Source organism: Ictidomys tridecemlineatus, chromosome 5, assembly GCF_052094955.1.
Source record: "Ictidomys tridecemlineatus isolate mIctTri1 chromosome 5, mIctTri1.hap1, whole genome shotgun sequence".
NCBI lineage: Eukaryota > Metazoa > Chordata > Mammalia > Rodentia > Sciuridae > Ictidomys > Ictidomys tridecemlineatus.
Genome location: NC_135481.1, coordinates 118,166,909 through 118,431,575, shown reverse-complemented (window position 1 = coordinate 118,431,575; position 264,667 = coordinate 118,166,909). Strand labels below are relative to the sequence as shown.

Below are 264,667 nucleotides of genomic sequence, written 5' to 3'. Positions count from 1 at the left end.
CCTACGGGTGACCTCCTCCCTCGGGACGGGGGGTGCCCTTCACAGGACACATCCAGGACCCTGTCGCCCAGTGGCTGCGGGCCCTGCCGCTGAGGGGAGAGCTGAGTGGAACTGGCCGGGCACCCTGTCTGCCGCCTCTGTCCCTGGCTTCCCGTGCTCCTGGCTGTTCCCATGTGTGGCCACCAGCTGTCATTTCAGAGGCCAGCGGTGGGCTCTGGGTGATCATTTACAGGTCCCGAGGGGGAGATAAGGCCTGGCTGTGCCCTTTATGGGTCATAAAGAGATGGCACGGCGGGGGCCGCACTCCATGCCAGCCCCCCTCGTCTCTCTGCCTATCTTTTATTGTCCACTCTTATCTCCTTCCCTCCCACGCCCCACCCTGCGTAGATCCCCAGGACCATAACCTTCTCCAACCGCTGCTGGCTCCCTGACCTTCTGCCCCAGGTGCAGGAGGAAACTGGATGAGCGGGCGGGAGGCCTAGCAGCCCAGCCCTGGGTGGCCACATGGCAGTGACCGGGGTGGGTGGAGAAGAGCCGTCCAGGCTGGGGGCATCCTCGTCCACCTCCGGCGTCTTCCTCCTCCACCAGCCCGTGCCCAGGGCAGGGGACGGGGTGGGGTTCAGCCCATTTCTCCTAATCTTTTCCTTCTCTGAGCAGAGACTGAGGCAGCTGATGGGGACAGGCACTTCAGAGTCCCCAGGGACCCTTAGGGCACCTTAAGACAGATTCAGGGTCTAGCACCATGTTTAACCTGTCTCTTAATGGTGACAGGAGTAGTCCCCAATGACATGTGACATCCCTCCTCAGTTTGGGAGGAAGCAGGACAGGCGGGAATCTTCAGGGGTCGTGACCCCTGGTCCCCAGCGGAGAGGGCAAGCGTCCTCATCTGCCCCAGGGAGCCATGGTCCTACCATGACGGGGGCCGGCGCATCTTTGCCGAGAGGGCTCTATGCTGGGACTGGAGGGGGACAGCTTTGGCATCACCGAGCCCTGGGTCCAGGCCTCAGCGCCACCGGGGGACGAGTCCACCTCCGCACGCTCTCATTCCCGTTTGCCAAACAGGAGCTTGAAGCCCCCTCCAGGAGGTGATGAGAACCGAAGCACGGCTTGTCCTTGCTCTTGCTCGTGGCAAATGTGTGACAAGAGGCGGTGTCTGCAATGATGCTGAGAGAGATGCCCATGTGCCTGTTTCACAGGTGAGGACATTGGGACCCAGAGGGACAGAGGGATGGTGGGCGGGGCCGTCCTCCGCTGGGTCGTCCCTTCTGTCCTGGACTGACCCCACCGAAGTGCCTGTTCCCACCCCTGGCCAGGAGTGGCATCCCTGACCTGTGGTGACAGGCCAGCAGCTGTGGCCATGGTCCTGCATCCCAGGGACATGTGGCATCCTGGGGGGTGGGCTGGGTGCCCTCCTGGGTTCCGACCCCTGGTGGGCGTCCTGGTGCTGGGAGGCCGGGCGCCTGGGGGTGCCCGGGGGTGCCCGGGGCCCTCCAGCCGCCTCCTGACTCACTCTTCTCGGGGCCCAGCCCATGTTTGCTCTGTCTTTCTGGGTTTCAGCCTTTGGCCAGCGGAGGTTAAAGATTACTGAGGCAGCTGACAATAAAAGTGCCCGGCGCGCTGGCCTTTGACCACCCATCCGAGGCAGGGGATCGCGGGCTCGCAACCGCCACAACGGCCCGAGTGGCAGGGCGCGGGTGGGCGCGGCCACTGGTATTAATATTAAGAGGACAGTGGCTCCTGCTTGGGCAGCCGGGCCAAGTTTCTCTTTTATCTCAGCCAGGGCCACAATGTGGCATTGTTCTCCACCTCAAAGGCCACGGTGCAGCCCCAGAGTGGACCGGGGACAAACTCTACCTGGAGGAGCAAGCACACACCCCGAGGTGGCTGCGGGCAGGGCAGGGGCGGGGGCGGGGGCCTCCATTTCCTCCTGGAAGGGGCGCACTTCTCCTGAGAGGGTCTGGGAATGGGAGGCCCTGTGGCCTGGGGAGCCCCCGCTGGACCTCAGTTCCCCATCCCGCAGGGGGGCGGCCCACTTACGCCTGGGCCCCAGGGCGGGTGACCTCACCTTCTCTGAGCTCTGACCTGAGCCAGCCATAATGCTTTCCCAGTGCCTCAAAGAGAACCACTGGACACAAAGGAAACTAGTGACATTGAGATGCAGTTATCAAAGTGTTTAAAAACAAATTGGAGATAATACATGGGCTTCTTTATGAACCCAATAAATGACAAGTCCCAGCCACAAGGCTATCGACTCCCACGGTCTCCAAGCAGCAGCGAAGGAACCCAGCACTGCAGGTGTCTGCAGCCAGGCCAACGGGGACCGCTGCATGGCTCAGTTTTATTCTTTCCCCCTTCGCCTGTATTTCTTTTTTAAACACTTTTTATCTGAAATAACTATAGACTCACAAAAAATCGCGAAACTTGCAGAGAGGTCGGACTCTTTGGTCATCACTAGCTTTCCCCGTTGATCACACGGTACACGGGCAGGTGCAGTACGGACACCAGGGCCCTGACTGGCGGGACACACCAACCAGATGAAGGACCTCGACTCAGATTTTGCATTTCTGGCCTGCACTTCTTACCGTAGGTCTGTGTACAACTCGACACCACGTGGCCACAGATTCATAAGCTCCCACCACCATCAGACGCAAAGCTCAGGCTGGATGTGTAGCTCAGGGGTAGAGCCCTGGCCTAGGGACACCTGGGGTTCCATCCCCAGCTCTGCAACAAATAGAAAAGAGACAGACCTCTTCTCTCGGTGCCCAGGGGCTGCCTGGTGCTGCCCCTCTGTGTGTCGCCTGCTCACTCTCCGTAAGCTCCCCCGTCCCACGGATCCATTCTCCTCAAATAATAACAGTTAACGTGCTCCACACCTGAGCAAGCGCTTTCTCGTGTGGAGAAGGGGCAAACACAGATGGGAAGAGGTGGACCGATTCCCCGAGGTCACCCAGCAGGGTGCGTGCCACCTGTATCTGTTCAGCTTCAGCCATGAGATAATCATAATCCCAGGTTTGAACCAGGAGACCTCGGCTCAGTTTCAGTCCTATCACGCAGTAGCTGTGTGGTTTGGGGTACGTCCTGAACCTCTCTGAGCTTGGTGTTGTCACCTGTCAGATGAAGGTTTCCATGAGGTGACGGAGTGCTGAGCCCACTTGATGACGATGGTGAACTGGGAGGGACTGCCTCACACCTGTGGGGGGCTCCCGGTGTCCTGGGGGAGGTCAGGGCCACAGCACCCTGGAGAAGCGCACGGCTCCTCGCACACACTCCGATGGATTCTCCTGACTTTCTCATTGTCACTTGTGTCACGGAGAGCACCTGGCCAGGAGCCCCAGCAGTCACAGGTGGCTGGAAGAAGGGCCAGGTAGAAAGGTACCTGGAGAGATTCTGTGCCCCCAGGAGACTACGATTGATTGAAGAGATACAAGGAGCAAACGCAGATCCGCACACACCGCGGCGCACCCGGCCGAGCTTTCTGAGTTCGCTGGAATCCTTTCGATTGCAAGTAACAGAATCTCGACTTAATCGGCTGAAGAGGGGGACAGAGTGTGGTTTGCTGGTTCCTCCAGGGCCCGTTCCATGGAGCCTTGGACAACTCTGCACCCCCGCCCCAGCCCCACCTCCCGGCTCTTTTTCTCTCTGTTCCTCTCTGCGCCTGCCTCCGTGTGTAGGGCAAGCTGGGGAAGAAACGTGGCCAGAGGCAGTTCTGGAATCAGACCTTCCATCCTGAGGACTCGCCCAGTTCCATCTAGAAGACTCGGGGAGGACGGAACCAGCTGGCATCCCCGGGCCACATCTGGACTAGCCACCATGATTAGAAGGCCCAGCCTCGATCACAAGCCCATCCCTTGGGCAGGGGGTGGGACTTGTTCCTCCAAGACAGTGGTGTTGGCGTAGCTGGGCTGGGCTGGGCGCAGCCAGGTAGACTGTTAGGGAGGGGGCCGGATGTCCAGGGAGGACATGGGAGACCTCGGGAGGCCCCTTAAGGATCTGATCGATTATGGGATGTGCACAATGGATCCCACTCTTCTGTCCAAGCTAAGGAAGCCTGAGGCTGGTGGAGTGATCTGGATCAAATGTGGACAGACCAGGACACGTCTAGACTCCACCTGGCCCTCTCTGGACCAGTCAACGGGCTGGGACAAGATCTCTGGGTTCCTCAGTTTAAGGAGGCCAGGTCACACGGATGCTGATTGTCCCCAGTGGGCTGGGTGCTGCACATGAAGCTACGAGTCACGTGGACATGGCTTCGCCTCGGCTGGCCTGATTGTGACACTGCCCTGCTCACAGACCCCAGGGTCCCCAGGGCTGGAGGAGGGTGGAAACTCTCAGCTTGGCATCTGGGCTCCACCGTCCACCATCTGCCTTCCTTCCTGGGCCATCACTGTCCTCCTTTGTTCCCTGAGCTCATCCTGCCTTTGCAGGCTTCTGTTTTTGTCTACTCTGTCCCCTCTGCCCGGCGTGCTCACTCCTTTCCTGTCTTGCCCCAGCCCCACTGGGCCCCCCAAGGCCCCATCCACACACAACCGAAGGGGTTCTCCTGCAGCTTGCTGCTCGCGGGGAGAGGGGTATCACAGCAGCAAGAGGCCAAGAGTCAAGGACGCCACTAAGGCCCCACCGTGGAGGTCTGGACTCCTGAAAGCATTTCAACCCTGCCTCTCAGGACAGAAACACTGGCTGACTGCTTGCAACCTGTTAGGCGAGGACCCTGGAGCTCTGGCCCAAGACGCCGAGGCCCAGGACACTGCTCTTGCCGATGCTCTGAGGGGAGCTGAGACCAAGAGCCCCACATCGTGTCCAAGCCAAGGAAGCCCGAGGCCAGTGGGGTGATCTGGACCAAGTGTGGACAGACCAGACCACGCCAGACTCCACTGGGCCCTCTTCTGGACCGGCCAAGCGTTTCTGCCAGAGTCCAGCAAGGAGACAAAGGCACCGAAGGAGCTTGGAGCCTGAATCACACAACTCCTGGGAGCCCAGGGAGTTTCAAGCCAAGACCAGCTTCAAGTGGCCGCATACTAGTGGCCACCCCAGGTATTGACAGAATTGAACCCAAATTCTCTCTGGAGGACGCACTTTCATCCCAGCCTTTAAAAACTTATGCAGTTATTTAAATTCAGTGGGAAGTGAGCAATTCCTATGCAAAAATCAGTGGATACACAAGGAAACGGGGGATGGGAGACAGCAGAAGGAGATACTATACAATCAGATACCAGGATTATTGTGCCACTAATGGGAAATTATGTTTAATATATTCAAGAAATAAGAGGAGATTTAAAATGGATAAGAAACAAACAGATTATAAAATGAAGCTCTAGAAATTAAAGAAATATGATAAGAGCAGTTAAAAATTTAGTGGACAGAATTCAGACAAAGCTGAAGAGAGAATTAATAAAATTGAAGACAAAATAAGGAAATTATTGAAATATAACCCCATCAATAGATAGATATGGACAATAAGAATAAGAGTCTAAGAAACCTAAAACATAGAGTGAGAAGTTCAAATGTTCTTTTTTATTTTTAAAATTCTAAATTATTTATTTTTTATCTATTTTTGATATTAGAGATTGAACCCAGGAGCACTTTACTACTAAGTACATTCCCAGCCCCTTTAATTTTTATTTTTTAGTATTGAGGCAGAGTCTCACTAAGTTTCTTACATCCTAATTTGCTGAGGTTGGCTCTGAACTTCTGATCCTCTTGTCTCAGCCTCCTGAGTTCCTGGAATTACAGGTGTAGGTCACCATGCCCAGCTGAAATGTTTTGAAATTAAAGCTCTAAAAAGAAAGGAGAATTAGGGGCTGGGGTTGTGGCGTAGCAGTCGAGCACTCGCCACGCACATGCAGGGCCTTGGTTTCCATCCTCAGCACCGCGTGAAAATAAATAGATAAAATAAAGGTATATTAAAAAAGAAGAATTAAAAAAGAAAAGAAGAGAGAGGGGGTAGAAGGAAGGGAGAAAGGGTGGGGGAGGTGATGGGGCAAAGCCAATGTCCCAAAGAGATAATGGTTAGAATACTCAAGAATTGGGGAAAGAACAATCCTAAGAGGCTAATAAATTCCAAGTATGTTAAATTAAGAGAAAAACATAAGACAATGAAATTATCATGACGACAGAAACAAAGAAAAGCTTTTATAAAAAAGCAGAAGGGAAAAGAGAGATGACCTAGGAAGTAGGAACAGGCAGAGAATTGGCTTTTCCACAGGAACAACAGAAGGCAGAAGCCGTGGAATAGTGTCTTAAACACCAAACGTGTAGGATTAATATCAAACAAAATTAGGCTTAATCACAAAACTTACAGTTATTAGCTGAATGAATTTGAGGAAATTGCTTCAACTCTGAGTGTAGATTTGTAATAGAGTAAGTGGTGATAAAGATGATGTTCATGGAGTTTTTGTGAAAAAAAATTAGATAATGCACATGAAACACTAAGCTTGGTGCATAGTTGGCACTTTGAATCTCCATGTGAATCTCAACTTGTCAGACAAGGTCTGGAAATAGAGGGACAAGTGTCCGTGTTTATCCACCTATCCATACTTACGGCTACATTCAACAAGTGATCACGTGCTATTAGTATACGGGAGCCACCATGCCAGGACATTTATATGCATTTTCTTATTTAATCTTTACAGCATCACGGTGAATTAGGCAGTTGTTTGCCTCATGTATTTAAAATTATAAATTTGAGATAGTATAATGTACATTTTAGATAGAAAAAAATGGATATTAAGTTGATAGTTTTAAATGAAGCACCAAGATATTTTAAAAATTGACGTTCAAACATGAGAACTCTGGTTTAGGAAAACAGTGTTCAACAAGGTGTCTAAGCCAGGAGCACCTCATGGTGCATCAGGGTGGGCTTGGGACACTGGACTACACCAATATGCAAACAATCATCTATGGGTAATTTTAAAACAATAACCAGACCCACAAAAAGGTGATTTTTTTAACACTTTTCTTCTTCAATATGATAAAATCATTTTCAGGAAGAATTATGTACTAATCAATAATAATTATTTTCTTCGTTGTCTCTAAAATCGTAAATTGCAAAAAGAAATTTTAATGTTAAATATATTTACATTCAGTAAAATATTTTACATATGAACTCAAATTTGCCCTTGTCAAACACAAACACCCTACCTCTCAGTTTGCAAGCTTGAACGGTTTCTAACCATGGTGAGCTTACTTTCCAAGTGAGCCCATGTAATAGAGTTCAGTGCGGTGGACAGAAAACCATTTAACAGGAAGTTCTCTGAATTAACTTTCACATCAGACACAATATTTAACAAGGAATAAGTAATAAAAATGTGCTGATGCTAAGCTAACAATCATATTACTAATAATGGCAGAAAGTATATAGAGCTGAGACCAATGAAAGGTTTCTCCAGGAGAAGCATTTTGTCACTGGTATTATTTAGGATTGTCAGTGCATGGTGTTAAAAGCAAATCACCTTTTTGTGGGTCTGGTTATTGTTTTAAAATTACCCATAGATGATTGCTTGCACGCAGGGTGTAGTCCAGTGTCCCAAGCCCACCCTGAAGCACCATGAGGTGCTCCTGGCTTAGACACCTTTTTGAACACTGTCTTCCTAAACCAGAGTTCTCATGTTTGAACGTCAATTTTTAAAATATCTTGGTGCTTCCTTTAAAACTATCAACTTAATATCCATTTTTCTATCTATCTAAAATGTACATTATACTATCTTAAATTTATAATAGATACAATTTTAAACTTAGCATTAAGTTTATGTCATTTATTTTTCCCTTAAAGTGACATTGAGAGATTTTCAAATGAGTATACGTTAAAGCAACAATAACGTGGCATTTTATAGAGGAGAGGCAACTAATTTTGGAGGTCCAGTCAAGTCTTGCTCAACAATTAGGACACATTCTACAAGACCCCTGGTTAGGCGATTTCATTCTGCTAACAGAACTTGCACAAAGTAAGACTGCTGCAATGTCACCAGGTGATATAATCTTTTCCAACTGTGTTTCTATATGTGACCCATTGATGAACAAAGTGTTGGTAGGCAGCATGGGACTGTAATTTAAAAAATTGCAGCATAACGTACATATAAAAATGCACACACTCTACATCACATAACTTAGTGAACTTCTCAAAAGCCAGCCACTTGTGTGGCCGCTATCTATATTAACAAAAAGAAACTTCCCAGCGCCTGCTGGCAAAGAGTCAGCTCAGACCTTTCCTACCTTTGCTGCAAAGACCTGCTCTGCCGGCATGAAACGGCCTGTTCTCCTTTCAATGTCTGCAGCACCAACGTCTGGTTGGGACCCTTGTTTATTCTCGAAATTGATTATTTTTTCCTTGATTAGTAAGAGGTTTATCATTTTTTTTTATTTTTTCCAAAGGATCATTTAGTTTTACTCGTTCTCTTTATTATGTATTATTTCACTGATATCTGTTTATTGTTTCTTTTTTTCTGCTTTCTTTTGTTTTGCTAAAAATATATATTTTCGTTTCAAGATATAGTAGCACATAACAGATTTTAGGCCTTTCTTCTTTTCTCTTATGTCTTTTAAAACTGTCACTTTCCCTTTTCCACGACGATCTGTATCTCACTGTCATATTTTTGCTGTCATTCAATTAAGAATATTTGCATTTTTGATTGCGATTGTTTCAGAGCCCTGGGTTATTTAGAAGTGTCTTGTTTAATCTTCCAGGACTTGGAGCTTTTCGAGCCACCCCTCTGTTATTGATGACTAACTTAATTCCACTTAAGTCACAGAATAGGCTCTGTATGAGTCAGTCTTTTGAAGTATATTGAAACTTGTTTTAAGGGCCAGCACTGATCCGTCTTGAAGAACGTTCTACATGTACTTGAAAAGTGTTTGCATCCTGCAGACGTTGGGTGGATCACACTACGGACATCAGTAGTGTGCTCGATGGTGTTCTTATACATCAGCGATTTAAAACACAACTTCAGTTCTCCAACTGTGTTGGTTTTCTCCTCTTCCCCTGAGTTCTACCAGCTTCTGTTTTGAGGATTTTGAGACTCTTTTGGGGGGGTGAACATTTTGTTATTACTGAATATATTTCTGCTCTGTTGATTCTTTTATCATTATGAAATGAAACGTCCCGTTCTTTCTGGTAATACTTCTTACTGTGAAATCTACTTTGTCTAGTATCAATATAGTCATTTGAATCAGTCAGTTTGCCAAGAAACAGAACCAATAGAATATATTTATAGTTACTGTTTGTTGATACATTTCTATTATATATCAGTGAAATTCATCATTACTATTTTTTATTTGTAACATATTTAACCACTGAGCCACATCCTAGCCCTTTTTATTTTTTATTTGGACACAGGGCTTTGCCAGGTTGCTGAAGCTGGCCTGGAACTTGTGATCCTCCTGCCCCAGCCCTCTGAGTTGCTGGGCTTACAGGTGCGGCACTACTTTTCAGATTGGCTCACATGATCACAGGAGTTGAGAAGCACCAGGATGGCACTCTGCAAGCTGGAGAGCCAGAGGAGATGGATGCTCAGCACTAAGGACACCTGAGGCATGGCCTTCAGCTGGAGGGTGCAGTCCCAAGAACCTCTGAGGGCTGCTGGTACCAGTCCCAGAGTCCCAAGGCCAGAGAACCTGGATGCTGTGTTCAAGTAAAACAACAAGAGGTAACTTACCCGACTCAAGGAAGAAGATGGGGGAGGGTCATTCTGTTCCATCAAGGTCCCCAGACACATGGAGGGCAGGTCCCTCTCACTCCACATGGCAGTTTCTGGGAACACCCTCCCTGGCACCTGAATGCATCATTTACCAGTTTTGTAGGCCTCCCTGGATGCACTCAAGTTGCCCCCCAACATCGACACTGCCCCCGCATGGCTCACGTTTACATGGTCCACCTTTCTTCCTTGTTTTGCTTTGAAACTATCCATGACTTTGTATTCAAAGAGTATTTCTTGCAGATAACACTTAGCTGGGTTTTGCATTTTTATCATGTCTGATAATCTGGTTTTTTATTTTAGTGTGTAGTCTATATTTAACCTGATTATTGATTTGTTATCATTTAGGTCTATCCTTTTGCTGTTCTCTATACATTTTCTCTTTTTAAAATTATTTTTCTGGGGGCTGGGGTTGTGGCTCAGTGGTAGAGTGCTCACCTAGCACGTGTGAGGCTCTGGGTTCGATCCTCAGCACCACGCAAAATATAAAGTTATTATGTCCATTTACAACTAAAAATATTTTTTAAAATTATTTTTCTATTTCCCTTGTGTTTTCCTCTTAATCACATTTTGTTGTTTTATGTAAATTCCTCCATTGGCTTGACCGCTTTATCAGCCCTGTTTTTAATGGTTGTTCTAGAAATTACAATATGTATCTTCATCACAGTCTACTTAGAGTTTATACTGAAACACTTCAGATAAAAAGTAGGAACTTTGCAACAATGTTTTTATTTATATGTAACCTCCATATTGATTATAAGCCCATAGTACAGTGTGGTTAGTTTTGCTTTAAATAATCATACGCCTTTGCAAAACACTAAGAAAAACATATCCACAATACCCATACATTTGCCGATTCTTGGGCACTTTATTTTTTCCCTATAGGTGCAAATTACTAGCTGGTGTCATTCCCTTCAGCCAACTCTTTAGAATTTCCTGTGCTGTAGGACTGAGTATCTCTCTCTCTCTTTTCTCACTATTTTGCTTTCATTGTTGAGGACTGTTCTTGCTGGGTATGGGATTCTTGGTTGGCAGTTTGTTCTTTTGAATGTGCTCAATACATTCTGGTCCTCACTGTTATGCCCAGAAGTTGCTGGTTCCTTTCACTCCATGTCCTGCTCTGTTCTTCTCCACTTTCAAGTATCTCTCCCCAACTCGCTTTCAGCCTTTCGACAACCAGGTGCCGGTGTCTCATTTTCTTTGTGTTTATCCCACTTGGATATTTTCAGCTTCTTGCTCTGGAACTTCAATTTTTTCATCAAGGTGGAAACTTTTCTCCTGATGTTCTTCAGCCCTTTTCCGTCTGCTCTTGTTCTTGAACTCCGGTTCATCTGTGTGGCTCCTTGATACTTTCCCACACGTCTCTGATGTTCAATTCCCTGCAGCCTTTTTTTCTTTCTGCTTTGGATTGGAGAGTTTCTATTCATTTATTTTCAAAGCCACGGAAGATTTATTTATCTTCAACTTCCTTCAGCCATCTCCAAATTGTTTTTAAACACATCTAGTAATTTTTCCATTTTAAATGAAAAATGAGAAGTTATATACTTTTCAGCAATCGGGTATTCCTTTGGCTTTTGAAAAAATTTCCTTTGCTCTGTTGGGGTTTCCTATTTGTTCACTCATTAGGACTACATTTTCATTTAATCTTTTAAAATACTGCATTTCTTTTTATTTCTTTTCAATATTTATGGCAGCTGCTTTGAGGTCTTTGCTAATCCAATATCTGTGCCACTTGGTGAGGAGCTCTGTTTTGCTCTTTACCTTGACTGTGTATTAAGTTTTCCTATTTATTTACATGTCTAGTATTTGTTTGAAAACTAGGCAGTGTGAACAATGTGTTGTAGTGATCCTAGATTCCGTTATGTTTTCCTAAGTTTTCTGGGAGGTTGGGAGGAGATCTAGGAGACAGTTAATTTTCCAGGTCTTAATTTTTAAATACCATCTTTCCCAAGCTGAATATCTCCAGCTTCCAGCTGCTATATTTTTAGCTTGATTCTCTGGGTCTCCCCTGCAGAGTTTGGGGGACAGGCAGGGATATGGACAGTTGGTACCCACCTTTTGGAATCCACATGTGCTATGACTTTTTTGTTCCTATAGTTTCTGTCTTAAATTTCTAGCTGCTCTGTCAATCTTACGCTCTGACCTCTGGCACCAGTAGGATCCAGTTCTCGGCTGCCTGAGGTGAGCAAGTTGGGGAATGCCCTTAATAAAAAAAAAATAGCGCAAACTTAGAGTTCCCTCCCATGACATTCTGTCTTTCAAGGGTGGAACCTCCTCTGGTTTCTGTCTGCTTTTCCACCAGGCTTCCTGGATTCTTTCCTATGTGTGTGCAAATCAGCAACTGGTCAGGAATTGATGAAGAGTTTACACTCAGGTTTTTTTCTTCCATGTGGGACTTCTTCCGTTCTACCCAGAGTTGCCCCCTCGCTCCCTTGTGTCCAGCTACTCTGCCAACCTAGAGCTACCTCTTCAAGTCTGTGGGAATGAGGTTTTCCTTCATGGAACTTATGAGGCTGAGAGGTCATCTTCTGTCAAGAAAAAAAACCATAAAATCGCCATTGTTTTTAATCGCAGCGGTCACCTTATGAAAAAAGACTCCTTTGGTTTCTGTCTCCTTTTGATGGCTGGACAATGCCTTTGAATAATTTTTCCTCTCAAAAATTTTGACCAGATTTTATAATTGCCATCTTTGAGAGCATTTGCGTGACCAACTCTGCCACGACGACAAGCCACAGGCATCGAAATGGCATCATTTCTAAAACTCCATTTTCAGTATTCTGTTGTAAAAAAATAAAAAGACATTTTTATATGGATTCACTCTCTGGTAATCTTGTTAACGTCACTTACTAATTCTAACACTTTGAGGATTGTTTTGTAGTTTTTTTTACACCTGCCATTCTGTTGTCTGAGAACATGACAGCTAGATGAAATCACTAGATTCAGTCTTTTCCAATCCTGATACCCTTTATTTATTTATTTTTCTTTATGGCCCTGTTTAGGAATTCCAGAACAATGTGTGTATATAAATGGTGGCAGTGGGAACGCTTCTCTTCTTTTCCATATCCCAGGCAGAGCAAAAGGGAGATCATCACGGCAGGGTTTTTAATAGATACTCTTTACAAGAGTATGGAAAGTCATTTCTAGGCTGTTTGCTTCAAAAAAAATTTTTTTTTAATTAGGAAGAATGTTGAATTTTATCAAACGTTTTTCTGTATCTGTTGAGATAGTAATTTGCTTTTTCTGCATTTTCTGAGAACGTTGGGAATTAAATTGGTTGTTTTCAAATATTAAAAGAGACTTGTATTCATGAAATTAACCAAATGTGTTCAGAGATCTTGCTTTCTTTTAATAATCACTAGATTCAGTTTGATGATATTTTGCTTAGGATTTTAGCACCTGTATGTGTGAGGCAGATTGACCTGCAATTTTATATTTTTGTAATGTCTTTATCATAATTTTGACATCCATCAAGGTTGTGCTGGCTTTCTAAAATTAATAAAAAAGTACATCCTCTTTTTTATTCTCTCAAAGTTTGTTTAATATTGGCATTGCTTTTTTTAAAAGTGTTTGAAAAAATTCACCAGGGATACTGTCTGTGCCTGGATATTTCTTTATAATAAGATTTAAAATTACAAAATAATTAAAAATTTGTTTTAATTATATGCTGGTTGGATTTTCTATATCATCTTATGTCCATTTTAGAAAGCAGATTTCTAGGACCTTGAATGTAGCTTCTAAATGGTTGAGTATTTTGGAAAATAATTGTTCATTATGTGCTTGTAGGGTCTGTAGTGATGTCCACATTTTACGTCTGACATTAGCCATTTCTTTCTCTCTCTGTCTTTTGGTCTCGATTGGTTTTTCTGAAGTTTATCAGTTGGATCATTTTTTTTCCAAGGAATAGTTTTTACCTGTGCCAATTTTCTGTACTCTGTGTTTTCTGCTCACTTCACTTATTTTTGTCCTCTACTGTATTTCCTATTTTTGTCTTTGTGTCCACTTTGTCCCTGCCCCCCACCAACTTGACATCAAGTTTCAGTCTTTCTTCTTTTGTAATATCTGCTTTTAAGGCTTATGAATTTCCCTCTAATCATAACTTTAGCTCTGTATCATATCTTTATGTGTAGTATGTTAGGTGTCAAGTCATCCAACGTATTTTCTAATTTCTACTTTTGCTTACTCTCTGACCAGTTGGTTATGTAGAAGTGTTTTGGCTCATTTCCAAACATTTGGGGGACTTTGTTTGGTTTTCTTTTTGGTTGTTGATTTCTGACTTAATTCCACCATAGTCCCGGACCAGACTCTGAATTATTTTAGTCTTTCAAAATTTGTTAGGAATCAATTTATGGTCCAGCCTTGATTCTTTAAAAAAATATTTTTTAACTTATCTGGATTTTCTAGTTGTTCTTAACAGGCATGTTGGTCTATAAGGTAGTTCATCATAGCTAAAAGCAAGTTTCATAGCATCCTGATTTAATTATTCTTCTACTGGTAAATATTAAGTTCATCTTCAGTCTTGTCTTATTGAAAAGTGCTGCAGTGGACATCCTTGTAACCAGCAGTTGAGTATTATGTATGATTCTGCTAGAGAATCAGAAAAGCATGGTTGAGAGCATGTTGCCCATGCTGGACACAGGCTGCTGGACTCCAGGGAGCCTCCAGCCTCATTCCCAAGTAGCTGGGGCTACAGGTGGACTCCTGGCTTTAGATTCTGATCCTTTATCTTGCTAAGAATTCGGACACCCGCACTTCCTTCCACGTCTATTGAACTTGTAAGTTCTGTGATCCTACCTGTTGGAGGACTACCACCTCCATACAGGGATAGAGAGAGCATGATGGAGTGGTAAGAGCTGCCAAAGCTTTGCAGCTGCACACAGATTTTCTGGGGGGAGTGGAGAAGGAAAGAGGAAGAAACAGACATTTCCTGTTTCCTTGGTTTATTAATTTGTTCACTTAGACCACCCCACCGGTAGTAATTGTACAGATGGATGGGTCTGGCTGTGACTCTTCCATCCAGGGACATCCTGTGCTTTGACTGTGGCCTCCTTCCCTGCCTCTCTCCCTTCCCCTCCTGTTTCCCTTCCACCCTGTTCCCTTCCCCTTGCCCAGTAGTCCATCTCAATTCTTAAAAAACATTTTTAGTTTTCACACATGAGAGAAAAATGTGATACTCATCTTTCTGTGTTTGGCTAATTTTATGTAACATGAAAACCTACAGTTCCATCCATTTTCCTGAAAGTGACATGATTTCATTCTTCTTCAAGGCTGAATAAAATCATGGATATATTATTTTATCTGTTCATCTGTCAGTAGGCACTAAGGCTGACTCCACGTCATGACTATGAAGAAACATGGCTATGTAGGTGTCTCTTGGAAGCTGACCTCATTTCCTTCAGTTATATACTTAGGAATGGCAGAGTTGGATTATTCAGTAGATTTTTTTTTTTTTTGTTTTTGAGGAATCTCCTGACTGTTTTCCATCAGGGATACACTATTTTACACTGTATTCCTTTTTCTCCATATCCTTACCAGCATTTGTAAATTTTTTTTTGTTTGTTTTCATAGTAACTCTTCTGACTCAGGTGAGATGGACTCTCAATGAAGTTTTGATTTGCATTTCTTCCCTGATGACTATAGATGTTGATCATTTTTAAATATATTTATTGGGCCATTTATACTTCTTTTGAGAAGTATCTGATCAGACCATTTACTTATTTATTGATTGAATTATGTGTTCTCTTGAGTTACTGGAACTTTTTTGAGTTCTTTATATATTTGGGATATTAATCTGTCAGATGAATTGCCGACAAAGATTTTCTCCCTTTTGCAGATTGTCTCTTCATGCTGTTGGTGGTTTCCTGTGCTGTGCAGAAGATTTTAAATATGATACAATCCCATATGTCAATTCTTGCTATTATTTCCTGAGCTCTTGGGGTTCCACTCAGGAAATGGTTGCCTGTGCCAATATCTTGAAGTGCTTCCCCTAGATTTTCCTCTAGTCGTTTTAAATCTTCAGGTCTTACATGAAGGTCTTAGATCCACTCAGAGTTGATTTCTGGGTGGGGTGGGGATAGCAGTCTAGTTTCAATCTTCTGCAAGTGGTTTTCCAGTTTTCCCAGCACCGTTTGTTCAAGAGGTCGTCTTGTCTCTGGTGCATGTTTTTGGCATCTTTTTGAGAATTCCATGACTGTGGATGCGTGGGTTTACTTCTGGATCTTCTATTCTGCTCCATCGGTTCAGGTGTCCACTTTTATTCCAATACCACGTCATCGTCTTCTTATTCTTTCTTTTTTAAAATATATTTTTTAGTTGTAGATGGGCCTTTGTTTTATGTATTTCTATGCGGTGCTGAGGATTGAACCCAGGGCCTCACACGTACCAGGCAAGCGCTCCACCACTGAGCCCCAGCCCCAGCCCCCACCTTGTGTTCTTAACTGTGGTTCTGTAGCATATTTTGAAGCCAGGTATTGTGACAGCTCCAGCATCACTGCTGTTGGTCAGTCACTTTGGCTATTTGGGGGAACAGACATTTTCTGTAGGCTTCAATTCACTTGGACCCCTTTGACTCTTCCCAAGTTCTTTCCATACTTGTGTTATAAATCAGATATTCTTATACTTTCCTTTGCCCCGCAGTCTTGTTTAGGAGGAGAAGCACTGAAGGTCTTGTGGGATAATAATGGGAGGCTTGATCACAGTTCTGGGGTTTTGACCAGACTAGGTTCTGGTGGTTGCTGGTGGCTCCTCCTGGAGGTGGGGACTGGGGAGAACCGTGTCTCTGGTATTCTCCCCGGGCCATTCTCACTTCAGTCTCTCCCCTCTTGCGGGGTGTGAATAGACTCATCAGAATCAGAATTGGGTTGGGGTAATAGCACAACCATGCAATTCCCAGTGACAGGCTGCAAGAAGCCCTACGGGACCTCCTCTCTGAGGTTTATCTTCACGCATTGACTGTGAGGCTCCAGGCACTGCCCTTCACCTTGGAGATGTCTTTGGAGAGAGCCTGAAAGATCAGGTCCTCAGCTCAACATCCACTTTTTCCTCCACTAATTCACTCATTTATTCAAAAAATAAATATTGAGCACAACTCTGGGCAGATCATTAATTTAACAAATATTGTTAAAATCCTGTGGCAATATCTGTTCCATTGATGGGGACAGGGCGGTGAACAATAGACATGACTTTCTGCTGTTTTGGAGCTTACATTCTGATGGGTGAAGACAGACAATTATCAAAATACTTACGATATGCTGTATTGATACGGCAGTGACTGCTACAGAGAAAGATAGAGCACAGTAGGGCAGCCGGGGAGGGCGTGGCCATTTTACTCTTTGAGGGGTACCTTTTTGGACATAATTTCAGAGTAGTCACAGAAAAGTTGCAAGAATGATCAAAATTGCTTTGGTTATTCTGAACTTTTTTTCTAGTTCTGTGAAAAATGTCATTGGTATCTTGATGGAGATTGCATTGAATCTGTAGATCGCTTTTGGCAAAACCGTCCTTTTGACGACATTAATCCTGCCTGTTCAGGAATGGGGGAGATCTTTCCATCTTCCAGTATCTTCTTCAGTTTCTTTCTTCAGTGTTGTATAATTTTCCTTATGTAATTACAACTTCAAAGAGATGAAAGCCCTCTTCGGTTCAGTTTATTTCTAGGTATTTAATTTTTTTTTTTTTTAGGCTGTTGTGAATGGAACTGTTTTCCTGATTTCTCTTTAGGTGATTCATTATTGGTGTATATAAAACCTGCTGATTTTTTTCCTGACACTTTGGTATAATTAATAATTCTCAGGAACACCTCAAATAGTAATAGGGCACTACATTTACTTTCTTCTTCTCTCTCTTTCCTGTGCAAACTATTTAAAAGAAAGATGCCTCTTCATCCTTAAATATTTCACTGTGTATAACTTCTTAATTTCTTTTATGTAACCACACTACAGTGGTGAAAAAATCAGGGAATTAACACTGGTGCAAAACTATTGTTTAAAATATAGTCCTTATTTAGATTTCACCAACTGGGCCTATAATGTCCTTTGTACTCCAAGACGGGCCAGGTCATCTGTTGTGCCCACTGGCCCTGCCTCTCCAGGTTCTGTCTCGTGACCTCACAACGCTTAGAGCACTGTCCCGTTATTGGGTAGAATGGGTTTGTTGCTAGCTCCTCATATTCAGGCTGGGCACTCTTAGCAAAGTACTTCAGAAGTGTGTCCACACCAGGGTACTGTATCAGAGGCACGGGCTGGTTAATGCTAGCTTCGATGGCTTGGTTAGGTTGCCACCTGCCACGTTTCTCCTTATTCCTTTGAGTGGACAATGGTATTTATAAACCAAGATCTGCTCTATACATGAGCCCCTTGCTACCAGGGTCTCAGTAGACAAATGAAATTTTACATGGACACGTGTATATATAAACGTGACCCAGGTTTTTTCTTCCATCTCCCAGATGGGCAATGTTTTATGGTTCCTCTTCATCTCTCAACCTCAAGTTCAGTGGCAGCGATGGACCCTAGGGAGTTACCACCCAGTGAGTGATGTGCTGGTCTGCCCTGGCCCCAGAGTGGGCTGCATTGGAGACCTGCCACTGGAGGCCTTCTTTCCCCATCCAGAACCTAAAGAAATGCCGATCCCCGGATCCTCCAACTCTGTGCGCCCCGTGGAGTCACATCCGTCCTCACCCACTTGACCATGAGCATCTTTAGAAGCAGATCCCGAGTCCCTGGCAGTGTGGAGTGTTCTGGGCTCCCCCCTCTCAGCATCAGGTGGAAGCGTGCGGCGCACAGGGCACAGCAGGGCAGCTGAGACTCATCGGCGTGGCACTGTGTTTGCCGTGGCAGGAGAGGCCTCCTGACTGGGATCCCCACGCCCATCCGTGGGTGCCCACGTGGAACTGCACATACTCTTCACTTCCTGGACCCCCACTTCCCCAGGTGAGTCTCTGTGTTCTTGAAGAATGTGTGGCCTCCCTTTAGGGGTGGGCGCTGGTTCTCAGGTGTGGAGCAGGCCCTTGGGAACGTAAGTGGCTATGAAGAGGGATGACTGGGGGTGGAGGGCATGGAGGACATGTGTGTCCCCTCCCCAGCACATTCTAGGCGGAAGCCCAAGCCCCAGTATGATGGTATTAGGGCGGGATTAGGCTAGGGGTGGAGCCCTCATGAACGGATTAGTGCCTTTATAAGAAGAGAGACGAGAGAGATGATCCGCCTCCACCATGGAGGTCACAGCCAGAAAGCAGGCGAGCACCTGCTGCTGGATCTGCCCGCACCTTGATCTTGGGACAGAAATGGCTGATGAATATCTGTTCTTTAAACCTCCTAGTTCTTGGTATTCTGTTAGCAGCTTGGACTGAGACCGAAGGAGGGAAGCCCCCGAACCCTCTGCTTCCCTTCTCTGATGATCAAACTGCCCCCTACCTGCATGTCCCCCTCACCCTGTGGCATTCGGGTGGCTGGGATTCATGAGCCTTTCCAAGCCTGCGTCAGGCTGACAGGAGACTTCCCAGAAACACTTCCCAGCCACGTGTTTCTCTTTTGCTGCTTGGAGGTTGAGAAGGGGTCAGCAAAGGGGTCAGGGAAGGGTGCGGGCAACTGTCATGGTCCTGGAGGTCAGGGGCATGAGGTCCCCCACAGCTCAGGCACTGGCCCTGGGCCTGCACCCCTCCAGCCTCCCCCTGGCCCAGGCTCCCTCCTGAGGTAGGTGGACTGCATTATTTCTTGGTTCTTTCCAGATTAAAAATTCTATGTTCTAAATCCGTCCATCAAACACTATTTTGAGGGCTTTGAAGAGAAACCTGGGTGTTTTTACTTTCTCTCACACACCTACCTCACACCTTCCCAAGTTCTCAAGCTCTATTGACAGGCACATCAGATGGACACGGCTCTGGACTTGGCAGGGTGTGTTACCTGTGAGCCTCTCTCTAAGGGGCTAGCTGGTCACTTCTGAATCCTGCAAGTTCATTTGCTCCCGATAGCAGATGGCTCGAGAGGGCCGTGTTCTCCTAGGTCAAGACTTCTCTGTGGCCCGGAAGGCTTCAGATCTCTTCCACAGGAAGGGGCAAGTGCAGTGCTGGTGGATAAAGAAGTTGCACCTTTGATAAACATCAGAGGATGGAAAGAAACAATCCCAGTCAGCTCAGAGTAAGGTGACACATCGGGTCCTGTTGTCTGGCACTGAGCCATGGTCCTCTCCCCAGCTGAAGGCTCCTTTGCCCATCCCATCGATGCCCGTTAACTGAGCACACCACGTCTACATGACAGTGGACAAGCAGGCCCTCCAACACTCAGAGAATGGCTACATTTCCCAGCTTCCCTTGCGGTTTGGTGGGGCCATGTGACTAGTGCTAGCCAATAGACTGTCAGTACCAGAGCTGGGCGTCACTCCTGGGATGAGACTGTGAAGAGCCAGTGTGACTCTCCTGTCTCCTTCCCCTGCTGTGGTGGCCCTGCAGGCCACCAGAAGTGGCTAGCAGAGCAGAAGGACTGTCAATCAGCCTAAGGAAGGAACCTGACCAGTTCAGGCACTGCCTCTGCTGGAGATGCAGGGGCGTGCCTTGGGTTCCCTCCTGTTTGATAGGTGCCAGTGTCTAAGTGACAGGGCTGCTGTGCTGGAAGAGCAGATGTCTGGTGTCCAGTCTGTGCCCGGCACATGCAGGGGCACAGTCCATGTCAGCTCTGTGAGCCCAGCACCATGGCCTGGCTCACAGTCTGTCGGCGGGGTCACACGGGCCTGCCGTGTGTGTGCTGGTCAGACTTGCAGAAGGCTGGGCCTGGGCGTGAACCCAGAGCTGCTCCAGAGTGTGAACCCTGCACCGGCCTCCCCCTCGCTGCACACAGGAGCAAGGTGCAGCCCGCCTCGGCCAGCCGCCTGCGCCCGGGCTTCCTGAAGAGTTTGCACGGGGCGGAGACGAGAGGCTTCTTTCTGGTGTCCCACAAGCAGGAGTGGGATTGGGGTCACGTGTTTGCCTGAATGACTTCTGGAGTGGAGGGGGAGAGGGAACAGGGCGTCTTCACCCTGATACATCCAAGTGTTTCTCAGTGAAAACGAAAGAGAGGCACCTTTTACCCCAGTCCACTTTCCTTTGCCCCTCCTGGCCCTTTCCCGCTGCTGTGAAGAGGAGCTCGTTGCTCCCTGCCTCTTGCTTTTTGTCTCTGTTTATGAAGCCCAACCACATGCCAACACCTCTCTGTAGGTTACAGTCTTATTTTAGGGTCCCCTTCTGCAGATGCTGAATCTGTGGTTACCAGAGGGTGTGATTTGAGGCCACTATGAATGTCCTTCAGCCCCCAAATATTTCCTCCACGTAAGTATTACTTGAAACCAAATCCTGCCATTACAGCTGGAGCTTGAACTAGGTGCAAAGGGCTGAGCAGTGCCAAGAGGCTGCTTGTCGTGGGATGCAGGAGTGGGACATCAGGATGAACCTGCCACAGCCCCCGCCCCGCCCCAGGAAGTCTTCAGTGCAGCCATTATTGCTCTTTTTCAGTTGACACAGAGCCCCAGCAGTTCCTGTCAAGGTTCTCTTTGCAAATACAAAAAGTGGGAGAGACTCTCCACAGCGTTTGGTGGCTTTCTAGGAAAGTCCTGTGTCCTCTAAGCCCCTGGGGCAGGGGCAGTGTCTGTCCTTCAGCTCAGCTTTGCTGTGTGTCACCCCATGTCCACCATGCAGTGGGAGCCTGCGATAGTCTTCCAGAGCTGCAGTGACAAACTACTGCCACCTGGGTGACAACAGATGTTTATTGTCTGACAGTCCTGGAGGCCAGAGGCCTGGATCAGAGAGAGAAGTAAAGAAGTCTCTGCCTCCAGGGAGCGCGGGCCTCAGAGGAGAAGGCTGCGGGTGGGATACTTTGAAACTCCAGAGCAGTGAGTGTAGACCTAGAACTCAAAAGAGCAGATTTAAAAAAACCTGCCTTGAATTTTTGGCTTTTATTTTATCCAAGTCTGGACTCCGTGTCTGACTTGGTCTCATGGCTCCCGGGAGAATCTGAGCAGGGCAGGACTCTGCACTTTCGGGCCATGTTCTAGGAGACGAGTGCTCCCGACAGCTCAGGGTGGAAGCAGAGGTGTCTCAGGGCTGGCTGTGAAGTTTCCAGGAGGTTCCAGGGGAACAGCCTCTGCAGGAAGAAGGCAAGCCATCCTGTAGCCTTCCTTGTTCCAGAAGGCTCCGTGGTGAATACATAATTAAGCCCTCTGTAATTACCAGTTTGAATCTGCCTAGGACACTCGGGCTCCCACCCCCTAATTTACCTTATAAATTTATTCTGCTAAAAAAGTCGAAAATGTCAGTCTTCTGCGAAAGCTGCATAAATGAATTATCTCCCCGGATGACAGAAGGTGGGAAGGAGGAGGCAGCTTCCAGAGGACATTCTTCATTGTGAGTGTCTGCAAGTACCCCACACTTAGCTCGTACCCAGCAGAGAGCCCGAGACGGCTTTCTCTGAGGGTGGAGAGCTGGGGGGCCATCAGGTTCTGTTTAGCGTCCCCAGCATGGCAAGGAGGGACGGCTTTTAAAACCAGCTGGTCTGAACTTTTTCAGAGAGTTGTGGAGACTTTTCAGCCTTGGATGATGGAAACCCCCAAAGAGAGAGAAGGAAGGAAACACTGAGGCAGTTGATTAAACAGGGTCCCCCGCAGCCACTGTCCACCCTACAGTCAGGACACAGCCCTCCTTGGACTCTCCCAAGGAAGAGAGTCCAGACACTCGGCTTCAGAGTGGGCTCGTGGCTCCCCAGATTCCTCTACAAAGAATAGTTTAACAAAACTATTTATAAAAATGTATGACAAATCTGTAATGTCACATTAGGAGGTTTGGGAAATAAAATGCTTTTTAAAAAAAACCCCTCTAATCTCGAAACCCTAACACAACAGCAGCCCTCATCTCTGAATGGCCTTCTAGTCCTTTGTCCCCTCATAGGTAGTCTGTTCCCCAACTCCCAGTAATTAGCCAAATGGCTCATCTGTCACAAATTTTAATTTTTAATTTTTCGGGCAGATTATAAAACCCCTATGTGTGGACTACAGGAAATTTGGGGACCAAGAGAAGAAAAGGAACAGTGAGGATTCCCCCTATTCCCCATCTCTGAGGTCACACCTGCTGATGTGTGCGAGGTCCTTCTTCCCAGTCCCCCCCTCATGGGCATGGCATTTCTAGTTTGCAGATATATCAGGTCTTTGCATTAGACCTAGCTGGCTCCATCAGTGCCTAGTAGGGCACACTCCTACTATGTACCCGTCCTGAGCAGAGGAGACAAGGCAGGACCCGAGCAGTCTGCTTTGAGAAGCTCAGAGCCTAGTGACAAATACCCCTCCTTCTGTCAAACTAAGATGTTGCCCTCTGGGTATCCCCAAAGGTCACCCTGGTCCCGTGCACCACATAGTTGTGCTCTGACTTGCATGGGTCTCCTTCAAAATTCATCTTGAAACTCAATTCCCACTATGGTGATCCTAAGAGGGCACCTTTGGGGAGGTGATTGATAATGGGGACTCCATCCTCATGAACGGATTAGTGCCTCATAAAAGAGCTGGAGATCTTTTGGCCCCTCTTTCTTCCACCATGGGAGGACAGTGTCCGTCGCCTCTGAAGGACTCACCCACAAGGCACCATCTTGCCAGCAGACGCTGAGCCTGCCAGCCTTGATCTTGGGCTTCCCAGTTACATTCTTTTCTTTATAAATTACTTAGTTTGGGGCAGTTTTAGTTGAGTATGTTCACAAAGAATGGGGGAGGTGGATTTCTCCTTCTGGAAAAAAGGGGCTGTCATGGGCTGAATGTGAATTTCCTTGTGAACCAAGTGTAGGCCTCCATAATAATATCTACAACTTATTAAATGCCCCCCCCCCCGTGACAGGCCCTATGCCAGGGGCTTTCTGGTGGACTATCTGAGGCCTGGGACCTGGGATAGGAGGACCCAGGATGCCTAGAAGGCAAAGAGTTTGCCTGAAGGCTCCCAGCCCAGCGCAGGCGTGGAGGGACTTGAACCCAGTGCCTCTAGGAGGTGCACATCAGGCTGTTGGTGCCCAGCCCCATATCTCTCACAAGGTCGCAGGAAGAGGGAGCTCAAAATAAGGAGACAAAGGCATTTGTATGCTTTGAAACTTTTTATTGATATTGTCTGTTTCAAAATTTGACCAGCAGAAGTTTCTGTCTGACCCTACTCTCTCCTGCTGCACCTTGAGCGCATTTCTTCTGCCTCACGTCTTTTTATCTTTCCTCCTCCACCCCTTTCCTCTCTGCCACAGTTATTTGCTTTCATAGCCATGGTTCATGTCTTCTCCCATTTTACTGCTTCCCCCCAAAACTCTTCTACTGAGCTGGCTTTCTCTGCTCAACCCAGACCTTGTTCTTCTTTGTCATTTTCTCTTCCTTCCTCCATGTCCTGATCCAGAATTGACCTTTGGCTTTGCCCTTCTAGTTCTACATCTTGTCAAGTCTCCAGCTGCTGGCTCCTGGCTGGCAGGACAGCTGGAATCGGACCTGGTGAACAGTGTGCCGGTTATTCACAAAGTCAGACCTGGTGGTGATTCTGCTCTGCCTCGAAGAGATGGGCCATGGGCTCCCTGAATAATGGGGAATGAAAGCCTTTCTCGTCCCAGGATTAGGTAAGATAAACCGCCTAACAATGTAATGATTATTTTTGGTGCTGGGGATTGAACCCAGGGCCTTGTGCATGCAAAGCAAGCACTCTAACAGCCCCTAACAATGGAATTGACCTAGCAGGCCTTGGAGGTCTTGGAAGAATTCTGAACTCTGTGATCAGGACCCCTGCCCACACTCCTTCCTCCCATGGCATCTGGGACACACGTCTATCCATGAGTGAGCACCGTTGGGGGGCTGAGTTACAACTGCTACAAACAACTATGTCACTGGCTTTTTGCTTTACCTTGCTGGAGTGATGTGTCAAGTTCAGGTTTGTCTGAACTAGAAACCTGGATACTAACCACTACACAAAATTGCCACTCTGGGCCCTGGCACCCTGTGGTGTGCTTGGCATGAAGCAGGCTTCCCATCAACATGTGTTCAAGGAACAAATCACAGCGATGCCTATAACGATGAGAGCACTGTGGGGCGGAGACCAGGTGGTTTACAAGGCCCCCTTATCCCTGCTTTCCAAAGTCAGCCCCGCAGGTGTGCTGAGCCCCAGGGAAGAGGGAGCCCACCCGGCCAGAGATGTGATGTCCTTTCTCCACGCTGCTTGGCACCTGAGAGCCCTTTCCCCAGAGCTGGAGCCTGCAGGTCTGTGCCCCTGAAGCACGCAGGGGGCCAGGTTTTACAGGGCAGGGAGCAACTCTAGCTCCAGGCAGCAGGCAGCCCTCAGGGGTGGTGGGGAGGGGGCTGACCCCTGGCCTGACCATCACTCCTGGCAGACAGGTTTGGGGGGTGGACGTCTCATCCAGGCCCGGCTCCCATTTTTCATTTAGTGGAAAGACTTGATGGACGCAGTGTCGGTGGCGAAGGCTAATTGCACAGAGCCGGGAGCTAATGCAGCCGCTGTAATTCCTGTCACCTTCTAACCACTCAGTAGGAGCTTCCGATGAATAACACGCGGCGTTCAGGGGCTGTGTACATCAGTCGCATGTGTCACTGGCAGAGGTCGGGCAGGGCCCTGGTGCGGCGGGGGAATGCAGTGCCGCCTTGCCAAGTCCTTAATTAAAGGAGGAAATATGTCAGAAGCTACATGACCAGTGTCCAGCCTACAGAGCATTTACAGCGGCAGTGAAAGTTACAGTTAAAGACTTTGATGGGAATCGACAGCACAGGAGAGTCCCCTCATCTCAGGAGGAGAAAGAATGTGCTTCCCCAGGCCTCTGGGGTGAGACCACCAGGTGGAGAGGAGCTCCAGCCTGCTCGGTGGTCTTCCGCAGCCCCCTGGCAGTCCAGGGGCTCGCCAGTGTTTGCCCCTGACTTGGGAACCGTAACCCTCAGAGATCAGGAGAAGCCCGAGAATCAGACAACTCAATAAAGCCACATAAAACATCCGACGGCTTTCATACTTTTTCACTTTCTTTAACTCAATTTATTTTTCATTTTGTGGACAGAGATTTAGTCCGGGTATTAGTTTATGATTTTTACTGAAGGAATTACTCAACACACACACATATAAAAAGGAAATATTATTTTTATCATTTATTTTGTGCCATGTATACCATAGGAGGAAAAAAACGGAGTGAAATCACTTCAGTACCGCTGTGTTTTTCATTACAAAGTTATTACATATAGAAATTACTCCAAATTATCTGAAATGAATGGAAATTATGAGGTTTAAATTCCCCAGGTTACTACAGGCACAGCTCTGGAAATTTATTTTGTCATCTTGCTGAACATAATTGCTACAACAAAATTTCTTCCATTTTACAACTGCGGCATAACTTATTTATACCGGTGTAGCTGTAATTTTACATCAATAAGTTGCATGGGAAGGAATACACAGGTGGTAATTGAAAACAATAATTTGTACTGAGGTCCAGGTGGAACGGTTGGCTCAGAAAAAGGCTCCAGTTCCTGTCGGAACAGCGTTGTGTGTCACTGTGGCCTTTTCTCATCCCCTTAGCCAGCACCGGTAGAACCATCCAAACACCTTCCATCACGGCCCGTGGCTGCCACGGGGACAGCCACGTTTGTCCTCCTTTGCACCGTGGCCCATGTATTCTGATGGGGAAACTGGGGACACAGGACTCTGGGGGCGCAGGGGAGGCCCGTGCTGCTTCTGCACCAGCTCCTGCCTTTTTCTTCTTCTCTTGCTTTCCAACTTGCCTCTGGGTTGGGTGCATTTAGGTACCCGGAGCTAATTAAGGTGTTTGATAGATTTCAATTGGAGTATGAGTTCTTGCCAGAAACATCAACGATTCGATTCCCCAAGCACAATGCAGAGTGTTCAATCCACTAATGCTTTATACATTACTGTGTTCCTTCCCAGCCGGAATGTGTGGTCTGGGTACAATACCGAACCGGTCCCCAAACAGGCGTCCTCACTCTTCAGTTCTCTAATTGTCCCTGTTAAGCAGATACAAATAATGAAACTGCAGATGCCTGTGCTAAATCCCAGCAGCTGAGGAATCCATCGTTTGCATCTGGAGGTCCAAATACAGATTTTTAACAATTGACCATAAATCTGCCCTACTTAGAATCCAGATCATCGGGGTGGTCTGGACACAGGTCAGAGATGGGCTCTTTGCTCCTGTTCAGGGCTCCGTTTCATTATGCTTGCGGGAAAGAGCGAGAGAGAGGGAGGCAGAGGGGCTTTGTGGCAAGTTCAAATGGTGAATGTTATTGCCACATCCATATTTTAGAAGCCATTGTTGTTTCAAAGATCCCAAAGGCTTAAAATCACAGTGAAATCATTTTTTTTAAAAAGACCCAGATTAAACTAATATCAGAATGCACAGCAATCCAGCCTCTCGGTTTTCCCTGGGTGGCATTAATTATCTTTTGTTGTAGCAAATTGTCTGCCTTGTAAATTGAGCCGAAAGAGCATCTTCAAGCCGATGCATGTTTTAATATGTACATAATGGAACAACTTTTAAACTTCCACGTTCTATAGAAATATTATTCCATCTTCAATAATGCGTCCTCAGTTAAAACTGTGGTGTGGAGCATCATCGGTTCGCAGCCTTGGCCCTTCTCTATTAAACAGAAGGGAAGCCACTTCCATGTTTTCTAGGAGACAAGCTACCTTTGTTGAATTCACTCGAAAGCATACGTGGCTGTTTCTAAAACTACAAAACAACAGCTGAGCACTCCCAGAGCCCTTTTGCTTTTCTAGCTCTAGAAGACATATCTGAAACAAGGTGTTGGCTGGTTTTTATTTTTATTTTTTGGTAAGCGCCCCCTTGCAGCACCCTCATTAGCTGCGCCTTTCCGAGAGATGCTAGCCTGACTCATGCTTCTCTCTCCTCTGTTCTTCCAGAAGCCAGTGCTTCCCCCTCACTTCCTAGTGCATCACAGCACAGATAGGAGTTTTCAGAGCTGGGCTTGGGGTGGGGGAAGAGCTCTCCACTGAGTCAGACTTGTCTACAACTCCAGCTTAGCATTTACTGAAACTTCCTCTTTCTCAAACTGCTTAAGGATACAAACTAATTAATCCTCGCAGCCTCATAAAACCCTTGTTAGGAAGGTGATCATTATTGCCCCTCCCCATTTCCTATCACCAGACACCTCATTGTCGTTCCAGTTCCTAGCGACAGCGGCTGACAGCCAGAGTTGGAACTGAAAATTCCCTTCTGAATCCCAGTGCTTTCCCCAGATGAACCTTTTAAACTCCCTTTCTCTTCCTCATCTATGCTCTAAATAAGGCAGGTTGACGGTCACCGGACCACTGAATTCAAACTCGTGTGTGTGTGTGTGTGTGTGTGTGTGTGTGTGTTCCAAAAAGAGCTTTCCCCATCCAGCAAAATGGTCCCCTTTGCACTTTCAGTGAGATAATTTGGAGACACAATGACATGAGGGAATGCAGCAAAGAGACCCTTTGTACACTACATGCCACGTCCACACATGCACACCACAGCCACTCAGATCTCTGTATATGTGAGGGGTAAGGGTGGGATTTGGTGGAGTCTGATCATATACATGAACAATATTTCTCCCAAGTCGACCAACTGGGTGATGCCAGTCCCTACCAAATTTGAATTGATGACTCAACTAGAGAATTAAAATTAGCAAGGCAAGAAAATTCCAAATGAGGTGAGAAAGCTGTAGAAATAGTTCCAGATCCCCTAGTACCGAGCCATTCAATATCATTTCTGATGACAGGGACAGAGCTAGGAACATTCAATGTGGGTGTGAATCTTTTTCATATACGAGGAGCTGGGTAAGTATTTTTTAAGGAAAATAATACATGAATCAGGAGCAGTGAATTTGATTTAACCTCTTGCAGTCTGCAGAGATGGAGACAGCAGGCAATGGTGCTCCTTGGTTTCCTAGAGCCTGTTCACCCTTCAGGGAGCTAAACAACAGTCAGAAATCTGCTAGTGTTTCAAGACCTGGTATTACTTGTAGAAAAAAAATAAGAGGCAAACCACTCATGTTTTAACTTAAATGATGCTCTTCAATTCAGCACATAGAAAGAATCAACCAAACAGTGGTTGAACGGTAAGTTTTGTGGTCCTGCCCCTGCTATCAGGTGACAATTTAAAAAACCCCTCTCCCAATCCAGCAAAACCTTAATTGAGTGCTTGTGGCACCCAGACATTTGCTGTAATTTTCAGAAATGACATAAAATAATTCTAGAAGAGATGCCAGAAAGCTCAAAAGGCCTCTCTTGTCTCTTTATGCTTTTGGATTTGATAGCTCCTAAATATTCTAGAATCATAAGAAGAGAGATAAGGACCATATTAGGGACCTTATTGATATTCAGATAAATTTGATTTGCTTAGAACCTCCACTGTCATTTGCTTGGAAGTTAGAATAAGTTGATCCACTGATCAGATCAGCACATCACATTTATCCTCATCTTCACAGTCAAGAGTTTAGAGATCCGGATGAAGAGAAACTAGGAGAGATGGTTTGCTTCTGAATTTGTCACATTCCTGTGAAAATGAAAAGGTTTGTCTTCTCTTTGCACAGATTTTTTTTTTTTAAAGCACCAAAATGAAGCCTAAATTAATTTGGTAAGGTGCCCTTCTTGGGTCTTAATGTTGCTACAAAGTTTTCTGACTACATTTAAGAGGGAGGATCTTTGTTAAAAAGAAAACAACAAAAACAAATGAAATGTCAGTTTTCTTTCTGCAGAGACAGGAGGAGTTTCCATTTCTACTGACACTTCTTATCTTGATTCTTTCCAAATTTTTGTAAAGACATAAGATAAAATATAACAGCTCCCAAGGCAAAGATAACATTGTAGAAACTCTAACAGGGCCCAACCTGCCGCTAAGTGTTGAGAATCATTCAAAGAATTTTAAACAAAAAGCTTGATTTGGAGATCATGGGTCTTCTCAATCTGCCCTCGCTGTATGACTTGTGACAGGCAGCACACCCAGGGCATGGCAACAGCCACACAAGTTAATAATATCGCGCTATAATTTGGTGAAATGATTTTCGATTTCTGAACTATTCCTCTATAAAGAAACTATTCCTTTATCCCTTTTGAAGGGGCTGAGACCACGGAGGATTATCTGCTGGAATGCACTGGAAAGCTAGGGTGGGGAAAAAGCAGGGAAATATTTGTGAGTTCAAAAAGCTTTCTGACATCTGGTGTGTGTGTGTGTGTGTGTGTGTGTGTGTGTGTGAAGATGGTGTAGAAAATGTGGCATTTATTTCCATCTGATTCCCGTCTATGAGAAGTCCCAGCTTTGGGCAGAGCACAGTAGGCCTACAGCAGGTGCTGTAGAATTAATCCGAAGTTTCTTATTAGTTCAGAGATGGGCTTGGGGTGAGGGAAGAGCTCTCCACTGAGTCAGTCTACAACTCCAGCTTAGTATTTACCCTGTTTCCTTAATTTTTTTTTAAGGTTAGTGACCTGCACCCTTTTGCGGGGTCTAGTTGGGGCTTATTTTAACAAAGTCTTTGCAAATTAGGGGTGGGGGCTGTAGTGACCTCAGAAGGGTACCGGGTGCCCCCTCGCCGGCCTGGGGTCTCGAGGAAGGGGTGGGGCCTGCACTGCGGGCCCAGCGCGGCCACCCCCTCCCTCCCCGCCCGCCGCCTGCTGTCTGGGCATCAAGAGCGGGAAACATTAGCGTGGGCCAGCTGCCGGAGCCGGGCGGGGTCGAGGGAGAGGTCAAGGTCGGCCGAGAGGCGGCTATTGATCCGGCTTGGAACGCGAGACAGGGAGCGCCGCAAGACTAAAGGGGGAGCTGTGAGACCAGACATTAACAGCTTTCAGCGCTAATGATGCCCGTGCCAGACGGGCAGAGGGAAAAAGAGGAGACTGGAGTGGCGGCGGGGATCGCTGGCTGCCTGCGCCGGGCCGCCTCCCGGGAGAGGAGGAGCAGGAGGAAGAGGAGCAGGAGGAGGAGGAGGAGGGGAAAGTGAAGGCGGAGGGCGAAGGGGCCAGCGCAGGGCTGGGCAGGGCAGGCTCTCCCCGGCTGCCGCGAGGTGGAGCGCGCCGGCGGGCGGCGGCGTGTCCGGCCCTGCGTCTGCCCGCCCGCGCGTCCCTCTTCCCGCCGTCGGGGCAGAGCGGGGCCAATGAGGAAGTGCTCTTTGGGTCAGTCCCGGCCCGCGCCGCCCCCTGCCCGCCACTTCCTGCCGGGGGTGGGGCAGGTGTGCCCCCTCCCCAGTCCCGGTGGCGCGACCGCGCGCGAGTTGGCAGCTGCAGTGGGGACCCCTGAGCTCCCTTGCGCAGCCGGGTGAGGGGCCCTCTTTCCTGAGAGGGCCTTCCCGCTTCCCGCAGCTACTGGCCGGGTCCCCTTTCCTTGTAATCCACCGCCGGAGGGTGAGGGTCATGTGTTGGGATTTCGCGCCTGGGGCCGCAGGCGGCGCAGGGCAGCTGGCACGCCGCGGCATTTGGAGTCCAGACCTGTCCCTGTTGCGGTGAGGGTCTTGGGCAAAGTGCTAAACCTCTCTGGGCTTCACATCTCCACTTCTCAGAAAAAGAGGGCTAATTGATCTCTTAAATCCAAGAGCCTGGGCGAATCGAGATGACCACTTTATGAATTTCTTAAGAAGTTTATTAAAGGTGGGTGTGGGCATTAAAAAAATGTGGCCACTTCATTGAAAAGATTTTCTTGGTGGGGCGGGATGGGAAGAGAGGGATGCACTTCTAGACTTTGGACCACGTGGAGGTGTGTGCGGTGGCGGGGGGTTGGTGGTGGTGGTGGTGGTGTAGTTGGGCAGCTGCGTGCATCCTGCTGGGCCCGGGGAGGAGAGGCAAACCCGCCCCTACCCTGCGTCACCACCCGCTCGGCCTCAGCCTCGTGTCCGCCGACCCTGCAGCCCACAGTGCGCAGAACTGCAAGCCACGACACATTTTATTGTTATTATTTTTGGGGAGGTGGGACGGGAAGAGAGCTTTTTCTGTCCAGACTCCCTCGGTGCTGTGCGCTAAGTTGTTGCGGTCGCCCCACCCAAAGCCTTAATGAAGAACAAAAAGCCCAGGTGCCCCCAGAGGAAAAGGCCCCCAGGGAGGCGGCGAGCCTGGAGGCATCACGGCCTTGCCGCAGCTGGGTTGAGGCACCGGGTGGGGTGGGTGCCGCGGTGCTCACCCGCGAAGCCCTGCTGGAGCCAGGCCCCAACCCGCCCAGGCCGCCTACTGGCGAGACCAGAGAAACCCTGAGAAGGTAGAGGGGTCCAGACCTTTGGCACACCCAGCCCCGCAGGCCAGGTCATCAAATAGGATAAGTTGGCAGCGACGTGGGGAAGGGCGACGGGAGGGGCCGGTGTCCGCGGGGACTGCGGCCTGGCCTTGTCTGAGGGCCACGGACAGGCCCCCACAACTCCTCTTGTCCTCGCCGGCTGGAGATCAAACGGCTGACAAGGCAGCTGTGTCCTTCCCATTCTGACAGGCAATTTCAAGTCCTATCCTGGGCTGAGGAGCAGGGGGGAGGTGACTTCCAGGTTGCAGTGATTGTCAGAGGGGGGAAGGAGGAAGCTGGGGGGCCTCGTGGAATCACCGGTCTGCAGATATGTGGCCACACCCATTCCAGGGTCAGCAAGTCCAGATACCTCTCCCACGTGGAGCACCCCCCCCTTACCCCCATGCTTCTTGCAGACCCTGGCATTAGGGGTGGGGTGGGTTTGACCTCTAGGAGTTAATGAGGTTAGGGAGGGCAAAGATTTGGGTGAAAACCCTTTCTGCAATGGGACTCAAAAAAAAGGTCTCAGATACCTGTACCCACACACCCCACGTGCTTTTGACCGTGGCCTCTTAGTATTCTTTATTTCAACCACTTCATTTTGCCAGTCTGTACACCAGGATTTATATGGAGAGACTTTTTGGAAGTTTATCCTGATCCCCCAATAAAACAAAAGTAAAAGCAACCAAGCTACTTTTCCAGGGAAGCGAAGCGATTGATTACATCTCCTAGTTCTCAGGTGGACCCCAGCCTTTTCCCACAGTCCCCCTCCCCCAAGTCCGAAAGAGGTTTTGGGTGGGTGGGAACTCTCATTGATTCAATTTACTAAACTCACACAGCACCCCGCCCCCCCTTCTCAGGGGGTCCTGCTCCCGGGAGGGGAAGTGGGTTGAGGAAGATTTTTCTTTTATATAAAAATATGCTGCCCACCACGCAACTCCCCTTCCCCCAGCTCTGGAGCAGCGGGTGCTCCGGGATAAGACCAGCGCACAAAAACGCGGTTTGCACGTGTGGCCGGCTTGGGCTGCGGGTGTGCGCACGGGCGAGTGTGTATGTGTATGTGTGTATGTGTGTGCGCGCGTGTGTCTCTGTGTGCTTTCTTGTTCTCTTACAGGGTACAATGTTAAAAAGCCACCGCTAGTCGCCCCCAGTGCTCCGACTCTCTGGGTCTTTTTGTCTCTAGTGCAGATTAAACGTCACGTCCGCACTTGAACTTGAATTTTATCCCATTGTACAGAGGCAGCCCCAGCCATAGAGAGACCGAGAGCTCCCAGAGAACCCGGACTCCGCCATCTTCACGTTGCAATCTATAGCTCCCAGTCCGCGCCCGCACCGACCCAGGCGCACTGGGCGAGCCGCCCCTCAGCCCCGCTCCCCCTGGGCCCGCGGCGCCGGGGGAGCGCTGGGGAGCGCTCGCGGGGACTCGGCAGCCCCTCCGGCCGGCGCCAGCCTGCCAGGTGAACTGGGAAGCAGCCGCTCTTGGAGTCCCCCCAGAGCCTCGGAAGGGTCAATCTCCGAGAAAAAAACAGGCAGCCCGCAGAAAACCCAGAAACAACCGAACCGCGGCAGTTTTACATTGCTTTGGGTTTTTTGAGGGGGCGGGGTAAGGGGGTACGAGACAAGTCCCCAAGTTTTCTTTGCTTTTCCTTTTTCTTCTTCTTTTTTTTTATTTGTTTGCATTTTTTTTTCTTTCTCCCCTTCTGGTGGAAGTGCGCGTTCCACCTACCAGACCCTGAAAGAAAGTGTCAGGAGCCGGTGCAAAATCCGGTTTAAGTTCAAGAAGACATTTAGAAGTCCAAGAGGCCAAGCAGTTTGAAGAAGTGTAACAGATCTTTTTTCCTTCGAAAGAATATATATTTTACAGAGACCAGCCGGTCCGCGGCAAGCTACAGTTCTTTTTTTTTTTTTTTGCCTCTTTTTCTCATTTTAGATCGAGAGGTCTTTCTTGTTTTATTATTTTCTTTTTCTTTTTGCAAACAAAACAAAAAACATCATAGAAGAAAGAGCAAAATAAAGAAGAAGAGGAGAAAGAGAGGGCAAGAGAGGAAGGGGAAAAAAAAAAAAAACCAACCCGGGCAGAGGAGGAGGCGCGGCGGCGCGGCGGCAGCGGCGGCGGCGGCGGCGGCGGCTCAGACCCCCTCCCCGGCCCCCATCAGTGCAGCTCTCCGGGCGATGCCAGAATAGATGCCGGGGCAATGTCCCGCCGCAAACAGGGCAACCCGCAGCACTTGTCCCAGAGGGAGCTCATCACCCGTAAGTGTCTGCGGCGTGCGCGAGAGGGGCCGAAGAATGGGGCTCTGGGCGCCCGGAGCGGGGGACACCGAGCCCGGCGCAGCCAGGCCCGGCCGGGCGCCGGGGCCGCTCGCTGGCTGGCAGAGCCAGTGGTATCCTCCCGCAGCCTGGTGGGGGGCGGGGGGCCAAAGGAAAGTTTCTTTGCAGCCGGGGAAGCCGGGGCGCTGCGCAGCCACACGCGCCTCGGGGTCGGGGGCCTGCGGAGCCGGCTCCGGGCCGGGGAGGGGGCGCGCAGGCTGGAGGAGGTGTGTGTGTGCTCGCCGAGCCCGGCTGGACGCTAGCCCCTCCGAGCGGCGTGTGTGGCGGCGGCGGCGCTGGTGGCGGGGTTTGGAGAGGAGGGGGAGGGGGCTGGGGGAGCGGAGGGGGAGGGGGGAGCCGGGAAGTGGGGAAAAGTTGGCGAGCGCGTGGGTCCGCGCTGACGGCGCGGGCGGAGGAGACTGGGGTGCGCTCCGGCCTGGAGGAACCGCTGAGCGAGGAGTGGCCGCCGGCTCCCGGTTCTCGGTCGCAGAGCCCAGGCCGGCAGGGCGCCGGCCACGCCGGTCCTAGGATTCTGTAGTCGCCTTTCCCTCCCCTCCGCTGGCTATTTGCAAAAGAATCCAGCTGCGCGGCTGTTTGCCTGGCACCAGCGCCCCCCTCCCCATTTCCCCACCTCCGTCTCCTGGGATGATCTTGCCCGATTTCCCCCACTCCAAAAGGGGAAAAAATGGTGGTGGGGGTGGGAATTGGGGTTGGTGAAAAATCCCCGCCACGGTGAAAAAAAAAAAAAGGTTGTCAGGAGTGGGAAGAGAGGGATGCGCCTGTAAAATAGTAAAATTAAAAAAAAAATTAAAAAGGAAGAAGAAAAAAAAGAGGCCTATCAATCTCTTATCCATCTATCTCAGTATCTTTCATCTTCCCTATCTAAATAAACAAGGCAGGTCGCAGCGGAAATCCACCGAATGAAATCGTGTGGATTTCAAGCAAGTGGCGGGGCGTGCAGAGTCAGGCAGCGGGTCAGACACGCAGCAGTTTCCAACGCTCCAGCTGGGTTTATTTAGAAAAGAAAAATCGCGAGCGCGAGCGGCCCAGGTACGACGTTTCAAGGGGAGCCCTCCCGGGTTCCCGCTCTGTTGCACGGGGAAGGTCCGCTCGCATCGCTCGCAGCCCGCCGCAGCCCGCCGGGGACTCTTCCTCCCGGCGCGCGAACGTTTCCCCGCCGTTCCTTTCTGTCGCGGTGCCTGGGTCGCCGTGGCTTTTTTATTTATTTTTTATTGCAATGGAAATAAAACATCCTCTGGGTGTCATCGAGACCGGAGGCGAGTTGTATTCCTGCAGTCCTCTGCTCACCTCGCCAGGCTGGGGCCGGGCTCCGGCTCAGAGCTGGAGAGGGCTGCGCGCTCAGCCGCCGCCGAGGACTGGCTGCCGGGCGGCCGAGAGCCGAATATTTATGTTATATTTTAAAAAATTTAAATAAATAAATAAATATATAAAGGGGTTCTCCCCTCCCCTGAAAACCCAGCATAGGAGCCATCTGCTCGGAGCAATTGCTGTTGCCATCTCTCCTTTGTTACAGCAGATACATTAGTAAGAATTTGTGGATTTATTATTATTATTTTGGGGGGGAGGAATAGATATTAATGTGAGCTTCTTGGGAGAGGAATGCCTTTTTGGAGGGAGGGAAGAGGACTTCTCTTTTATTTTTCGCTATTGTAACATCAAAGAAGAGTCGCTGGTTGCATTTAAAACAAAATGTTTTGCAACCAGATTTGAGCGTGGTTTGATCAAGGTCCTTTTCGCCCGTTGACATTTCGTTCCTTCACCAAGCCGCAGCAGCAATTGCTTATGCTTATTCTACACTCCCCCCCTTTAGATGGGGTGGTTGTTAAAACGTCTATACTTGCAGACGCCTAATTTCTCCAGGAGGCAATTTGCCCCACGGAGCCTCTGTATAATTGCAAGGGTTGTTTTTGAGGAGGGGGAGTAGGGGGGGTGGGGAAGGGGGAGATGTTGGGGGTGCATTGCCGAGCTGGCAGCCGAGACAGGAACCAGGAGCCTTTGCAGTTGTGTGTGAGGGGAAAGAGGCAGGTAGGTTTGCCTGCTTTTGCTCTCCACTCTCCTGGCATTCCTGGGACATCAGGAGAAAACTCTGGGCAGGAGGACTGGTGGCAGCTGGGCATGGGGGCGAGGGGTGCCTGGTGCAACATCCTTCCATCTGGGGAAAGCCACTGATGATACTGGAGCAGGGGCAGCGAGGGAAAGAGAAGCAAAGAAGGGTGGTGGGGAGAAAGAGGGGACGGAGATGAGGGCGGGAAGCAATCTGCCTGCTTTCCAGGGGCACAGGGAGTCCTGGTTTGAGCAGGGGTTTAAGCAGGGAGAGTGGTCCAACCAGTTCTCAGACAAGGCTACTTATTATCCAAAAGCAGCTGGCTTTTCTGCCTGTCCTGTGTCACCCTGGAGGTGGGAGCTAGCAGGGGAAGGCGACAATCAGAGGCAGTTGAGGCTGCCTGGCCTGGGGATTTGCCTTTCTCCAGACTGTAGAGGAGCCCTAGACTTTGGGTGCTCTGGAGCTCAGGCTAGAAAAGCAGGTGCCCTCGCAGATCCCACCTGGTGTTCACATTTGAGATTTTAAAATATGGAAGAAACCACCTAAAACGTAGCCTGATCAGTTGGGCGGCAGCCTGCGGGCCTGTGGGGCAGCAGCCTTAGGTTCTTTAGGGATGATGCAACTTGGGCTAACTGATGTCCTGGGAAACCAGAAGAGCACACAAATAGCATCCGTGTTCTTGGTCAGGGGTCAGGAGAGGGGCTCCATAATGAGTTAGTTCAATTTACAGACAGGGCTGGTGGGGAGAAGAGCAAGGTAGGAGAGAGTGAGGGAGACAGCTGGAAATGAAAACCTGGGCTTCTGGTTTGTTTCAAATGTTTGACCTAGATGAATATAGCTTTTAAAACTGGAGGACAGTCACAGCCATGAATAAAAACAAACACAAAACAATACAGTAACAATAGTGAAAGAGGACGCAAGGGGGGAGCGGCTGACCAGGCATCGAGAAGGACCCAGAGCCGGCCGTGCTAGACAGGACCAGGGTGAAGGAAAATGTACTCAAATCCTTGGAGGGGCTGGAGGCTGTCTGAAGAAACTGAATAAACCAAGATGTCCATGATAAATTATGTGACCTCAATTAAGGTGAATTTTCAGCAACCCACCAACAGGTTTCCTCGGAAGATCAATAATTTTCGGTATGAATTCATGATTTTGCAAAACAAACGGAGACCCAGGATTTGACAGGGAAGTTAGGCTAACTGTTTTAATTCCACGGTCGCCTTTAAATTAGCTTTTGCTCTAACTGTATGTTTTGAAGGTGGCTGTGCTTACAATTACCCTAACTCCCTAGAGGATGGTGTATCTACAATGGTCCACTTATCTTTCAAAACTGGGCCTCTGATAAATTTCATAAGACATGGGCCCTCCTTTTCTTCTGTTTTTATTATTTTTTTCTTTTTTGGTAGTTGGGTGGGGACAGTGAAGTTTGTCTCCGTTCTGCACAGAAGGGAACCCCATATCATTAGAAGTGTGATATGTCAGCTGCTTCGATTCCACGGGAGAATAAGAACGTGCTCATGCAAGGTGTTATGCCAGGCTGGTTTTATTCATTTGTAATTCACACCTGAGAGAAAACAGTCGTGAGCATATTTTAACAACTCCTAATATTTTTAAAGGGTATTTTTTTCCTACCTGAAGATTTTGTACTTAGGCATATTTCTTTTTTTTGGGAGGGGGGAGTGTTGTTATCTGCTTCAGCCTTGATGTTGGTGGTTTTGCTTGGCCTTCAGAATATTTTATACCCGAAAAGAAACCATTTCTCCAGTTCTAGGGCAAACACGGTTGTGTCTAGAAGCGGGCCTTAGAAGCATCCAAGGGGGCTGGGATCAGAGGGTTGGGTGAGATGCACTGGTGACCACTGTGTAGACCCAGGGGTTTTTCCTTGATCGAACAGGGGGCCAATTTTGGGTGCATTTGACAGTAATTAGAATGATGTCTCAGGGGAAATGAAGCATGTAAACAGTCCGATTGCGGATCCCGGTTTCCGACTGAGGAGTGAGCATACCAGTTTCCAGGGCCTTATCAGCAGGGAACTCCTGGCTCTGTCTTACAGGCCACACGGCTTGTACTGTGCCTTCCCTTCGCCCTGTGCATCTCCTATCCCGATTGCTTTGCATTCTCTGTTGTTTGTTGTGATAAAATACTTTCCAAAATAAACTTTCAGTGGAATTGGCTTTTGGTTCATGGCAAGCCTGAAATACTGAGCTTCGCCTGGCGCCGCTCGGCAGCTAGGGGGAGCTCGGTGCCCGTGTCATGGCTGGTGGCGCCCCTGCTACAATGGCTAGGAATGGGCTTCCATCAGCAGCCGGCAGTTTACGTTGCTGCAAAATGTCTTAAGTGTGAAGTTGTAATATTGATTTTCCTGTAGAGATTCGTGCAGGACAAAATGAGAATATAAGTTTGAGAAATCTATTTTCAAGCCATCGCCATTGATTTACAAGCCTTTCCTTGGCAGTTGGAGGTATTTTCTTTAATTTTCTTTTTCTTCTTTTCTTTCTTTCTTGCATTTCTTTTTAACAATTAAAATTATTAGTTTTGGATGAGTGTGTTTTCCTGATTTATCTGTGGTCTTGACATTCTGAAAATGACACTCTGTTGTTAAGGCATTTGTGATCCAGCTGGGGGGTCGGGAAGAGGGATCATCATTTTGGGTAAGGCGCACCGTCTCTTTCTGGGTTGCATGTTACAGATCTGGGGACACAGAGAATCGCTGCATTGGGGAGTTTTGTACCTAAAACAGTTTGATGAATGGAAATCCTTTTAGCTCAGAGTTTATAACACTTGGGTTCTCAATTCCGCTTATTAGGTAATGCTCCCCCTGTACTGGAGGAAATAGCACTATTCCCCAAAGATATCAGATGCCAACTCAAATAATGTGCTAAACTTTGTTTAGAAGGAGCATGTGCTTTCCAGGGCCCCTGATGGAGACCTTTCACCCCAGGCAATGCCCTTCATGGATGGCATGTAATGAGACCGTCCCCCCCTACAACATGTCATTTAGTGCTGGGGAAGATGCATGCTTTGGTCACGGGATTTTTAGGTCTATGCCGTCTTCTTTACCAAGCTGGACAAATCTGCAGACAGCTCAGTCAGCCTGAATCTGATGCTCGAATTCAGTACGTGAGCAGAAGAGGTTGCCCTGTGACAGGAAAGAGTGCTTTATTCTAACCTGAAAGAGAGATAAATTAGGTCAGACAAAAGCCGAGTGCTGTCATCGGCTGGAGAAAGAGGGCCAGCCATTTATCTGATGATTTCTCTACTTCAGTTAATGTTCGAATGGAGCCGGTTGTAAGCATATAGCGACAGCAAGCTCTCTGGACAACTTAGGGAGGAAGAGCCACCGTCACCTCCGGAAGGCTCCGGCCCAGCAGTGGCCTCTGGCCTGCAGAAGACTGTTAAGGAAATTCAGTTTAGAAATCCCCAGTCCTTTGCCTTGGAACCTGGGGAGCTTTGCAGGCTGTGGCTGAGCCCCGACCACAGGCGTGACAGTGCACATAAGACAATAAGGAGGACTGGAGGGATGGGTCAGGGTCTTGTCCTTTGAGGACTCTCTCCACTCATCTCCAGGGGCTGAAAGGAGGACCCTCTGGCTGCCTGATTGGGCCTCACCTTAAGCTGAAACTCTCTAAGGACTTTGGCTTCTGGTGTCACATCTGGGGAGGACAAGGGGAAAATAAATGCTCTCAGGGGACCATGCTCTGCACGGCACGGCACGGCCAAGTTACTGATACTGGCCGAGGGACCCTCTCTGAAGACGGAGCTAGTTGTAGGCACACTCTTGTACATTTTAATGGGACAGAGGTATGGAAGAATGTGTGGGGAGGTACTGACCCAGGGATGAACATCAGTGTCTTCCAGCTGCCGACTGGCTTTGTCACTTTGCAGTACGGTTTATTTACTCACATGATCCAACCTGGGGTCTTGTGTGTTCTGTCTTTTCCCTGCTCCCTGATCCCGCAAATCTGCCTTCCGGCCCCAGGGAGCCAAACGTTGGTGATATCGTTCACATTTTTTCTCCCTGCTCCTCGGGAACAACCATTTGTTCACCGCCTGCCTCCCTTGAGCAGTAGGTTTTCCCAGGATGTGTATGCAAAGCCCGAGAGCAGGCTATTTGGAGACGCGCGAAAGCACAGGGACACACTTCTTGTGTCTGTCTTCTTCATGAGCTGGTGGAGGGGGTGGGCAGAGTGGCCTCGCTCTTACTGGTAAAAGTGACACTAGATCGGGGTTTGATAAATAGTGCTAGATTCATGGGGACTTGGGTCCGGCATTTTGACATATGCAAGTGTTCTGTTTAGTTGCTGAAATTCAAGAAATTCATTGTTTTTTTTTTTTTTTTTTTTTTTCCCTCTGTGGCAGCTGATAATTTGCCTGGGTGTTGAATTAGCCAGCCCGAGCTATTTTACTGTAATGAAATCCCAGACCACACAAAATTAAGTAACTTCAAAGTAAAAAGAGGGGGAAAAAATCTTCTGTTTTTCCATAACTTTTTTATGACCCCCTTCCACTGAACTGCTGAAATACAAATCCATTTGTGAAACATTCTAATGAGTCTTGTAACATGCAAGGCTGACTCAAGAAAGTCCAATGCCAGTGTTATTGTGATTAACATGTGCCGCAAATGGATGCACTGTTTAGAATTTTTTTAGAAATGGGGTCATGTTGAAATTTCTACCTTGGAAACGAGATGTTGGAAGCAGCTCTTGCCCTCGTGATGTTGCTGTCGGCCTCTGAGAATCTGAATTCTTCCAGTCCAAGCCTCGTGGTCCAGGGGCCCTTATGGAAGTCCTTTTTACTGCTGGCACCTTTGAAAAAGCATGATGTTAAATAAAACAAATCTCTTCATTTGGCCACAAAGAATGCTTTTGTGTCACATCATTATGAGCCCCATTGTGGCTCTGAGATTTAAGGAATTTGCAGTTTTGTAGAAGAATGTGTTAAGAAGGTGTTCTATAGTGGGAAATTATTTTTTTTTCTACCCTCCTTTAAGGAAGTGTTTTACTCAAAACATGGGACACTTCATTCTTTGGTGTTGAGGATTTAATCTTTCATTTGTAGCCTTTTAGTAAGGATCTGTGCATATTCAGGATGTGGCTTCCTTATTGGTTCGTTCCTTTTTTTTTCTGATTTAGGGTTGATGAGACCCAGATTCCTGAGCTCAGTTTTTGGGGTTCTGGACAAGGAAGTGCAGTGGGGAGGGGAGGAGGCTGGACTAAGCCTGTGGAACACCCCTGGGTATTTTGTAAGGAACTGTTCTTCATCTGTCCAAAACCAGGCTGGTGTTTCCCAGGACTGTCTGTGTGCACGGGCTTCTCCCTTGCACCACTCAATGTTCCACTCAAGTTTATTGACAATGTGAGTGAGGCTCTTTTTCCCTGTAGCCAGAACCTCTTCACTGATCAGGAGTTCCTTTTTTCCTGGACTGGGGGCTTGGCCATGTGAGCAGGAGCCTGGTCATCCTTCCAGAGGGGGGAACCTGACCCAAGTTGGTGACCATGTTTTGCACTGGCTGCCTGCTGTGTATCTTCTTCCCAGATGTCATCATGGTGAAAATTTTACTTCAAGGCCTGTGCTGTGGTTGGCTTAGAGTGGACGGGGTGGTGGTCTTGCTGTGCAGCTGTCCCTCCATGGATATGGTCATTGGAGGGTCTGGGAAGGCGCAGGGCTTTGACACCCAGAACAGGTTGGACTCTGCGGTTCACTGAGCATGGTCAGGGCGCAGAGGGCTCCTCCACATAATGCTTCCTGCTTCAGACCCTGCCTGGCCGTGCCTCCTGGCTGCTCCCCTCCTCCCTTCCTCATGTCCTAACCCTGTGGGGCCCTGCGTGGACATCCTTCCCAGCACCTCTCACTCTGCCACCGTCTCGGCCTCTGCCAGGCTTCAGCATCCCCTCAGCTGGGAGAACTTCATGAAATCTCTTGTCCTACCTCTTGAGCATCGTCTGGTCATAGATTATATTCTACACCAAGAATTGATTCCTGCTCTCTCCCATCCACCCACTCCTTGCCCCTCCCCATGGTTGTTATTTTCCCTTGGATCCAATAAATTAAAAATTGATGGCAGCTCAGAAAGTGTTGTGCTCTGTCGCGTGCGCGCCTCGGTGGCGTTTCAGTGTCGCCTGGAGTCTGAGTCCCTCCCTGAACGTTCACAGCAAAGAGAAATAAAAAGATCCCTTTGCAGATTACTGGTAAGCAAGGGCTTGCGAGCAGAGGCTGCGACTTCGTAGGAAGCAGGTGCAAAGTCTCCTCCGTGCAGAGCTCGGGCGACGGATGCTCAACATCTCTTGTAAACACGAGTACACATCACGATGGCGGCTGTGACGTTGGCGGCACACGGGTTTAAGAGCCTGGTGCATCTCTCCTCACCCCTCCCTCCCACCCCTCATCACCAAAACAATAATTCTGCCTGGATTTCTTCTGTACTGTTAGCCATTAAAGATAGAGATTTGGATTTGAATTGACACAGAGTGAAGGGGAACAGGAGCCTATGTGCTGTATGTGTGGCAGGGCACCTGTGTGTGTGTGTGTGTGTGTGTGTGTGGTGTGCCCACATGTATGGAGCGGTGCACGTGCCCTGTACTCTGGGGACAGCAGGTGACCGACCTCTTGGCTGGAATTCCCCGTAGGGCAGGTACAGGGGTGGTGGTTAGAGATGGACCCGGTCGGGCGGGGCCCCAGGAGCCCAGCATGTGGGGAAAGAACTTGCCAGGTGAGGCCTTGCTGAGCCCTCGCAGGGCCCCTGTTAACCTTGTCTCTCTGTTTCTGCCTTCTGCCCCAAATTCCTTCCCAGCAGAGCTGCGACATGGGGAAGTTTGTCTTGGGATCAAGTGCCCCCCCTCCACTTAACAACGATGCCCATTATTATTTGTGAAGCTTGATTTCATTGCTTCTAAACGCGTTTACCAGCTGGGAGGAGGCCTAGCCTTGTAAATAAAATGTGGTTTTGTTGTAAAAGAAAACTATGTGTGTGTGTGTGTGTGTGTGTGTGTGTGAGTGTGCACACACACACACACACACACGCATGCATGTGCCTGAGGAAATATATATTTGTTCATACACTTTAGGGCTGAACATTTCAGAAGCCTCCTCAGCCCTCTGATTTCTGACATTTGAGCCAGTTGCCTGCTGTATCCATTCATTTTTCCTCTTAATGAGTCAAACACTGTTGCCATCGCTCGCTGATAGTATACCAAGAGCAGAGCTATTTTGCAGGGCCGCCTGACACTGGGGAAGTTTCATAAAAGCACCTCTCACCATATCTTTTGCCCTATTATTTAAGGCCCAGCTTTGCTGGATGTGGCTGTAGGAGGACTGGTTTGTGGGGCTTGGGGAACTGAAGGGCAGCTTTTATTCGTCTCTTCTCTTTCCTGGGGCTTTCTCCTCTCTGGTGGCAGTTTGGACCTCCGAGGCGGTGCAGAGTGGGGGTTACGTATAAATCAGGTGTCCACAGGGCAGAAGAGGGGGCTCCCGAGGACGGGGCACCTCCTCACCTGCCTCTTCTCAGGACTTGGCTGAGTGGTTCTTTCTCCTTTTCTTTCTTTCATTATCGGTACAGTTCTAAGAAGGAACACACGCACCCTGCACCACACACACACACACACACACACACACACACACGCACGCACACTGACACACACCCAACAGGCCCAGCCCGGTATCCGCCTGCCAGCGGAAATGAAACCACAGTCTTTGGGGTGTCGTTGCAGGCCCTGAGCTTCAGGCCTGAGCTGCCTTGGCCCACCTGCTTTGACCCAGAAGTAGAGTGGTTTGGGGTTCAGGGGACTCTGCTGCCTGGCGCTGAGGGCAACCTTCCCTCCAGGTGTCACATGGAGCAGGTCAGAGCTCAGTGCTCTGCAGCCTGGGGGTGGGGAGAGGAATCCCCAGTCTGTGGAGTTGACAGGGTGGACATGCTGAATTCTTGGGAGTTTTATTCTTCAAGGCTGGAAGTTGGAGGGGAAGGAGGGAGGGTTTTTTTTTTGTTGTTGTTGTTTGTTTGTTTTTTTGGCCTCATTTCTTTTCCTCCCAACTCCCTCAGAGGCAGTGAGTTGGGTCCAGGTCTGGGCATGGAGACCCAAGTTCAGAGCTGAGCCTGGAGCCCTGGCTAGTCTTGGGCTGCCTGAGGGAGGCTGGCAGGGCCTGGCTCCCCAGGCTGCCTGGCTGTGAAGGGACTTGACACTGAAACCGTCAACGGCACTGGGGACCTTCAAACTCAATGACTGGGGCTCACAGGGCTTGCTTCACGAGGGCGGTGAAAGACAGGGACCACCAGAACACGGAGGGAGCACCAGATGTTACCCCGAGAGAGAGAGAGAGAGAGAGAGAGAGAGAGAGAGAGAGAGAGAGAGAGAGAGAGAGAGAGCGCGCTGGTACAGAGTCATGGCCAAGGAGGCCTGGAGACCGAGGGATGCTGGTGGCCAGGCCTGTGTGACCTTTGCTAATTTCAAAATCTCTGAGTTTCTTTTGAATTAGGAAATGCATCTGTAGCTTAACACTTTCTAGCAGGGAGGAGGCCTCTCGGCTGGCTAGAACGTCTACCCAGGAGGGTGCACGTGGCTGTGAATGTTCAGGAAAAAAAACAATAAAAAAGTCAGCTGAAGAGTCAATTAGAAGACAGAAAGAGCTCCTGGCACTTAGCAAGGGCGACCAAGTCGGGAATGTGGAGGCCACGTTGTTTTTATCAGTGCTGTGCGGGAGGCAGCGGGCCAGGCTGCTCAGGGGTGGCGTTTAGAAGGGAACCAGGTACCTACCTTGCCCCTGTTCCGTTTGAATTCTCAATTTCATTTTGTCCTTTTTCTTTTCTTTTTTTTTTCTCTTTTCAGCTCATTTCCTTTGTGCTTCTCTCTCTCTCTCTCTTTTTTTTTAACAAAACAATATTTTGACATCCTCCTCCCATTTATTAGCGCTCCTTCTCTAGAAATGGCGCACAATACATCCTTATATTTCTAAAGAACTGTTTTCACAGCCCTCTCCTTTGGCTCTGAAATTATGTATATGTAATTGGTAATTAAAGGTGCGAGCTTTTCAATATAAACAGTATTGCTCAATGTTAGATCATTAAAGGGAAAAGAGGCACCGAATAATTACCTTTTACGTCCTGACAAACCGTTCACAGGCTTCTAGGCTCTCCCTCCAACCACTGTTCAGCGGGAAGCTTGTGATTACATTTGAACCATAGCAAAGCATCTTTTCATAAAATAAATTGGTAAATTAATTATGTAGCATTGTCTCCAAACTCCTTTTTAAGTAAACTCCGATTTCTTTTTAAAGTGTAATTAATGGTCTGTGGGACCGGCTTTGTGAGGACTGTTTCTTTACCTTGTCGGATCTTTTTGTTCGAGGTCTGCAGACGGCAGATGTAGGATTTCCTCATCTGCGGGGTGTTTTTGTGCTGCCACTTTTCTGACGCATTTCTACATTTAATTCATCAAGGGCCCTGTCTGCCCTGCTGTAACCACAGGCAGGATCTCCAGTCGCGATTTCCCTTCTCAGCGATACCTGTTCCTCTCCCTGTCCACGCACAGTTCGGACGTGACGGTCTACGTCACAGCCCCAGCTTCTGTGCTGAGTTTTCCCCACGGGCTCTCCGGGGCCCTGAGCAAAAGTCTGCCTTCAGAAAGCACAGAGCAGGGATTTCTATGTCGGATGGAAGATGCCACAGAATTTTTTCCTTAAATTATCTGTTCTTTGGCTCCGTCCTTTTGGTAACTTCACTGCCACGGAATGCATTTCCCTCCCTCCCAGTCCTTCTCCCCGTCCTTCTGTGGTTCTCATTATCCTTCCCTAAATGCCACACGGCTGGAGATCTACCTGCCTCCTTGGCCTTAGACCCCGGGCTCCTCTGAAGGTCCTGCCACTTGCCCTGCCTACAACCCCACTGACGTCTGCCCTCAGAACATTCCAGGCCGAGTCTGCTCAGGCCTCAGGGACTCTGAACCCTGCTGTCACCCACTTCCCCTTATTGAGGACACTTTTGGCTGTGGACTTCTGCAGTTTCCCCTTGAGAGGGTGCTGAGTTTTGAGGCATCCATTAGCTTCAGAATATCCAGGTCCCGTCCGTGCTCCTTCCCAGCATCGTCCCTGCGAAAACAACCACCAGAGGAAATATACTGGTGGCTAAAGAAATAGGAAAACGTACAGCCCACCGGACACGTGCTTAGATATTGGCCAAGAAATGCTTTTGGAGTCTGAAGAATTTTTTTTTTCTTTTTCTTTTCTATTTCTGAGCATGAAAGTAAAACCAACCAAGAAAAAGGGGCAGAGAGGAGCGGATGGGCGCTGAGGGGCGCTGAGGGGTGCTGGGGAGCAGGCCAGCCTGTTCCCCTGCGCCGACCGCCTGGCCCCTGCGCCCTTCTGCAGCAATCCTGTCTCCCTTCCGTGGTTTTTGGAACCTGACACTCACTTGTCGCTTTCTGAGCGTGTGGGCTTCTTTCTCTCACAAGGACCGGCCCTCCACGCCCGTCTGGGTTTCTGTTTCCTAGTTTGGTGTGAGGCCAGGGCTCAGGTAGAGGAATGCGAGGAGGATGGGTATGAATGGGAGGACAGGAGCATGAATGATGGAAGCGTTCCAGGGAAGGGAGGGCTGGCAGGTCTGCCCAAGCAGGGGGACTGGGCTCTGGCTCCCTGCTTCCCAGCCCTGGCTGCCTAGCCTGTCACCTGGGGAGCCTCGCACAATGTTCATGTTCAGTCCCACTGTGATGGAGCCGGGGTGCGGCTGCCTGGGCATCAGGATATTTCGAAGCTCCCCAGATGATGCTCAGATACCGTGAGGCTTGAGAGAGATGTCTCCAGCTGGTACTGTTCACCGCCAGGACGGGTGTGACGTGCGTGTGTACATGTGTGTTCGGATGCTGTGTTGGGGAGAAACTGGCAGAAAACACGCCAGGAAGCAGTAAAACCAGCACCACCCATGTGGTACCCTCTGGGAGTTTGGGTGTCTCTCCCAGGGCCTCAGAGTGCCCGGTGGGGGGCTGGCAACCCCTGGTCCTGGGGAGGGCACCGTGAGCCCCAGCAGCCAGCAGCAGAGGGTGTCTGCTTCTTGGAGGGGAAGGTGGGGAAGGAGCGCCGGGTGCCTGTGATCGCCTAAGCCCATCTCTGTCTTCTCTGCCCCTCCCCTGTCTCCAGCAGAGGCTGACCACGTGGAGGCCGCCATCCTCGAGGAAGATGAGGGTCTGGAGATAGAGGAGCCGAGCGGCCTGGGGCTGATGGTGGGTGGCCCCGACCCTGACCTGCTCACCTGTGGCCAGTGTCAGATGAACTTCCCCCTGGGGGACATCCTGGTTTTTATAGAGCACAAGAAGAAGCAGTGTGGCGGTAGCCTGGGTGCCTGCTACGACAAAGGCCTGGACAAGGGCAGCCCGCCACCCTCGCGCTCCGAGCTCAGGAAGGTGTCGGAGCCGGTAGAGATCGGGATCCAGGTCACGCCCGATGAAGATGACCACTTGCTCTCGCCCACGAAAGGCATCTGCCCCAAGCAGGAGAACATTGCAGGTATGGAACGTGGCGTTCACCTGGCCGCTGCTGAGGCCGCCTCCCGGGTCCCACGCCCTTGGTCTGAGAGTGCTGGTGCTGCGGGAGGTCTGGGGGCTTCCAGCATGGCCTCTGGGGCTCCCCCTTTCCGAGGGCCCACCATCGGGGTGACCCTCTGGAGGAGACAGGCCTGAGGCTCAGGGATGCCCTTGGGCCTGGTAGGGCGCTTTGCTTTTGGCGAGGGGACTCAATGGTGGGGCCTAATCCAGAGGTGGCCAGGAACACAGAGTGGAGATCTGGAAGTCTGTGTGGTGCACTCTCTGCTGGTGATCTTGGCTCAGTCCCTGGCTTTGGAGCCGGACAGTCTGGGGTTGGAGTCTGTTCTTTACAACTGGGATCCATCAGTCTGCCCTGCCGTGAAGTGGGCTAGGGGACCCTAGTCTCTGAGGACTCTTGTGAGGACTGAGGAGACGGTGAGCATGGCCATGACTGGTAGGCCTCCCCGAGTGGGGGCACATGCCTCCTCTATCTCTGAGGCTGCTTCTCACGTTGCCTGATCCCAAGGGTAGGTCTGGGGGAAGGGAGCACTGTGTCCCTTCAGGAGGTTGGACATGCCACCTGGCTAACCTGCACAGCGTGTCTAACCACCTTCAGAACAGGTGTGGGGCTTTGCCTGCATCCCCCAGCAAGGTTCCTTTGCAGTGAGTCCTACCTCCTGGCCACACCATGGCATGCTGGTCCCCCCGGGGAGCCACTGCTCTGCGTGCAAACCAGACTGTTCATACTTCTGAGCCCGGGAGGTCTGTGGGAGACAGGGGCCCCTGGCCTGGCCGTGTTCCCCGAAACTGCAGCCTGTCCTGGAGTGCGACAGGAATCAGAGCTCAGGCAGAGAGGAGTTGGAATCCTGCTGGTTGACTTGGGGCTGGTCACCTCATGAGCCTAAGTTTCCCCATTTGTCAACAAGGCACGATGTCCCCTGCAGGCCTGGGATGAGGATGTAATGCAGGGGGAGTCCCCAAGTCCTTTGCCAGTGCAGCTTTTCTCCCAGGGGTCCCCTGTGGCTCTGCAGCATGCTAGTAGGTGGCCTGCTGGGAAACTGTGTGGCTGGACCCCACCGTGTGGGTCCTGGAGGCTGAACAGGGCACTGGAGGGACTGGAGGTGATAGAGGTGGGTGTGGCAGGGACCGCCTGTGACCCAGGAGGGGTAATTCAGCAAGCCCATCTCCAGCACGTGGCAGCTTTGTGACTTGGGGCCTCGCTCTGCCCACCTGGGATGAGGTGTCCGATGGTGTCCGTGAGGTCGTTGGAGGTTCCTGCGGCCCGTGCTGGGCAGTGGGAGACCCGGTGCACCAGCCTGGCCCTCACACCTTGCTTTTTGGTGGGTGCCTAGCTTGAGATCATATCCTCCTTCCCAGAAGCAAGGGGTGATGCTGCATGGTTGGGATCCAGCCATCAGGAGAGAGGGGTACTGGGTCCTGTGACTGTGTGCCTACCACTCAAGGGACAGTGTCCAGCAGTGGATGAACACCCGCTGTCACTGTCCACAGATTTTTCCAGGGTGGCCTCTGGTGAGGTCCCCATTTATTTCTCAATGCACAGACCCACAGCTTTTTCCCCAAACACCTGAATTCTCATGTCACATTGAAGGTGTTTCCAAGGAGAGTCTTTGGGTCCCCATGGCGGGTTTAAGAAAGTGACCCAACATGATTTTATACCAGGAAAGGCTGATCTCCAAGGCTGCTTTGTCCTTACCCTCGGTCCCTCTTACACCCTGTTTTTTTTTTTTTTCCTTTTCCCCTTTTTTGGATAGTAATACTGTAGCAGGCTCCAGTGTTTTTATTTTATGTGTGTGACGAAAGCTATTCTTGGCCTTTCTGTTCGGCAACAGGACGAATGGATTTCTTCATTTTAGAAGAAATATGTAAAATAATCCCTCAGAAGTCTAAAGAGATATGTTTGTTCAAAGCATTTAAAATGTTATTTTAATCAAAGACACACCACAGTCTACACGCTGTGTCAGCGGCGGACGACCATTCCATTTTAACAGCCTATCACGGGCTCCTTTCTAGTCCCCGTTCTTCCCATTTCCCTCCCTACTTTGGTACCAACTTTTCTTTCCGTTCCTTTTTTTTTTTTATTTAATAAAAAAGGAAAGATTAAAGAATAAAACTTCAGTGGCTCAAATGTATAAAGTAATTTAATATGGTGGGAGCATTAATTATTTTAGCTTAATTGAATTCTGAGGACTGCAGTCGTTGCAGTTTTTGAAGACAAGCCCTGTTTATTATTTCTCTGTGTAGATTAACAGTAAAGGAAACACAGATAACTTTCAGTTATTTATTGTAAAATAAATGTGTCAATTCATGTGTAAAGCAAGCTGCTCAAAGATAATTGAGTCTTTATATTTTAAGAGGGGAACTAGGAATCATGGGTGCTTCTCTGCCCGGGCTTCCGGAAACCCGCACAGCTGCTGCCCAGGCCCTTGGCATGGCTGGCCTCGCTGGGCCCCTCGACTCCTGCCTTCAGGCCACGGCTCCAAGGGTCCTTCAGCTGCTTCATGGGCTGCAGTTGTCCCTATGGCCTCTTTGGCCCTGGTCAGTCGCTGGCAAACGTTGGGACCCTACCTCTGGCTTTGGCTGCTGGTGTGGCTGAGCCCAAGGCGAGGTGGCCATGAGAGTCCCCCTGTGCTGATCCCATGCCTCTGCTTTCCCTGCCAGGACCCAGGCTTTTCCCTTAGCAGGTGCTTCTAGATGCGGGGACCCCAGAGATGGATGGCAGGGCTGGCCTAAGTTCTTCAGTCCCCAGGGTGCGGACTACTGTGGGAACGGGGTCGGTCCTTGCATGGGGCTGTGGGCCCCGTGTCAACCTCTGTCCTTTCCTTCCTTCCTTCCTTCTCTCATGATAAATAGGAAGGTGAGGGGAGGCGTTTTCTGGAGCTTCATCTTCCGCAGGACATGCATCCATTCATTCTCTGAGCACCTGTGACCCCTTCCTGTCCTGGGCGCCTAGGCTGAGAGGAGAGCCCCCGGGGGCAGGGAGAGGATGTCTCTGTGGGGATGGTGGCCCAGTGTGAGCTGGTCACAGTCCTGTCCTTGACTCGTGTGATGTTGGTCCAAGGCCAGACCTCCAGCGTCTGCTGTGGGCAGAGGGGCGTCCTGGCTGTGTGTCTCCAGGCCCACCTGGGGGCGGGTGGCTCTGTCTTTGGCCTGGAGGTGTGCTAACAGCTGCCCACATGTGAGTCGTGGGTGTCCTGAGGTCCCTTCCTACGGCCTCCCCCTGCCCCTGTTGAGGTTCTGCTGGAGCACAGGTCCATGTGCGCAGGGCAGACCCCCTGGACCCTGGGAGGGGAGACGAGAGAGGTTCTAGGTGTGGCAAAGAGCAGAAATCACTGAGCAGTTATCTGGGAGGTGCTCTGAGGAGGACTGGGGAGGAGGGGACCTGGTATTTGGGGTTTGAAGGCCTTGTGCAGGTTGGGAAAGAACGCAGCCCAAGCAGGAGCGTCCCCTGCTCCCGCCAGTCTGCGGCATGTGACTCGACCTCTTAGCCTCAGTTTCCTTGTCTGTGAGGGTACTTAATGATGATTGGGTGGTTTTTTTTTTTTTTTTTTTTTTGGTGTGTGTGTTGGGGGGTACTGGGGGCTGAAGCCAGGGGTGCTCTACCCATGAGCCACACTCCCAGACCTATTTTTTTAATTATTATTTTTGAGGCAGGGTCTCCCTAAGTTGCCCAGGCAGGCTTTGCATTTGTGATTCTCCTGCCTCAGCCTCTCAAGTGGCTGGGGTCACAGTTGTGAGCCTCCACACCCGGAGACGGTTGGGTATGTCTGACGTGTCTGTGCCCGGTACACGTGGACGTAGCCATGTGCGCGCATGAGCTGCTTCTTGGTGCTTTGCTGTTCCCAGCTCTGACACACTTTGGGGTGTTGGAGTCACCTGCGGAGGTCTCTTTGGAATGGGGCTCCCCGTTGAGAGTTGGGGAAAAAGTCCTTTGGGTCTGAGGATTTCCCCATCACAAACGCTGTCAGAGCGAATCCACTGCGGTTCATGTCTGCCCTGTGTCTTTTGTCACGTGATGTCACACAGTGACAGCTCTAGGCTGGACTCACCCTGGGGAGGGGCTGGGGCCTGGGCGTCTCCTGGGTTGAGCTCTAGTGTCCTTACCTGCTGGCCGTCCAGGTGAGGTGCCTCACTTTTCTGGCCCTTCTCCTCATCCACACCTACTTTGCAGTGGCAAACCGAGGGTGAGATGAGATGGGGCTGGGAAACACCCCACCAGCCTGCAGGGGAGCCACAGGCAGCTACCAAGACGCTTCTAGAAAGCCGAGCTGCGGAAAGTGTGGACCCGGCTTGGCAGCATTCAGGGGGCTTGCTTTTCTCAGGCAAAACGTTTGCGCACCGACCTGGGATTTCTAAGCGGTTTCTTCCAGACACTTCCCTAGCATCACCATGAATAGCACTGGAGCGAGGGGCCTGGTCACTGGTCATTCAGGTTTCCGGGGTATCACCCCTTCCTTAGCCCAAAGAAGCTGCAGCGGGGAGGGTACTGGCCGTCACTCATCAGTTTGCTTTCCCTCTGTCCCCACAAACCCAGAACGTAAGTTTTCTGGAGAAGTGCTAAGTTAGGCAGCAAGTGACAGGAGGTAGCAGATCCCCCTGGGCTGGGAGGTGGCAGGCACTCCCTGCTGGGATGTCCTTGCCAGCTTTGTCTGTCTTCTTCTGGAACCCGGGAGTGGCCAGGGAGGAGCTTGGGGGGTTGTTACAGCAGGCAAGGTACAGAAGGGACTTCAGTTGGGGGCCCAGTGACCAAGACGTATTGGAGAGAAGGGCTTCTGATGAGTCTCAGGATTTACATTGCTGCTCTGGGAATATTTGCTTCAGACTTTAAAAAATAAATAAATAAAATAAATGCGAAAAATTATTAGCTTGGCCAGTGGAAGAAACGAAATAACTTGCTTGTGCTGGAAACTGGAGATAAACCCCACTCACAGGTTGTCTTGAGAAACTTGCATTTGATCTATTTGGAGTTGTTATTTTCCTTCCAAATTAAGATTAGTTAAATCCATGTGCGTTGTGGCATGGATTATCTCTTTTTATTATTGAATCATGACAGCTAATTATTAGTTCTGTCTGCACCGAGGAACAGTGCGCTGTCTGTTGAGGGACATGGCCCTGGGCGCAGGCTGGGGGCTGGGTGCAGGTGCTGGCAGGTTGACCTCGCCGCTCAGGCAGGCAGGGGTGATTGGAGGAGCCAGGGGTTCTCCTTGGTACTCCTCGCTGTGCTACGTGTGTTTCCTGAGTTATCTCACTGAATTTTCTAACCTTGAAATAGATATTTCTAGCTCTACGTGGAATTTGGGCTTTGAGAGGTTAAGGGACTTGCCCAAGGCCACAGAGCAAAGGGGAGTCAGACCTGGGCTGGCCTGGCTTCCTTGGGTGACTGGAGACAGGAGGCTTTTAGAGAGAGGAGTTTTGCCTGTCTTGTTGGCAGAGCCAGTGGTGACAGGCACTACTCCAGGACCCCATGTGGGGTGGCCCTTGCAGCCCATCATAGACATGGCCTTGGTGGACACAGCCGAGAGTCCGCAGGTCCCTGGAAACCTTGCCTGAGTCTGAGGCATCATCATCTCGTTTCCTGTTTGGTGAAGGTTTTGGAGAGGCAGGTGGCAGCACAAAAAGCAATAAAATATTAATTCACACGGGCCTGGGCTGGGTTTTTTTTAATACATGCAAATGTGTTTTAGGCTATATTCATTGTCACACAGCACTCCCCACCCCATAAATACAAACTGCTTTATTTTGTGGAATTTTGGGTTTGCAGGAGGCTTGCTTGTATGACTTCCAGTTACTCATTCACCTCCCCAAAGCGGAGCCCCTAGAAGGCTGGAGCTCTCTTTCTTATCTCCAGGCTTGCTAGAAGGTCTGATTTGGAGAACGTGGGCATAAAATAGGTCCCTGTGGGCTTTGAATTATTTTTAATAATAAAGAGCCATTGGTGGGATCCAAAGGAAGGTTCTGGCCTCCTGATCTGAGCCGGTAGCTGCTTGCTGCCACTCTCCCATCCTTCCCTGAGCGCAGGGCCTTGAGGCAGGCCATCCACGGGGGGTGGAGTCCCAGGGTCTTCACCTGTAGATGCAGCGAGCAATGCCTGTCCCGCTGGCCCTGCAAGGTGGGGGCAGGGGGCAGAGGCTACTCACAAACTACAAACCAGAGCAGAGGACATCAACAGCGCCACCTTGACTTTAGCCCTGGGTTGTAGTGGAATTTTTTTTTTTTTTTTTAATTTCAACAAACAAGGACAAAAATACGGGTCACTAGAAGAATGGTTTCTTTCCCCGCTTTGGGGGTTTATACAGGTGGTTCTGCACTCCGAGCAGCGGGTCAGGAAAGAGGGAAGAGAGCAGAGAAGGACAACTGGGCTCCCATGGGCAGAACTTAACCAACACTCAGCCTCAGTTATTATTATTGTTAGGGTTTTTATTTGACAATAAATAGTTAGCAGTTGACTTAAATTTTTTATTAGGCACTTGACAGTTCTGTTTTTGTCCTTGTTGCTAATGTTCACGCCTGGCTAATGCATGGCCACCAGCTCTCTAGAATCTGTTAGGAGTGGGCTGTATGTTGGTGATCTGTAAAAACAGGCAGCCTGGCTGTCACCTTTGTGCCCTTGGGGTCACCTTTTCACTGGGGAAACAAAGAGAGCTTGGATTTTTGGAGCTTAGTATGTGCTATTTGAAGGGCTTTGCAAAGAGTAACTGATTTCATCCTCCCTACAACCTCATGACATAGGTGCTAATGTGAACCCCACTTCACAGAAGAGGAAACTGAAGCACAGAGATGTTAAGTCATTTGCCCAAGGTCACACAGTGGTGAGTTAGGGCCCAAGGTGTCAACTCCAACAGTCAGCTCTTCACTATAGAAACCAGGGTTGCCCGTGGTCACATTGCGTCCTGCGTTCCCATCTACTCTACAAAGATGGTGAAGCAGAAATTGCTTTCATTTTGTAAAGGAGGCAGCTGAGTCCAAAGGTGGCTAAGTGCTGTCATAGCCACCCCAGGAGTGTCGCTGGTGCCCAGAACCAGGCTCCTGGCTCCCCAGGGTCACCCTGGGTCTTCACTGGGCCATCACTGTCTCCCAGCAGCCTAGGCCCCGGGGATCTTGTGGTCTTTCAATGCTCCTGGTGCAGAACCTCTGCTCCTCGCTGGGTGATGAGGAATGGCGGCCAGTCTTCTAAGGATGGATCTCCATCATGGTAGCCGGGCCCTAGAGGGTGTGAAAGAACCTGTCCTCTACATGCCTGTGGACTCTGTGGGACCGCCGACTGTGGACTGTGCCACTGTGGACTGTGCCTCTTGTGAACAGCTGCCCCTGACCAGCTGGGTAGCAATCGGCAGGTGGTCTGCTGCACTGCCTTTGGGGAGGGGCAGGCATGGTAGACTCTGGCCTGAGGCCTCATCCTGTGGCTGACAAGCTGTGTGGCCTTGAGTGGGCCCTCTCCCCTTCTGGGCCTGAGCTCTTGAGCTGAGAATGTGCTAAGGAACCACCAGTGGCTTCCAACAGCTGCAAGAGCCAGGCTGGGGGGCGGGGGTGGGAGACCACAGCTTCCCACCTAAATCCCCTCCCATCCAGCAACCCTGACGTGACTCCGCTGTCACATGTGGGGTGCAGGAAGTACGCTTTCTCTGAAGAAGCATGGCCGGCAGTGGAAACTGTCAGAAGAAAGGCTCCACAGCGTCCTCTGCCCATGCGGTCAGGTCACCTGGGAGGATTTCTGTACTCCCCGGAGGTTGGAGTTAGCTCAAGGCCCCTCTGGGCCGTGCTGCAGTTGTGTGGTTTGGTTTTGTTTTCATTTTGGTAAAAGGGTCCCCAGAATCATTTAAACCTCAGGCTCTGCAAAACCTGGGCCTACCCTGGCCCAGATGCTGCTAGGCCGAGGCTGGTGACCTGCGGGAGGGCAGGGAGCCGGAGCTCCGGAGGCAGAGCAGAGGCCAGATGCAGAAGGCCAGCTGCCAGGGGCTTCTTATATTTTCAAGTGGGTTTCCTGCTGGTCTGCTGGTTCTGGTCTGAGGTCCCTGGGTGCTCAGAAAGGAGTCCATGCTGAGGGTGGCAGGATGTGGAGAGGGGCTGAGGAACAGGGAGTAGGACCATGTGGGGAGCCACAGATCTGGGAAAGCTTTTGCCGACCACATGGGCAACATGGAAGCTGGGTCCTAGGCACCTTTGGGTGAAAAATAGCACTCCTGGTGTAGAGAGAAGGCAGCTCTTCAGAGGCACCATCTCAGGACAGCCCTCTCCTCCAAGCCAGGGGTGTTTGATCCTGGCTCTTGTCCTTGGGGAAAGGTAGTTTCCAGGACTTTTGGGCTGTCTCTATCAGCCACAACACAGCCTCAGAGGTGCAGGCATTCAGGTGCATGGGTCAGCACCCACCCAAGATGACCCCAAAGGCACAGAGACCTGCAAGCTGACAGCCCCAGGGCCTGGATTGTGCCCCAAGTGATGGAGCACAGATAGACATCTGTCTAATCCCACATGGCAGCCAAAGAACCCTAACCCCTTGATGACTTCAGAAGCCAAAGTCATCCTCCAAAGTCCTTGCTCAGGACAGACCATGCCTTCCCAAGGGTACAGCCTCCCAGGGATCCAGGGGTCCTCTCTTGGGGTAGGGGCCAGGGACTGCCTGTCTTGGACTCAGTGTGACCCCAGTGTGGATTCTTCTCCCTGAAGGAGGAAGTAGAACAAACCTTCCAAGACCCCTTCCCACCTACAGCAACCTAAAAACATTGGGGTTGTAGACCCTCACAACTTGGGTTCTCCCTGGGAGTCTGAGCGGGTTCTTTCCCCCTCCCACCACGAGTTCAAAGCCAGCCAATTAAGAAACCTAAACAGTGCGGTCTTCGCCCTGCATCATTGGCTTGTAAAACTTTCCCTGCAAACGAGGCGACTTTATTCGCTGGGAAACAGAAGTATGTAATTTTCCTGACCTGGCCTTTGCTTTGGGGAGACGAGGAAAGACAGAGAAGTCATTTCCATAAACAGACAAGCCCCGAGGCCGCAAACGAGGTCCACACTCCGGTGTCGGGGCATGCGGACCGCAGCGAGGCGGGCTGGAACGCGGAAAGCGGCGAGCGGCGGGGAGGCGGGTCAGCGCGGAGCGCTCTGCCGTAGGGTGCCTGTGGGGGAGTGGTGGCAGTGGGGCGGGGGCATCAAAGTCCTCCTGACCCTGAGACTGAACCTTTGCTCCGGCTCCCACGAAACCAGGCGCCACCAGTGCAATTTCCCAAGTTCCCCGACGATCGCAACTTGCAAGGCTCTGGTCGCCCCCGCCTGCGGCACCCACTTCTTACACTCGGACCCTAGCGCTCCCCATGCCCATGCCAACCCCCGCCACGTGCGAGAGCTGCCGGGCACCTCCCGGGGCTGCGAGGTTGGGGTCCGTTAGCGCCCCTTTTACACCCAGGCTGAGTACATAATGGCCTTCCAACAGGAGAATGGGTGAGCCCTGGCGGAGGCGCCGAACTGACCCGCACCTCCCGGACCGCACCACGCGGACAATCGGGCAACTTCAAGACTGTGCCAGGAGCTTTCCCTGGGGCGGTGTTTCTCCTGCGCCTGGCCCGCGTTTCACCGGGGGGCTCCCGTGCCTCGGGACGCGCCTGGTCCTCTCTCGGTCCCCTCCCTGCCCCTGGCCTCTCCAGCCTGCGCCCAGGGCGCGCTGCTCTATGCCCATAGGCCATCCCCTTCCCGCTCTCCCCGCCTGGGTCTCTCCGCGCACGTTGATTGTGCCTTCCTGGGCGGGAGGGCTGGGGGGCTTCAGGCCCATGCATAATTCGGGGGCTTAATGGGCCAGCTGCCCAAGCGGGGCGGCGAGGGGCGGGCGGAGGCGCAGCGAACCCTGCCCGCGTCTGGCCCTGCCGGGAAGGCGCGCTCCTTTCTTCCTCCCATGACAGCTCCCCTCCCCCTCTCGGCCCGGGTCCGAGGAAGGCGCGGGGTGGGCGAGTCGAAGGGCTAACCGTAGGGAGGGGGCGTCCTTAGTGCTTCCGCGTAACTTTTGTTTGGGGGGCTGGGGCGTGCAGCGATCGAAGCCTCCTCGGGATCGGCTCCCGTGGGAGCTGGAATACAGGTTTCCTCGCGGCACTCTGCAGCCCTGGAGTCTGTTTTCCGTGCCCCTTCCCCCTGGCGGCCCCCGTCCAGCCGCAGCCCTGCGAGCACGCCCCTGGCCCGGGGCCAGCCCCCTTCCCGGGCTGCCGGCGGAGATGGATGGAGGCGGAGACCCAAGGTCAAGGGCGGGGAGTCCGGGGGCCCAGGGCCCCTTTGTGCGCGCCGGCCGCCCCTCCTCCACCGGTCGCTCTCTGCTTGGCCCCCCGTGCGTGCGCCCCGGAGGGTGACCTTGTCGGGCAAGGCGAATTGCATTTCTGGACCCCTGGAAACTGCCAGTGGCTCCCTCCCCGAAACCACCAGGCACGAGGGGCGGGCTTCCTCTCCACAGTGACATTTGTCCAGGATCCTGGGGACGCCCGGGGACCCCCTCTCCGCCCGCCGCCATCGCCCGGAAGGGTCGCGCGGCCTTCAGCCCGCCAGGTCCTGATGCAGGTGAGGCCCAGAAGGAAGGAGCCTCAGAGTTCCCTAGCACGGTTGGTTTGTGATCACGCTGGGGAAACAGGCCTTTTCAAAGTGACTTTCTTTGGAAACTCCCCCCACCCCTACCCCGCGAAGAAAAAGAGGGAGCCAATTTTCATAGAGGGAAATCCTAGGGCTGGGACTTAAAAACACAGAGGGACGAAAGTGTTTTCCCAATTGTGTGGGAATGGAACCCTCTCTGGAAGGAGACACCTGGAATCAGCCTCCTGGAATTACAGGGAATTAATGTTAGTCCTTCTCTGCCCTGACTCTCTTATCACTCTCTTATCTCTATGCAAATGGTCACCTTGCTAGGAGCCGGTGGGCAGGTCTTTATTTTTGCTTCTTAAAAATTGGCCTCTGATTGTTGGAAGCACCTACAGACCCTTAAAGATCACCACCAGCAAGGGTTGGGCCTCCAGTGGATCTCTCTAGGAAAAGCTCTTAAGAAAATGCTCAAACATTTTCCCAAAGCTGTTATTCTGGAAATAAAAATGTATGCTGTTTGCCTGTGGAACATGGAAAGTTTGGCTTCCCTGTGACAGCTTTTCCAGCCCAGGGTTGGATCCATATCTCTATTCTCCATTATTCAGAAATAAGTCTGAACCAGACAGAACACATCTGCTATAACAGGCAAGAATGTTTTAAGCATAGGTATATACATAAATATTTGGGATTTGGGTCATGAACAGCGTTCATTGCACCCTCTGAGCTCTCCAGGTACTGGGTAAATAGTGTCTTCCTGGCATTTTGAGTACAAAAAAACCCCCTTCAAATCCCCGATTTAGCTAATCCAAAGTTTGAGCAGCAGGCTCCTCTGGTGGAGGAGTCAGAGGTATTTGTCAATTTATTTGTTGAAAGGCCTGAGGAGAAGGGAACCAATTCAACACTTGGCAACCCAAAGCTGCTGCCAGTCCTGGACAGGAAGATTTTCATATCTGCCTGAACTTGCTCGTTGATTTCTCAGACGTCCATTTATAACAGTTCCAACAAGATAGAATCTGCCTTTGAATATCTGTAAATACGGGTAAAGATCACAATCCAGGCTCATAATGGGCCAAGACGAAAAGGCAGATTCTCCTGTTTGATTAATATTTATGTTACCGGATTCCTTTACAGAAGAAAAGATGAAACACTAATTGTGTGTGTGTGTTTGAGGGGGCCTCATCCTAGGTCTCTGCAGTTCATTTAGAGAGATGTACATTTTTGGATTTTTGCAGACCAGGTGCGTGTGTGTGGGTAATTGTTCATGTTTTGCTTGAAAGACAGGTATCCTGTGGTTGGTCGACTTAATGGCTATTACCCGGGGAGGAGGCCAATTTATCATCTGTTTTCCTTATTTTGACGACTCAACACTCACAAAAAATTAGGTGTGATTTCTCTTTTTAGGTTTGGGTTAAGGCTTTGTGCACAGTGGCAGAAGGTTGTCATTCACAGTCCAGGGTGCTCGCCTTCCTTGGGGGCACACATCTTGCTGTGTGTCTCTCTGCGCTCTAGGCTGGGTCTGCAGGCACAGGTGGATTTGCCTTGTTTTGTTCAGGAACAGTGTGTGGCAAGGGGATTTGCTTGGCCATGGGGGATTTTGTCAGCTGGATCCAGTTGAAATTCCACTGGTGGAACTGGGAGCCACAGGGCTGGGAGGAGGCTGCCCTTGCAGCCGTTCTTTCTCGAGCACCTTCAATTTTATTGCTTGGAGAAACCTAGATTTTCTTAGAGGATTTCCTACGATTGTGGTTTCCCACGGTGGCACCTGAGTCCCAGTTAGACGTTTGATAAACATTTGCTGGAACGTCAGGGCCCATCTTAAGGTGAGAGCACCAGAGTGGAGACTCTGGCGTGGAGCCTTGCACAGCCTCTCAGGTATTTACTTCTCAAACAGCCCAAGGCAAACCAGTTCCTGTGTTAGTGTCCTTGTCCATAAAATGGGGATGTGCAGTTGTTTGCTTTCCTGTCACCGTCCAGATATGAACACAAACCAGTCTGTGGAGCAAAGCAGTTGCTGATTTCGAAGACATCATAAAAGTAGAGGCTGTTATTGTTCAGTCTGTGGGGGCGGGGTGACTAATTTGCAAAGGGGAAAAGAATCACATAGCTGCTTGTACAGGGTGTCATTTTTAATGCAAGGAAGAAGAATTAGGGGCTTGGGAGAAGGGTTTGGGAGGGAGGACTTAGATGTGCAATTTTGTAATCTAATACGCATAGGAAACACTCCTTCTCTGTCCCCATTCATTTTAAAGGACCTTCCCACTCTCTCTCTCCCCAGCTCCGTATTCCTCCAGAGGACTGTCATGTGATTCAGACTCTTAAAAACAGGGGTGTTGCTGTTGTCCTTGACCAGGATACCCCAGAAGAGGTGTTTTTGCTGATATTTGGGTTTTGGGCCCCAGAAGGAAGAGAGCAGGACAGGCGCAGTAGAGACTTGGGTGGGGGAGGAATGCATACAGCAGGCAGCCTTTAAGTGCACAGTCGCGCTCCATGCAGGTGAGGAAGGAACGCCATGCAGACTGGGGAGGAAATTCCTGTTTTCTTTTTGCTGCCGCCTCTCTGAGCTAACAGAAATTGGCATTTACATCCACGGAGTACACAGCTGGCTGTCGCGAAATGGTACCTTCACTGGGGAAATGGAAGCCTCCAGTGGCCTGTTGGGGTTCCATTTTACTTTTTGTTGTTTTCCTTTCCAAGAGGCTTGGTTTCTTTTTCCAGCAATCCTGGGTGACCTGAATTGGATTTTTAACAAGGGTAACCTCTGGCAAGGACCCAAACCTCTGGGTTAGTCTTGCTCTTTAGGAATACAGATGCTGTCTTTGCACACTTGCCTCCCCCGCCACAGGGCCCAGGCCCTGGGCTTGGATTTTGGGGTGGGTGTGGGTGAGCATGCCCTCTCCCTTCCCCGTGGGGTCCTTGATGGAGCCCTTGTTCCGGCATCTGAGCCCGAGTGGGGTGGATACCCGAGTCTGTTGTTGCAGGCTTGTGGCCAGGAGGGTGTCTGGTGCTTCTTAATTGAATACAGATTTGAGTAAATTCCACGTGGGCAGGCAAGGGTGGCCGAGGGAGGCGGTGATGCTCCTGTCTCCCTGTGGCTGGACGGGGAAGCAGCTCATAACCTCCCAATCCCAGGAGCCTTCCGGCCGTCCATCTGGCCCACACGTTGTGCAGAAAGGTAGGGAGGTTGCCGAGGAGTTACAGGACGCCCGCCCGTGTAGACGTTGTTTGTGTGAACGGGTTCTTCCATCTTTTGTTAGTGACAGCTCGTTAATTAACCAGCAGACTCGTGCCACCCGCCTTCCTTTGACACATGCATATATTTTGGGGTAGAAGATTCTTGGTCTCCCAAAACTCTGATCCGAACCTTTCAGGAAGTCTCCCTACAGTGCTGCCGCCTCTTCCCTCCCGCTTGTCCTCCCTGCTCCCCCTTCCTGTCCCCTCCTACCCACCCTTCCCTCAAACCCAAGTGGGCTTGTAGCTGACTGGGGGGCGGGCACGTTAAACACAGCTAAATAAATCATGTTTACGCTTGGCGTTCTCGGTAGTGAAAAATCTGTTGGCCGTTTCTACTTCCTTATTTCTCAGCATTTGCTTCCTACCTGTTTTTGAGCACATGCCCAGAAATAGTAGTTTTGTCAAATGAGGGGATAATGCCAGCCAGCCTTTCTTGCTGCCAAGGAAGCTGCTGGATTTTGCAAAACAGAGTGACGTTTTTTTAGTGACACTGATTTTTTTTTTCCCCAAAGAAATTAGGATGTAGAATAAGGGTATTAAAATGCACTTAGGGAAGAGGGGGGAAAGCTACCTAGTCACCCCTGCCGCTCAGGGGCTTGTAGAGAGCAGGGATAGAGAAGAAAGGTCTCCGTTCTGTGTGTACTTGGCTGCTGGAGGCGGAGAGGCTGCTCTGGGCCCGGAGAGCTGAGTCAGGGTTCCTTTATTTCAGCCCCAAGACTTCATTTTCTGTGCCATTTTGGTGATGTTATGCAAGGATCCTTTTTTTTTTTTTTTCCTGTTTGGTTTCGTGTCTGTTTAGTTTCTGAGGCTCCCTGAGCAGTACTTGCTGCATTCTTCCTCTGAGGTTACAGTTGGGAATTTCGCCCTGATCTGGGATGGGAGCCTGTGGGGGGGAGATCCTGGCTGCTCTGTCACTGTTAATGCCTGAGATCAGCGATGACGGTGACCCCCCTTCCTCTAAGCTCCTTCCACGACATTTTAGGGGGGGCATCTAGAAATCATTTTTGTGATGGGATGCTGTTGGCGGGGCAGAGGGCTTCCTGGGTAATTACAGCCAAATGTAGACTTGCAGATTTAAAAAAATGTATTTTTTTTTAAAAAAACAATTTCAAAAACAAGTAGGTGAAAAATAAACACTGGGAGTCCTGTCGCGAGATGAGCTGTGCAGGCTTCTGTCTCAGGTCCAGCCCTCAGCTCGGTTTCAAAGACAGCCAAGGGAAAAAAAAATACAACAAAATCAAAGTCGGCGGGCCATGATTTCCCCAATTTCTAATGGGAATACTCCGCAATAGAAATGATATTTCCATTGAGGACTGCGCTGCCGGTTTCTTTAATTACATTAAATAGCGGTATAAACCTCAGCAGAACGTAAACCCCTGTTACAGCCGCGTGGCGAGCGAGGCTGGATTGAATCGTAAGGAGCAATGTTACAGTGTTAATGTGCTAACAATCTTTATTAAATTAATCCCGCGAAGTGTTAATTTTTACAAATTTTGTTGTGCACACACTGCACGTCACCTCTGGTGTGTTAGGAGATGAAAATGGATTTCACGTCAAAAAATAAGTAAGAAGGGGCGGCTGTCAGGCTGCGCCCTTAGAAGGAAATTTGTGATTTTTTTTTTTTTTTTTTTGCCGTCAAATGCTACTGTACTGAAAAGAAGGCTCATAATATGTATATTAAATGCCATCTACATACAGAAAACTCAGTTAAAGGAACTACTTGGTTGAAAGTAATTACAGGCCTGTACAATTTTTTAGTCAGTGACATTTCAGACTTGGCTTAGAAACAGAAAGAGACCATAGAAAGATTTTGTGCTTACGTGATGCAGGGCGTCAGGGCCTCGGGATTCTACGTGTCCATTAGGAAAAGGTAAAAGGAAATGAAAGGGGGGAAAAAAAGACTCAATCGTCAACAAAATCCAGGGAGAGCTAGATTTTTTTTTTTTTTAAAGTGGTAGTGGAGATCAGTTGCTTCTGACTAATAAATACAAGTAAGAACAACATGTGCATTTAGCCTAGCAGCTCCCGATGTTTACATTTTGGCTTCTTTTCTTTTTCCCCCCCAACTTTCTATTAACCAAGTTCCTTTCTATGCTGTCTAAAAACAAGAACCCCCTGGCCTCTTCCTGCCCAGGTAGGATTTTATGACCCCTCTTTTTAAAAGGGCCAGTGGCGTTTGCATTCCTCAAGCCCAGGGCTGCTCTGCACCTGCGCCCTCAGCAGCCCTCTGCCCTGGCTGCCTGGGTCACTCGGCAGCCTCCTTGCCGGGCACTCTGTTTCCTTGATGTTCTTTTTATTGGCTGGACTGTGATATTTTCATTCTTAATTCCCCGGGATGCTCGCAGACCCGACTTCCTTCCCCCTTCTATTTATTCTCTTGCCTCCTTCGTGCGGTGCTTGAGCTAAAGCCAGTATTGGAGTCTGTGGGACCTTGGAACCACAATGACTTCCGGAGCACACCCGTTCTGAGGCCTGTTTCACGAAGGACCCGATTCTTAACAGAGTCGGGCTCGCGTTTCTACGTTATTCCCATCAGGCACAGTGGCTGCTGGTGGGAAAGCAAAAGGTGTCCTCAGATGAAAACTCACGGTGGGCATCGAATCTGAAGATTCATTTCCTGGTTTATCTCCCTCGTGTGACCTGTGACTTCTGTCTTCACTGTGGATTTTTCTTCTAGCTCTAAATAAGGGAGACATCTGAGAGATGCCTGGCAAGTTTGTCCCTGGAGTCTGGTCTCTAAGCTCCATTTGAGAAAGTGGTGTGGGGCCCTGACCTCAAGTCCCAAATGCTTCATCTTAGAATGCAAAGGATGCAGCCAGCGTGTAAGTTCAGTGTGTAGACTGCATCTTCATCCAGCCGTGCTTCTTGCAGATACTTGTAGTACACCGTTGGTTGCTCTGGACACATGTGGAGGTAAAATTCACAAAGGCTTTTGGATGAGTTTTATTTGAAGGATTCAGGGTAGGAGCTGCTAAAGATCGAATGAAGCAGCTACTCAGCTTCTGACCAGAAGGCCTAAATCAGGGGAAGAAGGGGAAATTCCTCTGCTAGATACTGGGTAGATTCAGAGAACCTATCCACCCGAGTTTTGTCCTTGGCCCCTACAGACTCCAGGTGATGCCTGCAGACACTTCCACATGTCCCTGTTGCTGATATAGATGTGTTTGTTGTGTGCACATATATGTGTGATCTCTCTGTATACTATAGATGCGCATGCACACATTTTTCTAACTTGGCAAACACATGGCCTCATCCTCTGTTGTCCTCGGGCCTACCAATTCCAGGATCTTGGGCCCAGGTTGGTGGACCCTGCCTGCCACGGTCACCCTAGAGGGGTCCTGTTCTTTTTTCCATGTGTATCCTAAAGCCGTGCTACACAGGCCTCAGCATGGTTGGAGTTTATTTGCATTCCAGCTGCTCAGAGAGCTCCAGGGGGAAACCCCTGGAGAGACGTGAAGGAAAGGAGTCCAAGCTGCAAATTTCCTCTCTGCAGATTCTGGTTTAGGGGTTGGAAGGTGAGCCCCAAATAGCTGGTCACCTCCTCTGCCTCACCCTGAGTGGTTGGTTCTGCGTAGATGGTCTGGGGGCACCCTTCCTACCCAGCAACCCCTGGCATTTCCTCTGCTCTCTCCCTTGGGGGGCTCTTTTGGAAGGGCCACGGCGATACAGCTTTACCAATCCTAGGCTCAGGGTGCAGAAAGGGTCTCTGCTGCCCCAGAGGATTTCAGCAGCTTGCATCTTGAGGAAATTGGGGTTGGCAGCCATTAAAGCAGGTGCTTCTGGACCCGGGAAAGGGGCGTGGCTGATTCTAATTGCAAGAAGCAGCTGCCCTGGCTGATGGTTCCTTTTCCAAACCCTGGTGGAAGGAAGAAAACAAGTTTTGGTAGTGTTTTGGGGGGCATGATAGGTCCTTTGCCTCTCCTGTCTCCTTCCTTGGATGCACAACATGGGCAGCATGTTGGGGAGAGGAAATAGTTGAAGTGGTGATTCACCACGACAGATTTCAGCAGTGCTGGAGGAGGGAGGAGCTACGAGGAGACAGCCTCGCTTCCTGTCCAAGAGACCTGCTTCTTGCCTCTTCTGGGTGGCCAGATCTTCTCATGGCAGGTGTCCACACAGGGCTGTGGATGGTTGGTGGTGTCTCAGAGTGGTCATTTGAGAAGTGGTGGGAGAGATAGCCTCAAGTCCAGAGTTGAACAGATGTGTGTTCCTGGAGGCCATGACCTGCTGCCCTGCACTGGCAGTGGCCCTCTCTGAGTCCAGCTGGCTGACTGTGGATGAAGTTCATACGGCTCTTTCACTTGCATCCAAATTCCCACCCTCCCCAGCCACCTGTAAGGGCTGCTGTCCTTCAGCCTGTAGAGGCCAATCGTGGGTTTGAACTGTGATTTTTATGTCTCCTGTGTGATGACCCTGGAGGGAGGAGCTCTGTAAGCACAGCTGTGCAAACCCTTGTGAAACCTCACTTTTTTGTTGTCCTTCCAAAGGACACGTCCACATTCACCCCTGAAACCATAATCTCTGACAGCCAGGGACTGGAGACCTGGGCTGGCCACTGGGCACTCAGGCAAAACAGTCATATTTGACTTAGAATGAGAATCCAGTGGGGAGAGGTGGGACTTGGGGAGCCCTGGCTTCGTGGGTAGAATTTCTAGGTCTCCCAATTGCTGTGGGGCAGTGAGTGGGCCATGCACATGTCCACTTGCCCTCTGCTCCTGTCTTGGAGACCTGCCCTGGAGTTGAGGTTTTCATGTTTGATGATGATGATGATGATGATGATGATATTATTTTTTACAATGAAATGAAATCAAGTTCCAGTGTTTGCTGGTTCCTGCACTTTGGGGTAATCCCACTTAAGGAGCAGAGAAATTTACTTGGTTGTATGCCCCCACCCCCAGACTCCTGTAGGTCTGAAATTGAGCAACAAAGAAAGTTCCTTAGAATTATTCTCTATTCCTGCTGTTTGGGCTCCTCTTCCACCCTCTATCCACCCCCCCTCCTCCTGCAAAGAAAGGGAGAAAGACATAATGATGGGAAGGTCGGGTCTTGTCGGGTGAGACCCTGTGCCTGTCTCATTTAAGGTGGCACTCCACTTCTTTCGAATAGGAAATTGCCAAAATGGATGTCATCGGCTGCTAATTAGATGTATTTTAACTGCAGGATCATTTTACCAGCTAATACTGTTATTATGTGCTTCAGTGTGAACCCATGGTGGAGCTGTTACAATATGAGCACGGGGCCTTAGCAGACAGCTAATGGAGGCTGCAGGGTCTGTGGAGGCACTTCCCCTTGGTGATGGCTAGTGACAGTCTATTTTTGGACCTAAAGATGCCTGGGTCAGGCCCTGTGCTGAAGGTCTGAGTCCTTTTAACCTCTCAAGATGAGCCAGGCTTTACTGATGTCCACTTTCTTTCTGTGCTTAGAGCAGGGCCTGAGTCTGAGGAGGCCATGAGATTCCAGATTGTGGACAACAGCGGTCACCCACAGCTCTGTAGACTTAGCTGCCCTCCCCCCTGCCCCCCAGTCTTTGGGCCTCTGGACCTGGCTAGGGGCAACAAATGACCACAGGTTATGTCATGGCTGTGCCAATCTAGGCTGAGTCCTCGGAACACAGTACCAAAGTAGGCAGACCTGCATCTCGACATGGGTTACAAACTGAGCTGGGTTCACCTCCATCTTTTCTCTCTAGCAAACCGGAAAAAGAATCCTAATTTCCCTTCGGGGTGGGAGGAGGCGGGCTAGGATTGGGATAATGATTCTTAAATATGAGCAGTGTATTTGACTTCATGTTATTTCTCCCTCCCCCCTTAATACACAGCATTTTTATCATCTTTAAGACAAAGTAGCTGGCAAAATATTTAAGTGATCAGGAAGAAATGTTTTTATTTGCCCGCGTGTGAATTGGGTTATCTGCCTATCTTGTTTATGAAATTTGGGGCTGCCTTTCCAGCACAGTATGTTCGCCTCTCAAATCTTTCGCGGCTCCCATTTCCATATTTCTGCGTGCTTGTTCTTTGTTAATCACTTGGCAAGCGCTTATTTGAATATTAAAAATTTCTTTAATCATCAAAGGCAGGAGCACAGTCTCATGAATATTCATATTTTCCCCCCTCCTCAGACTGGATTCTAGTTCATTACCCTGCAGTAAAAGCCAAACAGCCATCAATCGCCCTCATTACAGGCTCTGGCGTTTTGATTGGCTGCCTGCTGCCCAGAGCTTTTTTTTTTTTTTTTTTTTTTTTTTTTAAATTTTCTCCTTCTCCTATGAGCTGTCTTGTACCTGCCAACAACCACACCAAAAAAAAAAAAAAAAAAAAAAAATCAACAATGCAAGAATAAATTTTTCTGGTTGAAAAACAACTTTGCAAACTTGTCATACAGTCCTGTGGCTTGCTGCCGCCTTATCGGCCACCAGCGCCTCCACCCTTCCCTCTTACCCCCTCCCCCCCAAAAAAAAACCTAGGGAAAAAAGGGAGAGGGAAGAGAGAGAAAATTAAATAAATAAATAAAAAGGGAGAAACTTGAGCCTCAGAGATGAATATTTGTCAAGAGAGTTGACGTAAGTTTCATTTGCATAATGACTTTGTACTTCTGCATTAATAAAATTTGCATATGAAGCCATGTTAATTACTCCTGATCATGCTTTTTGCATTCATGCATAGTAATTTTCTCCGACTTGTGAGAATTAATGTCTTGGCATGGGGGGGAGGGGGCGCGGGGACTGTCAGGTTCCCTTGCCAGTGTCCCTCGCTCACATGCCTGGCTCCCTGTCTGTCTCCTTCGCTGATCTATGACTCATTTCTGCACTATCAGTAGGAGTTCTCGCCTTAAAAAAATGTATCCGTTGAAAGGCACCAGTAGGGAGAAAAATAGACCTCTCCCGCGCAGTGTATTCCGGGCCACCTCTCTGGCTGGGGACGCGGCATCTGCAGTCCTGCCATCCCGGAGCGGCTGCTGCCACGGGACGCGGCGCTGGGCCGGGCTGGCTCCCCTCTCGCCGGGGTGGGGCGTTTCCAGGCGTTTTGTGTCTGCACGCTCAAGGTGGGCGTGTCGCCGCTAGTGCGCATGTGTGAGGCTTGGAGCGGAGCATCTGCAGGGCCCCGGGAGGGAGGAGGGCTGCAGACCCCTCGGAATGCTTCGGGCCGGGAAGGCATTGAAATGAGCTCGCGCCCGATGATGCTGGAGCTTCGGAAGCATTTTAGGGAGACTTTTTGGGGTATCTTTTTGTACAGAGAGCCCGGTGGCAGTTTCTGGCCTTCCTAAGCCCAGTGCGTCTGGGCGCCTTCTTCAGTCTTTCCCAGCCTCAGTTTCCTCTTTTGTGAGAGTGGGATATGCTACCCTATAGGAAGGCTCTGGGCTTGCTTGAGATAACTCAGGTATTAAACGTTTATTTATTTTTCCTTAATTAAAGTGAACTTCCATGATTAAAAAAAAAATCAAGCCAGCCACGATTTTATTTATAAGCCCCCTGGATCCAACCTAAAACTGAGACGGTGGCTTGGCATCCCTAGGTGCATGGGGGTCTGTTCAGATTCCAAACGGAACCCATGGGCTGCAAAAGAAATCATTTTACATTTTTATTTACTCTCGTAATGCTGGGGTTGGACTCCAGGGCTTCTAGGTAGCTGGGCAGGCCCACTATCCCTGAGCCACACCTCTAGCCCCTGAAAGCTTTCTTTTTAAAACAGTGACTTGCAGGCTTTGTAGGCTCCCTCCACCAGGCAGCTCCAGTGCTGTGAGAAGCACCCTTGGGAGTAGGGAAAGTTCCAAAACAGAAAACTAGAAAGGGATCTGATCATCTGGTGGTCACTAAGACGGTGACTAAGTTTACCAGATGTCTAACTTTGGTTCATGTTGTCCTGACCCTTTCAAAATGAGGAAGCTGAGGCTCTGAGAAAGTGATCACCTTAGGTCACATGGCCAGGGGATGGCAGAGGAAGGATGTGAACCCAGGCTCTCTCCTGGCCCACCCCCAAGGCCGCTGCCTCTGGGCTTCCTGGCTCGCTGCTCTCAGGTGCTCTTTACCCACAACTCCAGATTTCCTGGCTGCACTTTTAAAGGCAAACACTCCTCCTCGTGGAAGGGCAGGGCTGGGAGATGGCCTGGGACAGGTATTGAGGCCTAGAGACAATGTCCTCACCTTTGATGTTTTTTTTAAGATTCTCTAAATGTAGAATTCACCATTTCGTCTGTCAGTGGTTTTGATTATATTTACAGTGTGTGCAGCCGTTACCACTGTCTGATTGCAGATAATCTAATTTATACTCCTTCACAGAAACCCTGCACCCATTAGCTCCCAGCCCCTGGCAACCTGGACCTTCCGTCTCCATTCATTTGCCTGTTCTGGATGTCTCCTATCCACGGAATCATATGATGGATGGTTTCTTGCATCACTTAACTTGTGCTGTAGCTGCAGAGGGGGCTTCTTGAATCCCACCTTTGGGGAGAGCTGCAGTCTAAGCCGCCCCCAGGGACATCCTCCTGCATGGCAGAGGGTAGCCTAAGAGTCCCACAGGCCCTCACTCTGCAGTCTGCTCTTTTGCTTCTTCTGAGCCACTCCTGAAGCAGGGGACTTCAGTGTGGTCAGCATTCCTAAGGAGGCCCTGGGGTGCAGCCCCAACCCCGTGCAGAGCATTGTGTTATGGTATGTGACCTGCGCTGACAGACTCTGGTCTAGCCCACTGCTGCCCTTTGCTTCCTGCTCCTTGCCTCTTCTGCTCATCAGGGGAATGGAGTCAGGTGGGTGTTATCTGGGACAGCTGACTCCAGGCTGTGAGGTGCTGCACAGCTGGGGTCAATGCTGCTGGCTGTGTTGCCATCTTGCCCAGAGCCCAGGAGCCAGAGTCTGGACTTGGCTCTATACAGCTATTGATGGCTGGATTGAGGTCAAGGACTCTTAGGCTTCCCTGCCCTTCCCTTGCTGTCAGGATACCAGGTGTCCTGGTCCCTCCACCCCAACTGCAGCCATAGAGGGAAACAGAAGATATAGCTGGACTCATGGTCCAGAGCTCCCCAAGCCTCAGGCCCCACTTATTCCCACTTGCTGAACAGGTGGTTAGGGTATACTCAGCACAAAGCCACTGTCAGGGCCACAGAGGGTCCAGAGCCCACCATGGTCTGAGGGAGGTTCCATGTAGGTCTTTGAGGCCTGTAGTGGACAGGGTCAGATGTACAATGTCCAGTTCCAGGCTGGGGGTTCAGGCAAGAGCTGTCCAGGGCAGACTTCCGGAAGGAGGCAGGTGACACTGGCCTCAGATGCAGACCTTTTTCGGTGCCTACACTAAATCTGGGGCTTGACCTTCCTGTCAGCCTCTGGGGTTGGAACTGCTCAGGGGTTCCTTGGCCAGGCCCTTCTGGGGCTGTGGCCAGTTCTGAGACAGCCGGGGGCTTGGGCTAGCCTAGTGCAAAGTCTTCATGGGCCTGGGCAGTGTTGGCACTAGCTTTGTTTGTGGCCTCTTGGCAGGACGTATTCAGAGTTCCCAAGCTTCAAGCTGGGGTTCTTCTCACATGCCACGAAGACCCTTATCCTGGATTCACATTTTAGAGAAACAGAGCATGTCAAAAAAGAGCTCTGGTTTTAGAGCCAGGCAGCAGGGTTTGATGGGGTCGGTTGCTGGGATCTGCAGTTTTCTGAGTCATGGCCTCAGTTTCCTGGTCTGTGCAATGGGTGTCCTAGGTCCATGCCCACCGTGGCATATTAGGAAGCTCAGTCACATGAAGACAGACAGGTTCCTGGTTTGCAGTGGGTTTGCTGAGCCCAGTGGCTCTTCCTGGGATGGGGGAGTCACACATGGTGGCTGTGGAGTGGGCCAGTTCCCCTCATGCAGACCTGGGCTGGGAGGTGAGGTGCTGTAGCCTCTCTGGCGAGCGGACTGGGCTCAGCTGCCCATCATCTCGTTGATGTTTTCTTTTTGTCTCTCTGATGCTTCCCTGCTCAATTATTTACCCAGGGAATTTGGGCTTCTTCACTTGTGGTTTTGGCAAGGGCTTCACACAAATGTTTTGCCCTGGTGGTCTCTTAGCCATGTAAGATAAACGGCCAAATCAAACGCAGGCCTTGCCGGCAGCCCAGGCGAGCTGTAGGGCTGGGCGGAGGCGAGGCGGGCCCTGGCCTGGCCCTCCGAGTTGCTGTCAGACGCTGGGGGTGGCGAGTGGGGGAAGCAGGGACTCCCAAGCCAGGGCTGAGACATGAAGAGGGGTCTGGGCCGTGCCAGGTTTTCCTGGGGGTGGAGGGAGGAGGGAAAGCAACCTGGGCTTGGGTGCTGCTTGCGGGGGACTGGAGAGGGGCCTCAGCTAGTAGTTAGCTAGGCAGCCCGCTCCCCAGTGCCCAGCCCCCTGGAGGTGGACTTGAGGAGCCCAGGCCTGTCCCAAGAGCCCATCGCGGTGTCAGACGGTGGCGGCTCCGAGCTTCCCAGTACTTCCCGGGGTAGCCCAGATCTGGGGGAAGAAATCCCCAATTGGAGCCTGCTCCAGTTTGCTACAGAAGACCCTTCCTGGAAGAGTCTTTCCTGGGAGTGGGGCCCTGACAGTCCCTATGTGCCTTAGCTCCCGACACAAGGCCCCCAGAAGTGGGGTGTCAGTCCCTAGACCTGGCAGCTGTGGATACAGGACTCTCTCCAGTGCCCCCTGCCCACTTCCCTGACCCCCTCTCCCCTGCCTGTGCCCTGGTCACCCTCCCTGCAGGGCCTGGCACCCCGGGGGCCTCCGGCCCTTGAAGGCTGGCTGCAGCCCTGCACCCTGGGCCCCCTCCCATGCCCTAAGCCCCTTGTGCAGTCCAGGGCCCGACTGACCAGTCTTTTCTATTGTTTTTTCTCCAGGGCCGTGCAGGCCTGCCCAGCTGCCAGCGATGGCCCCCATAGCTGCCTCCTCCCACCCTCACACATCCGTGATCACTCCACCTCTGCGCGCCCTGGGCGCTCTCCCGCCCTGCTTCCCGCTGCCCTGCTGCAGCGCACGCCCGGTCTCGGGCGACGGGACTCAGGGTGAGGGTCAGACGGAGGCTCCCTTTGGATGCCAGTGTCAGTTGTCAGGTAACGAGGCCGCCGCGATGGGGGGGTGGGCTCCCGGGGATGGCGGGATGTGCCCGGGCAGAGCAGGGGACCTAAGGTGGGACCCAGGGAGGAAGAGCAACCCTCACCCAAAAGGCATTTTTGGGGTGCTCTGGGAAGCGGTGAAGGATGTCCACAGAACTGTAAACCCGTGACTGGTCCCCATGGGTCAGGAGGTCCCTCCACCCCTGACCCCCCCACTCCCAGAATGCATTGCCCAGCCTCCAAATTTCATCTCTTTGGGCTGTTTAGCTAAAGCTTAATTGGATAACGCTTAACATCTGAGGTTTTCTTCTGCCCCTGCTCCCCTGCCCCCCTGCCGCCCTGACGAGGCCGGGAGATTCCTTGGTTGTCTGTGTGCATCGCCGGAGCCATCCGAAATGCTGAGTTTCTCTTTGGGACAATGTGTTGCCCATTAAGGAAAAAAAAAAAGTTGCTCAAAAGGAGCCTTTTAAAAAGCTGTGGCCACGGGAGGGAGTGAAACATTCTGGGGGTGGGGTGGGGTGGGCAGGGACAGGGGCCTGGCTCTGGGCGGACCTCAGACCTTCACATCTGTGCTTGCCCCCGCTCCCCCTGCTCCCCTGGGAGGCCATGTGGCTGCCCATAACGCAGACAGACGGGCAGGCAGGGCAGCAAGGCGACACTCAGCCTCTGCCTCCTCCCCACTCTGTCCCCAAAGAGAACCCAGAGTCCTGTGGCCTGGGTTCCCCAGGAGCTCGCGGGCGGAGGGCGCTCACTGCAGCTCAAGCAGGCCTGGTGTGCAGTGCGCGGTGGCTGCGTGAGCCAGGATGCTGACACAGACTCACGTGGCCATGGCTGTGGCCTGGTTTCTGTGGCAGGGGCTAGGAAAGGAGAGGGTGGCTGCAGAGCTGGGGCAGATTCAATTTGTTCCTGTCCCGTCACCAGGCACACTGCAGGCTTTCTCTTGACTCAAGATGTCAAAGGAAGACTTTGTATTGAGCAGGTTTTGCTTTTCATTGATGCTGTCCCAAGGGACAGTCCTTGGTGGAGCATGAGCTTTGCAAATGGCCCCTGCTAGCCTCTGCTCCAGGGCAGGAACTCCTGGCCTTCCTGCTGGTGGGGTGGCCCGCAGCCTTCAGTGCCACCCTGCTATGACGGGTGATGACATCATAGGATCTGGCTTCCAGGGGGAAGTTCTGTTTTTTTTTTTTTTTTTTTACTGGGCTTGTGCCTTAAATGCTCAAAGATCAGAATCACCCGGGAAGGAGTTGGAACTACTTGTAAAGAAGCTGGCTGCCTGTCTGGGGCTGCCTGCTCCCCAGGGTGGTTGGGGCTCCTGTACTGGCTTGGTTGTCGATTGCTCTGTGAGTCTGGGGAGGACCTTTTTGCCCAGCGAGGGTTGTCTGCTCTGTCTGGGTGGCTGCCCCACTCTCATGGCTTCCTGTAATTAGTGCAGCAGCCCTGCAGCCACTGGGGGGGCCACGCTATCAAAGATCAGCCTGAGTGTTTAAGACCGACCGGACTGGGTCAAGTCCTGCATGTAGAAACACGATCTCCTCGCCAGAGGCGCACCCGAGTTTGCTTAACCCTCTGTTGGCTCTGGCCCTCCTTAGAAGCTGCCAGAGTGGAGGAGAGTTAGCCACGGGACAGGGCACCTCCCTGACAGGGTGGGCTCTCCTGGCAGCTTTATGGAGTGCCAGGCAAGAGCCACTGCAGTCCAGTTGTGCAGATGGGGGTGGAGGTGGGGGCAAAGTCTGGGAGGGCATGTGGCTGGGCCAAGGCTGCAGGACTGGGATTTGTCTCTGGGAGGCCTCCTGAGCAGGCCACCTCTCTTCCCAGGGAGCCACACTGCCTCTGCCTCTGTGCAGTGAGGATGAGCAAGGTTTGCCCTGCCTGACTCCCTGTGAACTCTGCCATCATCGTCCCCATGTACTCTACTGGGCTCCTGATAAGGGCCATGCCTAGCGTGGGCACTGCCTGACACCAGACATTTGCATGCGTTCTTGAACGCAGTCCTCACAGCAGACTCACGCTTTACTCCCCCACTTTATGGATGAGCCTTGGAGACGTGGTGGTCTCACGGCTCACATGCACCCGCTCATTCTTCAGCCAAAAGCCATCTCTTGGGCATCTGCTTTTAGGCACCCTGCAAACAGAGTGTGGGCTTCTGCCCGCCTGCAGCTTGCATTCTGCTGCGGGGAAGAAGGTATGGGGTGAGAACCTGAAGTAAGAGTGGTGGGAAGGTGGGAGAGCAGGCAGCGAGAAAGTCGCCTTTGTCCAGCACCCACCTCGTCAGTGGCCTGGGCGCATCTCTGGATTTTAGGGCTTCAGAAGTTCCAGGGCTCTGGCCTGCGAGCAATGCCATGCTTGGGGAGAAGAGTGGGCAAGGATGAGGCACTGTTCCTGGGGTTGGGACCACAGTGGTCAGCTCACCCTCTGCTCCACATTCAATGCTTTTCTCATTCTTCCTTTGGTCCCTGCTTATTAGCCTGCACTAGAGTGGACTGTCATATTAGCCTGCACTAGAGTGGACTGTCATATTAGCCTGCACTAGAGTGGACTGTCATATTTGCTGATCAATTTCAATACCTGAAAATATCCCATTCCAGTGGTTCTTGTCCCTTTGTGGTTTCTGTCCCTGTGACTGGGCTGTTTGTTTAAGTGTTTTTAGTGCCTGTTTAATTAGTAGCTGGAATGGAGTCGCTCAATTCCCAGTAACGGTTAGGAGGAAGCAGTCCACTGTACCAATGGAGTAGGGCTGCCGTTCTCACTTTGTTTTGTCCCTTTTTGTCCCTTTTTGGATGAGGATGCATTGAACCCATCTCTTGAAGTTCATAGGGCAAGCCCCTGTGCAAATGTGTCGTACACAGGTTAACTGTGTGCCGTAAATGCACTCTCGGTTATTTATAGAAGGTGTGAGTCTGTGGGGGGGGAAGCGTACAGGTGTGGTTCACCTCCATCTCAGTGTCCCAGAAGCTCAGTCCCCCACCCCGGGCCTCCTACGGTGGTCACAGCGGGAAGCAGGGACTCTGGGTGGGTCTGTTTCCTGTGGACTCTGCTCTTGTAATGTGGGGCTCTGAGCTGAGGCCCTGCTGGGGCTCAAAAACCTTCCCTGAGAAATTCCAGGTGAAGGCTGCGGGGCGCCTGTGGTCCTGTCTGGTCAGTGGACTTGAAGATGTCATTGCTCCTCTTTGAGCCTTGGGTTTTTTTAAATACACTCCCCCCCAACACACACACACACACACACACACACACACACACACACACACACGCACATTCACAGAGACATTTTCATGTTGTTCTCTGAAGCAGATCACTGGGGGCTGCATGGGGCTTGGTGGGGGTTCCATGATGGATATGGGGACAGAGGGTGGGAAGTAAGAGCAAGCCCCTCAGAAGTGGCTCCTGGAGAGGTCCAGGGGGACTTCCCACTATAGTCCCCTCCCCAGGACTCAGGAGGCACCTGAAGGTTGCTGGGCTTCCCCATCCCCCAGCGCTTCTTGCTCTGAGGTTTCTGTGATTGGAAGGTGGTCATAGAGCAAATCAGATTTCTGGGGGTTGCAGTGTGAACTGGGTGGCCTCAGATGGGCCAGGGTCCTTCTCCTTCCCTCCATCTCTCCACCTGTGAATTGGGGGTAATATTAGCTCCTGGGGTTGATCCTGGGATTGCCTGGGGTCACATAGGCCAGGTGCTGAGTGTGAGAACAGTGCCTTGTGCTGAGCGGACCCACAGGAGCAGAAGAAGGGCTTCCTGCTTGGCCGTGCTGGGTGCCTGGCGCTGTGTGGAGGTCCTCTCAAGCTGCATGCCTGGCATCACACTTAAAGGTATTGAGCGCCGTGGCTGCCGCAGATCATGCACCAGGCTTAGGAGGCGAAAAAGGAATGTAGACACTTCATTGCATATTTAAAGGCTGCAAATGGTCATCAGCCACAGTGATTAATACATGCGCTTGGAGAAGTTCAAGGTCTCATGCAAGAACACACAGGATCCCCGCTCAGGGAAGTGGAAGTGTTTGGATTTAATAGAGGGAGTCAGTTGCAGTCATTAGTATATGCTGAAATCACAGGGCAATCTTGTAAAGTTAAATTCAATTTACTTTTCTACTGAAATTGTGCTTGCTGTGTTATTTAACTAGTCTGGGGTTTCTTGGCATGGGTTAAAGGGACAATAAAGATAAAAGAATACCTGTAAGTAAATAGTAGGGTTGAACAGTAGAATCTATCGTTTTCTCCTCCTTCAATTATATCCCAGCGTTCCTTCTGTGTCGGTTTTATAACCGGAGCCGTCCAATGGGAGGCCGTGGATTAGACCACCCTCGCTGCAGAGGCCTGATGCAATTAATACAGTCTGTCTGGAAAGTGGCCTTATTTCTGGAAGTTTTATGTTAATGATATGGTCTGCGCTTTGCACATTTCATACCAGAACAAGAAGCAAGCTGGAGTTGCTTTCTGAACTGGGTTTGATTAACAGCGGAGGATCCATGTGCAGCCCAGCAGCGTTGCGGACAGACGGCCTCCTCCCCGAGCCCCCGCTGATGCTCAGCAGGGCTGCAGTGGGCACTAGGCCCTCCTTTGGGACTCTGGAGGGAGGGGTGAGTACGGGGTGAAGAAGAGAAGGGAGGCTGTGGACGGACCTCCTTCCGGTTGGTGCCCTGGGACTGGCTCCCTTGCACAGTAGCCGTCTTTAGGGTCGTCCAGGTCCCGGGGTCAGTGGGGTTGGCTTCTGGTAGATAAAGCGCTCTCCGGGAGTTATTACAGATTCAGACTCATCTGCACGCTTACGTTGCCCAAGGGGCTGCTGCTCCCAGCACTCAGGACCCAGCATTCACCGCGTCCCCGGAGAGTCCTTCCTGCCAGTTCCTGGATTCCGCGCTGGCGTGTCCTCTTGGGATGCTCTGCTGCGAGGTCTTCTTCCACCACCTGCCTGGCAACCAGGCGCCACCCTCGGCCACTGGAGGAAGTGCCTGGGGCGCCACAGAGAGCTGCAGGAAGCCCATTCTCCGGGGCCTTGTAGGTGGCCGAAGGTGACAAGGGGCTTTAGTGGACTCCTGAAAAGTCCCCCGTCCAGTGTAGCTGGAAAATCACGTCTCCAGGGGCCAAAGGGGCCAGGAGTAGGGCCAGCCGAGGGACTCCTACGGGGGTGACCATCCTTAGATAAAAGGTCCTAGCCGCACCCGGAGGAGACCCACTGTCGCAGCCTGACACCGACGGTCTCAGTCCCCGCGCCGGCCCTTACGACGTTCTGCAGGCAGAGCTAAATCAAAGAATTCTGTTCAAATCCGTACAAGATGTTGCTGTTTTTCTGCTCTGACGGGAGAGGCATTTGGAAGTGCAGTTTCTTTCTATCTTTCTTCCTTTTTTTTTTTTTTATAGCTGTCTTAAAAAGGAGTTTGGCTGTTTAGCACAGCTGGTGCTCATTACATTATGCACTGGCAATAAAATAGCATGTGTAATTAATTTTTAATGCAGCGCTGGATGCAGTGCTTTCAAGCAGTTAGTGGATGTGAAGAAGCAGCACTGGCCTGACACGAGAGACCTCGGAACAAGGCGGCCGCTGCTCCCTTGCAGGGGATTTGAAAGTGGCGGAGGAGCCTGGGCGCTGCTCTCCAGGTGTAGCTGACTGGCCATAAGTGGCTTTGCCCTGGGTGACCCGAGGCTGCAGTCTTCAACCATCCCACATCAGGCGAGGTGGCCTCATGCAGGCCCGTCATTGGATACATAGGGGAAGCTGAGGCATACAGGGGGACACATGCCACAAGATGTGGGTGGTCAGGCTGACTCAGGCCTAGGTCCCTCAGGCGCCACCCAACAGGCCACACTGCCTCTTTGGAGTTCACATTGAAAACCACAAAGGACATCTGTCACTAGGGGAAGCTGTGGAAAAACTGCTTCCTACCTTCGCCGTGTGAAGCCTGCGACTGGATGTGGCAGGTGGACATGTGACAGTGAGGAGCCCCATGTGTGGCCCCTGGGGCTCAGCTTTGCTGTCTGGCGTGGGAAGGTCCTCTCTGCGTCCGGTGTGTGTGCCTTGGTTGCTGGCTGCCGTGTCCTCAGGGCTCTGTGGCATGAGTGTCATGCCAGGGTGGTCATGCACCTGTGTTAGGGGGAGCGCTCCAGGGAGTGGGAAGCTCTAGAGGTGGGCCCGTCCTTGGTCTCGGTTCTCAGAGTGAATGGGGGTGAGTGTGGGATGCGAGCCAGCCACTTGCTGTCTCTAAGGCCCAGTTTTCTCACCTGCAGAACGGCGACACCCGAAGTATCTGCTCGTCATTCCTGTGTTAGGAGGTCCCCTGAATAGAAACCGTGTGGTTGTGGCCTCAGCTGTTGCCAGGGTGAAGGAGTGGGAGAGGGCAAGCAGTGTTGAGAAGCAGGGCCGTACTGTGACCTCGGGGACCTGCCCCCTGATGACAGGTCTGCCAACTGAGTCCCTTGCCTGCACTTTCTTAGTGGGGAAGGAAGGGCCACTATTATCCGTCTTCCTAGGGCTTGCTGCTGTTTCCTAAGGAACCTACTATGTGTCCTTATTGCCCTGGACACCGTATCCCGTTCTCATCTTGCCCCTAAGAAGAGAGAGCCCCCTACTTTGCCCAGGAGGACACTGAGCTCAGAGAGGCCAAACAGTCTACTTGAGGTCACAGAGCACACGAAGGGTAGAACCGAGATTCCAACTCAGGTCGGCTTTGCCTCAGTGTGCTCCTGGCTGTCCCTTCCCACTTCCTGGGGGCTGCATGGGCCACTTGGACATGGACAATAGAGATGGCACTGGCCAGCGGGAAACCGGATCACACCAGAACATCCTGGGCGGACCCAAGGTTCCTTCATTTCGCTGGTCATGCCTGTGCCTGACCCCTGGCTAGAAGTGGGGGATGCAGAAGTGAGAGGGGGTCTTTGCCAGGCCCTTGCCCTGGAGGGGCCCACAGTGGGGAGAGCGCCTCTCTGGAGCCTTGTTGTGCCGTGATGTGAGACGCGTGCTCCCTGGTGCCTTTCTCTATCTAAAAAGAATAAACAAATGGACCAAGTTCATGGGAGGGAGTGGGGAGGTTCCAGGAGACAGCTGTGTCTGGAAGGTGAGCTGGGGCAGGGGGAGTGTCCTCTGGTCCAGTGTGGTCAGTGACAGATGTCCTGGTCCAGGATGTCTTACTGGAGGACTCCCTGTGGCCCGAGTCACCTCCATCTCTGCCTGGCGGGACTTATGGGGAAACAGAGTCACGGACCCTGAGACCACCAGGAGGAACTTTGGACTCAGAGGTGAAGCCTGGGACTCCATCAAAGTGCCCTCAAAGTGGGCTTCCGGGATTGGAGTGGGAGTCAGGGCCTCGGCCACGGGTCCTACCAGCCTGCATGGGCTGGCTCAGCCCCTTCCCCCAGGGTGCATTGGGGCCGGGGCCTGTGGGTGCCTGGGCTGTACTGATGGGTGTCCAGGGAGACCCTGCAAAGGGTGTGTCTGCATCTGTGAGAGAAAGAAGGGCCCTCAGCCCCGTTCTCTACAGAGGACCCACCTCCCTGTCGTAGTAGAATCGACCTCTCTGCACCTGAGAGGAGCCAGGTTCATGTCCTGAAGAAGCCTGAGGTGTGCTTTGTGTGTTTTTGGTGCGGGGAACAGTATGTCCTTGACTTTGCAAACCCCGAGGGCAGGGTAGGGGTGGAGGGGCCGTGTGCTGTCCACATTTCACAATCCAATCCAAATAGTTTTAACCATGAAATAGAGTTGATCCAAACACAATCCAGGTAGGCCAATGTCCTCCACAGAGCAGCAGGAAGAAACCATGGTGGGCAGGGGCCCCTCTGGGAGGGGGCTCCGAAGACCCCCTTAGGCCTCAGGAGGATCAAAGCCTGACCCTCGCCGCGGCCACCTCTGTGGACTTTATTTAATAATGGCTAAGAATGGGTGGCGGTGACCTCAGTGTGTGGTCAGAGGCAGGTGAAGCATCAGCCTTGATTTTCTTTCCCATCTGGGTCCTTCTTGCACTTGGCAATGGGGCTCCCAGGTTGTAGCCAGGCCTTTTCTACAAGCCCACTCTGTGTCAGGCCCTGGGCAGCAGCCTTCTGAGCTCTGAACCTAGGTGTCCTCTTTTCGGGGGCAGCCTCTTCTGTACTCCACAGGTGAGGAGGCTGATGTCCCCAGGGGTCCCTGCTTGCTCGGTGAAGTGCGGCTGGTAGGCAGCAGAGCTGGGGTTGCCGCCCGGGGCACTTTGGGCCCGGGGCCTGCTGCCCCTCCCGCTGGACTTCACCTGGCAGGTATGAGTCGGGGCGGCCGAGGGAGAGGTTTGAGCCAGTGAGTCATGGAGCTGCCAAGGGCCAGCCGGCCGCACCCTGGGTAGTACGAACGCCTGCGTTTTTATGGTTTCAACAGAGGGTCAGAGGACACGGGACTTCTCCACAGAGGTTAATGCAAAAACGGAGTCGCTCTCTGCAGGAACAGGGGCAGTTGGAATCTTTCCATGAAACTGGACGTTTTAAATTATTGCCTTTGTTAGTAAGAGGTGAGAGATGATGACTGGCAGGCGAGGTCTGCCCCTCCCCACCTCCCGGGGTACCTCTCTGCTCTGGGTGCTGTGTTTAGCCAGTTCTTTCTGACTCAGGTTGTTTTGCTCTGAATGTCTCCTGTGTCATTAACCAGCTCATTGACTCTCGATTTACCCATGAACGAAACCAGTGATGGAGGACCCACTGTGTGCCATAGGTGAGATGGGCGGTATCTCCCTTGAGTCGGATACTAGCATGGCATTGTGGGATTGGGGCTATTTAAAATATACAGAGGACTTACAGTTCTAACCATCTCCAGGGTGCAGTTGAGTGGCCTTAGGTACACTGCAGTTGTTACCCAACTGTCACTACCGTCCGGCCCAAACAGAACTCTGTCCCCCTTAAGCTCCAGCTCTGCCCTTGCATCTTCCATGTTACTTCCTGTTTCTATGGGAGTGACTGCTCCAGGGACCTCACAGAAGTGGAATCACATGGCCTTTGTCCTTATGTGGATGGCTCACTGCACCCACCATCATGTCCTCAAGGGTCAGCCGCGTGGCAGCAGGTGACAGGATTTCCTTCCTATGTAAGGCTGAATCCTGTCCCTGGGTGGATGGACCATGTTTTCTCCTCTATTCGCCCGTCAAGGAGCGCTCAGGCCATCGCTGCTTCTTGAGTAGAGTGGACAATGCCCCTCTGGGTGTCCGAATGTCTCTCTGAGGCCCCACTTTTCGGATCTTTTGGGCTAATCTCCGTCATTATGATTGCTGGATCATATGGGGATGGGTTTTCCTTTCTGAGGATGAGTCAAACTGTTCCCACATGGCTGTGCCATTTTACACCCCACCCCATGGTGCACAGGGTTCTGGTTGCTGGACTTTAGCCCTGAGGACACTGTCTCTCAAGGTTGTGGGCAACAGCTGGACCAAGCTTCGTGCTAATAAGCCTGAAAGTGTGGACTGGCACCCGGGCCCCTCTGGCCCGGACTTGGCGCCTGCAGCTGCTGCCCTGGGCCGCCTCCTTCACTGTTTTGAGTGTAGCACCCCAGTTTCACGTACTGTTCCCCAGGACAGCCTTGTCTCCCAGGACAAGGTTTGAGCAGTCAGCTAAACCTTTACCTAACTTGAGAGTTTGGGGAAGAAAATTCTGCGAATGGGCAAGTTCCCTTCTGCCTGGTCCTCAGGGCAGGGATCTGACAGAGTGCTTAGCAGAGAGAGAGAGCCCTGTATTTAGAAGCAGTGCCCCTGGGGGCTGGGACGGCTCTCCAGGTGGCCCAAGGCACGCTCTGCCCCTCTTTGAGCCTCCTGGGAGGGGGTCCCTGTCTCAGAGGAATCCTCCTGCTGGCCTCGCTTTCCTGGCTATACGCGAGGACTGGAGCGTGGGGTTCCCGGGTGTGGCCCTGGGTCCTTCATCGATGGGAGAAGGTAGTTGTGAGGCTGATGATTTGGGCTGTGATTTCTGTCGCCCTCCGTGAGGGGCCCAGGCAGTAGCCTGCCTGTAGCGAATGAACACAAACCAGGTGGCTTTTACCTACAAAATCTGTTCTCTCACAGTAGAGGAGCCACAGGTTCAAGATCAAAGCGTTGGCCCCCTTCAGAGCTCCTGGGAGGGTCCTTCTGGCTGCGTCCAGCATCTGGTGGCTGCAGGTGTCCTTGGCTGGTGTCCACCATGCCCCATCCCTGCCTCCGTGGTCACCTGGCACCCTCTGCAGGGTTGTCTTCTCTTCTGGATGATGAAGTGAACGGGGACCCCCCCAGATCATCCAGGGGGATTTAATCTTTAGCCTAATTAGAGCTGCAAAGGCCCCTTTTCACATCACAGGTCCCCGATCAGGTGTGCACATATCATTTCAGGGGCCACCAATCAGCCCTGTACGTGCCCTTGCTGGCTCGTAGGCCCCGCAGGCCAGGAACCCCAGTTTGGTCTCCTCTGGAACTCCTGCAGTCTGGGACAGGTTCAGGACTGGGACAGGTTCAGGCACCCCCCAGATGTCTCCCGCATGGAACCCAGAATCGGTCTCCGATGAGGCGGCCACATGTGCCTTTTTGCTCAGGAACGTGGTGATTCTCAGATACCTGGCACTTCTGGCCAGCCCTCAAGCACCATAGTCACAGAAGGCTGTGTGGTCACATCTGGCCCCCCAGCCCTGTCCCTGTGCCAAGTGGGAGTGCAGTTACAAACAAGAGGGGGATGGTTTAAAAAAAAATGGTTGTTATGAGAAAAATTAACAGAGTTGAATAGAAGCTAAAAATAGCTAGACCCATACTTGCCTATAATCTTTTTTTTTTTTTTTTAAGAAAACACAATTATTTTTGTAAACCAGTTCTGAGAAGCCGGGGGTATTTATAGCCTGCATCTTCTAAGACGTTCGTTGTGCCTCATCTCAGGAAGAGCAGCCTGGAGCCCACCGGTGTGTGGTGATGTCACTATGTTAGGTGACAGAGCTCGCCTGAGGCCTGCAGAGTAGGAGTGGCTAGTAGCAGGGCCCAAGGTTAGGGAGCCTAGTCTTTGGTCCCAGTTTGCCGAGTGTCTGTGCGATGAGACCATTCATGAGTGGCCTGACTGTGGCCTTCGTGCATGCTGCTGGCCTGGGATGTCCTGGCCATGCCTGGGCAGGTAGCTGGTAACGTCGGAGAGTGGCAGCAGGCTAATCTCTGGGCAGGGGGTGGAGGGTTCCCTGGGTTGAGTGTGACCTGAGCACCCCAGGATGATCTGGGGCTGAGCTAGCTGCGGGGAATAACCAGGATGGGGCGGGTCCCAGGCTCGTCCAGGGACATGTTGCCTCCTCTGATCTTCTCCCTGGCTTTTCCCATTGCCTCTGCCAGAGTCCTCAGGCCTGGCACAGACCCCAAAATAAAAGGCCCTGTGTGTTCTTCTGTGCATGTGTGTATTTGTGGGGGGAGAGGCGGGTGCTTGTGTGTGTGTGTGTGTGTGTGTGTGTGTGCTTGCGTGCATGTCTGTGTGTATTTATGCTGTTGTGTGTGTATGAATGTGAATGCATATGTGCATATTTATGCTGGTGTGTGTGCAAGTCTGTGCATGTACGTACATGGACATGTATTTATGATGTGTGTGTGTGTATTTATGCTGGTGTGTGTGCGTGTGTGGGTCTGTGCATGTATGTATGTGGACATGTATTTGTGTGTATGTATGTGTCTGTGTATATTTATGATGGGGTGTGTGTGTATTTATGCTGGTGTGTGTGTGTATTTATGTTGGGGTGTGTGTGTGTGTGCTGATGCTGGGGTATGTGTGTGTTTGCGTGTGTACCCTGCGAAGAGTGTTGAGGGGAACCCTCAGCACCTTGCGGGTCCCTCCCACCACTGCCTGCTGCTGGGTGTCCACTTTTGATCAGCCCGCCCCAGTCTGGTGACTTTTCTGGGATTGTGGCCTGCCCTTAGTTTTGCACTGAGGCCTGCGGAAGCCTTGGGGGGCAGGTCTGTCTCTGGAGAGGAATCCCCTTCTGGAGGAGACTGAGCCCCCACTGCACCCCAGTCTCAGGGAGCCCAGTCTTGCAGATTGTGGCCAGTCCAGCATGTGGCCAGCCCAGGAAGGTGTGTGAGGACCATGGATGTGGGTGGCTGGTCCCCTCCCTGCTGTGATGCTGATGTGCCCTCTGGCCTCAGGCAGGTAGCCTGGGCTAAGGAGCCTCAGTTTCCTCATCTGTAAAGTGAGGACAGTGCCAGCGAGTGGGATGGTTAGCAGTGACAAAGGGACACGTGGCTTCTGCTGTGGGCTTCATCTGGATGTCCTCACCTCCATTCTGTGGGGAAGGCGGTGCTGTCAGGGGACGAGGGTGGCGGGTTCCAGAGCCCTCCCTGTTAGCTCGGACCGTCCTGGGCAGCAGCTGGTCTCTGGACGGTGGCAGCCTTACTGTTATGCTTTTGTTGTTGTGGCCGTCTTCCTCCTCTGGCCCTCGCCGTCGGGTGGGGGGCACTGCAGCCTGCCCTCGGCCCCGCCCTCTGATGCCGCCTCTGACAGCCCCGGCTCCTGGGGGCCCTATCTGTCCTTCCCGGGCTGCTCTCACCTCCCTCGCCTCCTCTCCTGTTTAGGGCTTGTATCCTGAGGTCTCAGAGGGTCTTTCTCCTGTAATTGAGGTAATGAACACAGTTTTTCCAGGACGGCTGCACTAAAAGTCAAGTGCAAAGTGGTGGTTTTCATTTGTCGTTCCCCTCTGCCCCTCTGCCTCCTCTCTCTTACCATACATCTCTTTACGAAGGGATTGGCTGAGAGCAAACAGCTAATAACCTATGGATTTATGGAGCCGGGCGAGCCGGCTTAATAAGCTTTGATACCTGGAATCCGCGTCCTGTCTCTTTAAGTTGAAACTCCGACTTGCCTTGGTATTTTACAGTGCCTGGTTTCATTTACGCCGGAGCCAGACTTACTATGTGAGAGTCGTCCGCTTGCTGGAATTAGTCTTAAGCTTGCTTCTGTGGCGTTGCCAAATTCCATGTTTGTGTTTTATTTAGAATTCTTTTCACGGCCAGCCGATTCTGTGCCGACACACACAGGCTCTGTTGCGCCCCACGGAGAAAATAAGCAAGCTTGCGTTTCCTTTGGCAGAGGCCGCGGCCACAATAGACTGCGGTCTCTGAAACATTTTTTAAAAGCTATTTTAACCCATAACAGATGCATAAAGTCGGCTCAGGCATGCCAGTTTTCTTAGTTTTAATTAAAAAATAATTACAGTCTAATGGGATGTTAGTGACACATTTGGATGAATGGTGGGTGACATTATCTGCAACTTATAAATTAGTGCCTCTCCCTTGGCCGGGGCAGGGGTGGGGGAGAATGAGGGAGGGGGAATTGGGATATTTGTTCTTAATTGCAGGGTGGGGGCTGGGGGGTGGTTGGGGCTGTGCTGGGGACAGAGGGTCTGATCGGAGGCCTTGGTGAATGGTCCCCGGTGCTCAGAAGAGATTTCCCGCTGTGGCTCCAGGAAACAGGTACCTCGAGCATCCTCTATCCCTGGGTGACCCACGGAAACTCCCTCACAGAGCTCTTCAGGCACGTGATGGGGTTCCCTGGGTCCTGCAGGCTCCAGCCAGCACTGGATGCTTGGCACCCATGATCCCTCCCTGCTTTAGGGGGGCTGGAAGCTCAGCACCTGGGACCTGCTGGGGGCCTGTGTCAATGCGAGCAAGAGGCAGAAAAATAGCATCTTGCCAGGTCCTGGGCTTGCAGGAAGCCTGGTCCCAGGGTTTAGTTTTTATGTGAAACTCCCATTCGTTGGAGCCCTGAGTGGGAAGAGGGGGTGCTGAAGGCCCTGGGAGGCAGAGTCTCTGCAGGGTGAGCTAGGAACAGGCGGCGGGGTGGGGTGGGACATGGGGGAGCGTCTGTGACATTTTATCTCCTCGGCAGGTAACCCAGGCAGGTAAAGTTATCTCCGTCAATTAGGCAGCTGATAAGTGGCGACTCCTGAGCCCAGGTTCCACCTGCCTCTGCTGGGTCTGGGGAACAGGCCTTGGCAAGAGGGAGGACCTGACGTCCTGGGGCTCAGTCTCCTGGGCCCGGTTCCCTCTCCATCCAGCCCTGCTGGGGAGAGGAGCGCTGGAGGGTCTCTCTTCAGCTGGCACCAGGAGCTGCGTCATCTGGGGCCTTCCGGGATCGGGAGAAAGTGCCCCCCTATGCCTGGTGTGGGTGTGTGCCTGGTGGGGTGCAGCCCAAGTGTGCCCCAGAGAGGACATGAGGCTTGTGTCAGGCCAGCACGCTGAGCAAGGACCTGTCTAGCTGACTTGAGAGCCCATACTTCCCTTCTGGAATCCTGCAGTCTGTCCCAGCTGATGGCGGACACACCCTGTGGCTCATGGCCCAGCTTGGGAGACCAGGCACTGGTTGGGGGAGCCTTTATTTTTACTTTTGGGGTGGTGGCTCTTACTGCTGTCCGTGGAGTAAAATGAACATTTCTTAGACAATGTTTCCCTGAGCCCAGATTCCTCACAAGTGAAAATTAAGTTCTTCTATTAAAAACATGAGTCATACCAGCCCAGATGAGAGTTGTTTTGGCGTTCCTCGAATTTTTGGAAGGGAAACATCGCATTCATGTTAATCCTTTCAATTATACCTCCTTTCTGAATAATCCGCAGGGCGCTCGGTATCGCCGCCCTCTGCCATCGACTGCAGTCAGGGCTCTGTGCATGGCACCCGAGAGGGGCAAGTTTAGGGCTGCCTTTCCTCTGCTGATGCACACCCGGGCGGCCTTTCTGTTTAGTGCTTCAGGCACTGTGCTTGGGGTTCCTCCGATTCCCTCTGCATGGTCCCGGGTACCTCATTGCTGCAAATGATTAATATCTGGTTGAAAAGCTTTGGTGTCTGGCTGCTCATGTGAATTCTAAGCAGATAGATGAGGGTAGGTCCCCTGCTCTGAGCTTGGCCTTGCTACAGAATCTGGGGTCTCTTCTCTCCTAGTGCGTTTCCTGTGCAGGTGGGGGTGGAGACAGGCTCATGTCTGCTCCCCCAGTGAACTGGTCTGCAGATTTGGTGGCATTATAATGATCAAAGGGACCTCAGCAGGGAGGTGTCCCTGGGGTCTGGGGATGGACTCAGAGACTTCCTGCTTTGAGGAAAAGCAGGTGGAGGAGGTTGGGGAACCACATGGGCCTGGGATCTGCCTCCCTCAGCTTTGTCTCTGACCTTCGCCCCCACAGGGCTTGGTCCGTGGAAATCTGGTCCACATCCTGCCCCAGATTCAGGTCCCAGGGGTGGAGATGTCCTCTGGGAAGTCTTCACTGATCCTGGGCTGAGGTCAGTGCCGCCTCTGCCCTCCCACACGGGTCCCTGCACTTCTCCATTGTGACAGCAGGCAGTGGTTAGTCTGGGTCTTGATTTGTTCCCATATGTCCAGGATGAGGCCTGACCCTCAGGAGGCTGTGCCTGAGCCTGGGTGAAAGCAGAAGCCCAGGGTGGCAGAGACCTGGGCAGGTGCACTCTGGGGCCTGTTTCCTGCACTGCTGGCTGCCTGCTTGCTCAGGCCCAGGGGAAACTGCAGGTTCACACATTCTAGAAACAGGTCTTGAGCTGTGCAGGGGGCAGCTGTTGGACCAGCCCTGAATTGCATCTCTCTGGCCCTGGGTGCCCGATTTGACTTTGGAGATATGGGGCTCCTTGTGCTTTTGCTTCTCCTCATTCAGCAGGTCTCTGCAGCCCACCTGCTGCTCAGGTGAATGCTGGGTGGGATGGTGGGTCCTGGGGACGGAGGCATCTCTGGGGACACAGACGATCGTGGGAGGATGAGGGTGAGTGGAAGTCAGCTGCAGGGGTGGGGGAAGTCTTCCGCTTTGGAATGGGATCCCGAGTGTGGTTTCCGAGTTTGGAACTAACGTTTCTCTTTTGGGATGTGTGGGGGAGTGGGGATGGGCAGGAGTTCAAGTTCATTTACTTGTATTAAGTTGAAGTTTCCTCTTTTTATGAGTAAGAAGAAAAAGCCCGTGAAGATGATGAGAAACACAGGCTGGAAAAGCCATTTGTTTACTCATTACATTTCCCATAAAATAAATAAAGAATTAGAAAGGACCCCACGGTGGGGGCTGAGGAGAGCGGGATGTTTCCCTCGGGGTGGGAATCGGGCCAGTGGGTCAAGGCCGTGCACTTGTATCAGAGAGGACAGGCACAGCCCCAGGAAGTAGGGGTCGGTGGCCTAGGTGGCCAGAGGAGAGGTGTGTGTGTATACACGTGCACCCATGTAGGCATTCGTATGTAAGCATGTGGAGTGCACATGTGTGTGTAAGCATGTGCAGAAATGTGGTCACAGGCATATGCATGTAGGCACTTATCTGTGCCTGCCTGTGAGCATGCATGTGTACATAGGAGTGTGCCTGCTGCATGTACTAAGTGTGCAAACTGTGCTCACGTGTATGTCCATCCATGTGAGGTGTGTAGGTGCACATGTGTGTATCAAGGGCTTCCCCCACCCACCTAGGCAGGTACTCCAACCAGCTGCTGTGACACTCTGAGAAGAGGACAGAGCAGCAAAGGGCACGTGAGGGAGCGGGGCAGGAGCAATTCCCTGGTGGGACTGGCCTGGGCTCAGTGGGGCCGGCTGCAGCTGGCGCGGTTCCTGGGGTGGGAGCAGGTCTCTGCTGCCCTCAGAGCCTCCCGAGGCAGAGCTGGGGGCAGGGAGCCTGATGGGGTGTGGGAGAGGCCTGGGCTTGACCAGCCCTTCCCTGCTTGGCTGGGAGACTGACTTGACATCCATCTTCCAGCCTCAGTTGCTCCACGGAGATATAATGTTTCCTAGAGGTGAGTGCGGGCCTCGGCAAGGTGGGCTGTTATGGCCCTTGTTATTGTGATGATGACCATCGCAGGTGGGGAAGGGTCTTATCCACATGACCTAGGTCTGCAGCACAGGGCCTCTGTACTCTGATGCCCAGGTGCAGAGGCCCTGGATTCCCTAGGGGTGGAGTGTCGAAGCCCTCCCCCTGTTAGGACAGTGCCAGCTGCTCTGTGGGGCTGCAGTGTTTGCCTGGACCAGCCCTGGGGACATTCCTGTCCCCCAGTGGGGAACCCCAGCCCTAAGTGGGCTTCCCGGTTTTGCGAGGCTCTCTTTCCGCAGTGGCTGTCCGCACCCACAGGGAGACTCCTGGCTTGGCCAGGCCTGGGGTGCTGGTTCCTCAGTCCTCCGGCTGGAGTTGCTTGGGCTCTTTTGGGAGCCTCTTCAGGCCCAGAGCAAAGGGCTGGAGCCAGAGGTGGCCCGCGGAGGAGCCAGAGCGCACACAGGGCTTTCTCCCTGGGGAGGGCCTGCGGGTGAACAGCCTGCGTGCGGGGTGGCTGGGAAGCTGCGGCCTCCTGTCTGCTGGGGCTGGTGGGCCCAGGGATTCAGGGCACCGGGCACCTCCTCTTCCCTGGAGTTTGGCCATCTTTTGGGACAGCTCTCCAGCCTTGCTGTCTTCTGCAGCCCTGTTCCTACTCTGTTCGTTTCTCCTGGAGGATTAGACTCGGGCTGCGCGAGGGCATGATCAGGCAGGACAGCAGGCGCGCACACACACACACACTCTCCCTCTCTCACACACACACACACACACACACCCACACACACCTCCCCCGGCCTGCGGTGGCATCACTTGATGGTCACACATCTCCTCCTCCTGGGCCCTGCTGGTTGCTTCAGGGTGCTAGGCAGGCGCCCTACCAGTGCATCTTGCTCGCCCAGGAGTTGAAACTGCATTTCTGTCCTGGCAGGACTTTCCCGTGAGGGGCTGATGGGAGGGGACACGACCTGGTTTCATTTCTTGGCCCTTAAGGAGAGCCCTGGGCATTCCAGGGTCTTTGCTGGCCATGTAGCCGGAGGCCTCTGCTTAGGTGCTGCAGATGGAGAGATGGTGGCTTCCTCGTTGAGGGCATGGAGCACCAGGCTCGGCCTGCCTCCCAGGTGCCATGCAGTTTTGTGGCTCTGCACCCTGGGTGCAGAGGGGAGAGGACTTGGTCTGAGGTCTCAGAGACACAGGGAGGACAGTGGGCCTGGCCATCTGCCTCCAGGGCTCTCCCTGTCACCTGTCTGTGCCCTTTGGGGTACTTTCTGTCCTGTCTCCCACCAGGTTGTTCTTGGCCACTTGGAATTGTGGGCTTTGGCCACCCAGGCTGAGGGTCCCCCTGCCCAAGGCCAGGCTCCCTGGGGACCAAGACCTGGACCTTTTGGACGTGATGCTGAGACCGTGGCTCAGCTTTCCTTCCGGGGGCCTCAGGTGCCACCTGCTATGCTGTTGCATGCACAGCCCTCGGCGGGGTTGGCCCTGGCACTGACCTGGTCCCAGCCGTGGCTTGTTCTGTCACATGGCCTCCGTGGTCTCCATGGGTTTCCACCCCAGGGCCGTGGCCTGCTCTCCAATCGCCCAAGAATTCCCTGCTGATGTCAGCAGAGGCGGTGTGTTTTGATCAACAAGAAGCAGAGTTTGGGGACCCTGCAGGAGCCAGACATGGGCCAGGTGGGAGTCCCCTACGCTGCCACCGAGGGGTCCCCTTTTACCTCCTGAATCTGGGTCTGGGATCTCTGAGGTGGGAGGGCCCCCCGTGTCACCGATCAGGAAACTGAGCCTGAGAAGGGCCAGGCCCTCCCAGAGGACCATGGGCTGCGCAGTGGGACTGTGACTGGCTCCCAGACTGCAGCCCTCCCTCTCCTGGGCCTGCTTTGCAGCCAGGCGCTTCTCTGCGGGGGTTGGAACCTGCTCTGCCTTCGTGCTCTGCCTTCGTGCTCTGCCTCCCCACGCGTGTCGGGCTGAGCTGCTGCCCCCTTTCCTGGGGCTCTGGGTTCCCATGTCCATGTGGCCCTGGCCCCGTGTGGGGAGGCGATGTGGCTGTCTGCACGGTCCCCTCTAGACCCGACGCGCTGAGCAGGGTGTGTGGCTCTTGACCTCTGTGTCTCTGATACCACATGTTCTTGGGCCACTGAAGCCTGAGAGTGCCCGCTGGTGGGTGAGTGGCTGACCACAGTGTGAACTCTGTGGGGTCTTGGGCTAGCAATGCTTCAAACACAGGCCCTGCCCCCAGCCTCCTGGATGGGGTGGGGCAGCTGGGGATGTCACCGCCCAGGTGAGCCTTTTGAACCAGAATCATGAAGTCCTAAGCCGAATGAATCCCCAGAACCCCTCTCCTCTTACTAAACATGCCTCTGGCTAGGCACACCTGTAATCCCAGCAGCTCAGGAGGCCGGGGCAGGAGGATCGAAAGTCTGAGGCCAGCTATAGCAACTTGATGAGGCCCCAAGCAACTTTGATCCTGTCTTAAAATAAAATGGGCTGGGGACGGGGCTCAGTGTTAAAGCGCCCCTGGGTTTGATCCCCAGTACCAACAAAACAAAACAAAACTCGGCCCTGCTCTGGTCTGGCTTGGGTTGGTGTCCCTGTCTGTGGCAAGAAGAAATGGCTCTTTATGACCCTGGTGCTGCGGGGACTTCGAGAGAGCTGGGTGTCCATGTGAGGGCCTGCTGAGGGCCTGCTAAACTCCAACTCTGGGCTGCTTCCTGAGGACAGGCCTCAGGAACTGAGGGCCCAGTGAAGTCTGGGGCCCTGTGACTGTGGCCCTGGCTGACCACCAGGCTTTCCACAGGGGGACGGATGCCAGGCCCAAGGGAGACTCAGTCCCGACTGTACCACGGGGTGACAAGGAACTAGGTCAGTCTGCTCCTGCTCCCAAAGGGGGGCTCTCAGGGTCCTGGGAGAGTCAGCTCCTCCCTGGGCCTTCGTAGCCTCTGGACCTTCTAGAGGCCAGTGCTGCCCGGTGGTGTCCTGCTGGCCCAGCGGGCTGCGGGGATGCTGCCGTGCACTAACGCCTGCTCTGGGCGGGCCTGGAGCCCTGGCTGCTGCGTCCTGCAGGAGAGCCGCCAGGTCTGCTGTCCTTCCAGGTCACCCAGTGGGAGGGTCATCTCCGGGTCTGGGCACACTGTCCCCTGTTCATCTGTCTGTGGGTCCCTCCTGCCCACCAGAAGCAGGAAGGGGTTAGTAGTGACCTGAGTGGGCGGAGCTCTCCCAGCCCAGTGTGGGGGTCCCCGTCGGGGGACCCAGCGGGAGTGGTGTAGACAGGAAAGGAAGCCGTGAGGGCCCTTGGCCAGGGAGGCGCTGAGAATGGGTCTGCAAAGGCTTGTCCCCGTGCAGAGGGACCCCTGAGCTGTCCCCTTGTCACCCTCCTGCTCTTTGGCTCTTTATTATTTGTCCCACAGCTGCCTCCATAATGAAAGGAATCCCAAGCATTAAGTCAAACAGTAGGAGAAGCTTTCAAATAATAGTGGAGGAACAGAGGCCACCCGTCCAGGGGTGGGACAGGTTGTCCCAGTAATCCGTACTGCAGCAGGGCAGAGCATTTAGTTCTGAGCTTCCTGGCAGCCTTGGCAAAAAGAGAAGCAGTGTGAGTTCTGAGGAGCTTGTAAGAGGGACAGTTCAGGTTAGAAAGAGTTTTGGATCCACCTCAAGCCTGGGAGACTTCACACACACACACACACACACACACACACACACACACACACACACACACACCTTTTTTTAAAAGAAAAGGCAGTGCTATTATCTAAAGCAAAGGAGCAGAGAGTAAATACTTCGGCTGTGTGGACTAAATGTTCTCTCTTGCCACCTCTCCTGGGCAGTTAAAGAGTGGACATGGCCACTGTTTCAGTACGACTGTATTTGCCAAAACAACCCACTAGTCCATGGCCTGGTGTTTGTGCCCCCGCCCCAGTAATGAACAGTGAACAGTAGCCTGACACATGACCCTCCCCAACAGAGACTAGTGACCAGCACGTGACGGATGACCTCATTACCAGACAAGCACTTGAGAGGCCTTCTCATACTGACCCCGATGGAACTGAGTCAACCGAGGGCCTGGCTCTCTTGTTCTGCTTCCTTGGACCTCACTCTGCTCTGTCCCTGGAGAGAAGGATCTGGGGGTCAAGGGGGCTGCTGGCCCTGGCTGGACCGGGTGAACCGTGCCTGCTCAGGTGTTCCCTTCCTGGAGGATGGAGGGGCCCTGGCTCCTCTGCAGGACCTCTTGTGTAGGGCTGCCCTTCAGGGAGACCTAGGGGTGGCATTGGGACTGGCTGGGACGTGGCTCTGCCGTGGTTGAGAGCTGCAGTCTCGGGTTTCCTTTGTGTCAATGGAGGCCACGCGTGGGGACAGGGAATTCTGCTCCTGCCACTCGCAGTGTGCTTCCTTCTTCCTGACGTCATGCAGTGAAGGCTGTGGGGGGCGGGGGTGCCAGGCAGCTCCTTGGCAAAGTCCAGCTGCTTCTCAGCCCAGCCCAGGTCTGCTTGGGGTTCCTCTAGTGCCGGGGGGGGGGGGGGACTGCACCCCCTGGAGGGCTCGGGGTGCACTGCCCGAGGCCCTGGCTGTAGGACCAGCTCCTGTTCTCACCTGCTCTCACCTCTCCCTGGTCAGAGGTGGGAGGCAGCTGGGAGAGCCCTGGAGCCCCCAGGCCCCGGAACATGGAGGGCCCCTGAGGGAGCTCTCCACGGGCCCTGCTGGCCGGGCTGTCTCAGGGTCCCACATGCTCATTTTTAGGGTCTTAGACCCTCCACCCCATGAAGAAATGGCCAAGGACAGAAGTTCTGTCGCTGCCAGTTCTGAAATCCTCTCTCGCCCGCCTGGGAGGGGTCCTACAGCTCCTCGGAAGCCCTGTTTCATTTCAACACCTGACCCTGACCCTGACCCTGACCCTGACCCTGCTGTCAAAGACCCCATGCCACTAAGTACTGTCCTTTCACCCTGCGAACAAAAGGAGTCTAGTGGGGGTGCGCCCTGACTTTCTGGTAGGGGACCAGGGCCTCGCTGCCTGTCCTGTCCAAGAACCCTTCATGATGGGTGACACGGGGCCCAGGTGGCTGTTTTGCTTTCTCCACGAGGCTGCTTGTAGGCAAGTTCGCAGGTTTCTTTGGGTTTTTAACATTTCTGAATAAGGGGAGCCCATTCCAGCAGCCTTCAGAGCCCCAGGGACAGAATGGGAGTGTGGGGCTTGGCTCTGTCTAACCTGTGCCTCGGCTTCTCACCCCAGACCCCTGGAAGGTCACCGGGTCCCCGGGCAGCTGCCGTGCGGGCCCTGTCCTCAATGCTGCGCCAGGTGGCTGGGCCTTGGGATGGACACCCCAGTCCTGAAACCAGCCCAGGCCAGGCCCCGTCTGGACAGGGTCCCAGAAGCTGTGCCCCGGAGTTGGGCAGAGCCTGTGTGGTCAGGGCAGGCAGTGGCTGGAAGACCTCAGGGAGGGGACCCTTCCCCTGGCAGTGGCCGGGAGAGGGAGGGACAGGACCTTCCCCAGACACTGAGGCCTTGTGAGGCCCGCCAGCCCCAAGGCCGGGGGCCTGCCAGGGGTCAGTGGAGAGGAGAAGGGGCTGCTTCCTTCGGTGTCCCCACAGTGCCCTGCTCTCTGTTGGGCCGTAGTGACCCCACATGTCCCAGAGCCTCAGTGCCTGCACACAGGAGCGGGCCACCAAGACCCCCTCTCCTTATTTCGTCCTTACGGATGGAGCAGTGCCGTCTCCTCCCTTCACGCTCTCTGAACCCAACTCAAGAAATTGAAATGGTGGGTGCGGCGCCTGTGTTGTCTGTCATGGACACGCAGGTCAGCCCCTGCCCAGCAGGGCTCCGTGAGGAGTGAGGTGTCCCCTCAGAGCCCCCTTGGCCTCGCACTTTCCCCTTGTGCCCTCGATGGCACCTGAGCCCGGGGGACGCTGTGTTCAGCGCCACCTGCCCTGCCCACTGCAGCTGCGGGGAGGAGAGAGGGCCAGGTGGACTGGAGTGGCCGCTGCCTTCTTGCTCTGTGCTGGAAGCTCCTTCTGGGCCCCAGTCCCAGCCTCCTCCAGGAAGTGGGAGGTGAGAGAGATCATGAGTGGAGGGACACTGCCTTGTGCCCGGGCACCATGGGCGCTTGGAAAAGACGGCCGCCATCTATTCTGCCGAGCTGGGGGAGGAGTGGAACTGCTGAGGGACTGGGCAGCTCTGCTGGAGCTGGGTTTTCGGAGGCTGCCCCTTTCCCGGAGCACTTGCGCTGTGAGGCCCTGGCTCTTGGTGGAGGTTGGCACTAGGCGTCTGTCCAGCCGGCCCTGCTCCCTGCCCAGAGCCCAGGCCAACAACAGGGAAGGGCTCTCCCGGGCACTCAGCAGGGCACAGCAGGCTCGTCCTGCCCGCTCCTGAGCTGCCTGAGCAAGCCCAGGCCAAGGGTCTGGCCGTCCACACCACGGGTGCCGTTGGACTTGGGCTTTCATGGCCAAGAGGTGACCTCTGTCCCTCCCCGGGGCTTTGGAGTCGTGTGGGCCTGGAAGGGACTGTCCCTTTCTGCCCCAGTCTCGTCTCCCTGTGCCCATCCTGGGCTTCAGAAGGACAGTTGTCCTGTGAGCTCAGCCAGGCCTGCGCCGTGGCCGTCAGTGGGTTGCCACATCGCCACCTTCTCGAATGGGCGCCTGCGGCTCGGCCCACTGAGGGGACAGTGCCCACTGCTCCTGGGTGGACATGCCTGGGCGGAGGCCAGCTCCCACCTCATGCAGAAGTTCCACAAGCCACAGGGCCGTGAAGGGGCTAGTACGTGTGACTGGGCTGTCCCCCTTCCTGCCTGGAGGACCTTGTGTCTGAGGACCTGTGCCCACGCTGCTCTAGGCCCCAGGAGACACAGTCCGTAGGTGCAGCCTGGAGGATGCAGGGTAGGACAGGGAGCTGTGCGCTGACCCTGGGCGGTCACAGGAGGTGTGAGGGAACACCTGGAGGGAGGCAGGACACGCACCAGCAGGTCCCTGGACGGGAGGCCACAGACAGAGGGGACACCCCAGCAGAGGGTGTGAGGGGGGAGGCCGAGGTGGCTGCTAGCAGTCAATCAAGGTGAACCCAGGGCCAGGACTGGGGCTGGAGGAGGTCTGCTGTCCCCAGGGAGCAACTTGGTAGTGAGAGCTCTGGAGGAGGGGGGCCTCCAGCTGTGTGACCCTGGATCCGTCACTTTACCTCTCTGAGCCTTAGGTTCCTCATCCACAGGGATGAGGATGGCCTCGATGGCCTGCCCCAGGTGGCTGCCAGGCCTCAGTCTAGATGTGAGCCTGCCTATATGTGGGGGCTGCTGTCCCTCCCTGCCCCCACACAGCGTTTGTTCCCTGTGTGTGTGACAGCTTATCAGCTACAGACCACTAGTGAGCAGAGACGGGTGTTCCTCCGCGGTTCTTGACCTTGGCTTTGCCCCTGGGCAGAACTCCTGGCTGCCGCTGCTTTGCGCCTGGAGACTGCTTGCGGGGGCCGCTGCCCCTTCCTGGGAACTGGCTTCCCCGGGGCCGAGGCCGCTCTGGGTTCAGCTGGAGGCCTGGAAGGTTGGGATGGTGTGTGTCCACTGTGGCCTGCCCCAGTGCCGGCTGCTCCCCTCTGGGCTGGTCTGGCCGGGTTCCCTTCCCTGCGCGGCAGAGTTTGGTCCCAGAGGAAGGGACGGGAGCCCGGCTTCTCTGGCCCAGTGGCCCCTGAAGGCTGCTTCACATTCAGTTCTGGTCAGCAAATATTGACCGAGGACCGCTGTGTGCCCGGCCAGGGGGAGGCCCCCGGGTCCTGGAGGGGAGCCACGTGCCGGCTGTGCCCTCTGCGAGTCCTTGTCCACGACCTGTGGGTTCTGACCTGTTCAGGGTTGGCCCCAGCAGCTGCACCGTGACAGCCTCCCGCCCAGGCCAGGGCCATGTGGCTGCGGAGGGATGTGGGGGGCTGTGGGCCAGGTATGAGGACAGGCGTCTGCAGGGCTGGCTCTGAGCCTGGCCTGAGGGTGGGCCACACAAATGCAGACACCCTGCCTCATGGCTGGGTGCCCCTGGGCCTGGCAGAGGTTGCCCCTTTGGGGGACAGATGCCTGGGCCCAGGGAAGAAGTCCTGTCCTGGATGTAGGGCTTCGGATGTCCGTCCCCAGCCAGCAGGACCCTGGGCCACAAGGCTGTCAGGGCCGCCCACATCCCTGGCCCTGGCTTCCTGGTCCTGGCAGGGACTCAGCTGTGGGCCTTGTGAGTGGAGGTGACGAGGGCAGGGGATTTCAAGTTGGTCCCCCTGCTGCCTTCCGGGTGACATCTGCTGTCCTTAGGGCTGAGCTGCCCTAGGCAGGGCAGCGGGCTCTGCCCCACCTCGGACCCTGCAGCAGCCTGGACCTCCAGAGTCTCGTGGGTGGCGGCCTCAGGGTGTCACCGTCACCAGTGTTGTGATGATTATTATTTTGGTCTTTTTTCCAAAAAAAATTGCCCGTTGACGGCATTGGGTGCCGTTCCCAGCCGAGGGCTGGCGAAGTCAGGGGGAGCTCTTCCACCAGAAATCCGCGCTCAGAGGCTGGGGTTTGGGGAGACAGAACCGGCAGGGTTTTTTCCTTCCTTCCCAGGCACTCCGTATTATTAAGACACTCTGTCTTATAAGGGATGCTGGATAATTAATCCTGTGGTGAGGCAGCAGCAACAAGCGTTCGAATATATTTAAATAATGAGGAAGTTCTTTAATGTGGACCCGTAAAATAATTGTGGGCTGGTGGCACGAGAAAGAGACGGTCTGTATTTATTGAAATGGACTTTTCCCCTTTGGAAGATGGGGTTTTCTTTTGTGTGTACACACACACACACACACACACACCCAGATACACACAGCACCAGCCAGAACCCTGCTTAAGTCTTCTCTCCCCTTCCAGTGGAAGAGAATCAATTATGCCTTGTGGTCGATTTCCAAAAACCACTTTTGATGGTGTGATTTCGTTTCACTGGAGAGCGCTCCCGCCAGCCCCTGAGCGACCAGACGGGGGGAAAGGCCCTCACCAAATATCTGGGCGAGACTCTCAGCCACTGAGAATATTGACAGCGATCAGAAATTCCGCGGCTGTTGAAACTTCGCCTCTAATTGAACTGGGAAAGGTAAACCTAGATTCAGGGCTCTGCACGCTATAATTGCAATAATTTAATTTAGCTATTTAACCTGTAATTCAGTGGTATTTATTAAGGAGCATGGGAGAAAATGAGGCCATTAGGAGCCAGAGATGAATACATTGAAATGAAAATGAACACTTCTAACTGCCAGTTGACCTTCGGTTTGTAGCAGTTTTTATTAGGCTGGTCACGGTAATTACCAGGACGTGAATCGGGGAGGAAAAGTGAATAATTCAGTAATGAACATTTTTATTCATTATCTCACATTTTCAGGAAGCAGACAAGTATCGCAAAAGTATCAGCGATGCTCTGTTTGTTTTTTAAAAGATGATGGTTTGTGGACAGTGGCCCCGTGCGAAGCATCATTCGGTGGCTTGGGGGGCAGAGTGAGGCAGGCTGGCATGTCATCAGGGCCGAGGGCCCCAGCCAGGCAAGGTTTTCGCCAAACAATGGGTGCATGGAAAGATTTCCTGATGTGCTGGCCATGGGTGGGGGAAGGAGGTGTCCTCAGGATGTTAGGGGTAGCCCCAAACTGGCCCCAAGGTGACTGTGAGCAGTGTTGGGAGGGCTGGGGACATGGCTGGGAACAAGAGGCGAGAGCTTTTGTATACGTTGACCCAGGAATTCTACTCCCAGGATGCCAGGAACACTAACCAGGGAGATGCGTAAAAACATGCACCCACCGCATTGTCTTTAAGAGTGGAAAACTGGACGCTAGTACATTCTGGCAGGAAGAGAATGTGGAACGGACCATGTGCAGGACGTGGGAGGGAGCATTATACAGCAGGGAAAAAGAATGATGTAGCAGCTTTTCTAGAGATGGGGGGAAGTGTCAGCAGAGAACAGAACAAATCAAAGTGTGTGAGGTCTGAGTGGACCTGTCTGAATCCAGAGGAGAGGGATCAAAAGGGAGCCTCAACACTTTAACAGACGCTACTTTGGTCGTTTGCTTCTTCCTCTGAATCCTCATCTGTATCTGTTTCTGCAAGAAGGAAGTGATCCTTGAAAATCAGAAAGTGCAGTGACATTGACCTTTGGAGGTGACTTTTGCCAATGGGAGAGCGGTTTCCATGGGGGCATGCTGCACTGCACCGGCAGCCTCTGCCAAGCCTGCATTTCATCAGCTCCTTCTTCCTCTTCCCAGAAAACCCTTCAGCCTTAGAGGTAACAGGGGGATATGCTCTAAAGACACCCGTGTCAGCGGGCTGTGATGGATGGCTTCTCAGCGCTGCTAAGCACCTCTGTGCATTGGGAGGTATCTTCTGCTTATTGGTATTATTTCCATACCCTGCTGGGAGCTCCAAATGGGGAGTCTGCCTCCTCTCCTGGGCCCGGGGTGCATGGCCAGGAGTGGGGACACTTGCTGAGGATGGGCCCCCCACGCCCACTGTTGAACCGACGGCCCTGGTCTCTGAGCCTCCTCCACTCTGGCTGTCGCCCGTCTCTGCTTCTGGTCATTTCCATTCAGATAGAGACGTTAGGAATAATCATATTCTATTCATGCAGCTAGGGAGAGCGGGAGTGGGGCGTGGATCTTGGTGTTGTCAGAAGGACCTCATTAGATACGCAGATAATTCTCCCCCCTGCCCCCCAGCAAGGTCTTCATTTCCTCCCTGGAGAGGCCCTCGCCACCCTCTGACACCCAGACGGGCTGGAAAAAAAAAAATTGCTCTTTCCAATTTTCAATTTTCCCACTTCGCTCCTTTCTTTATGAAGTGCACTGTGGATATTGGAGAGGAAGAAAGAAAACGACAGTTGCGCCCTGAATTCAGAGCGTGGGACCCTGCTTTGCACAGTGAGTTCAGCGGATGAGCAAGAGAGGGGCGACCAGGAGTCTTTGGGCTCCAGGGTGGTTCCTGGCGCAGCTGGGCCCCTGTCCGGGTGTCCTTCTGCCCCAGGGACCTCTCATCTGACCACGTCCTTGCTTCCGACCTGCCACCACCTGCTGTATCCCATGACTGTGCCCTAAAACCAGGTGCTTATCAGCAAAAACTCCTGAGACGGGCACGGGCTAGGGCGCAGGAAGGACCGGCCTTTGGCTTCTGGTTCTGGTTTTAGGTCTTGGTTCATTCACCTGTAAACTCCTGAGCTTCTGCAGGCAAAGCCCTGGACCCTCAGGCCAGCTTCCCAGGACAAGTCCTCCCACTCCCCTGTCCCAGCCGGCCTGGGTTCTGCTAAGGTTCTCTCGGTGGCCGTAAGACCCTCCCCATTAGGGAGGAGCTAAGCAACCTTGGATGGGGAGACAGCTGGGAGATGACCAAGTGAAAGTCCGGCTCTTGAGGCATCTCCCGTGGCCTTAGAGAGCATCACCCCCCACGGGGCTCCTGTTTATTGGCAGGCAACGCGAGACCCCTGTTCATTTCCCTGTCCTGGATGGCAGGCAGGCCCTCTGACCAGGCCCACGTCTCCTGGAGCGCAGCTGACCTCCCTGGGGCTTGAGAGCACTTGTCCTTCCAGCTGGGGACAGGGCAGACAGGGCACCATCAGGGAAGCTGAACTGTGGGAAGGCCAGGGCCTGGACCTCTGCTTCCTTGGAAGCTCGTTGGGGGCCACGCTTGGCCATGGTGGTTGTTGAGGGGTGGGAGTGGTCTCCCTGCAGAATGGCTGGCCCGCTTGGTGCAGTGGGGAGGGAGAAGGCAGGACATCGAGGCCTCGGTGCTGGGGATCAGGCCACCTCCCCTCCCCCCAGTTCTTAGGGTGCAGAGGAGGGTATGGCGCCGGCGACCCCCAGGCGCAGGATGCCACGGATCTCGCCGGCTCCTGCAGAGGAACTCTGGAGCCTTTCCTCCCCGGTTGCCTGGTTACAAGATGATCCGTCACGTGTTCCCCGAGAAGGGGGTCTGGCCGGGGCGATGCAGTCGCGGGTGGGGGCGCCGGGAGATAGTGTCTGCTGTGGGGGAAGCAGCGAGTACATTCGATCCTATCAAATCCCCATTTATATTGCACCGGACAGCCTCACTGCCCAGCTGCCCTCGAAGCCTCGGACCGCTGGGGCTTTTTTGATGCATGAATGAAGACTGGGAAGTGGGCCAGGACTTGGCTCCTGGGCTTCTTCATCATTTATTAGCTTCTAGTTTTAATTGTTTCGCGACTTCTTTCCAGATATTTATCTAGGAAGAATTGTCAGTTCTTGCTGCGCCCACAGACGCGCGGGGCAGGCACCGAGTGCAGAATTTTAACGGCTCTTCTGGGCAGCAGGCAGGAGGGCTGTCTCAGGAGACTCCGGCAGGCGTTGGTTGAGCACCTACTAAGTGTCAGACGGTGGTTTGAGGTGATGGCAGGCAGGGATGAACCGTGAATTTGAGGGCTACTGTACTACAGGCCTTGGGCTGCATGGGAGCTCTGTGGCCTCAGGCAGATGGCTCTACCTCTCTGAGTCTTGGACCCTGTATCTTGGATCCAGGGTGGACAAGCTTTTAGGGGTTACGGGATACACTGAGACACTTGGCAGGTGTGCACTGAGGGTGGGCTGTTGTTTTGTGGGTGACACGCACAAAGGGTCCTGGTTGTGGGTGTGGGTTGGAGTAGGGTAAGGGCAGGACACTGCAGTGCCATTTGGCTTGAGGTCTAGTCTCTGTGAGGCAGGAGTCCTGGGGAGCTCCAGAGAGGAGGCCTGGGGAGTAGTGGGGTGCCACTGGTGTCCTTCCTTTCCTCTAGAGGATCCCGGGGTCAGAGTGGCCCACAGTGGTGCTCAGCTGGTTTTCCTGGAGCACAGCTTGGTTTTGCTTCAGGGGATTTTTCATCCTCCTGTCACCTGAGTGCAGCTGGAGTCTGAAGACCCGAGTCCTTGACCTGTGTGACCTTTCTTGCATTGGGGGCCTCTGTTTCCCCTTCGTACACTCTTGGGAGAGGGCTCTGGATCACGAGGGCTCCCTGGTGGAGAGCCTGGGCCTGCTGGGCCTGACTTTACTGGTGGCCTTTTTTTTCATGATTTGGGTGACTTCAGGCAATGACGCTCCTGGGCCCTGGCAGTCGATGGACTTGCTGTGGGGATGTGACAGGTGCCCGTCTGCAGGACGGCCAGCTCTGGTGGGGTTGTCATTGTGGCGGGCAGTCTGTGCCCTGGTGAGGAAGGTGGCTCTTGAGCCTGTCTCCAGGCCCCAGGCCTAGCTCCTCCCTGTCTGTAGGACCAGCCACCTGCACCCTTGGAGTCTCTTTCCTCCCCAGCATGACAGGAATTTCACACGGAGGGATGGGTTCAGAGACACTGAGCACCTTGCCTGGGGTCACCCAGCTAATAACTGCAGACACCCTTTGGGGCACATGGGGCCACACTGGACAGGGCTCTGAATGACCCAGGGGGCAGAAGGTGGGAAGGGGCAGGGTGCTTGCCGTGCCCACCAGGCCTTCTGGCACTGCCAACCCTGTGGATGTTTGTCTGGGAGCCCGGTTCTTTGGCCGACTGTCCTAACAGGTCTGTCTGGGGTCAGGATTGCTGTGCTGCTCAGCCCTGCAGAGGGCAGATGGTCCCGGACAGTGCCCTGCCACCCCCTGGGCTTTTGGATTCCACTTCTCCCTCCTGTTGCGGGGAGAACCATGGCGGGGGTCCGCCCTTCCCTGGTGGCACGTGCACCCTGGGAAGTGGCTGCTCTTCAGGTTGCTGCGGGGGTGTGTGTGTGGGGGGGTGGAGTGGGTGGAGGTGGGGGGTGTTGAATGGCAGGAACCGTCCAAACCCCAGCGCCTGAATTCCAGTTGACCAGCATCGAGGCCGAGGAAACAGCTGGGTCTCATGGGCTGGAAGGAGGGTTTGGGACGACTCAGGCAGTAGTGGTGGACACCATCTCCAGGTGTCAGCTGGCTTTTGGGCAGGAGATTAAACACCCGTTTCGACCCGGGAGGTTGGAGAGGCAGATCTCTTCTGAAGTTTGGCCCCAAATGGATTAAAACAAGACGATGATGACCATCCAGGAAGCAGTGGTGCTGTCGAATGCCCCTCGTGGCCTGGACTCGCCCCTGACCGCTGTGCCTCCCCCCACGTTTCATCTTAGCTTGGCTAGGGTGGTTTATTTTAGGCTTTTAGAAGGGAGACATTTTTCTAGGAAAGGGTGGGGTGAGCGTGGGGAGGTCAGAGCTGTGCAGCCGGAATCTGAGTTCTCCAGCACGTTGCGCCTGCGATGGTTATTGTTCCCCAGAAAAGCTCGTCCCTTTTCTTCCTCGCTTTTAACATTCTGCCCTTGGCATCTGCTCCAGGCATTGTGGACGAGCGAGTCTGCGTCCTGACAATGGGTTAAAGCAAGCACTTATTGAAAAGCATTCTCTACTTAATTACATTTCCTTCTTCTGGAAGCTATTTTAATTTTTTTTTTTTTATAATCACATGTTAATTGTGTATTAGCGGGGCCTTTCTGATTAGTTGAAAACATAATGAAACCTTTGTAAACAACACAGAGAGAGGAAAGAAAGGCGAATGTGTGAAACAGAGACAGTGGTGAGGAGCCAGTTCTCAGAGGCCGAAATAACTACATTGCTCCGTGCCAGGGAGGGGCAGAAACTGTACCTGGAAGTCCCCTGGGTGAATAACGACTCCCCGGGGCAGGGCCGAGCGGCCCTGCTGATCAGCAATGAAGCTGGGTTTGCTCACCAGTGGTCCTGAGACGGCACCCTTGCAGTCCCACCCACTCATTTGCTCACCCACTCACTCATGTCCTTGGACAGTTAAATAACTTCCTCTATCGAGCACTGACCAGTCTCTCCATGCCTGGTCTGGAGTCTTCCCTCCATGCTCAAGACAGGTATTATCCCATTTGTGGATAAAGACACTGGAGGTCAGAGTGGAACTCACGCATTCAAGTTCAGCCAAGTTTGGGGAGCTGAATGGATCTACCCCAGCCCCAGTCCCAGCCCAGTGGGGTTCTGAGGCCACTGTGTCCCTTCCCGTCTCAATTTCACAGGGATCCCAGACACCTGGAACCAGTCAGGCCCACAAGAGCGGGGAAGGAGCCGGCTGGGCTGGGCCTGTGTGTGTAGCAGAGTGGGCGAAAGGTGGCATGCTGCTGTCCCCAGAACATACCGGCTTTGTTTCATTTTCTGCTCTTAACGAGAGCCACGTTTCTGTCTTAGAGCCCCAGCCCCAGTTTCCAGGCCCTATTGTGGTGAGCGGCCCCAGGGCCCTGCTCTGTTCCCCATTTAAAGGGCTGGGCTTACAGGGGTTTTGCAGTTCCCAGGCTGTTATTAGGGAAGCGTGGCTGGGGCGCTTAAAATGAAAGTGCTACTGTGTGGAGAGCCAGGTTCACCGCGCGCACTCCAAGGAGACGCTGCCAAGACGGTATCATGAGCAGCCGCCAAGCAAAACACGCGCTCCGTCCAGAGCAGCCGGCTCCCTTCTGCAAATAGGGGAAAAATTGACTTTCTGATTTGGAGTGTTTCTACAACTAGGAAGACTCACTCCAGCGATTGTTCTAAAAATATTCCAGAGGCAGCACGTTCTCCGAGGCCCCGGGACGCTCGGCAACCCTTAATTGTGCTTTTTATGTAATCTCCCTGGATGGTGTGTGCTTTGTGTTTTTTCCAGTCGCTTAAGTCTGCATGGTCATCCCCGCCGCGCCCCACCCCGCCCCACTCACAGTGTGGCTGTGGCCTCTGAGAGTGGCGCACGCAGCAGAAATGGGGTGTTTATCTCTTTGACTTCAGGAAGTGTGTTTGGGTTTGGTGTCCTGCAGCCACGTTGCGAGCTGAATCTAGGGCAGCCCTGACGTCTCTGGACCTGGGTGGCGGTGGGCCGGGGCAGGGGTGCCCACCGATGGACTGGTCTGCTCCCTTCGCCTGTGGGGCTCCCCTTCTTTGCAACACTCCCTCCCTGGGAGCCCCAGAGCCCAGAGTCCTGGGCCACTCTGGAATGCAGAGAACCTCTGCCCCGAGTGCCCAGGTGCCACAGTGCCTCCATTGGCCAAGGTGGAGGTGTGGGCCCAGCTGGCCCCCTCAGTGCTCGCCTCCCGCTCCCCTCTCCTCCTCCTCCTCTCTCCCCCCACTCCCCTCACTCCCCAGTCTTGCTTTCTCTTTCGGTCTCTTTTGCTGGGCTCAAGGGCAGTGTCCACGAGGAGACCAGGATTGAAGGGGAACTCCTGGCCCAGGGCAGCTCACCCCCTGGGCTGGGGACACTTGGGGCTGTGGGGGGTGTCCTGCTCATTGGGCCATGTAAAGCAGCTCTCTGGCCTCTACCCAGTCCATGCTAGGAGCCCCCCACTTGTGACAATCGAAAATGTCTCCAGACATCAATCAGAGTCCCTCAGAGGGTTCCACCGAGACCCCGTGGTCTGGGGTGTTCCATGGTTCTGTGTAGGAGACAGCAATGACAGCAAGACCTGGGATTGGAGAATGAAGTCCACCCTCAGACTTTACCTCCAAAGCATGTTTTAAGAGGACATTACAGGATGTCCCTGTTGGGAGGGTGGCCTCCATGTGACCTGTGTGACATGCTGTCCCTGGGGGGCGGGTGACTGTACCTTCAGATACTCCAGTACTTTTCCTCTAACACGCCCCCCATGCTGGGCTCCGGGGGCAGCTCTGCCGGACTGGTTTTGGCAGGTTATGGTGATGGACACTTCTGAGGAGTTGGCCAGGAGACTGTCTGGGTCATGGCCACCCTCCCCTCTTTCCTTCCTTCCCTCTGCTTCCTTCCTTTCTTGGAGACTGACTGACCGATTGATTGACTGATTGATTGATTGATTGCTCAGTGTCGGGCGTTGGACCCAGCCTGTCGTCCCCCCCCCCCCCCGGCAAGCGCCTCTTCAGTGACACGTGCTGGGACCATTTACAGGCATCGAGTTGTGTGGTTTCGATGTCGACGCATTCTGGGGGCACCTAGGAAGGGCGGGTGCCAGAGGTCACTGCACCCCCCTGGTGGTCAGCAGGTTGTGTCCTGCTTCCTTGGAACACCACGTGACTGAATGTGAGTGATTCCCGGGCTCAGCCCAAACCCAGGCCTCTGCTGGCCGTGCTCCGCCAGCTGGCCAGCCACGCCAGGCTCCAGGCACTGCAGACATTTGGAATTCGACAGCCCGGACAGCGCCCGCCTGGAGCCTCCTGGCTGCATCCCCACCCTGTGCCACGCCTCCTTTGTCAGCAGCTGGGCACCCATGCTCATTCCCTCCTGCCCTCCAGTGCCACCCGTGAGGCCCTGTGGGGTGGTGGTCAGTGCCGGGAGGACCCGCTGTCTCAGCTGCTGTGGGTCCCAAGCCAGAGCTGGGGCCATGATGGGGTCTAACCACTGGACTGCCCAGCCGCAGAGCCGGCTGGTGGTGCTTGCAGGGGCGCTGTGAGCGGGCCTGGCTGCCATCACCGGCTGCCCCGTGTCACCCCCCCACCATGAGGTGCCACACACACACGCTGCATTTTTGCATGGACCTGTGTTCAGCCTCCTCCGCACCCTCCGTGGTGCTGTTGGCACACCTCCGAGTCCTGATTCTGGAACCGTGCATCCGGGCACCCGGAAACTTGCACAGCAGCAGGCTGTGCCTGGCGAGGATGACCACGGCCCGGCTGCCGGCAGCGGGCTGGAGGAAGCTTGGCACCGTGGCAGAGGCAAAGTGCCGCAGAAGTGCCGCAGGTTTTTCATATGGAAATGTGAAATAATGGGGTGATTAAATAGAGCTGTATATTAAAGTACATCTGACATTAGAATTACCATAATGTGCTGTAGCCTTAGGCTGAGTACTTTATTTGCCATCTGCGTCGGCCCCAAATCCCCCGGGGAAGCGCTAAAATATTCTGAATAAACTCAGCTCGAGTTCTTATTGAGAGTAAAATACCATTTGTGGCACGTCGTATTGATTCGTCTTAATTGTGGTGCAGAAAAGAACATTCACTGGCTGATGACTTTTGTGCTTGGTGACAAGCTGGCCGGAGTCACTCTAACACTGCGGTTGGTTAACCTGGGCAGACGGGCCGCCGAGGCCGGGCAGGCACCTGGGCTCCAGGCTGAAGCTGCAGCGCCACCCCCTGCCCCTGCCCAGAGCCGGCGCAGGCACAGCTGGGGCTCCCTGCCAGCCCCCTGCTCTCCTGGAGGGACTTGAGGGTGGAGGGCGGGCGCCCCTTTGGGGGCAAGGAAATTCATGCTGTACCCTGCAGGCGCCTCCCTGTGTGTCCGGCTTCGTCATCTCCCCAGCAAGGCAGGAGCATGGGCCAGCTGTGGAAAGAGGGCTGTTCCCCCAGCCTCTGGCTGGACAGATGCACTGTGCATGCTCAAGGAAACAAAAAGAGGCGTGGGAGAGGGAGGGAGAGAGAGACGGAGGGGGAGAGAGAGAGAGAGAGAGAGAGAGAGAGAGGGAGGGAGGGAGGGAGGGAGGGGTAGGTAGGCAAAGCCAAGCTTGACTGGTCACTGCAGGGTGGCCGTGGACCTGGTGATGCTCCCTGAAGCCTTCTGGGGGAAGGTGCTTGCAGGATGCTTTAGAGATGCGAGCCGTCCGGCGTAAACACCTGGTGGAGCAAACAGCGCCCCCCGCATCCGCGAGGTCCAGTTTTTACCCTATAATTGCCTATCATTATACACAATTTAAATATTCAAACATCCTGCACAAACCCTGGGCTAGCGTGTTTTTATTACAAATTCAGAACAAGGGAATAACCTTTAACTTCAGAGACAAATGAGACAAATTTACAAGTGCATATCTGCTGTTTTCTTGTGCTTTATCAATCCCTGCGGACCGGAACACTTTTGCTATAACACCACTCCGAACAATATACATATATTACTACTTGTTTGTAGTGAGTCGGTAATGAGTCCCCTCTGCATTCGCTAACCTATATAACTCGGCGTCGAGGCTCTCCATAACGTCAATTATCTCCTCACAGCTAAACGTACACTCCATTAAAACGAGATTTACCGCCCTGGCCGTACTTCTTGGGGTGGAGAGTGGAGATTTTTGTGGATTTAAGGAAAGGAGGCCTGCAGGCCGGCCTGTGAAGGAAGTGGCAGATTAAGGAGAAGGGGGGCTTCCTGTGTGGCCGGGGAGGAGGCTGAGCTCCCACGTGAGGCCAAGACACACGTGTGTGCGTGCGCGCGTTCGAGGTGTCTGCTCCCCCTCCTCTGCTCATCATCTCCTAATTCTCCCCTTTTGGTCCATTCAGTGATAAGGGTGGTTTGATGCATGCTTCTCGGTCACATTTGGGGGCCATTCCTGTCCCCAGAGTTCTAGAAACATCTCTGAACATTCCCTGTGGGGCGGGGTGGGGTGGGGGAGCCAAACCACCCAGTGAGTTCCTCTGCCGATCCCCCAAGCCCCTGGGAGAGTGTGGGCCCTTGCAGGGAAGCAGATTTCAGGGGAATCCCATCCCTTTCGGATACTTCTTCCGGTGAATCTGAGCCCCTTGTGCAGGGGGAGGAGGGGCTCTGAAGACTTGAGAGATGGGCTGGAGCTCTCTCTGAGTGCTTCAGTTGAGTAACCACATGTGAGGCCGCCCTGGGCACCCGGACCTGCCCACTGCTCTTCCATCTCACTGACAAACACTGCCGTTTTTCTCCCTAGGCTGAGATGCCCCACGGTCAGCAATTTCGCTTTGTTTTGGGGTTGGGTGTCTATTTCCTGAGCCTGAAACTGCACACCTGGTCTGACCACAGAATTGAGCGGTTGAAATACAGACTGTTTTGGGAAACCTGGGGTGCACGGGGACTGCAGCTGTGGTTCAGTTTGAATACTTCTGTGTTCCACGAAGAGCCTGGACCGCACTGTTCCTGAAGGTGGATTCATGGTCCTCTGGTATTCAGATGAGAGGCTGGCTGGAATTGTTGAACTCCTGCTTGAGAGGACGATAGAAAAGCCACTGCCGAGGATCGTGGTCTTCACAGACTGTGTTCTGAGTTTCACTGGTTTATGTCGCTTGGCTTCACTGTTTGCGCAGAGTGGGTCTGGTTGGAAGCAGAGTTCTGAAGGGTTCACCAGCATTCTTCTGTCGTGCTGAGATTTTGTGAGACTCAGGGAGGTCTTGAAGGTGGGCTTGAACATCTTTATTTATTTATTTATTTCATTTTTAATGTGGAAGTTTTCACTGGGATGGAATTTACAGCTATTGGAATTTTTTTTTTCCCCCGTATCCAGCTAAGTTTCTTAACCCGTCTCCAGACCCTCAGACTGATTCCAGGGCCTCCCGTTGAATCGAGGCTCCTCCCTCCAGGCCTCTGTGCGGTGTTTTTCTCTGCCCCGTATGCCCTTTCCCTTCCTTCCCTGCACGATGGACTCGTTCCTGCTGAGCTGGGCTCAGAGTCCCTCCCTTGGGGCATCTGGTCCTCCAGGATGTTGGTCTCTCCCTCCTGGGTACACTGCATATTGCACCCCTGGTTTGTGACCAAGTGGCTTCAACCCTTCCTAGATACATGTGCCCCAAATCCTGAGCTTCTGTACTAGGCTTTGGGCTGCATGAGGGCAGCCCTGAGTTTCTGGGGCCCGCTGCACAGAGGGTGCCAGCATCTGCAGGGGAGGGAGGGAAAGAGCTGCACGTGAGTAAAAGATGCTGAGAATTAGCTGTCACCATTTATTTCCATAGTGGTACCTCGATCGCAAGAGGAAGTGTGGCCTTGAGCTGTCCTCCTACTCCTCCCCAAGGAAGAACGCCGGGGCAGGATGCACCTGCACATGTAGCCTACATTAGGACCGTGAGCTTGGGGGTCGAGGACAGCCCTGCACTGAGGCCCTGTGGTGGCCTGGCCAGCACCGGAGGGAAGCCCTTCAGAACTGCATGGAGCAGCTGCTGTGTCCCCCGTCTTTGTCTCATCCTTTGTGCAGCAGGGTGTCCTGCAGTTGTGGGCTCAGGCAGCCTCCACCTTGGGGCCTCTCCTTCCTCTTCGGTGTGCACAGCTTGGACATCAACTCTGTGCCGTTGCCTGCTGCCTCCTCCCTGGGTGCCCTGAAGTCCTGCTGCAGCTCTGGTTCTATCTTGGGGTTCTGTGTCCCATCCACTGCTTAGCCTGACCCCCACCTGTGGCCTCCTGGAGGGGAGGCGAGAAGGACTTGCTTCAGGCACACCTGGGCATACCTGACGATGCCAGGCTCTTGGTTGGAGGCTGTGGAGGCTGTTAGTTGAGGGCTTTTCTTCCAGCGTTAACTCCAGGCAGGTGAAGCCACGCAGGTCAGCCCTGTCAAGCAGGTCCTGTCCAGGCAAATGGGCATCGCAAAGCACTGTGGGGCTGATCGCTGTTCCTCGTGCATAAGACCTCTTCCTTCTCGGCCCTTGATCCTGTGGCTGGGCTCCCTGTCCTGCTGTCCTGTCCCTGGGGCTGGGCCTCCCTGTCCTGTTCTCCAGATCCTTAGCTGGGCCCCTATCCCACTGTCTTGGTCCTGTGGCTGGGCCTCCCTGTCCTGCTCTCTCTGGTGTCCATGGGTGCAGGTGGAATGATTGGGCATGGCTGAGCTGGGCTCCTCTCAAGGCCAGTGACAGCAGAGTTGTCAGTCCCTGTGCGAGGGGGCAGCCAGCTGTGTGTCCAGATGCAGTACTGGCCCCAGGTCCGTCTGGCTGGGTATGAGTGCTGTTCTGCCACTTAAGCCATGACACCCTGTGCCCCTCGCCTTGTCTCTGATGAGACTTCATTTCCTTTTCTTGGAAAGTGTGGATTCCCACTCCCTGGAGTGCCACCCGACACTCAGGCCATTTCAAAAGCCCAGTGCTGCCTTGTGATCCGCATGAAGGGGGTCTGGACACAGCGCTCTGGGAATAGACAGGGCTGTGTGCTTGAGCTGGATCTGGAAGGAGGTTTTGCAGGTAGAGAATAGAAGACAGGTATTTCAGGCAGCAGGAACTGGCAAGGGCTTGGAGGGATGAAAATGGACAGCCCAAAGAGAGGGGCCTTGGAGAGGGCGTGGCCAGGGTGTGGTGGGTGGAGGCCCACAGGATGGCATCTGGGCAGCGGGGCTGCGTCAGCTCTGGGGCTCGGGGAGCTAGCTGGCTCCTCTGCAGGGGTAGTGGCAGAGGTGGGGGCATTTTTTCTTGTTCTGGTCAGTGTCCCTTGGGATCCTGGTGTGCTCCTTGGTTGGAATGCAGCTGCCCAGAGGCTGCGTGGTGCTAGGCAGGTCCTGTGCCTTGGTGCCCAGGAAGAGGGGCCGTTTGCTGAGAGGGCTGAACTGAGCTGTGCCTGGGGCTGGCCTGGTGTGGAGGGCAGGGCTGACTGTGGACTCGGGGTTCACTGTGCCTGGGCGGGTGCCCTTGTCCTGGTGGTGATGCCTTCAATGACACTGACCACGGAAAACACACGGAACACAAAGTGCAGGTGTTTCCTGCATCTCCCTGTGTGGCCTCCTGCGCACCCAGGGTCCACTGCCTGGGGACCCCATTTCAAGGTCTTCACCAGGACGATTCTGCATCCCACAACAAATAAGCCCCGGTGTTGCCTTCACCATACAGACGGGGACCCTGGAGCTCCTTCAGTCCAGCCATGTGGCCAAAGTGTCCTGGCTTCAAAGTGAATCTGGAGGGAACGTGGGGTCCCGCAGGCAAATCCGAGGAGCACACCAAGCTGCAGGACTCTCATTACCATAGGCCAGTTATGAAGCACTTGGGCCTCAGTCACCCACCACACTGGGGAGGGTCCTAGCCGTCGATAAAACCAGCTCAGTCCTGTCCTCAAGGAGCTTGGAATCCAGCCAGAAGATGAATTCTAGATGAATAATCCAAGGCCAATAATGTCTTCTTGAGTATCCTTTGTTTCTTGTGTAGAAATGGCGACAGTGTGTGTAGTCAGAAGTCTAGCGTAGTATAGGCTCCAAGCCCCCAATCCAGCCGAGCCCTTGAATCTCTCCTCTCTGCACACTGAGCTTCCCCTAGTACCACCCCAAATGTCCATTAAATGACTGAGCTAGTTATTAGGTGCTCCCTGTCTGCCCTGAACTACAAGGTGCATCCCCAGCCAGGCACCTCACACACCCAGCAGACTCGGCTCCCGCTTGTCTCATGAGAGAATGACAGGCAGGTGTAGTCACTGACTCAGCAGGACACTACTGAGTGTACTGGCCTTGTCTGTGTGATCAATGGACTTAGGTGTGCTGGTGTCCACCAACAGTAGAGGGGCTCAGGCGCACTTGATTTGGTGATGGCTGCCTGGAGCGTGGGGATCCAGAGGATTCGAGGCCTGGAGGGAGAGTGCGGGGATGGATTGGTGATGTCTGCCACAGGCACTGGCTTTGGGGAGTGGGTCTGTTCTCTCATCCAGGAGCAGGTATCCTCAGTCCTGGTCCCACAGTCACTGCCACCCCAGCACCAGCACCCTCTTGGGACCACTTGTGAAAGATTTTTTTACTTTCCCATGAGTCAGTCAGCATGATTTCATAAGTTATTGTAGTTCTTACTCCCAGACAGCACGTCTTGACACTTTGGTTGCACCTGAGCTGGAATGAGAGGTAAAACACCAAGGCATACAGTCCCTTGCCCCGATCCCTCGGCTCCGGGGGCTCCGAGTCTGCACAGAGAGAACTCTGGACCCACCTTTTATCTCAGCAGTGTAACGGCAGGAGCTCCTCTGGCCAGGAGTGCGGCCTTGGTTGGACCCTCATCTCTTCCAGCCCCCAGCTTCAGAGGCCACGGGGGTGAGGTCCTCTGTGTGCTCAGCTCGGGGACAGCTCAGGGACAGCTCGGGAGTGGGTTTATTGTACTCATCACTGCAGCTCCACCTTCTGTGAGGAGGGCTGAGGTTGGACGGGACGCATTCGGGGTGAGCAGCGGTGACTGTCGATTCTATGGATGACAAGGCCCAGGAATAGTGCAAACGTGAAGCTTCCTAGACTCCAAGGCGCTCAGTCGATGTTTTCTTTCTGATATCATGAAATGAGAGATGGTTTTCATTTTTTGTTTGTTTTTTTTTTGCGGAGTTAGGGATTGAACTCTGGGCCTCCTGCATCGGCCTGTGCTCTCCCACTGAGCCACACCTTTCATGAGCAGCCGTAGATTCTAGAGGACGATTAAGCACTCAGCTTGCAAAACCAGCCTTGTCTTTGGTCCTGTATCCTGGTCATCCTGAAGCCCAGAGGGGGAAGGGAGCTGCCTCTGGGCCTTCTGGGGCCTGGCTTCTTGGCCCTAGACTCAGCCACCTCAGTATCTTATGACCCTCTCCCCTGTCTGTCCCCCAAGTGGCATGCGGCACCCAGTGGGCTTTCTGGCTCTGAGAAGTGACTCCACTTCTTCTCTCTGGGGTCAAGGCCTGTGGTGGACTTGACTGGGGTCCATCCAAGGGTAATCAGTGCCCTTCACATAGTACAGTGGTGGACCCTTGTCCTGACCTCTACTGTGATAGAGGACAGGGAATCCTTCCCGTGGCAGGTCCTGTGTGCTGGAGGCAAGGGGGTCCTGCTGGGTGCCTCTGAAGGGGACCATAGCCTGGCTGCATTCTGGCTGCATGAACTTGCTTTGCCAGCCTCCGTGTCCTCGTGCCAGCAGGGCCAGGTCCTTGCCTGGCCTCCCTCTGAGATGGTGGTGAGCAGTGATGAGCTAATGCGGTGGAAAGGCCCCATCAGGTGCAGAAGGCTCTGTAACCTGTAGAGGGGCCACCAGGCCCAGAACCGATCCTCTCCAGCAGCCTGGGCCACTGAATCTCTTGCAGGGCAAATGCCCTTCCATGTGGTATCAGTTGACCTTGAGGGCCAGCGCCCTCAATTATGGCCTATTCATCGAATAATAATTCAATTAAAGGTAGGCTTTTTATGGAAAACCGTGATAACTTTATTGGTCTTACTAGAGTAGCTGGCATCATGAGGAGGAACCATTATTTCAATGCACATAAAACAGAGCCTGGGAGCCCAGGGAGAGCAGCATTCCAATGCAGGAGTCCAGTTGCCTGTTGGTTCCCAACGTCACCATAAAAAATCACGTTTCCTCAGCGTTTGCAAGTTTCTACTTCCCGGGAACCTCTACTACATGAGACAGGCTGCATTAAAATTCCTCCAGGGTTTTATTACTGCCAGAACCGCACTGAAAGCCATCCCTGAACCACGCGCCACCAGGCACAGGATGGAAAACAAAACCCCAACAAGTGAACCCCTCCCCGCACCCGCTGTGTGGTGACGCGTGATTTACAGGGACAGCATCTCATTCATGCCCCAGCCCTCTAGCAAGGCAGGTGTGGGATTTGTGTTCTGCTGATGAGGAAATCAAGGCTCAGAGGGGTTAGGTGACTTGCTTGGCAGCACCTGTCTGGGAAGAGGGCAGAGGTATTAAGCAAACGCTGCTGTCCAGGGCTCTGGTAACCAAGAGGTCACGGGGAGGGTACTGCATTTGAGAGAGATGCCAAGGGGATCACTTTCGAGTCAGTAGAACCAAGAAGATCCAGGGTGGGCTTCTGCCAGAGGGCAGTAGAAAGGTCTGAGAGATGGAGATAACCAGGAAGTCATTTTATTACAAAAAAAGAATGAGGGTGTCAAAGGAGTTGTCTAGGGAGGGCCTCAAGGGCTGGGAGAGCCTCAGACGGTCAGGTGCTGTCAGATCCCAGGGAGGCCACTGCCTGTGGTCAGCCTTGCTGTTCACACAGGGGGTCTTCCAACCAGCATGGGTCAGGGGGCTCTGGTAAGATAGCACTTACCCTGGCATGACAGATGGCCCAAGATCCCACTTGTAAACAGAGCTCTTGGCTACCTCACGGTGAATTATGGACAGGTAAATTCCTCCTGAAGCTGGAGTTTTAGAAGTGTCCATTTTTTTTTTTTTTTTTAAACAAGAAGTGGAAACATCTGAGCTTTTTAGAACATGCAGCTACATGTTTCTCAGCAGTTGCCATTTTGAGTTTGAAAAATATGTAATCGGCCATTTCGGCCTGCAGGCAGTCTTCATCGCCCTGCCTAGGACCTCTGCATTTTCCTCTGAAATTCCCCACTAGCCACAGAACTTTCTAGGAAATGCGTAGCCACCAGATCAAGAAACAGGAAGTGCTTTGGAGCTACCTAAGGAAGCGGAGATGATGGAGAAGAGATGTGGGGAGGGAGGTCCAGAGGAAAACCAGGCAGAACCACAGTGGCTGTGGGGCCATCAACCCTTGAGTTAGATTGGACGAAGCTGGGGAAGGATTCTGACTCGCCTTTTAATTTGAAGATCTGTGACCTCGGTGGACGTGGCACTTCATTTGTGTTATTAGCTCCTGGGTCTGAAAAGGACTTTCATTTATCTTCTCATTTATTGCTTACTTAGAAGAGTCCCCTAAGTCATGGTTTCTGGCTGTCTGTCTCATGAGCTGTCTGAGGTATGGTTTCCCCTTCCCAAGAAATTGAGGACAGGAGACGTGCCCCAGAGAAGCCGGTGCCCCCTCTGCTAGTGGCCTGCAGAAAGGGTGGGGGTGTCTGGGGCCCAACAATGAGCATCATGGCCATTCGGGCCTCTCTGCCCTCTTCTAGGTGGGGGACATTCCCTTAGGGGGTGTGATAGGGACAGTCACTCAGACACTCTGGGAGGGGGAAAAGGCCCCAACACCCTGGGGAAGAATAGCCTTGGAAGTTCTCCCTGAGCTATTTTAAAGGCGAGGCGAGGCTGAGCCTCAGAATTCTGTCCTGCCCCTCCCTGCCTCTGGTCTTCTCTCCACCAGACAGACACAAAGTGAGAGTGCACTGTGGCATAATCCCCGAGTACATCAGGCACGTAAAAGCACGTCCCGATTTCCAGTGCCAGGTGTCCCATCGGGTTGGTTCTGCAGTCTGGGGAGTCTGTGCCCAGCCCGTTGGGCAGCTTCTGCAACACTGCCCATGTGGGGTGTGTCGGGAGGTCCTCGACCCTTGGATGCTGGCAAGGCTAATTTGTGAGAGAGGCACACTCAAGACCGAATCCCTCTGGTGGAATTCAGGGCCACGTGCCTTGTGCCTTTTAAAGATGGTTTCTGAAGGATAGTTAAGGCAGCTACAAGCTCTGCTAAGGCTGCTCCCTCCAGGAACATAATTAGTGGGTGTAAAACAAAAACACGCTCTGCGCGGGATTTCAGAGTCCTTAAGTCGAGGGGTGGAGCAGCCAAGATGGGGATGGCTTTGTCTGCTCCCCCCGTGTGGCCTTCCTGATGTGGGCGCGATGACAAGGAGCATGTTTGGCCTCACCAGCGTGCCTGACTTTAAAATCTGCGTTAGATTTTCCAGGTTCAGGAAAGTTTGAATAAAACAAAAGGAGCTTTTCAAGACTGCAGTGGCGATGTCTTGTACCTGGTCTGGGATGGGATTCCTGTTCTTTTTTCCTTCCCGGCTGATGCATCTGATGATGGAAGACGGCCTGTCCGCGCCTGTCTCACTTGTGTAAAGCGTTAACAGGGGCTCCGGTCAGCAGAGCCGCCAGATTCAGCAGAGGTCGAGGAGGCTGGCTGTGAGAAGGTTCCAGATGAAAGGTTCAGCCTCCATTTTGTGACTGCCTCAATGATGGGCAAAGACGGTGACATTTTGGCTCAGTGCCACCAGAGTCCACTTAGAGTTTGCTACCCATATCACTGGAGCCAGTTCTGACAAATCAACCTTTACTGCGGTTCATCCTGATGGCCTGTCGGGCATGGCGTGGCCTTTCATTTCTTAGTATTCTGGTACTCCTCGAGGTCAGTGTCCTGAAGGGCCCATGGAAGCTGAATTCCACCCCACATCTGGGGCCTGGCCTGTGCGTGAGGACACTAGGCAGGGACAGCTGTTGGATCTCTGCAGCAGTTTATATAGGCTGTTTCAACGGCACAGTGCTTTCTGCAGGGACACTGGTGTGGGAAACACAGGGATTTCCTATGGCTAAATGGCAAACGTTGCAAAAGGTATCACAACCATCTCTCCTCAAGAAAAAAAAATTTCTTTGCAAGACAATAGTTTGTTTCTGTAGAATTACCTTGAATCAAATATTGTCTGAATCAGTGTTTCCCATGGCGAGGTGGAGAGGTGATTTTGCTCTGCAGGGGACAAACGGTGTGTCTGGAGATACTTTTGGTCTTCACTCAGAAGGAGGGGTGCTCCTGACATCTAGTAGGTAGAGACCCCACAATACCAAGACTGCCCTGCTCCCACCCCAACAAAGAATCACTGGGGTCTAATGTCAATAGGGTTTGGGTTAAGAAACCCCAGTCTAGATTGCCTTATATGGTTGAGCTTTGGCCTGGCTGTTTTTCCCAGTCCACTCTTTGCTGATTCCATTAAAATAAGGCTTTCTTCTGGGCACACTCTCATCTGGTCTCTGCGATAAGGAGAAAAGCACCTTGAGGACAGGCAAAAGCCAGGCCTACAGTGGAAGGAACTTGTTGAGATCCAGTTACCAGGGCGCCCTGTGCACAGATCTGACTTCTTCAGTGCCCCGCCAGGTGGGAAGAGTAAAGCCAGGCCTGCCCAGAAGTGGACCTGTAGCCTCCGGTGGGAGCACAGGGCTCTTGGTCTGCTGAGTGCCTCCAGGTTAGTGGCCCCTTGGTGCCCATGCCCCCTGCCACTTCTCATGCTCTCTCTGCCTTTCTGTCCGTGTGTCTCCCCAGGTAAAGATGAACCTTCCAGCTACATTTGCACAACATGCAAGCAGCCCTTCAACAGCGCGTGGTTCCTGCTGCAGCATGCGCAGAACACGCATGGCTTCCGGATCTACCTGGAGCCAGGGCCGGCCAGCAGCTCGCTCACGCCCCGGCTCACCATCCCGCCGCCGCTGGGGCCCGAGGCTGTGGCACAGTCCCCACTCATGAATTTCCTGGGCGACAGCAGCCCCTTCAACCTGCTGCGCATGACGGGCCCCATCCTGCGGGACCACCCGGGCTTTGGTGAGGGCCGCCTGCCAGGTACGCCGCCCCTCTTCAGCCCGCCGCCACGCCACCACCTGGACCCGCACCGCCTCAGTGCCGAGGAGATGGGGCTCGTCGCCCAGCACCCCAGTGCCTTTGACCGAGTCATGCGCCTGAACCCCATGGCCATCGACTCACCTGCCATGGACTTCTCGCGGCGGCTTCGCGAGCTGGCAGGCAACAGTTCCACGCCGCCACCCGTGTCGCCAGGCCGCGGCAACCCTATGCACCGGCTCCTGAACCCTTTCCAGCCCAGCCCCAAGTCCCCTTTCCTGAGCACGCCGCCGCTGCCCGCCATGCCCCCTGGCAGCACCCCTCCGCCACAGCCCCCGGCCAAGAGCAAGTCGTGCGAATTCTGCGGCAAGACCTTCAAGTTCCAGAGCAATCTCATCGTGCACCGGCGCAGCCACACGGGCGAGAAGCCCTACAAGTGTCAGCTGTGCGACCACGCGTGCTCGCAGGCGAGCAAGCTCAAGCGCCACATGAAGACGCACATGCACAAGGCCGGCTCCCTGGCTGGTCGCTCCGACGATGGACTCTCGGCCGCCAGCTCCCCGGAGCCTGGCACCAGCGAGCTGGCCGGCGAGGGCCTCAAGGCGTCCGACGGCGACTTCCGCCACCACGAGAGCGACCCGTCACTGGGCCACGAGCCCGAGGAGGAGGACGAGGAAGAGGAGGAGGAAGAGGAGGAGCTGCTGCTGGAGAACGAGAGCCGACCAGAGTCGAGCTTCAGCATGGACTCGGAGCTGAGCCGCAACCGCGAGAACGGTGGCGGTGTGGCCGGGGTGCCGGGCGCGGGGGGCGGCGTGGGCGGCACGGCCAAGGCTCTGGCCGACGAGAAGGCGCTGGTGCTGGGCAAGGTCATGGAGAACGTGGGCCTGGGCGCGCTGCCCCAGTACAGCGAGCTGCTGGCCGACAAGCAGAAGCGTGGCGCCTTCCTGAAGCGTACGGCTGCTGGTGACACGGGCGACGAAGACGACGCGGGAGGCTGCGGTGATGCGGGTGCGGGCGGCGCGGTGAACGGGCGGGGCGGTGGCTTCGCGCCCGGCGCTGAGCCTTTCCCCGGCCTCTTTCCCCGCAAGCCGGCACCGCTGCCCAGCCCCGGGCTCAACAGCGCGGCCAAGCGCATCAAGGTGGAGAAGGACCTGGAGCTGCCCCCCGCCGCGCTCATCCCGTCGGAGAACGTGTACTCGCAGTGGCTCGTGGGCTATGCGGCGTCGCGGCACTTCATGAAGGACCCATTCCTGGGCTTCACGGACGCGCGCCAGTCGCCCTTCGCCACGTCCTCTGAGCACTCGTCTGAGAACGGCAGCCTGCGCTTCTCCACGCCCCCCGGGGACCTGCTGGACGGCGGCCTGTCGGGCCGCAGTGGCACCGCCAGCGGGGGCAGCACGCCTCATCTGGGCGGCCCGGGCCCTGGGCGGCCCAGCTCCAAGGAGGGCCGCCGCAGCGACACGTGCGAGTACTGCGGCAAGGTGTTCAAGAACTGCAGCAACCTGACGGTGCACCGGCGGAGCCACACCGGCGAGCGGCCTTACAAGTGCGAGCTGTGCAACTACGCGTGCGCGCAGAGCAGCAAGCTCACGCGCCACATGAAGACGCACGGGCAGATCGGCAAGGAGGTGTACCGCTGCGACATCTGCCAGATGCCCTTCAGCGTCTACAGCACCCTGGAGAAACACATGAAAAAGTGGCACGGCGAGCACTTGCTGACTAACGACGTCAAAATCGAGCAGGCCGAGAGGAGCTAAGCGCTCGGGCCGGGCGCCCCTCACCTGTACAGTGGACCCTTGCCAACCGCGAGAATGCCGACCTGACTTGCCTCCGCGTCACCGCCACTTAGCGCCCCGTGTGTCCCCGGGGAGGCGGCACCCCAACCTAACCTGTGTCTGCGAAGTCCTATGGAAACCCGAGGGTTGATTAAGGAAGTAAAAAAATTGTGGAGCCTTTTAACTGTGCAATAATTTCTGTATTTATTGGGTTTTGTAATTTTTTTGGCATGTGCAGGTACTTTTTATTATTATTCCTTCTGTTTAAATTCCTTTAAAAGATTTTGTTGGGTATTCATCCCTTCTTCATTTTTTTAACCCTATAGTGGTCTGAGCAATGACTCGTCAGCAATGTAGAGGGGAAGCATATCTTTTAAATTATAATTTGGGGGGGGCGCTGCTTTTTTGAAATTTAAGCTAAGCATGTGTAATTTCTTGTGAAGAAGCCAACACTTAAATGACTTTTAAAGTTGTTTACTTTTTTATCCCCCCCCTCTTTTTTTTTTTTTGGTCCTGAGATAAAAAGTGGCATGCATTTTTAGGCTTTTTTATTTTATTTTATTTTATTTTTCGGGGGAGGGAGGGATGTACAGCGGATAACAATCTTTAAAATTGTAGCACTTTGTTTCAGAATTGGAATGGAGATGGAGCACTGATGATGTCCTGAGTCCCAGAGGCCTTTTCTGTGTTGATGTCAATTTTCACCTGGTATCGGGAAGACTTTTAGTGGGGTGGTGGGGGAGACACCCACAAAGTACCACTAGAAAAACCGATTTCGAGGGCTACCCTGGGAAGAGGCCCCGAGCATTCTGAGGTGGTGCATTACCAGCAGACAGCACCCTTTTCTTGGAATGTGGGGGTGCCCTGGGATGCCATCTCTGCCCTCTGCTGTAGTTTTGGCTGGAAAAAGTGGGCTGAGGCTATTTTTTGTGGGGTAGACGGTGGTGGTCTACAGTGACACAGAAAGGAAGGAACCAGCAGAGTTCTTTCAGGCTTCTTCTGACTTGACGACTTCTCTTTTTCTCACCCCCATTCTATAAATCCCAAGCGCATGTTGCTACCCGTGATGACTGATCATTTCTCAAGCAGACAGACGCCTTGATGGTGAATTGAGGAAGTTAGTGCCCTCTTATTCAGTGCACTCTGATGACGTTGTAGGGACAGGGGAACATCTTACAGATTTCTGTTCCCTCTCCCTGGAGAAGCAGAGGAAGAGCTCCATCCGGCGAAGGTGCCCAGCGCTACTTCCCAGTTGTTTTTTTCTCGGATTAGGTTGGAAGGTACTAACATTGGACTGTTGATATTAGACATTTGAATTCTGTTGACCCGCACTTTAAAGCTTTTGTTTGCATTTAAAATTAAATGGCTTCTAAACAAGAAATTGCAGCATATTTTCTTTGGCCCAGAGGTGGGTTAAACTGTAAGGGACAGCTGAGATTGAGTGTCGGTGTTGCTAAGCGTGGCATTCACAATACTGGCACTATAAAGAACAAAATAAAATAATAATTTATTGGACAGTTTTTCTACTGCCATTCAATTTGATGTGAGTGCCTTGAAAACTGATCTTCCTATTTGAGTCTCTTGAGACAAATGCAAAACTTTCTTTTTTTTTTTAAAATGAAAAGACTTTTTAAAAAAGTAAAACAAGAAAAGTACATTCTTTAGAAACAAAGCCACATTTACTTTAAATTAAAAATAAAATCCTGGTTGAAGATTCAGGACATGAAAATGCCATAAGACCCAATGAAGTGAGAAAAAAACCCCAGCACAACCTTGGCCATCCATTAGCTCGGTTATCCTCAGCCCCTTTTGTTTTTGGGACAACGCTGCTTAGATGTGGAGTAGAGGTGACTTACTGCTGAATTAAAACTCAAGTGACACAAGTTGATATCGTTGAATGAAAAAAACGACAAAACAATTCAGGAACAATGGCTAATTTTTTTCTAAAGTTAAATTTAGTGCACTCTGTCTTAAAAATACGTTTACAGTATTGGATACATACAAGGGTAAAAAAAAAAAATGTGTGTATGTGTGTTGGAGCGATCATTTTTTTTCAGAGTTTGCTTAATAGGCTATACAAAAATGCCACAATGGCTACGTGTATATTGTTTTCTTTTGGTGACGGGGTTTTAGTATATATTATATATATTAAAATTTCTTGATTACTGTAAAAGTGGACCAGTATTTGTAATAATCGAGAATGCCTGGGCATTTTACAAAACAAGAAAAAAAAAACTTTTTTCTTTTCCTTGAAAATGTTGCAGTAAAATTTAAATGGTGGGTCTATAAATTTGTTCTTGTCACAGTAACTGTAAAGTCGGAGTTTTAGTAAATTTTTTTCTGCCTTGGGTGTTGAATTTTTATTTCAAAAAAAAATGTATAGAAACTTGTATTTGGGGATTAAAAGGGGATTGCTACACCATGTAGAAAAAGTATGTAGAAAAAAAAAGTGCTTAATATTGTCATTGCTTTGCAGAAAAAAAAATCACATTTCTGACCTGTACTTATTTTTCTCTCCCCACCTCCCTCTGGAATGGATATATTGGTTGGTTCATATGATGTAGGCACTTGCTGTATTTTTACTGGAGCTTGTAATTTTTTAACTGTAAGCTTGTCCTTTTAAAGGGATTTAATGTACCTTTTTGTTAGTGAATTTGGAAATAAAAAGAAAAAAAAAACAAAAACAAACAGGCTGCCATAATATATTTTTTTAATTTGGCAGGATAAAATATTGCAAAAAAAAAATTTGTATGTTAAGTCCTATTGTACAGGAGAAGAAGGGTTGTTTGACAACCTTTGAGAAAAAGAATCAAAAGGAAGTAGTTAAATGCTTTGGGTCACAGATCATTTTAGTTGTATATATTTTTGTCAGAACTGGCCTGCACAGAGAACTGTTGGCTTCGGGCTTCCATGGAAGCCTGCCCTGACATCAAGGCGCCTTGGTGTGGCCGCGGCAGGCCGGATGGGAAATGCTTTATTTGTGTTGAGTGGAAAAATCAGTTTTGTCAAGATGTGGGTGACGTTCCACCCAGTCCTCCCGTCTCCAGGAGGCCATTTTGCAAGGTGGCAGCTGCAGGGGGGAGCCAGCAGGGTGGCCTTCCTTCTCTGCTGTCGCTGCATGGCGCTCCCCACCACCTGGCCCGCAGAGAGAATCGCAGACCGAGCTGCTTTAGTCCTTGAGAAAACAGGAGGCAGACAGGACGCGTAGCAGCAGGAGCTGTGTCCGTGGGGTCCCGCTGGAGGGGCCCCGCAGGTGGGACTGAGGAAGGGGACCCTCGCACCAGGACCTTCCGTTCCACCGAGTGGTGGCCAGTTTTTCTCCCCTGCTTCGCTGCTTCTGTCTCCGACCTACATCTGTCCGTTTCCGGATGCCGAGGGCCTGGGATGAATGAATTCGGTGCCTTTCGTATCTCTCCCTCTGCGTTTCCCCACCCTCCAGCCTCTGTTAGTACCTGTTCATTTCCTGTTGATGGAATTTCTTTTCTTTCTCCCTCTCTGTCCCTTCCACTCCTCTTTTTCTTCTTTCTTTCTTTTCTTCTTCTTCTTCCTCTCTCTCTCTCTCTCTCTCTCTTTTTTTTTTTTTGTAAAGCCAAGTAGCTTTAAGATAATAATAAAATGGTGGTTTTTTGGATGAGGGAATAAAACATTTTTAACAAATACCTATATCAGGAAGCCATTTTTTATTTCAGGAAATGTAAGAAACCATTATTGCAGGTTATAAAATGATAACCAAGCATCCTTCTGGGCAAATCTTTACCAAATGCAGAAATCTTTCTTCTGGGAGCTTTCTGTTTGCGCTGTCCCCCCCACCCAACCCCCCTGCCATTTACCTTTGCAAGGTTAAAAGAGGGGGAGGGAGAGGGCCATAAAGCTGAGATTTCAGTTTCCTACCTGCTTGAGCCAAAACCCAGAGCTGCCCTTCCCTCCCACCGCCCTCCTAGCTGCCGGGGAGCTCCACCGTGGTTCTCCTGTGGCTCTCAAAGCTAGCCAGCGCTCACCAGCTCAACCAAGTCACCAGAATGCCAGGACTAAGCCATCCTAAAGCACAAGGGTTGTGTCTCTGCCGACTGCAGAGATAAGAGAGCTTTGCTTCTCTTTGATGGTTAAGCAGGTGACCCAGTGAGAGGCCTCCAGCCTGGGTGACCCAGCCGACCTCAGGCCGGGTTCCACACTGCCACAACTTTGCCCAAAGTTGCCCCCAATCGGAACCTGCCACTTGCCATTGGAGGGTCTTTCATGGGGAGAGGAGACTGAATTACTCTAAGCAAAATGTGAAAAGCAAGGACATCAGCCCTTCATCCCGGTCCGTCAGCTGAAGGTTTTGTTGAACACAGGCAAATCCGTGATTTTGGTGCTCTTTGTACCTCAGCCCTGCAAAGCAAAGTTACATTGATTTCAGTCGTTTGCATTTGTACCGGCAAGGCGAAATATTTTTATTACCTTTTCTATTACTTATTGTATGAGCTTTTGTGTTTACTTGGAGGTTTTGTCTTTTACTACAAGTTTGGAACTATTTATTATTGCTTGGTATTTGTGCTCTGTTTAAAAAACGGGCACTCTTTTTTTTTTTTTAATTATGGATAAAATGTTGAGATGACAGGAGGTCATTTCAATATGGCTTAGTAAAATATTTATTGTTCCTTTTATTCTCTGTACAAGATTTTGGGCCTCTTTTTCCCTTAATGTCACAATGTTGAGTTCAGCATGTGTCTGCCATTTCATTTGTACGCTTGTTCAAAACCAAGTTTGTTCTGGTTTCAAGTTATAAAAATAAATTGGACATTTAACTTGATCTCCAAACCTTGTCCTTTTCTGTGTCTTTTAAAGGTGGGGAGTGGACAGCTTATTTCCAAGGGTGAACCGAAGGTCCTTCTCCATTTTCCTGCTGACCCAAACCCTTATGCCAATATCCTGGAGGGGAGGGAAAAATGGCCCTGAGGGACCAACAATTCTCTGCCCTGGGGAAGCGGTGTGGTTCAGAACAGTGTGCCCTGAGTGCACACAGGAATCTTCTAGAGCTTTAAAAAAAAAAAAAAAATCTCCGTGCTGGGGCAGCATCAGAATTGCTGGAGGTGGGACCCGGCACCCACAGTTTTGGGTAACTCTCTGATACAGTCAAGTTTGAGAACAAGTGGTTTAAACAAAAAAGTGGTTGAAAACCTGGCTGGGAATTGCCACTCAGGTCAAGCTTAATTCGGCCAACCTTTCCTGAACACCTAGGGAGCCACCCAGGAATCAGAAACCAGAGGAGGAGGCCTGCCCCGAGGGCACCAATGGCTCTGTGCACTTGGGCAGGGCCACTTGGTTTTCCTGTTTATAAAATGAAGTCTCTGAGCATCTGTGAGTTTTAACAGAACCACACGGGAGGACTCCCTTCCCTTCCCTGCTCTGGTTGTTAATACAGTTGTGGCAACTCTTTTGGGAGTAACCAGGTGGGTGTTGCAGAATGAGTGGTTTTAACTTGGCCTTCCCAGTGCAGCCAACAAGATGGGGAGGAAGAAAGAGGGGTCTGCAGGGTTCCAGCCCCGTGAGCAGGAAGGGACCTTCCGTCTTCCCCATGTGAGTGAGAGCCAGAGCCCCCCTAAGTGTGAGGGGATTAAGGACCCACCACTTCTGGAGCATTCTCTTCCTGTTTCCTTCTCTTAAAGGGACGAAGAACCTTCCACTCACTCCTCTTCTGCAAGTTCCCTCTCACTGGGCACCAGATGCAAACCAGCACCCCAAGTCTCCCTAAGGAGACTACAGGGCGTGGAAGCATCAAGCTGTGCTTGCTAAGGTGCTTTGTGGGTTCTGGAGGTGACAATATGAACAAGAGTGGCATGGGATGTCCTATCTTACCCCAAGCAAGTTTTCATTCTGCCACTGAAATGGGGCTTGAACTCCTGTCCTGGAAGTGGATCCACAGTGATTCAGGCAGGGGCTGCCCTGCTTTCCAGGGACGTAGGAATAAAACTTCCCAGAGGGAAATAATCACCTGTTCCCCAGTTGGTTAAAAAATGCAGGTATTTGAGCCTTTAGGTTTCTACCCCCAAAATTGTGCAAATAGCTCAGTTAATTTCTGATTAGCAATTCACAGTAACATATGCTCTTTGGGGGGAGACTTTTCACTGCAGGGTTTTTGTTTTTTTTTTTCTAAGTCCCAGACATTGCTTCAATGAGTAGGCGAGCACTTATGAACACCTGGTATTCACACTTATTGGCCTGGCCAAATTTGGGGCAAAGAGAAGGCTCCATCTGGCTCTCACCTGATTCCTTGGTAACTAGCTTCGTGACCTCTGGTTAATCCCCTTCTTCGCCTGGGCCTCTGTTTCCCCATCTGTAAAATGAAGGGTGAAGGTGCAGGAAGGATCCATTCTGCCTTCGGGCAGATGGACCCTGATAACGTTGTCTGACACAGAATAACAAAATTTGATGGGAAGGCAGAGGCTTCCCAGTCTAGGTTACCCATGGGAGGAGAGTGCATCTCAAGGACCGAAAATTCCATGTGGTTGTTGGTTGTGACTTCTACCACACTGCAGTCATCTTTGCATTGTTCAGTCATGGTTTGGGTCAGCCCTGTGGACAGTGGGCAGCTCACAATGAGCTCTAGATCCAGTAGTTACAACCAAACAATGATTTTGTCTGCTTTTGAGCTAACACTAGGAGTAGAACTTTGTCTCTCTGTCTCTCTTTTTCGTTTTGGTACTGGGATGGAACCCAGAGCCTTGCACAAGCTAGGGAAGTGCTCCACCACTGAGCTACACCCCAGCTCTGAGCAGAACTTTAGGTCAATATGATGGTGATATGTGATGAGTCTCATGTAACTTTTCAGCCAGGGCGGATGAAAATTCTTTCTGTGTGCCGGTGAAGCCCACACCAATTGCCTACCCCGCACAGTCTTTAGTTTTATAGGATTCTGATTATAGATCATCCAGGATGGTTGGAAGAAATAAAAAAAAAGCTGAACTTGGAAGTCAATTAATTCACAAAGCAAAGACTACTGGATGTCAGAACTGGGCACACAAGGAGGTCTCTGACTCTGACCTGGTCTTGCTCATAAGGAGAGAAACGTGTTATGAAACAGGACTATATGAGAAGGTAAGGTAGGCAGGGAAACAGGCTAGGAAGAGGGAGAAACAAGTCAGTCAGAAAGAAGGATTAGGGAAATTGTGCTGTTCCTGGAAAGGCCAGTAAGAATTCACCAGGAAGACACATGAGGGGAAAATGGTATGGCTTGCAGAGTGTTTGACACTGGAAAATGCTTGGAGGTTGGGGAAGCCCAGGAAAGCAGCATCCTGGAGGAGACTGGCTGGGATCTTTAGTAAAACCCCATCTAATGTGGGATCCTCTCCCAAATCCTATGTACAGCATATTCTATACTTTACCACTGGATCACTTACTTATCCATCCATACATCCTTCCATCCATCCATCCATCCATCTATCCATCCATCCTTCCATCCATCCATCCATCCATTCATCCATCCATCTACCCATCCATCCATCCATCCATCCATCCATCCATCCATCCATCCATCCACCCATCCATCCATCTACCCATCCATTGATCCATTCATCCATCCATCTACCCATCCATCAATCCATTCATCCATCCATCTACCCATCCATCTATCCATCCATCCATCCATCTATCTACCCATCCATCTGTCCATCTACCCATCCATCAATCCATTCATCCATCCATCTACCCATCCATCTATCCATTCATCCATCCATCTACCCATCCATCTATCCATCCACCCATCCATCTATCCATCCATCCATCCATCCATCCATCCATCCATCCATCCATCCATCCATCCATCTATCCATCCATCCACCCATCCATCTATGAATGCATCCATCCATCCAACCATCCATCCATCCATCCACCCATCCATCTATCCATCCATCTATCTACCCATCCATCTATCCATCCATCCATCCACCCATTCATCCTTCCACCCACACACAAGTTTGTTCATTAATAAACATTTATTGAAGGCTGTGTTGCACACCCTGATGGGAAGCTAGGGGCAAATAAGACTCTCCCCACCCTGCCTTCCAGGAGTTAACCTTTCAGGTGGCAGGATGGGATTGTCTCTGATATCCTTCACTCTCCTGGAGTTCCTCCTGAGTCCCCCAATTTCCAGACCTGCAATGCAGCCCCTGCCCTGGAATAACTCCCACTTAGCTGGGGAGAGACAATCTAGGCTCAGTCTGTTTCAGGGGAGCATGGGGTGCGGCAGGGGGCTGGAGGAAATGTTCCTGCCCTTCATTTCAGAGGGGGAAATGTCCCTCTGCACCCTGCCACAGCCCACCCTGTCTCCCTCTAATATAGTTTATTCCTCAAAGACCATGATGAAAATGAAATTGCACTTCTGCAATCTTTTATAATAGGATGCTTAAAAACTAGAAAGTGTCCAGTCACACCCCAGGATGTGAGCCCAGAGGTCCTGTCTGGAGAATGTGAGTGGTCACTTACCTGTCCAGATCCAAAGGCATGATGGTGATGCTGACTCTCACCCAAAGGCCAGACATTGGCTCAAAGTGCACTTCCGGAGCCACTCGTAAGGCCTGGCATCTCAGCAAAGCCAGGAGCACTGGGGCAGGAGCCAGGGTGCCTCCCCCGCTCTAGCCCTCCTTCTTCCTCCTTTCCACCAACTGAACTCAGCGCCTGCCATCTCCCGTGGGGCAGCACAGGTAACTCTGCAGCACCAATGGTTTGGTGAGTGGAAGGAGGAAGTCAAAGGGAGCCAGCAGGTGACAGCCACACTCCCGGCCACCTCCAGCTCTCTCTTGCCCCAGCCCTTTTGCCTTTGTTTGAAGATATAATTGAGGGATCAGTTTTCTTACCTGTATCATGTTTCAACCACATTTCCCTCTTCCCTTTGGAAAGCTCTGGGTAGTGTGTATCAGGGCCCAAATGATATCCTGAGTGTTTGATCTGGTGATGTCATTCTTGAAAGTCACACTAGGGGATACTGATTAGCGATTCCTAGAGAGGGGAAAGCCGGGCACCTGTAGATGGTCACTTTCACATTTCATTGCAGACTTTATTAATTATGGGTGTCCTTCCTTGTTCTACAAGGCTTTGAGCAGGCCAAGAGGAAGCATGATAAAATATAAATAAGCAGCAAAACATCAGAACCAGAAAGATTAAAAGATAAAGTAACCTGTGCACACCCAGGTAAAAACTGAGCCAAGAGAAGAAGGCTGTATGTTTCTGGACTCAAATCATGTGTCTGAATCTAGGCTTCCTGGTAGCCAAGGAGAAAGAAGGAAACAGACACAAAGATACACTGCGTATTACCCAGGCAGCGAATGACACGGGTGATGTCATTAGGAGCAGCCTCGTGTTCAGCCATAGAAGAATGCATGAAGAAGAACTTGTCTATCATAGAATATTTCCATCTATCCAGGGGAGGGGTTGGAGACTCTGGTATCAACAGGAAAACTGTATGTGGGATAATGTGAACCTTTTGAAAGATAGAAAATGTTGTCTGCTGTGATTCTCAGTGACCCAGGCCACTGTGTGGATACTGATGTGTACCAGGTGCAGGCGGCCAGGGAAAAGGCTCGCCACACACTCAGATTTGCAGGAAGTCAGTCCTGCTGCCTTTGCAACTGAGACTGGTCGAGTGGGTGGTGAATTGGCTCTCTGTGTCTCACCTGTCTTTGCCATCTCTCAGAACCATTGCTCCACCTAAAATGACTTTGCAGGATTCCTGAAGCCCCTTGGCAGAATCGCCCTGGACAGTGTGGACGTGCCTTCTTCTTTCCATCACCTGGCTCTCATGGCAGGAGAAATAAGCGTGTCATTTTTGCTTAATCTTTGAAATAATTTCTCTTCTAGAAAATCATCCTGAGGAAGCTAAAATCTGGCCAAAGATTTAGCCACAAAGATGTTTACAACAAAATAGAGAAATAGAGAAAATGCCCATGTTGGGGATTGGATGAGCAGGTGATGGGCTGTCCATTCAATGGAACCTTAGGATGTTATTAAAAATGATGTTGTTGGGACAATTTAAATGACATTGGAGACGTTCCTGATGGAGTGTTAGTTGTTAAAGCGAGCACGTGGCAGTCTGTCCTGTGCTTGGGATCTGGTGACGATGCATGAACTGAGAAGCAAGCTGGGAGGAAAGGCACAGGGAGGCAGCGGTGGCCATCTCCAGATGACCTTGTAGCAGGTCATCTGGCTGCATGTGGAGGACAGATGGCCACATAGGAGGTCAAGCTGGGCCTCCAAGGAGAGGACAGCAGCCCGCACTCAACCATAAAGAGGTGGAGGTGGTGAGAGGGCTGTGATTCAGGATCTCCTTGGGGACCTGCATAGGGTATCCGCATGAAGGAGAGGGCATCAAGGGCCACACAATGAGCAACGGGAGGAGCGGCCAGGTCCCCACCTTGGGAAGACCAGAGTGAGCAGGGTGAGGAGAGGGGAGGGAGAGGGGATGGAGGGTTCTCTCCAGCCCAGGAAGCTAGAGGTGCCGACCAGTTGAATGCTAACTGTCTCAAACTGTGGGATCTCAATTCAGTTATGCAACCCGATAGTCCCTCCATTTCCTGGTCTGTCAAAATGGGCCCAGTAGTGTGCCCACCTCATGGGGACATGGTGAGGGTTCTGTTAATTGTGACTTGCAAGTGCACTTTGTATCCAGTGAAGCAGAGACCTGGAAAGCTCTGAACATCCATAACTGGGCTAAGAGTCTGTCCCCTTTCCCAGCGAGGTCAGGGCTCTGGTCAGAGTGTGACTTGTGTTTATCAGCCAGGAGAGCCTGGGGAATCTGGTTCTGTCTGAACTTCAAGTTTCCTTCTGATTTCCAGGCAGAACACCCGACGGCTGCACTGGGGGGCACCTGACCTCTGCTCCACCCACATGAGCATCCAGGATGAGATTAGTTATGATGTCACATTCTATCTGCCAGTGACGGTCACTCCTAGCACTGGTTACAAAAGGGTCATGCTCACCTAGCAGTTGTCTCCAACAAGGGGACAAAGAAGAATAGGGCTGAAGCCGTCATTTCAGGCTGCTCGTGCCGTCATCCGCCTCCCTTGCGTCTTGCCTGTGAGGACTCTCGAGTCCTCCGTGTGGGGTTTCTGGTTGCGAGCTCATCTTGGTGGGTGTCTCCCGGGTTCCTCTGACGTGTCCTGATTACAGGAACATCCTTTGGAGCTTCAGACCCTCTCCCACCCGTGCCTGTGGGCGCCAGGGGCCTGTGGTTGGACTGCAAGAAGCCTCTGTGGGGTCCCCACACTCCTGGTCCCCCTGTGCTTTTGCTCCTGCTCAGGGACAGGGAGGTGGTGCCTCCCACAGCTTCCTGGGAGATTTTCTTGTCCTGGTTTTGATGACGGACTAGCTCTTTGAAGTCCAGGCTCTGTGCAGGGGTTCCATCTGGTGTCCAAGAAGACATGGACCGACGCCCCCTGAAGTCTCCTCCTAGTTCCATTTCTGGATCTGAAACGTGAGCTGCGGGAGCCACTTCTTACCTCTCCGGTGTCATTTTTACCACTCCCAGGGCTTCTCCTTTTGGGTGTGGTGCGCACACACAGGTGTACTGTTATACACACACCCACACGTGATTTTTTGTGTGAGTGCATACAGAGACACACATATAATTATATAATATATTCATATCTCATATACATACATGTTTATGTAAATAAAATGACAAATGTTTAGGGCATTTCATCCACCTGAATGTCCTCAATGATTTCTAGGACTTAACATTGGGAAATAAAGAGCTCCCTTAGTGAGTCAGTATGTTCCATTTTAAAATATATATATATATATAACTTGTTGCAATTTCCATTTTTGCCACAACTGCCAGGAAGCTCAGTGTTAAGTTTAATGTTCAATCAGGGCAGCAATATTGGCTTGAGATATTTTAAAAATGATTCCTGCTATAACTGTTTTGATGATCTTATTATATACATAATTTTATTACAACCTTCTGAAGACTGAAGACACTAGTGTAGAGAACTATCACCAAAGTGATAATTCTCTGCATTTCTCAAAGTGATCCCAGGGCGCTGCCCACGCGGTTCTCCTCCAGATTGCTGCTGCATGTATTGTGTGAACCTCTGGCTGTGACCTCTCACCACTGCCTTGTGATAACTCGGGCATAGCTAAATGGAAGGTTTTCTTTTCTTCCTTTCTATTTTTTTAATCATGTGTGTTGTTCTTGGTATTTTCGAGAACGGAGAAACTCTTGTGGAGCAGGAGGATCATGGAACTCAGAGCTGGACAGGCTTAGTCTGAGCAGGACACTCACTCTACTTCTCACCGGCTGAATGCCTGGGGTCTGTCACCTCAGGCTCAGTTTTCCCACCAGCATTTGGGGCAGGGGGATCTCTGCGACAGAGCAACTGGAGGGCAGGCAACGGGCAGGTGGAAGGTGCCAGGCAAAGGTCCATTTACCCTCCCTTTTCTTTCCAGGTTGTGATTCCTGTTGCTTCTAGACAGTCCCCCCGCACCCCACTCCAACGCCCCTGCCTCCCCAGCCTCTCCCCTGCCACGAGTGGCTGCTGGTGTTGGGCTCACTCCTCCTGCCCCACCCCGTGTGTGCCTGGGGGATCTGCCTGGCACAGTCATAGGGGTGCCCACTTGGCACAGCTCTGAGAGCCTGGCAGCTGGGCAGGGGTGGCCTGCGGGAGGCAGCCAGCTCCGGAGATGGCTGCTGATCTTCCTGGTCTGGCCCTGGCTCTCCGGAGGGGGGAGAAGAACTGGCCGCTCAGGCAGCAGGAGGGGCAGCTGTAGTGTGGTAAGTGAAACTTAGATCTTCAGCCTCCTGAGTCCCAGCTCTGCCCATGCCCTGGGGACCTGGGAAGTTCTGTCCCCTTCTCTGTAAATCGGGTGGGTGGACAAGCCACCTCCACAGCCTGGTTAGCAGGACTGATGGAGACTTAATGCCCACGGAGAGGCAGTGAAGAGCTTAAGTTCCTGCACATACGTCAGAAAATGAGGCTATATTAAATAGACACCCCGAAACCATGGAAATTTCCAGTCCACCTCATGGGGCATGAGGCACCCCTGGATGAGCCCTGTAGGCTCCTTCCCTTGCTGGCCCCATCCCCTGGGATGTCTGACCCTTCCATTCACGCCCCATGGCCCCTGGTTCAAGGTTGTTCCCCTCTGCCCCATCTCCTGGATTTCCGGTCTTCTGGCCCCAGGGACACCTGCCCCTTTTAGCACAAAGGTCTTGGAGGACTTAGGAAGGAGGAGGTGTCCTGTGGTGCCTGGTGGAAGGAACACTACCCGCTGGGTGGCAGAGTCCTGGAGAATCAGCTGCTCTCTGCTCACAGAAGGGCAGGAAGGGAGTTGGCACCAGGAAACAAGCACCCAAGGGCTGACCCAGGACTGTGCAGGAGGCTTGGCCCCCTCCTGCTGAGAACCCACCCTCTCTGAGACCCCTAAGATGCTAGAATCCTGGGGTTCATCTTCAACCTAGCCGCCTCCTCCATTCTGGGTTCCTTCAAGAGCTTCTTTTGTGGAACCCTTGATGACCCAGGGTAGGATCCTATTCAGGACCCTCCAAATCTGCATGACCACTCCATGTCTCAGCTTCGGTGAAATGTGAATAATAATAGTACCTACTACTTTAACTGTTGAGATAATTAAATAAAATACGGTAGGTCGAGTGCTGAGCATAGTGCACATAGCAAGCACTCAATTAGCATCACTGTGTTAGTCAGGGTACTTCATACTGGCTGTTGTAACAAACAATCTCCAGGTCCCGATGACTTGACCTGATAAAGGTTGGTTTCTGGCTAATGTTACAGTCCCATATGGAGAAGAGCGAGCAGCTTCCTACGTGGCTGCTCAGGGATTCCAGCTCCTTCCTTCTTGTTTTGTTGCATCTTCCAGCGTCCTGTGGTCCAACATGGTAGCTGCAGCAATAATTTACGTTTAAATCAATTAAAACTCAACAAAATTAATAATTGGGTTTCTCTCTTGCTCCTGCCAGTTTCCAGTGCCTCATAGCCACACGTGGCCACTGGCTGTCATACTGTACAGCATAGACAAGAAGATTCGTGTCATCCGGAAAGTTCTATTGGATGGTGCTGATCGAGGGTCTTTGCCTGAACCTCTGAATGGAGCCGTTTATGATTGAAGATAAGGAGGGTCCCATGCAGGGGGGTCCTCATGGGTCAGGCTTGGGAGCAGTGAATGTCACTTCTGTCCTTGTCTCCCTGGCCAGGAGACGGTGACACAGCCCTGTCCTGACTCCAGAGGAGGCTGAGGAGTGCTTCAGCACCACATGCATGTCCTTCACCTCTGGATTCAATGTGTCCAGTCCCTTCCACTCCATCTGTGACCCCGGCCACCCTCCCTTTCTCACCCCAAGTGGTCCTGGAGGAGAGAGAGAGCACCAGAGGATGCTTGGAGTCCTCTCAGAAGACCACAAAACCCACTTTTCAGAATTTCTGGCTCACTTTCCCTCACATCTCATTGGCCTGAACAGTGGCTATTCCTGAGCTAATTCTTACCCAGAAGAACCCCATGTGCCAACCGGCCATGGCTGCTGCCCGAGGTGGGCAGGAGTCAGAGAGGATGGGAGCAAACCACGAAGCCCTGCACAATGCCCTGCTTGGTGCCTGGTGCTCTGCAGGGCTCTGGAGGACAGGGCCTGGTCTTAGCGTGGTCTCTGCCTGCAGGGATTTCAGAGCGTCCTTACTTGTAAATAGGTAGGTCTGAGCACAAGGCCCTGGAGTTGCTTGCTGAACTGGGAAGAATCTGCCAGCACCATGCCATGCACAGAGCCATGTGACCCTTGCCAGTTAATGTCGATATGCTCAGACTTTTGTGTTTTTTAGATTACGGTCATCTCAGACAGCATCCGAAAGAGGGAGAAGGAGTCTGCTCTGCCACGCCTATTTCTCTTTTCTTTTTCATCCTGAACTCCCTGGTCCCTCTTCCTCTGCTTCCTGGCTAGCCGCCCTGGCTTCTCCTCTCCTCCCCCAGCTGGGTCTTAGTGTCCAGGTACCTTTCCCGTTCCCTCCCTAATGAATGCAGAGTGCTTTATTTATTTATTTTGTCAGAGGCGCCCAAGCATTTAGCAGTTACCAATGATCAACAGTACATTTTGCAAACAAGTAATAAATTTTAACAGCAATTTGTCTATGAATTGTGACCTTTTGATGATGTATTTGATTTTTCCCGAGAAGTTGAACTTCTTTGTCATCCAAGTTTGATTCATATTTTAATTTTTTTAAAAGCAAATGGTCTGTATAACACATTGCAACATTGAGCTGATTGCAAATGCTATTTTGGTTACAGTCAATATTTTTAATTTATGCTGTTGGAGATACACAGGGAGCCCCCGGCCCACTTTGCCAACAGCTGCAAATCCACACATCTCTGCCCCTGACATTTTATACTCTGTAGTTTTCTTAATGTTGTATGGATTTTTTAAAAAAGAAAGAATAATTTATGCCAGTGCCTTTTAATGATGCACCTTTAACCAAAGATAAAACGCGTCCTTGCTTCCCTCGATCCCACCCTTTTGGCCTGGGTGCCGCAGATCATTTTCCTACGGAAAAGGCTGTCGACTCTTTGAATCCCCCAACTGGTGCATTACTTTGTGTTAATTACCTCAGGACGGGAGAGTGCCTCAGAAGCAATCATCTTTGTTTGTTAACACACCCTAGCTGCAGCACCACTCCCCATAAATAAAACATAACTGAGATTACAATGTCATGTTCTCCGGGACTCCAGACCCTGGTAACCGCTCTAGCAGAATGCACAAAACACCCCCCGGCAGCCCAGGTCCCTCTGATGTGTATGCTCAGGATGGCTTCTCGTCCTCAGCCACTTGGTGCCCACCAGACCCTGGCTGCCTCTGGGATCCCCAGGTGTTGCAAGATCTGGAAGGCTGGTGGCCACTAACTTTCCTTGGAAGGGTTAGGCTTGTGAATATGCAGAGGTATCTTCAGCCACTTAGAAGGGGTCTAACAGAGTGCAAAGTCACGGTCAGGGATTTAGCTTCCATGAATTGGAGAAGCATCCGTGGGACCCTCAGACAGAATCACACATTTATTCATTTATGCCGGTCATTTGTTCCACTTGTATGTGTGTGCATACATTCACACAGGAGATGGCTGATAAAAATATATTTAATAAATTACAACAATACAAATAGTAAGATTAAGGCAAACACCAGTTTGAAACAAGAAGAGAGATGAAACTACCCAAGGAATAGGATTCTAAAGCCTGATTGGCAGGTTTGGCTCTGAGCTTCCTAGCTGTTGATGGAAAAATGGATGATGGTCATCAGGATCATCCTGGTCATCAGCATCTACTCCCTCAGTAGATGCCACATGTTCCTGGCATATGAGTCTGAAAGCAGTTTCTCTGATGGGTCCTCAGCTGGCATTGTGCTCCTCAATGTGGTCCAGGGCCCACTGGTGGGAGCTCCTGCGGAGCCACAGACTGAGGCATAGTACCCACTGAGAGCCCAGTTCCTGCACCAAATGGCCACAATCCTGTTTATCTTTGCTATGTATAACTTCTGTCTGCTTTTCAGTGACTCAGTTACGAAGATCACCTAGTCCAGTCCTCAGGAATTAAGCCCAATGCACCTCTAGAATTTGTAAAGGACTCTATTTATATTATTTTCAATTTTTTTTTAAAAAAAATTCATTTGTTGTTTTTTAGCTATATATGACAGTAGAGTATATTTTGACATATTATACTACATGGAGTGCAACCCATTCCAATTAGGATCCCATTTTTGTGGCTGTACATGATGTGGAGTCACACCGAAGGACCCTATTTTAGCATTCCATTGAGAAGTCTGAATTCCTGGTAATATTGTTAAATTCCTAGTGATCCTCCTTGGCAAAAAAACTCTTCACCAAGTATGTAGGCAAAGAATTGAAATGTCCTTCATTTTCAGTAATCACACTTTGTTTTTACTACATTATCCATGTGATCTTGAATGCATGTGATATTAAATTGTTTCTAATGTTACATTGGAACATATATTGGTAGAAGAGCTTGTAGATTTTAATTTTGTTAATCTTGTTTTTTTTTTCTCTCAGTAATTTGCTTTGGAAAATGAAGATCATTTGCTCCACCTAAGTGGACCTCGTACAAAAGAGTTGAGAATCATTTATAGGAGCAACCACAAAAAGTCACAGTAGCTTATCTACAAAAACATGCTCACAAAAAGAATGTAATAATCCTAAATGCACAGGCATCTGAAAATAACTTCAATCCCCATGCAACAAAAAACAGATAAAATTAAAAAGAGTCACACTTTCAGTTGGAGATTTCAATATTCCTTTCTTGAAACTAGGTGAAGCAAATACAGAAAATAAGTAAGGATGTAGAAGACATCATTATCAACCAACATTAGCAAATTCATTTGACTGAATTGCTATTTATAGGACTCAATCAACGAAGTCAAAATAAACATTCTTTTTAAGAAATCAAGGAACATTTACCAAGATGGGCCATATTTGAGTTTATAAATTGTCTTAATAAATTTAAGTAACTGGAAATCAAAAAATATGTTTTTTTTGTGTGTGTCTGTATATATATATAATATATATATATTACATATATTATATATATATTATATATATAATATATATTATATATTATATATATATATATTTGGGGGTCACAGTTGACCTGAACTAGAAGTCAATAAAAAGATATCCGAAATATTCTCAAAAAATTAAAAAGTAAATATCATATTTTTTGATAATTCATAGGTCAAAGACCAAATCATAAGGAAAATTAAAAAAATAATTTGAAGTGAATGAGATTATCAACTAAATATATCAAAATTTGTGGGACATAGATAAAACAGTGCTTACAGAGAAATTTGTAGCAATTAATCCTTATATAGAAAAGAGATTCTCAAGTCAATGATCTTATCTATAATTTTAAAAAACTAGAAAAAATAGAGAAAATGAAACAAAAAATAATTGGATAGGAGGAACAAAAAAAGCAAACCCAGAAAGCATTAAAATAGAAAAACAATTATTTTCTACTTTCTAAATAATTTTGTAAGCCAATTTTCTCTATTAGAAAATTAATACAACTAAAACCTTATACATTGAAAATATTGATAAAATTCAAGGTCTTTAGCTGAACTGATAGAGAAAAGAGAAAGACACAAATTAAAAATATCAATAATGAAAGAGGGGACATCACCACACACCCTTCGGATATTTGAACAATAATAAGAGAATGATATGAATGCTTTTATGCTAGTAAATCCTACAACTTAGAAGGACATGTTGCTTGAAATACACAAAGCCCTCACAAGGAGAAATAGACAGCCAGAATAATTCTAATTGCATTTAAACAATTGAATTTGTAGAAAACTTTATTCACAAACAAAAGCAGAAGATTTTCCTGGCTCATCTGCCTTCAATGGTGAATTGTATCCTCTATTTAAGAAAAAAAATATTAATCATATGCCAACTCATATGGAATCTTAAAAAGCAGTACCATTTATAATTATATAAAAACATTTTAAGGGATCAATATAACAAAAAGTACAAGTTTCTATATTGAATACTGCAAAATATTGCTGAGAGAGATTAAAGATGTAAATGAATAAAGAGACATACTATGTTCATGGATTACAATACTCAATAGTGTCTCCCTGTGTTTTACCATATATTTAAAGCAAACTAATTGAAACCCAGCAGGATTTTTATGATATCATTTGACAATCTGATTCTAAAATTTATCTAGAAATACTACAGACCTCAAGTTGTCTAAATAATTTTTAACAGTTGGAGTACTCAATGTGATTTCTAGACCCACTGTAAAGTTACAATGATCAAGACTGTATATATAAGCAGACTGGCTTACATATACAGGAACATGGGTGAATCTCAATTGCATTATATTAAATAAAAGGAGCTAAAAAAGAAGCTAAGGACTTCATCTTTATTATCCTGTTTATGCAAAATTCTGTAAAAGGCAAAGCTGTGGTTGCTGAAGTCCAGCTGCAGCAAAATAACCGGGGGGCGGGGTGGGTGAGTGATGAGCAACTTGTGTACATTGATACAGCAGGAGTGGGAGCCGTTTATTGTAGGACAGGAGGGGCATATATACATTCCACACAGCTTATCTAATTAACATAAACTAGATACAGCAGCCAACCAATCAGGAATCTCCACACTTAATGGCTCGCTGGCGTTACTTCACAAACCACTCCCTCTTGCAAAATGCCAGGCGCCATCCTGACTTGTTTACAGACCCTAACATGTGGTGATAGAAAGCAGACTAGTGGATAGGAGGGCTGGATGTTGAAGGAGTGGATTGATATCAACAGGGCACCAGAGAACTTCTTGGGGTGATGGAAGTGCCATAGGTCATAAATTTTGTGGTAGTCACAGGACTGTACACACTTTTCAAAACTAGCCACACTGTATGCTTAAAATGGGTGAATTTTACTGCATACAAATGATATTTCTCTAAAGTTGAATGATTAAAAAAAATAGAATGCCTAAACTGGATTTCTTATGTTCCCAAGGAAGAAGGAAAGGTGGAGAGCTGGGGAGAAATACGTCACTCTGCAATATTCCAGAAAATTTTAATCATCTTAGAATTAATATACCAAATATTTTGATTAAGTTGTTGAATGTGAGAACTTTGAGCCAGACAAGAAATTCCCAGCATTTTTACTGTCCCTCTGCCCCATGTCCACTGCATAACATAGTCTCTGTCCATCTCCCCAGCACTTCCTCTCCCCTTCTCTGCTCTTGCTGAACACAGAGCACCGGGCCCAGCTCTGCAGCAGCTCCCCTTCTCAGGAGTTTCAGACCTGAGTTCCAAGGTCCGAAGATGTCCTTCCTGGCTCACTTCCTCAAAGATCCAAGGAGATTTCCCTAGGTTTTTCTCTTGTACCTCCTCCCATTCCAACTCCTCCGAAGTCCATCCTACCTATTCTACACTTAGTTGACCCCTGGAAAGCCTGCCCCCAGGGTCCCGAGTCATGCCAGGCTGTCTGGGAGGCAAGGGTGAGCTCAAGTTAGAGGTGCGCGTGGCTTCCCATGTTGGCCCCTTCTCCTGAGTCAGGCCACCCTTAAGGGTCAGGTGTAGGCCAGGGCTGACTCTGCATCTCCAAGAACCAGCAATGGGGTCTGGCACAGGCTCAGTGCTCAGAAATGAGGAGTGAATCCCCGGGGAAGATGGAGGGCTGTGTTGCTCTTTCCTGGCCACTGGGAATGGATGGGTGGACACAGAGCCGAGAGGCAGGGTAGGGGCCCTGTTGCTGTTGTTGAGTACTTTGGACTGTCGTGAGTGGCCTTGGCTCTCTTCTGGATTTTAGCCTTTCCCTGTCAAGGGCACCCAGCACCTTCCCTGGGTCACCAGAACTAAACGCACGCGCGCGCACACACACACACACACACACACACACATACTTGCACACTCACACACACTTAGAACAAAGGGTGGGGGCGAGGCACCAAAGTCTAATGACTGGTTACTCCAGGACAAGTCAAGGTACACGGCTCTGGGGTGAACAACTGGAAGCAGGGGCCTATCAGAGACAGAGGGGGCGGCCGAAGCAAGACCTGGGGGGCTCTGGGGGTCCTGGAGGCTCCTCTAGGCCTGCTTCCCACGTTACAGGCAAGGAGACAGGCCCGGGAGACGGGGACATGGAGTTCTGGTTGAGGAGGCCGGCTCTGCAGGAACACACCGTCCCACGAGGCACAGTCCCACACTGTCCTTCTTCATGGCCCATGTACATCCCTGGGAGTCCCTCCCTCTTTCCCTTTCTTGACTGACTGTCCTTCTATGCTCCTTCCCTGAAGGTCTCTCAGAATCCCTGAGACCCCCATCTCACCAAGACCAATGGCATTTTCTGTGACCATATGTCATGAACTCTTAGCAGCTTTGGGGTGTAGGGCCACACTCCCTTGGAAAGCCACTTCCCTTGGCTTCTGGTAGCTTCCTCCCAACTCTACCTCCCAGATGTCTGGCCATCATTCTAGCTGCTTGGAGCTCGTCACTGCCGAGCTGCCTGCCCCGCACTGCCGAAGCACGACGGGGGGCACCCGCTTCTCTTCTTGCTCAGGGAAAGGCAGCACCCCAGCTTTGACCTCCTGCCTCTCTCCTCCCCAGTGCCCGTCACGGAGTTCTTGCTGAGAGCGGCAAAGAGAGCGCGGAGTTTGGGGGTTAGCCAGTCCCCGCCCGGATCCTGGCTCTGCCCTCCACCAGCTTTCTATCTCATGTCAGCCACTTCCCTCAGTTTCCTCTCCGTGAGAAGGTTATATGGATGTCACAAGCCTTCGTCCAGAGACCCAGGCAAAGTGCCAGGTCCACAGGAGGCGCTCTGCAGACCCCAATATTGTTTTTTGAGGAGATGGATCACGGTGGCAGCTTACAGATCTGGGTCCTGGCCGGGAAGAGATGACACCTGTCAAAGGAGGGACTGCAGAGAGCTCACGGAAGGACATTATGAAGTTGTGGCCAGAGCTGAATGAAACCGGCAGGGGCTGGGGCGGTGTCTCAGGGCCGTCCCATGCTGAGCAGTCTTCTTCCCAGGCCTGAATCCCAAGCTGGGGGGCTCCCGGGATCAGGGGAGCCTGGCAGATGGGCAGGGGGGCCTGACTGGAGCTGAGGCCATCCACAAAGGACAAATGGGCCAGGGGAGGCTCTTACATGTGCTCTTCTTTTGCTTGGAATGCAGCTCTGCGCTTCTGCCAGTCCCTACCTAGCACTCTCCCTGAAGGCTGCATGGCCCTCAGCCTCCATGGGGACCCCTCCCACACAAGGAGCACACTGCCGCCCTGCACCCTCGGGAGCCCACACTGAATTATTTATACATATGCATATATATATATATATGCATATGTATATTTTGAAATGCGCTTTGTGATCTCAAACACAAATATACATATTTATATTTAAATATACATCTATTTACACACATATTTATATTTGAGATCACAAAGCACACTAAAAAATTGTATTCAACATGGAACCCAAACAGCTAATATAGATGAGAGTGTGATTTCTCATAGACATTCGTTTTGTAAGTTGGCCTCACAGCATGAGTGGGAGTGGGAGCGAAAGGGACCCTGCCAGTGTCCACTACCTGCTTGGCAGGCTTGAGACTGGCTGGAGCTGCCCTCGCCACCCTGGGCAAGGACTTGGCCGGCTGCAGCTAATGGGGAAATGAGAAGGACCTGGCTAATTTTTGCTGAGGATGTTCAAGTGGGGCTCTTGGCAAAGCTAATGATGGCAGAATTCTTGAAGGATGGGTGGGGTGATGTCAGGAGAAGATGGGCTGGGGAGGTGGGGCAGGGGGAGGTGGCTTGCAGAGTTCAGGACCTGCTGAGATGGCCTGGGATCTAGGAGGAGCCAGCAGCCTCCTGGGAGACCTGCCAAAGCTCTTGTTAGGGAGCCACCATGGCGTGGAGCTCAGAGGCTCCAGGAACAGGGTCTGTGTTGCTGTATCACCATGTGAGCAGGAATTCCTCTGGAATCCCCATAGGGCTCCCAGACGGTCCCTTCAAGGACTCCAGCACCAGGTACTGGGCCCAGGTTGTTAAGCCTTTCTCCACGGGGTGCTGTGATGTTCAGGAAGGCGGGGGCGTTTTGCAGGTCCTGGGGCTCTGGATCTGCCACCTCCTGAGAGCTGGAGAAGGCAGGATGGCACAAGGCAGCGCTGGAGGGAAGAACAGGACCTCTGCGCTGAGTTAATCACCACCTTGTAATGTGGCAGAAAATAGGGCCCCGAGGTCCAATTCTACCCTGTAACATTTGGACATTTTATGGAAGGTGCCATGGTTTACGACAATGCACAAAACAGGTAATTGTTTAGCAAAATGTGCATGTCAGAACGCGGTGACCTCTGCAGCCTCCTTCCACTCCTGGTATCTTCTTATGGTAATGAGGCGCACTTCTGCTCTGTTCTTCCTGAACTCTTCTCCTCCGCCCAAGAATAACTGGTGAAATGGATGGGCGGGAGGTTTTGCTTTTTGTATGCTGGGAAAATGTTTAATCAGGTCTTCAGAGAAATTTCCAAAGTTTGGGGAAAATGCAAGGAGCATGGTGAGACCATCTAGAAAGATCTCCAGGGCGTGGTGCAAGAGACCCCAGATGGCCACCACCTTGAGGGTGGGGTGTGCATGGAGCTCTGAGAAAGCAGGGGAGTAGGGTTGGGAGAGCAGCCTCTGACCCCAGCCCCATGTGTGCCAATCACTTTATTTTTGCTGTAATTTGCATCTAAAGGAGTGCAATAAACAGTACAAAAGATAAGAATAATGGTGAGTGAGGTAAGCAGGGGAAGGTAAGGAAAGAGAATGAAGGCAGGGGCGAGGTTAATATGCTGCCTGTTCTTTTGTGCTTTCTAGAAATCCAGCTCGAAGTTTTCTAACCAACCCATTTCCCATTTCCAGGGTCCTCAAGATCCAAATCTAAATTCAGAAATGTTGCTCAAGAGCCCATCACTAAAATGCTACCTCAGAAAAAGCCTGAGCTCTTGGGACTCAGATCGAGTTCGAATCCCGGCGGTGACACTTTCTCAGAGGGCAGCTGTAAACAGGTCCCTCCCTTTTCTGAATCTCTGTGCCTCCATCTTTAAGATGAAGGTATTAGGTTTTGTTCTTTTCAAGGTCAAGTTGCCTGGCCTAGGACTTTGTGAACTCAGCTTCCCCTAAATCAACAGTCATAGATTCCCTTCCACAGGCCAAGCACCATAGTAGGTAATGGAGGTAGGTAAGAGCCATCTCTGTCTTCCCTGGCCTCACACTGTAGTGTGAGTCCCCAGCTGAGGAGGCCAGTGTCTGACTTGGTTATCAAGAGGTGAATGCTTTGGCCTGGTTGCACAAGTGGTAGGAATGGAGGACTAGAGGTGAGGGCTGGGGGTGGGTGGAGGAGACCCAGGGGAACCTGCAGGTCTCCTTCATGGTACTGGGTGGAAAACAGTCCAACTCTTCCCCAGGGAAGGTTAATGATGTTACACAGGAAGTACTACAGGAAGCTGCTGTGTCATGGAGGTCCTGTTTGAACTCCAACCAGGAAGTGATTTCCCTATCTCAGTAGCCTAGATGGGTCTCTTCTATCCTTATGGTCAGCAAGGCACCAAGGGCACAGAGGAAGATAAGACTTAGGTGTCAGGAATCTTCAGGTTAGTGAGGGCAAACTGCAGATCCTGGGAACAAGGCCACAGCTCGAAGCTTATTAGAAATGCAGATTCTTGACCTCCTCATAGTATGTGCTGATGTCCAGGAATCTGTATTTCAGTGACCTCTCTGGGAGGTCTGGCACATACTAAAGTGGGTGTGGAGCCCGTGGGGCAGGGAATTAAACCATTCCAGAAACCAACTGAAGTCAGGAAGCTGAAGGTGGCCTCAAACCAACATCCATCCTATAGTTAGAGATAATGTCCCTGAACTGCTGGTATGTGGGCGAAGGACAGAGGGTCAGGAAAGAGGCCTAGGTGGGATCAGAGAGCGGTGATCACCTGGCCACCTGCCTGAGGGTGTCCTTGAGTTTCATGGGACCTGGAGCTTACGGATGGTGGCCTCTCCCCAGGAGCTGGAGACAGCAGGGAGCTGCTGGGAGGTCCCTTTCAGGTCCCCATGCATTTCCTAGGACTGGTCAAGGGCATTGTCATGAGTGTTTGAACGACTCTTTCCCCAGATATATGCAGATAACTGATGACTAGAGAAAACAAAATTATTTAAAAAGTCTGCTCCTTTGTGTACTTCCTTAATCCCTGAAGTAGAGGGATTATTTGGTGGGGCCTTGTGAGATTTTTGACATCCTAAAGGGGTTCTTATCCTCTGCGGGACTGAGACCCAGTGACCCCAGGTTCCCTGTGAATGCAGCGATGAGGGGCCATTCCTAGCCCACAGCTGGGCACCGGGATGCTCACACATCTTTGTGACATCATCATCAAGACCCTCTGTGGCATATTAGTTAGGAGTTGCTTGATGACAGTGACATAACTCCACTCAAATGGTTTTGAACTAGAGGGGAATTTATCGTTTCTAGCCGCCTTGAGATACAGCTGGATCCAGGGGCTCAAGCAATGCTGTGAAGCGCCGCCCCACCCGTTGCAGGCTTCATCTAGCAGGTGAGACGTTGTCGGCTTTCTCAGAAGTGTCCTTCAAGCTCAGCCGACTTTGTAGAAGCCTCTGATGGACCTTACCTGGTTCATGAGCCATCTCTGATCAAGCTGCTATGTCCAGGGGGTAGTATTCTGATTGGCCTCATCAGAGATTGGGGGACAGGCTCCATGACCATCCCGCCACTGCTGTGTGGAGTTGGAGTGTCCTCCAAGTCACCCAAAGGACGGGGCAGGGAAAGAGGGTGACGTGGACAGCCCCTAGCCAACCCTGCTTACTGGGAGGGTTTGTGTGAAGCCCATGGTGGTCAGAGGTCAGATTCAGAGGTGCCAAGTGTGTGTTCAGCTGAGGGAGCTGCTGGGCAGTGTGCACACTCACCTGGCGAGACCTCTGCCATGAAGTGGCACCATATGGGTGCACACAGTCGCACTCCAGAAGGCTTCTCAGGGAGGTGTGTTGTGGTGCTGTGTGCAGCCCGTTGGGAAGCTGGGCAGGGGCAGGTGCTTCGGTCTCTAGGGGCACAGCCAGGGCCAGAGGCATGTTACATTGGTCACTGAGGTCTCAGGTGAAGAGCAGGGCCGCAGGTTCAGCCTGCCCACTCGGGTGGAGAGATGTCAGAGGAGCCCCCTTGGACACATGGGCTGGAAGGCGGTGGCTGAGCAGGAGTCAGATTTGTCAGGGCTGCAGTTGGACAGTGGCCTCAAGATCCAGAGGCCCACTGCTGGCACTCTGCCCAGGTCCTTGGACTTCACTTCTCAGCCACTCTCAGGCGCCGCCAGCCCCTGCATTAACCATTCCTCCATGCATCCTTCAAGGTGGCCACCAAGAGGGCAGAGACTCAACGCTCAGCCTTGGCCCCAGGAGCCCAGGTGAGGGCAACCCCTCCCTGCAGGCAGCCACCCCAGCCAGGCTCATCAGAGGCCCCCTGCTTCTCAGGAGGGTGGCCCCCAAGTGCATCCCACCCTCTAGGGACCACACAGGGAATCCACACCCGCAGCCCAGCCCTGGGCTGCAGGCCAGTGTGGGAGCCCACAGTCTCCCCTGCAGGGCTTATCTTCCCCAGCTGCAGAGCAGAGAGGGGGCCTGGGTAGGACCCCGAGTCCCTGGGTGGGAAATTATGCCATTTTCTCTCTGCCTAATCAAAAGCACAGCTCTTTGGAAGGGAGGAGAATGCAATTTCGTGATTGGTTTCAATTAAAGATTTGCTACTATTTGATTAAGATGTATTATTGATTTGGGATTGTTCCAAGCAAGCCCAGGCTCACTTCCTGAGGGGGAGGGGCTTGGGGATTGATTGGCGCCAGGCAGGCTGGGAGCCCTGTGGCCAGCTTCACCCTGCCTGGCTTTCTTTCACAGACTCGGTATGACCATGCCACTGCTCTGGCCAGAGCCCTGTCACTGGTTGGAGAAGGGCCCTTCTTGATCTGAGGCAGAGGAGGCCTCCACTCTGCCCGCCCTTGCCTCCCTGTCCCCAGCTGCCCTTGCTGGACCCCAGCAGTTCCCTGTGCCCCATGTCCTGTCCCTTCCTGGGTTCCGTTCCTTCTGACCTGCGTGTGGAACACCCTCCTCTTCTGGGTTTATTCCTGCTCACCCCATCTCCTCTGTGCGCTGTCCCTGAGGCTCCCCCATCCATTCGATATGGCCTCTGCTCTCCAAGGCCAGGTTGCAGGCCAGGTCTATGAAATGTCAGGGAGTGAGCAGGGGACATGGCCAGAGTGTGAAGGTGGCCTTTCTCCAGCCCGGGGTCCTGTGGCAGGGGAGCAAGGACTGCCTGGGGTGTGAGGACCCGGGTCCCAACTGATGGGACACCCTCCAGCTCTGAGTGGATCCCTGAGGTCAGCCTGTCCTCTGCATATGGACCTCTGGGCTCGTCAGGGCCGCTTTTATTTGGTATGGAGCTTTGGGCTGTTTTGACATCCATCTCCTCAGTGGGAGCTGTTTCTTTTGGGGCTCCTCTGTGCTCCCCCAAGGCTCCCAGGGCTATGTCCATCCCAGCCTTTCTCATTCAGCACCTGGGGCCTTGGGCACCCCACCCCAACCTTAACTAGCACCCGCATACAAGTGACGCCTGAGTCCAGACCCTGCCACCCAGGGGCCCCTGGGTTTGGGAAATTGACCCAGTGATGTGTGTTTGGAGCAGCAGGCTGTGGGGTCTCGGGAAGGTCAGGAGAAGGTCCCTGGAGGGGGCATTACCCTGAGTCTCTGGAAGGACGAGGAGGTGTCCCTGGGGTGGATAAAGGATGTCAGTCCTGGGCAGCTCTGCAGAGGTGCAGGGAGAAGGCCTGGCGGGCTCAGGCTTCTTGTTGTCAGGCCTGTGGGGTGAACATGCCAAGAGTGTGGTGGGGACAAGCTGGGCAGGTGAGCCACACGCATGCCCTGCCCCGGGTTGCTGGACTGGCCTCCCTGAGCAGGGGACTGTCCACCTAGGGCTCATGCTCCTCTCCCACTGCGTGGTGATGGACTGCGGGAGGTCATTTGCAGAAGAACTGCATTTCCTAGAAGGTGCAGCCAGGTGCAGTGGTGTGAGCCATGATGGAGGTGGCAATGATGGAGGAAGCTCGGGCTCCTCGAAGCCCACGTCCCACTGCTCCTTTCTTGCCCACTCTCTGAAGCAGAGTCTGAGACCCAGGGGCCGGAGCTGCCACAAGCCACAAGGAAGTGGAATCCTGGCATCGGCACCTGCGGGCCTCGGTGGGGAAGTTCTGCCACACTCAGCCTCTGATGCTGTGGTTTTATCTGTAATGGCAGCTGGCACTGCCCAGGGGAGGAGAAGGTAAATAGGGGCAGGAAAATCATTTAAGAGGTTGTTGGGAGGGAGGAACAATGAGACCCAGGCCCGAGTGGAAGGAGAGAGGGATGGGTGCGGCCTGGGCCATGTTCAGGGTGAGCCCAAGGCCACTGGGTTGTGGCTCCTGGTCATCTACTGAAACAGGAGAAAGGCCATTCAGGGTGGTGCGGTTGGGCGTTGAGGCGACAAGTTTGGTCCTGGCCACACTGAATCTCTAAGGCGCATTGGACTGTCCCAGGGGTGCAAGGAGTCACACCTGAGCGCGGGGATGGGCGTGTTTGCCCAAGTCTCAGTACAGTGGTAGAGGAACTGCTGTGGACTCCGTCTGAGGGGTCGCGGAGGCCTTGGAGGGCGTCGAGCCTGGGTGAGTGCTGTGACGGTACTTGCGTGTGGCCAAGTTCCTTCTGGAAGCCGGGGGCTGAGTGAGGGCTGAGACGGGAGGGAGATGGTGATGTTGATGAGGGCATGTGGAGGGGGCACCCTCAGCCCCGGCTCTGCTGTGGGGGGAGGGTGGGAAGGCCCCTGGGGCGGGGCCTGGTGCCCACAGACCCCTGGCTTTTATTCACGGAGTTAGTTTTGGCCTTTGGTGCTGGGGGTGGTGCTCAGGGCGTCCCCCAGGCTCAGCCTGTGCTCCACCCTGGGCTCACCCAGCCCTGGGAGGAGGCTTTTCTGCAGAGACCACCGGGATACGCTGCAGGTGCTTGTTCAGATGGGCTCTTGGGCGCTGGGGGAGTGCAGCCCTGTAGCTGTCATACTTAAAGCGATCTGTTCCCCTCTGAATCATGCAAGTCCACACTTCACCTGGCAGAGCAGCACGCTGATGTTTTGTTGCTCTGATGGTCACTACTCTCCCGTGACGGATGGGGACTGTATTTTCTGAACTAAAAAGCTGCTCTGCTGCCCTCGGCCCACTGGACACGCTGCCTGAGTGCAGCCGGGTCTGCAGCTTTGCAGCCTGTTGACTCACCTGGTGCCCGTTGACCGAGCCTCCTGTGGGATGGGGCCCCTCACTGAGTCCCCTCAGCTTCTACCCTGGGCACAGGGGCACTGCAGGTCGAGGCTGAGCGTGGCTGCAGCTCTCTGACTCTCTCACCACTCTCCTGACCCCTTTGTCACCCTGCAGCTCCCAGGTAAGAAGAGGTCCTGTGGTGTCACCAGTGGGGCCACAGCCCTTGCCTCCACCCCGATGCTGGGCTTCTTTGTCCTGCAACTACTCATCATCCATCACAGGCTGGCACTCCACTCACAGAGCCCCACCCTAGGAGCTCACAGGCCACATTCTGCTGGAGGAGAGAGGTTCCAGGCAGTTCTGTTTGGATGCAGGAGTTCTGCACAGGCCCGCTGGGGGGATCTTGGAGGTGGAACCCCAAGGCGCAGTAGGCCCATGTGCCTGTGTGCTCTCACCTGTCAGTGGAGGCCGTCATCCCTGCTCCACAGGTTACGCCAGGACCTCCCCTTGCACTCTCCCTTACACCATCCCTCTGGAACTCATGCCCTGAGCTGTCACTCCAGGCTCTTGGAGGTGACAGTGACTGGTCCTTTGTCCTCTATCTGTATCACTGTAGCAGGCTATGGCTATGCCTGGGCTTCTCCCCAAGCCTCTCCTCACAGAGCTGCGGTCTAACATTGATTTCTATGCTTCCATTAACATTTGACACCCACCCTGACTGATAGCACTGCCTGCACAGTTTTAATCACCACTGAATACCCAGCACTCGGCATGGTGCCTTAAATAGCAACGATGACTGGGCGACAAACCAGCACACACACACCTCGGCCTCTCCCTCGGACTCAGATCCAGCTTCTATTTTGAGCCTTTTGGGGACAGAGCTCTTGAGGCTTTGACTAAGGCCCTCTATGGAAGTGGGCCTGGGGGTAATCACACACAGGGCCCCTCGCCCCTTCTGAAGCCCCCACGGGTCCCAGATGACCGGCTCTGTTTGGCCCAGGTGGATAGCCTCCTGGCCTTAAGGCCTGGTTAGCTTCCGAGCAGCCTGGAACCCGGGTTCCCCCTGCAGAGCAGCTGGACAGGAGAAGGCTGGAAGTGAGAGCAAGGAGGCGAGGCGGCGGGCAGGGGAGGCCAGAGAGCACAGGACGGAAGCTGCGTTCAGCGTGCCGAGGGGAGAGCCACCCCTAGGCTTTCCAGGAAGACTTGGGCCATGGCTTTGCCTGGGGCTAAAGGACTGCGTCTTGCCAACCTGGACTTTGCTTATTCCTGGGCTTTGCCCTGGGTCTGAGTTTTTGTGAGGACCCCTCTGTGGGCTGAATTCAGAAGGCAGAGTCTCCAGTCTCTACAGTGGAGTGGAGTTTCTGATGTCACATGGTCACACTGCTTTTGAGTAGCCACAGAAGCGTGGCCCACCAATGGGACGGGACCTGTGCAGGGTGGACAGTGTCTGGGAGGACGTTCTCTGAGCAGGAGCATTCAGCTTTCAGATGGAGCTGGTGTCCTGGAGGTCATTCAGCTGGGCTCTCTAAGGGGTGGGCCCACCTGGCTTTGCCCCAGTGTGGTGTGAATGGTGACTGAGTCAGGTGGGACCCACCAACTCCACGTACATGTGGACAGTAGCATTGGGTGGGCTCTTCATCTAGGAATTTAGCAAGAATGGCCCAAAGGTAGGCGGAGTGTGCCCAGACCTACACTCTCAGAATGCCCTGCAGGGATAGGGGACTCCTGTCTATGCCTGCTGGGGAGCTGGCACGACCTGCACAAACGGCCCCACGCCCACCAGGGTGGACCTGTGCGGCTCTGACTTCAGCTGCTGGTCTGGTCTGCACTTGGCCTTTTGCCCCTCACTGAGTCCCCTCAGCTTCTGCCCTGTGCACAGGGGCACTGCAGGTGGAGGCCACAGTGCTGAGCGTGGCTGCAGCTCTCTGCCTCTCTCACCTGAAGCGCTCCTTTCTGATGTGATCATGACAGTGGCATATGAACCTTCCCTAGACCAAGGGAATAGGCATCTATTTGACTTTCTGCTGGGACTTCCGGTTGGAAATGCATCCCCCAGTGAGTACAAACATGCTACTTCCTGTGTGACATCCTAAAATGTTCCCCAAGGAGCAGAAGCCCAGGAGTAGCTGAGGGCCTATGTTGTTTCATGGCCCTGTGTCCAACTCTGTGGGAACTACCAAATACTCTGCCAACTATGCCCACGTGTGAGTGATTTGAGCAATTATAACTGGTCTTGGAGACGGCATGGTTGGAGTGCATCTTAGGTGTATCCTGGGGCAAGGAAAGGTTCTGGGTGGGAAGCTGCAGGACACCTGGGGAGACAGATATGCCAGAGACGCGTGGATGTGCTGGCCCTGGGTGGGAGGTGGTGTGGCTGACAGCTGGGTGTCCTTCCTTGACGGGATCATGTGGCGTCTTGCCCGGCTCCTCCTGGGAAGTGATGTCCTGGTTTGACTGTGGGTCTCCCTCCCCACGCCCGCCGGCTTCCTTCCAAGAAGTCTGTTTTGTAACAGTTGGCCCTGGCTCTCCTGTTCTCGCCTGGAGAGGAGAGTGTCATCCTTGAAACAGGGCCTCATAAACCTGCAGCAGAGACAGGACATGTTTTTAACTGGAGTGCAGAGCGCAGAGGGCGGGCGGGGAGGTGGTGCCCGTGACAGGGAGATCCGCTTTCCCTGGAGAGAAGTCAGTTCATCGGAGACAGAGGAAATATGCCGAGGGGAAGGAATTCTTCGACTCAGCTGCCACCTCTGCTGATGGCCAAGGCCATCTCCCTTGTTCCTGGTGTGAACACACTCTGTGGCAGCAATGTGACATGTCCCTTCTCCCTCCCCAGAGCTCCTCATGCAAATGGAGCCCTGATCATGTCAGATGCTCCCAAATAAGGTACCACCTTGGGAGGCAACAGGGGGCAGCCACAGTGCCCAGCGTGGATTCGCTCTGATGGTCTTTCCCGAAAAACACACCCCTGTCCCCGTCCCTCACCCCACCAGACCAAGGCCCCGCGCTCTGGCTCTTGATTACAAAGTGACTAAGGACCGTCATCACTGACTGTCAAGGAAGGAGAACTTGGAAGCTGGGGGTGGGGATGTGGCTGTGTCTTCACCCAGAGTGGAGGGAGGGCCGTGACCACGAGACCCGTGGGAGGAGGTTAAAGAGCTGACACATGGAGAGGCGCTGGGAGCCCGCCCGTGGCGGGAGAGAGCTCTCTGGGTCACGGCCTTATTGTGATCATTTTATCTTATTTTTCTGGGGAAAAGACAAAAGCAGGGGTGGGGAATGCCTTGAACTGGAGGAAAAGAGGTGGCCTACCCCCCGGGAGGCATGCTCCCCTGCCTCTGTTTCTCCATCTTTAATGGGAACCTACCCAGAGCCCCCGGGCCTCACGGGTTTGCTATCCGGATAAAAGAGAAACAGATCGGAACAGGAGCCGCTGTCTCAGGCAGTGGGTCTCTAATATTGGTCCCCGTCAGAGTCAGAGTTCTCTGTGCTGCTTTTAAGGCCCTGATTCTGAAGCCCAGGGCATTTTTTTTAATCACAGAATCATGCTGATGTGGCTGGACCAGACGTGGATGGGCCTGGGTGGACTTTGACATGTACATCTTGATTTCTCAGAGGGGAAGCGAGGCCCAGAGAGAGGGACTTGATCTAAGGGACCCTGAGGCAGACAGAGGTGGGTCCAGGATTAGGACTGTCGCCTGATTCTGGTCCGTCTTCAAGGCCATAGCTATTCACACATCTCGTACATCGCCAGGGGCTTGTCTAGACAAAGGTCAAGGAGCCTCATGTCCGCTGAGCCCTTGTGCTGGGTCAGCCCTGAGCTGGGCCCTCCACAGATGGCTTTTCTCCACAGCGCTGTGAGAAAGGGCTTGGAGGAGAAAAGCAAGGTCCAGAAGAACAAGTGACTTACACAGGCCCGCAAGCTCGGAGCTGGGCTCAGAACCTGTCTTCCTGACCCGACTCCCCGGGTCAGACTGCAGAGAGGGAGGGAGGGAACAGCAGGCTAGGCATCGTTCCTGACTGGCGCTGGCACCCAGCGGAGCTGCCCATGCTCTGCCATCACATCCCTACCTCCTTTGCTCTGATGTTCTGCTGGTTCCCAGGGAATGAACCCATTCTCTGCTGCCGACCCCACCGAGCAGGGACTTTGTGGTGGGCATGTCCTGGCAGTGAGAGACACTGCTCACGGATGCCGCAGCCTTCCACACTGGCAGGGGTTCCCAGGCCGCATGAAAGCCCAGACTCAAGACTGGGAGGTGGGGCTGGCTGCTTCTGATGCTGCCCGATGCCTTCTGTCCTCCCTGGCCCAGACCTCCACCTGAGCTGCCTCGAGAACCACGAACCTCCAGAACACAGTTTTCTGTAGAAACCTTTCCTGGGAACACTGCCTTCCCAGCATCCCTCACGGGCAGCCCTGCAGCCGCTGCCTGCACATGGGCCTTGGTGAGGAGCTCACCACTTCACAAGAGGACAGCAGCGTTAACATGCTACAATGTTCTCATCTGCACATTGGCTTATCTTAATATTTTATGTATAAATGATGTTATGCAGTTTTATAAATTATATATTCTAATATGTAAATTTACATATACATTATGTAAAAACTTATTAACACTAGGTATGTGTGTTGCATGTTCTTACACGTGCTTCATAATCATGACATATTAACATAATGTATATTTTATGTTTTTAATCACTTTATCTGCTATCATCCCTGCTGGGCTCCTTGTTAGCTGTGTGTCTCTGGACAAATGATTTAACTTTTCTGTGCTCAGGGAAGTGTTTGACAGAGGAAATATAACATAAGATTTATTTTAATAACAAATGAAAAAAGATCTTTTCATAATATTCACTTTAATTCGTATCAAAATATCTTCTCGAGGTACTTGTTAAAATGCTTCTCTGGTGCTCCTCTGCTGTCCTTGTCCTGCCCATGTGCTCGTCTGCCGGCGCTGGGCACATGGAGTGCTCGAAGACATCATCTCCCCCTCTCCTCCCACCCACCACCCGCGAGCTCGCACACCCCGGCTCCCTCATAAGCTGGTGCTACAAGAGCTTCTTTAACTTTGCCAATTTTGTAGGCAAGAAGGGGCCTCTCCCTCCACGTGGCAAAGCTGTTATTTCTAGAACTCTCCATGGGCTTCTCTTCCTGCCTGGCTCTAGCACGGCTCTTTCTTGGGGAGATAGTAGCGAGGAGGAGCCCAGAGGCTGAGTGGGACAGGAGGGGAGCGTGGGCAAGGCTGAGGGCAGGCCGGCTGTCCCCAGTCCCCTCTGCGCTGTTGCCCATCCTGTCCCTTCCATGTGTCACATGTCCACTCTTTGAAGCCCCTGAGGATCCCGTGACCTGGGTGGTCACCCATTTTACTCACCAGGAGGCTCTGAGGAGTGGAAGGGTCCACCTTAGCCAGGTGGCTGGGAAGGGCTCGGGCTGGATTTGAACCCGTGACTCTCGCATGTTCCACGGTAGAGCAAAGGAGAGATCCTCACAGGGTCGTGAGGCTGGAGAGGTAGATAGAAAGCCAGAGGCAGCGACGGGGGCAGAGGGAACCCAAGGACTAGCGGAGGCCACCTGGAGGAGCCGGAGGGAGAGGCAACTCCAGGGAGGACGGTGGGGCGGCCGAGGAGGCCTGGGAAGACCCTGGGAAGACCTCCCCGGGGTCTCTGTCTCCTCCTTGAAGGACCCTGAGCTCCAAGTGTGGTGGCTGCTGGAGAGGGCGAGTCCTGGAGTCAGAGCAGAGGAACCGGAGGAGCCCAAGGGGGCTGGAGCGCCAGGCTGTGCACAGAGACCCGCCTCCCAAGCAGGCTCCGGGCTCCGGGCTCCGGGCTGTGACCACCGGGCCTCACACCAACCAGGAGAGCCAGCCAGGGCGCCACCTTTCAGGCAGGCTTTGATGCACAGGTCGAGTCTCAACAGGGAGACAACAGAAGCCACCAAACCAGCGCATGCCCTCTGACCCTGCCCTTCCCCCAGGCCCAGGGCACTGTCAGGAAGCCAGTCCTGAGCAAGCAAGAGCCCAGCGGCTCCCTGGACCAGTGGGCCTGGCTGCTGGTGCCATGAGGAGCAGTGGACACTCCTCACAGTGCCACAGGACTGCCACCGCCCGGGAGAATCACGAACTCCGCCTGTTCCAAGCTCCCGCTGGCCGGTCTCTGACGGCCTGTGAAGTCCAGACACGTCTCTCTTTCGCACCTGGTGTGAGTTCGTGTGTACCCATGTGTGTGTTCACCCGCGGGTGGGTGTACACGGGGGACTGTGTGTGAGAGTGTGTGCTCCAGTGCATGCTGGCGTCCATGACGGTGGCATCCATAATGGTGGCATAGGACTGTCGCTGGCTTGGGGAGGCATCACAGAAAGGTCAGGCTTGCTGTCCCTCTTATGCTAGGTGTCCTCATCCACGACAAGGCTCCAGCTCCTTCTAGTGCTGGTGTCCAGTGATGTGCTGGACGCCGATGGGCTCAAGGGACCATTCTGGCCCAGGCCGGGTGCTGTCTTCCGCATCACACAGAAAACCTTGTCTCCTGCCTCTGTTCCCATCAAAATGTTGCTCTTCTGTACAAACATCTGGGAGGGACTCAGGGCTCCGGATGGGGAGAAGGAGGAGGGGAGGAGAGGCTTTCCTTGGGAATTCCCTCGAGGAAGCGCTTTTTCACGGTGTCTGGGTTTAAATCTGGGCTCCGGCCTTGGCAGTGACATTCCACGTGGAACATTCCTGTACAGGGCCTCCCTCCCCAGGCTCTCACCAACGCGCCCCGTGTGCCCTCGTGCACAGCAAGCCCTCCACGCACACACGCATCAGTGCACACACACGTGTGCTCACACAGGCGAAGACACACTGGGTGTGAAGGAGAGAATGCATCAGGTTTCCAAGAGCAGCGGGAGCTGTGTTTATCCTGGAGCTGGCTGGAGTCCGCCTGCCCGCTCCCGGGGCAGCCCTGCATTCCTAGCCTTCGCTGGGGAGACAGGGCGGACGGTGAATCTCCTGTCCTCTGATGGGGCGCCCAGGAATGAAACCCCAGGGCAAGTTGCAGCAGGGAGGGCTGCCGCGGTGCCCGTGTGCACCCTGCTTGCTGGGTGGCTGGGCTTGGCAGTGCTGGCAGCGGGAGCCTGCCGCCATTGGAGGTCTTTGTTGATGGTTTCCACACTGGCAACTGCTCTCGGGTGGTTTGCAAGCTCAGGATTCTCTTCCTTTCACTTGTGATGGTGCTGCCCAGCAGTGTGCTCGAGAGAAAGTCTCCTTTCCCCCTGGGAGGGCTCCTGAGCTCCTCCACCAGAATCAGAGGGACTGTCCAAGTGGGACCCACAGCCACCCTGTCAGCTGGCACTGCCTTAGCAGCAGTAATGAGTCGACCACGTGGGGCACCTCTCTCTGGCCAAGGGCTGAGTCTCCCCACGAGGCCACCTGGGCTAACAGCCCCGATCTTTCTGTCCCCAGCTGTGGAGCCCTTAGTTCTCTGCAAAGCAGCGGTGGTCACACCAGGGGAACTGCAGGAGGACGTGGTCACAAGGACGTGGTCACAAGGACGTGGTCACAAAAGAAGAAATGGAAAGTGGGGAGCGTCTGGCTGCTGCGAGCCCCAGTGAGTGGGGCCACCTGCCCTGTGGTGTGCCCAGTCGTTCCCAGACACACTCTTTCCACAGAAGCTGCAAAGGGCAACCCATGATGGTCTCCACGACGATGGTGCATGCCGAAGGACGTGGTCCAGGCTGCCACTGGTCGGTGGAGGAGCAGAGGCAAACTCCCTGAAGCCAGCGAGCTCTTCCACGGGGACAGAGGGTGACCCGCCCGTTCCCACGGGGCCTCAGCTGGGAACGTTCCCTAACTCTGCATTGGTGGGCCCAGGGGACAACAGTGACTGCTGGCCTTTGAGGCCTGCTCAACTGCCCAGGAATGGGGGACGGGTGCCCGGGACACTCTTCCAGTTGCTGGTGGTGGGAGGACGCTCCTGGGGCTGGCGGTCATCAATCAGCACTTGCGTGGCCCCCAGCATCATTCATGCTTCACAGCCGGCAGAGGGCTGGGCCCTGGGACGAGGCCCTGGCGGCTGAACTGCGGAGTGGTGTGAGGGTGATGTGCTCATGTCAAACCCGTGGACCAAAAGTATAGACTAGGAAAACCCAGAGGCCGCACAATTAGTAATAGGGAGCAAACATGCTATTTTCCCTCATTTTTTTCCTTGACTTTGCCATGAAGGGTTTCCTCGCATTCATCAGGAGGAAGAGCTCTGTGACAGCCAGACGTCCTCGGGCTCTGGACTGGCAGCCTGGGTGGGCGGGGGCAGGGCCAGGGGCTCCTGGGTGCCAGGCAGGCTCTGTCTCTGACTGGCTGCGTCTGGACTGGCTGGTCTGGCTGGATCCACAGCCTGTAGGTCTACCCGGCTGTACTCTGTAGCTCTGGCTCTGGCTGAGGGGCTCTGGGAGGGGCCGGGGCTCTTCCACTCCGTGGGTGAGGGGTCAGCGTGGACAGAGCTGCTGTGTGGAGACCATGGGTAGATCTGCCTCCCTCCTGCCCACCTTGCGCCTGGCCCCTGGCAGCAGGCTGTGCGTGTTGGGCAGACCGTGTGTGCCGCCTGCTTGGCTGCAGGCCCGGCAGCCCTTCCTGGATTTTCCATGTCCCGTGTGCCGTCTCCGCCTGGGGAGGCTGATGGTGTGGGCAGCTGCCAGGCAGCCCTGACGACGGGGTCTTGGGGACCCTGGCCCCAGAACACTGGCTCACAGGCAGCCCAGCCTGCTTGGCCCTTGGAGCCCAGGACTCAGAGCTGCTCATCAGCCACATGTCCCTGCAGTGACTCTCTGCCCTCTCTCTGGAGGACAGGCTACGGGGTCGTGTGAGACACCAGGGCTGGATGCACAGGAGGAACAGAACTCTCCGTTGGTTCAGAGGGCCTAGGCAGGAGGGCTGTGCCCCTGCCTGACTGTGGAGCCGTGGGCAAGGTGCCAGCCCCCTCTGAGCCAGGGTCTCCTCATCTGGACCGCAGAGGCTTCGTTGGCCTCCCTGCCTGGGTACTGAGTGTGGAAAGAATCAAGTGACGGAATATGGAGGAGAGTACCCAGAGGGTATTATGTGACACTGCTCAATGACGGTGATTCAGAGCAAAAGAGCCAACCAGCCAGGCCACCAACCAACCAACCAACCAACCAACCAACCAACCCATCAAGCTACCTGCCGCCTAATCAGCCTAATAACCACCCAACCCACGTACCAACCAACAAACTGCAGCTCCATTTTCAGGAAGGGACACAGATCTCCTAAACAACCAACCAACCAACCAAACCTACCTACCTGCCTACCTGCCTACCTGCCTGCCTACGTCCCTCCCTACCAACCAGTCAACATAATAACCACCCAATGAACCTCCCCCACTCACAAACTGACCAACCAATCAGGTAACTTACCAATGAACCAATCGACCCACTAATCAGTATGATAGCCAACTTACCAAATATCCAACCAATAATCCATTGACCAATGATCAACCAACCTGCCAATTAGCCAGCAAACCAACCGTCCTATCTGCCCACATGCCAACTGGCCTACCAGACACCTAGCAGTGGGGCTTTCTACCTTTCTGGGGAAAACAGAGGCACACCACAAACGGACAAAGTCCTCTCTGGTGAGCGCGGGCATGGAGAGGTGTGTCGCCATAGGTGCCCCTCCTGGGCTGACCTGGCCAGGAGTCCTGAAGGCTCTGGAGGCGAAACCCAACTGAGACTTGGTGGAGGACAAGAGGCGCCCAGGGACTTAGTCCTGATGTCAGGGGCCCCAGGCCCATTCCCGGGGTTCCACCAGGCCCTCCGCTGTGACCTCCTTGTTTCCATCTCCATGGTGTTGAAAGGCCAGAATGTGACATTTTTCCTGCCTGAGACCTTGTGGGCTGCTCTGTGTTCTTGGCCTGGGGGGAAGACCCTGTCGGGCCCAGCCAGCACCCGGACCTTGACACAGGGGCCCCGTCCAGGTGTGCTTCCTTTTCTCTTTAGAGATGGTCTTGCTACGCTGCCCAGGCTGGCCTCACACTCTCGGGCTCCAGTGAACCTCCAACTAGTTGTGAAGAGGAGTGCACCCCACCCCTGGCCCTCACTGGACAGAACTCAAAGCATCATTCCTACGGCAAAGCAAGCTCAGGCGCAGGGAGGAGTTGCTCCTTGCTGGGGGGGTGGCCCACTCTGGGCATCTCTGTGGATCCTGGAGCTCTGCCATCCTCTGCAGTTGGCTGGGACTCTCTTGGGCAAGCTCAGGAAGAGCTGCTCTTGCATGGAGGCCCTTCTCCCCCTCCACCTGGCAATCCCCACCTGGGCCTTCCTGGCCCAGGGTCTCACTGGGTTGTTTAGCACCTCGCTTTTGCTGAGGCTGGCGTTGAACTCACGATCCTCCTGTCTTAGCCTCCCGAGCTGCTGGGATTACAGGTGTTGGTTTGTTTGTTTATGTAGGGGACACAGGGAAGAAGGGGACACTCAGCAGCCCCTCCTCAATGCAGTTCTCCTGAGGCACCCAAGGAGGAGTCACCTGCAAGAAAATTGGAGCCTCATTGCAGGTGCCGGTGGAGGAGAGGAGAAAGCACAGGTAGGAGGCCCACCCTGAGGCTCAAGTTCACCCTGAGCTGTGTCAGAGGGTTAGTCCGACTATTCTGACTTCCTTGACTGTAACAAGAGAACAGCGTGGTCACTTATAAAGGAAGGGATCGGGTCCACAAAAGTCGGTACACCCAGTGGCGCCCAGGAAGCAGCAGCTCTGTTCCTGGGGCTCTGCAGATGGAGAGGCTCTGGCCCTCGCACGGGAAGACGCGTTTCCAAGTGGGGGCTGAGGGGCTCTCTGATGGTCCATGTCTGCAAATTATCGTAGTTTACTTAGCTTCAGAAAATTTGCAAAAAGGATTTCTTTTTGGTGACATAAACTTCCTATTTGCTACTTTCCACTATTTTTCTTTTTTTTTTCCAAAGAAACCAAAAAACCCAGGACAGGTTGTCGCACCGGAAGCTGCAACAGAAGACGCAGGGTCTGATAGATCTCCTTCTCCTCCGCCAAGTCCCAGAATAAGATACACATTTCCAAATTGATCCGGCTTATAACAATGTCACTTACAATGAAAGGATGAAATCCTGGGTTTGGGGGGATCAGGGAGATTTGGGGTGAAGCTTCCTTGGGAAGAGCTGTCTGCATTCCCTCTCTCGCTGCCTGAGGGGCCTGAGGAGACCTCACTTCAAGTTTGTTTATTTATTGGTACCAGGGACTGAAGTCAGGGGCACTCGGCCACTAAGCCACATCCCAGCCCTATTTTGGATTTTATTTAGACACAGGGTCTCACTGAGTTGCTTAGTTCCTCGGTATTGCTGAGGCTGGCTTTGAACTCCTGATCCTCCTCTCAGCCTCCTGAGCCACTGGGATTACAGGTGTGAGCCACCACGCCCAGCTCCACCTCACGGTTAGGGAGAAGAACTGTGTTGGTCCCTTGCAGAGTGGAAGGTGGGACCTGCTGTGCAGCCCCTGTCTGAGAGAAGTAGGCATCGTCTACTGACTTCTGGAGGGGCAGAGCGGAGCTCCTGTGCTGACCCAGGCCTGTGCTCACTCCCAGAGCCACGGCCAAGGACGTGTGTGTGTCTGAGGGACTCAGGGGTGGCCCTGCACAGTGAGGGGCCGTGGGCCCTGCCCAAGACAGTGGCAGGGAGAAACTGGTGCACCATCATCCCTGGGGTAGGAAGTGACCTGCTGTCAGAGGGACGCACTGACCTCACTGAGGGGATGTCTGGGAGCGTCCTCCACAAGGAAGTGGCCAGAGTGGCCTTTGCTCTGTCCCAGGATGAGAGCAAAAAGCCCGCCACACCTGTATATGAAATGACACTCTGGTCCTGGGTGGCTGAGAGGTGTCAGGCCTCTGGGGTGGCCTGAGCTAGCCTGGGCCCCCAGAGCCCTCCGCAGGGGGTACATTTAAGGGGGCCATGGGAAACCAAATGAAGGGGCCTGTGGATATGCCCATGAATCCAGCCTCCCCCAACCACAAACAGATCCTGCCTCTGACCCCGTGTGGCCTTGGGCAGCCCCGGCCATCCTGAACCCGGATCTCTTGTCTCTGGCGGAGGCGTGGCCCACCTCATGTCAGGTGCCTGAGCTGCCTGCTTTCCCTTCCTCCTAAGACCCTCAGCCTTCAAAGAAACCTGGGTCCCCAAGGTCCTGGCCTCAGAGCTCACAGTAAAATAGGTGCGGCACTGCCCAGGATAACAGGCTGCTGGACGTGCCCGTGAGCAGTGGCTGCTGTCTCACCGGTGGCCTGGAGGCTTCTGGGGAGGTGCTGGAGAGCCCCGCTTCTCACCTGGACAGAGTGGGGCACTGGGGCCTGGCCCAGGCCGAGGTGGGCTGCCATGAGTCTCCTGCAGGAGAACAGGGTGCAGAGCAGGAGGCTGCGGGAGGGGAGGTCAGCAGCCCGGGGGTTCAGAGCATCTGGGGCCTTGAGGGGCCATGTGAGGGCAGGTTTTGGTCTGGGGGAGTCAATGGAGGGAGGGGGGCTCCGAGTGCAGGAGAGGGCGGGTCTGGTTGTGGGTGGGAGGTGGGGTCTCTGGCCGGAGCCTGACCAGGGGGAGCGCACAGGAGCTGACCCTGCAGCACCCCGGCTCCTGTTCTCCCCACAGCCACACGGCCTCAGGGGAGCACCTGGGTCAGACGAAGGGTGCGTCTGGACCAAGGACATGGGCAGCAGCTTCTGGGCAGCATGGAGACGGGGTGGCAGCAGAGTGACATCGGTGTGAGCTGGGCAGGTGCCGGAGCGTCCCCTGAGTCCTCTTCACCACAGCCCCACATTCCCAGCTTCCAGATGGGGAAACCGAGGCATGGAGTGGCTTCACGCCATCCCCAACGCCCTGTGGCCCATAAAAGGCAGAGGGGTTGAGCCCAGGTGAGCCTGCGGTCAGAACTGGGGCTTCTGCACTCCTGCCCAGGAGACTTAACCAAGCGGCAGGAATGAGAGGAGGTGCTGGCTTTGTCCTTGGAACCTGCCCCTGGGGGTGGTGGGGCCTCTGCTCATCCTTGAACCACTTGGTGCTCGGGGAGTCTGGCCAGCTCTCTTGAGCCCAGTTACTGCTGAATTCTTCCTGAGAGTCCACTGCGGGACAGCCAGAGCCTTTCCCAGCGGTCCTGATCACCGGGGAAGGACGCTTTAGTCCCTGTCACTGAAAGTTTCCATTTAGCCATTTAGTTTTGGTGGCAAAGTCTGTTCCACATTTCCTAAGAAAACGTATTGCTGTTTGCGATGGCTTCGATGTGGTCTGTCCCCATCAGGACGCATGTTGATGCACGGTTGCCCGTGCGGCTGGTGGGGGATAGGAGGGCAACGTCTTAGGGGATCAAGGCCAGGCTAGCTCTCTGCAGCACGGTGGTTACAAAGCAGTCAGCTACTTTGTCCCCTACTGTCTCCCGCAGGCACCCACTTGCTTTTCTACTTCCTGCCTTGAGTTGAGGCAGCATGAGGCCCTCACCGGAAGCTGAACGGGCACCAGCAAGCACCCTGCTCTTGGACCTCCAGAAGCTTGAGACAACCTAAACCTGTTTTCTTTATTAATTTGAGCTTGGGGTGTTCTGTTACAGCAACGGGAAGCAGACTTAGGCCCTGTCTTATGACATGATTGCTGACCTCAGTAAAACCCAAAGGCAGATTCTATTTGTAGCCATAGTACAGATGGGGCCACCAAGTGCAGCGAGGGCGGCAGACCTGCCCAGAGCAGTGACCGAGCTGGACCCACGGGTAGTCACCATCTCCCAAGGTCCAGCGGTGCTGATGGGAAGTTTGTGTTTCCTCCCCATTTGAAGAGCAGGGAGCCTTCTGAAGGGACTTGTTGTTCATTGCTGTTGGCCAGGTGCCCGAGCGCTAGATGGGATTCGTCTAAACTCGGGCTCTGGCAAATTTGATTTTTACTGAAAATTACCCATTTTTTAACATTTAAAATGTTATCGAGCCATGTGGCCATTGCCGTCTTGGGCAGAAAACATCTTGGATGAATTTGCATTTTTAATTCTTGGCATTTTTATTTTGCTTCAGTTCCCAAAGAGCATTTTCCCCCTTCTTTACAGAAAAGTAAAGGGAGAGGCAGCCCAGGACAGGAACGCAGAGCCGGGCAGCTCTGTGACCAGCACGGTGACCATGTGCGTCCCTCCTACTGGTGGCACTGGAGCGTCCCGAGTGCTCCCGAGGCAGGGCTGCCTGCCGCTCTCTGAGCCCCTTCCTCCTGCAGCCCTGGGAGGTGAGAGGAAGGGGCTCCTAATGGCCCCTCCTCCCCCAGTGGCCGCCCGGGGCCTGGACTCCTTGGGCTTTCTCGCTACCTTTGTCCTGGCTGGACACCAAGGTTGGCACAGGGCTCTGTCATTGTTGGAGGAGTCGAGTGAGAGGGTGTCAGAGCTGGACAAGAGTGGGCCCCATGGCAGACGGGGACTGAGGCTGCAGAGGGGAGAGGGCGTGGAGCTCTGATTACCCAGCCATGGTTTCCTGAGTGCCTATTTAGTGCAGGCAGCAGAGAAGTTAGCCTTGGTTCTGCCCAAGCCCTGGGTGGGACTCAGGCAAGGACACAACACAGTCTAGAGCACAGGGGTAAATGCTGGGACCATGGCAGGGTTTCAGGAGCCCACAGGCAGGGCCCGCAACCCTGGGGTGGGGGCAGGTGCTTGGGTCTCCATTTCACAGATATGTACGTGGAGGCTCAGCTCTGTCTTGTGTCACTGGCTGAGATGGACGTGGGTCTCACCTCCTTCCCACAGATGCCTTGTCAATGCCCACTGACTGCTGGGCTCCATGCCAGGCCACGGGGAACTAGTCCTGAACAAGGCAGCCAGGAACCCTGCCTGAAGGGAAATGACATTTTTGGTGACAGGAACAGAGACAACAAATGAATTAATAAGGAAGATGATTTCAGATGCAGTTGGTGCACACAGAGAAAAATGCAGCAGACCATCTGAAACCAACCACAGGCCAGGGAAGCCAGCCTGGGAGGTTGCAGACCACACCTGGCTCCCTGCCAGGGTTACCACTGCTTGCTGTGTGGTCATGGGCAAATCGCTCAACCTCTCTGTACTCCAGTTTCCATGTTTATAGGACAAGGATAGTATCTGCCACATAAGATTGTCGTGCAGGCTGCAGACTCACACATGTGATGTATGGTCCAGAGGCGCTGAGCCTGGAGCCTCAGCGCCAGTCGGTGGGACCACCCCTCCCCGCCCAGAGCCAGCGTGCAAATTCCGCGCTGCATCCATCCCTCTAGCGACTCTGTGGGCCACTCTGCCTGTTTTGCGAAGTGAGGAAGCTACATTTGAATTTGTTAAAAAAAACAAATAACAAAAAAACAACAAAAGCCCCAAACCAAACAAACACTGCGCGCTGCCTTCCCTTCCGCGCCTCCGCAATCTGGTGCGGCGGCCTGGAAAGCCCGGCCACAGATGGCGCGCTCGGGACCAGCCCTGTTTTCTAAATAGCGGCTCCTGGTGTAAATGAGGACGCGCAGACACTTGGCGCTGCCTGGTCGCGCGCCCCGCCCGCGGAGGCGGGGTCCTTCAAGTCCGGATGCGGGGCCCTGCTCCTGGTGACACCCCGCAGACCTGTCCGGGTGTCCCTGTGTCTGCAGGCATAACCCCGGGTGGGGGAACAGGTGCGGCGACCTGGGGACAAGCCAGTCGCCAGGTCTTGTGGCTGAAGTCTTGAAAGTGCGCCCAGGAACCAGCACACCCGGAATGGCTTGGAGTGCTGTCCTCACTACGCACTGGGGACTCCACGTCGCCGAATCCAAAGTTCAGTGCATCTCCTTTGTCTTTTCATACTTTCATTCGTGTGCTCCAGTTATGCAGATTCCAGGGTTCATTTTGGTATCTTCATAAATGCATCTAATACAACTTCCTTTCAATCCTGGTACTTCCCCCTTTCCTCCCCTCTCCCCTCCCCCCCCCCCCCCCCCGCCCCGCCACCTTCTTCTACTTTATTGGTCTTCTTTCTGGTGATTTATGTATTTTTTGTTAATTTGGTGCATCATGGTTTCACATTAAAGTGGACTTCGTGGCCACAGAGTCAACCATGCGCACAGCTGCTGTCTGCCTGGCTCACTGCCGGTTCCCCTTTCCCATCCCTCCTCCCCCCTTCCTCCATCACTGTTCTCCCTTCCTTTTCCCTGAGACCCCTCTACTCCTACACAGGACAGAAAACATTTGACCCTTGACTTCCTGAGTCTGGCCAAGCCCAGTTTTATTCTGTGAATGGAGTAATGGACCCAAAGAGGCTCGTGCATCTTTCCTGAGGGACAGGAGCTCGAACACCCAAGCCCTGGCAGCTGGAAACAGGGTCAGTGCGGCTCTGCTTTCTTAACGATTGCTGCATGTACAGTCTGGAATGGCTCAGGCTGACACTGGCTGCCCGGGCTACTGGGCATTCCTGTACCTTAGCAGTAGATAGGACCATTCCACACAATAACAATGGCGGAATGATTGGAACGACAGAAAGCAGAGGTTGAGTTACTTGGATTAAATGAGATTGGGCAAGGGACATAGGAGTCCGAGGGCAGTACCTGCTCTTGGCTGGGAACTGGCCCTTAGCTGTACAAATGACATAATAGCTCATGAAGTGTTGGTTCAAGTCCCAGCTGTCCCACCTGGTGGCCTATCAAACAACTCCATGGGGTCTCGTTTCCTTTTCTGAAAACTGCAGCTCATCAAATCCATTCCCAAGGATCCAGGGAGCCCACTGATTGGGCCATGGGTGCCTTGTACTAGGGCAGATCTGGTCCCACTCAGCAGCTGACTCAGGCTCCATGTCCCCTTCCTGGCTTATTTCCTTTTGGAACCCACCCAGCGTTGGCTTCTGATGATGGCTCTTCTGCAGGGCGTGGACCCTCACACCTCATAACAACGTGAGGTTGCTTGCCTGGCTCAAAAATCCAGTGTGATCCACATAAGCTGAGCACATGGGGCTTGAGGAAGGGATGCCTGGGGTGTCTGTGCGTTGGAGATCAGCTGCCCCCTGAAGTGGAGGGAAAGCCCTGAGACCAGACTGGAGGTGGGCAGACATGGAGAGAACTGCAGCTGTGGTTCAGGAAGCAGGGAGTGCTGGTGGCCGGGGCAGCACCTGCCCCGAGACCCCTGGCACCACTTCTCAGCTGGGCATCCCACTGGAATTCCTCCTCTGTCGCTGCAGGAGATGCCTCAAGATCCAAGCATTGCAAGGCAGGCACCGACTGGCTGGGTTTAGATGACTGTCCCCACCTCCCCCGAGACTCTGGCCTCTGGAAGTAGGAGGCCTGTGCTGGAAGCTGTGTCAGAGACCCTCTTGGGGGGAACCAGTGCTCTAAATGATCTGCCGTCAGAGAGGGACAGAGAATGAAGGGGCACCGCGTCAGTTAGGAGTTCTCAGTTGTGACCAAAATACCTGGCCAGAACAACTTAGAGAGGAAACCTGATTCTGGCTCACAGGTCTAGAGGTTCAGCCCCCTCCGTTGCTCTGGGCCCAAGATGAGGCGGAGCCTCCTGGTGGAAGGGCATGGTGGGGGGCACTGCCCTGTTCATGGAGCCAGGAAGTCAAGAGAGGAAAGGAAAGAGGACCCAGGAGGGCTGGCACCCTCCAGGACACATCCCCATTGTCCTACCCGCTCCAGCCAGGTCCCTCTTGCCTGTAGGTACCACCCAGTCATTCCATTCAAACTAGGGTGAACTGATTAGGCCACAGCTCCCGGAATCTCACCATCTCACCTCAGAACACTCCTTCAGTAACCCAGGAGCCACTGGGGGAAGCTCCCAACACAGTATGCACCGAGTCACCCTGGGCTCTTCCCACTTTCCGTTTTTGTGGCAGGGGTCTTGGCTGGCCTGCCTCTTGGTACACCCAGGGGAGTTCTCACAACACCAAATGGAGTGACCAATTTGACTTCTAGACCTATTTCTGAGGTGGAAAATCTGCTTCCTGATTAACAAACAGCCCGGCATTGTGTTGCTTTTGGTCTGGTGGGAGGGGTGGGGGTGGAAAGAACGTTTTTAATGAGTTTCTAGTATATGCAAGAGGTTGTGCCGTGCACTTCACATGCATCTCTTTTAGAAGTAGAGATCTTGGACGTATGCTACTTTATTTTTCAGAGAAAATACTGGGATTCACAGGACTCAATACTAGAAACCATGAGTAAGTCCACTAGAAATTGTCTCTCATTAAATTAAGTCAACAGCTTAATTGGACGGAAATGGAACAGGGGCTGACAGCGTCAAAGAGGGGAAGCAAATGGATCAGATTTGGTTGGACACGACAGGAGCCAGGACTCTTGGGACATAGCGGAAGCCAGTGGGCCTCCCAGGAGCATCACCCTGGGATGTCCCCAAGCCTGTGGCATTGTGGACAAGATGCACTGTTTTGGGCGGGTGAGTGATTTTCCTGGGTGTCTCCCCTGGATAGTCCTGCACAGCCTCCTTGGTTTAATGCTCTGCCGTTGGCATTTTAAAACTCTTAATCACGTTGAACAAGGGACCCACACTTTCATCTTGTTTTTGGCCCCATGAAGCACATGCTCGTTCTGCTTTGGCCAGAACAGTGCAAGGTGCTGTGGTGGACAGCCTATCACGATGCGTACCAGGGTCAGTCAGGACTGGAGACCACCCTGGCAAGGGAGACCCAATGCCAGGCACGCATGTGTGCAGAAAAGTGGATGTTCCTACGATCCCCACATGTTAGCCAACATCCCCACTTGTCCTCTCCCAGGGCAGTGTTACCCACAATCCCTTCCACCCCAGGGTCACTGCCCAGGAGTGGTCATAAGACCTGACCCAGCTGCAAAGAAGGTCAGAAATGAAACATCGGGCGGCAGAAATAAGGCTAATGAGACTCACCTGCTCCAGATCCACTCTGATTACACAATGCGTGTGTGTCCTATGTGTTGTGGGATGATTCTCAAATGGTGAACAGGGAATGGCAGTTGAGGCCCAGGATGCAGAGGAAGAAAACCCCAAAATCAAAAATAATGCTGTATAAACACGTGATAGCAAAAATCTTTCAAATGGGGATCATTATTAATGTATCTAAAAATAGATACTGGGGCTTAAAACCCAAACCTCTCATAGATACTCAGTGATCATCCAGATGCTGTTGAGAAAAGGACATGTAATTAGACAAATGCCACAGAATAAGTCTTCTAGACCTAGTAGACAAAGAGACAAACTGTTGAAGGCACAGAAAACATAAAAGAGAACTTAAGAAAATCTGGAGTCAGAAGAGGCACTTCAGCATGTAACTAACAGGGGACCAGGGAATAGAGGGCAAATAAGAAAGAGCAGCAATTACGAGAGCCACAGAGGGATGCAGAATGAAGGATGAGAAGCCTCCACATCTTTGGAACAGGGTGAGAGAAAATATGAAAGAAGAGATGTTGAGAGCCTCAGCCCAAGCAGCCCCAGCAAACTTCCAGCTGATTGGCTCCTCTGCGGTGATGCTCATTGGGCTGTTTCCCTGCCCTTTCAGACCATGGAGCTGCTCATTGGGGGACTCTTTTGGCTCTGCCCATGCGACCCAGCCAATTGGCCTCAAGAGTGGGAGGAGAGGGGGTTGAGAGGCTCCCAGGAAGCTCGTGGTGGCGGTTGAGCTCTGAGGGAATTCCTGAAGAGCTCATGTGGTGCAGTGTGTGTGTTCTAAAAATAAAGTTCATTTCTGCTTGACAAGTGGCTCATGAATTGTGCCCAGCCAGACTGCGGCATTTGGTGGCCCGCACGGGGAATGACTGAGGGTAAGGGATAAGGTAAACTGCTCGCTCCTGAGGGCAGGGCGAGAGGATGGGTAGCCATTAATAATGAGATGATTATTATGGGACCTGCTCAATCAGGGATTCCTCAATTGTCTGCTTTGCCAAAAACCTGGTATGTTTTAGCTATAGATATTAAAGATTGTTTTTTTCAATTCCAATTCATCCTGAGGATAGTCCACGTTTTGCATTTACTATCCCTGCACTGAATCATGAAGGTCCTGATCAGAGGTATGAATGGAAAGTACTCCCTCAAGGGATGGCTAACAGCCCGACTATGTGTCAAATTTATGTTAACAAAGAAATCCAGCCACTTAGAAATCAAAATCCTGAATTACAAATATTTCACTATATGGATGATGTGTTATTAGCACACAAAGATAAAAACACATTGCTAGAATGTTATGCCACACTTAGAAACTTATTAAAAAATTATAATCTAGAGATAGCAATAGATAAAGTACAATTAAATTTTCCAATTAATTATTTAGGAGTTCTATTATCCTCAACCATGGTCCATCCACCAAAAATTCAAATACGAGTAGATCAACTCAAATCACTTAACAACTTTCAAAAGTTATTAGGAGACATAAATTGGATAAGGCCTTATCTAGGCATACCAACAGGAGAGTGGGGACCTTTATTTGATATCCTAAAAGGTCCATCAGATCCAAATTCACCTCGCATGTTAACGCCTGAAGCAAGAAAGACATTAAAAATCATTGAAACATATATGGAAAATATGCATTTGGATAGAATTGATATGTTTGCCTTTATTATTTATTGTACTACCAACAAAAAATATTCCTACAGTAGTATTTTGGCAAGAAGGTCCATTATTATGGATACATTTATCTTATTCTCCTAACACTATTCTTACTAGGTATCCTGAGGCTGTAGGACAATTAATACTCAAATGAATAAAAGCAGCAAAGGGAGTGTTTGGAATTTCTCCCAATAAAATTATTACTCCGTATACTATGGATCAAATTGATGAGTTAGCTAATGAGTTAAATACTTGGGCAATAATCATGTGCAAGTCTAATGTCTCATTTGATAACCACTTACCATCTAATCCTTTGTTGTCTTTTTGGTCTTCGAATCCTGTAGTTTTTCCAAAAATGACAAGAAAAACACCTATCATGAATGCTCCAAATATATTCACTGAGGGGTCAAATAATGGTACAACAGCAGTAGTTACCCCTGATCAAACTTTTACATTTTTAGTACCCAAACAATCAGCTCAAAAGGTAGAGCTTAATGTAGTATTACAAGCTTTTGTGATGTTTAAAGATTCTGTATTTAATTTATTTTCCGATAGTCAGTATATAGTTAATGCTATAGTATCCCTTGAAGATGCTGGTAGGATTTCCCCTTCCTCTACTGTTTTCTCTTTGTTTTCCACTATACAAAGTCTAATCTGGGACAGAAAAGATCCATTCTTTATAGGACATATCAGGGCACAAACAGGATTGCCTGGAGCCCTTAGTTTGGGCAATGATTTAGCAGATAAAACTACACATGACATACATATTTTCTCTAGACCAGAAGAAGCTACAAATTTTCATAAAAGGTTCCATGTCAATGCTAATACTTTACAAAAGCATTTTTAAATCACTAAGGAACAAGCTAGACAAATAATAAAACAATGTCAAAATTGTGTGACCTTTTTACCACAAGTTAATCTTGGAGTCAATCCTAGAGGAATGATACCTAACCATATTTGGCAGATGGACGTCACACACTTGCCAGAATTTGGAAAATTAAAATATTTGCATGTTACAGTTGATACTTCTTCAGGATTTTTGATGGGCTCCCTTCATGCTGGAGAAAAAACTGAAGATATTATAGCTCATTGCTTACAAAATTTTGCCACTGTGGGCATTCCAAAACAGTTAAAAACAGATAATGCCCCTGGTTATACTTCTACCTTTTTAAAACAATTTTGCTCATCATTTGGCATTGCTCATATAACAGGAATCCCATACAATCCAAGGGATAAGGCATAGTTGAAAGAGCTCATCAAACTATTAAAATGTACTTATTAAAGCAAAAAGAGGGAATTGGGAAGGGGTATATATCCCCCAAAGATAAACTTAAAATAACCCTTTTTACTCTAAACTTTTAAAATTTGGATTCATCAGGGCTTAGTGCTGCAGAAAGGCATATGTGTCCAAAAAATGTACATAAACCCAAGGTACTTTGGAAGGATATTCTAACAGGACAATGGAAAGGTCCTGACCCAGTAATTGTCTGGAGTTGGGGGTCTGTTTGTGTGTTTCCACAGGGAGAACAGCAGCCGATTTGGATTCCAAAGAGATTAACTAAGGTTCTGACCCAGTGATTGTCTGGAGTCGGGGGTCTGTTTGTGTGTCTCCACAGAGAGAATAGCAACCAATTTGGATTCCAGAGAGACTAACTAAAGCGATTTCTACAGACCAAAAAAAAGATGATTTGGCTCAAATCCATAACAGCTGATATCCAGAACTCCAGTCTGGCTATCCTTACATCTGCAACAGTGGTTCTCCCACACCTGGAGGCTATTGAAACCAGGATGCTTTATTTATTTATTAATTATTTATTTATTATTGCCCTTTCCCACATCATGACGTTCTATTTTGATTTTTGAGCTCATACAGACCTAGGTTAATGTTTTGCTGATCAATTCTATTTTTTGACTATGGAGTTTTTAAACATTGCAATGGAGATTTCATCTGTAAAAAGTTACAAGGCCTTTACCATTATGTTATGTGTTGTATGTATTATATTATGTGTACACACTTGTGTTTTGTGTTGTATGTTTGTATGTGCGTATGTCCATATATTATATATGACGAGCACTCATGAAAAAAATGGATCCAAATATTTTTTTCTTATTCAAGTGATTTAAATGGTTTAATTTAAATTAGGTAAACAGCTGTTGAGGATTGTTTTAATATGTGAACAAAAAAGGAGGCTAACAGATCTGTTTGTTTACTTTCACCTTTCCTTTTCATTATATTTAATAATTCTATTCAGGATAATGTAAATTGCTCAGAAAATTGCTCTCTTTTAGTGCCTGCTGGAATGTTACATAATTTTTTCTTTAGCCATCATTGCCAGAATTCCTATCTTCATCCCAGTGCTGGTGAAAACAAAGATAAAACCAAACTACAGCTTCTGCAATAGCTATCACTGAACTGCTTGCAGAACTTGCCTGGACTATGTGTCACTTGTATGCATTGTGAACTCACCTGTATGCATTGTGAACTATCTGTTGGTGCAGCAACTTGTAGTCGTGCCTGGGTATTTTTGCTGATGATGTCATCGGTGGTACAATTTTTCCAAAAGGAGCCGTCAATTGGCTTGGTGTATCCTCCTCCCTTCTTCTTGTGATGGTCTTTCAGCTAAAATTTGGGGGCCAACAGAGGTGAGGCAAAGAACCTCACCCTCCCACTAGTACAAAGGCCTATCCACAGGTGTGGCTGTATGTTGGACCGGTAGTCAATGACAGGTAAGATCCAATTGCAATGGTACCAACCTAAGACAGGAGGCTGACACCTTGAGGTCAGCTCATCTGATGACAGGTAAGGACCATATGTAGTATTGGACAACCTAAGGCAGGCACAGTCCCTAAGCCACATGCTTGTTGTTTAATTAAACAGAGAGGGGGAGATGTTGAGAGCCACAGCTGAAGCGGCCCCAGCAAAATTCCAGCTGATTGGCTCCTCTGTGCTGATGCTCATTGGGCTGTTTCCCCACCCTTTCAGACCACAGAGATGCTCATTGGGGGACTCTTTTGGCTCCGCCCACACAACCCAGCCAATTGACCTCAAGAGCGGGAGGAGGGGGTGTTGAGAGGCTCGCCGGAAGCCGGTGTTGGCAGTTGGGCTCTGAGGGAATTCCTGAAGAGCTCGTGTGGTGCGGCGTGTGTGTTCTAAAAAAAAAGTTTATTTCTGCTTGACAAGTGGCTTGTGAATTGTGCCCAGCCAGACTGTGGCAGAGAGAGACAGAAGCAGAAAATGAGGCTCCCACATTTCAGAGAAAGAGATGAGCAAGAGGTAGAGTCAATATTAAACTAATGATAGATGGGAATCTTACCAAATGGAAAGAGACCTATTACCCTCGGCACCTAGACACTCTCAGTGAAACTCAAGAACCTATAGGATAAAGAGGAAATTGTAAGGCCCTCAGAGAAAAAAACAGCTCACCCTATGCAGGACAGCAAAATGTTGGCCAGCCAAATTCTCAGGAACAGCAGCATGAGCCAGAGAGAAGTGGAAGGACGTCTTTGAAGTTGGGAGAAAATAATTGTGAATCTATAATTCCATATCCACTAAACTAAACTTTAAGAGTGAGGATGATGTAAAGGTGTCTTAGGTAAACCAGAGCTTAGAATAGCCACATGTGGGTGTCCCTAATGTAACTATCATCCAAAATGAGAAAAAAATACAAAAGAAGGGAGGAGCAGGGTACAAAATCAAAAATATTAAAATGTAAGAGTCAACACCAGACTAATGGAATAAGTAACTTCTGAACCAGCCATGAAAATCAGTGAGCATAGAAAACTTGGCCAGTCCAAAAAAAGGAGTAAAATGGGAAAACCAAGAGAAATAAAAAGAAAATGTGAAGTACAAATAGAACCACATGAATTGCTAAACACAATAAATGTAAATAGGCTAAACTCACAATTAAAGGACACAAACTTCATATTACATCAAAAATTTATGAATATATGATGCCCTTTGAAAAGTAAAGTTTAGAGCAAAGATAAACTAGGCATTTACTAACCAAAGGAAGTCAGTTTTTTTTCTTTTGGTATTAGAGATTGAACCCAGGGGCACTTAACCACTGTGTCACATCCTCAAACCTTTTTATATTTTATTGAGACATAGGGTCCTACTGAATTGCTTAGGGCCTCACGGAGTTGCTGAGGCTGCTTTGAATTCACAATCCTCCTGCCTCAGCCTCCTGAACCATTGGGATTACAGGTATGTGCTACTGCATCTGACTGTGTAGTGTTCTTTATAATGGACAAAGTAGAACTTAATATGAATCACATTTTGGTGATGATGTGATGTGATGATGGTGATGATGTAAATTGTGGTGTTGATAAAAAACACAATCTATTGAGTTGACATAACAAACATTAATTGTATATAAATAACTATCCAATCCCCAAACACAAAAATCAGCACCTGTCATACGGACAGGATGTGATTGATCAATATGCAACAGTGATACATTTTAATATCCATCTCCCATGTGAAGAATAATAAGAATCCAAGAAACAAGTCTGATCTGGCAGAAGATATATACACATTTGCACTTCACAAAACATATATTTTTTTTAAACATGCATTGAATATTTACAGAAGATGTCAGTTTAGTGAACCATTAAAGAAGTCCAGTGCATTCCAAATAATAGACTTTACAGGATCCATCCACCTCTTCTTACCACAGCGAATTAAAGTGAAATATAAACAATAAAAAGATAAGTATTCCCCATGCATCTGGGAATATTAAATAATCTATGTTAATGAGAAAATCACAAGGAAAATGATAAGTGCATGAAACTGAGTTACAATGAATACATTACATTTAAAAACTTGGGAGATGAAGGGAAGGTCTTTCTTTTCTTTTCTTTCTTTTTTTTTTTTTGTATTGGGGATGGAAATGTGGGTCTTGCACAGTCAACCGTTCTACCATTGAGCCAAATCTCTAGCTCTTTTTATTTTGAGATGAGGTCTCACTAAGTTGTCTAGGTTGGCCTTAAATTTGTGATCCTCCTCCCACAGCCTCCCAAGTAGCTGAGAATATAGGCTGTGCCACTATACCTGGAAGATTCAGGTAAATTTTTACTTAAAGGAAAATTAATAGTCTCATATGCATTTATTAAAAACATTAAAGGCTGAGAACAGATGACCAAGGCATCAGTCAACTCAATTTCTGGTAAGAGTGCTCTTCTTGGCCTGTAGATGGTCACCTTCTTACTACATCCACATTTAGTTATATATTCATTCTCTCTCTCTCTCTCTCTCTCTCTCTCTCTCTCTCTCTCTCTCATTCAATCTTGGAGATAGAACTCCAGGGTCTCCTCTTATCAGGACATCAGCCATCTTGAGTTATGACCTCACCCTTATGACCTATTTTAACCTTTACCATCTCCTCAAAGACCCTACCCACAATGCAGCCACATTGGGGATCAGGGCTTCAAAGTGAGAATTTGGGGAGGATACAGACATTCAGCCTTTAATGCACATTATTGGGTGGTACACAATTTAGGTGTGTACCCATTTGTCCCCATTACTGGCTTTTTCTTAGGTGGCATCTGTCAAGTTTTTTCACTATGAAGTTCCTCTTTCTCCTTTTGTAATCAATAATGTTTTGTGTGGAGATGCTTGTAAACTATGTAAATATCATAATTCCCATAAATATTTATCCTAAGTATCGATTTTTGTTGCTTCTTGTTTGAATTACTTATTACTATGCTGAATACCAAATGGTGATATTATAATACTACCATCCCTTTTCATTTATTAATTGGTATGAATTTTAAGGGAAAACTTAATTTTCTCCCTATTTACTTACTTATTTTTATTTATAGCAGAATAAATTTATATATTAGATTTTATTCAATTGCTATAATTTACTAGGAATAATATTTCTATTGGTTTTTAAGTTGTCCTTTATTTGGCACTTCCACAAAGGAATTAGATTAGCTTTTGCATCATAAACAAGTAGAACATTAGATAAAACATATAAACATATTTTCAGACTTTTGACAACAGGAAGATCAGGTAGTGATCACTAGAAGTGAAACAAACAAATAAGCCCAACAATTACTCCAGGTTTTGTCCTGAAAGAATTCTGTGGCTCTGATGTAGGGAGGAGGAACTCCAGCAAGCAAAGTAGGCTTTGTGATCCAGGGCAACAGGAATCAGAGTTTAAGGGGGAATTGAAATCTGTCAGAGTACTGGAGATAAGGTAGCTGCACAGAGAAAGGCTTCCAGAAATCTTCAGGGGCTTCCAGGAGTATTTGGATGAATATTGGCTTATACATGGGTAGGGGGAAACTCTATGAGGCTGGACAAAGAGCGCCACAGACGGCAAAGAATCAATGTGTAGTGATAAGCCAAATAACCACCACGACCCACACAGAGTTGTAAATTATTGAGGTTCCAACCAAACAGAGTGGAGGGCTCTTGTTCAATAATGGTAGCATCCAGTGGAGACTCATGTCTTAGGAGTATGTCTCAGGAGGAGGATGCCTAACAGCATGTCTTAGGAGTAGGAAGGAACCACCCACAGGGTAAAACCAACTTTTACACTTCCTCTAGTAAGCCCAAAAGGATGATGCTAATCTGGGAGTAAATTAAATGCCTACTCTACTTCTTGAAGAAAGCTAGCAAAATGTAGCCACTTGACAGCATCACACAATGTCTAGCACACAATAAATAATCACTAGATATGCGAAAAAGCAGAGAACATGTGGCAAATAATCTGGAGGAAAAAAAATAAATAGAGTCAAATTTAAAAAATGACAGAGGTAATGGAATTGCCAGGGAAAGGCTATATAACAGCTTCTACAAATATGTTTAAGATATTAAAGGAAAATATGGTGAAAAGAGAAATAGAAACCACAAAAAATAAACAAATGGCTGCTTTAGAGCTGAAAAACATAATCTATGAAGCAAAAAAAGCACACCAGATCTGCTCATTAGTATATTAGTAAGTTCAGAAGAAAAGGTGAGTAAACTTGAGAACATAGTCATAAAAACGATTCAAATTGAAGAATAGAAAGAAAGAGGTCTACAACATGAACAGAGCCACAGAGCTCCTTGGCACAGCAGTGCACAAGTTAGAACATGTATGATTGATGTCCCAGGGATGGAGGAAGAGACAATCAGGTGGGTGTGTTGGGGGGAGTATTAGAGGAAATAGCCAAAATTTCCCCAAACGTGGTGAAAAATATTCTGAATTTTAATGAACCCCAAGCAAAGTTAATAAAGAGAAAACCACTTCAAGTCATGCCACAATTAAATTAAACCAAAGAACACTATAATACCTTAAGACAATTGACAAAGAGAAAAATTCTAAAAGCTTTTGAGGAAAAAGACATATTACACACAGGATAACAGAGATGGAAATGTCTTCTGGCTTCTCCAAAACAATATGAGCCAGGTGATATTATAATGACATCTTTAAAGTGCGGAGAGGAAAAAAATCCCAGCGTTGGTTACACAGAATTTTTTTTATATCCAGTAAGAAACCTTTCAAAAATTGAAGGTGAAATAAAGACATTTTTAGACAGACAAAAGCCAAGGAAATTGTTACCAGCAGACCTGAACTGACTACATAAATGTCCAACCAAGTTTTCCAGGCTGAAGAAAAATCATTCTAAGTGGAAACTCAAGGGTGCAAAACAGAAGAAAGGTACCAGAAACTTAAAATATGTAGATATACAAAAGATCTTTGTACCCATTAAATATTTTTAGGAAAATAATTGTGTAAATAAAAATAACAATTTATTCCATATTTCACATAGGAATGAAATGGAGGGCAAAATAGCACATGAAAGAACCATCAAGGCTTGCCTTCGGAGAAAATGCCCAATTATTGAGGAACAGCTCTGCATATTTATAGAGATGGTGGGTGGTTTGACAGTTATAACAGTTTAATGGTTGAAGGGTTTGACAGTTGGCATGGGGTGCTTTTTGATTGGTGGGAAGGATCATGTGAGCCAGCAGGGTTAGTCTGATTGGTGGGTAAGGATCATGTGAGCCAGCAGGGCTCATGATTGGACGGCTCTTCTTGGGGGATGGAGAAGTTAGTCTTTGGAGCTGGGGCGACACCCAACAGCACAGAAAATGGAAGAAAGAAAATCTAAACATATTGTTGTAAGGTTCTAACATTGCATGTAAAGTTTATGCTATTTCTTGATGTTTAAAGAATCACATTTGTAGGGAAACAAAATGGATTGAAGCATAGCTAGTAAGCCTATTGACTTGATGAAACTGAATACAGATTGAGTGTCTCGTATCAGAAAAGCTTGGACCAGGAGTGTTTTGGAGTTTGGAATAACTATGTATGTATGTATGTATGTATGTACCTACCTACCTACTATCTGTCTATCAGTCTGTCTTGGGGGAGGGTACCTAAATATAAAAATTCAATTGTTTCATACGTACATGTCTTATACACATAGCCTGAAGGTGATTTTATAGATGATGTCAGTGATAAAAATGTTTCAAACTTTTGAGCATTTTGGATTTTTAATTTTTGTTATTAGGGCATTCAATGTATACTATAATACTTATACTTAAAATACTTAGTTAACTCAAAAGAAGACATGGAAGAGGGGGAAGGGAATTAGGAGAAGATAGGAGAACTATCAAAGGAATAGCAATAGAGTGAACTTAAATCCATCTCTATCTTTAATTACATTAATTCTAAATGGACTAAGCGCATCAGTTAACAAGCAGCCAAGTCGTATCTAACTATATGCTGTTTACAAGAAACACACTTCAAATATGAAGAGATAGGCAAAAAGTCACTGGATGTGAAAGGAGTTATAGGGCAAAGACCAGTCACAAGGAGGCCAGAGTGGCTGTATTAATATCAGATATATAGGCTTCAAGTAAAGGGTACTACCAAGGGTAAGGGGGATATTTGCAAGTTATAAACAGCCAATTCACCAAGAAGATGTAGTAGTAGCACTTATATGAATAAAAAGTGACCATAATTAAATAAAGTGAGAAAATTATAAAATAAATCTAGAAAATTTGCCACTATTTGGAAATTATGTAACATACCTTTAATATATTTTAAAATTATCCATGGGTCAAAGAAGAATCATAAATAAAATTAGATAATGTTTATTTATTTATTTATTTATTTATTTTTTATTGGTTGTTCACAACATTACAAAGCTCTTGACATATCATATTTCATACATTAGATTGAAGTGGGTTATGAACTCCCAATTTTACCCCAAATGCAGATTGCAGAATCACGTTGGTTATACATAGATAATGTTTTGAATGGAAATAAAATGAAAGCAAAATGTATTTATGTTTTTTAGAGGAAAATACTTTTAAATCATTTTGTGAGAAAAGAGGAAAGGTTTAATATAAATGATCTAAGATTTACATTTTAAGAATCTAGGAGAAGAACAATAAAATCCCAAATAAGAAGAAAGAAGGAAAAAGGATCAAAACAGTAATTAAGAAATAGCAAATGTAAAAATAATAGAAGAAGGAATCCGTGAAACTAAAAGTTTGTTCTTCATAAAGCTTTATAAATTCATATCTTTGAATTGATTGATCAAAAAAGGGTATCTGTGATTATTTTCCAAAACAAGGAATAAGAGAGGATATCACTGCAGAGTCCACAGACATGAAAAGAATGCTAAGAAACTATCTTGATGATCTTTGTGCCAATAATATAAATAACTTAGATAAAATGGACAAATTATTTGAAAAATACTATTTACCAGAACAGACACAAGAAAAAATTAAAAAATGAATAATCCTATAATTTCATGCCCAAATGATCAACTAGTAAATTCTATCAAATATCTAAGGAAGAAAAAAAATACCAATATTATGTAAATTTTTTCAGAAAATAGAAAAAGGGACCACTTTGCAGATGATGTTGTGATGGCATGACAAAAAAACAAATATGAAGAAAATATGGGAAAAGTAAAGACTAATTTCCTTCATGAAAACAGAGGAAAATCCTTAGTGACATATTGTCAAATCAAATTCAGAGGTATTAACGATATACTGCTAAGATTCAGTGCTGTTTTGACATTAAAAGAAAGAAGTAATAAATGTAATTTGCAATATTGCAAAAAGAAGGAAATCATGATTATTTCGGTACAAGCATAAAAATCATCTGACAATATTTAACATTCATAGATTATAAAAACTCAGAAAACTGGGAATATAAGAAACTTTTCTCAACACAACAAAAAGCATATATGAAAAACATATAGCTATACCATACTTAATAGTAAAAGAGTAAATACTTTTTCCTTTAAGAACAGTTACAGTAAGGATGACCTCTCTTACCACTTCTTTTCATGGGGTAGAGATCCTAGCCAGTGTAATAAAGCAAGAAAAGAAAAAAAAATAAACAGCACAAAGATGGGAAAGAAATAAATAAAATCATCTTTATTTGCAGATGATATAATTATGTGGTTATTAAAACTTAAGGAATCTTTGAAAATGCTACAAGGTATATAATTTTTCAAGTTTCTTTGATACAAAGTCAATATACAAAATCTAATATATTTCTTTTTAAAAAAATTTTTTATTTATTTTTTAGTTTTCAGTGGACACAACATCTTTGTTTGCATGTGGTGTTGAGGATTGAACCCGGGCCACATGCATGCCAGGCGAGCGTGCTACCGCTTGAGCCACATCCCCAGCCCCAAAATCTACTATATTTCTAAATACAGCTGGCTTTCAATATCCATGGAGGATGGATTCCATGATCTCTTATGAATGCTAAATCTATGTTACTTGGGTCTCATGTAACATGATGTGGGATCTTTAAGTCAACTTCAGATCACTTATAATACAAATACTATATAAATGCTACAAACATTTATTAAATGCTATGAACAATTGCCATTAAATATTGCTTAAATAATAGAAACAATGAAAATGTGTGTGTATGTTCAGTACAGATGCAATTTTTTTCCTAAAATTATAATTCATGGTTGGTGGAATCCATGGCTGAAATGGGAAATCCATATGAGTAAGAATAATTGGAAACATAAAATATATATAAATAAATTGAATAAAATGACACTATGAAACTATGAAATACTTTTGAAGGAAGTTAAAGAATAACTGTACATAGGGAGAGGTACACTAAATGGATGGGGGAGATGCATCACAGGACAGAAAGTTGTTGTGATATCCAAGAAGTTTCTTCCTCTTTTGGGAACACTCTTAACACCAAACATGTGGGTTTTCCATACCAGTTCACCAGTTCTCCATCAGCGGGATATTGACAGTTCCATTTAGGTCTGACACCAACACCTGGAGTCAGCGCAGACCCCAGGGGTCAAGACTTGGTTCTCCAAGGCTATGGGAGATGGAGATGCCAGAGGCTGATGAGGTGCCCAGGTTATTCCCACTTGCCACCCCTCAAGTTTGATGATATGCTAGAATGGCTCAGAGAGTTCAGGAAGCCTTAACTCATGTTTTCTGGTCAGTTATAAAGCCAAGCACCAGGGACACAGGAAGCCAAGCTGGAGAGCCCCGGTCCTCCCCAGGAGTACTGCCCGCCCAGCACCTTGATGTTCTCACCACTGGAAACTCTCTGAGTCTTCTTGTCCTAGAGCTTTCCTGGGTCTCACTCTCTGGTCCCCATTCTTCTCCCAGGAGGTCAGTGGGTGGGCTGTAGGTTCCAACTCTAATCACTTGGTCTCTTTTTGACCAGCCCCATCCTGAAGCTGTGGAGAGGTCCCACCTTAAATCACCTCATTAGCCTAAGTCCAGGTAAGACTGAAGGGACTTGATATGAACAATAAAAAACACTCTTATTTCTCAAAATTCCAAGGGTTTCAGGAGATCTGTGCTAGGACCAGAATGAGACCAAATATATTTCTTATTGTATGATAACATCATTCTACTCGAATTTATTTTTAGATTTAATTCAACTCCAATGACTATGCCAGTAGACTTTGGGGAGAAATTGACAAACATTGTAAAATTTATATGGTAAAGCAAAGGACCTAGTGTAGTTAAAATAACTTTTAAAAGGGAAGATCTTTTTGGGAGACTTATACTACCTAATTTCAACAACTACAATGTAATAAAACTGCAAAATTCAAGTCACTATAGGACTAGACATGAAAATTAATGGAACACAACCACACAATGCATGTGATCAACTGATTTCAACAAGGAAGCAAAGGTAATTCCATAGCAGGAGGATGATCTTTTCAGTAAATGATTCTGGGATGATTGAATATCCATGTGGGAAGGTAAAGCCTGGCTCTTCTTGGCCTCACCTATCAAGATGAACTCTAACTAGACCATTTACTTTGGCACAGAGACTTGAATTATGAATCTTCTGAAGAAATCATAGGAAAATCTATGTCTGATCTTGGAATAGACAATGGGTGGAATATCACCAGCATTAACCGTAACGGGAAATTTGAGAAAATGAGCTCCCACAAAGTTAAAAACTTCTGCTCCTTAAAAGACAGCTTTAAGAACACAGAAGACTGCTATGATTGAAGAAGATATTGTTGATATGTAAGTACAGTAAATAACATATTCAGAAAGATTCCAACAACTTAATAATAAGTAGATGACCCAATGAGGGCGTGCAAAAGCTCAGATGTGCACTATGCAAAACAGCCATACGAATGGCCAGAAAGGTCAGGAGAGGCTGTTAGACATCCCCAGCCACGGGGAAGCTCAAGTAAAATGACGAGACACCACGATACATCCACTAGAATTGCTAAAATTAGAAAAGGTAACCAAGACAAGCACTGCTGAGAAGGTGGGGCACTGGAGTGCTGAAGCATCATATTGGGAATGCGAAATGTACGATCATTTTGAAAAAAGGAGCAAAAGTTTCTTACAGTATAAATAACCTTATTAGAAAACCCAGGAGTTCTATGAATTACCTTAGAGAAATGAATACAAATATCCAGACCTGTAGGTAAACATTCAAGCCAGCATTACTTACGATATCCACAAACTAGTACAATATACATAAATTTCCATCAATTGGTGAATGGATATACCCACTGCATTTTTAACAGATTCAAAAATTATTCAGCACCCAAAATTAATGAATTACTGGTACGTATGGCCATCTGGATGAATCTCAAAAACTCTACTAGCCAAAGAAGGCAGATAACAAAGAACACGGATGGTAAGATCTCATTTATGTGAAATCCTAGAAAAGGTAAGATAATCTGTAGCAACATCAATGAGATGAGGAGGTCTCTGGGAGGGGTGAATCATTAGGACCCTTTCTGTCAGAATTTTGGGAATAATGGGAATATTTGGTGTCTTAATTAGAGTCATAGTCACATAGTTATATATATTTGTCAAAAGTCATTGACCTGTAATTGAAATAGGTGCCTCTAATTGTATATCAATTATATCAGATCAACTCAGTTACAATGTAGATTTTTTAATTCCCAAATTTGGCCCATGTGTGCCTCTTCAAGTTGGCTATCCTTAGAGGTTACCGTCTTTCCTTGAACATTTCTTTAGCTTCTGCCACAAAATGTTCCTGGTGCATCTTGTTCTTTGTCGGTCCCAAACCTGGAATCATACGCTGCCCCGAGGATCCCATGTTCCCTTGAGTGGAGAATGGTCTGTTGAAACCCAGATCTGAAGCTAAGTGTCACTGGAGTGTCACACCGACAGTCCTTTCGGCAGACAGAGCAAGGAGACAGAAGTATGGACATCACACACACAAACCTAGGTTCACACCTATAGTTCTACCTGTCTTTCTCTATCAAAACCCAAGAGCTCACACCAACACTTCCCACTTCAGTTCAGCCTGCCCCATGCCAGACCTTCACCCTTGAAGCACTTCTCCGAGGTTATCACGGGTGACAAGTTAATTAGCCCTTTCTCTTCTGGTTGTTAGAGTCTCACCCTGAGCACAGATCAGAGCCTCATTATCAGAGTCTTATTATCTTTTCTTCCTCTTGGTCAGAAGCGACTTCAATATACCCCACATTTTTCTGAGGTTCTTTTATCTGAAAACTCGTTCTCTGCATTAATTTCTGTCACTGTTGGTTCTTTGTTTTCCAATCACATATCAGATTCAGACTAAGGAGGAAAAAGGACATTGATTGGAGGCTCAGTGGTGGCTTGCGGAATCTAAAGGAAAGTCAAAGCATCAGAGTTGGGAGCAACAAGAAGCTCGAGAGATTTGGGGGGGGGGATCTAAGAGGCCAGACTCAAAGACCCTTCATTAGCACGTCACCAAGGGGAAGAGCTGGTTCCTCCACTGTCCCATCTTATTCTTTCCCTATTGGACATGTGGACCTCAGGTGAGTGTCTGACTGAACGCTCTTGTGTCATTGATGGGGTTCTTTGCTTTGCTGGATGGGGCCAGACCCCCTGAGTGAATGCCCCACCAAGCTGTGCTATGGAGTGGAAGGCTGGTGGGCAGCCCAGCAGATGCCTGAGACCAGACCCTTCCCCTTTCTGCAGGTGCCACCTGCCTTGCTCTTCCGGAGCTCTTTGAATGGCTGGCTTAGTCTCAACTTTCAGGTCTCTTTTCAAATGCCATCTCCTCAGAAAGACCTTTCTCAATTACCCTACCTAAAGCCGGCCTTCTTCAAGTTCCCTCTTTCGAGCACTCTGGGTCCCTCCCCCCAGAAATAATTACCTCTCCAGCTGCCTGCTGCTCACTGTCTATCGATGGCAGCAAGCCTCTCCCCTGCAAGGCAGAGGCGCTCAAGAACGGCTTGTTCCTCTGCTCACTCCTCAGACCCCGACCTTGACCTCACGTACTTGGGGACCAAGTGAAGGGTGCGTGCCCAGGGTCTCATCCCTCCGTGTAGCAAAACTGGGCTTCCTACGCCAGCAGGCTTGGTGCTGGAGTCCCTGGTTTTCTAGTTGCCTGCCCCCGGCCATCTACTAGAAGACAAGACAAAAGCAAAGCAAACCCGACTCTTGCAGTAAGAACAGCACACAAACCGAGGCTCTCTCAAGGAAATGTCCATTTATAATTAGAAAGTGCCACAGCGACGCCAGATGAAGGGTTAAACCAACCCCAAATAAATAAGTCACCATCAAGAGGGTTAGGAAGAGTGAGGGAAGCCAAGAGGGTTAGGAAGAGTGAGGGAAGCCGGTTCGAGTTGCTTCTTTCTCTTTTGCTCTGAACTCTGTTTTCCTCCTCCTCTTCCTCTTCCCCCACCCGGCAAGAGGCCCAAGTCCGCAGAGCCACCCAGGGGCTGGCGGAGGCCTGAAAGGGACCAGAGGCGCTTGCTGACAAAAGCCTGAAATCCTGGTATCTCTTTTGTTTTCACCCAAGTCTGTGGCCACTGACATTCCTCTTTCACACCGCGGGTGGATAATAAGCCCCCTTCTCAGGCATCGAAATGCTCTTATACATTTTAATGTGACCTTAGACAGTGCTTTTCAGAAAGCACGGGCCCATCTGACTACACTTGAGGTTGAATTGAGCTAATGGTATTCACCTCATCTTTAGATGCAAAATTGGAAGATAAAAAGACCTTGATGTGAAAGGAGGGGGGGCGCGAGGGGAGTTGGGAGGGGAGTCGGGGGTGGATGGGTTGAAGGGGGTGTGGGAGGGGGGAGCAGATTAGAGATTCTGCTCAAAAATCTCATGATTGCGCGTTGATAACGAAATGTCTCCCCTTTCTAAAATCCCCCATGGGCCCCAGAGATGTCCTGATGCTTTTATTTTTAATGATAGAATCTTTTTATTCCCGGGCCAGGAAAATTTGAATGTTGCTGCATATGTGGCCAGGAGATACATTGACCTTTAGCAAATCTTAGTTTTTAAAAAATCAGATGGAACAGTTATTGCAATATTCCAGCCCCATAAGATGAAAAAGAGAGGGAGAGGGAGATCGAAAGCGCTGCCTCTCTGTAATCAGACGTGGCTTAAATTTAATAAAGATGCGGTGTCTCCTTTTAAATGGCCGCAACCAGCAGTCTCTGGGAATGATAAGGAGCTTGCTGGAGACGTGGCGCCTTCTAGTTTCATCTCAAGATCACAGAGAGAAGCGTTCTCCAATGGGAGCAAACTTGGTTTCTCTCTGCTGCTCTTCGGCTCAAACTTGGTTCTCACCCTTGGAACCAAAGGCAGGCAGGAGGAATGGGAGGGCGTGACTGGATCAGCCTCCCAGGACAGAAGCCAGGAGGGAGCCCCTGCAACTCAAATAAAAGGCATGTCCCCTGGAGACAGCCTGCCCTGCTTCCAGTTTTGACGTGCCTGCTGTCTGTCAAAGGCCCAGGGAATGCTTCCCGCCACCGGGGCTCAGCGCCTCTAGGATGGAGGGGCCAGTTGGGCAATCCATCATGCGCACACCTGGTCTGCCCAAGGGAGACAGCAGGTGGGGAGGGGTGGGTGGATGGCAGGGAGAGGGGGACCCCAGGGTGACTGGTGAGAGCGGATCCGAATTGCTCAGACAGAACCCCATGCCCCTGGGCGTCTCCATCCAGAGGGTGTACATAATTTATCGGCGCAGACAGGGCGACGGATGGGGCTTGCTGGCCTTTGACTCGGCAGCGTCTGTCTGTATTTAGAGATGGGATGCTAGGGCCTGCGGCCACGGCCCTCTGACGTTCACGTTGGGCACTGACTCAGATACAGGTGGCGCATGGCCTTGTGTTTTTGTTTTTCGATGTCTTGTTTGTTCCCCGGATGGCAGCCACTCAGATGTGCAGGGAGCTCTTCTCTTTCTCCATGAGAGTGACCTCCTCCTGTGTGTGCCCTCAGAAAGGCTGAGCCCGAGCAAGGCAGATTCTGCAGTGGGTGTTCAGTTCCTGGAGAATTTCCTATGTGGTCCCTGCTGAGGACCAGAGGCTGGGGGTGGTGATCCAGGGTCTCCGGTGCACAGGGCATGATGGTCACAGGTGCATCTCAGCTGGGGTTACCTGAGCTCGCTGTCCACCCACCTTGGCGACCTTCTGTTTCTTCGACTGACACACACAGAAAAAACTCCTAATTTGCTTTTAGCTCAGAATTCATTCATGCTAGGAAATCCAGGCCAAGAGATGGTCTGCCTAAAACCTCTGTGACCAAACGCCCAACTGAACACATGCGTGAGGGATGACGGAGGGGCCACCCACAGTGCTGGTGGAAGCTGGGCTTGGAAACCAAAGAATGAACAAACCTCGAGGAGAGGAGAGGTGGGCTGGGTGGAGGAGGGGGACTTTGAACATGCTCTGAAGGTCAAGTGAACAGGGGACCAGCCCCACGGGCTCACAGCTCAGCAGCAAAATGGCACAGGCATCCGTGGTCTCCTTTCCCCATGACAAGCGGAGGGGTCAATGGCAGGGGTGACTTCACCGGCCCCTTCCTGCTCAGGGGTCTTAGAGGTCACGTGGCTGCAGAGCTCCTGGGTGGTGGAGTCAAGAGCAAAGCCCAGTCTCTCTGATCGAATTGTGTGATTGCTCCTATGTGCTGGGAAGTTCCGCTGTCCCCTTTGGAGCCCTTGTCCTCAGGGTGTGGCCCTGTGGAAGGCCGGGCTGGCTCCCTGCCTGCACAGCACACCTGCAGAGCTCACCGCCAGGCTTCGTGCTGGGAATCTTCTCGACACAGGGGAGGTTCCCACCCTTGCCCTCCAGGGCCTGAGAACTTTCTTTCCATTGCATGCTTCAAGCCCAAGGGGGAACTGGCACCGTTCCTCCTAACCTTGTCCTGACCAGTCCTCAAAAATGCAGTCTTGGAGGAGTGGAGGCTAGGGAGGGGCACTTGGTCAATTCCTTGGAGCAGGGCCACCTTGCCTGCAGGATCCTTCAGGTCTGAGGCCCCTGCCAGGGGTTTCAGAGAGAGTGGCCTGGATCCCTGGACCTGGCCAGGTCACCTCTGGGAGGTGGGGTGGGGTGCAGGGTGGGGCTGTGACTGGCTGTGTCATCTGCGGGGGCTGACTTCTCCCACCCAGGAATGTGCTGACAGTTCTGATTTTAGCGTCCCCCTAACCTTCATCGGCAACTCAAAATCTAAAAATGTTCCAAGACTCAGATAGAAAGATTGATGATTCATGTGCCATGGCTACTTCTGAGTCTGACTTGCATCTGGGGGAGGAGAGCGCTGGCAGGGGCTGTAGTGGCCCATCTTGGCCTTCTGAATCAGCAAGCCACGGGAAGCTGTGAGACTCTGGGCAATAGGTGTCCCTCTCTGAACTCTGGCTTCCTCTCTGACAAGGATTCTATGAAGGTCGGTGCTGCAGGATTGGCTAAGGCTGAAGACCCTTAGGTGGAAGAGTGTTGCTGTGGAGTCACTTGTGAGGGTGAAGAATGGTTATTTTTGTTTGCAGAGTCAGTGTTTGATGAAGAAAAAAAAAAAGAGGTGGAGGAAGAGGAGGAGGAAGAAGAGAACATTATAGCAGCTATCATTTTTTTTGAGTTCTCACCGTGTACCTGCTGTCAGTTAGCCTTCACCAAACACCTTGAAGAATTCTGAAGACTGTCATCATCCCTTCTTTCTGGCTAAAGGAACGGGCTGAGTGAGGTGATTGGCTGTAGGTCACACAGCTAGTAGAGGCCAGGGCTGGGTTTTGAGGGCAGGGTCAAGTCTGCATGACAGGTGGTCACTGCAGGAGAGGACATCTTACCTAGGACCCTTCTTGGTGCCACTAGGCCCAGGGGACAGAGGCAGAGGCAGAGTGTACCAGGTGTGACATCTTGGGAGTTCATGGATGAGGCTGGGGTTTAGCGACTTGGGTGGGAGGGTGGTGCCAGGGCCCAGTGCCCCCAGCCAAGAGCTCCCCATGCACCCCAGGGGCTTTGACTGGGAAAACTGCCCACACAGGCCCTGGTGAAAGAAGGCACTATTTTGCCATAAATATTTGGATCAGAAATTGTCTTTGAAGATAAATGGTCTGGCTGGTGGCAAAGCCTGAGCTGGGAGGGGATGGGGAGGAGGGCCGGGCGGCCAGACCTGGGGGGGCCGGGGAGGGGCAGCCAGGGGCCTGAGTGGGTGGAGGGCTGCCAAAACCCACCAGCCTTGGCCTTCAACAGAGGGGAAGGAGCTGGATCAGTCAGCCGTGGGTGTTGAAAAGACTTTGAAATGGCCATCCTGGGAATGTCTGGACTCCCCAGGAAGAGCCGTGCCCGCACAGTGACATTCCTAGCTCTGATCCTGGATGGGTCCCTTCCCCTCTCTCAACCTTCTCTTTCTGCCATTTGTAAAATAGGAGACACAATAAACCTCCCACGAAGAGGTCAGGTTTAACTCAGTTAGGATATAAAGTAATGGAGGCTCCATTCGGTTTTAAAAAACATCTTTATTGAGCTGTAACCCGTGGACCATGCACTTCAGTCTTTCAGGTTTACAATCCAATGGCTTTTAGTGTATTCACAGAAACGTACCAGCACGGAGCACATTTTCATCACCTCCAAAAGAGACCCTGTAACGGCCCCTGTCCCCTCCAGCCTGAGGCAGCTGTTGGTCTATGTTTTTCGTCTTGGACTCCTCTGTCCTGGCTTCCCAGGTGACTTGGGGACATGCTGCGTGGATTATGTTGCCTGCTGCACTCAGCGTGATGTCCATGCACAGCTCTGCTGATTTATCACTCAGCGCCAGTGGACACTCAGTGGTTCTCGCCTCTGTTAGGAACTATGTGGTCTGAACGCTTGCGCATGCCCTCGTGGACGCGCCTTTAGCGCCTTTTCCTTGGTCTCAGGATGTTCCTGGGAGCACAGTTGCTGGCTCAGATGGAAATGCCCCGTTGGACCGTCTGAGGGATGTTTTCCACGGGGTTCTCCACACAGCTCTCAGGTAAGTCCTTCTGCACGGGACAGCATCTAACGATCCCCAAGCAGAAGCCCAACCAAGGTCCGCAGTGCCCACCGCATCAAGCCCCATCCCTGTTCCTTAGCAGCATGAGTGGAGCTAGAGCCTCTGTCGCTGCCACTCCTCCTTCCCACAGTGACCTCTTCAAGTATGGCTCTCTCCTAGAAGCGGCCCTCCTCCACGACAGGCCTTCCATGCCACTCCCCGCCTGGCCTGGCCCACTCCAGGCACTTGGGAAAGGCTCCCACCAGCCTGGCCTGCCTCATCCCTTGCAGTACCTGCAGCTGTGTGCGGGGAGCGCCTCTGTTCAGGCCCAGGCCCACCAGGCTTCTGAGGTGCTGCTGCGGTTTACCAGCAGCAGGACACCAGCCATTCAGCTCTCTCTCCTCCTCCTCGGAGTCTGCACCCTGAACCCAACAGCAGCGACCCAAAGCTCAAGTACTAAATGCCCCTAGAAAACCTGAATATACAGAGCAACATGCAGGGGGTGACTGAAAGTGGCATGAGGCCATCCCCAGGGAGCTACAGGCAGGAAATATTTTCTTTTTTTAAGTTCCAGTATTTTATTTTATTTATTGATTTTTTCAGTACTGGGGATTGAACCCATGGACTCTTCCATTGAGCTACATCCCCAGTCCTTTTAATTTAATTTTTTACAATTTGAGACAGGGTCTCTCTACATCACCTGGGCTGGCCTTGAACCTGCGATCTTCCTGCCTTGGCTTCCTGAGTCCCTGGGATTACAGATGCGCATCACGGTGCCTGGTGAAAGGTTTTCTTTATTCCTGCAACATCTGTCCAGCGGGTATGATTCATGACACCCATGTTACAAGGTCAAAGCCCAGGCTCAAGAGCTTCATTTGTCAAGGATGCACACGTCTACAGGACAACGTTGAAAAATCCACAGCGGAGTTAGGTGCGGTTAAGAAGCACAAAGGTGGCATTTCCCAAAATGTGTCTTTGAACTTGAGTCCTGTTAAGTACCAGGGGGAACAGAGACTCCTAAGCCCAAGGAGGTGGAGGAACACTTTGCAGGGGTCATCCTTGAGGGTCTCCCTCAAAGCCTCCTAGGAACACTGCCATGCAGAAGGCAGTGGTGTCAAGATGTCCCCAAAGGCTCCTGGGGCCACTTCCCAAACAGACCCTGTGCCCTCACCTGAGAATATAGGAAGTAGCTCCTGGCAAAAAAGACCTAGGCTATTTTAGGATGGGAGGAGCACGTTTTTGCCCACGCTGACCTGCAGGAGACACAGCCCTGCCAGGGTCTTCTGGGAGAAGCCTTCTGACCACAGGGGAGAAAGGGTGGAGGGATGGGGCAGGCAGGACTTCTGGAGGTCAGCCTCCCCCCTGAGCCTGGAGCTGAGCTACTGGGGCCTCCCGAGGATGCCCCTGCTCTTCCCAAGGCCTCCATGGCCCCTGTCCCTGGGCAGGCTCCTCACTGCCAGAGCATGGGCAGGTCAGCTGTGGGTTTGCTCTTGATGTCTGTCCCCTTCTCTTCCCATCTCTACCTCTACCTCACCCATAGGGGACAGAATCGTGCAGACCACTGGGAGGAGCAGCAAGCCTTTGACCTTGCCTGTGACTCCCGCCAGCCAGGGCCTTGGTAATGCTCACTCCTGGTCCTCAAGAACAAAATGTGTCACTCATGGGAGTGACCGCAAGAGAGAAGAAGGCTTTGTCGAATGGCTTCTATGTGCTCAGCACAGAAGGAAGAGTTGGCACATTCTGTGCAAGGATCCTAGTTCCACTTTGAAGACGATGCTGCAGTTCACAGAGGCCACGGACCCCTGCAAGGTCATTCTGTGGTGGTGCTGGGAAGAGGAGGGCCTTCTGCCTGCTGCGCCCTTGCCCTTCCCGTACCCCTGCAGTGCCCCATGAGGCACACCCTCCTCAGCTTTCCGCCTCCCTCTGTGGGCAGGAACATGGCTCTCAGGACGGGCCCAGGGGATACAGGGATTAATTTGTTCCTTGAAAGAAAAGAAATGGCTTCACTGACCTGTGGACTGAGGCGTCTCCTGGGGGAGAGAGGGCACTCTGGGTCGGGCTCTGCGTGCAGCCCTGCCCGTGGCCAGGGGCGCTGCCTCTTCCATGCCCTGGGGTCCACCCAGTCAATCATCTGCTGAAGGCGGGAGCACATCCCCCCTCTGTCCCACTGCAGAAATGACAACCCCTGACAGCTGCTCACCCTTCACAGGGCACCACAGGGGCCAGTTACTATTTATTTATTTATTTTTGGTGGCAAAAATGTCCAGTGACATAACATGTGTCATCCTGGTCATTCCGAAGTGTACAACTCAGTGGCACTGAGTCCACTCCCAAGGTTGTGCAACCATCTCCAACCACCGTCTACACCCAAACCCTTTCGTCATCCCCGACAGAACTGCACCCATTAGTAATAGCGCCCTCCCCCTCCCCAGGGGCCAATCCTCATTTGGAAGAGGCCTCCCTCCAGCCCCCCAGCAGGCTCCCTCTTTGGGAACACATGTCCAAGCTCTGAGCACAAGGATGTGGCCTGGATGAGCCCAGGCTCAGAAACCTAATTAAGGAAAAGGGGAAATCAGGAAAGAAGGTTCCAGAAGAAAGCGACCCGGTGGTGTGAAGCTACCTTCCTCCTGAGGGCGGGGCCCGCCTCAGGACCTGGAAACCTGGACGGAGGTTTGTTTGTGCAACGTCTGGGCTGGGCTTGGCCTCCTGGCTCTCCTGGACGCGGCTGCCGTCTCCTTTGCCACACAGACCATGAGCTATTTTCTTTTGCTGTCTGTTCCAGCTGTCCCCGAGGCTCAACAACTGTCCCCTCCCTCAGGTTGAAGGCAGCTGGGCAGAGGCAGGTGGCTGCCAGAGAGGCCAGGGGCTGGGGGCTGGTGGGTTGGTTGGTTTTAATCCTAGGCTGCAGTTGAGCCAAACAAAGATGAGAAGAAGACTTAAAATACCAATCTCTGGCCCCCCCAATCAAAGGGGTGTGAAAAGCTCTTGGGAGCCTGGATTTGAATCTACAGTCTTCTAGCTGTCACCTCAGACAGGGGCTTCAGACCTTCCAGGCTCGGTCTCTGACTCGGCAAGGGAAGGTAACCGGAGTCGCTGGCCACTCATTTCTTTATTCTCTGCTGCAGGAACCTGACTCGTGCGCCTTTGCAGTGCTGGTAGTTTGAATATCTTTGCTGTCTTTGCTCATCTGAAAACTCCTATTCATCCTGCAAATCCCACGTTACTGACTCTCCTCCATGAAGCCAACCCACCGGACCCCAGACGTTGGTCGTTTCATCTATTTCAGGACCCAGTGCTGGTTTTGTTCTGTTTTAGTCTCTTCTGTCGTTTAAATGTTCACTCCATTGCTGGTTTGATGCTGGGTCCAGGACACAAAACGTGCGGGACAAGCATGAGGTTCTCTTTGCCTATGGCCACACAAGGTCCATATCTGAATGGTTTGGGCCCATGGGGACACGGTGTGTGTTCCTGGGCAGGGACCACAGGCACACGGACAGAACTTCTGCCTCCTCCCATGAGCAGACCCACCTCCTGTGTGCCGGAAGCCCAAGTGGGCACTTGGAGTCTGGTTTCACGGTTAGCCTTGGAAGGCAGGGTCACGACTCCTATCTGGGGACAGAGGAGCCTGCTCCAACAGGCCTGGCCTGTCGCGGGATCTGGGAAGCCGCAGCCTGGCCTCCCTGGGACTTGGTCACGGTGGCTGTTTCTCATCCCCGCTCAGGAGCTGGCGTGCCCCAGCCCCGCATCTGTTTGTAAAAAATAATTATTTGCTTAAAACATGTGAAGTGCTCCTGTAATTTTAATCGGTTTAATTTAAATTTTAAACGACGGATCTTCAACCTCTAATCACTTTGAAACTGAAGTGCTTTTCACCAAATGTGAAGTGCTTTAGGGTTGGAAATGATTATGGGTAGGACAGTGAAGGGGTGCGGGAGACAGGGCCAAGAAGACAGGAAGGGAGGAAACCCAGGACAAGGAGAGCAACTCAGAGTCGAGTTGGAAGCCATTTCCAACCCAGGGCAGAAGCCAGTGCTTCGGAAGGCCTTCACTGAGGTGAGACAGGGATGCCCACAGCCCCACATGGTTCAAGTTCAAATCTGCGTTTTATTTTTTACATGGACGCAGGACTTGGTGCACTGTGAGCTTCACAGTGAGTTCGGCTGGGCTTTGGGATTGCAAAATTCCGGTGAGCCCTCTGGTGCTGAACTTGTGTGTGCACGTCCCTGCAGTCCTAGCCTTGTGGCCCATCCCTCAGTTAGGCCTCCCAGGGCCGGCCACAGTGCAGCTTAGACAGCAGGACGGAGAGGTGGGCTGATGACTGATGATTTAGGAATTTGACCTTGGTTTGTGACTCCAGAGCTCAGATCCTGCCAGAGGGCTGTGGACCCTGCCCAAGGTGTCATGACACATGAGTTTCTGTGTAGATGCGTGTGCAGGCTTGCAAGTGTGTCTATGCGTGCATGCACACATGTGTGTCTATGCACATCGATGCATGTGTGTGTGTGTGGGCATGTGTGTTAGTGCTGGGAACACCTGGCTGCAGCTGGCAGGGCTGGGTGTTCCTGGGAAACATGAGGACGGTCATGGATGTGGGCACTGTGCAACCAGGAAGTCTGGCCTCAGAGGCCAGGTGCCGGAGCTGGCTCTGGCAACTGGGGTGGTGGACAGGCTGCCTGCAGCTGCTGCCCGTCCCACCAGCCACCTTCCTCTTCCTTTCTGTCTGTGCAGAGAGGCTGAAGGAGCAGGAGAAACCAGATCGGTGTCTTGCAGGCCTGACTTTCAATTTCACTCATTGCTTTTTTCCATGTGTGATCTTGGGCTGGTTACTTCAAATTCCCAAGTGTCGTTTTGCTATTTTAGAAAATAGGAGCTGGAGTTGTAGCTCAATGGCAGAGCACACCTGCCCCATGGGGCCCTGGGCTCAGTTCCCAGCACCACACAAAAACCATACAAAACTCCCCAAAGATATGTGTGTGTGTGTGTGTGTGTGTGTGTGTGTGTGTAGAGAACACAAGGAAATAAGCACTTTCCTTGTGCTCTTAGCTTCAGGCAGGGTGTCCCCAGCCCGGCCTCGGCCCCACAGTGGCTCTGTGCTTGCTTCCCCACTCTGGCCTCCAGGAATTTACAGTCCCCTGGCCAAGCACCTGTCCTTACCCTGTCCTACTTCAAGCTCCTCCATGGAGGGCCTGGTCCTGTGGATCTTTGTGGTCAGGGCCAGGAACTGAGTGCAGCTCCAACTGGAGGCTTCTGGGGGGGAAGATAGGGTGCAGGGCAAGACCCATGGTTTGGGCCAGAGGGATCAGCCTCTGACTCTTGGCTTTGCCACATGCAGCCAGAAAAGTGTGTTCACCAGTCGGAACTAAATTTCATCTACTCTAAACTGTTTTACAAAAATCTACTCTATAAGGAACGCAAAGGCAGGCTGCAAACTGGAAAAAGATATTTACAATACCCCAAACCAATGAAGAATGGTGTACGCAGAATGAAGAAAGACTTCTACAAATCAAAACCTGAAAATAAAAGCAGATGAATTTAAAAAGCAAAATATCCGCATGAATAACTCACAGAGAGGAGTGTGTTAGTCAGTTTTGCAAAGCTGGGGCAAAATGCCTGATGAAAACCACTTCAAGCAGAAAAGGTTCATTTTGATCCTGATTTCCCTCTGTGGTCCCCTAGAGCTGTTGGTTTGGGGCCTGTGGTGAGGCAGAACATGGTGGCAGAAGGGTACGTCAGAGCAAAGTTGCCCAGGTCCTGGCAGCCAGGAAGCAGAGGCAGACAGAGAGGAGAGAAAGGAGGGGCTGGGGACAAAACGCCTAAGCACCTACCCTCTTCAGCTGAGTCCCACCTCCTGAGGTTCCACCACCTCTCAACCGGCCATTCAGCTACCATCCCTCCACGGGTCACTCCACTGAGGAGCCAGATCCCTCCTGACCCAATGACTGCCCTGAAGTCCCACCTCTGAGCCTCAGGGCAGCAGAACTATGCCTTGAACACAAGGCTTTGAGGAACATCCCATATCCAAACTCGGACAATGAGTTCCCAGACACCTGAAGAGATTCCCCATCTTAGCAATCAGGAAAATGTAAATGAACAGCGTACGACGTACTGGAGTCGCAGAAATATCTGGCAGAATAAGATAATGAACAGGAGACAGATACAAGGGGCTGACATTTGGGGGTTACGTCCCCAGCTGAGCTACCTGCTCCCCAGGTAGCCCATGACAACCTCTAAAAACAGCGTTCCTCTGCCAAACCTAGGAGAAGACAGATCCCAGACCTTGTAGCAGCTACTTCTTCTGCCACTCTGTTGGGGTTTGCTATTGTTTTTCCCCCAGTTCTTGAGATGGATGTTTGGAGCATTGTCTTTGAACTGTTCTTCTCTAATCTCTCTCTCTCTCTCTCTCTCAATATATATATATATTCATACCAATTTTCCATAAATTTGACTTTTGAGCTTTCCACAAATGATCATAGTTTCATCATTTCTTAGTTAAATATTTTCTGATTTTCATCGTGATTTTTTTTGGTTAGAATTAGCTTAATTTTCAGAAGTGCATTTATTTCTCAACTTCCTCCAATTCTTGCTTTTCAAGAGCATTCTGCTCACTTTGTTATTGCAGCCTAGCTGAGTTCCACTCTGATCAGAGAATACACTCTGTGGGGTTGAATCTTTTCAAACTCGTTGAAACTTGCTTTTCGGCTCAGCATGTGGTCAATTTTGGTAAATGTTTAAGTGTTCTTGAAAAGAAGGTATGCTCCGCAGTGGTTAGGTGCAGTGTTCTATTAATGCCAATGAAGTGAGCATGGTTAATTATGTTAATCAGAACTCCTATATCCTTGCTAGTGTTTTTGGCTGACTTGTTTTATCAATTATGAAAGTATGTAAAAATTTGGTGTTTGCATCTATTTTCCATTTCAGTTTTGTCAGTTTTTGCTTTATATATTTTGAGGCTGTGCTATTAGGTCCATGCACATTTAGAATTATTATACTCTTTCTGGGAAATTGGACTTTGCGTTTTCTAAAGTCCCCCTTTTTATATGTCGTCACGGTTTCTTCCAGGAAGGCTGTGTGGTCTGATGTCACTGTAGCTCTGCCAGCTTTCTCTTGATGGGTATTTATATTTAGATGTTTTTCATCAGTTTACTGCCAATCTTTCTGTATTCTTAAATTTTAAGTGTCTTGGTCAGCTTTTCATCACGGTGACCAGAATACCTGACAAGAATAACTTAGAGGAGGAAAAATTTATGTTGGGCTCCTGGTTTCAGAGGCTCAGTCCATGGATGACCTGCTCCATTGCTCTGAGCCTGGGGCAGAGCATCATAGTGGGAGGTCATGGCAGAGAAAAGCTTCTCAGTGTTGGCTTCCAGGAAGCAGAGAGAGGGAGGAACCAGAGGGACAAGATAGAACCCCAAGGCTTGCCTCCAGTGACCTGCTTCCTCCAGCCACCCCCACCTGCTTAGAGTCCCCACTCAGTCCATTTAAATGATTAATCCATCAAGTAGATTAACCTACTGATTAGGTTCTGGCTCTCGTAACCTGATCAATTCACCTCCTGCTCAACACAGGAGCTTTTAAGGCATACCTCCAATCTAAGCCGCAATAGAAGTGTGATCATAAGCAGGATACAATTGGATCATTTTCTGTCGTGACCTCTTGCCCGCAAGGAAGACGCAACTCGAGAATCTTCTTTCAGCGGTTTATTCAGGCCCTTAATATTTCTTCTACTGATCCCTCGGATGCCCCTCCCAGCCTTAATATAGCATCTCAAGCCCCAATGCGAAGCTGCCACGTGGAACTTTCTCATAGGGTGCTGAAAAACCATGCGCCAACTCTCCCAAATAAGGAGTTGTTTGTCACATACCACAGTGGAGCCGGCGCCATCTTGTAATGGCGACCATAGTCTGCATAAACGGCAGAGGCGGCTCACCACTATTTTCTTTTCTTAAATCCCAACAATGCTTGTCCATCACACTGAAGAAAGTAACTGGGATGGTCTATTTCTTTTAGTTCGTATCTTTTGTTTGATCTGTTATTTTCATTTTTCAAATTTTTTGCTTTCTTACTTTCTTTTAGATTCACTGAGTCTTTTTTATTACTTATTTTCTCTTTTTAAAATTTAGTATTAATACATTATTTTGTTATTCTTTTTTTTTTATTGTTGGTCGTTCAAAACATTACATAGTTCTTAATACATCATATTTCACAGTTTGATTCAAGCGGGTTATGAACTCCCAACTTTACCCCGTATACAGACAGCAGAATACATCAGACACTAGAAAGGCAATATGTCAATTAATGGAAGGGTAACTGATGGGATATTTTGTTATTCTTTTCATGGCTCCTCTAGAACTGAAGTCCTCAAACTATTTGGTCTCAGGACAACTGTTCTTCTCCTAGAAATCATGAGAACTTAAGGTTTTCCTCATCTGGGTTATATTGTCGATATTTTGTTGTCTTATGTTAAACTGGGAAAAATTTAAAATATTTGTTAATGCATCTCAAGGTAGCAATAACAAATATAAGCTATTAGAAATTTTTTTTTGTGAAAAATAACTACATTTTAAAAAATTCAGAGAGGATAGCATCTTTCCCCTTTTGGCCTCTGTCTTCGATGTATAGCTTAATGGAAGACAGGCTGGTCCCCATACTGCTTCTGCATTCAGTTTGTTGTGATGTGTGGCTTTGGTTGGAGCATGTAGAGAAGATCTGACCTCACTCAGCTGCGTAGTTGGAGGAGGAGGAGCACTGTGACAGCATGTTCAGGATGCGGTGCGTGGGTTTGATCCTACACCCAACTCCACTAAACTAGACTCTTCAAGGTTCATTACAAGGCGGAATCTGAAACAAGGTTAATGAACTTTTCTTATGCTATTTTGTTAAAGTCTATTGGCCTCTCTTGCAATTTGAATAGTTTATTTTTTTTTGCTTTTGCATAATTTTGTAGCACAGTGCACTGATCATTTGGAAGATGTGGTTCTGATGCATTATGCAGGTCTTCCAAATATTGACACGTTTGATTGTATGACATCAAAAGCTGCATTTGCTTATGCCATCATTGATTTTATTAGCAAATTCTTGAAGCATTGGGGATCCATCAAGCTCATTGCGGCCAATACATCACTTTCCAAATTCAAATTCAAAACTCAAATTAGAACATTGGTAACATACACTGTAAATTGTTTTCCTTAAAGTGACTTGTTTACTTTGTTCATTTTTTAAAAAAAATTTAAACTTGTTCTACTTAGCTATACATGACAGTAGAGTGCATTTATGCTCCTTTATATATCATACATAGATGGGATATAATTTCATTTTTCTGAGTGCACATGTTGTAGAATCACATTGGTCATGCAGTCACATATATACATACAGTTTCATTCTACCATCTTTCCTATCCCCACATCCCCATCCCTCCCCTCCCATCACTTCCCTCTACCTAATCTAAGGTGATGCTATTCTTGCCTAGTGCCCCCTGCCTTATTGTGAATTAGCATTCACATATTAGAGAAAACATTTGGCTTTTGGTTTTGTGGAATTGGCTTATTTTGCTTAGCATGATATTCTCTAACTCCAACCATAGACTTAAAAACAAGCATCACATGATCATTCTCAATAGATGCAGAAAAAGCAATTGATAAAGCACAGTACACACCTTCCTGTTCAAAACACTAGAAAAACTAGGGATGGTAAGAACATATCTCAACATTGTAAAAGATATCTATGCTAAACCCAAGGCCAGCATCATTCTAAATGGAGAAAAATTGAAAGCATTCCTGCTAAAAACTGGAACAAGACAAGAATGTCCTCTTTCACCATTGCTATTCAACATTATCCCTGGAACTCTAGCCCAGAGCAATTAGACAAAGAAAGAAATTAAAGGGATACAAATAGGTAAAGAATAACTCAAACTATTGCTATTCTCTGATGACATGATCCAAAAAATTCCACCAGAAACTTCTAGAACTAATGAATGAATTCAGCAAAGTAGCAGATATAAAAATCAATACCCATAAATCAAATGCATTCCTATATATCAGTGATGAATCGACAGAGAAATTAGGGAAATTACTCCACTCACAATAAGCCTTAAAAAAATACCTGGGATTCAATCTAACAAAAGAGGTGAAAGATCTCTACAATGAAAACTACAGAACACTAAAGAAAGAAATTGAAAAAAGACTCAGAAGATGGAAAGATCTCCCATACTCATGGACAGACAGAATTAATATTGTCACAAAAGCCATGCTAAAGCGTAATGCAGATTTGATGCAATTCCTATTAAAATCCCAATGACATTCTTCATTGAAATAGAAAAAGCAATCATAAAATTTATTTGGAAAAAAGAAGAGACCGAGAATAGCTAAAGCAATCCTTAGCAAGAAAAGTGAAGCAGGAGGCATCACAATATCAGAACTTAAACTATACTACAGAGCTACAGTAACTAAAAAGGCATGGTATTGGCACCAAAATAGACTCATAGACCAAGGTACAGAATAGAGGACACAGAGACAAATCCACATAAATACGATTACCTCATACTAGACAAGGGTGCCAAAAATATTCACTGGAGAAAAGATAGCCTTTTCTACAAATGATGCTGACAAAACTGGAAATCCATATGTAGCAAAATGAAATTAAACCTCTATCTCTCACCCTGCACAAAAATCAACTCGAAGTGGATCAAAAACTTAGGCTCTAGAACAGAGACCCTGCACCTAATACAAGAAAAAATAGACCCAAATCTTCACCATGTTGGCCTAGGATCTGACTTCCTTAACAAGACTCCTAAAGTGTAAGAAGTAAAATCAAGAATCAATAAATGGGATGGATTCAAATTAAAAAGCTTCTTCTCAGCAAAGGAAACAACTAATAAAGTAATAAAATAAAGGAAACAATTAATAAGTCAATAGATTGGGAGAAAATCTTTACGACATGCACCTCTGATAAAGTGTTAATCTCTAGGATATATAAAGAACTCAAAAAACTTAACACCAAAAAACCAAATAACCCAATCAATAAATGAGTTAAGGAACTGAACAGACACTTCTCAGAAGAAGATATACATTTGATGAACAAATATATTAAAAAATGTTCATCATTGCTAGCAATTAGAGAAATGCAAATCAAAACTATACTAAGATTTCATCTCACTCCTGTCAGAATGGCAATCATCAAGAATACAGAAAACAATAAGTGTTGGCGAGGATGTGGTGAAAAGGCACCCTCATACATTGCTGGGGGTTCTGCAAATTGGTGCAACCACTATGGAAAGCAGTATGGAGAGTCCTCAAAAATTGGAAATGGAACCAACATTTGACCCAGCTATCCCACTCCTTGGTTTATACCCAAAGGACTTTAAATCAGCATACTACAGTGACACAACCACATCAGTGTTTATAGTAGCTCAATTCACAATAGCTAGACTATGGAACCAACCTTGGTGACCCTCAACAGATTACTGGATAAAGCAAATGTGATATATATACTCAATGGAATATTACTCTGCTTTAAAGAAGAGTGAAACTACTTTGTTCATTTTTGAAAGGGTTTCTGCCAGACATCCAAGTTGGAATAACCATAGTTTATCTGTCAGTTATTCTTTTGAGTAAAAATGATGTTGAATGAGAGAGTGGCTCTTTCACCTTACAATGTGGCCCCACAGATCCTTTTTCTCCAGACAGCCGTTTGATCTCTGGATATGTCAGTGCTTTGTCCAGTGTCTGAGCTCATCTAGTCACATAGAGTATTAGAAAATATATTCTCTAGGGTCATGATTTAATGCAAATTAATTCTCTTACTGTTTCCTAGAGGACAGTCAGGTTAAATCGCCCCTCTCTCTTGTTTTCCTGCAAGGCAGGTGGTGAAGCCTGGAATGAGTCGCGATATGGTTTCTTGCTGTGGCCCTGACCTTAACTTCCTTTACTCCTTTCCGAGTTGTATTATGTTGTAGTTTTCATGCATTCTTTAATAGTTCATGCTCCACAGGTCATCCCTACTATAGAATCTTCATTTACATTTATCACATGTTAACCTTTCTGTCATTTTCCATTTATTTCTACATTTCCAAGCTTCTTTCTGAAAAGTGTCTTTTAGTGTTTGCTTTAGTGTGGGTCTGCCAGTGTGAATTCTCTCAGTCTGAAAATAACATTTCTTTCAAATTGAATGTATCTTCATTTCCCTTTATTGTTGAAGGGTATTTTTGGCTGAGGAATTCTAAGTTGGCAAATTTCTTTGAAGATGTTGTAGATCACATTCTATTGTCTTATTTAAAAAATTGTTTCTGTTGGGAAGTCAGATGTCACTATTCTTCTTTTGAAGGCTATGTGTCTTTCTTCTCTGTCTGATTTTATGATTTTCTCTGCCTTTGGGTTTCACTAGTTTTAGTATAAAGTACATAAGTATGGTGAGCTCTGTATTTATTTTCCTTGGAAATACATAGTGCTTCTTGAGTCTTTCTAAATATAATTCCTCATTTTTAAAAAAGTGTCAGCTGTTATCTCTTTTCATAATGCCTCTTCCTCACTCTCCTGTTCTTTAGGGACTCCAATTTCTTGTATGTTAGATCTTTTCATGGTATCTCAATGTTTCTTGCACTTCTTCCCTTTCTTTCTATTCTCATCTCCCTCTATGTGTTGCTCTAGGTATTTCCTTTGGACATATCCTTCAGTTTACTGATTATTTCTTTAGCTCTATCTTATTTTTTATTTGATCTATCTACTGAATTTTTGTTTCAGTTATTTTATTTTTCAGTCCCATAATTTATATTTGATTCACCTCTAGTAGTTCCTGGTTCTCTGATGTAATTCTTACTCTTTTGCTTCCTTGGACACATTAAACTATTTTTAAAGTCTGGGTCTCCTTTATCTGGAAGTCTTATGGGAAGTTTCCATAGTTTGTTGTGCCTCTTGTTTCCTGCCATTTTATTCTGTTTCCTTGTGTGCCTGGTTTAAATTAGCTATTGGAAAAACTGTAAAGATAAATTGAGAACTAGAATGGTCATATCTTTCTCCAGAGAGGCTTACTGTTTGATTCAGGCAGACTACTAGCAGATCTCCTTAATCCAATAGTAACATTTTATCAATTAATATTAGCAATGAAAATATTTTGAATTGGGTTTCAATCCCTTGAAAGAATAGCATATTTCTGGTTTGTCCTTATTCATAGGGTATATCCCCTTAAAGTCAGTTAAAAAACAAAACCTAATAAGTTGTTCCATGAATTCAAGAGAAAAGAAGAGAATCCTAGTTAAAGTGGACACCATTTTTGGTGCTGGTTTACTAATCTCTTTAAATAATGATCTCTGAATCTTAACTTTTATCTTTCTACTTTTATAAATTTGTCACATTATAAGCCAACCAGAATCCTTTCCTGGAATCAGGAGACACCTTTAGGAGGAAAAGCAATCCAAATGCTGGGTTTGTTTCATTGAATTTCCTTTTTTTTTTTCCTGAATCTTGGTCCTGTAATTCTTCACCATCTTGATAATTCTCCAATTTAGGCACTTAATTTTTAATTTAAAAATTCACCTAGATTTTCTGGGTTTTAGAGCAGAGATGTTGGTCCTCATAACCTGGTCTTCTATTGCCAGAGACAGTACAATGTGTTACAACTTCTTTCAGTTTGCCAATATCTAGGGGAATTGAAAATACTTACATTCTACGAGCCCCAAATTCCATACCTAAGACTATTAAATGTAGAAAGGAACTTCTGCAAATATAAACAAGGTGACATATGAGAACATTCTTACGGCAGTTTTTATGATAGTAAGGCCAACCCACAGAAGAATGGATAAGTCAATTGTGGTATAGTCTTTCAAAAAATAAAACAGTAGTGAAAGTTAATCAAGCTACATGTACCAAAACACCACCTCATGAGCATATTGAATAAAATACGCTGAAAAAATTGTGAGTGAAGTAAGGTTTTGTTTATAATAAAATATATAGACATGTTTGGCTATTATAGACACAGAATCAAATATATTTTTTTTTTCTGGTGGAAGGGGATTGAGTTTGTGATCAGGAAGTATTTTATAGATGCTTCAGTTTTGCCAAATAATATTTTGCTTCTTAAACTATATGGTGGCTAGGTTTTTCTTGTAGTTAAAAAAATCTTTTGGACAGTTTTGTCTTAAATAGATTAGTTAGGTGGGCTGGGGATGTGGCTCAAGAGGTAGCGCGCTCGCCTGGCATGCGTGCGGCCCGGGTTCGATCCTCAGCACCACATAACAACAAAGATGTTGTGTCCGCTGAGAACTAAAAAATAAATGTTAAAAAATTCTCTCTCTCTCTCTTAAAAAATAGATTAGTTAGTCCATTTATATCTATTTTGATTATTTTTAAATTGTTTCTATTATCTTACTATGTAGTTTCTCTTTTCTCACTTTTTCTATGATTCTATTTTCATCTTTCTTGCCTATTGAGGAAATATTGATCAAGATTTAAAAAAAATTATCTATTTACTTTCTTCCTTATTTAAAGAATTCTCTTTTCCTATTTAAAAAAAAATTTCCTGGACACTTAACCCCCTTTGAACACTAAAAGGATGCTAGAATATCCCAAATCAAATCAACCCCACTCCTAACTAACATGATTTTGTTGTTTAACATTTTAACTCTGTTATATTTCTGTAGCTTTATAAATTTTTTTTATTTTTTTAAAATTTTAATTTGTTATACATGACAGCAGAATGCATTACAATTCATATTACACATATAGAGCACAATGTTTCGTATCTCTGGTTGTACACAAAGTAGAGTCACACCATTTGTGTCTTCACACATGTATTAGGGTAATGATGTTTATTTCATTCCATTATCTTTCCTACCCCCATTCCCCCTCCCTCCCCTTTTCCCCTTTGCCCTATCTAGAGTTCATCAAATCCTCCCATGCCTCCCCCCACCACATTATGAATCAGCATCCTTAAATCAGAGAAAACATTCAGAATTTGTTTTTTTGGGATTGGCCAACTTCACTTAGCATGATATTCTCCAACTTCATCCATTTACCTGCAAATGCCATAATTTTATTCCCTTTTAATGCTAAGTAATACTCCTTTGTGTATGTATACCACAGTTTCTTTATCCTTTCATATATTGAAGGGCATCTAGGTTGGTTCCACAGTTTAGCTATTGTGAATTGAACTGCTGTAAACATTGATGTGGCTGTGTCCCTGCAGGATGCTGATTTTAAGTCCTTTGGGTAGAGATAAAGAAGTGGGATAACTGGGTCAAATGGTGGTTCCATTCCACGTTTTCTAAGGAATCTCCAGATTGGCTGCACCAATTTGCAGTCCCATCAGCAAAGTATGAGTGTGCCTTTCCCCCCACATCCTTGTCAGCACTTATTATTGTCTGTTTTCTTGATGACTGCCATTTTGACTGGGGTGAGATGAAATCTTAGTTTTGATTTGCATTTCTCTAATTACTAGAGATGATGAACATTTTTTAATATTTGTTCATTGAATGTATATCTTCTTCTGAGAAGTGTCTGCTCAGCTCCTTAGCCCATTTATTGATTGGGTTATCAGGTTTTCTGTTGTTAAGTTTTTTGAGTTTTTTATATATCCTGGAGATTAGTGCTCTCTCTGACGTGTGTGTGGCAAGAATTTGCTCCGAACTTCACCTCACTGTTTGTTTCTTTTGCTGAGAAGAAGCTTTTTAGTTTGAGTCCACCCATTTACTGATTCTTGATTTTATGTCTTGCACTTTAGGGGTCATCTTTGTGACCGCTTCCTCTTCCTCCCAAGGAGGGGCTGCTGGACTTCACCTGTCCTGGACGTCCGGACACAGCCTTGTTTCCCTCTGTGCTGCTGGCTGTGCAGTTTGTGACCCACCATTCTGGGTGACAGTACTGCAGTGCCCCACTCTGAAGGCACAGGGACGCGTACTCTGGCTGCTTCTGTTGGAGCTGAGATGGACTCTGTCTTCTCTTCACTGTTGAGTGGTTATCTCATCTCTTTCTCTGGAGGCTTTTAAAATCTTATCTTTGTCTTTAGTGTTTTAAAGATTCACTCCAGGATGTCAGTGAGGATCTAAAACATTCAATCTTATTTGGAACATATAGTGATTATGGAGCTTGGATCAGTGTCTCCTACCTATTTGGGAATGTTCTCAGCTATTGAGTGTTCATATGTTACATGTTCATATATTCTACCCTCTCTGCATTCTCCTTCTGGGGCTCCAAGTCTATGTTCATGCTTTTCCTTCTAGTTCTCATGTCTTTTGTATTTTCCTATATATTTTTTTTATCTCCTTATCTCTTGCTATTGCATTTTGAGTAATTTAATCAGACTCTTATCCTTAGGTTCACAAAATTATTAACTCATCTACCATCTATTGGGTTTTTTAAATTAATGAATATGTTCACTTTTGGAAGTTCCATTTGGTTATTTTCAGAGCTGCTTGGTCACCCCGGATGGTCTCCTGTAGACACCTCATCTCTGTGATTCCCTTTCCTTCTCCATATTTCCGATACACTGATGCTGCACGGCACGTGTTGGACCAGTCCATATGTGCAGGCTTCAGGTGTTTGAATCTATTGCTTGCTCTATGTGCTGACTGCCACCTGTGGGCATTTGCCTCCTTCTGTTTTGTGACTTTTCATTGTGAGCTCATTTATTATTATTGTTTTTAAATCTGTAGGATGCTCATGGGCCAAAGTAGGAAATGCGTTCCTCTTGAAGTTCCTATCTGGTTCTGCTGTGAATCAAGGACATCAAGGACATGGAGGCACTTCAACCACCTTTGAACATCCCTGATCTGCAGGGGGCTGCCAGCCCAGCCCCACTGCCTCTTTAGGCTCAGAATCCCAGTAGTGATGCCATTTGGTGCTTACCCTCAAGGCAGGCAACCTCTTCTGTCTGTGCACCACCAGCTCTAGCTCCCACCTGGAGGAAGATTAAAGGGTTTGGAGATGTCCACATGCCTGTCAGCCCAGCACTGTCTCCCAGGTGCATGCCTGTTTTTCAGGGTAGTCTTGTTCTGATATGGGAGTGTACTTTGGAGCACTCAGTCTGCCACACTGCCAAGAATGGTCATTACTGTAGGATTCCGTATTGACCATTTTTCTTCTCCAGCTCATGTAAACATTGCATAAAGGCAAACATACTATTTGCCTTGAAGGGTTCTGGTGAGGATTAGGAGGACTGAAAAGGTCCTGGCACTTAGTAGATGCTAAGTAAGTGATATCCAATAGCAAAGATGGTGATGATTAGTACCCCAGCTTAATGAAACCTACACTACTCGATGTGCACACATTTAGATCCTGTACTATCCTATCTCACTTAATCTCATCATACTGTGAGGTAGACTGTGTTATTTCTTCTATAAATCAGGAAACTGAGGCTCTGAGGGTATAAAGAACAGCATTCCTGTATTAAATTATATGAAATATACAATGGTACTTATTGGAACATTTGGCTCATTCATTCTTTTAACACATTCTCATTGGGTGTCTTGGTGCCTGGCATGTGACAATATTAACTAGGTGTTTGTCTTAGTAGGTTCTGGATAAAATCTCCTTGATGGGGGCTTGGGTCCTTGCAGTTAATAGTTCCTTGTGATGAACACTCTCCTGTAAACTAGTTGGTGTTTGGAGGTTTTTTTTTTTTTTTTTTTTTTTTTTTTGTGCTGATGTTTGAATTTGGGTGCAGATGTGACAGGCGAGTTGCCATGTGTCACTGATATTTAGTAATTAGTGATGCCATTGGAAGGGAATAGGCACCTTGTGTGGGTGGCCTGTCCCCAAACTATCTGATGCTCTTGGTGAGAGCAGGGCCCCTTGATCCTCCAGCTCTTTCTAGAACACCCCTGACAATAAGAAGTGTTCTGCATTCTGGTTCCTGCTGGTCACCTTCTGGAATCTTCTATTACTCCTCACCACACTCAGCTTCTCTAGGAACCCTTAGGCTGCTGTGACCATGCTTCAGCCCTCCACCATCCCTGGGTCCCTGGGAGCTGCCCAGGTCTGGGGAAGATAAGGCCCAGCGTGGGCAGTGTTCTGCTGCAGATAATGGTGAGTCTGCTTTGTGGCGTGAGGGTCTCCGCTCAGGAGACAGAGACCTGCCTCAGCTCCACCTTGAGGACTGGGAAAGTCTTCAAGCAGGTTGCACCCCCTCTGTGCATTTACAGATGGGGATGTGTGACGGAGAGGGAGAGGGTACGGGAGAGAGAGGGAGAGGGAGCTTTGTGTCTCATCTTCTGCTCCAATAAGAATTCACTTATGGAACATGGAGTTTGCACAGCAACCGAGACTCTAAGAGGGAATTCAAACCCACTCTTGTCTGGATTCTGCAGCCCACACTCCTGCCACCCGTAAGACGCCCACCCCAGGGGAGTTCAGAAGGTAGGAGGTACGGCCTGTAGCGTGGCCAACACAGTGCCTGGCATTTAAGAACTCAGCGTGGTTTGGTAACTTTCTGTCTTGAGCAAAAAGAAACTTAAATGGAAGCAAATTTCTGTTGCCTTGGAGAAGAAGCCAGAAAGTGTGTGGGAAGGATCCGCTCATCCTGGGCTGCCGCTGGTCCTGTGGGCCTCCAGTCCTGGTGTCCCCTGGCAGTGGGGCCCTCTCCATCCGCTCCAGGTTGTCCTTACCCTGTTTCCCTTGTGGCCTGGGGCTCTCATGGGTGGATGGGACGGAGAGTTTGCATCTTTGATGAACTGTGCTACGCTAAGCCTTATCTTTTATTTATTGTGATTATGCTCGTAATGAAGGACCGCAAATCTGACAGATTGAGTGTCACCGTGGAGGCTGTACTTCTCATAGTCCTTGTGGTTTGGATTGATTTGGGAGCGAGCAAAGGGAGAGGGGGCTCTCTGTGAAGCAAACATAATTTTTCTCTGTGCAGTTGTTACAGAACATGATTCTATCAAATTCATCTCACTAAGCAAAAATAATGCTGGCAAACACCCTTCCTTAATTTCCCAGAGTCAAAGAGCCCTTGTGTCTTAATAAACTGGAGGGACATGGCCATGGAAGGAAGGAGGGGCAAAGTGGTGGTTCCGCCCTCTGCCTTGAGATGTGCCATCGGGGCGTCCAAGGAAAGGTCAGACCCTTCAGCCAGAGAGAGCCCACTTCCCCTGGGAGGAGTCACTGTGCCTGGCAGGGGTCACCAAGGCCAGGAGACCTGCCCCCCACACCTCGGGGCACATCCCGATGGCCTGTGCTGGAAGGCTCCCCACAGTCATGCGGTGACCTGGGCATGGTCGTCGTCCTGAGAGATGTGAAAGCCGAAGCTCAGAGACGGAGCCCAGCTCATCTCAAGTTTCTGAGCCAGGTCCCACACCAGGTTGTGTGGCCCAGAGCCCAGCATGGCCCCTGCACAACAGCACCCTCTACACTCTCGGACTCACACATGATGTCGTTGTGCTGTGATCAGGAAGAGGGGCGCAGTACATGAGCACACAGTCCATGAGCACACGCCCCACCTGCCCAGATCAGGGGACTGCAGATGGGGCAGCACTCAGGGCCTTGCAATCTCACGGTCCCTCAGTACAGTCCCGAGGAAGGCCTCCGGCAGCCAAGCCACCAACAACGCCTTCCAGGTGCAACAGGGAGGTGCAAAGGGAGCATCTGGAGGAAGTGACAGGGGCCCCACATTCACCCCCATCCCTCGTCCATCAGGTCCTGAATTATGGAACCCTCCAGAACTTGTCCCACAGCCGGGCACTGGCTGAGTCACAGTGAGATCCCCACCATGCCAAGCCCAACTCTAATCTCTCCCCTGGCCACAGGATGGTTCCTTTGCTCTCGTGCCTGGTGGTTGCTGCTGGCTGTTGGCTGGGATTTCAGGAGGGACTGCTGGCCTGGGCAGCTGCGGTGGCCTCCTGGGGTGCCTGGGTTCCATGCCTCTGCCCTGAAAGTCGTGAGGCTTGGCACCTGCTGTCCTTCCATGTAAGACACTCACTGTAGCCTGCCCAGGTTCAAGGGCAGGGGATCCAGGCTCTGCTTCTGCAGGCGAGGTGATGCTCCATGACGGGGTGTGGATGCTCTTGGAGAGCACAGTCTGCTACCACGAGGGGGATAATAACTGGTGTGGGGATGACCATGAGTATAAAATGGCACAATGACACCCAGCTTCCAGGCTGGACGTGTGGATCGAGTGAGGCAAGGTCTGTGTAAGTGAGTGCTTATTAGACAGCCCAGGTGGGACTCTAGGTGCTGGAACGTTAGGACAGGCACAGCTGGGATGCTTGAGGGTCAGAGCAGACGGCAGTCATGGAATTGAGTCTGATGGTGAATGGTGACTGGAAAACAAGGGACTGTAAGGGGTGGAGGTTGTGCAGTGAGGTGCAAGCTGCCGGGCTGCTGGGGGGCTGGAGTGGAGCCAGAGGAAGGGCGAACACAGGGCCTTGTGTGTGCAGAGGGCAGGTGACAGGGAGAGCAGGGGTGGAGACTGTGCTCGCAGTGTGTGAAAGTTCTGGAAGAGTGCAGGGAGGTGTGTACCACAGGGTCCCACGGGGGCCTGGAGGGAGAGGAAGGGGCCGGATGCACACGGCCTCTGAGGCTGCCGACACCGAGCCAGCCTGAAATCACTGTGATGCAGAAAGCCACGGGGGTTTCCGAGGATGGCCGATCCTTTCTCTTATATTTAAACACACTTTAATATGGCTTGAAGGAATGCACCCTATTTGTAAATAACCTTGTAAAATCTCCGCAGGGTTCCCACCGCCCTGAAGAACAAAGGAAACGGACTCCTGATGCAAAGCGAGTCTGCCCCTTCGTGGCTCCCTGGCATTCCTGTGCCCCTGGGCACCCAAGAGCCAGCAAGGGCAAGTGCAAGGTCCAGGATACTCGGCCTGCAAGGGGCAGGCAGGACTCCAGCCTGGACGAGCCGAGCCTGGTGTTCCCTCGCTCCTGGCTGATGGTCAGGCCCGGAGCCTTTGCCTGGTGCCAGCCTCCCCTGTCCCCTTCTGTTCCCTCCCGAGTTAGCTCTGTGGCCCAGGCTGGTGTGTGAGAGGCAGGCTTTTCTGTCACCTGCCAGCTGTGACAGGGCTAAGTGAATTTCTTTTGGTGATGATGGACATAATTAATTTAGAAGAGAGATGTCTCATTGCTGCTGGTGTCAAATAAAAGTGAGAAGGGAAGACAGGTTGCACACCTGGCCAAGTGTTCTTAGGAGAGGGTGACCCAACCGAGCACTGGCTCGGGTCCTAGAAATGTGTCACGTCCCCAGTGATCTATAGAGAGCAGGTCCCAACAGCGAGGGCGGCAAACGTGGAGGCCCTGAAGCGTACCTCTTCTTAGAATAAGCAATTGGTGGCCTGCCATTTGCTGGTTCTCAAACTTCAGCCTCCACGCCTGTCATTTAGAAGCTCACGCAGAACGTTCTTTGGCCAGACCCCGAGAGCCCTGGTCCTGTCTCTTCCTGGGTGCAGGGCTTATGAGCTTGGAGTTTGGGGTTCTGGGTTTGAAGCTTCCAAGACCCAGCACGCGTGACCCAGCCTCTTTGGTCTTCACTGTGCAGTGAAATGGGCCTGATAATCCCCACCTCAGCAGACCGTGGGGGGAGAATACAGGATCTTGCTTATAACGCTGCTTTGCTTCTGTGTTCAAGGTCGCAAGGAGTGGAGACCTTGGCCCCCGAGCAGAGGACTACCTGGTGAGCTTGAACTTGGGTGCCTGGGGTCTGGCGGGCGCCAGCTCCATCAAGGGCACCCATAGGTCCTTCAGGACTCGGTGGAGGCATTGCCTCCCCTGAGAGCCCTTCCCACGGCCTGTGTCCCCTCCACTGCAGCATGTCTCCTGGCGTTGAAGCCGTCTGCTCCTCCGTTCTCCTCCCTGGCCTGGGCTGCGAGGTCCAGGGGAAGGGACGAGCTTGCTCATCCTGAGTCTTGGGGCCCAGCACACGAGACACTGTGCCGATATTGGGATCAGAACATGGAGGTGATTTTGCAGGCTGGCTTTGGCCTCCCTTCCTTCAGCCAGCATCCCCCTGTGCAGTCTTTGTCACCACCACTAACGGCTCTCCAGTGCTCCACACAGGCTGCACTCTGACACTTAAGCTATTGCTTTGCCTCATTTTTTGCCATTATAAATAATGCCGAGGTGAATATCTCTGTGTCCCTGATTTGTATAATGAACTCCTGCCGATAACGGAGAAAACCGTCAGATCCTGATAGTAAACAATTTCAAGAGATAATTCCCACAGGATGGGGTGTGATCTGCAAGCACAGAGAACAGTGGTCAACCTCTAAATAGAAACACAAAATAAAATGGCGCACAATCTTGCACCTGCTAAATAGCAAAATTAAAAATAAGGGTGATCTTGAGCACTAATGATGACATAATGAGTTAGGAGCACTTCTTCTGGCTTGTCTTTGGCAGTGGAAATTTACACAATTTGGCGAGGAGTTAGAAAACTTTAGAACACTAGTTTGAAAAACAGACTCCTTGTATGCACTGGAAGAAACTGCAAGTCTGTTAATGGTTACTCCTTGGCCATAGCGTCTTCTGTGTACAGAAGCCAGCTTCAGCAGGATTCTAGCAGAGCATGCTGAGGCCCAGCATGAAGGGCATCCTCCCTGGGGTTCTTGATCTTGGACTTGTAGGGTCAGTCTTGTCCAGTAGGTGAAGGAGCAGATAGGGTAGGGACAGGTAACACAACTTATGTGTGTTTGCAGGTGGGGTACTTGATATGTCCCAGCAAGAGGAGGGTGGGCAGGGGCTGCAGGTCATCAGGGACCTTCTAGGCTATGCTGGGCTCTCCCCTGAAGGTGATGGAATGACACTGAATCAGGAGAGTGACACAGTCAGATGCAAATTTTAGAAGAATCTCTCTGACTTCTGGGTGAGGAGGGAGGCAGGGAGGCCAAGAGGCTGTTATAATGGTCTAGGTTGGAAATACTGAAGCAGGGCCTGTGTGCAGGCAGATTGGTTGGAGAGAAAGAGGTGGATTCTGAGATTTTAGGAGCTGATCTCCACTGTTCTCTGGAACCTGTGCCAGGCCCCCTCATTGGGGCAGAGGTCACTCTGCTGTGCTCCCTCCCAGCACCCAGGGTCTCCTAGAAGCCCGAGGTGCACCTGTCAGCTCCTGCACACTACAGACTCACTAATTTTGCTTTGGTTGATTGCACGACTTGCTCATCTGCCTGAATTGAGGCTGTAGCGTTGCTCTGTGCAGGGTGATTATGCCGGTAAGTGACTGGCTGGAATATTTACAAGATTTTGTCCCTTGGTCGATTTCCTTTCTCAGAAGACAGCCGCTGTGTGGGGTAAAACATAAGACAGAAAATATCTCTGGGGCTTGCGCAACATGGCGACAGGAACACTTGTGTTTCAAAGAGGAACATGCAAAATATTAAGTTTGGGTAGAAAAGAGCATACAACTGTTCTGTCCTTGAAATGCATATGCTCCGCCGGCTGATTGGCGGGGCTCGCCTCTGCTCTTGCCTGTTTGCAGCCAAGGAGCGCGTCTCACTTCAGTACTGGGGGGTATGGGTCGTGCACCCCGGTGAGGCTGGGTGCAGGTCCATACAGGGCCCCCAGAGGTGTGGCTGGGTGTTGGGGTCCCGCAACCTTGGATCTGGACCCACAACCTGGGACATCTATGGTTGTGATCTTGACTGAGTTGTTCAATGACTGCAGGCTCCGCTTCCTCCTCTGTCAAGTGGGGAGAACGCTGAGTCTTTGGAGAGTTGTCACGGGAAGTCTAAGAGGTGAGGTGGCTGAAGGTGAACGGTGTGGGGCTGGGATGAGTGTGTCCTGCCCTCTCCCTCCTATGGGCCTCGGGACCAGCTTGAAGCTGGCACAGGGAAGCTTCCTGAGGGCTGGGAAACCCTACGGGTTACACGGCACCTTTTTTCCCATTAACCCAGCTGATGGGAGCAGGCTGGGGCGATAGATCTTTAGTTAAGACTCTGCTATCTTCCTAGAGAAAAGAGAACCCATCTTTCCCACTAAGTGCCAAGCACTGCTGGAGAAAGTGTTTCTGTTACACTCAGGCCTTGAAAAGTATTTCCATCTCCCTTCTTTGAAGGAGCCATTTGAGGCTCAGAGATGTTACATAATATTCTTTGGGTCACACAGCTCACAAAAGGCAGGAACTGCGTTTGGACCAGTCTCAAAGTTTGATCTCTTTGGTCTGGGAAGCATGTAGGAGGCTCCCCTCGCCTTTCGATGGGTGTGAGTGAAAGGTGTTGGCCTGTCATCCTCAAATGCCAATTGTGGCCCTTTGTTGGTGGGGAGGTCACAAGGAAGCTGCCTTAGCTCCTTAGGACAGTGTGGCCTCTGCACCTGACTCAGAGTTCCCACCCTGGTGTGGCTCACAGGGTCTCCAATTCCTCATCAGCTCCTTTTAGCTGCCTGGCCTTGGACAATTGCCCCAACCTCCATGAGGCACTGAGGAACACTGAGTGACATTTCCCCAAATGAGATTGGGCTTCCTGACCAGGTGCCACTGACCCCCTGCAGTGGGAACGTGTCATTCCGAGACCTCCCATCTGGGCAGCTGCCTTCCGGGCTCCACCGGTCTCTCTCCCCCATGAGAGGCTCCCTTGGGTGATGGGCCAGCGTGAAGGTGGCTCTATCAGGGCTCTGGCAGGGTGAAGCTGGCCTGAGCCCACAGCCCACGGCCTGGGGTGAGGACGCTGCTGAAAGGTGAGCAGAGCAGGCCCGAGTCCCGGGAGAGAGGCTGGCTGCCTCCGAGGCGTGTGCTGTGTGTGGACAGTCCTTCACCTTCTCGGCCTCAGGATCTCACCGTGTGAGGCTAGCAGGCCCCGCCACGGCTGTTGATAAGGGGAAAACAAAATCATAGCAGCAGGTCGCTGGCACGGTGCCTGGCTTAGGGCAGGTGGCCTGCCTCAGGCCTGCTGTCAGCATCGCCACCGTCTCTGTCATGGCCCTGAGTGCTGGGGCCTGGCGTGAAGAAGGGCTGGAGGAGCCAGGCAGGGCTGGGGTCTCCACTTGAGGAGGTGAGAGGTGCTGGGTGGGGGCGGGAGCTCAGAGAAGATCCAGGCAGCAGCCTGGTTGCCTTAGCCTCGTGACTGGTTCAGTCCAGCCAAGTGCTTGCTGAGCACTTACTGTGCAGGTGCTGGGGTGGGATGGGTGCAGGCAGGTTCTCAGCACCCAGTTCCAGTAGACAGAGCACCCAGAGAACTACAGCCCCATGGGAATTTGGAGGTGGAGGGTTCATGCTCCCGTCTCATGCTGTGATCTCCTGCCTTCCTATCTGCCAGGTCTTGGCCACACCAGCTTTGAACCTTCCTGGTCACGTCCTGACCCAAGCTTGGCAGCCTACAGTGACACAGGGTCATCCAGGTGCCTGGCCCCAACCTTGCCACTCAGCACTCTGAGGCTATGCCGGCCCTGGGCAGGGCCCAGAGGGTGTGGGACTAGGCATTGTCCCTCTCAGCCATACCCCTGGGTGCCTGGGCAGGCCAGGGCACACAGGGAACCTGGAACGTTTGCATGGATTCCTGATTCCTGCTCTTGGTGGCCTCCTTTGCTGTGTCCCCCACCCTCCACCATGTACCTGGCATCCTGCAGGGCTCAGGAGCGTTTCTGCAGGAGCGAGAGAACTTGCACTGGTGAGTTGGAACTCCTGAGATTGGTGAGTTAAAAGAAGAAAGGGTCAGAGGCACTGGGTAGGATGTTGTGAAACACGGTTGCGTTTTAAGTCTGAATGGACTAAATGTGCCAAACGCAGTTTGAAACAGGTTGATATCTTGACCCAGCAAAAGCTTTTGAAAAGTTTAAGAGAGGAAGAACTTGAAAGTGGGGAACTCCACCCTATACTGTCATGCGTGTGCCCGCGTGCATGTGCCCATGTTGGAAACATCTTCCACAGCAGTGGCTGTGGTGGATCCACGCAGCCTATTTCATGCACATGGCTGGTGCTCAATAATTGCTCTTGGGTTAGATTGAATGAAGCTCCCTCTTTGCATCCCCATGCTTCTTGCTGGGATGCACTATTTGAAGATTGCTGAGGTTAAAAAGGAAGCCATGATTATAGCTTGATTTAGTTTGAAAACCTGCGAAGACTTCCACTCCGGCACGTCAGACAGACCCACCTGCCTGCTCACTCTTGGGTTCGCACAGAGTGGCTGCCGCTCAGATGGAGGCCCTGACTGGGGTCAGCGTGCAGATATGAGAGGAGAGTTTGGCTTTGTCCGTGCTTCCGATTGCCAGCGCCGCCCCAGCCAAGCACCACAACTGGGCTGGGCAACAGAAGTCCACTGTCTCGCGGTTCAGAGCTGAAGTCCAAGACCCAGGCTGCGGGTGGCTGTGGTTCCTTCTGAGGCTGGGGGCAGAATGGGGTCCTGGTGGCCTTCTTCACTTTCGTGTGGTGCTCGGCGGTGTGTCTGTGCTCAATGTCCCCTTCTGAAGCCACCAGTCTTACTAAAGTAGGGCCCACCCCAATCACGTCAGTTTAACTTGATCATCTCTGAAAAGACCTTTTCTCCTGACATAGTCACATTCTGCAGTCCTGGGGTTAGGACTTCAACATGGAATTTAAGGGGACACAATGCTAGGAACCCAGGGCCCACTGGGAAGGCAGGAAGTCCAGTGCCTCTGGCTGGACAGCTGTGCCCTGGAAGCAGAGGACATGGCTGAATCTGCCTGGGAGGGTCAGGAGCCTTCTAGAGCAGGAGGGCAGGCCCTGTGGGAGTTTGCTGGCTTGCTGAGGTGGCGGGTGGAGGGCCACGTGCTGTGCTCAGGAAGCCCAGAGGCCTGGACGCCCGGCCTGGGGCCTTGGGGCTGCACCAACAGCAGAAGGCAGAGATGCCCAGGGGGCAAGGCCGACACTGGGCCCTGGAATGCCGGGTACCTAGAAGAGGTGTCAGGATCACCCTGGCCTGACAGAGTCCACTCCTGCCTACGTCACCCTTTAACCCCCACCACTGAGTCTGCCGCTGGTGCTTGACTGAGGGATCTAGGGCTTTGGAGTTGTTCTGTTGATGAGCTCAGGGACCTTGACCAGGTTTCAGACCTCCCTGAGACTCGGCTAAAAATGAGGACTTAATATCACCTCCCAGGGCCAAGGTCAGGGTGAGGGTGCTGAATGGGTGAGGTGTCCTGAGGGGCTTCTGCACTCTCCTTTGAGCCTGCCTGGGAGTACAGTGGTCAGCAGCTACTGTGATGGAGGGGAGGGGGAGGAGCAAGGAAAGACACAAAGAAGACAGGAGGAAAGAGGGGCCGGCAGGACAGAAGGAACGGGAGGGAGAGCTGGTCAGATGCAAAGCCCCGAGCCGTGCACTGGGGCAGCACAGATTTGAAGACAAGGGAGTCCTGAGCCCAGGGGCCCAGCCAGGAAGGGTGCCAGGAAGGGGTGGGTGGGAAGGGCAGGGCCCCGGGGTCCAGGGTCCCCTCTGCTGTGCCTTCCCTCACCAGTGGGCAGCAGATGGCTCTTTTTCTGGCTCATATCCGTGGGCTGGGTCTCTGTCCTGGAAGGCCCCCCACCTCTGCTGCTGTTGGTTGGAGGGCCCCGGGTTTGGCTGCTGTCCAAGGTGGATGTCCTCTGTGGTGGGACTGGCTCTGCCTCTCTATTTAGGAGTCACAGTGTTCCATGTGGCAGTCAATCAGGGCCCCCTTGCTAGGGGCCTGTCCATGCTCCCTGAAATTTTAGTTGCCTCATGTCCTCTACAGAAGGACTCGGGTGTGTGGAGAAGTAGAATCTGGCTCTGGAGAAGCCAAGGGGCCAGAGCCTGCATTTGCTCCCTGTGCATGGGGCCTTGTAGCCCACAAGAGTCTCTCAAAGATGAGGAGGAGGAGCCTGGGCTGTTCTGGTGGTTTCTTTCTTTCTTTCTTTTCTTTTTTTTTTTTTAATTTACTTTTTAGTTGCAGGTGGACACAATACCTTTATTTTATTTATTTTTATGTGGTGCTGAGGATCGAACCCAGGGCCTTGCATGTGCTAGGCGAGCGCTCTATCACTGAGCCACAACTCAGCCCCTGTTCCGGTGGTTTCTGAGCTGTTCTGTTCAGGTTTCTTGGAGTTGTTTGGAGAGGAAAGGAAATAACGTCTTTGATCAGTGGTGTGCTGGTAAATGTTTAACAAAAGGCTCTCTGGAAAAATTCCAATTTGTAGCACTGGCCGATTTCTGGGGTGTAAATGCTTCACCATTGCCAGTTTCAGGGATCAAAGGCTGTCACTGGACACTGGTGTGTGGAGAGACACACACCATTGCAGCATGTGGGGGTTCATGTGGCATGCAGTTGGTGGGGGCCATGTCTTATGGTTAAATCTGAGGACCAGAAAGACCATGTCCATCTGCTTCTCACACTCGGGTTGCCAGTCCCCCCTTAGGGCTCTCGCCCCATAACTCCTTGTGATGGTAATGATGTCTACTTTAGTCTCCAGACCTGGGTCAGACACGAACCCCATTTGCCCCTCTGTCTAGTGCAGGTGGACCTGAGGCCTGGTGTAGCTGCTGCCGCAGGTGGACTCGGGCTGGCTGGTGCCGGGCCCAGGTTCAATGTCCGGCTGTGAACAGCTCTTCTCAGCCTCCCCTTCATCCGTGAGCCTGAGGCCTGGTCCTGGGAGGGAAGGCGGGTGGGAGCCATAGCTGTGCTAGCAGGGGAGCCCTGCCCTGTCCCCAGGGGACCCCGGGCTTGCTGCAGGTACAGAAGAGCGGCCCCTGGAGCCCACAGAGTGAGGGTCGGAGCCTTGGAGAGGCAGGTTCTGGTGCCTCCTGCTCACCATCTCTGGAGCACAGAGAGCGGGAACAGGACAGTGGGCCAGAGGCTGGTGACAGAAGAATTCTACAGAATGTGCCCCTTGCTCTGGAAGGCTGTGGTGGAGTGGGAGGCTGAAGGAGGTTGAAGCAATGGGGCTGGTGGGGCTGGTGGGGTGGCTTTGGGGGAGCTGGAGTGGGCTGGGAAGGGTGTGCCGGGCTCCCTAAGGCACCCACCTCTCGTGCACGGGAGGCTTCTCGCAGAGTGGTGGGTAGGGGGAGGCATGAGGCAGGACGCAGAGCTCGGCACACAGCTGTCACTCAAAGGACAGTGATTTCTGCCTGTTCCTTGGTTCCTTCCCATCTGCCCATAGCTAGGAGCGAGGCTGCCGTGTGACATTGCTTGTACTCCAGGCAGCTTCAGGGAGAGGTGCTGCAGGTGGCCCCTAACCCAGGGCCTCTTGGGAACCTTTTGTGTGTTTCCAGGCTCCGGAAGGAGCCTCCAGAGATGGAGGGTGGCACCGTGCACGTGGGCTGCTGCCCTGGCCGCCCAGGGCTCTGCAGACGCTGGCTCACAGGAGCCAGGACAAAGCCCCATTATGAAGGGCGCTCGCTGTCATGTCTGCAGTGTGTGAACCTGCCGACCTGGCCCGCCCCTGCCCACGGAGGGCTGGGGCTGCCCTGCCTGCCATTGTTCCCACAGTGTGAGGGAGGTCACCCGGGGTGAGCCTGCCCAGAGGCATCTTCTGTGGGTGTGGAGGGGTGCCCGTGCTCTTGTCCAGATGGGACTAGCTGTCCTCCTACCCGTTGTCCTGATCAGAGGTGCGGGGCTCTGGCTGCAGGGAGCAGGTCAGGAAGGAAAGAAACTGTGGTCAGCTTTAGAGTGGGAGGCCAGGTCCCAGACCTTCTTCCAAAAGGGAGTAGGTGTTTAATTGAAGGGCTCTGGACCTGCAGGCAGCAGAGGGTGGACCATGTGCATGCACTCAGTAAATATTTGTTGAGAACCCACGATGGGCCAGGCACTGTGGATGTGGCAAGGAGATGGGTCTGTTCTCATGGAGCTTGTCTTCCATGGCCGAAGGTCTATTCTGCCCTCTCCCAGCTTTCCAACTCCAGGGTACGACTTGTGTATGCATCTGGCACGACTTGAAGCCTCCCTCCATCCCCCTTCCTCTCTCCCTCCATCCCCCTTCCTCTCTCCCTCCATCCCCCTTCCTCTCTCCCTCCATCCCCCTTCCTCTCTCCCTCCATCCCCCTTCCTCTCTCCCTCCTTTCTTCTATAATGTTCCCCTAGGAGGCCCCACTATGTTCACACCCTCTTTGGGCCATCAGGATGCCTTACCTTTTGTCGCCCAGAGGCAGATTGGAGTCAAGGACTCACGCCTACGGTGATAACTAAGGAGGTGCCCCTGGAAGACCTGGCCAGGGGTGAGGGCAGGGGGAGAAGCTGATTAGGGTGCAAGGTCAGAGGACCCCTCAGGTGCAGCCTGATGCCCTGAGTCTTTAGAGCCTCGGTGGTGTCGCTGACCTTGACCTGAGCTGCAGTGTGTGAACCTGCGGCCTGGCCCGCCCCTGCCCATGGAGGGCTGGTGTTCCTGGGCCAGGGCCTGGTTGGGGGCCTCTCTAGGGGAGTACACTCCCAGGTATTTTGGGTCCCTGAATACAGATAAGGTGGCTGCAGTGGCCCAGGCCTGTCCTCCCAAGGGAGCAACCAGTATTGATGGACAGAGGCAGGAGAGGGCTCACCCAGAAATATGAAGTAGAAAGGGCCCCAGAGCTGCTACTTCTGTCACCATGGTGGGACGATGATATGTGGGGGAGGGGCCAGGCCCCACCCCAGGAAAGAGGTGACAAGGAGGGTTTATTGGAGGAGGTGATACCATGGTGCAAGAGGCCTGGTATACACACACACACACACACACACACACACACACACACACACACACACACCTGGTGTCAGGGCTGGGTTTGAACCTAGTTCTTTCTGCACTGAAACCTGTGCTGGTCTCTTGATTTTCTTGGCTTCATGGATTCAGAGCTCCTGAGGGGTGGGAGAAACATCAGTGGTCACCTGACTGGTTTGCCAGGGCCACACAGTGTCTTGCTCCCAAACCCAGTCAGATGGCCCTCCTGCAGGGCCTCTGAGCCCCAGCTGCGGCTTGCCCAGGACCCAGGACGGGTCCCGCCAATGCTCACCTCTTGCGTCAGGGGCTTGGGCTCTTTGGGTGTATGATCCAGTCAGGACACAGTGTCCTTCCCGGAAAGGGCCTCACGGTGACCAGGAAGATGAGAGTGGAAGGAGGGACAGTGGGAGCGTGAGTCGCACCCTGCCTGCCTCCTGCTGCAAGGCAGGGGACTCGCCCCGGGGAGGACAGGTCACCTCTGCAGCAGGGGAGTCGCACAGCTGCTTTGTCAGTTCTGACTAGTGAATCGGCTGAATGCTGGCCATCTGGACAGTGGTCCAACAGACCCCAGACGTACCTGAAAGGTGACAGCATCCTTGTAGGTCCCTTTCTTCCCAGTCCCCCATCAGTAGGGGTAAGGAGTAAAGATCACTTGAAAGAAGCTCAGCTGGAAAATCAGTCTGTGCCTCATATTTGCCCGGGGTGCATTGCTTATCTGTGAGTAATAGGGTTTTCACAATCTACCTTTTATATCCCTCTCGATACTGGCCTTGGGAAGCCAAGTTCTCTTAAAGGAAAAGGCCTGCTCATTGCCTGCTCCGCTTCTGGGCGAGCCTTGGAGGAGTCTTCCTCCACCCCCAGCCCCTGAAGAATCAGACCAGCCGTGTGTCCTGGACGGAAGAACACCAATTCCTAAAGACTTCAAAGCACACACAGCTTCAGGGGCTTTTGAAGGTGTGAGATGAAAGCCCTAGTCAGCAAAATAAGTGTGTGTCATGTGTCTTTGGTGGCAATCACTGGCCCGACATCCCAGGCCGCTGGCTGGCAGGAACCTGGTTGCTGTCATTGTCCTCCATCTCAAGGTCCTGGAGGTTTTCCTCTGAACCTTCTTCAGGGGCGTGGCCTGTGTTCTGATTCCCTGCATGAACCTCCCCCTCCCCAGGGCCCTTCCATAGTTCCCCTGATTCAAGAGGTGGACGTTTGTGTGTTTGCTTCTAGTTTTGCAGGAGACAAAGGCTCTGAGAGGGGAAGCCACTGCCTGGAGGTCACAGAGCTAGTTGGCCCGTGATGCAGCTAGCCGTGAACTTGCCTCTAAAGCCCTTGGACCTCTTACGGGAGGCCCCAGGGTAAGTCCACCAAGAAAGAATGACCCTGTCCCCTCCTTTCTTGTCCCTCCACATGGAGTTTGGAGCTGTTTTTCTTTTTTTTTTTTTAAGTAGTGTGGTCATGGGTCAAGGACAGCTGTGGTGAGAATGAACGCCTGGGGGTCGGGGGCACTTGGAAGCCTTTAACTTTTAATCTGCTCCTAGGAAGGTGACCAACCGTCGCTCCCAGGACTCACTCTGAACGTTTTCTAGCGTCTTGCATTTTTTGGTTAGTGACAGTTTTGCAAATTGCGGGTAAAGAACTTAAATGTCTAATTAAACCCCGAAGATGTACAGGAGTTTGAAAAGAGTGATTGATGTTCACGGAGGTGCGGATCCCTGATGGGGGCCGCCTGACAGGGACTGCAAAGCCCGCTCCGCGACTGATGTCTTGTTGTGATCCATGTTGTCATTTTTTCATTACTGATTAAAATTAAAAATCTGCTTGGCAAATCCATTGTAAAAATTCCCTTCATGAGCATCGACGGGTACAAATTATTTTGTCAATCGTCTGGCAATCAAAATGGGGCTGGAGACGATTCTAGCCCACACTTTTTTATCCCCCTCTCGCTCACGCCAGTGACTTTTCACAACAAAGTTTTAAAAAGCGTAGGTAGCAGTCTTGGCAGCATTTTTTTTTAAAAAAATTAAAGATTCATCTCTATTTTTTAATGAAACGTTCTGTTTGCGTGAGCCCCTCCCCCACCGAGAGCGGAGGGAAGGTTCGCGGTGGGAGAGTCAGTCTGTGCTCTGTAATTGTCTAATGCTGTGTAATGACAGGTGGATGATAGTAATAAAAGCCTTTATTAGGATAAAAATCTGTTTTGAGAATGGAAGCGTAAATTGTCTAACACTTCGAGGCAGAGAAGAGCCTTGCTAACCTGCAAACCAAGTGGAAAATATTTACAGCTACTCCACTGAGATGGCTTTTGACCTGGTACATTGTGTCGCGGGGAGGATGGGGCCGCCAGGCAGGAAGGACTCACGGGTGGCATGGGGCTCTGCGTGTTGTGCTGGGAGTTGTAGGTCCTGGACTCTAGATTTAACTCTGGATAGTCACTTCCCTTACTAGGTCCCAGCTTCCTCCTTCTCAAGTCACGTGATCAGCTTGCCTGGGCAGTTCCTCATTCCCTGGGGCACAGCTCCTGATGCCTGTTCTTTGCTGGAAGTCGCAGGGCAGGCACAGCTAGGCATTGAAGGTCCCCGGGCTCACCCCTAGATACTGGCAAGAGACCATGCTGGGTTTGGAGCTGGAGGTGTTGGGTGGGACCCTGATCAGCCACCTATGTGCCCTGCACATAGGTAGGCATGTTGAGAAATGTACTCACGTCTTGGAGCCTCAGTCCCTTGAGTCCCACCATGAGCACTCAGCATGGTGCCGTCACGTGGGAGGGACGGAATCTAGGAAAATTTAATCTAAAAAATTGCAGACACCCAAGAAATCTTTGAAGGCCCCTCTGAGAAAGAAAAAGACTGTGTATGTGTGTGTATGTGTTGCCCAGGTCCCCAGATCCCCAGAGCTCCCATGGAAGCTCCATGGAAGCTCCTGGGTCCCCTGCATTGTGTGAGCAGCTTTGGGGTTGACTGCTCCTGCTGCCAGTCTCTGGAAGACAGGATCTGAAGCCAGCACCTGGGTTCAGGATCCCAGCAGCACCCAGTTCTGATGTCACCGGCCTCCATCCCACCAACAGGCTGGTCTCTGTCCTCAAGGCACCGAACTCTTTCTGTCTTTCTCAGACACACAGAAGAGTGAAGCTGTGGAAGGTCCTTTTAGGATATTCTTGAACTGTAACTTAGACTTAATTAAGAAATATTTCATTCTGTTCAGTGTTATTTGTTTATAATTTATGCATTTCATTTTCTCACCCCCCCCCCTTTTTTTTTTGCACGAAAACCTAAAGATTTTCATTCTTCTGGAAAGAAAAAAGTAGAATAGATTTCTAAGGGATTAGGATTGCAGGGTCATCTTTAATGAGAAATAATATGCCCCCTCTCTTTTTATAGACTCATCTGCTTTTAAAATACCTTGAGCAAATCACAGTACAGAGAAAGAACTTGGAACAATGAAATCAGGAGGTTCGGGATTCCAAATTGACGGACGCCCTTTCTAACTGAATTGGAATATTTATGACTCTTCACACATAGTTGGCATGTGAGCCTCAGATGGAGAATAGGGATATTATAAAATGCAAATAAATCCACATTTTCCTCCCTCCATAATAATGGGGACAGGACTATTGGGAATTTTAGAGGCCATGGATATTTGAATGGTTAAAAAAAAAATCCCTTTAATGATTGGGCAATTTTCTTTTGGAAAATGCTTCATTCTATTTTATAGGATGATTTCCCCAAACCTATATTTTTCGGATATTTTGCTAATGTGCCAACCCACAGCTGGAAAGACAGGCATTGCCTCTTCCACACCCCTGAAATGTGAACTGATGCGTTCGGCGTTGGTGAGAATCCTGCGTCCAGAAACCCCCAGGGAGCCCGGCTCCCTCCTCCACTCTGGGACAGTTGAAGAGGTGTTTTCTGAGACTGGTGCCCACCCACTTGCCTTATGGACTCATCATGCTGAACATAGTTTAATTAAATCACAACCCCCAACACCGAAGACCTTGTATGTAGGGGTGGGAGTCCAGAAGTGCACTTCATGCAGGCTTTGTCCTAGAAGAGCACCAGTCTGATTGGAGAGAAGGGGGAAAAGGAGAGGAGGGCAGGGTAGGAGAGGGGCGGGGAGGTTGCAGAATTCATCAATGAACACAGTAGTTCCGGTGGACATGTTTGGCGTTTAGCGAGATCTAAGGCCAAGGTGAGCTATTTCTATCACTCCCATGCTCTGCCAGTGTCAGACATGACCAATTGATCCCAGTACCTTTCCCATGTGGGCAGGGGCCACCGTTGCTGTCTATTGAGATTGGCCCAGGAGAGTAAATCCAGGTGTAGGTAGGAGCTGGTCCCTGGGAAGGGCCCTGGGTAAGAACTCAGGGGACATGTTTCCTGCTTCCCTCTGGGTGAGACTTTGCTAAATGGTGACTGTAAAATGACCTTTAAAGTCCTTTGCAGCTCTGACATGTTAGCTACGAGCAGCTTACTGAGAAAGTGTTTCAGTTAGCACACACTGGCTGAGGACCTACTGTGTGTTGGGCACTGTGCGTCTATGGACATTAGGGGGGAGATGGGCATGCACTTGACCTGTACTAATGGCAGCTGGAGTGTGGAAGAAAAATAGTTTTGGCCAAGGGCTCCAAGAGTTAGGGGAGGGAAAGCTATGGGGCAGACCGGGAAGGCTTCATGGGGCACCTGGCAAGCAAACTGGCCTGAGTGGATCAAGAGGAGTCCCGTGGCCACAGGTCTGATTAGTGCCCAAAGTGCTTGGCTTTCTGTTCTTCATCCTGGATCCTCTATTTCCTCATCTGCAAGTTGGGGACCACGTCAACTACCTCTCCAGATGGAACAAGACAACAGTGTAAACAGGTGTTTTATTCAAATGCCCCTTACGATTGTTGTTAATTATTCATTTGGTCATACTTGTTGAACACCTGTCTGCCAGACCCCGTCAAACCCTGGGGATAGAGAGGTTGACGGGGAGGGGATAGTCTCCTTCCAAGAAGTCCACCTTCTGGCTGGGTGTCATGGCACAGGAGTGTGCGAGAGCAGACATTTCAAACTGTGTTTGGGTGCTGGGAGGAGAGACGTGGTGGATTTAACCCCAAGTTATGAAGAGGCTCAGCCTCTGGGAGTAACCATCTGAAGGGAAGAGCTTGTCCTCAGGAGGCAGCTCTGCTTCCTGGAGATCTTCCAGAAAACACTTTGCCACTGTGTGGCTGAGGATCAGAATCAGCCCCGTGTGGAGGGCTTAGCACGGCCCTGGAGTGGAGAGGGTGGTCCCGGGTCCCCACTGGCTGCAGGCACCTCACCACCCTGTCCCTCTTGACCTTGCCAGGGGAGTTGCTGGGCCCCCTCAGAGATGCGGGAACTGGGGACTGCCAAGGTGAGTGTCTGCCCCCCAGGTGATGTGGCCAAGTAACCCCAGCTCCATGGGGCCCGTCTGAACAGGCTCATCTCCGCCCCGATCCGGTAGTCTCCCCCTCCTCTGCACGTTCCCTGGCATTCAGCTTAGGCCTTGTGGGGACAGTCAGGTGGCCAGTATTGGGGCATGGATATGGAGCCAGGCTGACCCGAATGGAGACCTGGCCTCACCACTATGAGACTCTGGTCACCTGGCTTTCCTTCCTCAGTTCCTGCATGTGTCAGAGGGGATGTAGAGGAGCTGGCTCGTGAAGGGCAGCAGGGACGAGCAGGAGAGCCAGGAGTGGCAGCAGGCCTGGCACGAGACTGCTCTTATGTGCGACCACGGTACAGGCAGCTTTCCAGCGGGCGCCTCTCAGCCTCCGGGAGGGGCCTCTGGACCACTTTGCCATCCACCCCGAAGCTGACACCGCCAGGCCCTGAGCACACGGTGTCCTGAAACGCTCTCTCTGCCTCTGTCGACGCTGATACATACTTGTCGTGGGCGATGTTCCCACTATCAGACATTTGGTGGAATCATGAAAATCCATTCCCACCCTGCTTAATACATTTTCATGTTTCTTCCTTGACAGGCCTGGGCATGCTGGATTTGGGGGTCTCACCATCTTGGGGCCCACACCTCTGATTTGCTTGGGAATGGAAGATGTTTGAGGACTGTCCAGGTAAGAGGCCCAGGTCACTGAGATGGTCCTGGCTGCTGTCGAAAAATAGAAAAGTCAAGGTCAAGAACAAGGTCAGGGTCCTGCCCCTATCATGTGTCCATTTGCTTCTTCCTGCAGCCTCCAGACTCTCCAAGGCCCCCACACAGTCTAGTGCTGGGGCTCATCCTGATTCCAGCCATGTGCTCATGGTTAATCTCTCCAAACCTCAGTGTTTATGAAACAGGAATAATAAAAATACCCACCCATGCAGTTCAACGACTAAATGGCCTGGTGCACGAGAACAGCTGTGCCCAGGGCCTTGCTCCTGTTATGCACCCTGGAAATGTTGTCACAGGAAGGTATTGAGACCACAGTCTGCAGCCAGGCTGAGTTCCCATGCTATGGAGGAGGGGTTTATCACTGTCATCTTTATTTTGTAGATAGGGAAACCAAGGCTTCGGGAAGCCCAGGCAGCTTGGTAAACATGTCAGTGTCACCTCCCAGTCTACCCGTCCAGGCCCAAGCTTGCTGGGAGCACACTGGAGACGGGGTGCGGGAGGCACAGGTCTGGCTGGGGGTTTGGACCTCTGGAAGTTGCACTGCTTAAGCGGAGGCCTCGTGGCAGCTGACTGCACCCTGAGTTTTACTGAGGGCCTCTGGAGAGTCCTCCCCACGGAAAGGCAAACACATTGGTTCCCAATGACTGGACACATCAAACATGTGCGGCCTCCAAACCTCAAAGGGGGGTTGGCAGCTGGTGCCTTTCTGGCAATGAAAGCTGTTGATTTATTTTCCAAGCCAAATGGCTAGCTGGGTGTGCCCGTCACAACCTGCTGCTAGACATTCCTGCTAGGAGAGGCTTGGTCTGCATGAGGGCCTAGGGTCGCCGAGTCCTTCCCTTCAAGCTCCTGCAGCCTTTGCCTGTCCCTCTGTCTGTTTGTGGCAGGGCAGGGAATCCACAGTGGTGGTTGTGAGCATCTCTGTCATTTGTTGGATGCTTCAGACTCCCTCAGAGCTCATCTGAGGCAGTGGCCCGCATTTGATGTTGGCCTAGAGACTGGTCTCCTTTTCTGATTGGGGTTCCCAGGACTCCTCCCTCCCTCCCTTGCCCAAGCTATTTTCAGTCTTTCAGTGTTGCCAAATGCTGCTTTGGGACCAGCTCTTGGAGAACTTTTGCAAACATAGATGTACACAGAAAAGCGGGTGCCCAAAGCTCCTCAGTGACTTTGGCTGTCCCTGTGGAAGGCTCTGTCCTACCAGAATGGAGGACAGCAGGTACCCAAGGTATCCCGTGGCTGCTTGGCTGGATGGAGGTGGTGTGCTTCCACCGTCTCCCGAGGGGTCAGGCCTGATCATCCCCAAGCAAAGAGCTTCTCCAAGGCAGCGCCCTGCCACTCTGTCTCCCCTTCCCATACCTGCTGTCTGCACAGCCCTGCCTGTTCGTGTTTGTTGAGATGAATAGTTGGTGTGGACATAAACCATGAGTCAGGGCTTCTTGCATTCCAACCCACTTCCCACCCCAGGACCCCGCCTTTGTGATCTCAGGGTCCTCTGTGTAAAGAGCTAAAATGATACCACGGGTGTTCAGCACCCATAAATGCTCTCCATACCTCGAGTCCCAAATAGGGTCAGAGTGCTGACCCTTAAACAGACACAGAGACAGGCATTTCTGCTGACATTATGGGCTGGAAACAGAGATGGCAGTGTTAGGGTGAGGATGGCCATGGCACTTTCATCAGTCAGGATAGGTTAGGTTATGCTGGAGTAATAAATAAGTCCTCATCTCAATGGTGCAATATAGCACAGACTTACTTCTTACTCATATGACAGGTCCCATAAGTACCAGCTGGGGCCTCATCTATGCTGGGGCTTAGGCCAATAGAGAAGCCATCATCTAGAATGTCATGTATTCCATAGTTGGAAGAATTGCATTCTGATTCTTGAAGTTTCCACCAGGAAGTGATCTATATCACTTTATCTATGTATCTATCTATGTATCTATGTATCTATCTACCTACCTACCTACTGGTACTAGGGATTGAATCCAGGGGTGCTTAACCACTGAGTGTAATCCCCAGCCCTTTTTATGTTTTTTTTTTTTTTCTTTGAGATGGAGTGTCACTAAGTTGCTTAGGGCCTCACTAAGTTAGTGAGGCTGGCTTTGAAATTGTGATCCTCTTGCCTTAGCTTCCCAAGCCACTGGGATTATAGGCGTATGCCACACCACACCCAGCCTCATCACTTCTTTTTAAATGTCATTGGCCACAGCAAGGTTTACAGTGACATCTAACTTCAGTGTCCCAGAGAATTGAACCCTACCATGTTCTCCAAGGGAGAATTTGGATATTGGTGTACTGTGCGCTAAGAAATTCTGCACCATGTTTTGGAAACTTAAAGGATAATTCTTGGGGAATGGCTTCATCCCCTGAGTCTTAGTACCCTAATAGGCTAAGGAGGGAACAATGTTTATTCCACAGGTTAATGGGAGGGTTGGATGAGATGATATATTTAAAATAGAGTCAGCTCAATACTCACTTCCTCAATGTGTGCATGAAGACTCGGGAGAGAATGGTGAGGAAAACAGATTTGGTTCCAGCCTGCCCAGGTCCCACTGAACAGTGGATGAGAGGACATCCACATAATTTAAGGGGGTGGCAATTTTGATGTGTTCATTAAAGGGAAGTGAGGCACATAGATGGTGAAATGGATCCAGTGGCCGCCCTCGCCTGCCTCAAGCCCTGTGCCTGTGCCTTGGCTGTACCCCTTATCAAGAAGCAATGCCATTTCTCCACCTTTTGAGTGGGGATGGTCTTGGCTTGTTTTGGCCAATAGAGTGCAAGTTATGCTGTGCTGTTCTGGGTCTCAGCCTCAGGAGGCCTTGCGTGCCACTGCCACCACCATGAGGTTGTGGCTAGGTGAGCCTGCTGCCCAGGAGACCATGGGGAACACAGGGGAGTCCCCTCAGCAGAGCTGTCATTTACCAGCCATCCCCTAGCAGGCTGACAGGCTGACCGTGGACACGGAACCTGTCCAACTGAGATCAGCTAATCTGGCCCAGGCTGACAGAACTGTCCAGCTATCTCATAGACAAATAGAAATAATGCATGGCTGTCATGTTAAGCTCTGGGGGTGGTTTTGTTACTCAGCATTATCGTGGCGATTATGTGACTGATACAGGAAGAGCCATGCTGTCACGAGAATGCATAACCAGAGAATTGAACTAGTCTGGGAGTCACATAGGGCTCCCCTGAGTGAGCAGAGACTGACTGGGATCTTGTGGAAGAGGGGAGTAGGTGTCCTCTGGGTGGTGGAGGAGCAGGCAGCAGAGGACGTGTGTGTGCAGATGAGCCCCTGTGGGAGATCACAGCCCCTTCAGACATGGAAAGGGATCAGAGAGGTGGGTGGCAGCAGCCACCTGGGAGTGCCGGGTTCCTTCCCAGGCCTCTGTAAATAAGCCTTTTCATTTCCAGGGAAGCCGACGTCCCACTCTGCATGAGCAATGTGCATGACACCATGTTTTGTGCCGTGTTTGTGTAACACAGGCCTCGAGGGCTCTGCTTTCTTGGGTCCCAGGGGAAGTCAGTGGGTGGCCTCGACGTCAGAGCTGAAAGGGCTCCTAGAGGTTGTCTTTCAACCTGTCCTGTGCGGAGACGGGGAGCAGTGGCCTGGAGAGGAGGTCCTGGGTGACCAGGTATGGACAAGACATCCTACTGCTTTTCTTCCAGTGCGTCTCCCTGCGTGGTGGGTGAGTCTTGGAGGCCTGGTGTCTTGATGAATAGTTTCAAGGAAGACCCACAGCAGGCACAGGTGGAAGTGGCCCAGAAAAGAGGGACAGATCCTGTTTAACTCCCTACTGTGTGTCAAAGGCTGTGTGAGGAGCTTTATGCAGATCATTTCATTCTCTCGGCAACACGGTAAGACAGTTGAATTTATTTTTATTTTATTCCATTCGCCTGATACACTGAGAAACTGACATGCAGAGATTAAATAATCTCAGCGCACCTGGCTGACGAGCGTGAGACTCTCCTTGACTTCAAAGTCCATGTCTTCTCTCCCCCAAAGCTGCCACTCTGTGCCTAGTTCCTTCCTGGTGGAATCCCTTGACTTCCGTTGCTTGCGAGGGACTTCAGATGGAGCAGATATTTATTATCATTATTATTATTTTTGTCTAGTCAGTTCTCAACCTTGGCCTTTCCTTTGGAGAACCTTGACATGGCAAAAAGCCCAATCCTGCCAACTCTTCTTCCCTAGCCTAAGCCATGGGGCAACTCTGCAAAGACAGAAGTTACAGCAAACCTTCCGGAATTCATTCCAGATGGAGTCTGGCCTGTCGGCCTAGGAAATGTGCAGGATTCAGCAGGCCGCATGACTCGGCTGCCCCCACCCAGCCTCCCTTGGGGAAGTCAGCCTGCGTAGCTTAGGGCAAGAAGGTCAGGAGACTCTTACTGGGAGACAAACTAGCACTGCTTAGCTGGGAGTTGATGGCAGAAGCCCAAACTGCTGTGAGAGGTTTCTAGGGGTCAGATCAATGCAGCTCAGTTCAGTTCACCTGGACTCAACTGGACCGAGCTCGGCTCCGCTTAACACCAATAGGATTCAGCTCACCCCACTCAGCCTGGGCAGCTCAGCATCCAGAAAGAGGGAGCATTGATGGCAGGGGTAGAGTGAGCAGATGGTCAGAGAGAACAGAGGGGGCAGAGGGAAGAGGAGACGGAGGTAAAAGGCAAGAAGTGAGATTCAAGAGAGCTCTGAGTGCATGCTCGGGAGTTTGGACTTTCTCTGTAAGAACAGTAATCTGTGAGATAAATTTCATTTTATTCTTACAAAAATCCTGGGAAACATTCAGGGCAGGGATGACTGTCTCAACCACATCGAAAAAAATCATGTCTTATTGGTTTCTGTCTCCTCAGGTCCACAGCTGGCCTGCAGCAGCCTTGGTGTGACTCAAACTTTCTTTTTACACCATGAAATATCCAGAAAACAGAGGGAGGATGGGAGGCAATGGGGGCAGACAAATGGCCAGAAGAGAATGAGAGTTTGGAAAAAGGCAGGCGTCCCACAGATTGTCGAGAGAGGATGTTTGCTAAACATGTCTTCAAATTCCAATGAACGGCATGCCACATCTAGAACATATTTAGTTGAATTAAAAAATCATGATCCCATTTTCCCAAATCTCTTACTTTTCTAGAACTTTAAGTTTCTTATCTGCAGAAATGAAGTTTGTTCCCTAAATGATTTTAATATCCAAATGAGAAGGAAATGCTTCAAAGAAATAACTTTTGATCTACAGATTCAATGCAATTCCTGCCAAGTCACCTATGATGTTGTCACAGACCTGGGAAAAAATGTACTAGAATTTCTTTGTAAGGATAAAAGACTTAGAATAGCCAAAGTAATTCTAAGTAAAAAAGACAAAGCTGAAGGCATCACAGTATCCAACTTCAAATTATACTCCAGAGCTATGGTAACAAAACCTGCAGGGTACTGGCATAGACCAAAGGAATGGAATAGAAGACACAGAGACAAAGCCTCAAAGATGGAACCATCCGATCTTCGGCAAAGGCTTCAAAAACCTCCCTTGGAGAAAAGACAGCCTTTTCAACAAGGGGTGCTAGGAAACTTGGATATACCCATTTGTAGAAGAACGAAATAGAACCCTGTCTCTCACCCTGCAAGAAAGTTTACTCGAGTGGATCAAAGATCTAGGGATTACACCAGGAACTTTGCAACTCCTGGAAGAAAACAGAGGCTCCATGCACCGACCTATGAGTGCAAGCAACAACTTCCCAAACAGAACTTCTACAGCTGAGGAAACAAAACCAAGAATTAGCAATCAGATGGCATCGAATTTAAAAAGCTTCTGCACATCAACAGAACCAAGAGCATGAAGAGGGAACCCAAAGAAGAGGAGAATATCTTTGCTAGTTACTCTTCCAACAGAAGGTTAATATCCAGAATATATAAAGAACTGAAAAAGCTTAACGTCAGAAACCAAATAACCAGATAAATAAATGGTCAAACAAACTAAAGAGACATTTATCAAAAGAAGAAATACAAATAGCCAATACATGTGTAAAACGTGTTCACCACCTTTAGCAATCTGGAAAGTGCAGATCAAAGCTACACTCGAGTGACATTTCTTCTCACCTGTCAGAATGGTGGCCAACAAGAATTCAAATAATGAATGCCAGACAAGATGTGGGGCAAAGGGAATGCTGTTTTACAATGTTGTGAATAAGTAGAACAACTATGGAAACCAATATGGAGATTCCTCCAAAGACTAGGAATGGAACCACCATATGACCCAACTATACTACTCCTTGGTATTTATTATAATTAAATTCATCATACCACAGAGATACATACATACCCATGTTTAGAGCAGCACAATTCACAATAGCAAAGTTATGGGACCAGCCTAGGTGTTTTCAGTGGATGAACGGCTAAAGAAAATGTGTTGTAAATTCACAATGGAGTCTTCTTCAGCCATAAAGAAGAATTAAATGATGTCATTTTCAGGATACTGGATGGAAATTGAGAGCATTATGTTACGTGAAATAAGTCAAACTTGTATGTTTTCTCTAGTATGTGGAAATAAGAGTGAAAAATTTGGTGAAAAGGTAAGAGGGCAATGTCATGAAAACAGAGGGGAGACCCACAGGGCAGAGGAAGGGGCCAAGGGAAGGGCTGAGGGGAGGCAGGGGAGAAGTAACGGGGAATGAAATTGACCAAATTTTATTGTTCTATTGTGTGCATGTACACACGTCTAGTAACAAATCCCACTATTATGTACAATTATAATGCCTCATTAAAAAAGAAATCAGTACCAAACTTAAGAAAAATATGGGAAATATTTCAACACCCTTGTACTCACTGCCTAGAATAGACTAAGATTAATGTTTTGCCCAAGTGGTTTTGGCTTTTTGTTTGTTTTGAAAATAAAATCATTGACAGTTATGTTACGGTTCCATTTGTGTCCCTCTCAAATCCGTTTTTCTCACTTTTTGCCTAAGGTCAAGAATTAGAAGTGTCCTGTTCTGGACTTGGACAAAGAATGGACTTCTCTATCAGCATGGTGTCCTTTGAGTACTCCACAGCACTATGTACAGGACATGTTACTCTACTACTCTGCAACTTGGATATTCTAAGAGATGAGTTTAATCCATTTACATTTATTGTGACTCCTAGGAATTATTTTCTGTTTCGTTCCCTACATGTAATTCCTGGGTATCCATGGGCATTTGATTCCAGGAGTGCCATAGATGCCAAAATCTGAGGATGCTGAAGACCCTTTTATAAAATGGCCTAGTATTTGCAGATAACTCATGCACGTCTCCTGCATACTCTAAGTCTTCTCTAGATTATAATATCTAATACAACGTAAATGCTATATTAAGAGTCACCATATTAAGAGTCACTATGTTAAGAGTTTTTATACCGTATTGTTTAGGGGATAATGACAAAGAAAAAAGTCTATGCATGTTTAGTACAGATGCATTTTTTTTTCCAAATAATTTTGATCCCAGCTTGGTTGAATCTGTAGATTCAGAACCCATGGTTATGGAGGGACACTCTATGTTTTTTCCTTATTGCTACTTTAAAAAAACCATTTAATTTGTCTTCTATTGTAAGAGGTGGCAAACTGTAGCCTGTGGGCTGAATCCAGACAGCTACCTATTTTGTGAACAATGTGATATTGGAACCCAGGCATGCTCAGTTATTTCCTGCTGGTCTCTGGTTGCATTTGCCTGGCAATGGTTGAGTTTGACGGAGCTGCGTGGCTTCCAGAGCTGAAAGGGTTTGCTATGTGGCTCTCTGTAGATAATATAAAGTTTGTAGTCTTTGTCTCCAGGGTTGGTTTTATTTTTGTAACTACTGGTTTTGAAGTAACATATCTTTTTGAAAAAGCAGTTGTCCTTAAAATTTTAAGGTGAATGTTTAGCAAAATCTAATGCAATTTCTATTCTCTTCCTTAACAATTTATCCCAGAACTCTTTAAGTCTGAACTCTCTCTTTAAAAAATAATTACTTAATTTTTCAATTCTGTCTCATTGAACCCTTCTAGTAGTCATTCTTATTTTTTTTGCAGCCAATGTTTATCCAGCCTTCTAACATATTTACCTATTATAGATTCCCACTCTTTAGCCTTATACTTCATTTTGACTTTTTTTCCTTTTTAAAATTTTAACACATCTAACTGACAAAGATTGTCAACGTTCAATGTGTGCAACATGATAATTAGCTATAGGCACACCCTGTGTAATGATTGCTATATTCAAATTAATCAAGAAATTCATCACCACCCGTTCTGTACATTAGATTCCCAGAACTTGTTAATATTGTGACTTGAACTTTGTACCCCGGGCCAGCATCTCCCCATTTCCCTCACCCCTTAGCCCCTGAACCATTCACTACCTCTGCTTCTCAGTCTGGCCTTTTTAGATGATACCTACATGTCAGATCACAGAGTATTTGTTTTCCTGTGCCTGCTCTATTTTACTTGGCGTGAAGTCTTTCGGTTTCTCATCCACGTTGCAGATGTCAGGATTTCCTTCTTTTTAGGGTGTTATGTGTCCTTTGTACATTTATCACATGATCTTTATCCAGTTGTCTCTCAATGAATTCTTGGATGTCTCCTATACTTTGATGATTGTGAATAATGCTACCGTGAAAATGGGGTGCAGGTATCTCTTGAGATACTGATTTCGTTTCCTTTGGGCATACACACCCAGAAGTGGACTTGTTGGATTTTGGGCAGTCCTATATTGAATTTTTGGAGGAACCACCATATTGTTTTCCAGAGTGGCTGTACCTATTTCCAGTCCCACCAGCAATACACAAGGTTCTTTTCTCTCAACACCTTCTCCAACACTTGTTATTATCTGCCTTTTTGATAATGGGGGGAGGTGATATCTCTTTGTGGTTTGAATTCGCATTTTTCTTTCTGATTTTATTTCCTTCGTGGAGTAAGTAGTTTTGTTCAGTGAGATTCGGCAGATGATAAATTCTTTGGGTGTCTGAGAATGACTGTTGTGGTTGTTACTCTGGAACAGCAGCTTGGTTGGACCTTCTGGAAGCTTCAATAGGCTGTGCTGTTGCCTCAGACTTGAAGGGTGCTGATAGGAGTCAGCCATTACTCCATCCTTCTTGTCTCTTCTCTCTGGTGATCTCTAAACTTCCCTCTTTATCCTCGACGTTGGCTAGTTTCGCTCTACTTCATGTTGCTTCGAGTCGGTATGACATATTTTTTTTTCAGTTCTGAAAAAGCTGTCAGTTCTCAGCTTTTTCAAATCTCTCTCTCACCCACACTCTTTCTCATTTTTCTCTGTGCAACTCATATCAGACATAGTGGATTGAGGTGGATGAAATTGCTGAGAACCAACTCTTGGTGACCTACAAAAATAATTCAACCTAATATATTGGAGCTGCTCTTGTTTCCATACAGATCTTACATGACTCTTTAATTTTTCCCATTTATCTCTCTTTTTTAATGTTTAGTGTGATTCCTCAGTTGTTTATTTTAGAGTTCAATATTTTTGCTTCCACGTAGCTATTCTTCTGTTTAAATGGTCGTTGAAATTCTCAATTTTAATTATCATCTGATTCATTTCTAGAATCTCTACTGAGTTCTTTTAGAGATGGCTCTTCTTTCCCATACTGTTTTGCTCTTGTATGCATTTTTTTGCTTTGGATTTCTTCCTCTCTCTTTGAAGATTTTAAGTGTGCTTATTTAAAAGTGTCTTTCAAATCTTTCCTTAATTTCTACTTCTGAAGGTGAATTTCTCTCATTTTCTAGAGCTTTTGATTGTACCGTGCTTCATGTGGTTTTCTCACTCATGTGAATTCTAGTTTTTTTATTGTGAGCTCCTCTTCAGCAGGGGTAGCTTTCCACAGGCCCTGGTGTCCTGAGTTTTGAAAGTATCTTCTCTGAGAAATTTACCTCTGTCTTGGCTAGGCTCCTATGTAGTTTTATTATGCCTGCGCCAATTTTATATTAAAATTTTAGCTTGGGATTTCACGAATGGGCCACACTTTATAATGCCTGGTTTCACGTGGGGTCTCAGGGTCTTACCTCTGCCTCCCTGAAGTCTGAGATCTCCTTCCTTCTGCTCTCTAGTTTCTAGAAATCCAGTCTTGATATTCTGGGAGTTGTCTGCCTTCAACTTTTGTCAGCTACTCTGTTTTGAGTTTTGTCTTCACTTTGTGTTCTTGGAAACCTTCCTTTCCTTGCTTTTGAGCTTGGCTTGATACTTCAATGGTTGGTTGTCATACTGGTTGGACATTTGTATTTGTTTTTACCAGGGAATGGACACTTTCCTGTGTTGGCTCTGCCCACCGTATTGACTGGACTTCAGAGTATCAGATATTATTATGGATGTTTTTATTATCCTGGTGGGAGATGCATAAGTCAGCAGAAGTAAGACAATGGATGTAAGTCCGGTTTGTAAACGTTCAAGTTCTCTCTTAATGGAAGACATGGGGTGCTCAAATTTTTTTCCTAACACAGGAATTTTAAAAATATCCTCTACAAATTGAAATTAGTGGGAGAGCTGCCTACAATTGCCATTTCTGCTTTTTCATCTCCTGTACAGAAATGTCACATATCTAGGTCACTAATGTGACCTCCACCCAGCCGACTCCGCGGGTAGCTCTGCAGCCTCTTGCTCATTTGGTTCAGCGGCAGTGCTCCGGGACCCCCCTCTCTCCTTGCGGACCCTGCAGTCCGTATGCTTCTCCTCAGCTCCTCTCCAAGGCCACTTCTTTCACACATGTCAGCTTCAGCTCCACACACATCCTGCAGGAGACCTCTGATTACCCTCTGAAGCCGCCACAGCCTCTGCCCCTCGTTTTCTCTGCTATCACCCTGCTCTGCTCTCTAAGCCCTTGTCACCAAATGGCATCTTGCTGACTTCTCTACTCGCTTGTGTTCTACCCCTCCACAAGGGTGCACATGCCATCAGGGCGGGTACTGGCCTTCCCTTTCCACACCCATTTCCTGGCACTGGGAACTGAGAGCCATGCCCGGCACATAGTAGGCTCTTCATCGTTGATTGTCTCAATTGTCATTCTATTTGATGCATGTTCTCTCCTTCATTTCTGAACAACTCTGCAAAGGAGAAATTCCTTTGCCCTTTATTGAGAGAAGGAAAGTGAGAAGCCGAGAAGCAAAGTGTCCTAATGCCAGGGTCCTGATGCCAGGCAGAGGCAGAGCCGGGCTCAGGTTTCCCCACACGATGCAGGCCTAACTTCTTCTCTCACATCAACTCACTCTTGCTCTTACGAACAGATCTGAGGTTTGGGTGCCGGGGTCAAGACACAAACAGTTCAGTCAAGGTGTCCCTTTTGTTTGAGAACAAACCCTTTTCTTTAAGCCAACGAAGACCGTCCGAGACCCTGAGTCCCCACACTGGGTGGCAGGGTTCCTTGTAGATGCCCACATGGTTGGCATCATGCAGAGGCATTTTTTAAATCAACTCTGTTTTGGAGTCTTTTAAACCATAAAAAGACCAGTGTGAAACCACAGAACTTCTATGTTTCTTGCACTTTTAAAACTAAAGACGAAAAAAAAAAAAAAAGTGGAGGGGTGGGGGTTGCTGGCTTATTTGAACCATATTTTGTAAACGCCAGCTTCTCTCCCAGGCTGCGGCGGCTGGTGCCAAGTTGTGACTCGCCACACATTTTTACGGGCCTGGTTGTCAACCTTTGCAAACAGCTGCCTGCAGTGGATGACTGACAGCGCCCAGATCCTGTGCAGGAGCAGGCACCACCGTGATGTCCGCCGAGCATCCAGATTCCGTTCCCGGCTCTGGAGACGTCATCTGTCCTTTGGCTGCAGATGCTAACTCACCCCTCCAAGGTTGTCCTGGTTCTTTTGTGCACTTAAACATTGGGGGAGTTGGCACTAGCAGTGCATCAGGACATAAGTGAGCCCCATATAAGAAGAGAATGCAGCTTGGTGTCCACTGTGCCCAGAAATAGCATGTGGCCAGGCAAATGTTTTGGGTCTGAGACTGCAGTTTGAATCCTGTCTTTAGTTGCCAGCACTCACTGTGAGTGACTTTGGACTAGTCACTTACCTGGCCCATCCTTGGTTTTCTTACCTGCATAATGGGACTTCTAATCCTGCCTTGGAGGCTGGGCATGAAGACAGAATGAGAGAGTGCTCAGGAGCGGGCTTAACATGATGGACTGCATTGTTGGTGAGACCCAAGTTCAAATCCCGACTCCGGTTCCTACCAGCTGTGTGCTCGGTCTCAGCTTCCCTATCTCCCCACTGAGATATTAGAGGTTAAATGAGATAATGTGTATAAAGGTCTTGGCACAGAGCCTGGCTCATGGCTCTCAGTAAATAGAGATCATTTTTGTCTTGTTCCTAATAACCAGTCCCCAGGATGGTGCACAATGCTAAGCATGTCCTCAATGAGAATCATCAATTTTGTGAATGTGTTGTTAGGCCATCTGGCTAACTTAAAAAGTTTTCTAGGTTGGTAATCACAATGAGGGGTGTGTGTGTGTGTGTGTGTGTGTGTGTGTGTGTGTGTGTGATGTTTTAAACTTATAGAAATTAGGGGAAAAAAAAGAAAGAAAGAAAAAGAAAATCCTTTGTTCAGCAAAGAACATGTTTCAAAGCAAAAGTCATGAGCCAAGAATACGCAGGTCCTTTTGTTGTCTGTGGAAGAGATGATTATTTTGTAAGGCTCTGGGGCACTTAAACTCTGTCCAGAAATTCCTTTGGTAAATAATAATAATAGAAAATATCCTTTGGAAATAATAGAGGGGATTTAGCACATTCCTTTCTTTCAGGGATCTCAAAGGCTTTCGCATAATTTTAGGGCTTTAGTGATTTTCTTAAAAGGGTTTGACTTTCTTTCCTGCATCAGCCAGAATCGCGTTCACAGGAACCGTCGCGCTCTCCAGCTGGAACGGGCTGGAAGGGGTCCTGGGGCAGATCTTGTCTGCCTATCTGGTACACCAGCAGGGGAAACTGAGGCATGGGAGCTGGCCCTGTGGCTGTTAGTAGGGCTCTTGGGCAGGACTCCCCACGATCAGCCAGTCGCTCTGCCCGCTCCGTAGTCTCCGGGCTGCTGGGAGCTCCACACCCAGGCAGCCTGACTTGACGTCTGACTGACACCTGACGCGCTTGCTCACTTCACCGGGAGCTTTCTCCAGCGACAGTTTGACAGCTCCGGGCAGGGGCAGGTGAGCCAGGAGGTGCAGGCTTCTGGGTCTCCCGCCCTGGAGCACGAATGTTCCCGCTGGCTGTGTGACCTCAGGCAATGCGCACGAGCACTCTGGATCTCTTTGGTTAGAATTAAAAGCCCACCTGTCATGGACGTCCATCCCAGAGTGAGGACTGTCATGATCCGTGCGGTCTCCCCAAATTCTGAAATGTCAGTTTAACATTATTGTATTTTTAACTCATTCTGCATTTAACCCTTGTTCATTTGCTCATTCAAAAAAAAAAAAAAAAAAGAGTCCCACTATGTGCTAGCCACTGGGTGTACGAAATGAGGCCAAAATGAAACGTGGATCCTGACATTATAAACCTTCCCCAGAGAAAATAGCCCGAGTCACTCAGCAGCACAACAGACATGCACATCTGTCGGGTGACATGGCTCATACCGCAGCAAAAGCAGCCTGCACATTTTGGGGCTGAAATCTAACAAAACCTTCATTTTAGCTTTTGCTGTGTGTCTACGGCCCGTCTGGAGGGCTCTGTTTGTCATAGACATTTGGAAACTCAAGGTGACACAGGATTACCCCAGCCAGGCCCCCTGCAGAGGCTGCCGCAGGGGGAAGGGAGTCTGTGGATGCCACACTGGCTCTTGAGGTCCACCAGAAGTGACGCTTTACCCTGCGTGCTCGCTTCACGGAACTGAGACCCATAGTCACTTCTAAGGCGGTGGGAGCGTGCACCTCCGGTCCAGCCTGGAAGCTCAGCTGGCAGAGCCCTGTTTCCCACCTGCAGAGACAGTGGCCCTTCCCTCTGGCCGCGGCGGCTGAGGTCTGGGCTCCATGCATCCTGGAGCAGCACCCGCTCTGCCCCCCAGGCTGGGAGGGGAGGTCACCCATGCGCACCTCCAGGAGTTGGCGGAGAAGTGGGTGCAGCGGGGCTTACGACTAATTTCGGTTTCTGATTTCCAGAGAGATGCCTTTATTCTGGACTCCTTCCCCTTGTGCTCTGAGATTCTGGCAGGAGTATTTTCAAGGTTATGGTTATTACTGCAATTATTTTTCTAATTTCTTTTTTGAGTGAAATCCATTTTTGCAGAGCGAAGAAGGAGTGGTGTGAAAGGGGTTTAACAAGTGAAGGGAAGCCATAATTTTGGCAGGAGAATCGTGACACTCTGGAAATGAGTAATTACGGATGGGGTGGGCTGCGCTGGAGACCGCCTCGCACAGCAAATTCCCCTGCTGTTTCCAATTGGTTTTGCTGGTGAGTTTCAATCCGGCCTTGGCTGGCTCCTCGGCTGCTGGAAGTCCTCCCTCCCAGGCTGTCCACCCTCCAGAGGTGAACGCATGGGGCCCATTTTGATATATGAGTCTGGAGATCTGTGCCTTGTGCAAATCTCAGGCCACTTCCTGGGGATGTGCCACGGACCTCCGTGAAGGTTTTATGACCACACTGACTTCCAAGTGACAGAAACCTTACCCAGTTGATTTAGGGTCACCCCACTCCTGGAGCTGGCTCTGCATTCTGAGGGGCTTGCAGAGGGCAGCCTGCGTGGTCCACTGAGGTCCTCATCTGTCCACTTTGGCCTCTGAAGGCCTCAGGTGACTTTATTCCCAGATGGTCCTGGACAGGCTCCTTGCCTTCCTAGGTGGTCCGCTCCCAGCTACGTCCAGGCCAGCTGGGAGACCCCGGGGGCATCTTTCCAGGTCACTGAGAGCCTCTTGGGACCGTAGGCAGCCCTCAGGCAACTGTGGCTCTGCATTGCCCCTGGGCGGCCCTGCGGGGTGGGAGCAGAGCCCTGGCTGGCCACCCTGGGGCTCCCTGTGGGCCGAGCCCTGCCTGCAGCTCCACCCAGGACTCAGCCCTTCTCAACCGCAAACCCCACCTGTCCCCGCTGCCCAGGCGTGGCTTGGACTTTCTTGCCCGACCTCCACTCTCCATGATGGGGACTGCAGGGCTGCAAGGGCCGCAGCCCACATTGGGTTTGTAGCACCCTCGGGCCTGCGAGCAGGAGCTGGGGACCTTGGTGCACTCCTTCCACGTGGTGAGTGGCTCCTGCTGGGGCCTGGAGGGGCCACTTGGGTGTCCCTGCACCCTGTCTAGATGCCCTGCATGCCCAGGAGGGTCTCAGGTTTCAGCCCCCTCTGGCTCCCAGGGTGTTTTGGCAGTCACAGACTCTGGGCATCTCTGTGCTGGAGTCCAGGGGCACAGCTAGTGTCCATTCTGTGGCAGTGGCTCTTGACCCCAGATGCTGAACCCCTGGGAGGCCTCCAGGAACACAGACAGAAAGGGAGTTGCTGCAGGGCTCCGGACTCACCCCGTGGTGCGAGCAGGCTCAGCTGCAGGAGCTCAAGTCTCAGCTGCATCTGGCTGGGAAGTAAGGTGGGCAGCAGGCGGTCAGGGGTCAGCCAAGGCCAGAGTTGGAGCCCACGGACATGCCTTGGTTCTCGCTGCCTCTAGCCCTGAGGTGCTCACCTTCCAGGGGATCCTGCCTGAAGAAGCCAGTGTCCTGCGTCACAGCCCCAACACCCTCAGCTCAGGGGCACGGGTGGGGAGAGAGTGCACCAGCCGGCCTGCCCGGGCTGCAGGGCCACGCTCAACAGGGAATATCGCTTCACTTCTGCCTCCAAGTCCACAGGAAAATGTCCCTTATGCCCACACTCTCGGGACACCTTTGGGCACTGGTGTCCTAGGAAATGTGGTCCAGCCAGGACCCAGTGGGGCATTCCAGAACCACTGCCTCCTCTTAGTCTCGAGCCCCTCGGCTGGGGGACAAGGTCTAGTTTCACTGGGCACCTACTTGGTGCCAGGCCCCGTGCCAGGCTGGCATCACAAAGACGAGTTGGATGCAATCCCTGACCTAAGGGCCTGCCAGACTGATGAGGGCAGGCTCAGAAGCCAGTGGCACTACTGCGGAGGTGATCACAGAGCTGCATGGGTTGGGCCTGGGGGCTGGGCGGCAGAGCCAGCCTGTCTGGGAGGTAGCGAGGGATGGGTCGGGCTCCACAAAGCAGCACAGGCAAAGGCCCTGGGGTGGGCAGCGCTCGCACTGGGGTTGCCCAGAGTAACTGTCTGATGGTCTGCCGACTGAGATGAGAGGCAGGAAGGGGCGACATGGCCAGCATTAGTAGGGTCAGGTCTGGTCTCTAAAAGGTTCTCTGCCAGCCAAACCCAGCATGCATGGTGGGGCACAGGAGCTGGCTGGGGTAGGGGGTGAAGTGCAGTGGGCTTCATGATATCACCTTCCTCCTGCTCCCAGAGAGAAAGGGGAGGAGCACCAGGTGAGGGACAGCGTGGCCCAGTGCTGGGGAAGGAGGACATTTCAAACAAAGGGTGAACTTCATTTTTCACACTCCACGCTTGGAATCCTGGCTCTCTCCTGTCACTGTTGGTTTGTGGGTGTCCTGGGCCACCGTTGGTGCTCCCTGTCTGGGTGGGTGCTCCCTGCTTGGCTCTGGAGAGGGAGGGCAAGCTCGAGGGAGGCTGACGGGAGGCCGTAGAGGTTGGCAGACTCCTGGCCTCCAGTCCTGGCCACGTGGGCCCCGCCTGCCCTGACCACACACACACAGCCTTCCATCCTGGCCCAAGAACACCAGCCACTGGGGGACAGCGAGGAAGGCCTTTGCGCCTCGTGGTGGCCTTTTGTAATACGTGATAGAATTCTCCTGAAGTCTCTCACAGAAATGTTCATCCCAATCGTTTTGGGAAGGGTATCATCTCGGAGCTTCTGATTCCCACTGCCGCTGAGTGCGTATTAATAACAGGAGAGGTGTAGGAGCCGCGGCTCCAGCCAAGGGGGCTGGCATTTCGGGGCTGAGTTCAAGTTCACAGTGCGATCGATGGGTTTTAACTAGTGATATTAGCCGTCTTTGTTCCGGGCTTTGATCCCACAGCCGCCTCCTCTCCAGCGTCTTTTTCTGCCCTTCCCTCCCTCTCTTTGGGTGATGGAGTTGAGCCCCTGCTGTCCCTGCTTCTCTGGCACGAGCCCAGCTCACACCCTCCCTGGGGCTGGCGTCCGGGGGCGGAGGCCGAGCGCAGGGTTGGCAGCGGGTGAGTGGCAGGCTTGCCGTGCACAGCCAGGCTCGGAGGGCACTGCAGGGGGCCTGGGGCCAGGCGGCTCTGCCCGGGCCTGGAGCTGCTCTGCCACCTCTCGGAGCCTCCTCTTGCCCTCAGGGAGCAGCCATGTCACCTCCCAGAGTTGTGAACTGATAAAGGGAAAGATGTCAAAGGTGACGTCTCCGATCTCGGGCGCTCAGCCAGCTGCTTGGATGCGGGTTTCTTTGAGTCGGTTTTCTGAAGGACCAGGCTTGGGAGCTGGGCGGGGGTCAGCGTGGGACAGGGAGGAAGGAGCCTGAGCCTGGGACCCATGGGACCCTGTGAGAGGTGCTGTTCTGCATTGGTCCTCGGCAGCCCACCTGTGTGACGGAGCTGTCAATCACAGGCTCAGCAAGCCCCCTTGGGTCTCCACTGGAGAGTCCTGCCTGGACAGAGATGGAGGAGGAGGAGCAGGAGGGGGACTCAGAGGCCAGAAGGGCAGGAGTGGTCATTCCAAGTACTACAGACATCATCTCCCATCCATCCCGTCTCCCTGGGCCCCGCAGACTCAACCCCAGGACAGGCGGGCTGGGTGGTGTCAGTCCTATCTGATGACACTGGTGTGGTCAGAGTCGGGGGGCCAGAGGTCAAACCAGGTCAGGCCTTTCAGGAGGACGAAGCCTCCCCAGACCTCTGGACTGAACCTGCAGTCTGTCAGGAGTGCGGGCAGGTGAGCAGGAGGCCGGCAAATGCTGAGTCCAGCCGTGAGGTGCTCAGCCTGCGCCTGGGCAGGCCTCGGGGTAAGTGGTGGCCCCGCTGGTCTCCTAGATGCAGAGACCCCAGCAGAACCTTTGAAACTGGGGGCCTGGCAGGGGTGCCCAGGTACCTGTGGGAAGCCAGCCCAGCTGCCCTCCCGCTTCCTTGCTGGGAGGAGCCAGCTGCTTGGCAGTGCTGGCCCTGGGGGCTCTAGGCTCTGGGTTGTTACAGCAGCTCCCTTACCCTAATAAATGCAGGGCCAGGGAGCTCCACTGGGCAGGAGCTGGCCTGGACTGTGAGGATCCACTTCTGGATCAGAGAAAAAGCCCACTCAGGGATGGCTTGAGGTACAAATGGAATTTAAGGTCGGGGAGAGGATTCTAGTCTCAGGCATGGCTGGATCCAGGTGCTCAGAAGCAGTCTCCATCCCTCCCGAGTTTCCCCGTTGGCTTGATTTGCTGCTAGGTGGAGAAGATGGCAGCAGCGGTTCCAAACGTGGCAACCCACGCATCTTTGAGGAAAGCAGTGGTGTTCTTCTTCATCACTCCAGGAAGAGGCCTGGAGTCTACACACACTCATTTGGGGCACAGGTTCATCTCTCGCGCAGTCTCGGGTCAGCTGGTCATGGGAGTTCAGGACTCTGATTGGCCAGGCCTGGGTTGCGTGCCTGCCTTGGAGCTGGGGACAGGGACAGTCTGGTCAGCCTCTGTGGCCTGGGCACCATTAAGGTGAGGGCAGTGGTGAAAAGGCCCACTCTCACCACCCTGCGCCCTCCCTGCATGCTCTGCGGAGGGCACTGGGCAGGAGCAGCAGGACCCACAGTCAGCTTCCTGCCCTGCACCTGTCCCTGTCCTCTGTGTGTGTGTGTGTGGGGAGCTGAGGAGAGAGGGACAGAACTGCTCCTTTCCCAGTTGTGTGTGACAGGGACAGGGGTGGGGCAGGGGACCCTGACTGCCTGCGCTCTCTGCCCTGCTGAGCGGGGCTCGCACATCAGGCTCAGATTCCCATCCTCCTTAGCTTCTGGGGGGCGTGTCCTCAGGCTCTGTACAGTGCCCTGTGAGGGTCAAATGAAGCTGAGTCCAAACCCAGGAGGTGTGGAAGACTGAGTTCTTCAGCATCCCAATCACCTGTAAGCCCGCAGTTTGGAGACTGCTTCTTTTTTTTCTTTCTTTCTTAAATCATTTTTTTAAAATTGTGCAAAAATACACATAAGATGGAATTTTCCATGGTACCATTATAAAAGGTGGATTTTCAAGGGTGCGGTTCAGAGGTAGCGAGTACATTCACACTGTTGTGGAGCCATCGCCACCAGTCTCTCCGGACCTTTTTCATTTTCCCAAACTAAAACTCTGCATGCATTAAGCACTAACTCCCCATTCCCCTCCCCCAGCCCTGGCAAACACCTTGCTACTTTCTGTCTCTGATATTGACTGCACTAGGGACCTCACGTAAGTGGAATCATACAGGATTTGTCCTTTGGTAACTGGGTAATCTCACTTAACGTGGTGTTCTCAAGGTTCACGCATGTTGTAATAAGGGTTGGAGTTTCCTTCTTTTCAAGACTAAGTAATATTCCATTGTACATATAAACCACACTTTGCTTACCCATAGATCTGCTGAGGGACACCTGGGCTGCTTCCACCTCTTGGCTATTGTGACTCTGCTATAAACATGTATGCACAGATACTTGCTTTCAATTCTTCTGGGGTATGTACCTGGGAGTGCAATTGCTGGATCATATTCTATTTTTAATTTTTTGAGGAACCACCGCACTGTGAAAGTCTTTTTTTAATAGCTCTCGGTTCCATTAGCAAGGATTTATAAATGGGGGCTGGGGGGAAGATAAAGGAAACAAGGAAACGCTCTCTCTTTGGGGGCTGAATGGCAGTCCTAGCAGGGGGAAGGATTTATTTTGACTAGCAAGCCAGGCGAGCATAATCCAGGTGCTGGGCAGGAGGCAGAGGGCGGGGCTGGGGAGAACAAGGAGCTTTGTGCCCGGATGCCCGGCCGGCTCCAGCGCGGGCAGCCGGCTTTATGTGGATGGCAAATTGTCACTTTGGTGAAATTCAGGAACGCTACTTATGTCATTAGGCGGCAATCTATAATTAACTCACTCAAGGCTGTGTGAAGGACGGCCTCTTCCAGGGACAGCCAAGTGACTCCACCTGCACCTTCTGGGTGGGGGCGCGGGGGGCCTCACTGCAGCCAGCAGCGGCACCTGATTAGTGGTAATTGTGGAGCCCCTGTGCCCCCTCCTCCAGGAAGACCTGACTCCCTGCTGGAAGGGAGGTGGCAGAGGTGGGCACCAGTGGATCGAGGTCCAGCCAGGGAGTGCGGCCTGGCCCGTGGAGTCCCCCTGGCCCGCAGAGTCCTCTGGCCTGCGGAGCCCTCTGGCCTGCAAAGTCCTCCTGGCCTCTGCTCCTGGAGGAGTTAAGCAATTGCAGCTCGTGGACAGGGGAGGGGAACCCTCCGGGGCTCTCTGACCATGGGGCTGCCTGCAGCCTGGTTTCCCAAGCCCTGGGTGGGATTGGCGTCTGACTGTCCCCTCTGGAATGTCTGGGCTGCAGCCGGGGCTCGCTCTAAATGAGAAACAGGCGGGCAGGGCTTAGCGGGTCTGGCAGGCCACGGCCAGCTCCTCGTGCGGTCTGGGCAGGGCTGCTTGGCACAGCCCCGGGGAAGACACACTGGCTGGGCAGGCTGCCCTCCCACCAGCACAGGGAACGTGGGGGCCCCCAGCCAGCTCAGGCCAGTGCCTGTAGGGAGGTAGGGCGGGCAGCATCCACCGAGGCCATGGCAGGGCACGGCCCTGGAGGCAGAGAGAGCCTGCTCTCCTGCGAGCATGGTTTACTGCGCCCTGAGTTTGCCCGTGAGGAGGAAGGGGCCATGTGCCTCGGGTCCTGTCTCTTGGCACAGAGACAGCGGATGGCAGGGACACTTCACAGACTCTTAATACCTGCGAAATCTCAAGACTGGGCTGATACCTTGGTTTCATACCTGTGGGAACTGAGGTTCAGAGAGGTCAGGAACTTGCCCAGGGCTGCTGGCTTATAGGCCTCTCCTGGCGTCCCCAGCACGATCCCCCTTCCCGCTTCCTGGGGCTCCGGCTCCTCCTCTCTGTCCTCCTCCCTGTGACCTCCCACGTCTGCCAGGCCCTCTGGTTTCCAGCCTGTGTCCTGCGTGTTTCCTAGGCCCAGGGTGGGAGGGTCAGGGGCTTTGAGATGGGAGTCATTCCTAAAATCTGGGGCGGCTCAGACCAAGTCTCCTCCCCACTGGTCACTCGTCCACTGAGTGGTAAATTGGTACAAGCCACAGCTGGTGATGTCCTGACCCCACTCTGACAAAATGCCCAGGAAGTGGCCTTTCCATCCGCCATCGTCTCCAGCCATCCAGGCTGTGTTCTCCCACTGTCCAGGCGCAGCGCAGACAGGTCCAGTGGCCCACCAGTGGCCACTCAGGGCACCCACACCCCTGGAGGAGCAGCTGCATCTCAGGGCTGCAGAAGAGAAGCCGCCCCTGTCTGGCCCTGTCTCTGGGGAAACGCGAGGAGTGGGCTTTGGTGGCTTGCAAGGACTGGGCCTGGGCCCGCCGCTCTCTCCCCCTGAAGTTAGAGCTAAGACACCTGGATGTGAATAAAAGAGGGGGCGCGAGGGGGCCAGGTGGGGACTCTGAGCAGGTCCAGGTGCCTGGAGGGGGGCACATGGCTGTGGGAGGGGCAGGGAGGTGGGAGGTCTCCTGGGGCCGGAGTGGAGCTGGAAGAAGGTGGAGGAAAGGGGCTGAGGAAGAGAGGAGCCCTCTAGCCCCGCCCTCCCCTGGCTTGCTCCGTCTTCTTCCCCCTGTTTGCAGAATAAAATCAGCCTCATCTAATTCCAGGCCTTGTTGGGCGTGGAGAGACGGAGCTGGTCTTGGGCATGACGGAGCTGGCCTTCTCAAGGTTAGTGACGAGGCAAAGCTGGTCCCCTACTGCTGCCCAGCTCTTCTGCTCTTCTCCAGGAGACTCCGGGCCCCAGCCCTTGAGAGGTGTCCACTGGACCCTGGGATGGACCAGCATGTGTCCTCTCCAAGAGGAGCGATGCTGGCAAGTCACCCATGCCAAAGGGACGCTGTGAAGTGCTTTCTTTAATTGAAAAGGTAAAGGTACAATAAAAATATTTTGAGATAGAGACCGCATTTGTGTAACTTTTGTTTCAGTGTATGGTTATCATTATTCAGTTTTATCATTGGTTATTGCTAATCTCTTATTTGCCTAATTTATCTCTCTTGTTCTCAGATAGGCAGGTATGTCACTGGTGTATAGGAAAAAGTAAACACAGTAAAAATACAGTTGGCCCTTGGAGTCCATGGGGAATCGGCCCCAGAAACCACTGCAGACCCTGCAGAGGCTTAAGTCCCTTATATAAAATGGTGTGGTGGTCCCTGGTCCACTTTGAGTTGAGTTTGTGCAGGGTGAGAGATAGGGGCTCAATTTCAGCAGTTGGTTCCTTTTAAAAATGCAATTCGTGTGGCTCTTCAAAATCTAGGACTGGGAAGGCAGGGCAGCGTGGGCCTGCTACTATTTAGATCCAGAGTGTTCCCCAAAGGCTCATATAGGGGTGTCCCCAAATGTTCTTATGTGTCCCCCCAAGGCTCATACCTGGGTGTCCCCCAAAGCCACATACCTGGGTGTCCCCAAAGGCCCACACTTGAAGTATCCCCTAAAGGTTCATACCTGTTGTGTCCTCACAGGCCCGTACCTGAGGGTCCCCCAAAGCCTCATACACTAAGGCTCTGTCCACAGCGAGATGCTATTGGGAGGTGGGGAGCCTTTAAGAAGTGGGGCCTAGTGGGCAAGCTCCCCTTCAGAGGGACCAATGGGACCGTGCCCTTGAGGCGGGGACTGGGACCCCACCCTTCCTCTTCCTCTTCTTCTCTTCCTGGCGGCTACAAGGTGAGGTTCTGCTCCACCAGCTGCCCCTGGGCTGCCTGCTACAGGCCCAGAGCAACACGACCCCTTGTTCATGGAGGAGCCCTTTCCTCTTTATGAGCTGACGTCCTCGGGTATTTGGAGCAGTAACGGAAGCTGACCCACCCAGGAGGAGTCCTACCTCCCTGGACTCCTGCCCAGGGCAGTGGCAGGCCTCCCTCCCTGGGAGCAGATGCTGAGATGGAGCTTGACAGGGTGCTCAGGAGGGGACAGGCTGTGGGAGGCAGGAGAGGAGCAATTTGGGTAAATGCATGCAGTGGACATGGCACAGGCCAAGTGGGAAAGTTTCTGCAACACGTGTCAATCTTAAAAAAAGAGAGAGAGTCACCCCAGGAAGGGGCTGCCCGAGGGTGAGGCAGGTTGCTGTGGCAGAGGGGTGACAGTTGGAAGCTGCTGGAAGTTAGACCAGCACATCCTTTGTTAAAGGGGGACCCTCAGGGTGTTCTCTGTAGCCAGCTCAGGGTCCACTCTGCTGCTGCAGTCCACCTCTCCTGGACACATGGGTTCTGGTCACGGTCTTCCCAAGGGGATCAGAAGAGCAGGGTGAGTGGTGGCCATTGTCCAGGACTGTGGCTGAGGCTCCTGGTCCAGCTCCTCTCTCTTTAGATTCCTCCTGCTCTCAGCTGGTCACAATTGTCCACCTGGTGACACGAGAGGGCTGAGGCTCTGGTCAGCAGGGCCTTCCCAGGCAGGGCCACTGTGTGTACCCACTGACAGTCATAATTCAGAAAGCATCCAGGGAGGACCCCCGGTGGACCTCACGTGCAGCTCCATCCCCCCGCTGTCAACAGTCCATGTGGAGCCGCTGGCCGGGGCCCTGTGGTGGGCATTAGCAGGTGTGGAAGTGTCAGAAGGAAAATGGAGACACTTGTGCCAACCCTAAGGAAAAAGAGCAAAGCGCCAGGACCTGTTAGGGTCTGTAAACAAGTCAAGATGGCGCCTGGCATTTTGCAGAGGGAGTGGTTTGTGAAGTAACGCCAGCGAGCCATTAAGTGTGGAGATTCCTGATTGGTTGACTGCTGTATCTAGTTTATGTTAATTAAGATAAGCTGTGTGGAATGTATATAGACCCCTCCTGTCCTACAATAAACAGCTCCCACTCCTGCTGTATCAATGTACACAAGTTGCTCCTCACCCCCTGGTTAGTTTGCCCAGCCAGCCGGGCTGCGGCAAGGACCCTAGGGAAGAAGCGTTCTACCCAGGACGGCAGCAGGAATGTCACAGGAGACTGCCTGAGACCCACCCTGCACGGGCACCACAGGGCACCTGTGGAAGGCAGGACCCTTGGAGACCGAAGGTTATAGGCAGGTACAAGAGCCTCACTCATGACACAGAAATGGCACATCTGGGACCCATTCTGAGCAGGGCCAAGGGACCCAAGCAACTCCCCTGGGGGGCTGCTAGACCCTCCCGTCGGGCCTGGTATGCCAGTCCCCCCAGCTCAGTCCTGTGGCTGAGGGGGCTGCTTGGGGAATCCCTTGCCAATCCTCCAAGGGCCAGAGCTTCGGGTCTCACAACTGGTCATCCACATTGTGTAGAAAGAACAGGGACATCAGGTCTGGACCCTGGGCAGTGGCTGGACAGGGCTTGCAGAGAGAACTCAGGGCAAGGTTTGGGTAAATGCATGCAGTGGACATGGCACAGGCCAAGTGGGAAGGTTTCTGCAACACGTGTCAATCTTAAAAAAAAAAGAGAGAAATTCTCCAGAGATTCTGAGCCTCACCTGGGAACGGCAGAGCACACAGTGGGAACTCAGTGCCACAGAAAGCTCTGGTCTATACTGCAGGAGGTTGAGGCAAGGGTGAGGTCTGAAGGCAGAGCTGGGAGGATTACATCAGGGGTTTTGCAATAGCAGTCCTCGTCCCGGTGATCAGTACCGCGAGTGGCGTCCGCAGAGGCTGCGCAGGCAGGTGCAGGCTCAGGGGACTGGAGGAGCCCAGGCTTCCACGGCCCAATCATCAGGCTCCCACCCTTTCCCAGCCAAGGTCATGGCTTCAGATCCCAGAACTGCCCTGGTCAGGGGTCAGTCTTTCCTGGAGCTGGTCATCTGGTCATTCTGACTACTGTGTCCTGGTCTGGGCCTCAACTTGCCCTGCGCTCCTGATGCAGGAGATGAAGTCTGCTGGTGAGCCAGTAGGGACGACCTTGCCTTCACCTTTGACCTTCGACAGCTACTTAAAATTGTCCAGTGTTTAGATTCTGTCCTTCTTGGTGTCCATAATGCTAGCAGAGTCCCTCAGCCTCCTGTCCTGGTCTTCTTATTTCCCAAACACCTGAAAATCACACCAGTCAGTGCACGTCCCTCACGGCACAAGTCTTCTGAGCCAAGCCACCACTAGAGAGGGGCTGACAACCAGACTACCACCTTCTGCCAGGGGCTGTCTCTGATCTGCCCGTTTCTAGGTCAGATGGAGGAGATGACCAGGTCCCCACACCCATCTTAGCACCGGCTACCCTGGATCAATCCTGGCATTAACTCCAGCTGCCAGGCTCTCCAGAAGCAGACGCTGATGTGGAATTCTGCATACAGGTGTCCTTTGGGAATCCACACCTGGGTAAGGGGTGGTCAGAAAGCTGAATAGGACTCAGGGAGAAGCCCAGGGCAGGCATGACCTCAGAGAGAATGCATGCGTGACCGAGCTGATCAATCCCACATAGGGCTCACTGGGTCTGTAGTGACAGGGCATGGTCCCAACTGGAGGGAAGGTTCTTTTATTTCACTTCTGCAGCCCAAAAATGCATCAAATGAGAACCCGGTGGACTTCCCCAGCCACTCCCCTTGCAATATTAAATAGACTTCAAATTTGCTCCAAAGCAAACTAGGAGTGAAAACTCTTTAAAATAATAATATAGAAATTTCCAGAACAAGGTTTTAACCACACATTATTTTAGCCAGAACATCCTGTGGCCTATATTGGGTACTTGGAAAGATCTCTGCCTTCTTAAGGAGACAACTTATCTTGTGTGACCCAGAATCTGACACTGATGGTCAGGTGGTCTTCTTGTGCAAGTATGGACAGTAAGATCTGAATGGGCCCCAGCTCAGGACTTGGAGGAAGGTGATGGAAAGTCTCAATAGAGCGCAGGTGAGCTCACATCCTGGGATGGCCCAGAGTCACCATCACACCTGTGTATGCAGTTGAAGCACTGCCAAGGTTACAGAGGCCTTTGATCTTGATCTTTGACCTTGGTCTCCCTCACTGGGGGCTGGAGAGGGCCATCAGCTGCCCATGGGGGAGAGCTCTGCCTGTCTGGATCTCTTCTCTGTCCTTCTGCCCTGCCCCACACTTCCTTGATGGAACTCATTCCGGGACCCTTCTTGTGAGGTCCTCCCTTTGCTCACATGCCCTCTCAAAGCTACATCTTTCATGGCTACAGCTCTGAAATCTCTGCTTCCCTTGGTGGCTTCTGGGCTGGAGGGGGCCATGTGACTCCCTCTGATCCATACTAGCTCTGGCTCTCAGACATAGTGCTACGGTCTCTCCAGTGCTAGCTGTAGACAGTAAGGGACGAGAAAGCTTTTGAACCCACTTTGTCATAAAGATCCACCTCCTGCTCAGAGTGCAACCTGAAAACAGGTCCCCCAGTGTGAAAGGCATGCTGGGAAACTTCCTGTGCAACCTCATTAGAGTTCCCCCAGATGCAGAGGCATGGGAACACTCCTGCTTCAGCACCCCATGTCCTGTAGGGTGGTGATTTCGTGCATAGATCACCCAAATCACCACATTCCCATGAGCATCTGATATTTTTTACTTCTCCGTTTAGGACACTGACTTGCCTTTGGTCACCTGCTCAACACTGAGCTTCCACTGAGGACAGCAGAGGCAGACAGAGGCTCTCCAGGAAATGACCAGCAAGGCCTGGAGGGAAGGGTGGACAAGCTGCCCCCAGAGGTTCCCTCAGGGATCAAGTTTTGTGAATCCAGCAGCATTTGAGGACAGTGAGGGGTCCGTGGAACTGTCATTCCTCAGAGTTTGTGAGAGCAGCAGCGGCAGGGCCCGTGCTGCTAGGACACTAGCCAGGGGAAGCTCGCCGGAGCTCAGCAGTTTTCTACAGCCGTTTGGTTTTCTCAGAAGATAGTTAAATGGTAACCAGGGCTGCCTCTGATCAGCATCTGGGGGAGCAACACCCAAGGCCGGGTTCTGTCCAGGGCGGGTCTGATTTGGTGGGTGGGTGGCCCTGAATGGCTTCTTTTCTGGAATGTGGTTAGGGTCAATCCTTTCGGCGACCCTGTGTGGTCAGCAGGGTCTGGACTATGACGATCATTTCAAGAAGAACAGACTGAGGATCGAAGGAAGTGACTAGACCTAGGCCACGCTGACCTTTCCTCCTGCTTCATTTGTTCTTTTCTTGTTAAACCCTTGGCACGGTTGAGGATGAAGTAGATGTACCATAAAGTAAAGCGAAGGGAGACTCCCCTCACATGGCGATGGCTCCCAAATGGCTTTTCTCTAGGGGTGGGGGATACTAGTGGGGGTGGCTTTTATCATGGGGCCTGGGCTGGGGGTGCATAACCTAGGGGAGAATAAGAGGCCGACTCTCACACGGGGAAGGTGAGGTCGCTGGGGACTCCTCATCAGATGGAACAGCCTCGTTCGGCTCTTTGTCTTGGGAAAGAAAGAGTACCTGCTTGACTTCAAGATGGAGTCCTCAAAAGGGGGCAGAAATTTTGTCAAATGCATGAGCTACCTTCCTAACAGTGCAGAAAAGCTTCACTAAGCACGCTTGCTTGGGTAACAACAAAACGTCAGCACAGATTTTTGCAGATTGCTGGCCACTGTGGAACCCACCATCCTGCCTGTGCCCCAGGGCCTTGGGCTCAGGTGGGCAAGCATAGACCTGAGGGTTGCAGGAGCCTGTGGTGCAGGTGGGCTCAGTCTCAGGGCACGGTTGCATTGCTCAGGGATGCTAGGCTGAGAGTGGGGAAGGGGAGCTGATCCCCCAGGATGGTATGTGTCTTTTGCAGGAGTGACTGGGTCAGAGGCACTGCCCTTGCCCAGCATGGAACATGCGTCCATGAAGACTCTCTTCAGCCTACGGATTATCCTGAGGGGGTGGGGGGAGGCTGATTTGAACATGTTAATCCAGCCCCCGTCTGCTTCTTTTCCACCAAAGCTTCAATATGCATCTGATCTCAGGATATTGGATTTTTCTTTGAGGGAAGAAAGAAATGACTTATCTGGGGAATAAGCCCCAAGTTCCCTCCATGCATTGCACATTCTCTACACTAGGCTAAAATAAGGTTTGCTGATTCTCATGTAAATCTCTAAAGCCTGGGTGTCATCATAGGAGTATTTTATGTGCCAGGTAAGTAGGTTGCATCCCCAGGAAAATAAAAAAGGAAGAAGGCAAGAAAGATTAGCGATCGTATCCAAGGAGAAAGAAAACAGCTTCAAATGCTTTAAGTGCCTATAGCTTCTTGATACAGTGGCCAAGAAATACGATTCACTCTGAAAGCCGTCATTCTGGTTTATATTTGGAATTGATCTTGAAGTCTGGCAGATATGTTCTTTTCATGGTTGTCGTTGCTGTATTTCTTTTCCACCTAAGCCTGACAAAATGATGCTTCGGAAGAGCCTCGCAGGTTTTGTTTCTTTCCTGGGTGGCTGGTGCAAGCCAGATGCGAGAATGAGCTCTCCTGTCTGTCGTCAGTGTTCATTGGGTGACTGTTGACCAGATGGGAACCTCCAAGGAGAAGCCTGTTCATGTCTCGCTAGCTCCGAGGAGTGAAAAGTGAGTGTAGCCCACAAAGATTTTGTCAGGATGAATTTACCAGCCTAGAAAGAGCAGAAAGAGGTGTCTTTTCTGATTCTAAAGCTATTGGGGGAATTTCAGAGCTTATCAAGAATTCAAAACAAGAATTGAGGTGAGTCCGAGGGGCTGATTTTAGCCAATGCCAAATGCACAAAGTGTTAGAGTATCTCCAAGTGCCCCTAAATTTTAGCCTGAATATGAAACTTCAAAGTGGGAAGGTCTTCTGACCCATTTAATTAACGTTGTTCTATTGATGAGAAAACTGAGATGGTGGTGGATGAAATGACCCATCTTAGAGCAAGCTGGGATTGAGAAAGGCTTACCCTATCACCAATGACAGTAGGTTGTATTTTCCAAGGATGTATGCAGCCACGTCTCCTCTTCCACCAGCTCTTCTGCAATGTGACCTTGAGATCCCTCCATGAAGACTGCAATCTATTTCTCCCCCTCACCTCTGTGACTGCTTTGACCAATGGGCTGAGGCAGAAATTTAACATTGTGCCATTTCCAATGATCTGACAACTTTGCTTTTGGTTTCTTGGAACATTTACTGTTGAATCACTGTGGCTGTGCACCCAACCACCATACACTGTGAGAAATCCAAGCCACATGGAGGAGTCATGTGTAGACAATTCAGTTGACAGCCAGCATTGACTTTTGTCCATCTGGGCGCACCATCTTGGATGTCCAGCCATTGAACTTTCAGATGAGTGCAGCTCTAGCTGAACCTAGGAGAAAAGCTGAGCTCAGTCAACCTCCTTGCTGTGAGGGTTAATGGTTAGCTTAAGGATTTAGATTTTAGGATTATTTGTTAGGCAGTAACTTTTAGCTGAAATGTTACTCATAATGCTAATTTAAAAGCTCATGCCTGACTATCACTCTACACTTTTACCAATCACTCTCCCACTTGTTCTGAAATTCGGCATTTTTCTAATGGAAGGTCATGACTCATGAGTGGATCATAAGATCATTTAGTGGGTTGCAAAAAGTCAACTCAAAGAGAATTGAATGTGTCAGAGTGCACTGTGCATAATAAGGATACAAATTATTTTGTGAAATTTTTAGTTCAGTTGCATGTGTGCACTTGATTTGCTGCACCATCTAATGTATTTCTCATTGTGGGTTTCAGTAAAGATCGCTAAGAACATGTCAATCTAATTTGACCCTGAGTAGGGCTTCCACAAGCGAATGGCAGTGGGTCGGAGTCTATTCCAAAATACCACAGACTGGGTGGTTTACAAACAACAGGAATTTATTTCTCACAGTCTGGAGGGTAATAAGGCCAAGATCATGGGGCTGGAAGATTTGGTGTCTGGAGAGGGCCTGCTTCCTGGTTCACAGAGAGCAGCCTTCTGTGCCTTCACGTATAGAAAGGGTGAAGATCTTCATGAGGTTCCTTTAATCCCATCCACGAGTACAGAGAGCCCTCCTAACACCTCCCGTCTCCCACCGTCATGCACACATTAGGATTTCAACATATGAATTTGGGACAATGGTCCACTGAAGGAATGAGGAGACCCAAATCAGAAGGCAGGCGATGTGGCAGCCCTGGGCTCTCTGCACCCCGCATCCCAGGTCCAGGAGTCACTCTGCCTCGTTACCATTCTTACCATTTCAGACCCTTCAGGGAAGAGCCACCTTGTTGACCAGGCCACTACAACACTGGCGACACACATGCTTGCTCTGTGTGGCCCCCTGTGCTAAGGTTGGCTCATGGGGCGCACGCTAGACTCAGGCCGCTCTGTAGATAAAGCTGCTTACCTTATAGGTGAGGAAATGAAGCTCCTTGCGGCTGTATGGTTAGACAGCCTCACGCTGTTAGCCGGTTGCAGAGCCGGGACCCAAACCATCGTAAGTCAGCCCCCGTCTTAGCCATGATGCCACGGCTTCTCTCCCACTTTGGAAAATTCCGGCATGAGAAACCTCACAACCTTCGTTGTTTCTTTGCAGCATTAGCCAGCTTCCGAAGCTGGGCCAGGACCTCCCTTGGGACTGTCGATGGGGCCTCCTGTCTCCCCAAGGCACTGGGGTGACCCTCAGTGTTGCCACCCTGTCCTGGGCCTGGAGAGGGCCACGCCTTTCCCACTGCCTGGGAGCGAAGGCGCTGCTGGGTGAACCACTTCCCTTCTAGGTAACAAGATGAGAATCTTTACCCGGTGGTGAAGGTTGATGCTGGCAGAGGAGCGGAGATAAGGACGTCGGAGCTCACTTCCTTTCTTCTTGCTTGACTTTCACCTCTCTCTGGGCTGTTTACTTGTCTCCTGGAGTGCTCTGGGGGACAGGAGCAAGAGCCCTGCGGTCAGGGCATCTCTGTGCCTCCCCCTCCCTGCCTGCAGAAGGAAAAGCTTGAGTCGGATCAGTCCTGTGGCTTTAAATTGAGAGAGGGTCTCCCTCAGGGGACATGGGTGATGTCTGGAGTCACACGTGTGGGTGTGCGTGTATGTACACTAACTGGTGGCTCAGAGGTGGCCTAGCGATGGTGCTGAGCACTCTGTTGTGAACAGGGCAGTGCCCACAGCAGAGAAGCCTCCAGCTCCACCCTCCAAGTGGCTGAGACTCTGGAGGATTCTATTAAGATGAACATCCCCCCCTACTGAGTACCCACCAAGCACCAGAAAATAAGAAACCAGAGATGAAAGAAATCTAAACAGAATCCCCGCCACCTCCCTCCCCAGACACTGGACTCCAGCGAGGAGCACGAGTTAGTGGGGAAATCAAGTATACATTTTTCCCCAGAGAGATAAACACCAGAGAGGAGCTAGGTATTCAGGGCTGCGGGGGTTTCTAGAGGGGTCTTAGCCGGTGCCTGGGCACCTTTCTGGATTCTCATCTGGTCCTCTCAGCCCTTTGGTCCCTGTCCACCGTCACTTCTTTGGGAAGTCTTTCTTGACCTCCCCAAGGCCTTCACAGCACCGCAGTGACGGGGGCCTTAGCATTTATCCCAGTTTCTAATTTAACGTGTTCATCTGAGGATTGACTTTTGCCTGGCCCTTCTGCCCACACCACCATTCACAATGGCCTCTCCAGCCTGGAGATGACCCCACAGATCCCACAAGGTCCATTAGGCTCCTTCCTCCTAGGGCAGCCAACCAGAAGCCCCATGCCCTGAATTCTCAGGAGTTCACAGTAACGGTGGACACTGAGCTCTGGCACACGGGGTCTTTGCCCTTGGCTATCAGCTCCTGCAGCCTCCTGTCCAGAGGCCTCCTTTCTAGCTCCCATGACCCTTGGTTCCAGTCCCAGCCGTCCTGCGAGGGCTGAGACTAGCTTCCTGCTGTCTTGAATCTGGGATTTTGCTCAAAGCGCTGGGCAGGGTTCTCCCTGTTTCTGGTTACACCATTGGCCCCCTTTAGTCTCTGCTCCTAGCCTCTTCTTCCAGGAAGTCTTCCTCTTCTCCTGAGGTCTGAGTTCGTTTCTTCCTCTGTGTGGTCACAGCACTGGCTGACAGTGCTTTCCCCCAGTTCAGTGCCTGGCAGATTCAAATAACCACCCCATGGGCAAATTCACTGACCCCAGCTCAGGCTTCAGGCTTTCTCCCCCTCTGATCCTCCGCTCCTGGTTGAAAAGAGGGGTGGGCTTCTTGGGTGCTGCCTTATGTGGGAAAATTCTCCCACCCCTGAAAAGCAGCTTTCTTTTTTGTTAAAATCTCCTTGAAGATAAATTTATAATAAACTTTTTTTTATCCAGGAATGATAAAATTGATGCCATACTCTCATTTCAGTGATATAATGGTGACATAGAGAAGGAGAGTTTAAAAAAATCATGAACATGACCAGGGCAGCTCCTGAGAGACAGGCAATTGCATCACAGGGAGGTGTTGACCTTGACCTGTGGGGTGAGGACACTGCACTGGCCGTGTTAGTGCTGCCTAGCACTGATGGTTAATGGTGGGATTCACCGTTCATACTTTCCCTGATGGTTTAGGTGTTGTTAGGGCTCACAGGCCAGGCTGCCACCTCCCTGCTCCTCTGGGATGTGGTGAGTCTTGGGGAATGTTGGTGGTGGCTTCTGCAGGCTGGGCACTGTGAGAGGCTAGAGCGTAACTTAGCCCTGCCTCCGAGGATCTCCCTAGTTATAGAACAATTAGGATGTAGATATCTGTGCCAGGAATTCTAGAAAGTCAGGCAGAAATGCTAAGAAACTAGAACAGATGTGGAAATTTCAAAACCAGGGAGAGAAATTCCGCCTGAAATGTAGGGAATGTGGAAGAGATGTCTCACTTGGGTCTTGAAGAAGAACAATTGTTCGTGTAACTACTACTCATGCATAGAGTTCAAGGAGATATTAATCCAGTAGAGAGACTAGCCTGAGGAAATGTCCAGAGGTAGAAACATGAGGTATAAAAACTTTTTTTCCTACATTTTCTTCTAGAAGATTGGCAACTTACGTTTTGCATTCAGGTTCATGATCCATTTTGAGTTAATTTTTATATATGGTATGAGGTGTGGATTGAAGTTATTTTTTCCAGCATCATTAACTACATCAGGTTTTCTCATCATCCAATGGGTGATAGGCTTTTTATATAGAATAGAGTTATCCATATAGTTAGGTTTAAATTTATCATATTTCTATTTTATTTTTCTACTTGTCCAATCTGATGTTCCTCTTTTCCTTTGATTATGCCTTACTTTGGATCAGTTGTGTTTTGTGATTATATTTTATCTCCTGGGTTGGATTATTAGCTGTAACTCTTTTATAGTTTTCGTGTTTTTTGAAACTTATCAAGTCTACCTTGAAGTGACACTTTATCCTTTTGAGTATAAGAACTCTACAATGGCATATTTAACTTTTCTTCCTTCCTGAACCTTTGTATTTTCGTTGTTCTCTATTTTTTTCATGTTATAGACCCCATATTACATTGCCATTATCTTTAAGTTATAAACTATTTTAAAAGATTTTTTTTAATAATAAGAAAGACATCATATACTTTCCATGTATTTACCATTTCTGTTGCTCTGTGTTATTCGTTTGAATCCATGTTTCCATTTGATACATTTTTCCTTCTACCTGAAGGACTTACTTTAGCATTTGTTGTGTGGAAACTTTCTGAAGACAAATGCTTTCAGCTTTTAGGTGTCTGCCAAACTCTTATTTCCCCTTTGTCTTGGAAGATAGTTTTGCTGGTTATAGAACTAAAGGTTGGCGGATTTTTTTCTTTCCAGTATTTTAAAGCTGCATTGTTTTCTAGCCTGCATTGTTTCTGACAAGAAATGTGGTATCATCCTTATTTTTAGTCCTCTGTTTGTAAAGTTTTTCTCTTTTCACTTCAAGATTTCTCCTTATTGATTTTGAGCAATCCCATGATGTATAGTTTTACTCATGTTTCTTTTGCTTGGGGTTCAATTGATTCCCTTTCATCTTTGGTTTTCATTTCTCATCAACCTTGGAAAAACATTTCAGCCAATATTTGGCAAATATTTTTTTCCAACCTGTCTCCTCATCTTTTGGGACTCCCATTTCTTGTATTTTAGGCCCCTCAAAGTTGTCACAACTCACTAGTGCTTTGTTCATTAATTTTTCTCTCTGCACTTCATTTTTGATAAATTCTCCTTCATGTTTTGAAATCCATTTTTTTCCTTTTTTAGCGTCTAATCTGTTGTTAGAATAATATAGGAAATTTCTTTCTTTGGCATTATAGTTTTCATTTACTAAAGATTCTATTTTAGCTTTTTATTGGTGATATTTCTCTGCTTCTTTGTAGATATATCTTTTTATATTCTTGAGCTATGTTATGTAGCATAATAAATTCATGTGAAAACAATTTGATCTTTTCAAGCCTTGCTTTTAAGTTTTGTTAGGTAAGACAACAGTAGTGTTCAGTCTAAGACAAATTATTTTCCTTTTCTGAACCCACAGCTTCCCGGTTGCTCTAGGACACAGGGATGGATTATGGTCTCCCCAGCCTGGTGGGTGGGAGCGGGGACTGCTCCTTGCCCTGTGTGAGCACTGGACATCTTCTCTTAAGTCCCACTGGGTCGTGTGTGCCCAGTCTTGGGTAATCTCTTACACGCATGTTCTAGTCAGACTGAGCTGCACACGGGGGCACCTTCTCAGCTCCCTGGAGTTTCTCAGTGCTCTGTTCTGTCACCGTCCACTCCATCCTCCCCCCCACCCCAGCTCCATCTCTGCACCCTTCCTGAAAACTCTCCAGGCTGTCAGTAACCCAGGACAGTTGTAAAGCTCGCTTCCTCTGTTCCCGCCTCGCTGGGATCACGGTCGGTTGCCTGAGGATGAGTGTCTTGAAAACTCTTATGATATAAATATATATCACAAAATAAAGTCTCTCCTGCTATTTCGATTGTTTGAGGCAGCATAGAAAAATATGGTCCCTGTCCTCTGTCTTGGTTGGAGGGAAATTCCCCCTGAGTGTCTTTCTCTCCGGAGAAACCACTCCGTCCATTCTCAGTCCGCCTGGGGACTCCCTGGCTGTGATAGTTTAGCCTCTTCTGTCTGTCATTGGGAGTGTGGCGACTTCCCGAACGGTGTCTCGGCCTCTAACCCAGTGCCTCTCCAGTCCATTCTCGTGAATAAAGCCGTTGTTCTTGCTTACAGAAAGGTCTGGCTTTTCCCTTAGCACCTTGGAGAGGACAGGTAAGACCCCAGATTGCTGTACCTCAGAGGAGTGTTCCTCTTGCCTGTGGGCCTTGAGGTCCGCCAACAGTGTGACTTAGGGTGAGGGTTTTGGGTCACGTGATATCAAATGGACCCAGCTTGACCTCCGGAGGGGTTGGGGACTGAGGCCAGCCAGGCATGTAGCCAACCGAGTTTATGAGATTCAGCCCTAGAAAAGGCTCAGGCTGTATGAATACGTAACAATGAACCCCATCATTACACACAAGTATAATGAACCCATAAAAACACGGAGGAAAAACACTCAGGATATCCAGGCTCGGGTGAGCTTCAGTGGTCGTCAGTATTCCGTGTATATTGTCACATACTGGCACCAGGAAAGTGGTGCTGTCCACAACTCCACCGCAAAAGACGACCAGAAAACCTGCATTTGGAACTTTCCCAGACTCTGCCCCTTGTGCCTCCTCCTTTGGCTGATTTTAATGAACTCTTCAGCTGTAATAAAACCTCGTCATGAACAAGGCAGTTTCCCATGTATCCTGAGAGTCCTTCTAGGACATTATAGAAACTAAGAGGAGTGTCAGAAGGAAGGGCAGTCTCACGGACTCTTCCTCTCACTTTGCTCCCATTTCCATGATATAGTTCTGCTCAACATTCTTTTAGAAAGAAATCTGGTCATCCTGTTCCTTAAGTCCCCTGGGTGGCTTGGTGATTCAGGGTTCAGGGCAAACTCTTTGATGTGAGCCTGCCCTCCCTGCTCGCCTGCTCTCTGCCTCACTTGCTCATGGCCTTCCCTTTGTTCCTGCTTCTGGGACCTTCCCTGTCCCCCTTTTTTCTGTTTGGCTCTATGTGGTCTTTACATCTCACCCTCTGGGCCCAGTCTGTCCTTCCCTCCCACCGAGCAGGTATCTGCCCTCCTTGCCCAGTGACTCTCGAATTCCCCTAACCCCTTGGGAAGGTGCCTCCACCCGATGACAGTGGAGGGCCCTGGTGAATCGTTTGTCTTTCTGAGGCCAAGGGCGGCTCCGCTCTCTGCAGAGCCTGGCCCAGCTTGCTGAGGCTCTCTTTTAATTAACACAGTGGAAGCTTTAGAGATGGCCTTGGTGTCAGGAAGAGCCATGGCCCACGGGTCCCCCCCTGACTGAAGACCTCGTATTCCCAGGAAGAGGTGTCACCTCTGCTGTGCACCCACCTCCCTTTCCCTTGGTTTCTCCCCCCTACTCTCCAGCAGGGAAGCAGAGTGGGAACTATGACTCGTATCTCTGGGTCACATTTCTTGCCACGTCACTACCTTCTTTTATGATCCTGGGCAAGACACTTCCTGGGGCCTCTGGTTGCTTCCATGGAAAATGAGGGGTTTCAGCTTGTTCTGTGGTTCCTACCAACTTCACCACAAAAGTCCCCTCCTATTTTCCCTTCCCGTTGGAACATCAATCACGTTGCAAATGGCAGAAAGACTTGGGTTTTGGTTAATTATGTAGCCTTATGTGTGACAAGGCCTTCTCTCTCTCTCTGTCGTCTCTCTCTCTGTCTCTCTCTCTTTTGCCAGGTGACCATGGACTGGAGTCTTCTAAGTAAATTTATGTCAAGTATCTGTTATAGGAACAGAAAGCTGAGTAATACGATCAATTGCTTTGTTTGGGGGAACTTTATGATCTCATTAATGTCAACTGATGGGTTCTCAGCAGTGGACACCTTCCTGTTTCCTGTATATAGCCAGGAGTTGGCCTTCAGGTGGGATTCTGAAGGGGCCACATAGCTGGTCAGGGTCTAGAGGAGCTGAGATGCCATCTGCCAAGGATGGGGGCTCCATCACTATCTGGCATGAGGGTAACCCTTGACATCACATGGATGAGAGGTTTGATATTTAAGGAGTAGTGATCTCAGGTGGCCAAGTGCAGGCAGCTCCCCCACCATTTCTTCCTTTCTTTAACAGATCTGTACTAAGGCCTGCTTGCCCAGGGCCTCAACCAGGCATGGAGGAGACTGGAAGAGAGAAAGGTGGTAGTTTATGCTCTCAAGAACCTCACATCTGGATTAGGAGTCAGATTTACCTGCCGCAGCTTGCAGTCCAGGATGGAGGACAGCTGGGACCACAGGAATGTGACAGCCCAGGGACTTGGAACTACAAATGGGGTAGTGATGAGCACTATAATTGCCACACTTAGTGACTCTGCCCTGTGAACTGGGCCCATGTGAAGGGCTGTGTGTCTCTTCCTGTCACCATGTCTGCATAACCTGCCGAGGGGAACACTGCATCTTCAGATAGGAAACGGAGGCACGTGTAGGTGGAGTAACTTGTCCCCAGGTCTCATGGTCAGTTGGAGTGGGGGCAGGATTCACTGCCCGACTCCAGGAGGCCCTCATGCACCCCTTTCTGCCACCATTGTCCAGGAGGGAGGCAGAAGTGGCCGGGAACGGGGAGCTGCATGTGTGTGGGGGCAACTCCTGAGCACAGCCCTGTTTCCTGGTCGCCCTGAGGCAGATTCCAGCACAGGCAGGGACTCTTACCCTCAGAGGAAGCAGGGTGGCGGCACAGCAGAATCTGGTAGTTTAGAAAGTGCCGTTGCAGGAACAAATGGCTCAGTGGAGCTGGTGACAGGAAGGCTTGATGGAGGGACTCAGGGGACTTCACAAAGGGTGGGAAGAAACCTGGGGCAGCTTCAGCTGGCAGCAGGCAGCCCTGTCTGCAGGACAGAGGGTAAGGCGGGGGGAGAGGGCCCTGGCCCCTGTAGGAACCAGACAGGGAGCTCCAGCAGGGCGGTTGCAGGAGGAGTCCTCCCTGTCCCCACCCTGATCTCCTTCCCACTGGTGCCTCTGTCCTGGACCCAAGCAGAAGTAGGAGGTGGAGGGAGGCTATTGACAGCTTCATCCAAACCAGCCCCGTGACCTGGGGAGGGTGGCGTGTTTTATAAGGTGGATGAAAACTCCCCTCCCCATCAGGCCAAGGAGAGGCGACCACAGCTGTGAACCTGGTGCTGGCTTGAGGGCAGCTGTGGCCACCTGTGGTCAGCCCTGCTGGAGATCGTATTGGCGCTATCCTAGGTTCCCTTTAAAAAGAAATCCCTACTGTCCAGGAATGTTTCAGAAATCACTGAGACACACAGACAGAAATGGGGATGGGGTGGGAGGCGGGCTCTGCAGACCCTGACGTCCCCGTGGCTGGCAGCCGAGAGAAGGCCAACCTCCCACCAAAGGGTGGGAGACCCACGTCCCAGGCCTGCAGTGTTTCACTCTAACAGGACCCTGCGTGCCATCTTTCAGTTCCTTGCTGAAACCCACCACATGTTCTACCTCACCTGTCTGTCTCCAGTGCTCTCTGAAGATGTCATGAGTCCAGGTGTGTTCCCCTCACCTCCAGTGGGTGCTGGGGTCAGGCCTCTCAGGCACACACAGCAGGCGTACCCCCTCAAGGCCACTTACATTTCCATACGGAACACAGCCAATGCCCAACCACCAAAATACACCTGCCCTGTGGGTCAAGAGGGTGTGTTGGAGCCGTTGGAGCCACCTGGAGGGCTGCAGGGGCCTTTGCAGGTAGGTAGGCGAAGGACCTGTGGAGCTCTGGGCTTTGGAAGGTTCTCTGCTGGCCTTGGGGTGCAGGATGACGCTGGTTATCAAGGGTGGGTGGGGAGAGAAGGGGCGCGGTCAAGAAGGAGTGGGCAGGGCCAATGCATCCTCACCTGGGGGGCCGGGGATGCAGGGAGGTGGGATGCCAGGGACCCCCAGCTGAAGGAGATGGCTGGGCTCACCAAGAACCACCAGGATGTCCTGGGGACAGAAGCACACAGGCCCCGGTCTCCAGCCTCGAGACCTTGCCCCTCAGGAGCTTTTCTGGATGGGGAACGCCCTGTTTCCGGGGGCATCTTGAGGCCATTGTGCGGCACCAAGTGACCTCTGGGCTGCTTCTTTTAATCAGCAAAATCGAATTGCCAGCTGGCTCCATGCCACCCCCACCCCCAGCCGCAGGTCTCTAAATAGAGAGGCCCCCGAAGCTGCCGCCACGTGAAGTATCATTAAATACACCTTCTCACACTTGGCACGTGAGCCCTGATAAAGTTTCACCTTTTAACGAAATAAATGACTCAATTAACAAGATGAAAAACAGCA

The 264,667-nt window shown here is 50.8% G+C and overlaps 1 protein-coding gene across 4 annotated transcripts; it reads left to right on the top strand.

The window, feature by feature from the left end:
- The first annotated feature begins 33,102 nt into the window (after positions 1-33,102).
- On the top strand, positions 33,103-124,602 carry Bcl11b (BCL11 transcription factor B). Of its 4 annotated transcripts, none has more exons than XM_013362230.4 (4): positions 33,103-34,150; positions 47,397-47,759; positions 72,388-72,600; positions 117,745-124,602. In XM_013362230.4, the coding sequence occupies exons 1-4, from the start codon at positions 34,093-34,095 to the stop codon at positions 119,790-119,792; spliced, it is 2,682 nt and encodes an 893-aa protein (XP_013217684.2). In that variant the 5' UTR covers positions 33,103-34,092; the 3' UTR covers positions 119,793-124,602. The 4 variants fall into 4 exon arrangements, with proteins under 4 accessions (XP_013217684.2, XP_005333957.2, XP_013217685.2 ...); XM_005333900.5 differs by having other exon boundaries at positions 47,394-47,759; XM_013362231.4 differs by lacking the exon at positions 72,388-72,600 and having other exon boundaries at positions 33,104-34,150.
- The last annotated feature ends 140,065 nt before the right edge of the window (positions 124,603-264,667 follow it).

Excerpts from the sequence above, each read along its gene's own strand:
- Bcl11b (XM_005333900.5), top strand. The coding sequence starts at position 34,093 with ATGTCCCGCCGCAAACAGGGCAACCCGCAGCACTTGTCCCAGAGGGAG. Across the intron at positions 34,151-47,393 it reads CCAGAGGGAGCTCATCACCC|CAGAGGCTGACCACGTGGAG; the intron begins GTAAGTGTCTGC and ends CCCTGTCTCCAG. Across the intron at positions 47,760-72,387 it reads CAAGCAGGAGAACATTGCAG|GGCCGTGCAGGCCTGCCCAG; the intron begins GTATGGAACGTG and ends TTTTTTCTCCAG.